Genomic DNA, 258,566 nt, shown 5'->3' with positions numbered 1-258,566 from the left:
ACTGTACTTGCTACAGGTACAATTATTCCCAGTTTTCCAGATCCAGCAGTGCAGTATCAATCACAGCAATCAGCAGAACCCTACACCTGCCATGCTGGATGATGTGTGTATGCTACACTGAACACAGCACTGCAATGGGACTAAACAGGAGCACCTGGGTCATGGGTGTGCCCTTGTACAGCAGAATTCTCTAGTCAAAGTAGCCTTAAGAGGTATGTTAAGGGATAAGAGAGCAGAAAAATTACTATAATCAGTTTCTATTAACTGCTGCTTCTTTTCAAACAATGACGTTTCTTGCAGAAATAATAAATGTCAAATTATATTTTGCTGCTTTTATTCCAAGAACTCTGCAGAAGAGTTTTAGTTTGGGTTTTGGTTTTATTTAATTGTTCTTCACATTGTCAAAATCAGAAATCAATTAAGTATTTGAGAAAGCAAAAGTCACCATTTCCTGATTTTTTTATTTAATTCTAATTAAGTTCAGAAATATATTTGTTTAATCTATCACTTACAAAGCTCATTAAACTGAGATGCCATATGTGTTTTATTGACGTTTTCATCCTTCTCATGAGAGAGACACAGATGACTTGAGTTTAATCTATAACTTATATTTAACATCAGCAGCTTTTCTGGCAAAGCATACAGCAAAACTGCTACATCCTCCTAATAACAGAGGGCCTAATTGGAAAAACTGAACCCAGTCCTTAAAGCTGTTATAGGTGTGAGCTATGACACACAAAAAGGAGCTGGATCATTCCCTTTGAACAAGGGAGTAATTTTTCTGGTTACTGGTGTGTTTAGGTGTCTGCAGAATTGACTACATGAGCAAACACCTATGATTGAGAGATCTAGGATACCAAAGTGTTATATTTTTAGTCCAGCAGTTACAGAGTAATCACAGAAATATTTCCATATTTCACTCTGAATGATAAGTGAGTAAAACACAGCAACATGTGGAGCAACATCCAGAATAACCAGCAGCTCTTCATCCACTCAGAGGCACTGAAAATCAGGGAACTTTCTGAATAAAAATTAAGGCACCTCCAGATTAGATACCTCCCATGATGTAAGATTAAGGCTCCACTCAAACAAACCTTGCAATGCCTTTTATAAACACTTGTGCTTGAACACCTAAATTCTATCCAACTCACATACTAGGTGCCAGACCAGGAGCACTAAAGCAGAACTCTGTCATCCTCAGGTTTGCCACAGCCCACAGGACTGTAGTAGGCCATCAGTTAATTTCTATTGTGGAGCTTCTGTTTTCTAACAACTAGGTAAGAGGTGTTAAGGCCTGTAATTATGGAAAAGAACCAGGATCAAAACAGCAGGAGATTTATGAAAACAGTTAAATACCAAGTACCAAGAGAAAATTTTGTTTCCTAATGTCTTTTTTGAGAATTAGTTCTGTTGTTTTGGTGTCCAATTCCCTTCCCCTCCTATCCTCTCTTTCAATTCAACAGTTATTTGTGGCCAGAGCACAAATGAGAGCACAGAGAGTATTTGTCATTTACTCCTTCCAAGGTGCTTAACCACTGTGATTCAGAAACCTGCAACTTCCCTTTTCCCAGGTTTTCAAATAGTTCCAGAGAGTTTCTGGGCAGGCTGTAAATCTTTTTCAAGCACTTTACTCTTCCTCCATATTATATCTGTTCTAAACTGTCCCAACAGTGGTACATTTATAGTTAGAGTTACCCATTCTATTCTGCCACATCTCCTCTTGATGATGTGCTTGTTCATGCAGGTCCATGAAACACACCTGGCAAAATCATGTCCTACAGAATCACTGAGGTTCAAAAAGACCTCCAAGATCATCAGATCCCACCTTTGATGGAACACCAGCTTGTCAGCTAGGCCATGGCACTAAGTGCCCTATCCTGTCATTTCTTGAACACCCCTTGGGATGTTTAAGACCACCTTGATGATGCTCCACCACCTCCAGTCCATTCCAATACTTAACAAGGCTTTCTGTGAAGAAATTCTTCCTTATGTCCAACCTGATTGTCCCCTAGAACACTTTGAGGCCATTTCCTCCCTCTGCCTGGGAGCAGAGGCTGACCTCCACCTCACTAGAACCTCCTTTCAGGCAGTTGTGGAGCACAATAAAACCTCCCTGAGACCTTCTTTTCTCTAGGCTAAACAATCCCCAGCACTCCTCGTGTGCCTTAGACACAACACACTTCTTATGATTTACTCACATGCAGCACTGCCTTTCTTTGCAGCCCTTTTTATACCTGGTACACCTGCACCCTGATTTGGATGCTCATTTTCTATGTCAAGCAGACAGATATTGGGACACCTGATGCTTAGTAAATTTGGTACATTTTGGCAGGATTGTGCTAACATTATTAGCACAGTATTGCACAGACAGACCATCTGCTGTTGGATGCTTCTGCAAGACTCACAAGTAAAACCTTTATACAAATAAATATTCTAAGCAGTATTACAATAAAACCTACACAGATACAAAGCTGTACCTGCATCATTCTTGGTCAATTATTACCTTTAAACACATGCAGCAATGTCCAGAATCACAGGCTTGAGCTGACTTAAAAGCTTAGAAATGCACATAAAGAAGTTTGAGTCCACCTACAAGCATGCACAGAGTTATTCTGAGGCAGAATCGCACCTATCCTAGAGGTCAGCAGGAGTTTTCCCTTTCACTTCACATGGGAAAAGGTGATGTAGCCCCAACCTGCCAGTTGTTGATTAAAGCAGCTTTTTCAGTGCCTTTAGAATGTTTAGTCCCAATGATATCACAGGTAAGCTTTGTCAAGAGAAAGCTAAACCACTCATTTTTAGCTATAGGTACATTTTGATTTCTATTTATAGCATTTTCATCATATAAAGAGTGATAAAAATATTTTTACAGTACTTCATATTGACCAAGGAACTTACAGTCAGTCTTCCAGGTAAATTAGCAATATAGATCAAAATATTTGAAGTAATTAATGCCTCCTATTACTACTAGGCTAGGCAGGCTAGACCTCATGGGATACTTATGTTCTTATTTTGAGCTATGCTGACTTACATGAATGATGGAAATAAATTAAATGTTGGAATATTATGATCTCATATTCCAACACTTAAAAATAGTTGATTAGCAAGATTACATGATTAATGATACATGATTACCATCATCACTCATTCAAAACAAATAGTATTACTTGAAGTAACTTAAAAGTTAAATAATCCTGGTACAGTAAATAAAGCTTCAGCCTTCCCTAGCCCTTTCTATAGTCTTGAAAAAAGATCTACAAAAAGCAAGTTCATGAAAAACAGCTGTTTATGGTTATGAGAGAACTTCAACAGAAGAGTGACCCATACAGATCATGCAGTAAACACATCTGAGATCAACAGAAGAGCACAAGATTATCCAACTAAAAACACACAAAACCAAAAAACCCCACAGAAGAGTCAAGACAAGATAATGATCTATTGCTAACTACATTTGAGCTTGCAATAAACTGACAGCTTGCACAGGTCAATAGAGGAACCCTTCTTCCTCCGTGCTTGCTCTACTTTTAGGTCTTGCTTGTTTATTTGAAGTAGCAAACCCTACCAGAGGCATAAAACTCACTGGGTGGATCAGGAAAGTGGTAAAATCGGAGTGTTGCAGTAAAGTTTTTCCTCAGACCCACACAGTATTTACTTCCACCTGTAAATAAATCTTATCTTACTACATGAAGAAAAATGCTTTCATTCTGTTGTTAAAAACTAATTGTACTGATTTCAGCTCTCCAGTCACATCTAATAGAACAGATGCAGAGAAAGCAACCCTCCCACCATCATTGCATATAACTAAAGGGAAAAAAAATTACTTATGCTATTTAACAAATTTCTACATAACCAGCTGGTGTTCATAATGAAGATATTTCAAGGCTTTGGATGTTTTTATTCCGTTTATTTTCAGTTAATAATCCAGATGCACCTGAACGAACACTTCAGACTCATGAAGGTCATCACTTCCTGGTGTGTTTCTGATTCTGTGTTTCTGAATAAATGGGTATTGTAGAGCTATTCTTCAGTATCAAAGGATGCAGAATAGCACCTGATTGGACCCAAAGTAAAATTGTTGATTTTTAAAGTAATAATGAAGAAGAAAAACTTAATATCCACCCCTCAGCTCAAAGTAATTACCTGACCTACACGTCTTAGCGCTGTCTGGTACAGAAAGATCTTATGGGGAATCCTGTCAGTAATGTTTTCAGTGCTTGTCCAAAAATTGTGGAAGTGAATAAAAACTCTTTCTTTTAATGTCACTGGAATTTTGATGGAAGCTTGACAACTAGGTTGATGTTTACATACACACACAGAGTCAATTTGTCTTCCAAAAATAAGCCCTTAAATTGTGATATCATTAGGGAAATCTTCTCCCCTTTTGGAGGTCTGCAAATGATAGAACAATTATTTCTAAATTGCTGTTGCTCTAGGTTAAATGTCATTCAGTGGGAGTTACATGAGAACCACATACTGAAGGAGATTTGAACACTGCTTTGTATTTTTAGGGTTGCTGAATAAGCACATTTACATGGCCACTATAGTGCCAAATAAAAAAATTGTCCCTGATTTTGGAGATAAATTATTTGGGTTCTAAAAACACTTCATTATACAATCCCATAAGCCCCAGAGAAAGATGCCATGACTATGACAAAGTAAACTAAGCATAAGCACATTTGAAGATTCAGTGAGGAATATGCGTGCATCTTTATTACATCAGAAAAAATAGAACTTCTGAGGTGCTGCATAACTACAGCAAAAATGTTATTTTAGTATATTTTAATGCTCTTCCTCTTGGAGGAAAAAAATCCCTGCCTTGCCTAGAATCCAAACCAAAGCACACAGATGATGGAGTTTGTAAAGTCTCTACTTTACAAACTGTCAGCACAAACAAACTTTTCTAGACAATAAGCTGCCCATACGTTCAAACCATACACCTTATAGTTTGGAAATAAATTTGACAATTCAATTGTGTAAAGCAACTAAACACATGACAATTTGTAGAACTGAAGCTTGAAAGCTTCAGTATGCAATTCCCAAATACCACAGGGGTATGATAGGGAATTACAGCCATGGCACCTTACCTAGCTTTTTGTTATCTGTCTGTTCCTCTAAGGAGACCCCAGGGCAGCATCTGGATACCAGGTAGATGGGAAACTTGGGCACCTTCAAATAGGCTCCACATTAACTGCTGGGCTGAGCAGAGAACACTGTCCACAGCTGAACCACTAGAAAAATCCTGGGGGTTATTTATATGCCACACTGACACACACTCTGCTCTCAGGGTGCTCAAAAAGCCACCTTCACTGACGAGCCACAGGGCTCTTTTTCCAAGAGCCAAGCAAAGCTCATCCTCTTCATGCAAATCAGTGATGGAGATCTATAGCCTTGTTCACCACAAGCAGCAGAAGACCCAGGAACAGCTCCCACCTCTGCACAGAAGGAAGTCAAACCCAAATCTGCAGGAACACCCCAGTCCCAGTCACAGGGTCTGTTAGAGGCATATTTATCCCCTCTTGATAAAGCTCAACTGAACCATGCAGGAAGCACCAGTGTTGCTAATGAGCCAGAAGATAATTCCTACTCCCTAAATGCAGTTACAGATAATATTACTCTATAAAACAGGAATACTGACAGAAAGAACATATAATTACAAAGCTATTGTTCCAGGGGCAATTATTTACCTGAACACATTTGTAACTGGAACTGTCTACACCATCTTGGCATACATTACAAAAAGAATGTGAACAGCACGTTTTGACTAGAGAAAAAATCATCGCCAAATTGCTGAAACACAAATAGATCAGCTTTATTTATGACAACCTCAGAAAAATGTTAACAGTTCCTGATTGTTTCCTGATAAAAGCCACGATTCAGACCTTGTGTGCTTCATTATTGAGTGGCAAATCAACATTCAATGGGCAGATCCACTCATCAGACAAGGGCTCATTATTCTCTCCAAGAGGAAAATGGCAAGTACTGAATGAAATCAAGTAAAACCTTCACCAAAAAAAAAGAATGAGAATTTGTTTTATTATTTATCTACCAAGACATACTAGTTTAGCTTACTTTTAAACCAAGATAGAAAAATGTATTTGAGCACTGGAATGAGATTGCCATATGCCATCAGAATCTGAGTTTAAAATGAAAATGAACTAACTCTGGCTTCTGTTTCCAATATGGATGACAATGTTCAGCTGTCTAAAGCCATTTCTTCCATTTTTTGGATATAAAAGAGGAAATTTACACCCAGTTCTTCACTGAAAGCAATTTGTCACTACTTCCATCTTTGCCATTATAGATGCAGCTGCCCTGATTTATGCCAGAGTGTTAACAGAATCAGGCAGCTACACTACAATAATGCAAATGCCGTTGCATAGTTGTATAATTTATATACTGCATATACACATGCATATTATACACAAACACACACATACACACACACATATGTATCTGTATTCTGGGTATTTTTATGTCCTAATTAGTTGTATCTTGCCCATACTGGTGAAGTTTGTGCCAAGCATACCGTGTGTGCTTGGAGGTTTGTAACACGACTAGCCCATTACTGGCAGTCAGAGAGAGCGATACTAAAGGTCATTTTTGTTTATGTCAGACACAGGATGTTTCAGAAGCTTTTATGGAGCAGCTACATCTGTGCTCTCTGTGGGTTGGATTCACTCCATACATACTGCTGGAGGACAGAAAAAGCAGATCAGACCAGAGGGAAGCTCTATCCTGGGCTTCACTGGAAGCCAACCTCACTAAATGCTCCACATAACATGGGCTTTTCACAGCATCCCAGGCAGTGGGGCTGTGCAGCTCACAGACATTCTTCATGAAGGGGCAAAGGCTGCTCTTTATTATCACTCTTAATCGAATAGAAAGGGTTCATGGCATTTATTTCCTCTATAGCAAAATTAACTCTACTTGCAAAGCTTCCTCCCCCTCAGAGGGAAATAAGATGTAGGCTCAGAAGCCCAAATCCGCAATGATATTTAAGTGCCTGAGGAACTGTGCCAGAGTGTCTGGCAGGGGAAGCTAAACAGACTCAATTTTAAAAGGGAACACAGTGAATGGAGAGACAGGCTGAAAGCTCAGGAGAATGAAGTGCTGCTTTCATCTACTATGGGGGAAGCTGTTCCATGGCAAAGCAAATTTCTTTTCAGTTCTTGCTCATCTGTGTGCTTTAACCCACCACGAGTGCCATGTCCACCCATATTTGAGACAGGCTTTTGCTGCAGCTGGCACCAAACTAGTCACAGATGCTGCTTCCAGGGCATCAACATCAGTGTGATGGGAACTGGACAGAGATAAATACAGTCTGTACTGAACACATGAACAGTTGCCTACAAGTTCCTTGTCCTGCAGGACTAATAAAAATACTCTTTGTGATAGATGCAATTCATCTTGCTTAAAAACAAGGCAAAAAAACAGTAGAAAACATTTTTTAAAACCTGTGTTACTAATTATACAATACAGCCTGTGCATTTTGTCATTAAAATGTTATTTTCCATTTTTATATCGTAACATTTTACAGCGAGCCCATGTTATTAATTTCCTTATATGTCTATACTGGGGCAAATGTTTTTCTCAGCAGTACTTGGGTAAATATGTAGCTGATGGAATTAGCCCAATCTCACAGCACTGCAACAAAGGACAGTTTGGCTCTCTGTGTACACAGGAATTATGGCTAAAGAGTGATGTGATGGTGGGACTCCATCAGCACATGAAGGTTGCTTAACACACAGTATGCTCCAACATGACACTGCTAACCTGCAGGTTATAACTTCACTCTAATTGTGTGTCTTATTCAAGATAACAGAACAGAATTTGGGGGGCTTTAGACATCCTTATTACAGCTGAGTCAGTCTTTACAGAAGTGCTAAAGCCCCAGAAATTATTGGCCACATTCTAATATAAAAGAACAGCTTTCCAATGTTGATGTTCAACATCTAGATACATGGAGAAGACAGCAGTGAGAAACAATGAGAACATCTCAAAAAAATAGTCAGTGAGCAAACTTCTTTTTCATTACATTATTTTGAAATCCAACTAAAAAATTAGCTTATCATCAAAAAGCAAATAAACACAAACCACAAAAGTTATTTGTTCATATTCTCTATTATTTCATACTGTTCTCACAAAGTCACACCTGCTTAAAGAAGACTCTACAGCAGAGAAAAGGAAAGCATTCAAATGCAGGAATATCTCCTATTTTGTATTCCTAAAAGCCTTATATACAAAAGTCTTTGTAGTAAAAATAAAAAAAATCTGAAAATCTTGAGGGGGACTAGGAGCTGAAAAGAGATTTCTTCAATTCACTGTATTGATTTCTCAAATAACAGAAAAACGCTATTAGAATCTGACATTGATTTATCTGATTTGAAGTGAGGTTAGGAAACATATGCTAGAACAAACAAGTATCAGTTCTTGTGCCTGTGCTTTGAAGACACACAAGCCCCTTTCACTCCAGTTTCTGATGTGTTTACGGAAACAAAAGACATAATTGATCTGCCATAAGGTGTTCACTGAAGAGGTTCATGCTGTGAGGATTTCCATGGCAACTACTTAAAGAGACATAAGTGTTCATTTTTGAAACTGAAAGCCCAGGAACATGATTAGCTACAGTAATAGTAACATATAAACCATCTAAACAGAGATATTTTGTTCAGGGCCAAATAACTTCTCTTTTCCTGTGTGAGAACCAGCTTTCCTAAATCAAACAAACAAACAAACAAAACAACCCTAAAGAAAATATTTGTTTTCTCTCAAATGTTTTACAAGAAACAATAATGCACTTACATATGCACACATAGCTGAAATAATTACTTCCTTAAATTACCTAGTGAGCAATACATCAGACAGTCCATTAAAAGTGTATGTGAAGATTATACAGCGTCGACCCAAAGAGACACAAAACCAGATTTTGCAGAACTTTTCCAAATCTACTGAGATTCATTTGCAAAGAAATTCCTAAGAGATGACAAGCACTCAACAGTCATTAAAAGATTTAAAAGTACTCACCAGTATAATAAAGCTGAAACAACAGATTGAAGCTTTGGTGTGATATAGCAGAGAAAAGGAGAACCTAAATTAATAAGCATTGCTCCAAAGTGAAGAAGAAAACAAGTGACACTTACCTTAGCAAACATAGAACTGGAGCAGCCAGATTCTGTATACCTGCTTCCCTGCCCTCCAGGTGCAGTCTTTTTTCCTTTTACCAGGCACAAAGCAGGGACAGGAATTAATCACCTGCATCCAATCCCAACCTGCAGACCCATCAGAGATCACAACCAGAGAGCACAGATGCAATCCAAGGTTAATTCATAAAGGGATAGCGCTAATAGGGAACAAGTCCTAAAACCACTTGGTCTCAATGAAGTCTTCTCAGCAGTGGTCTTTATGGTGATTGCTTCATCCAGCTGGATTATACATCTCACAGAGATGACAGTAGATACTTTTATTCATCACTTAAGGTCATAATTTAAAAGTTCTCCTCCTTCAGTACAGTGAAGTTGATAGAAAGCATTAATGGCAGCTTGAAAACTACACTTAATGTGATCATCTGAAGGAGAGGAGTCCATGTCAACTCAAGTAAAACTCTACAGAACACCTCGTTTTTATATTCTCTTTAATTCTTATCTATTTCAGATTTCCATTAAAACTGCATAACATTAATTTATGTTGGAAAGTTTAATAACTCTCCTGTTGGAAATTTTGTCCATTAAGTTGATATTAATGTCACTTTATGCAAGGCCTGAACAGATGTCCTTTTTCTCCTGTAAGGGCTATTATTTGAAGCTATGTTCACAGAGACAATTTTTTACAATAAAAAGAAATAAATGTTCCCTATGGTAGAGCAGCTCATCTTCTTATCTTCTGACTGGCCAAACAATGACAAAACTGTATTGTTCCTTTTACAGGACATTTAAGGACTCATTCATGAAAGACATAATAGTGGTGGAGAATTGTATGAAGGAGGAGCAGTGAGTCAGACTCTCAGCAGCTATATCAGCTGGAAGAAGCCATTTAGAACCAGGCTCCACATGAACTCCCTTTACAATTCTACTCTGCCTATTTTTAGCACTGAAAAATACTTTAACTCTTACACTCTTGGGCGAAAGGCAGATGGCAAGATTTAAAAGGACTTAAACTAAACTCTCTGGGGATTACAGCAATAGGCAGCAAAACCCTTGCTAGGTGTGCCCTTCAAATGGGATGAAGAAAAGGATGAGCTGAGCTAGAGAAGAAAAAAAGCAGAATTAATGCACAAATCCTTATACCAACTGATCAGCCAATGTCCTGCAAGCAGGAACTGGGCATAGAAACAACTCCACTGCCATAGCTGAGTGGGGAATGGATATTTACTCTCACTGTCCCCTTCATCTGTCACTGCCTCTCAACCTGGGCAGTGGAGAATGGCACATTCTCCTTGTCTTTGTTCCACCTAGGTTCAATGAGTGCTTTTCCTGAGCAGGGGTGAAAATACTGAGTCCTTTAAAACGCTCTGTGTAGGGTTTTTACTACATTCACTGCCACATGGCACATGGATAGCAGGGTTCCTTGTGATACCTCTTGGATAGACAGTGCTACTGCTGCATCCTCAGAGGAGCTCTTCTTTAGGATCCCCTGTTCTTTGGGAAAAACACTAACCCTCTCACTTCTTAGCCTTATGCTGGTGCTGGAGACTGGGAGGCAAAACCTGCACAGAAGGCAAATCCCACAATACTTGAGTCATCAGTAAAGCAAATATTCTATCATGTAAGGCTCCCATGATCAGCAAGGCACTGTAAAAAAACTCGGGCTGTGACAATCTGTTTCCCTGAGGCTTCTAGGCTAAACAACAAGCTAGAGGAAGGGAACTGCACGACAAGCAGGGAAAGGCATCTGACAAAAGCCTCATTAGCCCTCCATTTCCTTCACCCAGAGCATATGTTTGTTTCTCCCCACAGCAGCACTTCTGCAGGTCTCTATGCTCAGTACTTATCCTAAGCATCCAGCAGTGAGAAACACAGGCTGTATAGTCCTCTGAGTTAAAGACTTATTGTGTTAAAACTTGGCTTTTCTAATCACTGTGATGTGAAAATTCAGGTGCCTGACTGAGAAAAAGACATCTAGAGTAGAACAGAGATGACTAAGAAAAAGATTCCTGCCACTTAATTGCATTTGTACGAAAATATTACCTCTTGAAGTGTAAACATCAAATTAGCAATATTCTCAGGGCAAGCAGTAATATAGCAATCAAGCAACTCCTTCCAGCTATATGGTAACAACTGTGTGCTTTCCTGTCCTACTACGTTTTCCTCAATATTTGTCACACTGCACTTTGGGTATGCTTAAGACTACCCCTATGCTGCAGACTCTATTAAATTCCTATTATTCTATCCCTTTGTACTAACATCATAACTTTGAAGCTTATCAGCATTTCTGTTTCCATTCTGTAGAGACAACCCTTTGCCAGGGCTGGCAGCAGCAACAGGGGAAGTCAGCACTCCAAAATGGTACTTCAAGGTCTGTGTTTGTACACTGATGTCTTTCTCATATTCCACTGGAATCTGCAATTGAAATCCAGTATTATCCAAATCAAGTTCAAAACAATCATGGTGTTTCTTAGCATTAAAAAACCCCACTTTTTAGATAAAGCTATTTTCTTTTTGTACATACTTCTACATTAATCAGATCAGTTTCTGTAGTATTACTGTCCTGTCACCACTTGGCACATTATTCTTCATAGTCTGAGTATGTACTTTATCAGCAGTTTAGAATTGCCTGGGGATCTAAATTCCCACTGCAAAGAGGTAACTACTCACACTTCAAAACTGTGAGCATGGCACAAATTCATTCACTAAATTGTCTTGGGTTACTCCATGATTCAGGATGTGTCTCTGCTCTTGAACAGGCAAATGCTGGAAGTGACATTGAAAGCAGTTTCCAGTCTCATCCCATAGCTCTGACCTGAGGTGTTCCAGCTACTGCACTTCAAAATCAGGGAGTACTTTGAGGGAAGATCATTCCTCGGGACCACTTCCTGCAGGATGAATGAAGTTTTGTCTCCCTCCAGCCTCTGCAATCCTCTGGCATTACCCCACCATGGATTACACTCTCCACCCCTCCTGGCATTCTCCTGACACCACACTCCAGACCATAAAACATGTGGTACCAGCTCCTCAAGTGCACTGTGTCCTCTCAGGGAAAACACCATTTGTTTTTGGAACTTCCCATTTAGACCATCTTGTTTTCAATTCAAAACAAGCTTGTGATATTATCCACAGCTCATTTCCTACTTCCCCCAGGACCACAGGTCTATACATTTATCCTCTTTCTATGGTGTATAAATTTACCTCACTGTGCAAATATGCATAACAGTGTTTGAATGCATATTTACAAAGGAAATATTGCTTTGGGGAACACGAGGTTTGTGCTATTCCCTGTTCTCTGAGTTCAGTCAACGAAATCTCCTCGATGAATGTCAACAGCCAGTCACAGTTTTCATCTGTAAAAATAGGAGCAGGATCTGACAGCCATACAAATTACATCTGTTCCACTGCAACCATCTGTAATTCAATCTGCAAAATATTAATCAAGTTTATCTGACATGATTTTTCCTCCATCATCAGCTCATGATGCTTATTGCTTCTTGGTCTGTTACCATTATACACCAGATTTTTACTCTCCTTAATATTTATTCCGTTACTTTAGGAGAGATTGAGTTAGATTTATTGGACAATGCTTTTAAAGATCAATACCACATTACCTTCTCTTTAATCATTCTATACATATCATCTGTTTGCTACATGGCTCTCCATGATCTGGCCTTTCCTTGCACTGCTAACCCAGCATGGTATGTTTAGGTTTCACAGTACATTGCAGTGTTAGAACTCCCTGTACACTCAGAAATTAGCAGGTCAAGCACCATCTGGTGTTTTTATGCCAATTTCTTAGTTTTGTTTTATTATCCTGAGTTCTCAGACCTTGCTCTGAAGTCAGGATACATTTCATTTTTCCCAACAATGACAAGGGCAGAAGGACTTCCCTCACCACCCTCCCTTAAGAAAAGCTAAACACACCCTCCCAAACCAGGTCGAATTCAGGTATCCTAGAAGGCTTAGAATTTGATACTTTCTTAATTTGTGGAGAGTGCTGAGCAGCAGAGTGAAATTCACTGGGGACAACTGGAAACAAGGAACACACTTAAGTACAAACATTTGCTCTGCAAATATTCTACTGGAAAACTTGGAGGTTGTTGTAGATCACAAGATGAAAATGGATCACCAGCACGTTAGAAAGGAAAGAACAGAGTGTACAGGGATGCACAAACAAAACCCTGAAGTAATTCCTGTCTATCCATGAGAGACTCACAAGGCTGCAGGTAAATATTTGCTTCCAGCTGTATGTACCACATCTGAGGAGGGAGGGAGGCAATACACAGTTCCACTGCCCCACCCCAGCCAAACAACCACCCAGCCAGTACAGGATTTTTTATTAAACTGCAATATCTGAATACTTCATAAAGATGGAAGAACTTCAGAATCTGTGAGTCTTCATATAAAGCACCTCCCAAAGATCCCCACTATGTCTTATGCTTTTTTTTTTAAACTTAAAATTTCATTTTCAGATTTTATAAACTTGTCAGTCAGTTTTGGGAGAAAAAAATAAATCAAATAATTTAAAATGGACTAAATATCCACATGAATGCTGATCTTAAATATGGTTGTCAAAATCAGAACATTTTTGCTAAATAAAGCAGTCTCTTTGCATCAGGCACTTATTCTTTTTGTCACTCTTCAAATGAGACTTCAGATTAGAAAGGTTTGACCTGATCCCTGATACAGGTACTGAGGAAATCATAACAGACAAGAAGAGAGTTGTTTCTACCCAACATTTCCAAGCAAAAATCAAGAATCATAAATTAAAATTACCTCAAAGTAAAAGCACCACCAGTGTTGATGCTGAATTCTAATGAAATCTCTGTAAATGTTTTGTTCTTCTAGTACTGCAGCTCAAGAGGACATAAATTACTGTTTCATTCCCAGAGGGACATTTAGCCTTCTTTTGAAATGAATTCTAAAATCTTGTAAAATCTACACAAGACTCTCCACATTTGGCCACTGCTTTGCAAATATTAAAGGTGCCTAGATTCTAAAATATTTTTAGGTATCTTAGTTTAACATAGAGCAAGATGTAAATTGTCTACTTTCAGTTTGACTATTCGGCACAGCTTTTTGTTAATTACATATAAAGTAATGTCAGGTAAAGTTAGGGAAATTGAACTGATTTCATAGCAGGAATTTGGATCAGAATACATTTCCTAAACAAAGGACAATACATTTCCTAAACAAAGGACATGTTTACAAGATTTTATCGGATGCAATGGCTGTAATCTCAGTTGTCTTCTGCAAAAATTTGAATTCGACCCTTAACAGACAATATTGCTACTTTCAGATGCTAAAAATCCTAATGACAAAACCACTTTTAAAATCCTATTTTGAAAAAATTAAAATTGAGTTTCATTTTTACTCATCTGTTTTAAGATTTAATCCATCCCATTTACAAAATTTACAGAGTTATCACAAGAGCTAGAGATATCTAGGAAGCAGGAAACATGTTGGATTTTATTCCTCCCTTCCTCCCTGTCTGGCTGCCAAGCATTACATGACTGAAGAGGAGCTGGCAATCCTAACCATCAGAATTAAAATGACAAACTGGGTTCTAGGGTTCAAACCCATGATTTAGCTGTGCTGTTGCTCCTTCCTCTTCCCCATGTTTATAACAGCATTTATTCCCTCATGTTGAGCAGCAAAGATGAAGAAATGAGGCAATTTTCCCCCCTTCTGCTCATCTGCATGGCCTCTTGCTGAACTGCCTGCCTGCTGCTCGGCGCACGAAGCGTGTGAAGCCCATTTTGACACAACACGAGCTGCTACCTTGGCTTTTCTGATGGAAAGAAGAGAAGAGATTTTAAAATTGCACTGAGGAGGGATGATTACAGAAGGCACTCTTTCTAGCTGCTGCCAGCTTTGCAGGAATTGGCTTAGCAAAAGAAAGACAAGTGCCTGAAACATGTCATCGCTGGGCCCTCCTGCCTTTTCTTTATCAGTAATTAGCATGAGTAGCAGAATGTGTGCACTTCCTCAATGGAGGTAATTACTGTGTAGAGCTCCAGAAGTTTTCAAACCAAAGCTTAAAAGACATTTAAATGATATACACCTTCTGCAGGATTTCTAGAGGGACATTTTTTTCCTCTCTCCTTCAAAAAAAAAAAAACCACATATTTTTCTTACCAGAGATATAAAAGACAGATTAATAGTGACCAGACATGCTTCAAGGCTGGATGAAAATTTTCCTGTACTGTCATGATGAACTATCAGAGAAACAACAGATATCTAGCACTGATGTTCTGATCTTAAAGTAATTTTTCTGCCACTGATGAGTTAGGCTTTCCCAGCCAACTTTACTCCCATCTTTCACAAATTAGCTTTTGTTTTCAGCAGGAAAAGGCTGCAGTCTGTGGAAGGAATTTGTAACGAGGAAAGAAATTGAAAACACCCCTAAATTTAGGTAAAACTCTCCCATTTCTGCCATCCACACCCTGCCTCTTCCCAGTTAAATACAATAATTCTGCATTCTCTCAGCAGACTTGCTTCTTCAAGACACACACACTCTCTTTAGTTCAGGCAGAAGAGATCACTGAGGTCATTGTGAGGCAAGTGTTGCCTCTCAGGGGACTGCTGAAGACAATGAAGTGCACCCAACAGTCCCATCTTCAAACTTGTCACTTATTTATGAGAGGGGGCCAGAAACATTTCCAGTGGAAACAGTTCATGATATTCAAGGTTGGGCAGAAGGAAAACAAAAGCACAGAAAGCGTGTGAAGGAGGGAATTTAAAAAGTGATGAAGAAAGAGGGGCAGAAAAATGCAAATAATTACAAATGCAAATTACATGGACATAAAAAGAGGCTTTGCTGTTGGTTCCTACAGGGCTGAAAGGTGTAACATTGGAGAGAGCAGCTATTACTGGTAAATATGGGGAATGTCATACTGCCATAACTATGAATAGATGTTCCCTCTCCAGGAACTGGAAAAGTGCAGCGAGATGCTTTAGAGAGATGCAAGTTTCCAAGCCCCAGACAGTGGCGTGGGAGGCCCCAGTGCCATCCCAGCAGGTAAGTGACAGTGCTATTCTGGAAACCATCTTCAGCATGTACCCAGATTAACAGCACCATGGAGAACACATTTCCTCTACAGGCTTCTAGGGAAGTTTCAGAGACAGATGACAACATGATACCAAAATGAAGCCAAACATATCTTATTTTTAAAAAAGACAGACTGCCTTAAAATAGTTTAAGACTAAAGAGTCTCCTTAAAGTCATAGAAAGAGTTGTTCAAGACCATGTGCCAAAGAAACATGCTAATAAATTCAGAATTTCACCTGTGACTCAGGATCACAGATTTGGTTGATGGAGAACTTTAGTTTCAATCATGTGTTTTGTGCTCAGCAAGGAATGGTAAAGCAAAAGAGCTCATGACTCAGCCTTGAGGGCACTGGGATGTGTTTTGTCCCTTGAGTATGTGTGCTACATACTGCAAGGAGCCTCAAATACAAGGTCTGTCAATATTCTCACTGGACACAACTCGACTGATTTCACCTTGCTGGTAGTCTCTGTGACAATAAACAAAATAAAACCATTTTTAAAAAGGGCCATAAAAAGCTAGGTACTTCATTCCCATTGAGGTCTTCAGGGAAAGCATCTCAGTATCACTGAAAAAAGATCATATTAAAATTGTTGATAATTTTCCTGTGTTTGTAAGTGGGAGCAGTTTTTAGGGTAAGCCATTATTGAATAGTCATGGTAGGTTTGTGGGTCTGGGTCTTCTGGCTTCAGAGTACAATTAATTTATAAATATAATTTGAGACATAGGCCAGTTGCAAAAATTACTCATCTTCTCCTCGTGGATGACCAGGCAAATTATGGTTTTATTTTACTCTCCGTAATTAAATTGGTAAACTGAAAACTGAGTGACTCATACTTTCTACAGAAAATTTTATACTATTTGCTGCTAATACTTTTCCCTCCCATTCCTGTTCAAAGAACTTGACATGGCTGGACTTGGTGGAACCTTTGCCTTTTAGTTCAGTTCATGGAAAAAGGTACAAGGATCAGACCTCCTGTTCTATCACCCAGTCATCCCAGGAAACAGCAACAGCTACATGAATTCTTAGCCTTTCTGTGCCTCTCTGCAATGCTAAACTGAGCACGAACTCTGGAAATGTCTGCTTGCCTCCATTCATTCTCTGGAAGGGGCTCATTCCACTAATCACACAGACAGATGGGCTCACATTTTGTACCATTATCCTACATGACACTGCTTCCTTTGGCTTTCATAGCAAGCCATCCATTATTGCTAATGTTCAGGGCATAGCAGGTATGCTGGACTTGTGTAGCATCCAAGTGTCTCCTTGAAAAATGGCATGATCCTGAAAGAATCTCTATCTCTATCTACAAGTGCCTTCCCTGAGATCCTTCCAGACTTTTTCTTCCTGCTTATGTCTGGAAAGAAATTGAATTAAGGTTGTGAGTATCTGACCACATCTTTTCGGGAAATGCTCCTGCCTGAAAGCACTGTGTGTTTGCAGCATTTATTGGCATGTTCTGCATAAATGTGTCTATGGCCTCGACCCTGTGTCTCAATCAACTCCAGTTTTGCTGCCTCAGAAGGTGACATTTAACTTCCACTGGAGAATCTGGGGACCCCAAAGGTGTAATATGCATGTACAATTTAGGGCAGCTCAGACAGAAGCTTGATTAACTATGAACTCTGAGACAGCGTATTTCTCTGTTCCTCATTTCTCTCCCAAGTGTTTGTGGAGACCCAGCCTATGTGCTGTTGGTCACAAAAAGCTGTTTTAAGGTTGTTTAAAGAACTCTTAGGTGATAATGTGGCCAGGTGAGGGGTGGGGAGGGAGATGCACCACTACACTTAAGATTAAATAAATAAATAAATTAATTAATTAATTAATTGAAGTGGTGAGGAAAAGCAATTACTTCAGTGTTAGGAAAGCCAGGTATCCATCCCTGGGAGGGATGAATTCTGTCATTTATTTGCTAATTGTCATATTTCTGAGGACCCAGGCAGTAAATAACATGAGCATATGGAGAGATGTCTCTTGGTGGAGCCTCTAGGAGTGGCACACCAATATTAGCTTAGCTCAGAAACTAGTAGCTGCAATCATAGACTGTTAACTTTTAATTGAAATGAAAGTTTTTTAAGGCAAAGTTGCTTCTTAGCCAACCCTCTTATTAATCTTAAATATTAATACTTTTACCACCAGACTCCTTCCACTGCCAGAATCATAGACTACAAACTGTCTCAGTTTGGGGGGCATATTTGTAGGTGGTGGAAATTCCTGTTCTGGGTTCCAAGCACACAGAAGCTGTTCCTTCAGCAAGAACCACTACCAAGGAGCTTTATCTTGCCATACAACATGCTGCAGGGGATTTCCTACATTGCTCTTTAAAGACACACTGTCCCTCCTGAATGGGCAAAGAGCTCCCTCCTGAGTGGGCAAAACCAGCTGAGAGGAGATAAGATTACTCCACAGACAGGATTGCCAAACTTGCAAAAGACTGACTACAAAACCAGAAAGATATCAGAAAAACCCAGGGACCTTGAGAACACGATTTTAAAAATCAACCTTCAGACTCACCTATAATGCATGAGTTTTACAGTATCCCATAAAAGATGTTCTTCCTTTTAATGAGAAGTTCATAGGAAGAGAGCATAATTTTTATTAGAGCAATACAGATAAACTCTACATACTCTTCAAAGTCTCAACTCAAGGTAAGGATTTCCTGTCCCCAGACTAAATATAGGGTCCCTCTCTCAGTTCCTTTTGTCCCCATTCTATTTGACTACTTGTGCACACAAACTACCAGGTGTGCCAGACAAAGCTCCAGCTTGGTGTCCATGCTGTAATCCTGTGACCCAGAACAATTCTTGTGAGCCAGGGTGGGGGCCTTTGTGGCATTCCATTGCTCCCAATGGCACATCAGAGCAGAGCACACCACAGCAGAGCCCTGTGCAAGGGGAGAGAGAGGCAAGCTCTCCTGTCAGAGGAAACCCCAGCCAGCTGGTCACAGGAGGGCAGCAGCCTGTGACATCCTTCACAAGGATGATATCACACAAGTGACAGACAGAGGAGGAGCCTCAGCACCATCTGTTCTGACCGACTGTTCCCCTCTTGTGTGCTGAATTACAAATGCAGACAGAGCCCAAGGGAGCCAGCATATCCACTAGCATGAACAATCAGAGAACCAGCAACCAGGTGAGGAAGCTGTGTTATATGACAGGAGAGACAGACCCATCATCATCATCTCTATTTTCAATGATATCCACCATCCCTGTTAGGAAACAGCTGTTGGTAACACCACAGTAGCACCATTTGCTTAAAAGAAGACATCTATACTATCTCCTCTTTTTCTTCCTTATCTACCTCTCCTACCTGAATAAAAGAGATATAAAAATTTAGTCAGATCTCTGGTTGCTATGAGTGGGATACAAAGGCACAAGTAACAAGCAGTGGGACATGGGGATAAGTTGTGCCAGGGAATGTTTGGGTTGGATATTAATGAGAAATTTCTTCACTGTAAGGATTAACAACACTTGAACAAGCTGCCCAGGGAAGTGGTTGAGTCAGCATCTGTGGGGTGTTTAAAAACTGTGTAGATGTGGCACTTGGAAACATCTTTTAGTGGTGGTTGGCAGTGTTGGGTTAATTGTTGAACTCATTCTTTTCAAACCTAAATGATTCCATGGCTCTTAGTGATGAGCAGGGAAGGACAAGCAAAGCATTGAAGAGGTGGGATTTCTTAGGAAAAAAAATCTTACAGGTAGGAAAAACCAGTTTTACTTAGCTCCTTCCATGACAAGGGCATTTCAACTCTTCTGTTGACTGATTTTGTAAATTGGAAGAAAAATACCCAGTAAAAATTGTGAGCCCAAGCATGGTGGGAGCTGAAGAACAAGGACCCATCAAGCAAGTTCCATGAGTCCCCACCGTGTTGCAATTGGAAATCTGGTGAGGAAAAAAATATTAATCCCATATGCAATTCACATGATTTCATTTCATCTGGCAAGATACCAGTGTATAATTGAAAGAGACTGGGCTCTTGTGCATTTTTGTTACCTGTCCATCTGATGTACAGGTCCAAGAAGAGAGGTTCAAGAACACCTTCCATGCAAGCCTTGTCTGCCCTGAATCTTCAGATAATCATGTTTAAAACAGCAACCATCTCTGTCTTACAACTACTGTTATAACAAAAAGAAAAAAAAAAAAAGTTGTGTATTGACATTTTTTTCTACTCTAGAGTGCTGTATTGACCCAGATTAACTTTTACTACATTTTCCCTGCTGATTAAAGGATTTGAAAACTTTATACCCATGTGTTTGTTTTCACTACTATACCAAAATTCATTTATAACACACTGAGAAAGCTAATTTATAGAGAGTTAGCACCACTAATTTGTTTCTTATATTTCTACCATTTTGAGTCCATAAGAGCACCCCTCTAGGAAAGCACTGTATCTATCTCCCCCAAATCTCATTTTGTTTGGTTTACTGTCTGATAAACATGACAGATATTTCTCATACCCTTACATTTTTTAAATACTTAGCATTTTAGAAAGAGAAGCCTGTAATCCACAATCTGTAAAAGCTTGTTGTACACTGAACATAAAGACCTTTGGGAGATAAATTACAACAATGAACACCCCTCAGTATAAACACATAAACCCCTCCCACCAATAAGATCTGTAAATTATATTGAATTATGAACTGAATTAATTCAATATAATTATCACACATATGACAGGCCAAGATAGTCTTGTCACATGTCCTTAGAAAAGAGAGATAATTTCTACTCCTTAGGCCAAAGAGGGAACTGGCTTCTGAATCTGACATGTTTCCAAGGTTAAAGGATTCATTTTTTCCCTGCCAGACACTGAAAGTCTTTTTCAGATTTAGCCCTACTTCTTGATGAATTCCAATCTCACAAACACAAAATAAGCCGACGGAGAGGGAAGTTAACTAAACAATTACATACCTGGAAGCCTCTGCTTGATAGATACCTCAAGTTATTTCTTAATCCTGAATTATTTCATTAAATATAAGGAGAAGCAAATGAGTCTGTCTCCACAGTATGGCAGGCATTCTTGTGAATTATTTACACCAAATTTTGAGCAAAATTAGTGGGAGTTAAAGACTCTGTTCAGCTCCCAGAAAAGCTCAGCATCTTGCAGTAAACCGTAAATGAGCAAGAGAATAAAATATCTGCCTTACACTGTATTTCAGTGCTTTTGGAACAGTTAAATATAAGCATGTTGGCTAGATAGAATAAGAAATGCATGTTACCTCTGGCAGTGGTATGAAGGCTGTCAGTTTGGCAGCTTCCAAGGGTATAATTTTGTACATGAACTTTTATCAAGAAAGTTTCCTATTCTAGATCAACAGTGGAAACAGTACACAGAAATACATGTAGTCTCCAGCATCTCTGTACTTTCTTATCTGTGTGACTCATCTCTCAAAATAGAAGATATTTTATGCTTCTGAGATCCTTGGGCTTTCTACTCTGAATTTTCAGCTTGGATGTCAAATACAATTAGTATCAAACATATGATGGCTGTTTCCGAGACCATGAAGGTCCAATCAGCTGATCACTAACTTTCAGCCAGTGTTTTTCACTGGAATTGTTGGGCCTTTTACATCTTTCCTGAGCAGACAAAGCTATTGCCAATTTGTGTAACACAGGGGTGGTCAGGACCCTCAGTGAGGTAGCACAATTTATGTGGTACCTGTGTAGAAATAGATGTGAGGGAATGAGCATAGCAACCAACAATTTCCAAATCTGGGGCCTCTCTCTATCTTTGCACAGGTCATAGCTCCTCCCACTTTGGAGCTGAGGATTTATTTATTCTGGTAAAGTGCTACACATAATACACATTAGTATATGAAAATGGCAAATCATATAGGAAAAAAATGGTTGCAAAAAATTGCGTCGATTTTCTATCCACCTTATTGTCATGGTTTAACCCCAGTCAGCAATTAAGCACCACTCAGTTGCTTGTTCATTTCCTCCTGGTGCAATGGGGAAGAGAATTGGAAAGGAGAGAAAATTACAGGTTGAGATAAAGACAATTTAACAGGTAAAAGAGATAAAGACAGTTTAATAGCTAAAGCAAAAGCCCCATGTGCAAGTAAAACAAAATGAGGAATGAATTCACCACTTTCCCCTGGGCAGGCAGCTGTTCAGCCACCTCCAGGAAAGCATCAGGATGGTGGTTATTCTTCTTCCCCCAGCTCTATATGCTGGGCATGGTGGCTCATGGAATATCCCTTGGGTCGTTAGGGTCAGCTGTCCTGGCTGTGTCCCCTCCCAACCTCCTTGTTCATGGGGTGAGGAGCAGAAAAGGCCTGGGCGCTGTGAGTAATGGAAACATCCCTGTGTTATCAACACTGTCTTTGGCACAAATCCAAAACACAGCTCCTTGCTGGCCACTGTGAACAAAACTAACTCTACCCCAGTCAAACCCAGCAGATATACATTTAAATTACCATAAATATCCACCCATTATGACATGTCTTCAGCTCCTCAGACTAATCTGAGGACCTTGGTTTTCAAGTGATCAAATTCCTAGGATTTTTTCACACACAATTACCCCCAAACTAAAATTTAATTTAAAAAACCTGTATTGAACTGTGTATTTTTTCATTTCTGTTAATTAAAGTATGATCTCATTTTTTACTCTGCCTCTTTCATACTCTTAATAAACTCATGCCCTGTGGCGCCAGTGACTTTTACAAATCAACTTCTCAACTATCCATCAATCTTTACACAGAGCATTAATGTTTTATTGTTCTTGTTCTGCTAGTAATGATTTTTCACTTCCTCTGCTGATTTTTTTTATCAAAAGTAATTTAGACTACTCTTCATCAAGATGAGCCTTTGCCAGTTCTTACATACATCATATGTGTGCATTCTGCCACTTGGCCAATTCAGAAATTTGACTTATATGCTTTGCTGGTTTTAAATCAAATTATATTAGGTAATAAATTTAAAAGGTCCTGTAGGAATTTCCTTAACCATTTATATATGATGAAAAATATTATTTAAGTCTCCTAAAATTCTGGTAAGTTTTCTGTAAAATGTTTTTGTGGCTTAATTTTTTTATGTACAACTTCATGAGAGAATCCTTTAAAATATCTTATAATGATATGGTCTGAAGTATTTAAAGACAAAACAAACAGGTTTCTTAGTGCATCCATATTTCACGATAAACAGTCACTTTGGAAATTACTAAGCTGATTATGAATAATTTAAAAGCTCTTCAGAATCAATATGGATCAACACAAACACTTATCTGTCTTCTCATTTATTTTCTATTCTACAAGAAGTTCTGAAGTTCTCCAAGACCTCACTTATCACATGTGATCACCTTTGCCAAACATTTACCAAATAACTAGTGTAGGCATCACTTTCAATTCCTTGCTGTGTAATAGAGGTGAGACTATTTCCTTTCCAACACATTAGTTTGTGGCTGATAAGATCCTTGGAAAGCTTTTACTAAAAGAATAATACTTATTAGATATTTCCAGCAGTAATTTATAACTATTTGCTAAATGCTCTGAGAGTATTTATTTTTTTTGCATTACAGCAACCAAAATGTCAGCTGGTTACACCCATCTGTGAATCTGAATGTGCTTTATAACATTTTTAATGCTTAAACATCCAAGCAGGATTTGTTAACTTTTCTAAACTTAGTATTTAAATTTTAATATAGTTGAAATATTTTGTATCTTGGAAATTTTTCAGAGCTGAAAGCAAGAAATTATCACATCCCATGGCAGAGACATTGTAAAAATGCCTTTTTCTGTCCATCTCCCTGCTGTTTGAGAAATAGGCTGATGAGATCACAGTTAGTGCTTCTTCCTTCAGACCCACTTGCCAAAAAGCTTCAGTCTACAGAAGAGAGAGAGTTTCTTCTGGCAGTGTGTAATCCTTGAATTTTGAACAAGCTTGACATTTATACTATATAATTAGGAGTAGCAGCTACGTTGCTATGCTGCTTTTCCCATATGCTCCCAAAATCCAGCATCAGAGACAGAAAGTTCATGACACCATGGTATAATCAATAACCCACCTTCACTAAAATATAATATTCCCTTCTCCTTTGTGTTAGTTACCCATTTTTATTGCAGGGAGCGTCGCCAGATGGAGCAATGGATGAGCTGGAGTGCAGAGGTGTGTGGGAGGGGAGCTGATGCAGGGGTGAGGTATCAGCTCACAGGGTGCAGCACGAGGACACAGATTAGGCACATGACCAAGAACTGTCTTTGAAAAAGAAAAAGCAAAAATGTTTTTTAAAACCAAAAGAAAGCTAGCCTACACTGCAGCTCTTTTTGGCTGTGCACTCTCTGAACCACATTCCTCTTACAGTGTTTTACTCAACAGGAATGGAAAGCAAAGCTGCAGCTTTGACCTACAGAGAGCAAAGACATACAGATCTATACACTGCCTCTAGCAGCAGCTGAAATCATACCAGCATCAACCAGAAATGAGAAGCAAAGGAAATACAGGCCCCATATCATTAAAAATCACCCTAAACAAACATTTGAAAGAATCTGCATGAAACCACACAACTTATCCACTTGCTTACTCTGTTGTATATCAGAATTTCTGTCTTTCTTTTATTTCAAGACTCTGCGCAGATTTATTATGAGGGTGGTTATACAAAATTCTAATATTCAAATCTCCAGTATTGTATCCAAACATTCTAAACCATATGACAGATGACACCACCCCTGGGAAAGGAGGTTCTTTTGAACAAGAGACCAGAAAAGCCTGTTTCCTTTCCTACCTTCGGCACAGACATCCTGTGACCAGCTGAAGCTCCCCCAGTCTTGTCAGCTCTCACATTTACTCTGTGAAGGCAATATTGGATATCTATTAAGCAAAATCTTTGTGGGGCGTAAATCCTGGGAGAAGAGTTAGGAATGCAAATTAGCTTGTTCAAAAAGAATCTCAGTTATTCTTTAAAAAAGAATAAATTAAGTCCATGGTCAGTTCTGTTAAAAAAAACTGCTGCTGTTGAAGTGTTACACCAAGGTCACAATTCAGATAACCTCAGCTTTCAAATACTCCCTGAACACAAAAAACATCATTCAGGCATAACCTTGATGTGCAGAAAATGGATTTCTCATGAGTCCTTCTGTCTGCATACAATCCACTAAGTAAAAACATGATAAAAAAAGTCATGTTTTACCAGAAAATAGAGAGTTCAGGGTATATTTGTAAAATTCAGATTATTTCACTCACTTTTATCACTACAATAATATTTTTTTTATTTTATAGCACTGAAGAAGCTCAGCTCCTTTAGAGTGGCATTAACTGGAATTTGGTTTGGAGGACCTAAGAGTCTTTCACATATTCAGGACTTGAAGTGAAAAAGAAAAAAAAAAAGTAATTTAAAAGCCGAGATAGAAGGATTTTATTAACATCAGCTGGCCTTTTCCATGGCATACAAGGAAAGAGAGTAGGGCTATGTTAAAGGCAAAATAATTAATCTAGCTTCCTTTAATATTCTCAAAGCACTAACAGGGTCTTCAATGATATTAAATGTTAGGGGAAATATATCTTTTAGAGCCTGCCTGTGCATAGAAAAATTGCTTTATTCACATCTCTGAGTATTGGTGCAATCACAGCACTATTGTAGACTAATTACAAGATGAGAAGCAAATTGAATTATACCAATGCAATTTCATTCAAATAATGTTTCACCAGGAATAACTGAGTTGGAGGAGAAGATTAAAAAATCATACCCAGGGAAACCTTTTGTGCCAAGAGAAAAACTGTGTGCAGACCAAACCTTCAGTACATGTGGGGACCTATAAAGTCTCGTTGGTATTTATTTCACTTTTTTTTCTTTTATAAAAATTAATGGAAGTAAGCACACATGAATGAAGACCTTGGTCCTCAAAGTCACCCTCACCTTTGAGAAAGCCATCTTCAGGTCTCACTGCTATATGAAGATACTATTAAAGAAGAATAATTATTTTCATTAAATCACATTATTTCATATGCTGTCAGTATCAGGACTGCTACAAGACTGTGCCTGCCTACCATCTCTCAGTATTTGGCAGCTTCAGTGCTGAAGCACATCCTTTGAGTCTGCTGATATCCCCAGGGACAGGGCAGCACAGCTAAATGCACAAATAAACTCTTAGGGACACTGAAATAGTGGCACTGAGCTTTCTGAGACTGGTGTAGGGGTGACTAAAAAGTGTCTGGTATCTGATAAGTAGTGGGAATGCAGACTCAGGAACACCCTGAGTTTGCTGCAATATACAGGGCCAGGAAGCTCACACACAGATCCAGACCTTCAGAGATACTCTGGGAGCCTTTGTGCCGAGAAAGAAAGAAATGTAGGGTTCAGCAGGGTGCAAACCCCAGTGGCCAAATGCTGGCAAAGGTCTTGAGCCCTAGGGACCACTCTGTTTTCTGAGAATTCCACATACCTGCCCATCCCTCACCTTTGTTTCTCCCTGCCCCCAAAAAGGGGGGAAAGGGAATATAACAATTTGTCTAGTGGCTATTGTGTGATACTCTGGTAGGAAGGAGCACTTAAAAAGAAAACACCTGTCAAATCTCTTACACTGATTAGTGCTCAGAGTCTCACAGGGCAGAAGAAAAAAAGGTTTGAGAAGTTGGCATTGGCCAACATCTAATCTATAAAGGGGAGCTGGAAAAATCGATGGATTTATGGGTGGAATGAATAGCAGGAAAGAGAAAATAGACTACAACAAGTAATCAGTGAGGCAGCAGTTAGAAAAGCACATTGCACTACTCTCACCACAATGGTCTGAGGAGGGGCTGACCACAGAAGTGCTGGAATGATCAGAAGGGGGTACAGTCCCTCCACAAACAAGGTAAATGAGAAAGAAAACACACAATTATTTCTCTCCTGAGCACCTGTAGAAAACAAAGTAAAACAGCGCAGCAGGGAAAACATAAAAAAGCTGCAGAATTGCCTCTGAAAGCTGTGATGATCTCAGACTGTGCCTAGCCTCAGAGAGCACCTGCTGTGTAAATTGCTTGGGCTTTTATTAAAACTTCAATTAAAGTAAACAGTTGTACTAATGGAACAAAAACTGAAAAATGGTTCTATACAGCCAAGGCACAGTCCAATAATCATGTTTCCTTTCTCAAGCAAAAGCCTAACGAAAACAACAGTCTGCTTGGAAAGGAAGGGCTGAGGGTGTAGCAAAGCCAAACAGGACATGCAGGCGGTCAGTCTCTGCATTTGGGGCAGGCTCCAAACCCATGTACAGAACTAAACCCCACATGTGACCAAAAAGCCACTCTCACTCTGAGGCAATTTGCTGTTGAAATGCTGCTGAACACAGTTGGGTGTCCTTGCTCTCGTGGCATCTCACTGCCACAAGAATTCGGTGTGTTTTGGCACCAGGTACAGGTGTCTCAAACTGCAGCAAAGACCCAACCTCTTCTGGCAGGGGCTAAACAGAAGAGGCAGGCAGTGCCTCTCTGCATCCATTCCCATTCCTGAATTTCTGTCCTTCTCCAGAAATACTCAGCTGAGATAGATCTTCCTGCAATAAGCTCTTCCTTTGTGGTCTCCTGCAAATAGAGTTCTGAAATAGGAGGTCAGAGGAAGCGTAAATGTCACAGAGGAACCTATGTCAAGGGCTAAAGAACTTGGGATGAAAAGCTCTCCAATCCCTAAAAACATAAGTTGCTCTTTGCCTTCATCACAAAATACAAGCAAACAAATAATGTGAGACCTAACCTAACTTTACTCATGAGCACAGGAGGACAAAACCCAGATAACCAATTACACAAATCAGGTATCTGCCATATTGTGTTGTCCAGCAGTAGAAGGTGATCAAAAGTAAATTCTGTGACAATTTCAAGCAATCCATAACACGTTTTGGGGGTTTTGTTAGGGTTTCCTTTTTCCAAAAATACAAACATTAGCTGTTGGTTGCAAAGCCTAGTTATTGAAAAAAAAACCAACTAAACAACTTTATCTTTCAAATTCATCATCTAAACAAATTAATTCAAGAAAGGAAAGTAATTAAAATGCAAAATTAAAACAGAGACAATATTCTTTGTGTTCACAGCCCCCAGTGTGGTTTGGAGTTAAGTTCACATGGGCTTATGCTGGCATGATCAAAGGAAAAAAAATATAATTAAAAGTGTGTATCAAATCATAAAGCTCACACAACTGGGAACAGCACTACTCAATTAAATACTCAAATAAAATATTCAATAGAAAACATGATCAGAAATCAGCCATAAAAGTTCAAGACATAAGTGTAATTTTTACATCTCACTATGGCATCTGCCCCAATTCATTAGGATTCATTAGGTCCTTTAATTAAGAAAAAATAAAAAAGAAAAAGTCAACAACCAAAAAAAAAAAAAACCCAAAACCAACCCCAGTTTCAATATCTTTCATAACCACATAAATCAAATTGGATCTTAAACCCATTTTGTTGATTTAGAGGCCAAGCAGGTTCATGAAGCTGTCTGTCCAGTATCTCCACTAGCAAACCTGCAGACAGTTTTTGGAGAAAATCAGGAAGAATTTCATGGTGCTTGGCACTGGCAGCCCTTCCAGAGCCCAGGAAGGCAGGACAGCATCCTTAGGGCCTGAGAGAAGCAGCCTTGCTGCAGACCAGGAGTGGTGCTTCTTGCTTCAGAGGGTTCTCAGCACAGGAAAGAAAAGATTGTTTCTCTGTCTTCCCCCACAGCCAGGCACATACTAAGAAGAAGAAAAAAAAAAACCAGCCTAAGCAAGAGCCCAAACAACTAGATTATCATGTGCTTCCTATTATATTTATATTTTTGTTATTTATTCTGTGGTGTTTTTATTTAAAAAAAGAAAAAAAAATGTCTTTATTTGCAAGTTTGCAATGCAAGTGATAAATCTTAAACCTTCAGAGAAGCCACTTGGGTCAGTGTCACCCCATCTCTCACAACCAAACACATTTCAATTAAGAAGATGATTTGACATTCAAGAACTTTCACTGGGATTTATGTGCACAAAATTAATCTTATTGAAGGTGGCATGTGGGCCAATATGTAACTTCCTGTGTTAATTAGGGTCATTCTTTTACAAAATTAGCCAGTTTTTACATGACTTAACACTTGCTCTTCCCAGCACTCCAGGATAATATATTTCTTCACCACTCCTTCTAAGTCAGCAATGCTGGAAGAAGAAAAAAGAATATTAAGAATATCTGAGGGCTACAATGCTACTAAATACTCTGAGTCCTATCCCATAAATGTGTTTCAATATTTCAAAAACACACATATGCACGCTTCTGCAATGACTGACCAAAACCATTAAGGATGAAATTTTGTGTACAAACCTTTCCCAAGATAAACTTTAAATGGTTGAGCAGCAAATATAAACACCAGCTAAGCCTAATTCTGAAGTTTTTGTTCCATTTTTACACCCAAGATCTTGGCTTGTCAATCACAAGTTTCAATTGGACTGTAAATGTGCTTAATCTAGCCTGATTATATCCAAAGAGAGCTGTGAGTAAATTGAAAAAGGTTTTTTTTTACATGTTTCAGAAATCTTGTACAAGCTGTAACTTCCCCGCATGCATGGAATTTATAAAGTGCTATGGTAATTATTGCTGTACCTAAAATATAATGAGACAAGAACAGTTCAAAGAAAGTCAGAACTGATGCAGGTGAAACCATCCTCTTAAACTTGATAAACCTTTACAAGATGATCTGAATCTGGATGATGAGCAAACAACTTCTGCAATAGTTCTGAAATGTGCTGTGAAAGGCAAATGCTGCTGTATTTTGGACATGGATTATGCTAAGAAACCATCCAGTCTAATCCTTCTGTTGCTGTTATGCCAAATATACTGCTTTTAGCTCAAAATTACTGCATTTCCTTTTGCTGAATCTCAAAAGCTGAAGAATTAAATCCCTACAGAAACATTGAGCTCCAACTAGCTTAAGGGCACAGCATGGGCCATGCACACACAACATTGCACAACAAAGATCAGGCACTCCCCATGGTGAAGAAGCCCAGGAACCTCTGACCCTTGCCTTTCACAGCTGTCAAACAACAAAACTGACAGGTTTGGAGGTTCTAAACCTGCAGAACCGTAGAAAAGTTTTGTAAAGGTGAAATCATTTTCTTACTCCCTTTTTCAAAACAGAGGTCTTAATTCACATTATATGACAAAAATCAACGTGTCAATTTTTTTTTTTTTTCCTATTTCAAAGTCGTTTGTTTCTATTCAGGAATTTCTTCTGGTTTTCCAACAGCTGTGATATATAATCATAAAAAACAGAGTTCTTCACAGATTAAATTAAGAGAAATATGATGATAAATATTTTGAAATGGAAGAATGCTTTTTCTTATTTTGTTTAAAATGGAGGAAAAGAGGATATTCCAGATGACAACATACCTGAAGTTAATGTTTAAGGACACGTTATTTTACAAGGGACATGCCTGTAATACTAATTTCTCCTGGATAGCTTCAGCTTCTAGACATAGCTAGACTTTCTATGGAAGTTCATGCCCCTGTCCTTACTTACATTGAACCACTTGGAGATAAAACCTACCTATAAAAACAGTCTCTGCTACATAATTGAAAAAAAAAAAAATTAACAGTTTAAAAAATATTCCCAAGGAAACAAATATTTAAATGGCAAAAAATAGATTTAATCAGCGAAAAATTTAAATATATGTTGCAACACCAAATATTTTGTGTCAAGGAATAGCATGGTATACCTGGTTGCAGCTGTTGGTGCCACTTGAAGAAAGAACTGAACAGAAACCTGTGGGTTTTAGTGTGTTCCAAAGCAAACCATATGCCTAAATGCTTTGCCAAATGGCTCTCCAAGGACTGCCCTGGACTTACTGACAACAAACACTGAGCTACAGGTGTAGTACCTCAAAGAAAGGGAAACACTTGTTGGTGTTTGGCCAGTTCTCACTGGAAGAGGCTGAATGAAAATAAAAACAAGATTTATTGTTTTATTGCACCTGTGGTTTTTCTGGAGACCTAAAAACAGTACAACCATTCTATGGCAATGCTTTATTGAACTAATTAATCATTAGTCACTTCTCTTAACAGTTTGAAGAGGTCTGTCATACTCACTGTGACTCATAATTGGCATATAAACATATCACATCTTGAAACTTCACTGCACTTCCTCTACAGCTCACTTCACAGGCTCTTGGCTAGAAAACAACTGAATTTACCAATAGATTGGGACCAACAGCAAGGGGGATGATGATGAATCCAGGAAAAATGGCAGCAACAATTGAATAAACAAGTGGACTTTATGGAGTTTTGATAATTCTTGACCTTGTTTTTGGCAGTGGGATTGCTTCGGACATCTCTTGTGCTTTTATAGGAGCAGCTACAGATCAAGCACCACACACTTATTGAGCAGAATTATTGCTGATTCCTTAGTGATGATTAGTCTGTCATTTCATGTGTAGTACAACCAGGAAAGAGAACTTTGGATTTCCAAAGAACTTCTCTGTAGTTTTTATTCGTTCCCATTGCCTCTGAACAGAACTGGGAGTATCCTATTTCCTGCTGTCCTCACTTTAGATTGGTTATTTATAGAAGTTCATCTGCACCAGCAGTTGAATAAAATATCACTACTCAGAACCTCTGTGTCATTGCCATGAAAGCTTTTCATCATAATAAACCTTATAATAAATAATAAATAATAAATTGCATACCTGACCAGTAAGATGATGTATGGCATAAAACTTTGAGTTTGCTTTCTTTTTTTAAGATGTTTTCTTCAGTATTTTCTGAAGTATTTTCTGTATCACCTTCAAACTGAAGCAGCTGGCTGAAAGGAACAGAATCCAGAATTCTTTGTTCATTGTTACATACTTTGCCTGCTTATTTCCTGTTCTTCTTTTCCTTCTGATTGTTACTGGGAAAAGCATTGCAAAAATTTGGTATTGTAGTCACTTCTTCCATGCATCAATTGCCTTTACATACCTAAATAATGTGCCTGAACATTATACATTACCTTTAAAGGGTTCATATCTGGCACAAAAAAAGAGGGGAAAAATAAAGCTACACCTGTTTAGAGAGTCCCCTGTAAAAGACAAAAATGTGGGTTCAGCAAGAAATGTAGAACAAAGACTGCAGTCTCTCAAAGTATTGTTATGGCAGTAGAACCTTGCGTTTGCATCCCTCTGTTATTCCTGATTTTCATTTACTCCTTCGAAAAGGTGCTTTGGGGTTTTGGATACAATATGGCATCACGGATACGTGTGTCATTTGTGTACAATAAGGCATCATAGCCCAGCTGTTCAGAAGGAAACGAGGATGAGGGAATCCTTGGTTAGCCCTTATAGTCCTTTCCCAACAGACAAAAATTTGGGCAAGTCAAGTGGTTTCAGAATGTTAAACTGGCTCCACTTAATTTGATATGTGTTCAGCTAAAGCTTTGTTTGATTTTCTGTGACATCAAGGTTTCAGATGAAATCTGAGTTGCCCAGACGTGGAGCCTGGTCAGCACAAGCAGCACTGTAGTCACTAGAGAGAGCCAGCAGCACACCCAGAGCGTGGTACACAGCATTGACAAGTGGACCTTTCTCCTTAGACTGCTTCTCTCCACCTAATGATTGCAGAGGAGACCTAGCATGACTCAATTCCTGACACAGAGACCTCAGCTAAATTGCTGATGGTAGGTAAGGTGCACAGAAGTGTAAATGTCATTACCTCTGAAGTCCCAGTCTCAGCTTGCATTTAACAGGAGTGGGGAAATCTTTTTAGAAGAGCGAAGCACTAGACAAAAAATTAAAATATGGCCAGTGCACCACTGTAAGTACAGGAAGTCCATCCAATTGTCTCTGTCTCAAATACTATTCAATCTTTCTTTGACAAATCCAGATGCAGAAAACTAAATCTCTCTCAGGAAACCAATAGAAGTGTTGCAATTATCATCAATTAATTCAGAATTTCATTTAGGATACCAAATTATGAGATGAAAACTAAGGTATAATAAATACTTTCAATAAAGAGGCAGTGTTGGACAGGGCTTTAAGCAACCTGACCTGGTGGAAGGTGCCCCTGCCCATGACAGGGGGGTTGGAACAGGATGGTCTTTGAGATCCCTTCCAACTAAACCATTCTATGGTTCTGTGCTTGACAAACAAAATGAAAGGATTGCCCAAGCAGAGAACATGTATTAAAAGAGGCACTGAGGAATGAAGCAGAAGACAGAATGATAAAGCAAGAGCATATGTGAACAGATGAGCACTGGCAGCAAAAAGAAGAGTAGTGGTTTGAAGTCAAGGGATCACTCCAGACTGACATTCAAATACTAAGATCAGAAACTGCCTTCTTATTTTGCCTTGGTAACCAGAAAAGAAAAAAAAATAAAAATCAGGTTTACACAACTTGATTATCACAATCTAAAATCAAGTCAAGCTTCTTAATCCAAATATGCCATGCTTTGTATCCAGTGTAGAATGAACATTGCACAAATCACTTATTGAATAACAGCTTGTGAGAAGTCAGGTCTGAGTCCATTGCTTCCATTATTACCTTATCTCTAGAAAACAGCTACATAGCAAGTTTCTCTAAGGGAAGCATATATCACATTATGTGTTCTCATCTTTGAATTATGCAGAAAATAATGTGGGAGTACATTTTTATTGGTATCACTTGCAGATCCAGCTCGGGTTTCACAGGATTTTCCTAGAGCAGCATTTCAATTCCATTAGCATTGATTAACCTGGTATTAACTCAGTATTTACCTGGTATTAAATGAGAAGTCTCACATGCTTCATTTAAAGATCTGAATTTTTCCTATGGCTGAACTCTTCTTGACTTCTTAAACATTAGAAATCATGTCTGATCTCTTGCTTCAGTTACAGTCAACATTGCAAATTCAACAGAGCAGTGTCAAAATATATCAGTTATAAATTTGGCCAAGACTAAGAGTAATTTAAAAGTCCTAAGCTGTCACAGAGCAGGCAATAATTGTGTGGCTGAAAGCACTACCACAAAAAATCCCACCAGCAATAGGAGAAAATAATTAACTTCATATCCTGGTTCAGAGGACAGGTGTCTGCTGAGAAAGGCAGGAGCTTCTCTTTGAAATGGAGAATGCAAAACCCCTCCCTCCAAACTATTATAATTTTGAAATCAAGGAGCTTTCAGGCAAAGATGTGGGAATTAGGAATAACAGTTCTTTACTAGGGAAATTAAAATAGAAATACAGTACTACAAAGAAACAAACTCCAAACCCTGACAAAGTCAGAGTACAACCTGACACCCCGTCAGGCAGGGTGTTGGTAGCAGTCCCATTCCATGGTGGCTGCATCCTCCTGCAGTGACAGATGTGATTCAGTTGGAGCAGTGCTCCTGTACAAGGTGCAGTTTCCCTCTAAAGGTCCAGTGGTGATGTGGAAAGGTCCAGTTTTCCTCTGGAATCCATTGGAAAAGGCTGCTTTGGTCCAAATCTCAGATTTTTATCTTGGTAGGAAATGTTGGGCTCCTCCTCCTGGCTGGAGCATCTTCCAATGGGATGCAGTAATTTTGTCAGTCATACAGTGGGACTCAATGGCCCATTAACCGAAGATATCTCCCACAGAGATAAAGGATCACCTGGTTTCAGCAGATGGTGATAGAATGCACACTTTTGGTCACATGCTCTATTGCAACCTAAGACACTTCACCTGCTTATTCTGGATCTAAATAAGTGCACTTAATGTCTGGGTGAGAAGAGCTTCACATTTCAAGGTGTTCTTCTTCAAACAGGCATGGAAAAATAATTTAACTCTTGTTCTTTTGGGGTTTTTTGTGTTGTTTTTTTGTTTTTTTGTTTGTTTGTTTGTTTTAATAAGGATTTCTGCCTTAAGGGGCTGCTACAAAATTAGTACCTTGATAGGCTTATAGGAAGTGGTAGCAGATCACCAGTAGTTGTTATGAGAGAGCCTTATTGTGGATATATTCAGAATTATCATACAGCTTCAATTTTAATTTAAGAATTCCAGAAGGAAATGTTATGCCATATTTGCTACAAAAGACTAATCTGGTCTTCTTTCAACTGAATAAAATCTGTGTTAGGCTGGTATCCTTACATTAGAGGCAGGCCCAATGCTTTAAAGGAAGAAGCTTTTTAAATATCATTATTAAAGCACATTAGGGGCTTTATGGTGAATTTCATTCCCTGCCCATGTTCAGAGCCACACCTGAGCTCCTTAAACCCTTCATTTTTGTGTGGAATGAGCCCTTTCCTTTCTCTAAAAACCTAAAGTGCAACAGCACTTCAATATGAAATTTTTTCTTGTGGTATTTTTGGTAGCCAGGCACTGAACAGAGAATTGAGCACTGTTTTCATTTGCTGTTATTTTCTGTACTACCCAGATGCATGGAGTTAACCAAAGTACAACTGATGACATGGAATCCTCTGTTATTTCAAGTGTTTCAAACTGTTAAGAGGGACCAGTACTTGCAGCAAAGGTAAACTCTATAGAGGAACAGTCTCAGCATCTGAGATGATAGATTTAGAGCCAAATAACACTTTCCAGCTCCTGAGCCTGACTGCACATGAGCCAGTGGCAACTGGTCTCTGTCACCCTGAGATTCAGATGTGTATTTGTGTTCCAGGGAAAGGGGACACCAGGCAATGCGACACTGCTAAGCTCAACTTATTGAGGGGACCAAGCAAGGGGTGAGCTTTGGCTGAAAAAGTTCTTCACTCAAGCACACACAAACCAAGACTCACCCCAGTTACCACCTAAACAGGATGGCTCAGTCTTGCCTGGAGGCAGCACAGCACCCCACTGCATCCAGACCCAGGGTCAGGCTCTGTTTGGTGGCTCAGAAACAACAGTTTCACTCTGTGTCCTCCTCCTTTTAATCCATCCCTCATCCAGTGTGGATGTCTGCACAGCAGTGCTTCCCTTGATCTCACCTGGGGGTTTTATAGCCACTATTTGGCACAGGCTGCCAGTCAGTATCCAGCAATAGTCCTGTCCATCTTCCCAGCAGTTTCAAATAATGCGCTTGTAAAACATGTTGATCCATGACCTGTGCCAAGACTCGATGCACTCTGTTCCTGTTTGCACTTTCTTGTCAGCAATTATTCACCATACTTACCTGAGAAACAGAGCATGGTCATGAAGGCACAGTGATAACCAGCTTTGCCCCTTTTCCCTCTTGATCTTCCCTTTTACAGACCCTCTTCTGCACTGCAGAATCCTTCATAGAAGCAAACCAGAAAATCTTAACAACGATGTTCCTGCAACATGCTCCAGACACAACTCAATTTGTCTTGTCCAGATACTCCTTAAACATCCAGACTCAGAATGTCTATGCAAACAATCAAAAAGCAGATGATCCACCTATTCATAAAGCAAGTTCCTGTGTGAGCCCCACCAGACAATGTCCCAAGAAAGTTTTCTAATTTGTCCCTGCTTTAAGTGGGGTTGGACCAGAGGTCCTTTCCATTTTATAAGGTCCTTTCTAAATTATTCTGACATTATCTCCCTTCTACGCTAGCTGTTTGCTGTTGGCTTTGCTGCTTATGTTCTTTCAATAATGAAACCCTGAAGCAGGCCCGAGGCAATTTGCATGTACCAAAAAGACAGACAAATCCACAGCTGGAACAGTCATCAGGAGAGTTTTCAACATCTCTTCAAAGTACAGGGTAGAAGCAAGCTTTTGGAAAATATGTTTTCAGGGCACCTATTCATTGTAATAATTGAAGGTGTCACTGATAATGAATTACTGTTCTTGCTACTGGCCTAACAACTCTTTTTATCTTTGGGGTCGCATTCAGCAACTGTAACATGTTGATTCAATGCTGCAAACATATTGAAAATAAATGCTGTGTTGATGTAATGCAAAATCAATCTATTCATCATCCTGACACCCAACAAATAAGTTTTCCTTTTTAATCTGGAATAATGGCTGTTCATGTGAGCAGTTCTCTGATCTCCTGTTCATCAGAGGAAAAGTAGTTTCACAGAGATTTCTGCCAAAAGCTGGTGCAGCAGATTGAGGAAACTTTCTTTAAACCCAGCACCTAGAACTTGGCATAGGCTGTCCTTAGCTTCTGATAAACCAGTCCTTCAAAATTTTTCGGTCTCAGTCTTTGCCAGCAAGTGTGCCAGCCACACCACCCTGCACCTGGGTGCAAGGAGGGTTGAACTGGACGATCTTCAGTGTCCTTTCCAACCCAAATCACTCTGTGAATCTCTGGAGTGTTTGTTTCTCCGCTCCAGTTCCCTATCTCTCGCCAGTTTCCTGGGTCTGACATTCCTGACTATGCCCCATCCTTCACTCTGCAGCTGAATAAATGCCCCTTAGGTAAAGCACTCCAGCCGTGCAGGGAGGTCAGGCAGAAGCAATCAGAGGGATCAGACAGTGATTAGTGTGCTGAGCATACAGCCAAGCAGAGCATGGTGGACAGACACCCTGAGGCTGCCCAAGGCCCCTCAACAGCACCGTGTCCTGCTCCAGCCACGCTGGGAGAGGCGCAGCAGCACGAGCTGTCCCCTCCTGAGAAAACCAGGCTATTTCATCTACAAGCTGGGGGGTCAATCAGTCTTGGATGAGATCAAGACCTACAGGCCTCCCCTGAGCGCCTTGCAGATAAATTCCAAGTGGGAGAACAGCCAGAGCTAAGGGATGATGTGAGCACATAACAGTTGCCTCCCAAGCTTCCACTCTGCCATGAGGTCAATGGTTTGCAGTGTCTTGTCCCCCTGGGACCTTAGCAGACCAGAAGGGAGCTGAGGGAGCCAGAGGCAACATTATGCCAGATCAGGACAGTCCCATGCTCTCCAGAGCCAGCACTGGCAGTGACATGACCCTAATGCCACCAGGAGTGCAAGGGGACACACATGGGGTCCCCGCTCTGTAGCAGAGCTTGCTGATGCCAGTGAGGTGGCCAGACAGGAGCGTGGGTGGGTGGCAGTGACAGCAGTGATCATCATTTCCGTGGCAGAGCACAAGACAAAGGATGGCAGGCAGACCCTGCACACCACTGCCAGTGCTGCACAGGGAAACGGGGCACAGTGACACTGTGCCTGCACACGGGAACAGACACACTCAGGCACACAGGGAAACACCCAAACACACTCAGACATACTCAGGCACACTCATACACTGAGGTACACCCGGATACACTCAGGCACACCTGGACACTCTCTGACACACTCAGACACATTCCGGCACTCTCAAGCCCCCTAGGAATGCTCCAAGGCTCTCGGACACACTCAGAAACACTCAGGCACACTCAGGCACACCTGGACATACTCAGACACCTCCAGCACACTCGGATGCACTCAGGCACGCTCCAACACTCTCGGACACAGTCATGCACACTCTGATACACTCACACACACTCAGGAACCCTCAGGAACCCTCAGAGATACAGTAATTTCACTATTATAAGGCGCACATCTGGGTGTCAGCAACTGTCTTGGGTTATAATACAGAGTGTGATAAAAGGTATCCATTCTATCACCATCTGTTGAGGGTGGGGGCAGTGATCCTTATCTCAATGGCAGATATTCTGCTAATGGGCCATCCATTGAAACCAGGTTGGGCATTGTTCTTTATCTTTTCACAACCCATCCTTCCTCCAGCCAGTCATTTTCTGCTAATGGCCCGTTGAGTCCCACTGTGTGACTGATAAAATTACTGCATCCCATTGGAAGTTGCTCCAGACAGGGGGAAGAGCCCAACATTTCTTACCAAGACAAAAACAGAGGTTTTGGGACACTAAGGGAGCCCCTTTCTCCACTGGACTCCAGAGGAAAACCGGATTTCTCCACATCACCACTGGACCTCCAGAGGGAAACTGCACCTTCTGCAGGAGCACTGCTCCAACTGAGCCACATCTGTCACTGCAGGAGGATGCAGCCACCATTTAATGGGACTGCTACCAACACCCTGCCTGACGGGTGTCAGGTTGTACTCTGACTTTGTCAGGGTTTGGAGTTTGTTTCTTTGTAGTACTGTATTTCTATTTTAATTTCCCTAGTAAAGAACTGTTATTCCTAATTCCCATATCTTTGCCTGAAAGCCCCTTGATTTCAAAATTATAATAATTTGGAGGGAGGGGGTTTGCATTCTCCATTTCAAAGAGAAGCTCCTGCCTTTCTCAGCAGACACCTGTCCTCCAAACTAAAACAGCAACTTTTCATTCTTTGTCCATATATAAGCCACACCTGATTATAAGCCACACTTTGGGTTCGGACCAAAATTTTAGTCAAAATGGTGCGGCTTATAATACGTGAAATGGTGTCTAAGTACACCCTCAAACTCATTCAGGCACACTCAGACACACTCAGGCCCACTCAAGCAGACTCACACACACTCAGACAAACTCAGACACACTGAGGGATACTCAGGCACAATCGGACACGTTCAGGGACACCCGGACACACTCAGGCACACTTGGACACACTCATGCATACTCGGACACAATCAGACACCCTCACACTCGCTCAGGCACAGTCAGGAGGCCCTCTATGCCTGCACACCACTGACAGTGCTGCACATGGGAACCAGGCACAGTGACCCTGTTTGCCTGCACACCACTGACAGTTCTGCACACAAGAAAAGGGCACGATGACCCTGTGTGTCAGCAGTTCTGCTGGCCAAGAGCATGTCCCCTCCCTATCCCCTCCCTGTCCCCTGTTTGCCACTGTGCTCTCTGCAGACAGGGGCCCAGCTCTGGGTGCTCCTGGATGGGACAGACAGAGCTGTGCTCCCACCTCCAGCTGCCTATACACATATCCCTACAGTACCTCACCAGGGGGATGGACCCAGCCCTGCAGGCCAGCAGCCAAGGGGTCAAAGCACCTTGTTACTGCTTTTGTAGCAGGGTTTCACTTATTTGCAGCCGGAATTCCCCAGGAGCTACGGCTTTTACCAGTGGCTGTGCTGTAGAACCATGTCATTATAGATTGCAAGTTCCTTAAAGATCAGATAACAGATGGTCCTTATTGTTTTGCTTTAGGTTTTGGAGTTTTTTCTTTTCCACTGCTACATATTTTTCCAGCTTTCTCCTTCCATGTGCTATTGTAACAACCTTTACAGGGGAACATGAGGCATGAGTTACTTACAGTGTACAGCTCACACATTTCTTATTATTTACAGTTCTCATGAACTGTACCAGACAGTAAAAAACATTGTTTTCTCCAAGTACTAGCCAGGATAAAACCAGCACCACCTAAAAAGACCATCAAATCAGAGCTGAAAATCCTGCTGGGATAAGAAACCAGTGCCTAATGATTTCAACAGATTGTCTTTCATCTGACTGCTGCCTTCCTCATCAATACCAGTGAGATGTTACATTGATTGAAGCACTTAACAATTCTCCCTTCATACAAATGATCCATGTGCAGATTCTCTATTAACTAGTAAGTTGCTGCTTTTTTGAGATATGAAAAAAAAATACTTCTAGAAACATAAACCAAACCAGAGATTCCCTGCTAAGTACTTGCCATGTCATTTCACTAAGCCTTCACCATTTATGCTTATTGCAGCTGTGCAGCTAATTCACACACCTTACTCAGCTAACCCCAAACATTTTCCATGGGACATTCAGCTTGGTGAGCTAAATCACAGCACCTTTCCATTCCTCATTACCAGGTTTCCTTCACCTATGAAAGAAAGGACCAAGGAAAACGTCCAGCACACTCATCTGAACCTGAAATTCATGTTCACAACTCCATTTCAGTCACATCCTTTTTACCAGCATTAAATGTAATTTCCAAGTCCATTGGAACTGAAACAACCATAGGGTAGTTACCATTGGAAAAATAAATATTTGCCAGGAGTTGCCAATGCAACACTGTGAGAAGATTAACAGCACCAAAGATATTCTATTAGCTTCTAATTAGAAATGTGATTTAATGTTTTACCACCCTGTTTTGTTTCCTTTTTAAAACATCCATATGTTTGACATTCTGTTCATAGGAATATGAACAAAAATGAACAGAAATTAATTCTTGGTCCATGGCTTAGATACATAAGGGGATACAATTTTTTTGTTTGTTTGTTTCAAGTGTAAGGCATTTTTAAAGCTTCATTTGTCAAGTAAAAACCAGTCATGTACGTTCATAATATAACCTGCCACACAGCTTCATTTTTAGTAATGAATGCCAAGTATCTGACTAAAGAAACTGGTAGAAAAAAAGGAACTTTTGCCAGAAAAACTATATACATTTTTTAAAAGTGAAAAATTACTTCAGAACAAAATATTTCACTTCAGCAACATTGCCAAATGGGAGGCAAGAGGAAGTATCCTTCTAATATTTCTTATTACTAATCTCCCTTACAGATTTATCTTTCAGGTTGCTCCTTATGTCACTGTTGCAACATAATTTTTGCATCATGGAAAAGCCAGGTATATCATGAAATTCTCTGGTCAGAATATGTCAAAAGCAATTCAATGGAGCTTGAAATCTCTGTCTTATCATCCAAGAAAAGACAACCATGATTCCCATGATGCACTGTAGCATAACTTTTTAATTAAATGTCTTATTATCATTCTAATACTGGCCTATTCGACCATTTCTATTTTTGAAGGAAAATAATAAATCCAAGTGAGATACTTGTGAAGACAATTTTTTTCAAAATCTGATATTTTTTTCTACAAAATAGCATATTGACTATAAAAAAAACCCCTATAGTCCCCTTGGACTATTTGGAGCAAATTGAAGTAAATACAAATAGCTACACTGGTCAGGAAATTATTTACATATTTAACTTTGCCTTTGAGGTCCTCATCTATTTCTATGTCTCTTGTCATGGCTGGATTTCATGGCAGCATATTGCTCCAGCAGCACAGTGGCAGGGAAAAGCTGGGCTACAACTTCCTCTGACTGTGCATGATTTCAACATTTGAAATATAGAGCCAAGATAAAACAGGGAACTTTATTAAATGGAAGTTACAGTAATTTCACGAATACAAGCCGCAGCAAGAAGACTAAAATTTTGGTGGAAACCCGGAAATGCGGCCAATATTCCGGTGCGGCTAATCTATGGACAAAAATGTGATATCTGCCCTTACCTAGTATCATGCTGGTCCAGTCCCGAGCCAAAACAGTCTGAAATCCATGGTTTCCCGTTGTTCCGACGATGAACCAATCAGAGAACAGCTTATTGCCTGCCTGTGGATGGCGGCGTTACTGAGGGGCGGGGGTTGTTATCGGGGTGAGTTACCTCGGCAGTTCGATAAAAGTGTGTGATATTTCTCTGTACTTTTTAAAGTGTTTTCAGTCTTGTGCAGCTACGGGGCTGGCTGGGCTCGCAGGGAGAGGGCTGGGGGAGCCGCTCAGCCCGCAGGGAGAGGGGTAGAACGGCCACTCGGCTCACAGGGAGAGGGCTACAACGGCCGCTCCCCCCGCGGGGCTGTGAGGGCCAGAGCGGCGCTCATCCCGCAGGCCGCGAGGGCTACAACGGCTGCTCCCCCCGCGGGCTGCGAGGGCTACAACGGCCGCTCCCCCCGCCCGGCTGCGAGGGCTACAACGACCACTCTCCCCGCGGGCTGCGAGGGCTACAACGGCCGCTCCTCCCGCGGGGCTGCGAGGGCTACAACGACCGCTCCTGTGCCAGCACGGAGATGTGGCTCCGCTCGGCGCTCAGCTGCCTGCCCGCGTGGCTGAGCGGCTGTTTAAAGGCAATGCGGATCCATTGGGAATGCTCGCAAAATGACCACACTATTGTTCCTGTCTTTTTCGGCTTGTAAATAAAGGGTGTGTCTTTTTTCACTTGGAAACAATGTTTCCGAGGTCGGCAGTAAGCCAGTAAGCCCCGGCGATCCCGCGATTGTGTTACTAAATGACGACTTTGTGAAAGTTCGCTGCGAACTAAAGTGCGGCTAATATTCCGGGTGCGGCTTATCTATTAACAAAGGCAACAATGTTGCCAACACACCAGCAGTGCAGCTTATATTCCGTGCGGCTTGTATTCATGAATTTACTGTACCTTCTTGAGAAAGATCTTTTAGTCTCACACTTCTGCATGCAATTTCATTGATTTCTGTGGGATTAACTGCATACATCTGGTTTGCAAGAACCTCTGGCAGACAACCTATGAGTTAAAAAAAAAAACAAAATAACTGTATGAACTGCAGTTAGGCATTCAAAGCAAGTTATGTCTCTGCTTGCCATCTGCCATAATTATTGTTTCTTCTGAACATTCACTGAATTTGAAATGTGTTTGAACAACATTGCTCTTACTAGTTATAAAATGATCCTTGTAATGGGTTTACCAAATTGTTGATTCATAAGTCAGCCACAGAAATCAACATGTTCCATAAATAATACATTTTGCAGAGGATTAGGGAGAAAAAGTAACTAGAAAAAAAAAATGTTTTTTCTCGCTTCTTTTATGTGACTTCCCCACCTCATTTCTCTTAACTATATTGTCCATCATTGAGTCAAAACCATGGAATCCCTATGCAGGAAGCAAATAATCTGCACAGTGTCAATTCTTATATCTTGAGTACTCCAGTGAGTGAATTTTTGATGCCCAAGTTCCCAGAGTCCTGAGATTATATTAAAAATTTAACAAACTTTTTGAGATAAATGGAGGCAGTGGAGAGGCTGGAGAATAAGCCTCACACACTTTCCTTATGTTTCAGAGAACTGAATGCTTTTTGAAAAAGAATTAATGATTTTTACTGACTCTGGGGGGCTTTTTAGAAGTGTAAGTCCATTCTGACAATTTTTTTATTACAGGAGTTGGATTAGCAGTTCTTCACAAAAGAGCAGTCAGCTATTTAATAGGGTGCAGGGTGGGTCTCTAATGCAGTTCAGAGCCCAGATCTCATGGCATTATGTCCTGGAAAGGCACTTTTTCCATTCCAGACAAAGGAATGAAAATCTCTGCATTACAGAACATTCTGCTGAAGCAACAGCCCCTCCTTGACTGCTTTGTAATGGATTTTGGAGGGTGATTTGTCGTGGGCCAGGACGCAGGGCAGGCATAAAGTGCTGCCCACTTCCATTAGCAGCCCGCGGGGTCTGTGAGAACTACCTCGGGCAGGAACAGAACTCTTCAAGTGATGGAAAGTGCATCAGCTTTTTAAAAGCTTTAGGAAGCAGGAAGCCATGAGGGGCTACCTGAGTGATTGAAAACCCCACTGTAAATCCTGCCTACCTGCAGCACACCCAAACATCATCCCTCACCAGCTCTGGGGGGTTGCTGCAGCGCTGGGTGCCCTGCTTCTCCCTGGACAGGGTTAGAGCCAGGACCCACAGCAGCCATCCTGAGTGACCCACCTAAAAGGCATGTTCCTCCACAGCAGCTCCTCTGCAGGGTGCTCAGGGATCCCTGCTCTCACAGCTACCCCTGGTTGGAAGCCAGGACATGACAGAGTGCTGAGAATCCACATTTCCTGCTGCCTTCCCTTTCCATTTTGGTGAACTGGCACACCCAACATGTTCCAGTGATGTGGCAGCCTGGGTTATCAGCTCTGAGTGCTCCCAGATTCCTCAGCATATGAAGAGTTCAGCAAGACCCAGCTCTTACCAAACCCTGTATTTCTTCCAGCAACAGATGCTTTCAACTTTTCTGTGATCAATACCTTTAGATTGCCCACCTGAAGCTATGGTTGGTTAATTGAGGATACAGGAACTGATTTGCAGCAATGTCTGCCAATCATAAAAACACTGAATGATTTGGGTTGGAAGGGTCCTTAAAGATCATCAGTTCCAGCCACAGCTTCCCTGGGCAGGACACCTTTCACTAGACCAGGTTGCTCAAGGCTCCATCCAGCCTGGCCTTGAACACTGCCAGGGCAGCATACACTTCTGAAAACCAACAGCATCTCACCAATAAAGCAGCTGTAACTACACCTCACAATAAGGTAAACTTCCAGTGGAAGGGGGCTTTATTATACTTTTATAGCTATGACTTTGAATAATTTAAGATCAAAGAGATATCACAGGATAATCCAGGTTGAAAAGTGCCTTAGACAAAAATATAACGACCTGCTCAGGGACTGAATTCTTGTTTGCAGCTGCAGTGAATATATTTTTTAAAGTTTTATTTTTCCTAATCTGTGTCTCTATAAGTTTTGTTTACTTGAAATAAGGTAGGAGACATATAAAGAAGCTTACAAAAAGTACTGCACCATGTTGGGAGAGCAGCCTGTGTGTGCAAGCCAGCACTTTGCTAGAACAAGCCATTCCTTGCTTGGCAAATTAACTCTGTTGAACAAAAGTTGTCTTTAAATCAGGCTCCTGGAATTCAGCAAAGAGATAATGCTATGCCATCCAATTACAAATGGTCTCCCTCACATTGCCAACAAACATGGCAAACACAAGGCACTATTTTCAAAGAGGGAAACAGTCCAACTGTGGCAGAACCATTCCCATGCCTTCACTGTCCCTACATGAAACAATTGACTTGGACAGATACAAATGTGGTTTGGGAGGAGAAGATCTCCTGAAGAGAAGAGAGAAAATCTTTGCCTCAGCAGTTACTCAGGCATCTACCTTACTGCTGGAAGACTGTTCCCAGTGGTTAAAATGGAAACATTTATTGGTACTTATATTAATAATAAATATTATCAGCTTGGCTTCAAATATTTTACCTTCAAAGTAACTAATGAATATTGGTTTTCAGAGATTTAAACTGTTTCTTAAAAGTACTTAACAATTTTACTGTAGGAAATAATTGAGGAAGCAAGGAGTTTGTTACTCTAGTACAAAGATAGTCAGATAATTGTTACTTAATAAAAATTCTGCAAGAAAATGTGTGGATTGATGTTCTTACATGCATTTAATGCTACCATGAGTCTTTAAAGAAGGCTTTAAAAAGCAATTTTTGCAAAAAACTTTGCCTCAAGGACCCTATAATCTTAATCAACCAACTTAATTATATTCCTTTTATATCCAAAGATGGGGATTAGATATTCAAGTATAAGAATCTAAGCATATCAAATTAGGTGCTTCCATCTGCTTTGAGATGTGCGGCATTTTCACAGACTAAGTTTATGACCAGATAAAATCACTGGATTCAAAATTTAGAAGTGCAGAAAATTTAATGGAATTATTTCTCACATTAGTTTTTTGTATGATTTTATGTTTTGAGGCAAATTAGCAATAAGAGATTATCAGATTCTGCATATTGTGACAAGTATGTTTCTAAGGAACTTCTTGAGATCAAGCTTGTAATCTCCTGAAAAAAAAAGCCATAAAAATATCTAAAGTTTACCAACAGAATGTTACTGTTTGGTGCAAGTTACTAGCATTAAAAACATGTTTTGTTTGAATTTTAAAACAAGATTTTTGACATTTTCCAAAGTTTCAGACAACTCCTTTATTTCCTCCCTATGGCTGGGTTTGATACAGAAGTCTTCTGAAATCAAGAAATAATTGCAGTTGGTTGCACCTAACAGGGGAAATGGCTGAATACCTCTGGGAGAGCTTAGCCTAATCCCTTCTCTTTCCTTCCCCTTTTTCCTTGCAAGGTGAAGGAAGTGGAGGAGATGCCAAGCAGCTTGACAATCACCATGTGTTGCACCCTTGAAGCCACACTGTACTTATATATCTGAAACAAGGATAGTTTCTTGCTGAAGGTGTTTTCCAGAGTGACTCCTTATTAATTAATCTTTGTACTACCTCAGGCGCCGACAAGGAAAGAGTTTTTAATTTTTTTTTCTGATGTGGGTTGTACACAGCCTATTAACATCTTTGTTTCTTCTCAGACTTTCATTGCAGTATTTTCTAAAAAATTAAATAAACTCCAAATTTAATTTTAAAATAGCAATCCAAATCACTTGCAGCAAATTCAATGGCAGTGACAAATGTAGCACAGTCTTGAGCAAAATTATCCAACTTTGTATACTTACCCTAATGTCTTTTTTTGCTACTGAGATGTCATTGAAAAATGTCCCTTTAATCATTACATTTAATTAATTATGTAATGAATTTATTACTGTTCTATAATTTTATTTCATTTATATCCTCTACTTCTGAACAACAGTAGAGGGGAGAAAACTGGGGGGAAAAAATAAGCTAGGTATCAATCTGTCCAACAGCCCTTGCTACAGAATTTCTTCATTAATTTGGGATGTGACCTAAAAGTTAATTATTGGAAAATACTGAAAGAAGTTCATGGAAGTTTTGCACTTTGTTCACTCTATGCAATAGTACTTAAACATCAATCAGGCTTATTATACCCTCATGGAACAGTCTGTAATATACCCAACCTAACTACTACATTTAAAAACCCATTTGAAAGCAAGTGGAAAGCAGATGCTGTTCCCCTTACATGACACCAGTGCAATTGCACTGGAATTCAGAATATTCTGATGCAAAGGCACAGTCAAAATTCATGCAGAGCTCTGGAGGGGCTGCCAGAGGCAGCTTTGGCTGGAAGGCACAGAGGCTGTGCCAGAGGCAGCTGTCTGGGTGTGCACAGGAGTGTCACCAGCAGATGGGTGATGGGATGGGCTGCTCCAGCTGCCCTGCATGGGCAGAATGAAATGTCCTGGCTGGTCTTCCCTCTGACAGCTGAGGCAGGAGAGATGCTTTCTGGAACATCTACCAGCATCAGCCAGAGGGCAGCTCCTCTCTTTGCTGGTCCTGTGAAAATCCAAAGCAGCAAAGGTAGCCCAGACAGGAGGAGCCCATTGCTCTGACCTAACAGCAGCACAGGTTAGACACACAAAATTCATCACTGCTCCAAACATACTGGCCCTGAAATATAAAATGATGTCTGTAAAAAATAAGAAATGTATCTAAACTTCCCACACACTCAAGACTAAATTGTGATATTCTGTAACCCAATTTTAGGTGATTATCACATCAAGCTTTCTCTCCACAACTTCTCCATCATGTTCCTCCTAAAAGAGCAGGGGAAACAGCATGTTCTATTCTCAGATTCTGTCTCAGTAAAATCCCTAATAATTTTTCATATTACACACAGAAGTAATTTCAGATGGCTGCTTTGCATTTGCTCAGAAATGTCATAAGCACTTGTCCCATGCCCCACCTACCCTCTCAATTCTCACCATATCAACAATCCTTAACTGTGGGTCTCTTTAAGGGACTTTGTCCAGGGTAAAATACACCAGGGAGCTTGCACAGCCAGCCAGTGCAGGTTACAGAAGAGCAAAGTGGCACAAATTTTGGCACATCCCACAGCAAGGAAGCCAGGGCCAACATTAGATCTTGATCTCATTGTGTTGTGGGGGTTTCTTACATATTGCCCAGCAACCAAGGCAGAGTGTGCTGCAGAAATCAGAACCCAAAAGGGAATTCCATTACTGTGTTAGAGCTAGTCCTGCAATTACAGCAAAGCCAAGACCTGGAAAAAGATTTTTCATTCTTCTTGATCACAGCTAATGACTGAGCAGCTATGAACTGTCTAAAAGCTAATAAGGTTCTTAAAGGGTGAAGCAGAATAAACAGCAGAACTGGGACTCTTCAGCCTAGAGAAGAAAATGCTCAGGGCAGATCTTACCAATGCATGTATAAATACCTGAAGACAGGGTTAAAGATGAAGAGGGGGTGCAAGGAAGATGAAGACAGGCTCTTTTCAGTGGTGCCCAGTTAAACACAGGAGCCATGGGCACAAACAAGCACAGGAGGCTGCTATAAACCTTAGGAAAGCACTTTTGTAGTGTGAGGATTACTCATGCAATCTGGGCAGACAAAATACACTCTCTTCAGTAGAGATATTGCCACCTCTTCCCTAACACAGAAAATCCTGCTGAATTGTTACCTCTAAGAAAAGCAGCAGTTCATCCAGGCTGTCCCTTGGAATTACACCAGAACACTCCATCTACTCTCTGGTTAAAGCAACAGCCAATCTGTGCTAACTCTGGACCTGGAAGCACTTCCCAGCTCTAAGAGTTTGTTAATCCTGTGCCATATGCAAGCATCAAAAACAAGTAAACAAGAATCAACTCCAATAGCTATTCCTACTAATCCTCAAGCTGTCAGAAAGAAATAAAAATTAAGACATTAGTGAGCCCACTTAGACCTAAAGAGAAGCCCTCACAAATAGCTGGTAACCATTTCCTGTGAGTACAGACATAATACCCAAAATTGTATTTTGTGCAAGGTGTAACCAACCAATTACCGTTTAATCCTCACTTTATCCAGGAAAGCCAGCAGTCTATCAGAGATGAAAATATTGTTCATATTTGAACCTCATCAAAATTCTAACTTTGAAACTTAGCAAGACCCTGTTGAGGATAGGGTTCTACCCTGCCCTTCACAAATTATTCACAAACTGTCATGAGATCACCTTATATGGGCCCTCATATCCAGCCATTTCCTGGTCCTTGAGTGTGTTTCTGCCATGCAGTTCAAGCTGTGATGACATTTTTAACAGTGTGCCTGTGCATTCTTCAAGATGACTGGCATTGCAAGTGCCTGGTTTCCTTCTGCTTGCCCAAGAAGACAGATCATTTCGAGAAGCACGATTTTCACAACAGTAAGCAAACTTACTTAATCTTAAATTTAAATGGATTGCTAAAAAGAATTACTTCCAAGGAGCTGGAGGTTCAGTCCCTTTCTTAAAAACAGAGCTTCCCTCCCATCTAAAACAGAGTTCCCTTATTTCCTCTTCCATGAGCATGACACTTTAAAGTGTCGACCCATGACACTTTACATCACACTGCACATCATGATACAAATACTTCCAAAAGCCACATGCCTTCTTTAGAAGTTTAGAGTTTACTCTTGGCAAGTGAGACTTCCCTGTTATGCTTTTGAAGAGTTTGTCCTAAAGACAAAAGATTGAAAGGGATACAAAGAGATTCTAATGCTCCCTTCTTGGCTATGCACATCTCAACTACTCATGATGAAAAATTTGGGAGAGATATTTTACCACTATTTCTCAAAAGCCTCTCTTAACCTGTATCAGAAGATTGCTGTAGGAGCACCTACAATCCAGAAGAGAGCGGAGATTCCTGCCTGCAGCTACAGAAGCTATTTTAAGTAACACTTGCCATTTCTTGTGGTGACTGCTGAGAGCATTTCTCGAGCGAGCAGTTGCAAAGGGAAGACAAAGCCCTTTCCAGCTGGCATCACCCTCTCTGAAAGCTCTGAACAGAAGACAGCAGTTCAAGACACTCTCAAGCTTCTTCAGAAGAGCTGTCTCTTCATAAGGAGGACTACATGAACAACTCTTTAAGGTAAAAGCACAAAGAGAACATTCACCTTTAGTAACACGCTTAGAACGGTAGCTGCATATTCAAACTTACTGAGATACTGCTTCTAAAATACAAAATACAAGAAATACAAATCAGAATATGATTCAAATGCAAGCAAAAAGCACTTGAATGATAATCTCTGGATTTTTAAAAAAACTTTAGGAGAAATATGAGGTCACAAAGAGTAAACACCTGGCTTAATTTTTTTTTCCTACAGGAAATTAAAAACTAGAGAGCTTGAATTTAATACATTACAATTGTTTGCTTTTATGGAAATACGAGCAAACATGTTCCAGATTTTTAGCTACCTCTGTCAAAAGGAGCCTAAGACACAAAGTTAAACAGCCTCATGTCTGCTATGGTCTGGAAATGACAGATGAAAAAAATCAAAACCCAGAAAGGTGTCACCAACTTACAGGCAATAATTCTGAAGGCAGGACATTTTGTAATGGAGATTCCACTTTTTTTTTTTAGCTTTTAAAAATGTACTTTTTAAAAATTCAATAAGCTACTTCAAGGTAACTTGCTGGAATAGAAGTGCAATAAAATGCAGCTCTAATAAAGCAAATAAACCCAGAGCAAAAGTTAAACCCAGGAGAAAAACTTCCAACACTATAAGTAACTAGAAATACAGATCACAACCCAGGTAGCAAAGTCAATTAATGAATCCTTGGTCTGATCATCAGCTGATGAATAGGAAACAACACTGAATTCAAAAAAGATGTATTGATTTACAGCTGCTGAGAGTCAGCTGTGGATCTGACGTGATAGACAAGTCTGATGGTGCAAAATGGTGTCAGAGCTCAGTGATGACATCTACAGAGAAAGGAGGTGTTTTAAGCAGCAAAACCCAGACTGGTTGTACCTAGTTCATGACAAAGGATCTAAGGCTTGAGTCATTTAAAACAGGACCAGGGAATTATCTACTGAAACATGGTAGCCATTTAGTTCTGCCCTTTTTTAACTAGTACTTTTGTTTATAGAAGTGTTCTTTTATGGAGTACTATTCTTAGCAGAATATCATGAGCATGGATACATTACTGTGGATTCTAGAGAAGCCCCATTCCCAGATAATAGCCCAGAATGAGTCACAAAATCAGAGAATATATAGAGTTGGAAGGGCTCCATCAGGATCATTAAATCCCGCTCCTGGCCCTGCACAGAATCATCCCCAAGAGTCACACCAGGTGAGTCCTTCCAATCTACCTGTCATTGACAAGTGTCTTATGGATATCAGGAAACACATGTTCCTGTTCCCCACAGTAATCTCCGGGAGTTTTGCCTTGATCAAGGGTTATGAGCTGTGTAGACAGGAGGCAGTTTGGGGGAGACTTTTATACAGGAATTAAATGACCCTTCAAACTCCAAACACAAGCAGACCAAAGCAGGTGACTGTGTGGGAGTGTCCTTTCACATCTTTCTCTGTCAGGTGATTGTCTCCAGCAACTCTTCTGTTGACCAGAAACCACCCTTAATGCCTGTGCTATTTCAAGGGTTCCATCAAATTAATAGATAAAAGATTACATGAGGAAAATATGACCTGGCATAAGGAAAATTTCTAGTTCCCCTGCTGTATAAGGAATATTTCTAGTTCCCCTGCTGTATAAGGAAAATTTCTAGTTCCCCTGCTGCCAACTGAGGTAAAGCACAGTTCAAGCAAAGCAGTCACTGCATCACTGGCTGGTGCAGGTGGCTTCTGCTGCAGGAACAACTCAGCTGTTGATGTAGCAGATACTGAATCATTGCTGCTAGTCCAAAGTATGTAGAAGAATGGGCATTACAGTCAAATGACTTTAACATGCTGGGGTTTAAATTGTGGTGGTTCAGCAGAGGTATTCAGACAGCAAATATGTTCTCTCAAACTACTTAGGCTATCCCAGGCTATAGTTGTGCCTGCTAAAGGAGAAGGATCTTAAAGCGTGCACTGAAGATCTCTAGATAAGGCTGCACTAGTCTGAAATGTCCTGATAAGCTTGCTGGCAGGGAAGTTGCTACAAGACACAATTCCACTGAGTTACAGAATAGCTGATGGCAAAGCCCCTAAACAGAAAAATGAGCAATACATATATTTAAGGATGCTTGGTTGTCTATTTCTATTTTCTGTTAGCTCACTGATACATAGGGTCATTACCCACAGGAATAACATATACAGAATAAAAAATGTATAGGTCACATTCATGTCCATAGAGGGACATGATTAACAAAATCTAATCCAATTGCTTCTGAAAGAACAATATGCAATAGATCCCTATAAAAAAATAGCAGTTAGAATTTTCCATAAAGGATGCTCTTCAACATAAGCACAATCAAATATTAGTCTACTTCTCATTTGGTCCTAATTTCACTGTTCAGAGTCATTTTGTAAACCCTGTCTGTTAAACTAAGCAATTCTCCTAAAACTGGCTGTTTCTTTTTTATAAGATTAACAAGGTTTTAAGTATTCCTGGCAGCTGCTGCTTTCAAGAGTTAGTTATAGGGTGAGGAAATGGGAACATGCAGATGTGTGGCCGTCAGGCTCTGACAAAAAATCAAAAATATTTCACTTACAATCAAAAAGAAACAGTTGAAGATTTGCAATCCCTGGATTTGCAAAGAAAATAATAAATAAAACACCACCTAAAAATGTAGATAATCCACTTGTTCAGTCAGATATTCCATCTTCTTTCATGAGATGTCAACAAATAATGAGCATCTGGTAAGCTGGGAATTCAGTGAGCTCATCCTACTCATTACCTTCGCAAGTGGTGTTCCACGAGCACATGGACAGATGACTGGGTCAGGAAACAGGACCAGTTGCTATCTTTTCCACAGAATGAAATGACAGAAAAATGGCAACATTTTGAGAGAATTGTACTGTACCTCTCAGGATGCCTCTTTCAAAGTTGTTCTGGTAGGAACTTGGCGTGCTGGTGTTCAGACTTCACTGGCATAAGACCGGCAGCTCTCCTCTTCACTCCTGTCTTAAAATGTGAACAGTCAATTCTTCAACATTGAGACTGTAACAAACACTCAAGCCCAGCCCTGTGAGCTCTCTAGTTAACTCTACCTGGCCTCAGACTCCAATTTATGCTGGCTCCTCAGATGCTCTTTTCTCATCCCATGAGAATGATATGACTGCCCAAGCTGCTTCACCCATCAATTAGATTCCATTTTTTAAAGAAACTCCAGAAGGGAATGGGGCTCAAAGTATGTTTGTAGTAAACTTATCAGCCTTCAAGTATTACAAAACTTCTGTTGAAGGACTTAAGCCAAATCAAAGTACTTTTAAACCAGGTTGTTGAAAAAAAATAATAGGCATCTCTGCTTGTGAATACTACATTTAACAATCCTATCCAAAATTACAATTACAATTTTGATGGAAAGGCAGAATGGCAAACCTCCTGAATTATATTTAAATGATAAAGCCAAATCCTCTGTGAGATACTGAAATCCTGTATGGACAGTAAAGCACTCATGGGAAGCAGTTATTTCCCATGCTAAAAGCTTTGATAGCTGGCTGTGCAAAGAGCATTAAAACACCTAAACTTTCCAGAAATTACAGAAAGAAATGGAGAACCACCAGAGCAGAGCTTTCTAAGAGACAACACCGCCAAATTCTCTGTGCTGTGTATTTCAGATGAGTAAACCAATTCCAGTAGTGGTAGAATCACATGCTTAATTCTTAGCTTGGTGGTAGTTTCTATGCTGCATACCAGACAGCAACAATTCCACCTGAACTTTGGTAAGATTGGAATGGGAACCATGCCTTGGTGATAGAGGAGACTACAAGTATTTTGATTTGTTGGGGGGCAGGAGGAGAAAGGAAGTTTGAAGCCTTATAAATTCACAGTCCTTATAATACTGCTGCTCTCTTCAACACAGTTCCACTTAAGGGAAAATGAGCACTTCCTGTGCCTTTTCAAGTACACATCTGTGAGTGCTTTTGTAATCAATTTAAAAATTCAGATCAGACACGACACCTGGTTTGCAGCAACATTTTCCTTTCCAAAAGAAAAACTGAATTAATCTATTATGAATCATTCAACAATATTGATATTACAATTTGAGCAGAAATAAATGTCATAAAACTACCCGACAGTAAACAGAACACTAATAACAGTAGGGGATCTAACTTCAAAAAAATTTTTATCATTATTTTCATGAATGTTTGGCATTCTCAATTTTCTGCCATATGACTTGAACATACACTGAGGCACTACTTTCTTTCTAGCTCAGTCTGTTTTCCATTTGGCATTTCACTCCTGGAGTGCAACAAATGGCTAGAAAGGGAAAACTCCCTCTGCCTAAAGAGGTTGCCCAACAGTGAAGAGTCTTAGTATAATTCAAAGAAAAATTGTTCTGGGTGGAGAAGGTAATCCCTAAAACCAGAGTTTACTAATGCGTTCCCTAGATCGCAGGGATCACAACTTTCTTACACACACAAGGCGATGAGCAGTTTTCAACTCCAGTGTGCAGTGGGGTGACTCACCATAATGCAGATGTTGTCACTTATTATATGAACAATGTATTCTGAGAATTCATTTGATGTGTGGCTTTGGTGAAAATTTGCAGTTGGTGCTGCACTAGAGACCATACGTCTGGGCAGCAGGTCAGCAAATGATAGGTCAAGTTCAAAAGCTTCAACCAGATACAGCTATTAAGCTTTAAAAATTGAAGCTATTGATCTGAATTATTTCAGTTTAGATCCATGTCTCAGAAGCATTATAGGAGCAAGGAGCTCTTAAGTTTGCCAGAGCACAGTTGGCCAGGGATATTCTTTCCCAGAGACTTGTTTGAACTGAGAAAGATAAATGCCTCAAATGAGTTTTTTTCCTTGTCTAAGTCTTACAAGAAAACTTGATTCCCTGGGTATAGTTCCACCAGCTTTGGCTTTCATTTCTGGGCTTAAAACAATGCTGGTTTGTATGCCTAAGCAGCCTTTTTTCCTACAAAATAATGGCAGCAAAAATTCAGTAGATGCTAAAGCTGAAAGTTTTTAAAAAATCTGGTTAATTTCCCCTTCCTTTGCCTCCCACTTCCCAAAAGAATCTCTCATTTGATGCACAAATCATAAGCTTTTTTAAAATAATCTAATGGTAGGTTTTGATCTCCTCTGATTTTAAAACTACTCAAGAAGCCAGAAACACTCATGGGAGCCAGAGATCTTTCCCTCATCACAGAAATTCCAGCAGCAAGGGGCAGAACTGAGACTGGTGATGCAGTAATGACTGACAGATGAGTAATGCTTCTCCAGCAGCAGCTCTTAATCTTGTTATATGGGGCAATGTGAGGTGATTAGAAAAAGGGCAGAAGTTACTGTCAGAGGGATTTCCCAGTAGAGGTGCAAACCAAAGGTATTGCAAAGAGCAGCATGAGGCTCCTTAGCAGTGGCGGTGACAGCTGGGCTGCTCCCAAAACACACATGGGCACAGGCTGCACAAAGCTATGGCAGCAGGAAAAATTAAAGCACGCTGAACTTTTCATAAATGCTCACTCTGATCCAGACACAGAGGAAAGACTCATCTCTGACTGTATTCAAAGTCTGGTAGATCTAGAGAATACCTGCCAAGATGTATTTAGCTGAAAGCCAGGGGTTTGGTGGAGCAGACTGTATCAGCTTTCAGCAACATGTAGGACTATGCATTTATATTTACATTCTATACTACAAGACTATACAAATATGTGTTTGTATTTAGAAAAAAAACAGTTGCTGTCTGGTTTGGTTTTTTTTTAACCTACTTGCCAATAAATAAACTTATTTTTATCCATTTCATTTCTTGCATTTATTTTAAGTGCAAGCAAGTGATTAAGTGGAGCACAAATTGAAAGGGGGAGTGGGCTCCCAAGAATGTAATTTGAAGTTTGATTAACTGAAAGTTAGCAGAATGTAATCTCTGATGTGCTTTTTTTCCTTTTGACATGGAAAATATGCCAGCACTTCCACTCCTAAGTGCCCTAATGAGCTGGCCTTAAATTTGCTTTTAAAATTATTTTTATCATGCACACTAGATGGTGCTCAAGTTAAAAAATGAATGGCAACTTTGATAGACTTTACACGAAATTAGCAAAATACATTAACATTCCTATATCCAGAAATCAAGGCAAAGTGACTACTCACCTGAGCCCCTTCCTGACTGCTGATCATTTCACTAAAACTCTCTCTTCGCCAACTTTGTTCACAATCACTCCTGATTTTTAGTTGCATATTTATGAAATCTTTGCTGTCATTTATAGCATCCTGCATTAGTGAGAGTGGAATGAATTACCTGAATATGTGTACCCAGCTCCAAACACCACAGAAATACTTTTCACCAGGCATCAGAAATTCTGTATTCTGTGTTCATGACAATACTGAGTTTGTGGAAACATTTGAAAACAGATTTCTTTCTCAGTGATCATATTGGATTAACCTATTAGTTCATGGAAAAGTTATCATATTTCTTGACATTTCAAGCAAACCAAGTATACCAAGCGTACTAAGCCACTGACCTTTATCCTCACTACAATCTGAGTTCTGAGGAAATCAGGCTCTTTTCAAGTAGAGCAGAGGGAAGGACTCAGCAATACAGAGTCTGATTCTGTTCAGTAAGTGTCGAGTCCTGATAGACCCTCCTGAACTGGACTGGCAGTGATGGAACACAAGTGGTCACAGACACAGGTAAGGACACAAAACTGTGAGAAGGAGGCACTGACAGCAAAGCTGAACTTGTCACAGGCAGGCAGGCAATGAATTAGTCATAAATATACAGCTTGAATCTGGCTGATGACATTGCATTGATTAATTAGATATATTTTCCACTTTTTCCGTATCTTAATAGCTCTTCATGGAACGTAATTTATTTCTGCAGGGCTGATAATTCCTTGGGCAGACCCAGAGGCTGACTTGGGCTGCAGACAGATGGCCACTTGCAAATCTGGCTGTGCAGCTGCAGGTGCTTCTGACCCAAGCTATTTTTCTTTCATGGCCATCAGAGATTGTTCCCTACTCCCCTCTCTCACTGTTAGTGGATTTACTTGAATCCTCCTTCTCTCACTTCAGAACCACAGAGCTAAGCATAATTTTCAATCTAACTTTGAAGCAAACAGCAGTCCATCTAGTCTCTCTGCTGAGAGAGGGCAGGAACTTTCAGCAGTGAATTAGTGGCAAGCAGCTGTTTCAGGGTGACATCTTCAGCCAGGCAGTTTGCAGAGTGAACACCAACCCCAGCAACACCAACTGTGCTAAAAGCCTTAGCCCAGACCAGATAATAGCTCCACTTTTGGAAAAATCATGACAAATTATTCCAGAATTGCAAATCAGCGGTCTAGGAAGAAAGGACATAAGAAGCAAAACTAATTGAATTTTACAGTACTTCACAAATCCCCCTAAATATTTGATCACAAAACCTGAAAGTGATCTTGATTCCTTTTATCCAACACCTGCTGCTGTGTCACAGATCAACATTAAAAAACAAATGACTCCAATCTGCTGGAAATAACAAAAGGTAAGAGAGTGTCAAGTGCTGTTTGCACAAAGAGGACTGTGCAATAAAGAAGTTCATAAAATCATGAGCAAAGTTCACCTTTATCCTCTACAAATAACATTTCAACTTCCCTGTGTGTATATAATGAAAAAGCAATGTTTCATTACATACAACCACCCTGTATTTACAGTGTATTATCCCATCTTTTTTTGCCATGAATCGAAAAGCATTTAACAAGTTGTGAACAGAAATCACCATGGATTTAAATGTGGGGAGGCCATTAGGAACTAGAAACCCTCACCCAGCCTTCATTCAAAGAAAAATAATACATCTTTTTCTTCCTCACAGCAGATAACAACACACAACCTCTGTAAAAAGCAGTGACATCCACAGCTGCATCTGTCTAAATACTGACCCTGTATACACCACCAGCTCCTGAATAGTCTTTTTTTCACTTCAGACGTTGCCATGAGGCTATAAATCTAAAAGGCATTTTTAAATAATTACAGGAGGATATTAGCCCTAACCTAAAGAGCTTACAGCTTAGCCTACAATCCTTCTTCAGGATTCTTTATTGCTGTCAAGGGGATTTGCAGAGATGCAGCAGTTCGACCAGAAGGCCATTTCTAGAAGTGCCACATGACTTCACAGAGATTAATTCTACAGTTCCTATGGTGAGTGTAGGGTTCCACCAGAACATCCTCAGGCAGAATAAACTCATCTGCTCAGGAAACCATTTCTCTGACTATGCAACTCCAGTCTGAGATACTCTGACCACATCTGAACATGCAGAGAACTGAATGGATAAGGAGGAGCTTTATTTTCTCTAATCACTTTGATTCTCTTTCAGACACAAGAGAGAATTAATTGCAAAGTAAAGCCCCTTCTCTTCTGAGGATTTTAGCAATAAGAAAACAGAGGGTTGGAGTACACTGTTGCAGACAGTGCTTTGCTGGTTTGTTAGGCTGAGTGTCTTTGACTTTGGTTATGTGCACCAGTGAGTTCAGGCACTGGATTTTGAACAGTACATGTAGGTTGGCCCGGATGGGCAGAGGACTGAAATCAAATCAGCAAAATGAAAAGAACTGGTGAATCAGATTTTCTCAAATTAACTGCTATTTAAAAATAATAAGCAACTGCAATTGATTCTCATTAGTGCATCAAGGGAAGATGGAGAAAATCCAGAGCTAGGCAGTCACTTCATTTATATTCTTCTATTGAAATCTTGCACATTTAATCCATATGAGCAGTAAACAGAAGAAAGCTACTCAGCATTTAAGCAGTTGGTCTAATTACAGGCTGGCATGGAATGTGCAATAGGTACAATCAAGCCAAACCCTGGAGCAGAACGCCTCTAAAAAAACAAAGCCAGATATCTTGATATTGCAAGACTAAAGCAAGCCTCCATTGTTGGAAGGGGAAAATACAAAACCACTAGATCCAAATAGCCATGAAACTCAGCAGGTTTCAAATATTTATCTGGATTTGAGTTCTGATGATTTGGCCAATACACTGTCTAGGCTTATTGAGCTATTAACCACATCAGATGTTTGCTGCCCTCACCCTGATAGGTATAAATATTTTATTTTGAAGACTATGTAATTTCAAATAAAGTCTTATGATTTCTTATCAGTAAATGAATGACCGATGGAAAGGAGGTGAAAAGGAAAGCACAATGGGAAAAAAGTACCTTAATTTGAAAAATGTAGTAGAGGTGAGGGAACAAAAAATTCTAGATGTTTATAGCATCTTGATCATAATCTTCCTTGACATCATTCTGAAAAGTAAGTAAAAATCCATAGAGATTAGGGTTCAACAAAGCAAAGAAAACATAATAGGGCAGGCTTAGGGTGCCTGAGCATCAATGAAGCAACTTAGAAGGGGAGTGGATCCAAATACACCATTGGGATCCAAATACACTATTGAATAAGAGGGCTGGCAGTGTATTCCACTTATGCAACAGTGCAATGGGAGCATCTCCAGAGGGCTCAGCCATTCTGAGCCATACATTACACTCCAAGGAGCAGCAGTGCCTTGGAGCTTTCTCTAGCTGCAGAGCAAGACACTCTCCTCCTATGAGTGCCAGCAGCACCAGCCTGACAGGCTGTCCCCACACTCAGAACTCCAGAGGAAGTATCAGAGTGGTCTGTAGTGCCCAGGATACTCTGTGTGCAAAGGGGCAGCCAGCAGTGATCCAGCCTTCTCCCAGGCACCCAGCAGCAGCTGAGCCAAACCCACACACACTGGGAAGGGGAGCATCATCAAGCTTTCCTTTCTGCTGAACATGTACAAGGAACAGGAAAGCAACCATAAGGGACCATAAAAAAGGAGAAAATACTTAACCATACCTTAACTGTACATGTACAAATGGCAAGATGGAATCTGGTCTGCTTGGAAAAGCAAATCAATACTGGACTTACAGTCACTAATACAGAAAATAAACAATGGGGCAGGATTATCCAACAGCTGGGATGGAGTCAGGCTCCTGCAAGCAGACTGTGCATAACTATCTAACTATAGATTAAACGCATATCCTAAGGATCAAAGGCATTCAGTACAACCTTTTAAAGATTCACTGCGTCATAAAAAGATTAAAATTCCAATGGAAATCAAGACTGAAGGAAAGAAAACAAATATAGAGCCATTCATCAATATTATAGTCTTTAAATTTTCATTGCATCTTCCCCAGTAACTTATCTTATTGCAAAGTTAAAGTATGAGAAGTTCATTTTGCCAGTGTGATTACTGGGCAGAGCAGACAGCACAATGGAGGGATTTGATGAATACAGGAAAAGCAAGTGCAGTGACCACAGAACAGCAACAGAAAGCACACTTTGAAAGGATGATCCTTCAGTCATGAACAGTCATACCCATGTAACAAAAGAGATTCACCTTCAGTGTCCTAATCTGCTATATCCTGCTAGTTTAATGTTGCATACTCTTTACTTACTTCTTAGCTTCCCACAAATGCCTGTGGAAAAAAAAAATTTTTTTGCTATTATACAAAATTGTTTTTTTGAGCCTAAGCAAAATAAAGAGCCACTTTTAACCCAAAGGTGATATGAATTGCCTCCTCCACATTAATAAAAATATTGATTCAGATTACTGAGGAGCAAAATTTCAAAGTGATAATATAGCTAGTCAGCAGGGGGAAAAAATCCCTACAAATAAAGCAGAGTTCCTCCAGACTCACTGGGACTTAGTTTTGGTGAGGAAATTCTGCAGTCATGAATGAAAACTTGGTAGGAAGAGAATCAGCATCAAAATCTGGCTCGAAATCTTTTCTTTCCATTTCATTGCCCAAAGCAGTACAGATCAAGATTTATTTCCTGAACATGATTATCTTCCTTAACAATCTCCATTAAGCCATTTAAAAACAAATGTCCTTAGCCCATCAGTGCCAATTTTAATGCTTAAGGAATATCCCAGCTATACAAAATGGACTTTGATTTTAGTGTGTATCTTAAATATTATTGGCCACAGACAGTTCTTTGGCCTGGCATTTGGTTTCATCATTTAAATGAGTAATAATGAGTTTTAATTTCCATAAAGATCTCTGCTTAGCTTATAAGGAGCACACTTTAATGTGTACACAAATAACGTATATTTGAAGAACCTTTGGTCTTGCCATAGTGGTAACAAGTGGCTGTAAAATAACAGAGCCCTAAAGCTCATGTAGGATTTTTATGCTAATTTGGTAACATGCATGCATCAACTGCTTACCTGTTTTATAAAGCATCCATAATGCCTCTGACTTCATGGGAAACTGTCATGGTGTCAGCCCCACAGAAAAGCTTTCTGCATTTACAGTGATTTATGAAAGTTCTGCGTATACCAAGGGTCAAAACAAAACTCAGCAGAGCTATGAATTTTTTGTTTGGTTGGCTGTTGTTTTTTTGGGTTTGGTTTGGTTGGTTGGTTTTTATTGCAGGGGTATTTTTTATATATTTTTTTTCATTTTTTCTGATTGTAGTGCAAAGGAAAGGAGAAATGTTTTATGTCCTTTCATTGCTGAGGCTTTGTATGTGTGATCAATGCCTTTAAAATGAACCAAAGAACTGAGACTGAAGTTAGGTATCTCTGTAGGTAAACATTAGGTACCTATTTCAGCCAGACATGGAAAGGCTTTACAGTCATACTTTGAAAGCAATGAGTACCTTGAACCTCCTCCTTTTTTTACTGAGATTCCTTGTAAGCCTGACCAAGCCTGCTGGAAGAGATTCCCAGTTCCTCAGTTCTACCAGCAAAGGACTGCTTCCAGAGATTGTCCCCTCCATGATACCAATGCTTCACACTCAGAAGGACTAGTAAATACTGCTCATCTTCCAGTTAAACCCAAACACCACAGAAGAACTTGAGCTCTTCTACTTGGATCTACTCAGGGGTCTTTGGGGGAGGAGGCCAAGGGAAGGGAAGGAGGAAAAGATTATCCTTTGCAAAACAACATTTGAAACAATATTTAGCCTGTGGACCAAGCATCCTGCATTCCCCAAGACAGACTGGGGAATTAGGAGATGGGAACAGTTGCCTTGAGCACACCTGTTCAGAAGACCTTTATATGATTCTCCTCTGAAAAAAAACACCCAATTAATTTGCAGAAATTAGCTTAGATGTTGTTAAAGAAGAGGATTCAGATAATGTTCCACATTTACCTAGAACCCACCAGTGCTACCAAAAGAAGGTACAAAGTTTTTGGCACTAATACCAACCTGAGAAGTTTAGATGAGCCAGGTCACTGAGGACTTCATGCACTGTAGCTTCTAGGATTGCTTTTGTGGACTATGAGTCCTCTTGCCTAGATTTCTGTTCAATCCTAAACTGCTTTCTGGTGTTCTAGTGTAAGAACCAATACCACACGTCTCACTCTTCCCATCTTCTGAGTCTTCTCTCCTCATCCCCTTGTTATCTACTTCTATTTTAAACTCTCATGTAGTTCACCAATCTTCAGTCTTTTGACTATTCAATAACCTACTGTAAAACAGGATGACAGTACCAATGTAGAAATTTAGTTTCCTGCAAAAAGGGCCAAGAGTCACAGAGTTTGTACACAAAGACACTTTAATGCAAATCAAATAAACTGTTTCATTCTAAGGTGCTCCACATTCTCAAACATCCAACACTGAGCTTCCCAGTTTTACCATTCCATTAAGAAATTCACTTTTAGTCTAAACAACAGAAATTTTAAAAGACAAGTGCTTAATTTTTCCTTTTTTATTTAATCAATACTGCATTTCAATACCAACTGTTAAATCTTCATGAGCAACAGGAGCATATTCTGCAAATTTGATGATCACTATATAGTACAACCTCAAAACTCTTATCCAAAACCCATGTATTCCAAAATTAAGTTTCCTCCCTCAACATGCAACATTTGAATAAAAAAGTCTTGACTTACTCTAAAAAAATCCACTATGCAGTTATATAAACTCAGATCTTTTGACAACCCCTCTGGTTTATGAAGACACAGGTTTATATAAAGAAGCTTCAAAAGAAAATGAAAAATTAATCTTATTTTGCTGAAATTTCAAAAGGATTCTAACAATTCTGTTACCATAGTAGTAGATACACATAAAGACACTGTGTCCAGTAATATAGTATTTCTGAAGGACTATAATTGTTCTCTGCAAAAGGCTGTGGCATGTTATGCTCTGACTATATGAGAAACTACTGTGCAGCCATTCCATTTTATTTAAGCCTTCGTAATTAGGAAAGTATCTCTGTTGAAATTATATTCATTAAAAAAAATAAATCTTACTTTAGATTACTAAAAAAGTGCACATTCTGTAAGTGCAGGCTCCATTTCACCATTTCTACTCCTTGTTTTTTCTACATTTCTGTTCCAATTTCCAGCTTTTCATAACATGCTGGAAGGTTGGACTGCAGAAACAAAGGCTGTATTTGCCTTTTAATCAAAACACAGGTTTAAAAGATGTTTTCATCTGACCAACACACTTCAGGCAATCTCAAGTATTTCAAAACCTTATTTTTCCATCCTACAGAATCAAAACTTCCATCACTAAGTCAAGGCCTTTAAAAAATAATCTGAAAACAGTATACACAATATTTCAAGAGAGCAGAGCCGCTGTATAGTTGAAAATGGCAACACAGACATTTTAGATATTAAAACAATCTTCCTACTTTCTGTGTGAGGCCTCTGGACACAAGGAGATTGTCCATTTTGCATGGTTTTCTAGTCCATATTTGTAAGGGGAGAGGCAAATTTTCAGAAGGATTTCTTATTTCGCTAACAGAAAAACAAATCATATTGCAAATGCAGCGCTGTTGCTGCCTAGATTCTCTCTCACTCATATCATGGCAAGTATCAAACTTCTTGTCCTTGCTTACAAGGTTCATGTTTATACTCAGTGTCATTGTTGATGACTGATAGATGTTGGCTGGTTTTAAAGGAACTTGGGAAGATTGATAAAAACGTACAGAACACTGATTTGTTGTGGATATACTGTTTCAGTTTACACAGGAATATGTCATCTTTGCTCACAGCCAGTGAAAAATATTTTAACTCAACAGAAAGCATGGAATTGCATGATATTGTGATGAGGACTTTCACAATTTCTACAAGAATTTAAATGGTTATGCCCAAACCCAGCAGGAGGAACACAACTTCAGCAAATCTTCCATCCACGTTCTCAGTCGAAATTCACAGGCAAGTCCTGCATCCATCTCTGGAGAACATCTTGAGGGACAGGTAAGATGAGGAGAGAGCAGTAAAAGCTAAGGTGCAATGCATGGTGTGCAGTTTCTCCGTGCACTGTGGGCAGTGTAGGAGAGAGGATGTCTCAGTGCAGCTCATGTGGAACAGCGGAAGGACAGAGCAGAAGTCATTCCAGCAATTCCTTACCCACCCCAAGGCTGGGCTTTTGCAACCTGGGAAATGGCTCTGCTAGGCAGAGGTGGAACATTATTTCCAGTGTATCCAGAGGAAGCACCTCAGCTTGAAGCTGCAAAGGATTCGTCCTTACCTTGACTATTTGATGCAAAGGATAATGGTACCAGGCAGCCGGCTGCTGACAGGGAGCTGTTACCAGTCCCTCTCTCCTCAGAGGGAAAGAAGAAAAAATGACTTCACATCAGACTATTACAGATATTAATACTTTTGTCAAAAGCAGGAACACACAGAGATTTTACAAAATACTGTCTAGACACTGGAGCACACTGACTAAAAGAAATCATTTGAGTACAAGCTTAATAAGGCAGGGTAAAAAAATCTACCACCTTACAGCTAACAACACTTTGAAAATGAGTCTGCTGTGTGTGATTTCACTGATGTCTGAGGGAGACAAAGCTCATTATGTTCATGTTTTTCATACTTTCAGTCAAACAGATTGCTGAATAATCATGTTTTCTTTATTCTAATGGGTGAGGAAGCTATTATACAGAAGGTGTTTCCATATGTTGCAGTTAATAAAGGCAATTCTTACTAATAAGAGTAGGTTGTCACCACTCTGCTGTCTGATAAAAATCCCTCCTGTTTAGAGGAAAAAGCAGATCCTGTACCTAGAAGAGACTCCTAGGGTTGCACACATTTCAGTGGCTACTGAAAAGTACTGTAGGCAGATGAATCCCAGGTCTTTTCCAACTGAGTCTGAATCAATGACATTCATTAAAATTTTCAGGGCACTAAGAGCAAGCACTTCATGTCATTAGCCTCTCTTCATATCCACCCTTTTCTTGCTGGTGAAGGACAGTGGACAAGACCTGGATCCATCATTACAGAAAATCATCAGCAAGGCCCTTCAAGAGGTCAGAGTGCTTTCTTTGAAGAAAGGGGTCACTGTCTCTGGAGCTCAAAATTCTACATGGAGAGCATGGATAGTTTTGGGCTGAGATCACAGACGCTCTTTCAGACTGAAAAAATAAAATGCACGGAGGGGAAACATTTTTGGAGAATCACCCAGAAGTATGAGAGGGCACTCACATCCTTGTCCTTCCAACCACAAAGCTGGGAGCATATCCACAACTGGATGAAAACCTCACATCTGTACTATACTGTTAGAGCTACCTAGTAAAGAGGGAGGAAAATAAAGCCTTGAAGCTCATCTCAGTTTGCTATGACATGTTCAGTGTCTGACCACGTCTTTAAAAGCCATATGGAATCCAGACCTATTGAAGGACAACTTGCCTAAATGATTGATGTATTCCCAACTAGGTTCACACAGCAGTGCTACACACTGGTTTTCTCTGGATTTCAAACTAGGGCAGGGATTGTTCACCTGTAAGTACCTGAGTAGAAAAAAAGACCTGCCTCTGTTGCCATTCCCACCTTCAGGGAGACTGACAGTTTCCTACAAGTAGTTTCAAAAGGCACATCATCTCTCCATGGTAAGTATCCACCTGTAGCCTTACATTATGAATTCAAAGCATTCTGCAAGACCTCTTCTTGTGCAGAAATATGAAAATGTAGAAATTATTTTGTGGAGAGACATCACTAATAGGAAATAATCTATTTCTTCATGTTTTGAAGATGTGTGTTCTGCTGGTTTTCACTATTCAGAATAGGCTTCAAGAAATGCAAAAAAACACCCAAAGAAATAGGCAGATGCTTTCAAATACAGAGACAATGGGACCAGCTCCTACACATGCAACTAGTCCAGCTGGATGTTCACTGTCACACATAATATCCAGGATTTTAACCAAAGCTAATATGGTCAACGTTTTCAAAATTGGCCACTAATTATGGGCATTTTCTAATTCAGTCTAAGTTTCAGAACTGCTGAACAATACCTTGTCCTTGTGGACATTCAGTATAGAAAAATCAAATCCAAGGTGACTCAAGCCAACACTGAAAAATGTGAACACTCCAAGTTTGCAGTTCTGCTTGAAAATGCAACCCCTCAAGGCTAAATCCCGCTTTAAAGACACTGCAGTAGTTTTGAAAGCTGCATATTTTTGCTGAGCCACTAGAAGGCATAGACAAATGTGATGGGTGGACTCTGCATCCATTCAGTGGGGCCAGTGCAAACAGCCCTCCCTGACCAGCCAACACTGTTGTCTGGGAACTGAGGGAATCCAGGATAGCCTGTACAGTGAACCAGAAGTAGCCCTTGCACAGATCAGGGAAAACAAGGGCTGCTGTTGGATCCTGCCCAGAACACAGAACCAGCCACAGTATGTCCACACAATGTTTCTGTCTCAGAGATGTGGGAAGTCCTGTTATGTCTGCATTCACAAAGAAGCATGATTTTGACATTATTATGGTGCTGATGCTGTTATATCTTCAGTGTATGATGGATCCTGGCCTATTGTTCATGAGACACTTTGACTTTGCAATGATCGGAGAACAAGGCGCTCTGGAAGCTCTTTTCAGCTGAGATCTGGTGAACTTCTTACGGATTTTTCTGTAAGGAGGAAAGGAGGGGAGGAAGAGAGAGACAACAGAAGAGATAAATCTCAGTCTTTAACAGAAGACTGCATAAGAGCCAATAACAAACATAACAAATACTCTTACCAGAGCAGGAAGGCTAGTTCATGGAAAAGAGACTTGCAGTCAACAAGAGTCAGCCCTGTCCATCAATTCAGAGTTGTCTGACAATGATTCATCAAAAAGTGAATTGGTGTTAGATAATACTTAAATAATAACATTTAATTACATGAAAGTTTGGACCAGAATGCCCAGGTAGTGAATCCTCACATGTGATAGGTATACTGGAGTGAAGGACCACAGAAGAAAGGGCTGTGTTAGCACCCAGTGAATGTGCTACCTCTGTAAAAGTGGGAGCAATTGTTGTTATTTGCACTGTACCACTTCTGCAGATAACACACGACCCAGAGCTCTGGGCATTTTTACTAGTGCCATTCGGGTGCAATAAATACACTTTTGACTTTCAACTGATAAATAAAGCATATTAACTCCAGGTGGCCATGCTGTTTGTACCGTAATCATAAATATCCAAGGATAGTTAATTTTGAAGCATAAATCCTTGCTATGTTTCAGTTGCTCTGAGTCTTTGCTATTATAAATTGATAACCCCAATGCTGAGGGTATCCAGGGTATGGTATCAGAGAAAAACAAAAAAGGCATATACAGAGTATGCCAAGAACCATCTTCATTGGCAGAGACCTGAACATTAGATGCTGCTAGAAAATGACCTATTTTCTGAATTTACTCAACAATCCCAGCCTTCATTTAGGTAGTTTTATAAATTACAGGAATTTTGAGCTTATGGAAATGCATTAAAGCAAACTGGGGCCTCTAATACTTAAGGAAACCAGGCTTTCTAATTCAGACTTTTTGACTTGAAAATATGACCTACAAACTACAGGGTGATGAGGTGCCTACCTGCATCAAGGGTCTGAGATGGTAACTCAAGGAGTGGTTTTTCCCTTTCATCTAAGTGGGCTGTTACCTCTGAAACTGAAAAATGGTGGCACGTGACATGGAAAATACATGATCAGCTGTAAACAAATCCTATTGAATTCTAAAATAACAATTTGCATATTCAGTTTCAAGAACTAGTTTGTTACCAGTTAGTTACAGGTTGAGTGTTCCTCGGGGATGTAAGTTTCCACATTAACTAACTGGGCCACAAAAGAGAACATAAGAGAAAAGAAAACAAAAAACACCATGCAAAAAGCAGAATATACTCTGCTCTTAGAGGTTAAAGGGAGCCTGAAAAATACATCAATCTTGGTGAATATGTTTTAAAAGTTCAGCGATGTATTCCCTTTTGAAAGAAGGATGTCTTCATGGCCTGGAATACCAAATTAGGGTTAGCACCATTCAGCAATAAGCACAACAGAAGAAAAGGAATCACCAGTTAGGTTTCAGCTTTTCACACAATCCCCTTGAGGAAAAAAAAACCTTACTGTTTGAGTATTCACTTTATATGGTCATCTTAAATTAGGCCAAAGAAGATATTAAACTGATTGCAAAGGTATTTCATACCTTCCAGAACAGTAAGACCATAGACTGTAATCTCAGACTGGAAGAAATGTGTCTGCCTAAAATAATGAGACAGGCAGATTCTATAAATTCATGTGAATAGACAATAGCTATTACCCACACTGATTACTAATGGGAATCATCTCAGCCAAACCTTATAGAACTGGATCCTTTTTGATATATTTGTTTGCAAAACTTTGTATTTATTTACAGAAGGAACATGGTCATTAATCATTTTAAAAGTCCAAGGTTCAAATAATATCAGATAATTGTTTACCCTTCTGAATTTTTAACAAGGCAACTTTATAAACTGCCAAGAGGTTCCTGCTTATGAAAGTAATTTGCAGCTGACAGTATACATAAGGACGGGAAAGAATTTGAGATCACAATTCATCATTATTTTGTATGGACAGTAAAGTAAAAGATACAGTTATTCCCATCAAAACCAGCACAAAGAAAGCCAGAACAGAAAGGTCATCACATTATTATACCAAGCAAGTCACACAAAGAGTCAACTCTTCACTGAGTATAAATGAAACTAGCTCTATATACTCTGTCAGAAAAAAACTAATCTGATATGTACTCCTAAAAGGCAATCCACCACTTCTGTTTAAACAGGATTGTGAAAATGCTTCCAGAAATTAGCTTTCTGAAATAAAACTTGAAGAATGGAAATTTCCACTGACTACATTACATTTTATATTTAAGCAATCATTTCTCTAAAAGCCAAAACTGTTCTTTTTACTGCAAAAATTATAGAAGGTGGAGGGACTGGATTCTTTACACTGAAGAATCTAGCACCTAAATACAGTCTAGTTTTTTGAGAGGCATTCATCAGGTTTTATAATCCTTCAGAGTCTTTTTAATACTTAAACATGCAGGTTGCAATAATAGATGACAAAAGACAGGATATTCAAAGATAAAGTTGTTGTCACCCTTTCACTCATAGCCTTTTTCCCTCCCCCAAAGATACACTGAGCTGAGGGCAGAGTCAATTTTAATGCTCAATATCCTGTCCCTCTTTCAGTTAATACCAGCCATATGTTTTAATTACATAAAGCCTTTATCTGGCAATGGCAATAAATGGCTTTAATATCTGTATCGTTGGTAACATCTTTGCAGTTGTTAGGACAGATTAATTGCCATTTCCTCTGTTTTTTTCCTTTGACTTTTTACTAGTTCTTGAAACATGATGCATTACAAACTTGAAATGCAAATTCAAAAGGATTTAAAAGCTTTTGCTTTGTATTTCTAGCCTTCTTGAGACCAAAGGTATGAGAATGAGTTAAATATTTAATAGAGCATCACTGTGCTCATTTTTAAGTCAAATGTGATGTGCTGGTGTAAGGTAGGAATAACACACATTCTTTATGTCTGCATGACACTTCAATTAGTAACTGCAGATAAAGGTAAACAAGACCCTTGGCACCTATTCAGGGAAAGATGGAAATGTACATAAGTCTTACTAAAGGTCTAGATGAAGACCCAATATCTCTGTTCAAGTTTCATGCACAGATTGGAACCTCATGGGCAGAAATAAGTCAGGCTGTACAGGGCATTTATGCCGTGCTTAAATTTAATCAGGCGAGTCATTATAATTAACCAAGCCTTTCTCAGGATCCAAGTGTGTTCCATGTAACTCACCATCTGCTGAAGTGAAGCACAATCCTATATAATCCATTATGTCCAGATTTCACAGGAATAGGATAACTGGGAGCAAAATATTACATTTGCAAAAGCTGACTCCAAGTTCCCTTCTCTAATTCTGCCACACACTAAAACAGCATCAATTTTTAAATTTGCATAGAATAAAGAGAGGCCTCCGACTGGTGTTAGTCAAGAATGTGTTTTCCAGCCTTTTCTAGTAGGACTGGAAGGCATTGCCTGCTTTAAGCTTGTTGATATAGAGTGTTACTGTGCTATATATAAACTGTTGTGCATTCTCCTATGCATTGGACTCAGAGTTGTGATGACTGCACTGACTTCGGTCTTATCAGCTGTACCAACAGTACTTAAGAAGCAATATTAAATAAATACAATTTATGGAAGAATTTTCTACAGTGAAAGAAATTAATTGCATACAAAAGCCTGCTGATGTTTCAGCAGATGACAAACCTTGTTCTGAAAGGAACATTTCCCTTGTCCATAACTCTTCTGAAATACCAAAGTCCAGAATTGCTTTTGGTGCTCTGTTTCCACTAAAGATAGGTTAACGACTTAATACAAACCTAGCTACAGAGTTTGAAGCTCAAGGACACAGTTTTGTTTTCCTCAGTCTCCCTAAATCAGTTTGATATTCCTGCCTGAGTGTTTCTGATGCCATTTGAGCAACATCCTCATATGTAAGAACTGGTGCTGTAGGAATGAATTGTTATCCAATTGCTGGCAGCACAAGGGACACCCCCAGGTCAGCAGCAGGCATAAGAAAATTGATTTCCTGCACAATCATAGTTGAAATTCCATATTATCTCTCCATTGGGGTGAAGTATTCTGCTACGACTTTCCAAGTGTTAACAGCAACATAAATGTGCTAGATGCATAAATACTGCCAACACCGGCAGAATTTTCTTTTCTGGCACAAACTGTGTGTGAAACTTGCAATCACTCTAACCACAGAGCCAATCAGAAAGAAAACAAGGCTAAAAAAAATAAGACAAAAACCTATTATAGAGAAATATTTGTGAAGTTACTGCTGCTCCAGGGCAATATAAATTTTGTGCAATGTAAACTTTCAGTTCAAATTCAAGATCACTTAGAAAAAAAAAACTATTTTAAAGAATTACCATAATTCCTAGATTAAATAATCAGTTATTTCTCTAAGGGCTTCTTTTATCCAGAGGTACATTTTAACTATTCAGTGGATTAAATAACAGGAGGGTGTACTACCTTAGAAAGCTGATAGGCTTTTTATTACTTTCAACAGGTTTTTAAACATAGTGGAAGGACAAAAATGTGTGCAGTACTGTTGCTGAAAGAGAATTTAACTGGGATGAAGCTGCAGCACAGATCCTCAGAAACCGGATATGTCACTGACTAAAAGACTCACAGCACTTCCTACATTTCTACCTGTGTGCAAATGAGACGTATTTTATTTAACTCTTTGGCTTGCTGCTTTAGACATTTTTTCCCCCTCAACACCTTCAGGATGAAGCTTTCCTATATTGCATTAAAATTCTAATCTATCCTCAACATGACAGAAACTAGTTAAAAATAGTTTTGGAAGGCAGAAGTGTGTTGACACTGACACACCTTTTGAAAACAAGGGCCTTAGGAAATGTTAATTTATAAAAACAAAAAGGAAGACTTTAATAAGCATGGGACTATTGGAAAGCTGTTGCCATGAGCCACATGGTTGCATTCTAAATCCCATACAGATGGCAGATAGAGTGATATAACCTTTATGAGATTAAAGAGGTGCTGCTGTAGACACACCAACATTATTTAAATGTTTTGAGAGCTTATCTTTTCTCCTCCTAGCAAGGAAATGTTTTCCTTTGCTAGTGTTTATCTTCCAATATTTTATCAATATTTATGGAGCAAGACTGTTCTCTATGAACAATAAGTTTTAGACATACCACTTACAAATTACAGTTACCAGATCTTAAGCTAAGAAGCTTAAGATAATGTAATTTTTCAAGTACTGCAGCACCTTGAGGGCTTCTCTGATGTTTTGTGTATCAAAACAACAGCTTATAGCTACTATGAATGTATAGAAGGCCATTAGTAATGGGGTTAAAGCATTTTCTTTATTGGGAGGAAAAATCCAAGTCAAGGGTTTAAAGCACAGACTTGCCTGACCATTGTATGGCACAAGCCACCTCTGTCTCTTTCTACCTACTGCTGATTTAAATCAAAATCACCTTGGAGCAGAAATCATCTCTTTATGTGCATTTCTAGAGTGCCTAAAACAACATGTCAATCTACTGTTGAAATATCTACTATTGAAATTATTTCTATCCAGTTTAACTGCAAACAATTGGCATAGTTTTTGGAACAACCAACCAACCAGTTCAATAGATTTTTCCATATTTTAATTTCCCCTGAAAACATTTCATTAATATTCTAAAGTGGTTTAGGAGAGAAGGAATAAAGGAAACAAAGTCCTACTCTCAGCACTACTATCCATTTTTCAGTTGAATGCTGGAACAGAAAAAAACTTTTAACCCCTAAGAAACATTATAAAGAGAAGCTGTCAAACACTGGTCATCACATGATGAATAAATCTAGATCCCAACAATCAGCAGTGAGATTATCCTCATGGTTCATCTGAGCTGGTATTTACCACCAAGAGGCTGAGGTTACCTTCTGCTGAGACAACTAAAATTACACATCACTTAGGGTGCCAGGCTGCCTTCTCACAGAAGCCCTACCAGGAGTGGGAAGAGTTAAAAACCTCCTTGATCTGGTTGGTGGGAATCATGGAGAACACAGACTGAACATGGACTTGCCCTGTGTTTTGGGTGGAGCTTTGTGAGCTCAGCAGGACAGCACCTCACACACAGCAGTGATGATGGCAGTGATGATGCACAGAGCTGTGTTCCTCAAACAGTCCTTCCCTCAAGGAAGGGAGAAAAGCCTGGCTGTGAATTTATGGCATTTCACCAATATCCAGCTTTGTAGAGTGGAAGAGAACTACTAAGTCCTAGAAAAGGAAGCTTGATGGAATGGGCAAAAAAGTAAATTATTCATACTCCTTGAAACAAAACAACAGCTCAGGCTTCAACAGACTTGTAACCTGAGCTACAGGACAGCTCCTCTGCACTTTATCTGAAATTCATTAGCCTTCCCTTGGTTACCTTACCCTGCAGAGGCTGCAAGGCAGGAAGTCTGCTTTATCCAATAAAGGCTGCTTAACCTCTGCTCCCTGGGAAGGAACACAGGATCACTGCAGATGTGTCAATACACCAGCACTCTGGGAATCCAGGGAGCCAGACAGCCTTCCACATCTCACAGGCACTAACACCAGCTGATTTCAAAGCCCTTCCTTTATTCTTCCTAATTATATCAACAGGGTGAGGATGAATTCCTACTCTACCAAAAGGAATTTTCAAAACCATATATTTATTCTGCAGCAGGATGGCCATTCTGTGTATTGATTAAACATCACCCACTATGAGATGAAAAATTTACCCACATGGTAGCACATAATTTTTCCTGAGACAAGCAAGAAACTGAAGAGAAGGTACATGAGAACGAGCTGGCTAACAGTGGAACACAATGTTGCTTTCAATTACTCCCCAAACACCTAGCATATTTATTCACAAATCCAGCATTATCCCAGACTCTAAGATGACAAAAAGCTGAAGAACATACAACTTCTGTTTCTGGCCTTGGGCTACAAGCATTAAGTGCATTCTACCCGGCAACATTAAATACTGCATTGAAAATTTCCAAAAATGTTGTGCCAACTAAATATGCTTATTTAAGTCCAAGATAACAGAAGATTCCCTATTATATTTTTCATAAGGGAAAAAGAAAAAGATACTATACTTCTACAATATTATTAGTATTTTTCTTTCTTTTCTTACCTTGCTTATTTCAGGGCATGCTTCATCTGAAGTTTTTGGCCTGCACAATGTGCTTTACAATATTACAGCTTATAATATTACCTGAGGCTCAAAAAGATTAACAATATGCTTCCTTTTTATCAATTATGCATATACTTTTCCTGGAATAACATATGTACCAATAGGGTACATTTGAAGGAGGTTCTTGGCATCCTGGATACTTGCTATTAAGCAAGGGCTGAAAAATAAAAATTATTCAGTCTTGCCAGAAACAGTTGGAGAGCAAAAGTTCCCTCCCAAGCCCATCCCCTGGGGCTCTGCTCCACACCATCAATCTCTTGCATAATCACCATTTCTCTACACACAGAAGCTCCAGTGCAGATTATGGGTTAGAAAACTGTAGAGTGGCATCAACAAAGGAAAGCTTTGGCACAGAATGATTTGATGCTAATTTCTAAGGTCATTTTCATGTCAAAGGTTAAAGATTTTATTAATTTTTAAAAAATATTTATGTGCCCAAAGATCTATTCAAGTTCATTCCCTGCCACTCATCCTGCTCTCCACATTTATGGCCAGCACTTTCCAAATCAGTATCTCATAATTCTTGTTGGACTGGCTAATTAACTAATTAATTAATTTAAAACTGTACAGCATCCTAAGGAATAGGTGTACACCAATATTACTACAGTTTACAGACAAAATGGTGGAGCTAGAGAAAGCTAGAATTAAATTACTTGTCTGGTGTCTCACATCAAGCAAGAGGCAATCTTGGAATTTTAAAGTTCGGATCTGTGTTTTCTCCACAAGAAAAACACTTGAATAGTATTTTGTCAAGTAAATGTTTTAGCCTCTACCCATAGCACAAGTTAAAAAAACAGCCAGTCAAGTCTCCTTAGATGTTTGACAAGAACTGTAACTTATCTCTGTGATTGACTTTCACAGTCACAGTCAATATGTTCTCCATGGTATTTTATATTTAAAATGCCTGTGTAGTTACTTATGCAAGCTTTTTCACAAAAAGAGACCAACTAACACTTGTTTTTCCACAGCCTTACCTACATCTATGCCAGAGGGTCATGAGTTTAAAAAAAACCCAAATTATCAGGGAAAGTATTAAGCATTAAAGTATTAAGCATGAATGATTAAATACATACACTGAAATATGGACTAATTCAGAATTAAATCCTCTATCTGTAATTTAAAATGAAGACTCTGATAGAGGACAACTTAGAAATTAAATTTAGTGGGCAGTTCTGTGTGAATTTTAAGACTGTGAGGATCACTGACACCGTATTTTTTAACATATTCACCACAGTACAATTTTATAATCTTTTTTTGCTATTTAACTTTAGCAACAGTGTGTTCACCACAGGGCTTACATAGTTTCCCTGCCTACATGCACATTATTGCTGTTTATTTCTCTGCCTCCAGATGAAATAATTCTTAACTCTGTGTCCAGCTTCTACGAGTTATTATTGCTCACATAGCACAGAAGTAATGAAAAGTGAAAAAATATCTCTGAACAGTGATATTGCACAGTATTTAAGGATTGCAATCATCAATATCTAAGATCTAATGTGAGAAAATACCGTGGTTTATGCATAGGAATGGTGAGTGGACTAATTTTAGCCCTAAGCTGATGTTGCTCTAGCCTCGCTATAGGTAACAATTGTATAATAAATGTTTTCTCTATCTTTTCTTTCATATTTAAATACGTTGGTCTGACAAGTTTGCATTTTTATTTTACATTGTATGTTTCCCAAGGCTTTGACAGAGAAATTGGCTTCCCATACAAAGATGCTTATTTATAGAAAAATTTCTTCTTGTTCAAAACCAAATTGGTTTTAACTCCCACAATAGAAGACGGCCAGATATTACAAGATGACACATTCCCACTGGGTATGTGGATTTAGGAAAAAGCTAAGCAGCAAGCTAACAAAAAGCTAAGCCCTAAGACTTTCAGTTAAAACATTCAATAAAGAGGATTGGGTTCAACTACATGAAATCCTCTGTGCAAACACAAAAGACAGCTTCTGAAAAGGAAAAAAAATCTTTTGAAATGGCCAACCATACTGCAGTAAACTCAAAAAAATTGTCAAAAACCATAAGAGAACAGGTAAAAAAAATCTGCATGGCATCCCAATCTAACATCAGACATATAGGGTGTTTTGGGGACTCCAGCTGATGGACTGAGCTCAGGAATGGATTTAAGGGCTTTGCTGAATTGGGGCTGGAAGGTCCAGCAATGAAAACAAGGTTTTGGGAAAGTCAGTTGCTTATACAGGAGCTTCTCCACCAACATCTATTGTTTAAGACAATCCTTAATGCATTTATCATCCCTGTATTTCATATAAGTTCTTGAGGTTTCCTTTCCCTCCCAACTTTCCCAAGACAACAAAATTTTACAGAAAGGCTCATTTTAGAAATTGTATTTCCCTTCCCAAATATAAAATTTTCTGGCTATTTCTGCACCTACTGTCTGAGTGTGAGAGAACATTTGTCAACAGCAGTGGAGAAGATTGCAAGTGGCTGAGGGACCCTTCTAAACGTGCCTTTGTTTTTTAGCTGAGTCATGTGAATTAACCACACTCAAGCTCTGACCTAAGATGCAATTGCAAAGCAAACTTTGGTATCTAAGCCCCCCTGGAGAGGCAGCATATTTGAATTTCTGCTCACAACAGAGCAGGATCATTTCACAAGAGCCCAAGGTGTGACTTTTCAGGCAGCAGTAACTAGGTCATTTACAGCCATCTGTTCCCAGCCTCAGCCTCCCTGCGGTCATCACCAAAGCTGGATGCTAATTAATTTTCACCTGCTAATCAGTGGAGACAGCTCTGAAACTAGCAAATCATCCAGTTTCAGTCTACAGCTTCTGGATTCCTGTGGGTGGCATTTCCATGAGACTGTATTAGCCATAAAGGCAAAGAGTTTTCTCTGAAACAAGATCCCCTCTAAGGGGAGCAGCGCTCTGGAAGAACGAGGCTTCATCTGATTCTTCAGGCAAACAACAGCAGTTACCTGTTCTTTGCCTCCAAACCTTCAGGAAAGCACTTAGGCACCTTCTTAATTTTGTGTTTGAGGAGTTAGGTTCAGAAATGCCTGGAGATACAGACTTAAAAGACCTGCTTGACACATCATGGGAGGTCTGTGAGGAAGCAGGGAATTGAGTCATGGTTTTCCAAGTCCTAGGCAAGCGCTCCAAACACTGCAACATCCTTCCACTACCATGAGGCTTTAAACAGGGCAAGTGGCTTACTGCAGTGCCACTGAAACACCACCTTAAACTGTGCGAAGATTAATCCATAGCTCCAAACCAGCATGGTTGTATTTCATTTGCTCTCAAGACTGATAAAGCAAACCCCATAACAGTATGTGTTTTTCAAACTTCCTAGCTCTATCCAATAGCACAACTTACACTGAGCTCTAAAGGGGTTTTGTGAACATGTTTTTCTTGTATATAGTTCTGATTCATTAAGTTAAAAAAATCCACATTCTTCAAATGAGTTGTTTTTGTTCCATAGAATAAACCTGCTTTTAAAAACAAACATTTGCATTATCACAATAGTGTTACTTTCATTTAGTAGGTACTATAAAGGGTCCAACAGGAAAAATTCATGTAGCTAAATATTGAAAGAAAATGTCTTCAGACACATAAAAGCTGCTCAATGACAAATGAATGGTAAGAGATAATGATCTAGTTTCTATACTGCTTCTTGTGATTCTGTATCACAGTACCTCAGCTGGGGCTCAGAAAAGTATGATTTATAAGATGTGAACAGTGCACAGCATTCATGAATAGACCACACAAAATAAGGTCAAAATAACATCTCACAGAAACTATTATGCTCTCTCATGAGCATATAACAGCCTTGAATGGAAGTTAACCAAGTAGGATGGCTCCTAAACTGCAGAAAAGACAATTCTTCCCTGAATTCCTCACACACAGTGTCATCACAGTGACTGGAGAGAGCTGTCAGTTCACCTGGACTCAGATGTGGCCAATCAATAAGATATTTGCAATCCTATCAGCAGGGATTAAACAGAATTCTAAGGGATATATTCTGTAATCCCTGCTTTTCAAGATGTATGACAACTATATAATAAAACAGAAGTAAAGGAGCTGGAAAATTAAATCCTCAGAGGCTGATAGAGCTTTTTGTTAGAGAGCTGGTGCAGCACATTCTCAGGCTTGCAGCTGATGCTCCATGAGTGCAGCCAGGCATCTTCTTGCAGCTGGTTACAGGACTGGGGTCTAAAGGCCATGGTGCCATGCATGATCCAAGTGTAGTGTAGTTCAAAACCAGGATCCCAATTCAAATCAGAGTGCCTCATAAAAAGCAGAGGTCAAAAACATTTTTTGTTTTGCTGCGCAAATTTTTTTGCAGAGTTGGGGCCAACTGGGAAAGAAAGTAAACACACCCATGGACATTTGTGTGATAGGAATTGTGAAGAGGAAGAAGGAGGAGAGCAGTTAGCACTGGAACTCTGGCTCAGATGTAGACCTGCAGCTCTACACCGTGTATCAGACCCCAGGCACCAAAGCCTTACTCCTCCAGTTTTCCCTTTTCTCCCAGCAACGTGCTGCAGCTCCAGCACTGTGCCTGACCTTGCCTAGATTAAAGCACACGTGGGAGAGAGAGGGGGCAGGGGCAGGGCACCCACAGCTCTTAACTCAGGCTTTGGTCCTGGCAGTTTTCCAGTTTGTATTTGGAGGCACAGGTTGGGGTTTCCATGGATAAAGCTACACTGCAGAGAGGGCCAGAGCACGTGCAGGAGCACCAAGGGCCATGAGCACCAGCGTGGCTCTCCCCCACTTCTGCAAGAGCAGCAGACCACTGACAGCACAGCAAGACTCGACATTCTGCAGAAGCTGGTTGTCAGCCTCACATTCTCCTCTTTCTCCACATGCAACTTTGGATTTTAAGCTTTTTTTTGTGTGTGTGTGCTATGAGACATGCATAAATAAAAAGGAGGGGTACCAGGTAATTATCACAGCAATTGTGATATCCTTACGTAGCACCTCAACAAATCAAGGGAAGATTTTTCCTTTTGGAGACAGAACATGAAGTGAGGGATAAGAAAATTGCCTATATAATGCTGCCACAGGGATGCCTCTCAAATCATTTTATCAGCAAAAAAAGGAAGCCATGTCTGCTGGTAGCAGCTAAAGATCAGGTTCTAATTTTAGCAGTTGCAGTTAACTCATTCCCAATGGAGTTGCACTTACCGTGAGAAGGTTTCTAACTGCTTCAGCACTGAAAGGAAACAAGCATTGAGTCATTCAACTGCAGATCTATATGCAAATATGCTTTTTGGCCCATGAAGGGAAAGCACATAGAATCCGCTGCTATAACGCAGCCAGCCAAACATTTCCACACATTTCTTATAATGCAAATGCTGAAAGAAAAATAAATTCATTTACCAGCCAGTGTTTTAGCTGTCCCTAAAAAAGTCTGATCATTGGCATGCACATGCACTCTGCTAGGGACAGAGCCTGTGAATAGGAAATAGAGGCACACTGCATACCTAGAACTAGTAAGAAAAGTTTTAATCAACAGATATATTCCCCTTGACATCAAATGGTTCAACAGTAATATTATTAATTTTACCAAAGATTATGTTTATATCTCATGCAACTCAAGATGTATTAAGCTGATATATCACATTTTGCTAAGGTTCTGGAGACCACAGTATGAGCTGTGCAATTTTTTCAATTGTTAACTCCCAGAATAGTAATTCTGTATAAAGAATTTAGTTCCTTGCAATATGGCAGTTTTCACTGTTGACCTATTGGGCATACAATAAAATCCACATCACCCAAAAAACTTCCTTATAGCAAAGCTGATTTAGTAAAAGGAAATTAATAAAATGCTTTTATGGTTAGGAGACTTTTGGCTTATCCTAAAGCATGCAAGTGCTAGGAGAATCCTAGCAACTAAAATCTAAGGATATTTAAAAAACAGTAAGGACACTCTTTTGGTGAGCAGTGATAAACATGAGACTCTTTACAGAGTGATTTTTTTCAATAAATTGTGTAAACAGATTTGCACTTTCAAATAAAATCTTCAGCAAGCAATTTCACAGTAGGGAACAAGAATTTCTTTTTCATTTCAAAAGGATACAAATAAAGAAAAATACAAAAATATTAACTCCAGTAAAGGTCACCATAAAATTATGATGTAATATCAAAAGGTAAGTGCCCTTGAACTGCACGTGCTTTTCTGCCTAGATTTGTCCCTGCTGTGAGCCTGTGACTGAACATAGGCAGGGAAATCCCATGGGAGCATCAGGGAGGGTTTGGAATGGAGAGTGCAGCTTGTCACTGGAGACGAAATAACAGAACTGGGGGCCTCTGTATTCACTGGCAAAATTCACTGAGCATGCTGACAATATTCAGAGGGACATCCACATGTACACACAGCAGAATTCATGGGGGTGGTCCTTTCAAGGCACTGATATGCAGCCAGATGGAAAAGCTCTGTCTCTTCCCCAAGGTGGCCGTGGGGCTCAGCACCATGTTAACATGCAGCCCAGCTCTGCAGAGGCAATTGGGCTGGGAAAGAGGGAAGCACAAATGGGAGTTCTGCTGCCACTTTTCCCCAGATGTGCAGATGCTGATAAACAACAGGGGAGGAAACGGCTTTCAAATAGCTACAACCTAAAAACAAAGCTGAAATGTATGAGGATGTGCATTGCAACTGATATAAAATACATTCCTGTTCTACTGAGAAGGGCAGATTAGCACCTAAAAATAATTTCAGCTTCAGATATAAACTCCAGTCCTCGTGTTTCCATGATACACAAGTTCACACTAATTTTTAAGAATACCTGTAGACATTATTGAACTTTGGACAGAGTGTAGAGAGAGGGGTTCTGCCCTAAAATTCTAGGGTAACTCCAAGGGTTACCCTGAAAAGCTTAGATGATAATTCCCATAGTTATTTCCATTGCTCTTAATATTTTACATCCATTCCTACAAATATCTCAAATATGTGAGCAACTAGATACGGAAGAGTTAACTTTACAGAAATAATACTGCTGCTTAAATTCAGAGAGGAAAGGGTGATTATTAAAAATTAATATTATTAAAATTTCTTTTAAAATTGAGTATTAAGTACATATATTCACCTTATCTATTGATGAATAAGAACATTGAGAATGATCATGTTAATCTTGGGTTTGAGTAGCATGAAATAGACTGGTACCTCATTTAGTCTAGGGGCAATATTACTACTCTTTTTTTCTCCCCCACGAATATAATCTATTACAGTATAGCTTTTAAAGCTAAATTTGTGTGAAAATTTACCCTCTAGACTCCCTACTTGGTGTTTTATAGAAATGTGCATCTTAAACCCTAATTCACTAGACAAAAAAGTATTTTAGGATCGAGAAATAAAAATTGTTAGTGACTGTTGCAAACAAAACACGATGCTGAAAAATATTTTTCCTTTTGCTATAATTAGTATGCCTCTCTCTGATATGTATTTTTAATGAACAAATTCACATGATAAAATAGATTGGATCCTGATGGAGCACAAAAAAAGTTCCCAGTTGTGACCCTAGATAGGGTGATTATGTCTGAGCTGAGTGTTAAGAACATGTTCAGAACCTAATCTAATGGTTACTCCAAGGCAGCTCATTCTTATTAGTTGCATTTTTTTTTTATTCCATGCCAGGATTGGGTAAATCGTGTGCTGTTTTTTCAAATATCTCCTCTCTAGACATCTCCTCCCATTGCAATTATTGCATTCAACTTTGTCCTGGCAGTGCTGAGCTGTGTGATCACCTATCACAGGACAGGCTGACTGTCAGGGACTGCTGTCTCCCCCACTCTGCCCTCAAAGAACAGAGCATTTAATTGCTGTCTTGGACATTAGGGCATTCCTAGCAGCAGAACCTGCAGTGCTTTCCACTTGGAGCTCTAGAGGCTGGAGACTTTCAGAGCCCAGAGGAGAATGACCTACAGCGCATGTTCAGGCACCTCCTTGTTTGAGGAGTACCAGTGAGGTCCAACTTCCCTGTGTTCCCTGTACCTGGAGGTTTTAAGTGTTACTTTAAACGTTCATTATTTGGAGAAGAGCAGCAGACACACACCCCTGAGGAATAAGACCCTTGTTTGTGCCCCACCCTGGCTGCAGAGCCAGAAACAGCCCTGCTTTCTCCCTGACCTGGCTGGCTGTGGGTCTGCATCCCTGGCAGTGGGGAGGGGAATTTCCTAGGATAAGAACAAGCAGAGCTATCACAGATGAGTGATCTGCAAAGCCAGAACTCATCCCACTACACTTCAACCAGCTAAAATTTAAGCATCTAGTCCAGGTAAGTTGTCTGAGCTGCCTCTGAGAGCAGTGGACAGATCCCTGCCCCTGTAAGACTCTTCCCTTCCTTTGACAGGCACTTCTCTATAGCACTGGGAAGAAAATTAAATTTAAAATTCTGAAACTTCAAAAGATAATCAAAAGTCTCACTTTCAGGATCCAATTGCTAGGGATTAGTCTGATATTACTAAGGTCATTGTATCAAACTCTCAAAATGGGCTGGAATCAGAAGTCTTAAAGCTCATCAGCTCAACAGCCTCTTACCGCTCTCTCTGAATTGTTGCATTCCTCATAAAAAAACCAGAAGGTGCCATAATCAAGGATGTTGAAATAAACACCAAATTATCATGTGCTAATATGTTAATTTTACTAGCTGAATCTGCCATTAATGGGATTAAACAGGCACATTATTTTTCTTGGCTATCTCTATATTTGTATATGATTTTCTCTTCCTTCTTTTTATTATTTACATTTTTCTTCATCTACCAGCTTTTCTAGGCTTGTGAAATAATCACAGAAGTGAGAAACAGTCTAATGAATTACTTGCTGTAATTAAGCAAGATACTAAAGGTTTTTTAAATAGCAGGCCCAGCAAGCACAGCTTACAAAAACAGACTGTAACTTCTTGACTTAGTCTGAATTAAATCAAGGAAGGGCCGGACAGCAGAAGAACAGAAGAGAGGAACCTCCAGAAAACTAGTGTCTGTTCCATGATATCAAGCTCTTTTGGAAAAAGGAGAAGCTCATTAAATTTTACCAATTAATCTGTAAATGCAAGGCTGAAGGAGATTATCATCTCAGTTGCTCTTAAAGGAAATCAGCTTCTAGCCTGGAAAAGATGCTATCAGCTGATTATTTCTCAGCTGTACCCTATTTTTCAAGTTCTGAAAATTTTCAAGTATAACCTAGACTGTAGATGCATTTATATTTTACTGAATGATCAGAGTTGCCTGAAACCTCATTGTATACAAAATAAAATAAGGAAAATTTAAAAGTTCTAATCTTTGCCACAGAGAAGTAGCACTAAATCTCATTAAAGAAATGCTGATAATATTAGTAGATAGAAGATGCAAAGTTTGGCATGCGCCAAACAAGGTTTTTTGCTGTAATGCAACCTGAGATAATAATGTCAAAAACTGTTATTGAAATAGTGGATCAGTAGCACGTATGCAGTGAAGCCTCATTCCCTGCTAAGGTTTCATTTCTTCTTACCTGGTCTCTTCTGTGGCTATAAAGAAACCATCGTCTGAAGCATCAAGCCAATTTTGCCTCTGTCTCTTGATTACTGGAATGGTGCTTGTCTTAATGGCACTTGCACTGGCTTGCAAGGCCTTGCCATTAGTCATATGGATGTGGGGAGCAGCATGCTGAAATCATAATAAAAGGGAAAGGTGTTTTCTGAGAATAAGCATAATTCCATTAACGAATTCTGCTGTAAAGGGCAGCCTACACATATCTCAAAACTCAGCTCATCTGCCTCAATCAGCACCTGGGGGTAAGATAACAACCAACCTGTGCACATTGACATGTTTTATGCATAGGTTTTAAAGCTCTTTAGAAGCTAAATTAACTATTGCTAATGCCATTTTATACAAAAAGATATTGAGGCATGAGTCAATGCTATCAACCAAGCAATTCAGAAACAGAAACATTTACATTAACATTTTCTGGGAAAAAAACCTAACATCCCAAGCAATGAGACACGAGACATATATTTTCATCCGAGTATGGCATTAAACTAATTTTAAAAAAATCATACTTCTAAATTTGCAGGTCCTTACTTTGCCTGTCTTTGTTCTTCAATAGAAGTCACTAAATAAGACAAGTGGTTTGGTCCTGCTACTAACCTGAACAGAAGCAGGAAAACAGAGGTTTATGCTGGTGCCATGGTTCTTAGGTTTACTCACTGGTCTTTAGTTAGACCTACCTGCAATACATCTGCATTCATTTCATAGCTGAAAACATCAAATTGAAAACAACGCATTGATTTTCCACTAAACCTTTACCCAAAGCAATTGTGCAAGATCTAACAAGAGAAGCTGCCTTCTGACACACGAGGAGAGAGTGAAAATGCTTTCTGGATCATCTGTAGGTAATGTTTTGGAAGAATACACCATGACAAAAATACTAATTTTGGAGATCTGAATCTTGTTTCCCATATAATTGATCAGCAGCAGGACTAACAACAATTGGACAAAACCAATAGGAGACATTACACCAAGATGAAAATTTGCTTATCTGACATCATGTTTTCTTAGGAAGAAGTACTATTTACTTGGTCAAATAATACCAGCATTCCACATTACTGATAGTGTTTTTGTAACATTCCTAAAATGCACCCAGTGCTGCACATTTGTACCCACTAATTAGGGGACCAACATCATGGTCACTGAGTAAGGAAGGGGCTGGTAGCACCCACAAAGACCAGCAGAACAGAGCACAGAACTGATGTCTTAAATCATGTAAAAAACAAAAAAAGCCAGAAAAGATAAACAAAGGCATCATTTTTTTTCTGAACAATTCTTACGCTCACATTCAAAACATTGTATTCACATTATGACAGAACTTTCACCACACCCTGATTTGCTCTCTCCAGTAGGACAAATTTTATGCATTGGACAGGAAATTCCAGCATTCCTTATGGTACTGCAAATAACTGAGCTATCTCCTCTGTGATTCTTTAGATCTCATGTAACAAAAGCAAACAAGAAGAGGAGAAACAAGACATCATATCTGAGTAAGTCACATACAAATCTTTCTTAGAACTAAACTATTTTCCTTTGCCTTAAAAATAAAGGTTTATGGTAAATTCAATTGTTGCTGCACACAGGGCCATTATTCTATCTTTGTAGCCCTTTTAAATATCTACTTAATTTTTTTTCCATTTTTTCATTCAATGGCTAGACTGCAGTTTGGCTTTCACATATTCTTTCATATTGGCTTTGGTGGGGAAAATGAACTAAAAGACATGCTACTAGAATTCAGCTGTTATTTAGAATAAATTCAGGATAAAGTGCTATGAAATTAGAAATTCATGAAGGTTTTTAACTCCTGGTCTCTTCTTGTACATAGTGGATGGTGCTCAAAAAGAGATTAAGAAGTCATGGATGGAAAACATTGCCACACATCAGATTTCCCATTCAATATTTGCATTTGGCAATTGCCAGTGCCATACACTACAGAGGAACACTCAAGGGCTCCAATGGTATATTTTTGTTGTCCTATAATGGCTTTAAGTTATCTCATGTAATGGTTCAGATCTTTTCCAAGGTTCCTTCCTAATACACTATTGAATGTTTCCTTTAGTAAAGATAAGAAATGAAGGCAAAAAATGTTCAGAAAATGTACAAGGTACAAAAAGCATTTTTCCTGTGGCATAAACTCTGAAATTCAAACAGTGAAGCCTGATGGAAAAAGTACTTGTCTTTTCATGACACTTTTTTCCCTTGGCAGAGCCAGATATTGCAACTAATTCTGAACTTCTGTTTTTTCTACTTTTATTAGCCCCTAACCCTCATTCCAGGCAAGAGATAACATTACAGAAAATGGCACAAGGCTTACAATATAATCTAATTTCTGTTGCATCAAATTGGTGAGAATTTTGTCTTTTATTTCCCTTCTACCCCAGCCCTTTCAAGCTATTTGAAGAAATTAATTAAATTTCACATAAGAACAAGAGAAAATAAGATCATTGTTCTTCAGTCTGTGCTAGGGATCACATTAATTTCAAGTTAATAAAAAAAATTGAAGCTCTTGACCAGGCAATCAGTTCATTAGTTCCTCTCAAAAAATATATTCACCAATGTGTATGAAAATGAGCATTCAATGCCACTGTCACACTAATATCAATACCAAGAGCAAAATGAACTTTCATACTCGTTAAATGCTTTTCTTTTATGATGATGATGAATTCATATCTCCCCCTCTAGCACACAGTTATGCCAGAAATGTTATGAAAGCCTCAGGAATACTCCCCTGTGCTACCACAGAAGTCCTTCTCATTTAAAACTCTGCTTGCAAAAGGCTTCAGTCATTTCCTCACAAAGCCACCGTGTACAATCAGCTGCTGCTGCTTTGATTTGGACTGTGTACCTCACTAATGAGCTGTGCTCTGAGTTTGCAACAGAGCCACTGGTGTTAAGGGTCTGCATGCCAGGGGCACATCGGAGCAGCACAAAGCATCAGGAGTTTGCATTTTGGACAAATCTTCCTCTGTGATGAGTGACTCCTTTCTCCCAAGTACTTCATCTCAGTCTGAGTACATTCATTGAGATCTCTTGTTCCTCTGGGTCAAAATTGCTCCATGCTCAAAAGACACCAGGAGAAAAGTCTTTCAGTGCACTTGAAAGAAAAACTTCTCAAGACAAAGGGGTTCTGATTCAGGCAAACTTACATCCCATAAAGGGCACAAATATTTAAATCATCGGGGGGTTTTCTCTGGGAAGTCTCACCTGCCAAACAGGTGGTGTCCAAGCTGCAGACTGAATGCACCCTCAGACACCAAAAGCAATCTTTTTAAGGTCTTCAACAAGGAGGACTTTACGTAGAGACTGGTTGTTGGGCAGCTTCACCTGCTCCCTGCTGATCCATTTCTCTGCTGCTTACAAGTGCTGCTCATCAAAACTCACCTGGCAGGGGCATGAATTTCCCAGCTGCATTAATTTCACAGTGGGCAACAGAGACACTATCAACATCTAAGGAGCTCAGGTGATCCCTTCATGAAGAAGGTACATGTCTTTGTCAAATCTTCTGGAAGCAGCAGCACCAAGTTAAAACTGCAAATCAGGTCTTTCAACACAAGGTGCACCAGGCATAAGGTATTGCTGTGGCAGGGAAACCAAGGAAATGACTGTGTAGGATCACTGTACACATGATATCTGCTCTAGTGGCAGCTAGGAGTCCATTGAAGTCTGGATACCATCCCAAAACCACCTTAAAGTGGCAACTTAATATAGCATGTTTGTTATTGAGAGTAGGTCTCCTGTCCTCACTGGCTCCCAGAGAAGCACAAGGATACTGAGATGCATAATGGAAGTCAAGAGAGAAATCCTGTACAAATTCAGAAATGGGACCCAGATCCCAAATTCCACTCGAGGTTCCAGCCTAGAAGTTGCTGAGTTTGTACTGCTATATAAGTGGTTGAACATTTATTAATTGAGAGCCACTAAAAAGTCTGAAAAGACACTCGGGTCTAAAAAGATATTCTGCTTTGAAATAAAATACGTAACACCCAGAGTAATTCAAAGTGTAAAAACTAACAAACTAAACTTTTGTACTATGGCTGAAGGAATGTTTAATTGGACTACCATAAATTCCTAAGTGGATTTCAATTTATGAATTCTTATATTTTTCCCCATTGTTTCAAAAAAGGAAAACAATCCCATTGCCTTAAGTTAACTTTTTTTTTGGTTGCATCTTTAAACAAACAAAACAAAAAAAATCAATTGAAAGCAAGCAGAGCTAAAGAAGCTCTCTACAAGGAGGAAAAAAATCACTAGAAGAAATCAGCTATGACTGGCAATAATGCATATTAATTGGTTCCATATATTTTGCATTGACCTAATGCTACTGTACATCATTTATAACAAGTTTAGAATTACCTTAAGTTTAAATCAGGTATTGATTCTCTTTTGCTACAACTGAAGTATTCCTATTTCCAAAGGGATTAGCATGACACCTCTAATAAGCATCAAGGTTTAGGGCTGGCTTATTTATTCATAGAAATGTAAGATGAATGCAAAAATTAATACCCAAAATCTCTACACAGCATGAAGTTGCAAATGTTGATAATAGCATGCAGGCACACAACCACGTTGGGCATAGAATCTCATTTAAAAACCCAAAGGCTATTAAAAATTAAAGATTTTCAAACAACAGACCATATACAAGAAAATAACCAAGTACTCAACATATGTATAACTTTGAAACCCCTGGATTTGCTACAAACCTTTCACAAACACCTGCAGTTGTAATGCTGAAAATTTAAACCAATGACTTTTCTGTGCAAGGGAAAAAAACCCACCCAAAAATCCCAAAAGAAACAACCCTCCTAAAATATGACAGCTGACTTGACAAGGCACCTGGGCTAAAATACAGCAATGTTTATAGTCCCTGTTTGTCATATATGGTACCCACAAGCTATATAACCTCTGAATAAATCATGACTTAGTAAGTAAATGAAGTAAATATTTATGGAAATCAGTAAATTAGTAATGAAAGATTAAGCCAGGCAACTATGCACAGAGTAAAAGGAAATTTATTTTATAGTTAGAAGAGAGCATGCTCTCCCTCTCTCCCCATCACACAGATACTTAAAATATTTTCTGGGATTTTTGTTTTTATGAACAAGAATCTGAAACAAAAAACAGGCAGCTATCATTGCATTTAAATACAGAAGGAAATTCTTGTAATGTCCTCAGAAAAACTGCACTTTGCTTTTTTTTAGCAGAGCATACTCTATACCTTGCTAGCTTTGACTTCAGCATAAATCTGAATCTTCAGAGACAAGATCAGATTTAATGCCTTATATTATTTCAACACCTATAAATGCAACTTTAAAGAAGTTCAAATACTTCACCTTCATAAGACAAAAGTTCTTGTACATCAAAGAGCCAAGGCAGTAATACAAATTTGCTGTGGTGCCTCTCTGATGACTAAAGGTCAGCTTTAACTTTTTATTTGACAATAGGACCAAAATCAGTCAGAAAAGGGGGACTTCATTTCATGTTGCAGTAGTGATTATACATTGGCTTTCAGCAGCATTGCTTTACTACATCTGTATTGAATTGATAATCTCATGCTGTTTCTAATGCAAGGAATACAATATTTTCTGGTTTTACTGATAATTTCAACTTACTCATTAGGGAGTAAGAAATTTTCTTTTAACATAACATTCAGTTGTGCTTTAGTTGTAAAGAAGAGCAGACATTATTATAACGACTTCTCACTAAGTAGAATACTTAATTTCTACCTTTATTTATTTAAGTACAATGAACAATTACTGCACACCAACTGCAGAACATTCACTTGTGGTCTGAGCCACCTGAGTTGTCAGTAGAGAGGTCTGGAGAGGTTCACAACATGGGACCTCAGGAACTTGAGTTATTTAAAAACCTTTTGCTTCTGTCTTTAAAACTTAGGACATGTTTTGGTGCGAGAAAAAAAATATATAGGAAAAACCTCCACTCTTTTGGCTCAGTTTTTAGAGTTGTTCTGATACATTAATGGAAAAGAGAGACTGAGTATCTTCAGGGTACAACTAATAGTACAAAAATGAGTGAAAGTAAAGCAGAGTGAAGGGTTCACCAGCTTCAACAAAATTGCCCTGCTCTTTTCCTAACACCAACTCAGAATGGAAAAAACATTGAAAACTTTTTCAATCCCTTCCAAAATTTTGTAACAGAGGAATACACTTGAATAGCTAGGCATCTTCTTTTGAAAACAAATTTATGACCAAGAAGGATTACATTACATCCAGTAGGAAACAGAAACATCACTTTTCCAGACATCTCTACTATTTTGCAATGCAGTGATCTGTAGTCCTTCCCTATTTATAATTCATTTGCACTGGATTATTTATGGCCATTGATGATAAAGGCAAGGAACTATATTAACCTTTTATCCCACACAGAGTCAAGAAATCCATGAGGGAATTTACATACATAAAGAAGAGGTAAATAAACTTGAAGGGACACCTTAAAAACTGTAGGAATGAAAACAAACAAGCTCATGTCATGATCTGCTGGGGCTTATTCTAAAATTTCCACACTCGCCTCAAACACTGGTCTTTTCCAAAAGCAGAAAGCCCTCTCTCCAAACACCCACAGGACAGGCATCAATCAATCCCTGTCAGAGAAAGGTTTTCTCTATGTGAATTGCTCTTCAGCCCTCACCTGACTTCATTATGAGTTTGAAAGAGACCAACATTTCTCACCCTATAGAAATGCAAGAGAGACACTAAGTACATGACTTTTTTTACATAAAGCTTTCTAATCTCATTTTTGAAGGTATATCTGTCCATGTAAACATTTCCCTATTTCTGGAACCCAAATTTTCAAGCTCAAGGTAAAGTCAGAATCTGGCCTCTGAGGGATGTGATGCAAGAAATTACTCAGCTATTGTTCTGAAATTTAAATGTGCTCTGCACCATGTGATATAGACAGAATGCAAGAAATTTATCGACATTAATTTGACATAATCAAAAATCTCTTAAACACAGAACACAGAATTGTAGTTGAATTTTTCACCCATTTAAACTGACAGAACTGTTACCTCATAAGATCTTTAAGCTCTCATTTTTTTCCTCAACATTTCTCATTTAATAAAGACAGAATCATTTTATGTATACAATGATATTGGACTTTATAAAAGAAAAAGACAACAGCTTAGGATACTGCTATATCTACTTCATTTTTAAAGAAAAAATCATAGCTATGAGCAGATCAATACCTATAATCTCCTCTATACTTACCATGATTGTTCTTGTTGTATGGCTGGATGATTCTGGAAAATAAAAGAACCACAGTGTATTAGAATGTTTTCTTTATCCACAAAAGCCCCGTGTTCTGATGCTTACCCTGAAGGCTAAGATGCTACTGCTCAGCTACAACAATGAACACACCAAAAATGCAGAGACTGGAAAGATTTCTCATGAAATGAGCATGAGACTCATCATTGGTCCTGAATATATATGGCATGCTATAATATGCTGTTAACTGCACTCATTCTCTTTGCTTAATTATCCTCTTCTGCAAGAAAATATAAAAATGGAACTAATTCATAATTCATGTTTGAAGAAGTGAGGGTTTTTTTTCATTTTGCTTTTAACATATGGCATCATGAAGGATTAGCTCTGCAGACAAAAATACAGATAGTATCAACATAATTCCATTACTTTCCCATTTCAAAAAAAGATTTATATAACTAGACAAACCTTTTTCTGAGAATTTTGAGGTGAATGCTCAGTTTGAAACTGACAAAGCTTATTGAGAAATCCAACACGCAGAAAAGCTAACTGTTCTCTTCCATATGATAAATCAGGAGTCAGTCAACTGAGCTCATGGTTATATTTATTTAAATTGCAGAGCAATCACTCCTAGGTCAATAATTAACGTAGATTTCATCCTACTATTTAACTCTGATTACTTTTGCTTTTTTCTTTCCCCAAGAACAGAAATCACACTCTCTTTGGTTTTAAAATATTACAGTTTGCATATTAGAGACCTTCTTCTTTTTCAAAGCAGTGCAACTTCAGTAAAAAAACATAAACAGCTAAAAACAGCAAGAAAACTCACTGCTGGTCTATAAGATGCAAGATGATAACATCAGCAATCTCAAAAACTTGCTCAAAAACTTTGATAGGACACATTGTTGGATAGAGATTTCTCAAGGTAGGGACATTTACCAAAACTACTTGTTTTTATAAAATGTACACAATTCTGAATGAACTGAATCAGCTGAGTCTCAGTTCTGCAAGAACTGAGACAAATACTAAATAATTGCTTTTTTTTTAAATTATTGTCTTGGTTCCAAATTGCAACTTACAGGGTTTCTAGCTAGTATCACTTACACAAAGAACTCTTGAGGGTCTTTATTATTGTTACAAATAGTATTAAAGAGATTAAAAACACATGAGAACAGCTGCATATCTCTTTCCAAAAAAAGAAAGGTAATTACTGTCTTAAACTGGCATTTCCCTTTCCTTTTGAGTCTTAAGGTATAATTCAATCACTGATAGAAAACAGGTAAGCCATTTTAAACATCTAAAGCTATTTATAAACTCCAACATTCAACAGAAATGCCATTATCTACTTTACATTCACATTTGTACAAGTCTTCATCCTTAATCAATTGTAAATAAGAAATATTTATATCACTAAGGTCACATAGACAGAGGTACTGTAATGTGCATACCTACCTAAAGCCAGCAATATCTTAGCTGTGAGCTCCTCTACCAGCCCTCTTTACCTCTCTTTTTTTCACACAAAAGTTATCATCTATAAAAATACATTTAGGTCACCAGTCCTCCAGGCAATTTTTAAACTGGTAGTATAAGAACTAAATATAATGACAGTCTACTGCTTCTTTGATACTTGAACATGTTTGGCACGCTTAAAGAGTAAGAGAAGATCACAGCAGAGTGAAGAACTCTGTAATCTGTTAAATTTTTACCTTCAAAGTAAAGTAATTTTTGTTATTAAAACTTTTTTTTTTTTTTAACATGACAGTAAAATAACATTTCAGGACTTGAATATTCCTGGGAAAACACAGAAACTGCATGAAAGTAATAATAAATTACTGAGACAAAGATTCATTCCATTTATAAGCATAAACACCCAGAGAACGAGCCCAAACACCTTATTTCCAAGAGCACAGTATTTCCTGAAGAATCCTGAATTTAGACGGAATTATCCACAAAGTTAAATACAAATAATGGAGCTTCTTGTCTCTTGAAATACAAAAGAGATACACTACAGAGCCCTTTTGGTGACTCCCAAAATTACGAAAGCCGACAAACAAAATTCCATATTTTCTATACTGAGATACTTGAACCCTTCCCTCTTACTCAGAGGTGCTGTGCTTTTGGCATAGCTCTATGTGCCAAATCTAAAGAAGCTATGCTTAGCCATGATTGTCCCAAAATACACAGACATACTCTCACTCAGTCATCTGTGAAACTGAGATCTCCCTAAAATGAGCTAAGGAACAACTGAATTTTCCTGGAAATTGTTAAACAGTGTATTTTTGAAAAGAACCTGACAGACACTGTTAACTCAGTGCCAGCAGCTGTTAACTCCAGGATATTACCATATTGATAAACTAATAATAAAACCCAGTCAAGAAGTGAAATAATATGTTATATTTGTAAATATCCCTGGCATGTCCTATGCAATAGAAACATTCTCCTTTTTACATGCATTTTTCTTGCTGTAGATACTGAAATATTACCTGATGCCAAACATCAGACATCTGAGTATATCCATAAACACAAAGGAAAAGAATTGTTTAATAACTAGATTTAGTTAAAAGATTCTAGGATCTAGCAAAGAATATAATTAAGGTGCCATTTTTACACAATTTAAACTCTTACATACTCTGATACACAAATATTCCGACTTTAGAACTGAGGAGACACCAATTTCTTCCAGAAAATAATTACACCCTGATTTGGCTGAAAAGCACTTATGCATGGACACACCAGCCAATTTTGTGGAAAACTTTTAGCCAAGGCAACTAAGGAAGAAAGCCCTTGATTAAAAAGGCAATCACACAGCATTAGAAACCTTTACAAAAGGTCTGCACACCAATGCAAAACCCAGCACAGCTTAAGGGTGTCAGAGCTTATGTCAAAACCACAGATATCTTGGTGTTGAACAGAACAGAAAACAAAACTTTGGATTTTCATTTTTTATCTGCCAAGTTCTAGAATGCCTTAGGGAATGGATATAATTGGGCTCGAATTTTAGTGAAACTGGCACCAGTGGATACTTGGTTTATAAGTTCCTACAGCCAAGGTTTTCGTGCATGACAGTGATCTGTACTTGCACCACTTCAGTAGGAAAGGAGCTCCAGGATGGACACTGATCCTCCCCTTAAGGCAAATGAAGTGCCAGGAAAGTGGATTGATCCATTTTAAGCAGAAGTGGCCAGACATCATCACCACTAACAGGGGTTTATAGTGCTGTGGGGGAGTTTCAGTAAATGCAGTTTCAGTGCTGACAAGATGTTTGTAAGTTTATCATTGTAGGAGGAATTGATGCACCAACAGCAGAAATTGCCTAAGATGCTCCTGTGCCCTTTCTACAACATATTTACTTGAACTCAAATAGAAATGAGTAAGCTGTAGAAGAAATTTCCTCACTTTAGAATGTGCTTTACCAACCATATTGACCAATCAAGCGTTGCTCCCTGTTTCCAGGCAGTAGGACACCATAAAATTTCCATTGTAAAACCTTTTAAGGCTAAATCAGAAAAAGTGCATTGCTTAAGAATGGTGTCAGCTACATAATTATTTCAAGTTTACATATTATTTCCCAGCAACACGCTATTTTTTATTACACATCAGAACCCTTTTCCAGCTGTTCATGTGTTATTTGTACATGTGATATTCTTTGTTTCTGCTGATATTTCTCTTTTTTATGTAATGGGGTCATTGACAATACTAATGGGTGAAACATGTCCTGCTTCTAAAACTTCCAGAATAAATATGCTTGAAGATAATGTGATTTTGACAGGTGGAAAATAAAGGCAGACTGGCAAGAGTAGAGCTGTTTAATACTAGCAACATCTCAGCTTAAAGCATAAAGCTTAAAGCATAAGACTTTAGAGGGTAATTTCACCCAGGATGGACCACCTTGTGAAAAAAATCTGAGGAAGGCTGACTGCTTTGTTTTTTCTCCTCCATTTGGGTTATGAATGTTTTGGGTAACCAAACATAATTGTCTTTTTCCCCCAGTTTGCAGCAACCGAAAAAGTGATATTTTTAATTCAAAATTATTATTGAAAATAAATAAATACATATGTATGTCTGATACCAAGAATGATTTTTGAAGAAGACTGTAATTCGCCCAAGACAGAAATTTAAACATTGGAGAAAGAAAATACAGATTTTAAAAAACAAACAACAAAAACAAACAAACAAAAAACCACTAAAGTATCACAGACCAGACACAGGATCTTTTATCTTTTCTGTTCCACTGCCTAAGCACTTTGTGAAGGTGCCTTCCCTATTGCTTTATGTACTAAAATTGTTAAGAACTATTGCTCTGCAATCACAGCTTACAAAAAATAATCAACCTACTTGACAGTAATCATATACAGAGAAGCACTTTGAGTATGAACTCCAGATCTTGAATCCAGAACATGTAATTCAGGAGGTAATATGCTGCTAATCCTGTTACCAAACAGATAGGATTCTCTTTCTGCAACTGCAATTCTTTAAAATAATGTTAGGGGAAAGCAGTGATTCTAGGAATTAAGCTCTGGCTATCTGTATTGTGGTTTGAATGTTAACTTAATTACAGTGTTGTTTGCTGTTTGAAGAGTTGATTCATTCTGCCAATTAGAAAAGCCAGGCTTACTGCAGTTTCATGTCTGCACATGACCTGTACATTAAAACAAGAAACACTGATTCAAGCAGCAGAAATGGGGCACCTTAGAAGTGTCCTTCCCTCCACCTGGGATCCCACATGCCTTGATCTCTCTCTGATCCCTGCTGCACTGGTGAGTTCAGGGGTGCAACACACCAATTTTTCACAAGCACTCATTTCCTTGGCACAACAAAAGCAAATTGATATATGGCACACTCAAACTGATGCTTTAAAGCATGAACATGACTCTATATTTGTGTTTTTCTGGGAATCAATTGTAGGCAAAGAAGCCTTACAAAACCAAAGATACATTTTTGAAAGAAAGGAATAAATGCAGAAGGAATCAATAATAGTCCCTTCTCCAATTTCTAATGCACTTCCACCCTGGGAAATAATGCATATTTCTCAAGATACAACAAAGCTGAGCATTTAAGTTGAATGGAAATTGTATTTTGACTTTGGCAGTAAGTAATCGCTGTGCATGTTTGAAAAAATATATAACATGCTTAGGAATAGTTCTTTCTCAGAGGAAATGCAAGAAAACCTGGGATTGCAGAAATGCTTTTGCTCCTCCCAAGCACTCCTGTGGCTAAATTGTACTGCTTACCTTTTCTCACTGAAAAATGCCCAGCAGTTTAAGCAGTTGTCAGACAGAGAATGAAAGACTGTCCTTTTGTTTGTAATCAAAGGAGCTCAAATACTTGAAGATAACTGTAATGTCAATTAAAATGTACACGTTTATCAATGTGAGATAATAAATAATTTTCTCAATTTTAAGAAATTCTAGGCGGGGAAAGATATTTCTCGTCTATTTTTTGGACAAAAATATTTTCCTCCTGCTTGGTTATTTTTCATGGTAAGTCACAATATCATTTGCATCACTGAGTCTGGAGAAATGAAGACCAAAGAGGGAAGTGAGGAACCATCATCTCGCTGTTTTATAACATAAAAATTTAAATAGGGGAAAAAATTACTTGATACATGCAAACATGAGATGCAGAAGCTTAGTTCTACAAATGATTGACAATGTCAGCAGTAACATCCTGTAGTAATTAAGGCTTGTGTCACTTTCCAGGCACATTATTTGGGCTCTGGAAGTTATCAGTAGTTCATCATCTTCAGTGTCATCATTTGTACCTCTGCAGAAACAAGTGAATTTACTGACCACAGAAATGTAAGCTTTAGAGCATTTTAGTTTCCTAATAAATATTTAAAATAATTGCTTCCAATTGCACAGTGAAAATAGACAGAAATTGTCTACTCTTGCACAAGCTGCAAAATGTAAATGTAAAAAGGTTGTTAGGTCAACCTCTTGACAGTCAGAGGTGGTTTTAATGACTTTGTATAGAAAGAGGCAGGACTAAGCTCTTAAGTAATTCCTATAATGATATAAGCATAAAAGCAATATATTTCGGGAAGCAACTAAGAGCCATAAACACCTTTTCATATTCCTTTGCTTCCCCACTAAATGACAGTAACACAGCATCACTTTTTTGCTGAGAGATCTATTTCCCATGTTCACATTTCCATCGATACCAGTGCACACATTTGACTGAGAAATCCACAGCTGAATATTTTAAAGTGTTTTCCAACTATTCCAAAGACCACAGCTAGAATACTCGTGTCCTAAGCAAACTTCAGAGGGAAAACTGACTGTGGAGCAATATATAGCTTTTGTCTCTCACTTTTGGGAACAGTGAGCATACACAATCCAGCATTAATCATACCTTGTGTTTTAGCGTGGAAGAAATGGCAAAATTTCACATGGCAGCTTGTTTGTCACAACTCACTTCTTCTCTTTCAGTTGGAAATCTCTGGTATGTTAAATGAGGTTTATAAGAATTTTGGTAGGCTTATAGCTTATTCATGCATAAGAGAAAATTTAGAGTTTTCTTTTCTAAAGTAACAGAGCACCAGATGTGTTTTGATGTGCAATCCATGCTGCTCCTCTGCCATCACAGCAGAACATCTTTGTCTCTACCAAAACATAGCATTGTGATAACAACAGACACCTTTGAGAAAAAACAACTCACTCACTGCTGAAAAATTCCATTGGAGAGTGAAACCTCCTTCCCTTAATGTACTTTCACACAGTGTTATGTGAACTTAATCATTATGAAGCATGTATTGCAATTATTTAATCTGTTTCAAGAAAATCTGGGACAGGAAAGGTTTTAGTGTCTCTGTCAGTCAGGATGTTTTCATCCATTTGTCATAAATTCCCCATGGAAAAACAGGAGTGAAAACTAAGCCTTTCTACCTTGCTGCTGTCCTGAATAGCCAATATTATCAGTCATAAGCGTAGAGAGAGAAGGACTGACCAGAACAGTATCTAAGACAGAAGGTACATCTTTTTGAGATCTTTCTCCATTTACCAATTCTCATGTCACCTTCTCATCCTGCCAGGCCAGAGATGTGTGGGTTCCTAGGAAAACAGACCCCAAAATTGCTGCCTCATTCCCAGATACCTCATGTATCTGCTGCACACTTCAGTATATTCCAGAACAGAAACCTGGACTGTTGAAAGAATCCTCTTGAAGGCAGCAGGACATCTCAGACTGTACAGACTGAAGGCATGTCAGGGAAGAGAGGAGGAGGATCAGGGCTGTTGATTTGAGTCCCTTCAGCTATGAAAAGCTGGTTCTTTCATTTTTGTCCACAACATGAAAATGGTATCAACAGGCACAGACAGATTTCTGTACCTCATTAGGGTGCTGATGCCTTGGACATCCTGTGGATATTCCAGTTCTCATGCATGAAAGGTAAGGAAATGCATGTCAGATGACAGAGGCTATTCTTCTGTAAAATACCTTCACCTAGTCTTTCCAAATACTAGAAGCAAAAGTATCATTACTCACCCTGCCAAAACAATAGGCTGGTGTGAAATTTGACTACTCGGACACACTAATGTTAAGCAGCTTGTGGAAGAAAGTAATTGCTTGGAATAATTTCAGACACTGTAATTTAAAGATCAGATTCAAAATATCTAAAGCACTTTACAGTCACACCTAAATCTTCCCATCATCAACTCCAGTAACAAAATTGGATACATGTAACCTTCTGCAACATCGTGATTTTCTGAAGATGGAATTTTCCCACTTGAAAGAGGCTATCGTCACAGCAGAGAACCACTTCAATATCTTATGCTGGCTTTAATTTCAGCAGCATTTCAAATGCTGCATCTCAGAGCAGTTTAAAGATGCAGCATGTATATTACACAAAAACTTCTCACAGTACTGTGACTTTTCCAGAACAGCAAAATGCCAGTTCACTGTCATTTTTGATTTTACATCTTACAGAATGCAAGATTTGCTGTTGTTTGAAAATAAAATTAAAAAAACTTTTCTAAGACCATCCAGCAAAAATCTTCCTCTCAATAAGGGACAAAAAAACCTACAAGATCTTCTCTCTAGTTGCAATACACAGTGCTTAAGCAGTGCAATTTCACCCAGGGACATGACTGACAAAAACAAGATATCAGAGCACATCATCTCCATTAAGAAAAGATAAATGAGCTCCCTTATCATTCTCAGCAATGATCAGGCAAAATCAGTCAAAGAGGCCAAATTCCCTCACCCCTACCAACTGCACCAGACCCTTTCTGGAGGTGCAATCATGGAAAATTGAAAGGCAATCTTGTGCTGCATCGGCTAAGAGTTAAACTCAAGCCAATGTAAGGCTTGTATAAGAAATGCTAATCATATTCTTGTTTATTACTCTTAAAAGCATATAACTAAATATTAATGATGTTTCTCATAATCTTCCCCCACTTCCCAAAGAGACATAAAAAAGTGCCATTTCCATAATGTACTGCTATATTCAAAGCAAATAATTATTAATTTGTTTTAAAAGAAATTCTGCCAAAATAAGGCACTCATCTAGGCAGTAAGATTGACTTAAATTGTGATAATCTAAATATATATTTGCACAAGCCTAAACAACATTTATTTGAATGCTGTGAAATATTGTATACGTTAAGTAAGCATATTTCTGTGGCTTTCTTACAACAAATATCTAATGCTGTTGGAAATAAAGTAAATTTGAAAATGCAGAAATTTCCATGTCAATAATATTAAGATCATGAAAACAGCAAATGAGATTTAATACAAGTCCCCCATGCTCCTTTTTGCTTGCTCATTTCACCAAAGCATGCACTGAAAGGCAGAATCTGTCATCATCTCCACACCAGGCTTTCTGGATACTGTTAATTGATACAACACAATCAAACCTGCAGCAATCCATAGTATTTTGGAACCAAAAAAGCTTTTTTAGTGTATTTATAGTAACACAAAAACTCTGGGGCCTGGCAAAACCTTTCACTGCACAAATAGTACACTGTGGTCAGGGAAGTGACACAGAAACCACCACTTCTCAAGTTGATCTGGTACTGAAGAGAAGCTGGATAAAACACAAGCAAAAAATTATATATTTTATATTTACCAATAACCTGAGGAGGAGGTAAATGGTAAATACTGAAGGTAATCATTTTTAAGTCAGAAGAAATTGAATTTGTGCCATTGAGTATCATTACTACTGGTTTGTTACTTGTTCATTTCATTTTATTTACACTTTTCCACATTTTAATTAAAGAGAACAACAAGAATAATAACCAAAATAGCCATTTTTAATACTAAGATAGTAATTTTTGCACTTTAAAAAAATACAGATTTCACTTAGTTAGGATATATGCTTTTCGGTACGTTGTTTTCACAGAAAAGAGATAAGCAGAAATATCTCCTAAAGCAATGACTTGCAGTTCTCAATACTAATTTTTCAAATTAGATATTATTTTGTGCAAATCACCTTAACATAGCTGACTGATACACACTAATTAGTGTAGCTAATGACTGGTTTTTACACACTCTTTACTTTGAAAAAAACATCCATACTAAGTAGAAGAAAAATGTTAAAGACTTCCAAGCATACCTCCTTACAGAGGCACAAGGAGGGGCTAATCACAGTAATTACCTTGAACTTACTGCCACAGCCTTCTCTGCTGGAGAAATGTACAGGTTGCAACAAGATGGGGGTCAGATTCTTATTCACAGATAAGAAGTGAAAGGACAAGAGGAAATAGCTTCAAGTGATGCCAGGGAAGGTTTAGGTTGGATGTTAGGGAAAACTATTTCACAGAAAGTGTTGTGGAGCACTGGAACAAGCTGCCCTGGAAGTGGTTGAGTCACCATCCCTGGAAGGATTTAACAGTTGTGGCATTTAGGGTTTAGTGGAGGGTTTAGCAGTGCTGAGTTATGGGCTGGGCTTGATCTTTGAGGTCTTTTCCAACTGAAAGCTTTCTATGATAATCTTTACATCCAGAGGAAAGTAATTCATCACTCAGAGCTTACATGGAGAGTCCAATCTAATGGCCAGCATTGGTGGAGGGGGAGTCCTTTGTTCACATTTTCATGCAGCAACTACTAAACCATCCATGCAGAGCTCCACCTTCAAAGGTTGCAGTGGAAAGTCAGGATTTCTGGCTCTGCCTACTAATGCAGATATGCTATTTTCTTCCAACTGCAATCCCATGGTGTCATCGTGGTCCCCTGAAGAGCCTGTGCTGCCATGAATGTTGTTTGTCTGGGGTGTAACAGCTGCATGCTGAGCAGAAATGCAAGCAATCCTCTCTTCTGTGTATTCTCGATAACCACTTCTTGCCAAAGGATGTCAAAATTCCTATCTAGGTGTTATTAAATGTACAGTTGGTGTTTTCACTCCAGTATACAAGTAGCGTTCAGAATGACAGAAAAACACAATTATGGGGAAGATGATGGATAATGAATCAAGTTTTTCTCCCTTTATTTGGAATACTATTTCTATGGGCTTTTCTGAATGGCAATTCCTCTCCTTTCTACCTTGACCTATTCTGTGAAGCATGAAAGCAGACAGACATCTCTTTTGTGAATATCATCTCCTGAACAGTCTATTTGGAAGTCCAGTGTCTGGCAGATTTCTACCCTCAATAACCTTATTCAATTACAGAACAAATAAGCTAATGGCATACAGAAGTTATATCTCACAAAGAGATACAGGAATGCAGGTATTTTCTTTTACTGTAAACATTATATCATGCTGGATTCTCCTCTTCTATGGACAAGGTAAAACTGTTTATGGTTAGAGCTGAAAAATTTTTCTGTTTGGTAAAGATAAAAAAAGTTATCAATAATGCACAGTCACTTTTCAAGATGAAAAATAAAGATTATTTGAGAAAAGTTAGACTTAGTCACAAATTTCCACCCTTTTTTTCCTGTTTGGGTCTGGTTTTCTTTTGGAGGTTTTTTGGGGTTCTTTTCACAGCTTCATTCCTCCTCTCACTTTGCACCAAGATGTAATGAAATGGATGGATATACCAGGCCTATACATCACCTCTAGCACTGCACAGTGCTAGAAAAAGTCTCTCCTGCACCTCTCTCTGCACCTTTTGCTTCCTCCTCTGCAGGGACTCTGGCTTTCTAAGGTGCAATTCAAAAAGCTGAAATAGAACATGCTGCATCTCTGCCTTCACCAAATTTGTTTTCTTTTTTCTTGTCCTTTTTTGGTTAATCAAAATCAGTAAGAAAAATAGCAAATTGATTTTTTGTAAGAGAAGTCATTAACATGTCCTTATCCAATGAATAAGCACCACCATTCATTGCACTGCTGCTATAAACATACCATCCATATCTTACACTTTTCTCAGTCTGTACACTCTCATTTAATGTTACCTCAGGTTCATAGAAAGTTTTGCAATTCAGAGAGTTAAAGAATATTTCACTACATTCCTTCACATACCATCAAGCCCATTATGATGGCTATAGTTTCTTTTCCCCAAAATACTTAATGAAGAGTGGTTGGAGGGTGCAAGCAGTCGTTTTGCACTTGGACTTTGAAGGCTTGGTGTTGACCTGATTACATTGGGTTTCACGGCAGGGTGTATCTCTGTTTGAGACAAGAGAGAGAGAGAGAGAGAGATGATATCTACTTGATTTTACAATACATAAAACAATCTATTACACATGTGAAATTTACATTTAAAAAACATATTAGACATGTGACATTTAGTTTTGATTCTTAATGAAAAGAAAGTTCCTTCTGCACTTGTGTGTTTACAAGACCTTGAACAACACCAGTCCTCATACCCACAGGTTCTCCAAATAAGAAAGATCTATTTCACTTTAGATTACCCAAGTTCAATTCCACAGTGCAGATATGTAAGGATTTTAGGTTGAAGAGTTCATGAATACAAAACAGTCTGAAATGGGTGTGTTTATTATTTTCCTATCCTTTTGAGGTTTGTATTGAAGCTACACACCCACAGGTTTTAGCAAGCAAATAAAAGCTTTTTACTGTAGTGAAACCATCTCAATACCTCAGGCTACTCAGTATTTTCTGTCACAATTGCAAGCTTTAAAGGATCTTCCCACACAAGTCACAAGGGTGCAGGAGTCAGGGGGCCAGGCACTGCAGCTACAACTCCCCAAAACTGCAGGGGGAACACTTCCATAGTGAGTCATTACTGGGCATCTTCAAACATCCCAGAGTGTTTCATGGAGTGAGATTATTTTGGAGAAGAAGGAATAAAGAGGGCAAGAGGCAGCCAAGCACATCTGGCCAGCACATTTCAGGGTGGCAGCTGCTGTGTTTGCCAGGAGCTGACACGGCTGCATGGAAATTTCTCAGTTATCTGCCAGATAAAAGTGGCAGAAGGAAGCCTCGGCTGAGCCTGCTGGTCCCTCACCATGAATTTGCTGAACTAATTAACTAATTCCCATCACACATTTGGGTTCAAAATGCCACCACTGTGTCCAGCTTTGGGTGGACCCAGACCTGTGTGGGAAGGTGCCCAAGGGCAGGTCCTGTGCCTGTGACACAGCCCGGGGCACCAGCTGCCAGCACTGTGCAGGTGGTGAGGCACTCACAGCCCTCTGATGACCCCAGGCAGCAGGAGAGGCTGAGAAGGTGAGGGCAGAGGGGTTGGGAGTCAGGTCAGCAGAGCCAGCTGCCCAAGGCAAGTGAGATCAGAACACTAAAATTAAATACCTTCTCATCTGCAGCCCAGGTTTATACCTCCTGACAAGTGCTTATTTATTAAATGGAGCACAAAAACTGAGAAGATGCAAAATCTACAGTGAGACCAGGAATCCAAGGAGGAGCCTCTCCAGCCTCTGCCATCCATGGCTATCATTCAGGAGAAGGAGAAACCCTTGCATAAAGTCAAAGCCCACTGCAATAGCATGTTTTTCCTCCTTCCTCCCCAAAGTCTGACATCCAAGAGCTCACCTGCCCTGCCTGGAGCTCTCAATCTCATGGCTTTGGCCAGGCTGTACTGGAACACTGTGCCAGGAGGAGACAACGCCAACAATTTTTACACTGGAAAAGACTTTGCTTAATTGTTCACCACTGGTTTGGTTGGGGCTTGCAATCACGCTCTCCAAGCATGAACAGCCTCCCACGAGAAGCTTCAAGAGGGCCAGGTAAGAAACAGTAGGGCAGAGAAATACATGGGCAAGTATTAGAACAGAGAGAGGGAAGGCACAGGTAACCAGGCACTTCAGGGCAGAGCTCTAGATTTGATGTCACCAAATTCCCCACCACTTAATTAGATGAGAGTTTTTTACAGCTGTTCACTGCAGGATTCATCTGCTTCTCATACAGAAAAAAATTCATGGCATGTCCCATTTTTCTTGCTGTAGGGAACAAGAACCTCATATTTTGCTTTTTTACTAAAATGGGAACAGAGGCATGCTTAATGCCTCACCACTGATTGCTAAGGCAAAACTCTAAACTGAAATAGAAACTCTTGCGCTGTTTGGTGAAGGTAATTGGAATTTGCATTCTAAAATGTTCATTTAGCAATCTTTTCCAATTTTCTGAAGGAAATGGTAGGTTTCCGGGGCTAACAACACTAACATGTTGTTTTTTTTGCCAAAGAGCTCCAGCAACAACCACAATAGCAGTTGCATCAACATATGAGAACCCCATCTCCTTTCATCTGCAACCTATAGGAAAGGCAATTTTATATTTTCAGGGTGAGCAAACCGTTGAGGAAGGAAGCATTTCCTTCTTTCAGCTTGTATTCAGTTCAGAAGTCCCTCAACCTCCATTAGTTCACCACTGTCGGTCTTTCCTCTTTCTGCAGTAGAGGAAGGTGGCAAGACCACGTTCTACATTTAAGTTCTAGAAAGGAACTCAGTTAAACAACCAGGACCACTTCCCAACGGACTGAGTCCTGCCTGTGCAGACCTTTACATCTTATGTCATTCCTCCTCTACATATAGACTTGCTTCAAATATTTTCATGCTTTAAATCAGCAATTTATAACCAGCTGCCTCATTACACCCAAGCAGAGTAATGAGGCATTTCAGGGGTTTTGCCTATTATCCCTTCATATAATCATATTATGGAATAATAGTAATTAAAACCTTTTAATTCCTGCTGCTCTTATCCTTGTTCTATTGCCTAGCACTTCACTGAAAATCTTCAAGCCACATGCACCATGTTCTAACTCAGAGAACTGACTACAGCATTCAAATTATCCCATTACCCACAGAACAAAGAAACAGTCAGCCACATTCTGAAATAACAATAAACTAGGAGTAAGAGATAATGTTTCAGAAACATATTAGGAACACATTTTATAGGACCAGATTTCAGCCTCAAGCAAGCAAATAGCAATAACAATATTAAAAACTTCTCCCTTCTCCACTATGTCAGAAGGGTTAAAAAATAAAAAGCCTGAAGTAAACAAAGAGAAGCTGAAGTCCTCTACCAAGCCACCTCAATAAACCTCCTGGATTTCAGAGGGGTTTAGGCATCTGCACCTTCCTCTCACCTCATCTCCTCAACATGTATCCCAGTTGGAGTGTTAGCCTAATTTCCTCATAACTAAAACGTAATATAGGACATTCAATCAGACAGGGATTCACCTTAGCAGCTTTGATTTAGGGAGCACAGTGATGACTGGTGAGATTGCAGAGCATTAGCCCCAGCTCTTGAGAGACAAGGCCTAATTTTAATGCTTGTCCTACCCCACTTGTGGAGCCTGAAGCCAAGATGCAGAACAGAGATAAAGGAAAGTGATGAATCAGGATGTGCAGGGCACTGAAATCCTCCCTGCCTTACCAGAAAGGTTGAAAACAGCAGTGCCCTGAAACGCTGTTAATCGTATGCCAATAAATATCTGTGAAATGGCACAGAATGAATCTTAAAAACAAAACACGTCTCCTACACAAGTTATGACATGATATATAATACTAATTTTTATGAGAAAAATAATGCAAGATTTACTTATTTACTGAAACTGCAAAAATCCCAAATAAATAAAAAACACCAAAACCAAACTAAACTAAAAAAATTCTACTAAGCTACATGGCAAACAAAATGCCATTTTCTAGGCCCCCCTATAAAGCAAATGCAGATGAATATATTCAACTGCTCTGGGTTCATTTCATATCCACATAACACACATTATTTTCCTCATCTGTAGTGAGATACCTTTACTTTCCATACAGCCAAATACTAAGCAGACTCTACTGACACCTGGAATATTTTAGCACTGTTCATCTTCTACCAGACCTTCATGTAAATTCACAAAATACTGTCTGACACTGTTCATCCATTTACTCACATTAAACCTACAGACTTAGAATCCCGGAGGGGTCAAGAACACTCCTCAAAGGCTACATAACATGCTACTAAAACATGTGGTACCTTCTAAGTTTACCTCCATTACCATTTCCTCTTTAGATGCACAAACAGTTCAGCTGGATGAGCCATCCCCTGTCCATCTTCCCCCCTCACAACCACAACTCCAGCAAGTCAGCCAGAGTAGTCCTTTCAACACACATAACACACAGCTGGGATGTGTGTAAAAAATTATCCCTGTTTATTTTCTTAAACTCCAGGGTGGGAAGCATTAATTCCTCATTAGCCACATTCTTGAAGTTAGTATTTTGACAAAACTGATGTCCTGGAAGAACAGTTGTAACTACATTAATAGGTGTTTTCTATTTGAGTAAGGCAAGAGACTTACTGTTCACTTTGATCTAGTGCAAAAACAACATCCTGGTGACTTAAATTATGAGCAAAACATCTAGACTGAGCTCTAATCTCAGCTGTAGAGTTCACTTCTGTAGAATAGGATTAATAAACAGTAGAATTATTCATTGCTTCTATGATCAGTGGATTGATTTCTATATCCATTTGAGGATTAACAGCCTCTGGGTCACAACAATTCTTATATGACTCTGCAAGTATTTAATAGTCACTGATGGTTCTTTGCAAGGAATCACTATTACTACAACTTTTCCTGTCCCCATTAACTTAAGGATTTATTGCCCTCTTGATTGTGAACTCAGTACACATTTCATTGCACCTTTTAAACTTAGGTCATCAAATTACAAGGTATGTGTCTTAGTGTGGCTGAGGTCCTCTGCTTTTAAGCAAAAAGCAGCGCTGCAAATGGCTACAAAGGGCACAGTAGAGCAGCCCTGAAAATCCTGAGTATCTCCCCTTTGAGCAGTTATTCTTTTTATTTGGACAGCCAGACCATTTTTCAAATTCTAAATTACATCATGTTTCACTCAGACACTTTAACCCATATCAGGGGACTTCTGCCCACATCCTGCAAGTTCAACCATGCAGTTTTGCAACTCTTAGTGGACCACCACTATTATTAATTTATTAACTTCCGAATTTTTTCTTGTTACTAAAAGCACAAATCTCTCTGTGCATACCAGGTTATGAAGCCTCAGTACACACTGAATGTTGGTTTGGTTTGTTAATTCTCTGGAGGCAGATACGCACCTAAATACCCAATGATACATGACAGTGGTTTTCTGGTGCTTTTTATCTTCAGAGGATTCCCAGCAAGTTCACAATGGCGATCTGCATCTGAGAATTTTAAAGAATAAAACTCAGTTTAAGTATTTTACTATTATGAACAGATTTAGGACACACCAACCAGTTTCTGACTTGCATTTTTAACACAGATTTCTTCTTTTTTTCTTTTAGCTCACCTTTTAGATTCTCCTTTTTTCATCAATACTTCTAATCATGAATATTCAAAGGCAGGACATGTCCTCATTCATGCAAGTGATATCATGATTATTTTTTTTTTTTTAAGTTAATGCAAGTTTTAACACCGGTTAGATTGTAGTTCTTGCTTACAGTCTTTCTGGAGATAGTCAGCCAGGCAAATGAAACACAGATGAAAATATGAATACGAAAAGAAATGCAGTTTTGGCTATTTAAAATTATTTACATTGAATTCTTTTTTGTTTACTACAAGCTTCTCTGTCTCTAAATGGGGCAATAGAGCATTAAGGATTTAAAGCTGGGACTGCTTATTTTTGTCACACAACTCTTCGCTGTAAACTTTTCAACAAAATGGTCAGTTGTAACCAAGTATCACAGAGCTCAAAGATCACAAAGAGTGTAACTTTCTCCTAAGTACATGAAAACTAGCAGGGCAGCAACTGCCTTAAATTTCCTGCTGCTGCTGTGAACACGCAAGCAGAGATTCCATCCAAGTGTCCCAAACACAAAGTGTTAACACAAAGAGGTTTATGCTTAGAACAATGAAGTCAGTCAACTTAAGGCAAAAATTCACAAGGCACAAGCCTTCAGTAAATAATTTCAAGACAACTGGAAATAGACCATTCTCTTTTTTTTTTTTTTTTTAATTATTCAGAATTATTGGCTTTTCTGTCTTCCAAGAGCACATAAAAACTCCCATACAGAGCTTCGAATATCCGTAGAATACAGGTATTTTGTTCTGGACAAAACTGGATTCATACAGTGATTATATAGATCAGGAGGTCTCTCAAAAGGAATAACTTCCCACAAATACCTACCTACAAGTTTTACAGAAGGGACACATTATAAATAGATTATGATTACAACTCCTCCCTGTGCTTTACCAAACTCGTCCGGTTTGCTTCATTCCAGCACATGGGACAGAGTAAACAGTAACAGGAAGGGAAGATGTAGAAGAATTTGCAATCCTTTTGTCTATTCTAATCTAGATCTGTGCAAAAATCATGAAGATCATGAATGCACAGCAATGATTGGAATAAGTATTTCAGATGTTCAAGAAGATGTTTTCAGTGCAGGAGACAAAGCACAACTTACTTTTAACAGATTAAGGAATCTACCTAAAATCCTGGAAATACCAATGGGTTTCAAAGGTTCCAGAGTCCTAAGACTGAGTACATGAAGTACTTCATTATTTTTTCTTAATCACAAAACATACTGTGCTCAGGAAAAAAAAAAATCAAAAAACCACAAACCTGGTGCCTGGAATATTTTTAATATTGCAAAACACCTGAAATATTTTAAGTGCTGGAGCAGAATGATGTGTCACCACTGGCTGCCTCAGTAAAATAAGCAGAGGCTATACAGGATTTTATAGCTACTTTGAGAACAACAAAGTATCACCTAAGAAGTAATTAGCAAGAAAATTTTCCATCTACCTGTCTTCACCGTAAAAAAAAGATATTGACTCATGGAAGGGTATTTATATGCTGACTGGGAATACATACTGCAAGGAGAGCACAATTTTCATGTTTGAGATAAACCATGTTCATAAAAGGTATTTCAAAGCACACCTACCTATTGAAACAGTAAAGTATGTTTAACAGCAGCAAACCTTGATCCATAATAAGGCACTCCCATCAAAAGTATAATAAAGTTTACAATCTTTATGCAGAACACAGAGGAAAAAAACAGAAATTGTATTGTGCATCATTCTCAAGTGTAAATCCAGAGAATAAAATTTGGGTTAGGAAGTTATCAGAACTCCCAAAATTTAAAGCTAGTCCTAAAATCAAATATGATTTTTTATTTGAACAATAAAAATCTTAGTAGGATCAGTGAAATAGTGGAAGCTATGAGGAAAAAAAATTTATAACAAGAAGGAATCTTATATTTTTTAGTATATTTTTCAAACACAGCAAAAGGAGAAATTGTGCTGGTGTCTGTAGCAATTGATTATGAATGAGTGAGGAAAATACAAAAGGAACATGAAGGCACAGCAGAAAAGCCAAATGCATTCCTTGTATCACTGGTCATTGCAGAAGCACTTAAAAAAGCTCACTTCCAAAATACTTTTTTGAAGAAAGTATGAGAACTGTGTCACATTGAAGTGCCCACAGTAATATTTCAAAACAAGCTGGTTAATCAGTAAAACCAAGTTACCAGGATCAGGTGGAATTCATCCAAACTGCTGAGCAGAGACGCTGCTGGTGTTTAATGAATGCTTAAATGGTCTTGGTTCAAGAGAACAAAAACAGGGCAAATGTGATAATACTCTTCAGTAAGTAGGTCTGCAGAGTGGCAAAAGGTTGCATTATTAACAGAAGCACATGGTTAAATTTGGAAACATCAAGGGAGCCAACAAAGACCTGGGAAGGGCAAACAGGTTTAACGTGTTCTCACTACTCAGTGGTGTGTCCTTGCAGCAGGAAGGACAGGTGTTCTGGGGGAGGTCACCTCTCCCCTTGGTCCATGGAAAACAATGGTCAGAGCCCATGTCCAGCTCTGGGATCCCCACCAGAGATCCAGGCACACAGGAGCAGGGAGGCTCACCAAGCTGATGGGGTGTGTTTGAGCACAGGGCCTGGGGAAATGGGTCTGGGCAGCCTTGAGACCACAAGGATGAGGGGATGGCACCTGCAGCCTCCCTGCAGCCAAGCACAGAGACACTGAGCCAGACCCTTTGGAGAGGAGCACAGGGACAGGACAACACACTGCTCCAGCAACAGCCAGGCTGGGAGACAGGAATTTGCTAGATATAAGGGTAAGGTTATTTACTCTGAGGTTGCTCAAACACTGGAGCAGGTGCCCAGAGAAGCTGTGCAGTCTCCATGCTTGGAGATACAAAAAGCTCATCTGGCCAAAAGGCCCATGAGCATGTGAACCTTAGCAAGAGGTGGGATTAGAGACCTCCAGGGTCCCTTCCTACTTACATTCCTATAAACCAGTACCTGCCAGGATCCTCTGAGGAGACCATAACCTGCAGGAGAGCATAACCTGCACATGCATCTGATTTGCATCCAATTTGGCATTTCAGAGAGCTTTTAGCAAACTCTCTGCTGTCCAGCTGTTACAGGGTAAAAGAGGATTTTTCAGGAATTAGCACCTTGTTAAAATTAATTGTCTACGTAATCCCCAAATTATCTGTGCTGTTCAAATATAAAAGGGCAGGAAAAGAGGTGGTTAGAGAGTCAAGATTTCCTGATAAGAAATTTCTGAGCATAATCAAAGCTAAAATTGATAGCAAAGGATAGGAGCAGCATCACACAACGGATGTAAATGAATTCTGAAGGGGTAAAATACCTGTAATATATAGATATAATGATGGGTCCTACACCATCACAAAGTAGAAGAGTATTCATAGAGTAAGGATCAACAGCTTTTGAAAAATATCTAGACAATACTAAAAAGCAATCAAAATCAGAATGTTAGAAATCATGATAATAGAAAAATAGAAAACATGACTTTCTGAAATCATGGGAAATCTCTGTCATAAAGTGCATATAATTTGGGGCACCATAACCCTAATGAGGACACAGCACAATTAAAATATTCTAGGAAAAAACATTACAAACCAGAGTGTGAAACACATATTTTATAAGGCTTTAAAGCTGTCAAGCATGATGATTTATGTGGGCATTACAGAGGTGAATGAAATCAGTAATGCCAATAAGAAGATGATAATAAATGAGGTTGTGCTTTTAGATATAAAAGTATTTTCTAATTATTTCTTTTTTAAAAAAACTAGATTTGTAGATCTCTTAAGCTTAGAGAGACTCTCATTAGCAAGTTATTTCTCTTTGACATTCCATCATATCTCTGCCAAAATGCAGATCATCTAATGAATGTACTGTATTCCCTGAATTGTATTTTTCTTAGAAACTTTGGGAAAAAAGTAATATGCTCTGTCAATTATTTTGCTGGCTGTTAAAATCTGGCACAAATTGTATTCAAAGATAACAGAGAAAATATTTTTATCTGATACAGCTAAAAACTCTTCCACAGCTATCAAAATCAAGGATGCAAAACATAGTTTGTGAACCAATACCTATAAATGTTACTCAATTCAGATGAATGGGTAGCTTTATGCCAGTAAAACATAAACTTTATGCTCACAAAGACAAATCAGTAACATTTTGCATATTCTACTGTTTTCACTTGTCTTTGTTTCATCAAGTTAGATCACTAGCAAGTACTATGTACCACATTTGTCAATAAATCTGAGGACTTAAACGTATGATAAATTTTCATCATGATCAGTACATCAGTTTCCAGATAAATATACATATATTATACAGATAATACATTACCATGCACTGAAAACATTCATGTAGTTATCCAGATGTAAATTACTATAATTAATAAATATAGTTATAGTGATAAAGCCATATCCAAGCAATGGGGAAAAAAATAATATCCCTCAAAAGTCTCCCTGTGCTGGAGCAATAATGTTTACAGACACATGGCTCACCGCCAGGCATTTATCAACCTGCCTGTGAGCTGCAAACAGATCCAGTCTCGTCAGTGACTGCTAAGAAGAATGCTCACTTTGCTTTTCTCTAGTTAAGAGACCTTCCCCAGACAGGATAGTCTTGCTTAACTTTCTAAAAAAACCTGCAATATATTCAAACTAAAAAGGACACAGTGCATGAGATTTAGACCACAAGAATTTCATCTTACCAAAGCAGTTCACCACTTCTAATTATTTCTGAAAAAACCATCAGACAAGTTTATTGTCACCAACCACAGTGAGTCTATTAAATTGAGGAAGAACAAGGTTTGAGCTTTCCATGATGGGCTGTGCTCCTAGCAGGAGGTGCTGTGCCTTCTCAACCTCCTGGTGGCCATCCCGAGATTGAACTGGGATGTAAATGCATCATCTCCACTACCTCCTGCTGGCATCTGAGCAGGGGTCATGCTACAGGCTGCCTTAATGAGGAAAATCAAATTATCTGCACTATCTGAAGGAATAAAGAACACGGAATAGGACTTTGGTTTCTGGCAGTGGATATAATAGGCTGAGGGAGAGGATGTGGGCGGACATTCAATATGAGAAAATGCTCTGTCAAAACCTGGTTTTCACCTAAAAGATGCTTGGGCCTTCATGCTCCTCCAAGACACCAGAAGTGCCTGCAGATGCATTCAAGTATGCAGGTGGAATGCAAATACCAATTTATTTTATGACTGAGCTCCGACATGCTTGTTCAGTCTTTCTCAGAGCTGGAAATCAGTTTCATTTACAACCTGGCACTTCAACAAATTGCACAAAACTAAGCGGGCATAAAACCTGGTATGCAGCTGGGATAAGTGCCCCAGCAACCCTTCTGTCTTCAGATTTTATGGTTTCTGAATGTTGTTATGGTGCCTAATGCAATAGAGTTGGGAAATGCAGGGACATTTTCAAGAACTGGTTTGGCACGCACAGAGTCAGGTGAGTCTGACAAAGCATCTAAGCAGCCATCACATTCAGCAAACCAACATGGAAAACAAATGCCAAATCAGTTCTTGGGCATTGTAACCATCCCATACCATATCACATCATGGGTGACTTGGTCCTCTGGCCAGGTTATTAGTTAAGCATGACTAACTTTTCTAACACCAACACAGATATTCATTCAATACCATAATTACTCACTGGATCCAGCATAAGGAAATCATGACTGCTAATTAAGGATCTTGTTTAAAAATCTAAAAATTATTTGCTTTAACCTTAGAAAAGGATTCAGGGCATTCTCAGGAAAAGAGAGACTATTTAGTCACAATAACACTACAAAACACTTTTTTTCTTTACTTTTTTGCTTTTACGAGTTCAAGAATATGACAATGACAATGCAGGTGAGACCACTGTAATGGTTCCACAGAAAGAGATTGCCAGAAACAGAAAATTTCCAGAAAATGTGTGTGTGTATACAAAGAAACATGACTTAAATTAGCTGAGGCATAATTTGGTTTCCCTCATTAGAACATTATTTTAATGCTGTGTTCAAAAAACATCAACAATTGTGACTTCTTTTTTCCTTCAACCTATGTTAGGTCTAATGAGGAAGCATCAGAATTCAAAGAGACAAAATCACAAGGTCCACAATTTGTTTAAGCAAAAGTCATAATGACAGACACTACAAGGGGAAAAAAAAAAAAAAAGTCTTTCTACTCTTGCCATTAATCTGATGTAGAACTCTTTCACTCAAAGAAGCAAAGAGAAAAAATAGCACTGCCAGTCTGAAGCAAGAATGACTATTTCCTGCTGAAAAACTTAGCTTCTCACTCCTCTCTTTTAAGGTTTAACATGTGTCCTAGTACGATAGATAACAGTTGGATGAATTTTTTTTCTTATGTTTTTTCTTCTCCTTCAAAAGTTTGATCTTTTGAATTTTTTTACTGCAGTGAGTGAGAAAAAACAGGGATATGGATCAAAAGATATAAGGTTCAGGTGAACTTCTAAATTTTCCTCCATGATTCAGAAGAAACATAAATTTAAAGGTACAATAGCTTTCTCTCAGAAAGTAACTTTTATTTTGGATTGAGGATTAAAAATATAATCCTAATCTAGCCTTAGACGTATTTCTTCCATGAAGAACAACTCATTTTACTCACACAGTCGACACAGGGTTTCCTGAAATCTGAAAGTTGCTCCTGACTTGCATAGTTTTAAAAGAAGAAAGAAAATGACCAAAAGAGCAACCAAAAAATTCGACAAGGGCAATGAACAGAAATATTCAGCAAGTTTTGGTGTATTGCAGAAGTAGGTGAAGAGTTTGCATATGTGTAGTGGCTGGTCTTAAAGTACATAAAGGGAAAATAATTACTCAAAATCAGATTTTAAGTCTCCATGGAGTAAATTTCTTATAAACAATGCAGACATCATCTGCATCACAAATAAGTGTGCTGGGAAAACATTTAGTGTTAATCTAGTGAACATGCTTATAAACCCCACATCTAATGATCTTAAAAGGTCTCTTCAATTCTAATACAATTGACAGTATACCAAAATACCAAGCATCTGCTCCAAGAACTGTATCAATGGAAGAACTGGGAATCATAGCCAGTGACAATGTGCTCAGTGCAGATACAAAAGCTGTTGAAATAGTCAGTGACTTTGCAGCAAAATTTACACATGCAGGTGAAGAGGCTTACTGTCGCTACCTACAAAAACTCATAGTCTTTTGTCATACCACTAGAAAGTCATCAGGTCTCTATATTTTGGCTATAAAAAGAACAAATGTAAGATGGAATTTTATTTAGAACTGAAATTAAAACTGGAACAGATAAAACCAAAATGATGCAACTATGATGTAATAATAAATATGGCTATCACCACCATCTGATTGTAACAGTGACAAAAGACTCTATTGCACACCACATTTAAATTATGAAACCCCAGTCCTGATTCTTTGACCAACCCCACTGAATAAAAGTACAACATGTACAGATCTATAGGTTCTGCTCAGCAAACAAATAAAAAAACAGCAAAGCACACTTCTTTCATGCGGCCAGGTAGGAAGAATGTATGTTGTGGCACTGATTTTCCCTTCCTGCAACCCCCGGTTTTTGTTAATGTCAGTTTTTGAAAGTGAATGAGGTAGAAGTTCTCCCTTTTTAAATTAATTTGAAATGTTTCCACAGCCTAAGATCTGTTTAAGGCAACCCGACTTTATCCAATGTGTTGGTGATATGCTGGACAAATGAAAAAAAAAAATGAAAAGCAAAAGCATATAGACAAGAAATGTTTATTGAAAAAGAAAATAAAATTAAAAGACAAAAAAATGGGTGGGAAGCACAGCACACAGAACTAAGAATTAAAAAAACATCTTACATTCTGCCTTAATGGCAGCACAGTTAATAGGGACAAAGGGACGTCGCGCTGCCTGCCGCAGCCGCAGGGTGTTTTTGCAGACCTGCCGGGCCAGCTTTGTCCAGCACGTGGTGTGCAGGAAGAACGCCTGCCGTGTTTTCACCGCCGACTTGGGGCTGCCCGTGTTGCGCACTGGAGTGCCCTGCGTGGCCTGCCGCGACAGGTGGGTTCGGACATGTGATTCCTAGGGAGGGAACAGAGAGAGCAAGTCTTAGGCTATAATGCAGGATGTGCCCAAAAGTGTGTGTTCTATCACCATCTGCTGAGACCAGGTGGGGTAACGATCCTTATCTCTATGGGAGATATCTTCTGCTAATGGGCCAGTTGTTAAAACTAGGTGGGGTGCTGTTCTTTATCTTTTCACAGCCCATCCTTCCTTCAGGGAGGTATCTTCTGCTAATTGGCCATTGAGTTGCACTGCATGACTGATAAAATTACATCAACCCATTGGGAGATGCTCCAGCCAGGGGGAGGAACCAAGCCTTTCCTACCAAGATAAAAACTGGTTTGGAACACCAAAGCAGCCTTTTTTCCTTTGGATTCCAGAGGAAAAACTGGACCTTCCTACATCATCACTGGGCTTTCAGAGGAAAACTGTGCCCTTCTACAGGGCCACTGCTTCAAATGAACCACAGCTGTCACTTGGGGAGGATTGCAGCCACCATTTATTTAATGGGACCACTATCAACACCCTGCCTGTCGCATTCTGACTTTGTCAGTGTTTGGGTTTGTTCTTTGTAGTACTGTATTTCTATTTTAATTTTCCTAGTAAAGAACTGTTATTCCTAATTCCCATATCTTTGCCTGAAAGTCCCTTAATTTCAAAGTTACAATAATTTGGAGGGAGGGGGTTTACATTCTCCATTTCAAAGAGAGGCTTCTGCCTTTCTCAGCAGACACCTGTCCTCCAAGCCAGGACAGAGCACAGTGCACATGTCTGAGTCACAGTACCCAAACATCCCCAAGCTGGACTGACTCTCAAGGATAAGCAAATAACTACACAAAAAACAGGCCTATGTAGGAAGCTGTAAGCCACAGAGCAGACAGATCTATTGAGAATGGATACGTAACGCCATTCTAAATGAGATATTGTATAGTTTATTTAACATTTCAGAGATAAGACACCATTTGACTGACAAAATGACATTTGTACACCAAAAAATGCAGGAAGCACATGCTTGTTTATACAAGAAGTAGTCAAAGAAAGATATGTCAAGGCCTGAGCACTGTACAATTCTTCTTAACACAGAAAAAATATTAATAAACCGAGTTTTGTAATACCAAAGTTATATACATAAAAAAACATTCATTCCATTAAATAATCAAATCTCAACAGTCTTGTGATAGCACCATGTTTTGTTTTAGAAAAGTTTGTCTATGCAATCCTACCTCTGTAGGTTGGCTGGAAGACAGTTTATCTTCATCTGTCTGTGTGGGCATTTTCAGGCCACCATATTTCTTCCAATAAATCCAGCAAGATGCACACAACCTACATTGCATATTAGGAGGGCCCCAAGAATACCATTGGTGAGACTGCGGAGCTACGGAGGAGAAAGCACAGGTGAACTGGTGCATACTACATTCACTACAATAAATTCAAATGCTGTAATAGATGACTATATGTGGTCATAACTTATCAGAACACTGTATAGATAAATATTTAATATATTTGACATGAGAAACAAGAACTTGAACTGTTTGTTGCTTTTTTTGACAAAAGCACCACAGAAGTAAACTTCAAATGGAAATTTTGGATATGCTTTTATAATTAATTTCAATCCAGGGACTTTGTATTGCTGAGATTTTCTCCCAGAGGAGTACAAGGAGAAAAAAAAAAAAAAAAAACCAAAAACAAGCCACTATTTCTAATCTCACCCTGGAAGACAGGTTTATTAAGATGGATTGTCAATCTGCTCTCATGTAACCTCTGTTGATGGCTGCTATTTCAAGAAGTCCAACAAAATTTATCAGAAATACACAAAATACTAGAAAGAAACAACAGTCGTCCCCATGTTCCCCAACAACAGAGAGGGTAAAAACACCCTAAAACCATTCAAAGAAAAAAGAGCAGCTCAAAAAACTTGCAGCTTTAAAGGAAACCCAAAAATAAATAGAACAATGCCATCATATTATACTACTTAAACTTTCTGTGCTTTATGAATTGTTAAAAAATAATTCATAAAGTAATTTGAATACTTTAATTAATATACTGAAGGCAGCTCTAACTTTAAAGTTATTTCTGCCATAGAAGTAATTGCAAATTATCCTCTGTCACATGCTAACAAAAGTACATAACTTTTTTTTTTTAACAGCACATATTAAGATTCACCCAAACTCCTGAGTCATTAAAAAATATATATATTTACTTACTATAGCAGCTTTCACAAGCCCGACCTATTACTGTGGCTTGTGCCTGGTACGAGGCTCCCATTGCTCCATTGACTGCAGCAGGCTTCCCATTGTTGCTGGATATTTGATTGGGATTTGGTTTATTGCTTTAAATAAAGGTTTTTAAAAGTTGAAAAAAAAAAAAAGTGGTTTTATTAACTGGTTATTCAGCATGAAGAGAAACAATCTAATTCTGAAACTGATGTGTGCTGACAACATCTATAAAATCTTCTCTAAATAACAAGACTAATTTTTGTACTCCCATTATTTTCAGCATTGTCACTCACTTGCTATGTTAAGAGCTGCTCTGATACTTCAATTTACAGCTCTTTAATGTGCTCACATGGTCTAAGCTACTTGGCAAGCTCATAAAAGACCAAGTCTCAGGGTCAAAGCATTAACAAAATTCTGACACAGCATGGAATTTAAGAAGGTGGTTCTAGTCAACAGAGAAGGCTTTACAAGTTGAGGATGGACTTTGTGTGAAGTATAACAAGAGTAGCAGCTGTGCTTGTCATACTACAAGGTTGTTCATCCCAGGAAAGGCTCAAACAGCCTCTTGTCTGAAAAAGAAGTACACACAGTAATACAAATGCCTTATAACCACAGCAAAACTCATCCGTATATCAGGTTGTTCTGTGTCAGTTCTCTGCTAAACTACTTCCTCTCCGAGAAGGGTAACTAACTGGTTTTGGTATTTCCGTTTGGCTTTTAAAATATTATTATACTGTATCATTCTTGTAATTATTGTAACTTCTAATAGTTCAGTGAAGTAGGACTTCACAGGTTAATTAATTCGGAGAGCATTAATATACTCCTCATAGAGTAAGTGCAATATTTCCAGAGTTTCAACTTTTTGAATCTTAATTACCCTCAATACAATATCCAAGGCTGGATACATTGATTCCTGAGATAATTATTTGTCACTTTAGGTAGCATTAAATATATTCAAGAAAATTTAAAATGACAATTGAAGTAACCTTTGCTGTTTCAAGTCTCTGTTTCAAATGCCAACAAGCCTGTCTCCCACCTTCTCCTTTTTCACTATATCAGCAAGAGACAATTTTACAATTTCCACATATTCTTTATCCTGGGCTCAAGGTACAGCAGAAGAGATTGAAAGACAATTAAGTCTTCCACATTATGATTTGTTGCTTGGTTACCTTTCAGAAAAGCCATGAATTCAAAGGGACTCGCTGGTATTAAGGACAGAACCTTGCAGTTACAAGGAAAACCTAATGATCAAGTTCAAAAAGGTACTCAGCTCTGAGAATCAATTCTACTCAGATTTCAAATGCAATAAATTAGTCTTGAAGCAGAGCATTTAGCAATCCCATGACCACCACAAATATCAATGACTTGAGAAGTCCTACCATCCTCCTACTGTTGACTAGGAGTTTTGTCTTGAAATGGAGGCAGTAAGATAAAAGCACAAAAATCCCACATTTTGAAACACATTTTGTCATCCAATACATCTGGTCCCTAGTGTGAACATATTGCAAATCCATAATTGTCCACATGGACCAAGGAAATTAAACTGAAAAAGAATAATGTAAAGACTGAACGCCTTATGGTTTTCCTAAAGCAGCCACTCATCTGAGAAGGTTAGGGAACACTCATAGTAGAGTTTTTAGCTTTTTTTAAACAGTGTGACTTATTAAATATGTGAGCTTCAAAACTCACAAAATTTGTTCTACAATTAAAATAATTAATTTAACAGTCTGCTGCTTTCATTGTTATATCTTTTTAAGAGAGAAAAGCCAGTATGAAATACGGAAATGAAACTCTATTGTAAGTAATTTATACAAGCCATCAAAAATCTTTGCAAAGTACTTCCTTTGGTATTACATTCTTCTGTTATACAAATACTTACAACAACAGGAAGTTCATATATAAGTAAATTGAATATATCCACATAAACCTTAGAAAAAGTGATTTGTAATCCTTTCTCTTGTGAAAATATTGAGGAAATTATGAAGGAGGGATTTTACCTTTTTTCTTGCAAACCATTAACAGAAGCAGATAAAGTTTAATTCTAAAAGAAATATAGATCAAAAACCCCTCAAAAGAAAACAAGATTTTATTAACAACCCGTGGTCATAGATAGAAGGCCTGGGGCTGTGTGCTACCTTTAATTTAGAACCAGAACATCTCTTGTCTCTAGATGAAGAACAGATTTTATCAGCCAGATAAAACTGTAATGGGATATTATCTGATTTTATTTTATGTAACTATTTCTATTTTGAAATATTGCATTTGCACAAATATGAAGTGCTACAGGGATTTGGAAGAGATTATTTTCAAAAAACTCCTTTTCAAATTAATAGGCTCTTCTTGCATGTGAACAGTCCACAGGTAGCACTTGATCAGCCTTTGTAAAACTTCTTATTCCAGACAAAAAGATTGCAGGTCAAAAACAAAGAGATCAGTTAAGTAAGAAGGTTTCACTTAAGACAAGAGTTTCTGGCATTTTCTGATTACATCTCTGCATGTAACAAATCCTGTGAAAGTAACCATTAAAGAGATGACTAGGAAAATACGATGCATGTAACTGCATGTTACTGTTTCAATTTTACCTGTATATTACTCAAAAAAATGACTTTGTTTTTATACTCACTAGGTGGGGATGTATACTTGTTTCAATTTACTTTCTGCTTCAGCTGCTTTCAGACGTTTCTAGTTGAAAAATTAACACATTAAAATATTTTATTATATTAAGGTATGACATTTCATAAAACTATACACAATACCTCTTTAAATTATTTCTATTTTGTGATTTCACAAGAGCCTCCAAAACAAGCGTAGAAATTTACATGATGAAAATCATGAAAAACAAGTTCTCAATTTTTATTATTAGTTTGAATTCATAATATGCTGTCTTTCCCAGTAAAACTCACAGGCCTCATATATGCCAACAAAACTGCCAAAAATGACAGCTACAGTTTACAAAAATTACATCTATATAAACATGTATAGCATTGTGGCTACCCCTCATTGCAGAATTATGTAGAAACTAAATAAATGAAATTGTGTTCCTCATCAGTTATGTAACAAAACTTCTTGTCTGCTCTATCCAGACTGAGGTTGAGCTTTTATAATGCAGTACAAGTAACAATAAAGTCCATTGACTCTTAGAAATGACTAAACACTTACTAGCATTAAATGCCATCAAAAATGTGGCTCAGGAACATCACAGTAACAGGACAGCTATACTATTTGTCAAGATAGTCTGCGAATTTACTAAATCATTACGTTCTTCATACTTGCAACAAACTCAAACTATTTTGCGTTTCTATAATGTTGAGAAGTTTCAGTTATTGCCATATATTGTACAAGTAACTAAGACAACAGTTTTCTCAGCAGTGGCACAAGAAATACAGAGTTCAGGTGTCTACAGGTTATCCAAAACATTTGTATGAAAAGCATGATTATTTCCCTGCACTTTCTGTACTCAAGACATTACTTCTGTTCACCTGAGAGCAAAAAAAGAGACAAAAGAGAAAAGGATTTGAAACCTGGTCAATGTCATTACAGAGGATTAAAAAAGGAGAGGAGGCATTTATATCCAGCAACAATAAATCAGTACTACCTGTCTTTATCAGGTGATTAAAATTCAGTCCTTCATTTCACCTACAATAGCCACTTCTCTCTGCCCTACTCCTATTTTTTGATATCCAACTTTTTCAAGATTTATAATCCAGGAAAATATTTCCCACCTTGAGAAAACCATCATTAGACGACATTGCTCTGAGAGTCCCTTGCCTGAGCCATGAGGTGAGTTACAGGGTTATTCAGCTTTACTGGCCCAGCAGTCTGGCTAAACCTCCTGGTGTAAACGGCAGTTCTTTTCCATTTCATTAAGTTGCCTGTGTTGTCCATTTATAAAACTCTCACTCATAAAAATTGCATCTTTAAAGAGTAATGTGTAACAAATAGACTTCTAATCAGTCCACTAATTCCCATGTGATAATGAGAGTTCTTTTCCATTTTTCTCCAGAACAGCTTTTATTTTCCTTATAGCTTTTTGCTGTCCACAGATGCCCAGTTGTTTGAGGCTACAGATGACACTGCTGGTACAGTTGCAATCCCTCCACAGTGCCTTCCCCTTCAGCAGACCCATAGAAAAATGCAAACAATGTCTGCTCTGCCTGCTTGGGTCAGTTTTTACAAGAGCAAGGAGAAATAACAGCAGCAGTACCATGCTCCAAGTCTCATAAACTGGTAGTTTTTAATCTGAGAACATTTCACAGCCCCAGCAAAGGAGCTCTCAAGGGTGAACTCCTTCTGCTTAACAGCAGGACACAGGTTTTCCACAACTGTCTCTCATGGTTTTCATATTACATCCAACAATTTCAGCCTGAAAGAAGCATGTCAAACTGTCAGGCAATGGGTTGGCACACATTCTTCGGAGCTCCCTAACAAACTGGCTCCATTCTACAAAAACAACAAGTAAATCTCACTGCACACCTACCATGAGCAAAAGAGAAAATACAATTGGGGCAAGAAAAGAGGAAAGTAGCCCTGAAGCACTGTCAGAATGTAAAGGCATGTGTAGGAAGCTATATGAAGCCCTGATGGCAGTGTCAATGAGAAGTGACTATATATGCATTAATTACATTTTAGTATACTTTTAGTACTGTCATGGGGGTTGTAAGGAATGCAATTTAACAATTGTTTTTCTCCCTTATTTACTAAAGTGAATGATCTATTGCTATCTAAAAAAAATCCATCATCAATGGCATTTCAGTATAAGCTATATTTTTATACATTAAAACTATGACTAAGATGGGTCTCTAAAAGCAAAAGAACGTCACAGTTTGAGTTCTCACTGACATACCAAATTCTAAGTAGTGAGAGAGAGGAAACTACCAAGAGTTGTAGTATCCGAGATGAAACCTCTGTCTGTTGAAATCTAGAGATAGAACTGGTAAAAGCTGGAATTTGAAACTAAAAATATTTAGACAAGAAACAAAGCACTAGTTTGTAACAAATCCCCTGGAGCAATGTAATTACTGGAGCAATGTAACAAAGAGTTTATGCTTTACCTGGGGAAAAAAATTTACATCCTTAACAGTATTTCAAACAGGTCTTACAGACTGTATTGCAGGGGAAATCAAACCACACTTACCCAGTTTTTCAGCTGGGGTCTACTGCTTTTAATGAACTAACATTGAAAATTAATATTTGTGGGTTTTAAGAATTTTTGTTACAAATATCAACTTACAAATATTCCAAGAAATGACCACTTCCCTAACTTATCACTGTATTCAACAGTGGAAATAAATGAGTGAGAGGGAAATGCAATATATTGTTGCAGTAGACCAATTTAGCTACTATTTAATATGTTCACTCTTTTCCTCTTATGAAGTCTCAATAAAGTCTTTTCCCATTGAATCGGACTTTGAAGGAGAACATCACAAATAAGTTTTCATTCATTAGAATGAGTCAAGTAAAACCTGGCCTTCCTCAAACACTGTATATCAATCATGTAATGGTCATGATATGCCCTATCACCAGGAATGATTACCCAAGGCTGAATTAGCTTTGCTAGATGAGTTCAGAGACCTTTACCATATCTTCAGTTTGCTTTGACTTGAATGGAAAATGTTCTCAAAGCAAGGTGGCAGCAGTACCTCCATCGTCATTAAATCATCACACTTGTAATTTAGCAAGAATAACACCTAGTAACAATTATGATAAAGAAACCTTTCTTTTGCCTGACACAACACATCCAATTGGCACAAAGAAATAAAGACCATTAAAAGTAATTTTTCATATTAAATCACACTAATCTAGAATTCAGAGATTGTATTTTAGGATTCAAGTATGAGATTGCATTTTAGGATTCAAGTATGTGCACTGATCTTTTTCATCTTCCTATTCCCACCAGTCCTCAAATATGGGATTTAGAGAAAAATGACACTGAAATTGCCACTTTATTACTGAACACATTTTCTTCTGGAACTACATTCAATTATCACTGTTTGTTCTTTTTTTGGGAAAAAAAAAAACAACAAAACAACAAACCCTACAGATACTGTTTTTACTGAACTGTACTAATTTTTGCCATTCAACATAAAAACTAAATAAGGGCATTATGAAGTTCTGATCCCTTCTTAGGAAGGATTACAGGAATGTTAACCAGGATAAAAATTAGGCATTTGGTTTACACTGGTTTTATCACTGACACTCACATAGGTGACCCTGAAAGAACATCTCTAAAGCATTCCATCCTGAGTGTACTGCCATAGTCTAAGTAGAATGTTGGAAGTTTATTTAGTCACAAGTGAAATACAGGCATTTACAAGAGCATTCAAATAGCAGATAACCTTAAAGCCTATGTGATTTTCCTATAAAAATCCTAATCCTGTGAAAGGATGTGCAATCTTAACACACACACCTTGATCATCGTAGCAACAGAATCATAAGAGAGCTCTAGAGAACCACAAAAGGACTTTTAGTCTTTCATCAACCACTCCAGAGCAAGTATATCAGAAAAAAAGTCACATTTTTATCTGTTTCTTAAGGATAATCAGTTGCCCAACCATCAAGACCTGACAAGATGCACAGCAAATGTGTTGACAGCACCTTTCTAGGATAAAAATTAACAGTGAAAAAAAGGGTTTAAAAATGAAATGAATGGTGACAAACCTAAAAAAAGTGCCTTTATATGGAACATATTATATTCTATTTATATTATACATAGAACTAAAATAGGCTAGTGATACTCCAAGAATCTACTATGGGGTAAAAGACCTTTCCCTTACCTTCCATGCCCTAGCAAGATGATGTAGAAATAATTTCAAATAAACCAGAACAACCTGAAGTAGTCATCCCTCTGATACATTTAATCTGAAACAAGTCCAAAGATCCATCTAACAGTACAGCTGTAGTTATTACAGCATGAAAAATATTTTCAGTACACTGTCCATAACATCACCATTAATTATTCAGGAAATAAAGGAGTTACAAGCTTACATATTAAATCAAAAATTAAAATGGAATCTTTTAAAGTATTTTATGTCTAAATAAATATATAAAGAGTACAGTATATAAAAAGCACCAACACTGACATTTTACCTAAACCTGATAAAAGTATCCCAGTATTGGTATCCAATGTAATCCTACGCACATTTTTGTTCCAGAGGAACCCAAACATTCAATCAGAAGGATGAACACATCCACTGGGTGCAGAACGGGCCCAATTTTGAAATGCTGGCAATGCCAAAGTAATGTTTTGTCCAGAAGTACCAATAAAAGGTTCAGTACAAATAAAAGGTTCATAACACCAGCAGCCACTTTAACACAATGTATTTTTCTGCTTCCTTCAGTCCCATGGCAGAGTTTCACAGCCAAAAGCATTTGCTCTGCAGCCCATTTGGTCGGATCCCCTGATGCAGGAAGAACCAGGAATCCCATTGCTTCACATCAGCATACAATACAAGTAGGTTAATAAGCTCCTCACAGCTATGGGATGTGTAGCAGGCATCAGAGGATTCAACAATGCAGCCTGTAACAGCACAGAACCACTGGACTATACCCCAAAATATTACCTTAGGCCTCCCATCAAATATCTTTCCAAGAACAGAAACAGATTTCTATGCTTTAACAAGATCACTTTTCTTTAAAGAATGTCTCAGACTGGTTCATTCTGAAATAGTCATTAGATTACCTGCTGCACATATCTGTCAGTGGTTTTCCACATGTAGTAATACTCAATGATGCTAGTCAGCGACTTCCAAGGGAGCTGAAAAACATTTGTTTGTTACAAGTTAAAGTGGTTCCAAGAAATTGCCATGTCCACTTCTTGTTAAACACATTAAAATCAAGTACAGTTGAGACAAATACTAAAACCTGAATGTATTAAATAACTGCATTAGAATCCATATGCAGACAAACACATATTGCAATTAATAATTAACAACCTTTCCTTGCAGTTAAAAAGTAAGTAGAATTACGGTATCACACATCCAAATCAAATATAATTTATTCATAATAAATTTATGAATAAATTTATGAATAACTTTAAGCCATGTAGTTAAACAAAATAACTTTAAAAGAATGCACATTTCCATCAGGAAACAGAGTAGGTAGTATCTCTATTGTAAAGTGTCAGATAGAGAATAACGTTAGAAATAAAATAAATGACCTTGACAAGACTGCTCGAGTCTCATGATAATTTTATTCTTAACAAATACAAAGGATACCATACTTAGTTCACAGATTTTTCATGACCCACGACAACTCAGCTGCTCATACATTACCACTAGTTTTGCATAAACTCCCACACGCTCTCGACTCTTAACAAGAAACAAAAGGATGTGAGGGACAAATGTTACTCTGAGCAACAAGAGTGATACTGACAATAAATATTTCACAAAAATCTCTGTAAAAACAAGCTATCTTTGATAATGAAAATTATTTTGGGAGCCCATGTCCATCAGTAAAATAAAAATGTGTTAACCTAAATGTAGGGGAGAAAATTAGGCAATCATTTTTAATTATCACCAAATAATCTATTTAACACACAAGGTCTTTGGCTAATTACATGAATTTTGGGTGATACATCCTAATTTAACTTCTTCATAACTTGGAAAAGTTACTAAAGGAATGCATTAATGCAAATAATATCGGCTTTCTAGAAATGAGGATGATGTTTAGGAGGTTCCAGAAAATACAGGTGTGGAAACTGGTCTTTCCAACCTTACTGACCCCACTGGGCAGCTTTCTGTGTTTCTTGGGCCAAAAGAATAGTTTCCTGCACCTTTAGTTAAATTCCTAAAACACCAGAGGAGACCTTCTCAAACTGCCTCTCCCTGCATGCAGAGGCTCACTAGTTTTTCAAGTTGCTTGATTCAGATTCAGAGTCAGAAGTGTACCACAGTGTGTGAGTCCCTGAACATTTACATTTGATCTAAAAGTAACAGAGCATGAAATGCATATGCTGATGTTCCAATAAGTACTAACACAATTCAGGTTCCTCAATTCCTTTTGCTTTCTCGGGTAAATTATGCCTTGAGAGAAATCTTCCCTTAAAAAGGCCAGTGACAAGAAGATATATTTGGTGTGAGGTGACAGATGAAATGATTCTCCAGCTCCACATTCCTCCTAGCATCCAGGTGAAATGCTGTCATCCCCAGCCACCTACCATTATCAATTAGTGTATTTTAGCATATCCATATTTATTTTCCTTCCTGAATATTTATTAGCACATTCACACTACAAATGTTTGCCTTTGCTCTAGAATATACTTTAATCTATTTTAACTATGGCTGTGACACCAGTATGCTCATTCACTCAGTAAGCATCTACAATTAAAGGAAGGCAATTAAGATGCTCAAACCAAATAACTGTAATCCTTTTACACTTTGATTCAAAACTTGGAAAAGCTGTTTGACAGACTGAGTATGGATAACCTGTATTCCATTTACCTATGCACTTAATGCTCTGAACTGCCAGTGAAGCTGTGAACAGCCATAGAATAATATATTGTCATTACCAAATTCTGTTCTTGAAAGAAGTAAATAGACTCATCTGCATAACATTTTTGCAGGAGAAAATTAGAAAAAACTATCAGCTCTATAAAAACAGAGAAAGGGGAATTTTAAGATTCTTTAGTTTCTCCAGGCTAAAAATAGACCAATCAAATCAGATCAGCAAAAAAAAATTTAGGATCATAAAGCATCCTAAAATGAACATAGTAATTTTAAGGCACACTTTCACAATTTTAGAAAGCTGGAAAACAGTTGCTCCTGCTTTCTATAAACAGTTCCTATTCTGGATTACCAAGACCTTTCCTGTCATATCTGAGGTGCAATAGTTATAAATTTGTGAAAACTGTTGATAATTATAACTAAGAATTAACAAGTATAGCATCTTTGACTTACTGTTAGGAAAATAATTACATTTGGAAAACATAAAATATCCATTCTTTTTCCATTCTAGCACTCTGGGATGTGAAATAATTGAGGCAATCAAGTAAACTGAATCTCTTTATAAGGTTTAGCTTGATTAGGATTCACACAGAGTCTTAAAGATAGAAGAACCTCTCCTACAAGAGTCAATGAGTCAACAGCTGATGAAAATTATTATTCAAAAGCTAGATTGGTAACTTGATTACAAATGAGCATTTCCTAGGTAGGAAAAAAAAGTAAAGACCTTTACACCATTTAATTTATAACAATCTTGTTTACTAATATTTAGTGTTTGTAGCTTAATACTTGATCTGCACTTTGAACATCAAACAGTGGCAGTTCACAGTAACTGCTGAAAAAGTAAATGAATCTGCCCTTTACAGAACTGTCATGTAAGTGCTGCAATTGCAGCTGCTGTGCCTTGTAAATCTGGGCCGACTCAGAAAAGGCAGCTCCTCTGGGATGTAGTGACTCAGGCAAGTCCTACAACACCCTTCTGCTTCAAGAGACTGTAGCCTGCCTCTTCCCTGTCCTGTGGCACCACTGCATGTCTGCTGAGGTTGGAGTTTAATCTCAGGCACTGCAGACTTGAATTCTATCATTAGATCAGTTAATTACCTTCTTTTCCCTTGCTCTTAAGAGTATGTAGATACTTATCAATAAGTAAATTTATCAATGGCTCACCACTGAAGAGAGGGATGATAACAGATAAAAGATGAAGTATTATCCTGGAAGTCACTGCTTATGTGCTACATATTTACACCTACCTCACCTTGCAGAAACTTTTCAGGTATCCGTGATCTAAATCTCGAAGGACTATTTTTACTTAAAAAGCAAATGTGTGATGTCAAATCCCTGCACTTTTAGAATGCTACACAGGAAGTGAGAACACATACATTTTACACTAGAGAAATGAAGATATCCCAAGATACACATTGACTAACATAATTGAAAGATTTCAAATTACACAGAATTAAATAAAGACTGTGCATTGTTCTTAGTATCATACAAATTGAGATATAAAATAGGTGTTCTTATAAGGATGTTTTTTTAAATTACACTTTTCCAAAGATTAAAAAAATAGCAACTAAGAATAAACAATATCCCTGTTATAACTAAATTAAGCTATAATTAATTAGTGCCCCACATCCTTTTGTGTTGCACTCTGACTCATGGTTCAGGTGCTCTCAGTAAACTATACAATGCTATCACAAAATCTGCGTGTGCCTCCTGCTTTGGGATAAGATATGGGGAAAATAGCTGCATTTTGGGAAGGAAGAATTAGTGAAAGAGGGAGGGTATCAGGACACGATTTTATCAGGGTATCCAAGACAAAATTTGAACATTGTAAACAGCTTCTAGTAAAGTTATTCAAATATCTAGCATTTGAATATTACAAATGCAGAAGCAATTCTTGCACTATGTTACTACACTGCATCACTTTAATGTAGTAGTAGGTAACACAGAAATTATACAGAAAGTAAAAATACATCAAAAATACCAGAGACAAGCCTTCTGCATGCTTGCTCACAAATTATGTTAGGGGACGATTTGTAAAAAGCCAACAAAACATGTTATATGCTCAAGACATTTTCAAAAGCCAAATATTATATATTAGGAATAATTTAATTAGAATACATAATTCCTGAACTATTGCACAGTTATAAATGAGAACCATTTGTCTGTATAATAAATAATAAGGAATGTAGTTTACATTAAGATTTATGTTCTTAAAAAACTATAAAGATTATTTTTCAATAATATTGCCTTAAACTTAAAGGAGCTGTTTCAGCCATGACGCTTCAACCTTGTCATGAATGCAGTGAACATTTTCTCCCTCAGGAATCTCAAAATTAAGCATGCAGATATAATACCCCTATTAAAATGTCAGTTATTTAGAAAAACAATAGCCTTCCCTTCCCACCTTCATTCAATTACCTGTTCCATTTCAAATCTGTGAAAATGAAGGAAAGACAACTCAACTCATTGCCAAGCCTCCTCCCACTGCCCTGCACTTTGTCTTGGAAGGACTTCTACATTTACCATACAGTACCTTTTTTCCCCCCTCACTAAGAGTATTAATAAACTTCTGCAAAGAAAATAAAAAAATCTGCGCTCTCAGAGTCAAGCAGAATAAGATTAATGCGAAAATGTTTCAACTGACTTCAGTCTTAAATAATGGAATTCCTTTGGTTCAAATCTTAACTTTTTCATTAAGGCCAACTTGAATATGGTACAACTGAGGAAATATTTCTCCTTGAAAGAAAAAGGTTCTCCATAAAATGTGAAAAAAAATTGCAGCAAATTACTAGCAATTCCAGCAATCAGTGTTAGAATCCATTTAATTTCATTACTCTGCATTAGAATTAGCAAATTAAAGGTTTACTGCCCTATAGTCAGATACTTCACTACCAAAATGATTGTAGTTAGAACATATTGGAAAACATTTCTTTCACTTTTCAGAACTGCCAAAATATCTAATATGTCAAAACAACTCCCTGTAGTACATTTTAAAATCTATCTGAATACAAATTTCTCTCTACTAACCATAGTAGGAAAGCCCAGCTTTCCAAGAACACCCAGGGGAGTCAGTCATGTAGCTGCTAATGAATTTCACAGGAAATTGAGGAAACAATCTGCAAAGTTCCTGGACCTTTTTCAGATGCTTGTAAGATCCTTGTAAAAATCCTTATTGGATCGTGTCAGATTGAGACGTCCTACCCGATTTAAACCACTACACAGATTAACTTCTGTCACCATCTTTCCAAACAATAGCATTGAACAAGAGGACATATTGACTTTCAGCCAGATAAAACTTACAGATATGTTAATCACATGTACACAGATTTCTCCCCTAGCTAAACCTTCCAAACCTCCAGAAAGCAGCTATGCTCAACCATAGAAAAAGAGGGCACTATTTTCATACTTACAAAGTCTTGTCGAATGTCATTGAAGTCTTTGCCATACTTTTCCAAAGCCTCTTCAAATAAACTAGCTTCTGATGCTGACCACTCTTCCATTTCATCTCTACACAAGACAGGCCCTCCCAGTGGCACTAGAACACTGATGGCACTGCTCAGATCATAGTTGTGTTTATGCAGCGTGTCCATTGCGTGAAACTGGCAGGGACGAGGAGAGAATAAAGACGTGTTTAAACAGACAGTAGTCCATCTCAGTAATGCAAATTTAATTTATTATTCTCTATAAACCAAGCAAGGAGTCTAAATTAATACTAAATTTGGAATCTATCTTGATATCATAGTTTTCTGCTGCAGAATATGAGGAAAATAAATGGTTTATTATTTAATCTGGGAAAGGAAGTACCTTGATAAAATGTTTACCAAAAATGACATTAGTTTATTAGTTCCTGCAAATTACTAGCAAACATTTCCAAACAAACTCTTGTTGATAGAAATTGGTTCCAAGAAACCCAATAAAGACAGTGGCATATATTGACTGTGGGGCCATTTTCAATTAACAGAAGCTCTAAATAATAACTAAACAGATATCTATGAGCTCAATATTCTCATTGCTGGTGAAAGAAGACATTGTTTTCATTATATTTCATTATCATCATACTGAAAGAGCAGCAAGATTTTCATCCCTTGCTAAACACTGTTGTCACAGACCAGTAAATAAGGTTTCTTTGGTTGATTCCCTTTCTGTTATAAAAGAGACAAACAGAAAACAAACAAATTAAAACCATCTTCCCACTGTAGGTAACACTGCATGCTCCTACTGCTAACCAGTGATGGGGAATACAAAGTAAACAAATCCACCCGTCGGGAAAATGAGCAGCACACAAGAAGCATTTCTGACTCAGTGTCCCAAAAGACCCCATCAGCCACACTCCAAGTGGCTGTGCTGAAGGAGGCATCAGAGTTGTAAGTGAAATAACCTTTGTGACTCTGTATCAGTCTCCTTCCAGCGTGTCCCACCACAACGCTGAGCTCCAAGGGGCACGTGCAGACTCACACACAGCCACAAACCCAGCTATGAGAAAACCTTCCAAGGAAGGAACACTCCTGCATTATGTGTCAATACAGCAATTCCAGCTGAGCTTCTGCATACAAATCTACTGCAAATAATAGATTTTTCTGATCTTTTGCCATCTTCTATGAATGATTATTGTCTTACTCCAGTATTAACTGTAAGCCTTTTGAGTGCTATCAAGCACAAGTTTCTGAAACTCTTTTGTCTGCAAGAAGCAATGTCACTATTAGCCTGTAATGTATCATTTTATTTATGGTTGAATCAAATTCACCAGTCTGGAGAAAAGCCATTGTTAAAATCAAGGATTCTAATATGAAAATATGTAACAATGTCTAAAATCCATCAGCTTATTATCAGAGAATGTACATTGAAATCACTGATTTATTGTTTACCATTCAGGCAATGAGTAAATCAGATCTAAAGATTGAGCCCTTACAGTAGACGTATTACTGAGGTTTAAATCTTTGTTTACATTGCAGCCCTCATAGAAAAACAGTACACACAGAGCATCTTCCAAGCAGCTGCTGAATCCAGATCTATTCACTGATACCAACTTTCATAAAAATGACAACAGAAGTGAATAAATCGTAATCTTGCGCTCGGCTTTATGCTCATTTTTCCTCTATAATAAATATCTGACTCCATAATGCTTTTTTTGATATTTCTGAAGAAAAGATTCATACTGAACTCTGTGGATAAGTGCTGTCTTCACTGAGCTGTCCTGTGACAGAAGACTATTGACAAGTTCATTGATAACAACTCTGCCTTCTACAGGTCTGTCAGCCCTGACCTGCATCATCCACGCTGAAGTGCAAACTGTGGTAGCAAAAGCAAGAGAAGCCTGAAGGAATTCATAGAGGCTGAGAAAAAAAGTCATGGAGTATCTCCTTTTTATCTGCTTTACCCTAAGAAGCAGGAGGCTGGGATGTCAGAAGCAGGAGGCTGGGATTGCCTCTCCCAAACAGGAGTCTGAAGGACAGAGAAAGAACCAGCCTTCCCTAAGACCCTTGTCCAGAGCATGCTGTCCAGCACACACATGGGGCCCATTAGAGGAAAAGTGTTAGCCGTGCAGGTAAAGAGGCAACTTTAAGTCCAAATATAAGCAGGCAGAGGAAGAAACTTCCCACCAAACGCTAAGGAAGGACTGCGTGGAGCTGGAAGAAAGGGCATGAGAGGGCATCCTGCAACCAGCCACACAACATAGCTCCCAAACCAGCTGCAATTTCAGACTGAACTGCCTCCAACAAAGCACTCAAACTGGAAACTGAGTGTGGATTCTCCAACTCAATCGTATTTCAAGTGTCCTTACCTTAGGAGCCACAAATAGAGAAGTCTAATGAAAATCACTAAAAAGACACCACCCAAAATGCAAAGAAAAAGAGTGCTCATACTTTTCATTTTGAAGAGACATGCAGTATCAGATACAGATCCCTACAGAAAGGTCACAAAAGCTCTTTTAAACATATCCACCACAAGGAGCAAATGATGCCATCAGCCTGCTTTAAATGGCCCTCATGGTCAGTATATGCATTATGAAATATTTAGGAATCTGAAACAGAAAGTCTTCCCAGTCTCTTTCTCTTCTTAGAGATCAATTATCATTACAAAATAAAGCACGGCCTTTGAGGAGGTCAAAAACGCATGTTTTAGTTGGTTATCTCACGTCTTTACCACTGTAAGAGAAGCACATTATCATCTAGTAAGGTAAATACACACTGTTGCATGTCTTCAGTAGGGCTTTCTAAAAGCAGGGGGCTTCCTATCTTGTCTCATTGCCTTCTCTATGTTTTCAAAATAAAGGAGCCTGAAAGCAGCCTCTCAGTTGTTATTCGTCTGCAAGAAATGTGTACATCAACCATGAATTTATCTATGTTCATAATCTAGGGTTTGGTTTTCTTTTTTCAATATCAGTCTGTTTACAGTTATCTCTGATTAAAACTAATTAGAATTAAAACTTAATTAGGAACACTGGAAAGCCACAGGTATGGCATACAGAAATCCCATTAATAGCACCTCAGGTACAAGGGTTATCTGCCTTGCATTAACAAGATAAATGGTATAATTTTCTTAGTGTTATGCACCTATATACAAAGTATAAATGAGATACACCACAAGTTCTCCAAATATCTCTACTAACTTTAACTGCTAGTGAAAATATGCTCCCAATTAATGTGGAAATGTCTGAAAAAGTAACTATTATAATGACAAATATGTCTTTTCTTAACTTAGAAGGAAGTACGTTGCCAAAAAGCAAAAAAGTAGGGTTTTAAAAAGCTGAGGGGGTAGGAAAATGAGAAGAGTCAGACACAATAATTAAGCCTAGGATGGATCCTCTGATGCCTCATTATAAGATATGCCTTTCATTAAGTGTAATGGAACTTAATGGATCATTTGCAATGGAGAAACATTAACATGGCACTCAAACAAAGTATCCCTTTATTAGCAGCATTGCACACGTACTTTCAAATGAGAAATTGCCATAAGGATAAATCCACTCTATTAATCACTGAATACAGGATGCAAATAAAGAAGGATATGCAATGTGTAAAATGCATTAGAAATTCTTAATCCAACAAAATATTAATAAAATGAAAAATATTAAAGAACTTTTTGATTAACAAAATTAAGTATTTTGTGGTTGCAAAAGTCATATTAGCAACTGTGAAACATAAAATTAATTTTGAGTATTATTGAAAACATTACATTTTGCCCCTGCATTTATGATACTATCATAGTCCAGACTAAATCAGTTTCCTGTTCAATAGCCTTTGAGTACACTGCAAAAGGTAATAAATATTTTTCTCACCATAATAAAAAATTTATTCTATCTGGAATACAAGAATTGTCCCACTGAATCAGATCAAACACCCATCTAACTAAGCATTGTGTCTCTTACACTAGCACCAAGGAATATTAGCTAAAATATTCAGGTAAGTCTAATCACAGCCTGAGGTCAACTCCCATTGCATTGACCAGAAGCTACAAAGCTTCAGAATGAGGACATTTAGAAGGTACACCTTTCCCTACTCTCCTCAGTACTAATTTATGGCCTGTATGGCTACATCATTTTTCTAACCCTTTTTTAACCTGCTGGTAGTGTCCATCCCCACAAAATTTTGTGCAACTGAATTCTAGGGGCTCTCTCTTCACTTTATAAGGCAGTGTCTTAACTATTTTAAATTAATCTGTTAGTTTTATGGAGTTTCCTCTAATTTTAATACTCCAATATCTGGTAAATAACAGGTCTTCTTTAGCCTAAACTACGTGATCGTGTTTAGGTACAAAAATACCTAAAATAATACAACAACAGTTGATGTCTTTGGAAATCTAAGTAAAACTTGATTCTCTGAAAAAGTAGTATTTTTGGTCTCACATAGTGTTCCTGGAATACTTTATCTACTGTAACACACCTTCTCATCTCAGCTAGTATGATTATAAAGAAACAAACCTGTAATCAATATTTTTCCCTTTTTCTAAAAAATACAGGTGCTTACATTAACAGTGAACAGCATACTAAGGAAACATAGCAGGAATATACTAATTTAAATCTTCTTTAACAATATGCTTACAAAGTCAGACTGCTTTTCCTTTAGAAAATATGATGACATATACATTGAGGAAGTACAAAGTATTATCCACACAATTTTCAATCAGCTTTATTACCACATACTTTAAATGACACTGCCCAGAATGATCCCACATAAAATGTGTATTATCCATTCTGCTGTGGGTGATCACAGCTACAGCCAAGTGCTGCCCAGTGTGATTACAAAGGCAGCACTGAGAAGCTTAGAGAAAACACACAGGATTTTCTAACACATACACACACACCTGGCATGCAGGTATTTAAAGGACAACAGGTGGAAAATGGGGACTTGGGAGTACCAGACAGTGTTGAATTCACGGATATACAAGTTGTAGGATGTTTAAGAAGCCACCTACCAGTGTGATGTCTCGGGAAGCAGCAGCTGCACTCATGTGTAAACTGGGTTGCCTGACAGAACTACTGCAGTCCAAGGCTCGAGCAAACGTGCCAACCGCACTGCAACAGAGGAGTGGGAGCAACAGTAAATACACAGAAAGATTCATCTCCTACATCAGACTGTGTCACATCTATCAAAGTGTCCTTTTACACATGGAAGTCACATACTGTTACTGTTAATATTTCAGATCCTTGCTAACAAAGAACAACCTGATAAAGACAAATCACCGGACTGCAGCAAAAACTCTGACCTTCTGCCCCCAAAAGTAACAACATACATAAAAGAACAGCAGCTCACAAACAAAAGATACTCCGAGAATTCTCATGTACCAACCTCTTATATATTGATTTTTCAATCAATCATGAAGTCAAAGGTACTACACAGCTTGGGGTTTACAATCAGGAGTATTATTTCTAGAATTAAAATGCTATAATAGTGCTTAAAAATTATAATTCAAATTAAAAAGGGGGTTCACCATGTGCCTGTGAGGAAATTAAAAACATTTTATTCACTTCAGTACATGTACAGTAGTAGTACATGTCTACTACTTCCATTAGTGAGGCAAAAAAAGAACATTAACTTAGTCTAAGGTACCCCCAAAATCCTGGTGGTTGTCACAGGTTTTAAGCGATAATGAAATAAATTAATCTCTCAACCTACTTAATTAAAGCATTCCATTATTGAAATTAACATTATTTCCAAAACTTTACCTTTTTTTCCACTTTTGTTCATGAATTGTACATGGCATCTATTATACTTGGACTGCTCTAAACTGTAAAAATTTCTTTGAGAGCAGTAACTATTTCTTGGAAGTCTATCCATCTATCAGGCACAGTGAACAAGAAGGTGCACAGAGAATTTGATTGGGCCCATCAAATCATACAGGAAATGAGTAAAGATGCATTGACACAAAAGATATCAATAAACAGATCAGAGGTTTCTCCAGTTCCTGGATTTGTACAATGGCTCTTGAGGTGCACTGTGTCACATTGCTATCAGAAAAAAACCCCATTTGTTGCAGTTATGACACAATCTCTCCTAATTTCAAAGACCCAGTTACAGAAAAGATGTAACAGTGCAATCTTCTGGCGTAGGGACTCAAACCTCACTCAGCAATTACACCCCACACAAATTACAATGGTGAACATCACTGACAGATAAACACACACTGCTGTGCCCTGTAAATCTGATATTCAACAGTAAAATAATGTGCACCAAGAATTAAACTCACTGAAATTATAAATGATCGTGGAGAAACTGATAATAAAGTATGTTACTGCAATTTTATCTCGAATCTCAAAAAATTTATTACTGAATGCACATTTTCTGCCACAGTCTTACAAGTTAAGATTCAACAGCAGTGATTCAGACCCCTGGTATTAACTGTGTTTCTAAAGGTTGTGGAATAAATAAGTGATATTCAAATGTTTTTCCACAACCTTTGCTCCCTCTTTGTGGAGATGGCAAACATGAGACAAGAACACACATACATTATACTTTTTTTTTTTTTTTAAAGCTTGGCAGTACATAAAACAGTATTTGTCCACAAATCACTCCCAAGAATAAGGCTCTATTATGAACACATTTCCTGTCAACCCCTTTCAACACGTTGGCATTAATAAGGGTTGCAGCTACGCAGTCTTTCCTGTGATCCTTCTGCCCCTACTGCTCAAACCAGTGAGTGTGGCATGACTGCATTTCCCTTCTGCTGCTACCTGCTAGCTTCTTCTCTTCCTTTTGCATAACTAAAATTGTCTTTTGACCACATTTCTAAAATAAAGTCTGAGCATCCTATGAACACAACAGAGAATGTTCTCACAGTCACTCTCTGGCAGATCAAACTTTTGAGGCTGACTTTGTAGCTCAAGAGTGTTTTGTTGCCAAGAAAGTAAAGTCACAATTAAGAGCCAATATAAAGCTAGGTTTCTTCTGAATAAGGGATGGAGAAGTAAGAACTGATGCACCAGTGGACATTGCTTCTACTACTGTACTGAGTAGGAGAAGATTGCAACCGTCAGAAGAATGCTGTGTGGGATTTCGGAGTATGTGAGTGCAAAACAAATTAATAACAAAACACACAAAGGTAAAATAAAATAATAAAAAAACCAGAATAGACTACAACAATAGAATAAAAGACAAAAACAGTATCAAACAATGGAACAAATATGATAATAACAATAAGAACAAAACAAATAAATAATACATAATAAAATGCAGTCAGTGTACCATTTGGGGTGTCAATGGTGACAGGACAGGGGGTGGGGATGGTACAGGACACAAACTGGGGGGTCTGGAGGTGTGTGCATGTCTGTGGCTCTCTTGAAATCAAACTAACTTCCAGTTCCCCTTTCCATAGAAACTTGTGAAAAACAGTGAATTTACAAATAAGTGGAGAAATTCTAGAGCATTTGGATGCTAAATAGTAATTAGGTTCAAAACTTAATAGTGATATACAGTGGTTTGTATAATCTAGTTATGTAATTCACATCCAAATTCAGTATTAATTTTAGAAATCACTAAAATACCTTAATTTTTATGTTTTTCAATTAAAAATACAGATATGAGGTACATATTGATGCAAAGGTCAAAATGTACCTTTGTCATTTTTCCTTGTATTATTTTTTTCTAATTCCACCATTCAAGAATTGTTTTAGGAAAGGAACAAAATAAATAACTAACCATTGCCATTTCCAGAAGACACAGTATTGTCTTCACCTACCTAAAATAAAACTCAGTATTAAGCCAACACAAGCTAAACAGCCACACCATAACCACTCATTTTTCTTAACAAACTTTCAATATTAATGTCTTGTTAAGCTTGTAGAATTCAAAGAACAATTGTACATAGTTAACTAAAATGATATTTAATACAACAGTAACAATAAAATACTGACAACCCAAAAATCTGTGCTCAGCAAGCTACTTATGAATTATTCAATGTGTAATTGAAATACTTAGACTTCAAACAGAAAGCAACACTCCCCATATTTTCCAAAATAAGCTGAAGCCAAAAGTCAGACAGTGAATTACACAGGTGGCAGAGATGGACAAGACAAACAGCTGGCATTATCAGCAGGGAGATCACTGCACAGCCTGCATCAGCAAGCAGTTGTAAGAGCTTTAAGAGTTAGATCAAATGATCCAGTGTTACCTTAATTAGGTTTTCCTTGGTTAAATTATCTTAAAGAGCAGAACCAAGAAGGTTTATAACAGATTGCAGCTGACAACCATACAAACAAAACAAATTTATATAGTCTAGTGCCAGGATCTAAGATTATGGAATAAATAAATGTTCAGCAAAACTCAGCAGAGTCTATGTCCAAAACACTTGAGAGATTGCTGCAGCAACTATGCGTGTGTGCCTTGCATTTAGGCAAAATTTCAGATTAGATTTTGAACACAGAAAATACATTGCTCCAGATTTCTTATAGCTCAAGTCTAAGACATTAAAGGAAATAATTGTTCAAATTTTTTGCGCAAGATTAGTGGTAACCAAAGGAATTAAGAAGTAGCAAACACAAAAGACTGTCCTAACAAGCTTCCAAAGATTTGGTGGCTCGTCAGTTCTAGTTCTGAAAAGGGCTGTTATTTACCAAAGAACATCTGGAAACACTGCAATTATACATCAGGATAAAAAAAGTCTCTGCTTCTCCCAGTAGCAACTGTGGTCTGGCATCAAATCAGATCCAGAAAGTTCTGGATGCAGGCAAATAACTGTTTTCTTCTACCTTGTATTCTTGAAAATCCAGCCCAGACATATATCCTTCTCAATCTGAGGATGTTTATTTCAAAACTGTCCACTCACTTTTTTTTTTTTTTAACACTGCTTGTGGGGTTCAGTGATACCAGACAAGCACTGGGTATACTCTGGACAAAGGTTTTGGAAATGAACCACGTCTGTGGATGCATGAATCTGCAAATCCACAATTCTCTGCAGATACTTGCAAACTAATGAGTGAGACCTATGCCTCACCTCTGAGCTAATATTTTTGAGGAAAACAATTAAGTGGTCTTTGGTGGTTTTCTACATACTAGGAAAGGAAACCTTTTGTTGTCCTTCTCTTTACTCCACACTACATTGGAAACAGTCCTAAAAGATGACCTCTTAGACTGCTCTGAACTTAACAAACAGCAAATTAATATATGATTGCTCTTTAAGAAAATACCATGATACTTAAATTATTGGAAAGAAGAAAAAAAAATAACCCATCTTGAGTGAAGACACATGCAAGCAAAAAAACATTAATTTAAATCTGAAAAAACACATGAGATTTTTACTACTCAATTTCGCAAAATCTGACCAGCGGAATATATTCAAATAAAATGATGTTGCTACAAAAGAAGTTTTCTTTCCAGTTCTAAGCAACTGCCTGTACAGTGCTATGCTTCATTATTATCACTTCAGGTATTTACAGCATAAAGGGAGATGGCATGATAAACATGAAAAGTCACTTGCCACTATTCTTCTGCTTGAAAGCCTCTCAGAGTAAGTGTGGCATACATATAAATGTATGATATGACCAACCTTCACTTTCATAGCCATATGAATAGAAATGAAGCATATGTGAAATCTTTCTTATTCAACAGAAATAGAATCCAATAGATAAAAGTAGTTTAATTCACAGGATGTTATTTAAGGCATCATCTGCACACCATCCTGCAATTTCACAGTCACAGAGGAGGAGATGTACAGCCCCCTAAAATCAGGTCCATGAAAACTCTGCTACAGAAATTTATTCTTTGTACTGCAAAAGATCAAAGTTCATTAAAAAGATACAAAAAAGAAATTCAGCTCCAAGCGTGAATTAGTTCTTCTCAAATGAATTTGGGTCAAGAGGTACAGTAACACAAGATGCACAAAGGAATAAACATATACTAGCTAGGCATGACAGACAGGCAGAAACACAGAATTTTTGATATGCCTGGTAAACTTGATGTGAACATATTTTTGCTTTTTACTGCCAAACCATCTGCCTACCATTAGATGCTGCAATTCACCTTCCTAGCAAACACCCAGTTTTATGAGTGCAGCATTGGCATCGAGATTTTTCACCATTTTTGCTGCATAATTTTATGTTGAAATTCTGCCATTAAATTTAATTATCTCTTTAATGAACTTCAATTCCTTTTACTTCTCAGCACCTCCAGAGAATCCAGAAGCATTGAAATACCGAAGACTGCAAACCAATGTCTTTTATGTATTTATTTTCATTTATGAGCTTTGGGAATCTGGTCTACTGCCATTGACTACAATTAATTATTTCACAAGAACAGAGCACTACTTCTTGATCACACCTGTAAATACTTTTACTTAGGGTTCTCAGTTAATGAGTGCATTATTTTCCTCTGTATAATGAAAGACACCTTGCCAGTTGAAGCTGCATTGTGTTCCCTTCCCCATTGTAAGATAAATAAATGTAACAATCATAGAACCTCTCCAAATACACCAACACACTGTAAGCACTTACAAGAGTAACCAACAGAAAATAATCACTGTCCTAGAGCAAATGAAAAAGTGGGAACAACACAGGAAGGATTAAGCTCTAATTTAACATGACTAACAAGTCATTTTCCATTCCTCTATGATTTTAGAAAAAATAAGCAGACATTCAAATGAAGAGAAATACGTCAGATAGAGGTATGTAATGCCATTTTAATGTCATAGAAATCAAAGTACAAAATTTTAAGGTAGAGATGCAATGCTTCAAGGCTATTTTAATTAGATTTCAAAACTCTGGTTTAGTTGGAAATAAGCTAGGACCACATATGTCTGCAAAATAGCTTCATTTAGAAATATATTCCTTCCAGAATACTATGTTGGTAATGTAGTTAGATGAAGTAAAATAAAAGAAATATGTTCTTAATGGTTTCACTGAATCATAAAGCACATCAAGAGAATTAGAATGTACCAAAAATGTATCATGCAACGAACTGTAGACCAAATTAGTAGATGGAAAGAAAATTTAAAAAAAAAAAAAAAAAGAAAAAAGAAAAGAAGGTTCATTTCTTCAGCTCTCAGCATCTGTCCAGACACAGCCTGCACCTCCTATTGCATTTGAGATTGGGCAGGATATTTTTTGACTCTGAAAAACCCAAAAAAGACAGGACTATTATGTTATATAGACAATAGGGATGCTTTTATTTCCTAGCACTGTGGAACTTGGGACAGTATTAGAAAATGAAAATAAGATCTGGCAATGAAATGAAGTACTCCTTGTATATTAGGAATGATAAGGGACTGATCACTGGAGGAAACAGTGTGTATCTATATCAGCTCAAATCAGGAACCAAGTTTCAAAGCCCCTGTCCCCAGTGTTTTCATCTACTGCATTTCAGCCAACAACCAAAAGTATCTCATAGCACACCAACTGGGCTCCTGGCAGAAGCAGTTCCACACACTCAGAGATATTTAGTCCACGGAGCAAATTATCTGATTAGTGATGACTAAAAATAAATCTGCTCAAAATGTGCAGTGTGGACACTAGGTTCTCAGTATGTTTCTACTATACTGAACTATTTGCTAGTGTGCACAGATGCAAATGGCTGTTGTAGCTTCTCAAACTGTCCTTTGAATCTGGCAGACACAAGAGAAACACAGCCAATGTATAGGACAGAAGGAAAACTGGATGATGCAGTTGTATCTTATTTGAATGCTGTAGAAAATGCTGTTGGACTTTTCATTGCCACAGCACAAACATTACCCAAAAGACAATCCAAAGCCAGAATACATTAGTCTGATGACTTAAGCTTCTCCTTACAAATGCTTTTGCTAGTTCAAGCAAGAGCCCCTACCCAAATTATGCTTCAGTAGCAGCAATAAGGTACTTGCAGGACTTGTGTGTCAGGCAAGACTACCTAGAGAGGCCATCACTGATCCTTCCACTTTTTTCCAAATCACCACCATTTCTTTGGCATAGTAAACTCTAATTTCTGCACAGGATAGGCATATTCTTCTACCTTTCTACATAGGAAATCACTGAACAGTAAGGCTTACTGAAAGGCCCAGACTGAACAGCATATAAACCTAGGAAAAAGGCCTCTCATTCCTGAGACAGTAAACAAATCTCATAGACTGGGAAAGCTATGTGTACAAGGTAAAAAATATAAATATAATTGTAAACAGGAAACCCAAATAATCAGACAATTCAAACACTTTTAAAAATGTTGTTTCTAAAAAAGAACCCAATAAAGCTGCCTGTGTGATTGAAAAAGTTAAAGCACTTAAGGACAAAAGCAACTCTTCTTTCAACCAGATCAGACTGGGAAAAAAAATGAGAAGAAATATTCAATTACTTCAACATGGCATCTAAAAAGGATCATTTGAAAATGCTTTTAAAATGTCAAACACAATAGCATACCCATACTTAACAAAAATCACACCTGGGAAGGTATTTAAGAAAAAAATCTTCTCGTCATATTTTCAAATTTGCAGAACTAAACATAACCAGAGAAAGATCATTCCAGCTGGAAATCCAGCAGGCACAGCCAATGCCTAGTGAACCTCAGGCTGCAGCAGAGCTGTCTGTAAGTACTGCTCACCACATCGTAATACCAGCTCTCCATTGTCACTCAAGCAGCTTTTAATGGTCCTCTATAATGTCCCAGTATAAATCCTGTAACCACACAACACAATTAATTGAAAGCTGCCACCAAATCATCACAGAACTATTTTTCCAGAAATTCATAAAATCCTGCCTCAGAAGCCACTTAGTGCATCCTGTGAATATGAGTATATAAGAGCTTGGAAACCCTTTCCATCAGTTGAAAAGCAACTTCCAAAGATGAATGGAGTTCTGTGCAAGAACATCCACAAAGCTGCACCGGAGTAATAGCTGATTACAAATGGCCATCCAAGTACCACAAGATCTTGGATAGTTACAATTAATCAACCATGACCCACTATAACAGAAACCATCTTTACAGAAATGTATCAACTTTGGAAAAATTCAGTCTTGGCCAGGGCACAGCATTACAAAGCATGTCTTAAATAACAGGAAGAGAGAAGTATATTCTTCTTTATTTATTTAATTATACTCTGTTACTTCCCAGCAGGCTGCTTACTGCTACACTCCTCCGGGAACACTTTTGGACCCACAGAATACTATTTCAGCTCCTCAGAGTGGCTGAGAAATAGGAAGTAGCAGAATTGTAAAGTGATGAATAAACTTTTCGAAATTCAGAGTCTTCATGTAGATATGTCTTTAAGGCACGCCATAATGATCTGACCATACATCTCCAGATATTACATGTTACCACTTTTAACACATTTACCCCTCCATCTTGCTTGAAAATTCAACAAGGACAGATTAAAAAAATAAATAATTAATGTTTTATAGAAAGGATACAACATTCCAAGTGGGTGAGTAAGGAAAAAACCAAGTGGATCAGCATCTGAACTGTAAGTGCACAAATCAACATCCCATATCACCATACATATAAGCTGGAAAATATAGAGCAACTTTTTTTCTTTTTTCCTTCCTGAAATGTCTTGTTCAAAAGGGAGAAAGAAAAGATCCCAAAAACTGGAAACCATGTAAAAGGATTATTTGTCTAAGAAGATTTGAGATTACACTCTGCAAGCAGGTTACAGAAAATATAGGAGATGGATTTATTCAGGATAAAATCCATATGTGAATTGTGTTCTCTGTTATCATTAGAACAGTACCTTTGTAAGTATGAATTAGTGGAAAGGAAAAACCTGCTGTATCCTATGAATGTAGAACAGTTCTTCAGTAAAGAAACCCACAAATTTTTAAAGATTTTTTTTCTAAAGTAGAGAAATAAATTCTAAATGTATTTATTAATTCAAAGCACTTTGATGTCTTCATAAATCTGCATAATCATGTTAATTGATAAAATTGAACTGACTTGATTTTTTTCACTAGTGAAATACATGACTTCAAAACTTCATTTCAATATTCATCCAAAATAATTGCACTGTATATTATTCAGTTTACATGCATATGTGGCAAGTTCTGCACCCAATTCATTCATTAACATTTTCTTTATTTCTACTCGTAACTTCTATTTTATACCATGAAATTCCAAGTACCATAAAACACAAGACTGAATTATTATTAGCACTGAAATAATTTACTAAGGGGAAAAGTAAACTGACATCTGCATTCAAAACACCAAATTCCACTATAATCTGAAATACAGGGAGTTCAGCATTATTCCAAAACTCACTTTCTTTTTCATTCTCCTGCATTGGTACCTTCCATAAATATACAAAGGGTCATGGTCTGATTTTTTGTTTTAGCTAACTGTGGGAAAGAAAAGCACTCACAAAATGGCAAACAGGATGAGTAACATGATGTAGGGGAATAAATAGTAGAAAAAGGAAAAGGATTTTTTAATGAGAGGATTTTAATCTTACCGTGCTACAACTAAAAACTGGTCAATCTGACGGTCAGTAAGGGGGCTATCTGGATCCCATACTTTTACTTCCAGCTTTGCCTGTTCTCTGTCATCTAATTCTCCTGTCAAAAGGTAGATGGGACAAAACACTTATTACTCACAATGTTTTCCTTTGTGTAGCTCTTGCACTATGTTTAAAAGAGATATTGTACATTTTTAAACATATACACATACATACATGGAGTACTTAACAATCATCAGCAGTTATCCAGTTAAATTCCATAATCAGCATCACTAAAATAAATACCTTCCCTTAACATCAGCATTTCAATTTAGGGAGATATTCTTAGGAGGTGTAATACCAATGAACCTTAACAAAATGTTATTACAAAGTTGAAACCATAACCTAAGTAACCTTTAAATTGCTTGTCTAGTATATTAAAGTTACTGTTTCACTCAAGCCATATTAAAATTAATTTTACACTTAACCAGCTTTAGCAATTAAATTCTATCCAATTTGCATTCCATGCCCTGAAAAAATAAATCATTATGCAAAAGTGCTGTCTACTGTATTTAAGCATTTTTTTACTTTAGCCACTACATTACCTGTATTGTTAATATAAATCATACTATTAAAATTGCTGAATATATTGACATATATATCCTCTTATAAACTAATACATAAGCCTGCACCACAAGAAAGTTACTATATACTACATCATCATTTCCCACCTTCATTTATGTGAACAGAAAAATTTGTGTACATGCACATGGCTGAAACAATCGGGGTGGTTTCCAAAATTTATTTTGCCCTATATTCATTGTTACAAGAGTATGGCATTTGTACTGAATGGAAGAACAGTGAAGTATGAATTTGATACAAGGATTCACATTCATAAGAATGACTTGATCTTGTCTTGCCTACTACACTAATAACTTCTGTAAAATGAGAAACATTTCAGAGGCTGACAGAGGAAGCACCATATATGCTACTAGTATGAGGAGATTTACCTGAGGGATGCAGCCAACACATTTGTGGCCGTGAGAGATGACAACAGTAAAGTCAGAATCATTGTCTTTCCCTACTGTTTTAGAATAGGAGTGTGTTCCTCCCTCATGTGAAAACCACTAATGTTTAGCTGGTTGCCAGTAGTTGTGTGTAACTTTTACAGGGTACTACAAGAATGAAAACCTGCTGTCACACACAGCCATTCCAGCCCTTTGAAAATCCAGGCTGTGTAGGTACCTCTCTGGTGACACAGAAGGTCACTTCGGTCTTAATGAAAGCAGTCAAACACACACAGTATCATCACGACATGAAATAACCTGTACACTTAAGACTCTGGAAGTAGACTGCAAACCAAGCACTGGCTCTTCTGATACCACTGTATATATATATGGTGAGTTCTCTAGCACACTGATTCTGGAAAGAAATTAAAATGTGGTATATATTTATTCCTAGCAAACACACAAGTTAGAACTGCACCAGGCTGTCTGGCTAATGTTTCAGGCAAAAATGTCACTGTCACATTCTCAAAAAAACACTGTACATTACTTTCTTCCAATATACAGGCAGTAAATCATTGGCTGCCTAAGGGGACTTCATTCTGTTCAAGCTAATTCACATCCAGTACTGAGGACAAACTGTTAATTTCTGGCATCTTGGAAAGGATTTTAGGTCTATAAACTTATTCTATCGATCGCACACCTGTCAATACATTCATTTCTTCCATCTGTGACAGACACATTGTGGGTGATGTTGTACATTTTATAAATATTCTCTGAGCATTTCAATCTGTTAATATATAGTTTTTACATATCTTTAATGTTAGTTAACCATTTCAGGACATCATAGTCTGGGGATCAAACATTACTCAGGTAAATTATACTTCTCACAAAGAGAAAACATCATACAAATAGAGCACCAGTATTCAATCAAAACATGTCACTCATCTGAATCAAGTTTGCAAAAAGAATAAAAAAAATTGCAATATTGTAGTTCTTACTTCAATTAGAGGAAATTAAACAATTGCTACTATAAAGTGTTGTACCTCTTGATAAAGGTGAATCTGAAATATTGTCAAGCAGTATTTTGTAATGGCAGTGGACATAAATAGGATACAAGCAATGGAATATCTATATCAAAATAACCTAAACACATATAATAATTGCAATATTAACTATCACTGCAACAGAGGTTTTCAGAAAATAGGTGGAGTCTGCCAAGCTACACTTCAAACAGCTACTGAATTCCTGATTTTCCACTTACACGGCAGGATATAATCACTTAAAGAGGGAAAGTAACCTAAACAGACCAAACATGGAGGCAGTCCAGCAGTGCTGTAGAAACCTTAGAAAAGTTCATTTTGGGAATAAGTACTTTGCTAACTTCCTTTGTCTGTGCTGAAAGCATCACTATAGGAGGATCGCACAAGATAACCAGGTCTTGCAAAATAATGATTATCAACCCTCTGTGTTTTACTTGAGCTGTCAACCTTAGCTGATCATGCCTGTACCACATCCTATAGGATTTTTAATGCAGCAAACCACTTTAGGATGCAATTTCTCCCTTAGCACATCAATATTTATCTTCTACATTGTTGAATTTGATACCAAAGTGTAAGACATTCAAACTGAGCAGATGATAAAGTTGTCATAGTATTAATTTGTTATATTGCAAAACCCAGCTCACAAAGGAATGGGGGAGTTTTACTTTCAGCCGTTTTCAGTGCATCTAAGAAGTTCAATTTTAAAAGTGTCACTTTCCCTTACCACCAGTAGCATACCAATTACAGCTTCTGAGAAGTGCTAGACAATTTTTTGGAATAACTGATGTAACATACCAGAAAATCCAACTTACTCTAATCATTGTTTATAATTTTTTTATAGCCAGTCTGATCCTGATGACTAATTTTAATGGAAAACATTAGTAGATGACCAAAAATCTAGTTTACTCTTCATCAATCATTCAACTCATTTCTCATAGCTGTCTTCTAGCAAAAAGTAAGAACTCTAAAAAAAAAAGTTTAAAAGTTTTGTATTTCAGTTAGCAATTTTAGACAAATGAAAGCATGCTGTGCCCCTTTAAAAAATGGAAGAAAAAATTCACAAAAGTAAACCAAATGTATTTAAGATGAGGTACAAGAAATTAAAGATTTACTTTTAAACTTCACTTCCTGCAGATAAATACCCCAAAGATGACTAGCACATCAGATTCACCATGATTCTATATTCTTCCTGTATCCAACTAAAAGAAAATGACTTTCAATATAAACAGCTTCTTAAAATTAAATTCTTTGAATTTATTAAGAAACTAAAATATGAATCTATAAGTTAAGTTTTATTTAGAAAATGGTTGTCAATGAGACAATACAAATTCAACTTTTACTGAGAAATAGTTGATGAGGTATCTGATTTTAAAGACACTTCTGATGCACAAAGTCCTATTTTTATATTTTGCATGATTTGTATTTTTTGAAGAAACCTTTTTATTTTCCTTCTCAGAAAGTAATTCAGCTGTCAAAGCTAACTAAATGCAAACTAAACACCTGCAGTGCTCAACTTTCTGAATGAATCCAGTTTTCAGGATATGCAAAATAGAGGTGCCAGCTGCTAGATCCTTAATTCCATGGGTCTGAAAATCTGTAGCTGTGGGGTTTTGGTCACAGTAAGGCAGTAGATCTATCCATGGACAGAACTGGACACCAGTCCAAGAGTTTCAACCACAGAGTTTCTCCTAGCAAGCAAATTCACTTATTCATCCTTTAATCAGCCAGTTTTGATATGTGTGTCAATTCCTCAGACTCACCAGACATCTAAGCAGATAAAGGTGAAGGCATTTGTAAAGGCTCAAATTCTTAATGCTTAACACATCTTATAAGAAGTCAATCCAATGTCTTCATCTCTGTATTTTAGTTTTGCACTTGTGGAACTGGAATATCTCTTAGCTAACATTGCAAGGATGTGGAACAGAAGAACTTGTTCGTTCTTATCTTCCCCTAGATGAGTTCAGCATGCAACACAATGAAATTTCTTTCACTGATATATGGATTTAGCAGATAAAGCATTTAGCCAGAGCTCTTTGGGAGCATACTACCTGCAGGTAATCCTAAATGGCTTTTTGAACATAGTTTCATTGCTGTTTGTGTGCCATCACTGTGAAAATAGGCAACTAATCAGTGAAAATGAAGTCTCAGTTCACAAACCACATTCTCATGCTGCTATTTAGACAGTCTGCAAATATTTTCTCTTATTTGCAGAGGAAAAAAATAGAATCACATTGAATTTTCTTGTACTGTATATGAACAAAGTTTCAGACGTTAAGCCTGTCTAATGTAAAATCTGAGCTTTTCACCAGATGAAAAGTACATTAGTTTCTCACTAAAACAGTCAGCATATTCATCCTGCATAAAATTCTTATTACTCATTTTTATTTACTCATTATTATTACTCATTTTTTTATCATTTGCAAGTCTCACCAGTACAGATAATTTAAAAAATATTCAGAAGAAAAATTCAAAAACTTACACTTAATCTTCAAAAAATATAATGGAGTTATGTGCAAAGACTTCTGATCAAAATAACATGAGAAAGCTTAGATTAAAAGCATAGGCAAAAGGAAAATTATTTTTTTACCTTTCAATTTCAAGACAATCTCTCCTTTTTCTTAGCTTTCCTGACAGAGGTAAACTCAGATTTCAATTATTCAGATAAGGAGTACACAAATCTCATGGTAAAAATTTACGAATGCAAGATGTGTAAGGACTAGAAATTAAAACTAGGTTATGTATAGAGACTAAAAATGAAAGATATCATGTGGTAAAGGCCTGTTACTTGTCTACAAGCATTTAAACTGCTATTGGGCATTTTTAAAGCCAATAAAACATGCATAATCAAATAGCCACTTATCCTCTACAGCTTGAATTTATAAAAAACATTTAATCATTCCACACTTGAAAAATCTCTTTTAAAATAGAACTGTCTCCTATAACCTTAATGTTCTCTCAGTGTTCAGCTGTACAGTACTTATAATTTAATCACTGATGATCAAAAGACAAGAGCTCACAAAATGCTCAGAGCTTGAATTCATCATGTTCTGAATTCCTAGAAATTAACAGAAAGAATTACACTTGAGCTCAGAATAAACTGAACTGCAAGCACACATTCATGACCAACTTCTACATAATGCTGCATGGAGGATGGCTGGCTTATGGAAATGCCCAGTGTTGGAAGGAAGGAACAAATAAGGCTGCCTCTTTCTCAAAACCCTGCAGAACTGTTTTCAGTTTTGTTGAAATTCCTAAAATAACAACACATGAGGTAATAGAGTTTCCAGGAAAGCATGGTGAAAAAGATTCGGAGTGCAAATAAAGTAACAGTACAGTACTACATATGAATATAAATAGTGTTAAAAATATTTGCTTTGGAAAAAGGGATACTACAACGCAGAGACATTGTTCTCTCAAAAAAAAAAACAAACCACACATGAAACAAACAAACAAACAAAGAAAAAACACACCAAAACAAAACCCTGACTAAATTAAAGTTAAATCTATGGTCCTGCAGTTTTGAATGGTGTTTTTTAAAAAAAACCCCTAATGTCAAAAATATGCAAATTCCCTGATACTTAAACATTCTAAAGAGAAATAAGACTTTTTGTGTGAATAATGTAAACAAAACCATTTAGAGAAGAACTTTTTGTTTAGGATGAAATGTATTTTGACTTATTCAAATGTAAAAAAAACCACATTTCATCTGCTATTGGTTTTTCATCTTGTACAGAATAAACTTAGAAGAAAAATCAGATTTGCAGTAAAACAGCAAAGAAACAAAAATCTGAACTTACAATGAGTCCTTTAAGGTGAAGTTACTGAGGCAGAAAATGCCAGCAAAGTCAATTAAACACTAAGATGTTGCTGCTTGAAAAGTGACTGGAGTGCTCACGGAGATAATAAGCACATGCACAGCACACAATAAATAACTGTACCTTCATAAGACTGACTACCTGACAGAACCCATCTAGTATTTGAACAATCTCAGCCAAGGCTCTACAGCTATTATTAGCAACAAAATCTTTCTGACAGCAGTCATGCACAACCTGCCACACCAACTACGCAGCACGGACCATTCCTGCTGCACTGCAACCACAGCGCCACTTTCACCATTTCCTTCAAGCTGCAGAAAAACAGGAGGTTCATAACAAACAGAACACTTTAGTTCTGTTAATAACAGAAGCCTAAGTCTCTTCAAGGAGCTAAAGACAGCAGGGTATCATGGCTCTTTTTTCACAAAGACCAAAAATTCGACTGACCTCAAGCATAAATCAAACTTGAGAAAGGTAGATATGCTTTCACAATTCGGGTCAGCCAAAGAACAAGAAACCAAACAATAACAGAAAAAACCCACTCCAACTATCCTCAAGCAGGACTCACCTGAGAGTTAACTCACATACCTGTGTTGAACAGCTTTTATAGCATCTAATTGATAAACACCACCAATTTCCACCTCTTCTATCTTATTCTCCACAGTTAACACAGAAGTTGTGAATGATCTGAGAACTGAAGCTCAGAAATTTCCATGACCACATTTGGTCTGTTTGATCAAAATTACACATGCACTTAATACCTCAACAAATTGGACCAGAAGGTAACAAGTATTTTTAAATAAGTTCACTGAACTTATTCACAAAACGCTATGGTTTATAATGGAAAGCTACAAATACCTAATTGAGCTTCTGTACTACATGCGGTCATAGCCCTAAACTACAGATTTTCCTTGCAAATGCATGATTAGGCAGAAGCAAAGTCTTTCCTGAAAAAAGGCATCAAGAGGTCATTTACATGTGTTTTGTTTAATTTCCAGTAAAACTGATAAAATTCTATAAACATGCTTTTAGTTGCCCAGCACATAAATCAATAACTCAGTATCCTAGAAATGAGATCAGAAAAAGTGATGTAAAGGATATTATAATCCTATTAAAAATTTGATATGAACAACACTGTAAAGTGCATTTTACTGTTTGTGATGATCAAGCATTTGACTGACAGTTAATTATGCAAAATTTACTTAATAACAAAGCTTTCAAAGACAAGGGACTATGATGCTTAAATGGGCTAACCTTCAAGAAACTGCTCCTACCTTTAGAAAGTATTATATAAAAAAATTCATGTTAACTCAAAGTCAGAAGTACAACCAGCAGAAACCCCATTTGAGAATAAAATGTATTTGAGCATATATAACCAGGAACTTTATTATTTGTTGAGATTCATCCCATCTAAATATCTGATCTCTTTTAGATATCCATTTTCAACTGAGATGAATCAAGTCTCGGCAACATCTTTCTATAAAGGTGAGTCTTACTGGGTTAGCACCATCACACCTGTTATATCTGGTGTTCTATTGCAGCTTCCACAAATAGCAACTCCTAAATTCGCTTGTTCTATCTTTTGTTCCATGTATTCATTCCTTCTGAAAAAATTGATTGAAGTAGAAAGCCAATAAGAACCAACTTTCTAACCAATATTGTGACGTTATCATTTATTTTGCTGCTGGTTTACCAGATTTTCTGTCATATATAAAAATTCAATTCAGTATTTCACAGTGAACTTGGTGAAATTAACTTCTACAAGGTTCCAAGGCATCTAGAAGCAAACTTCAGTTAGGCATAACCATCTCCTTTTGTACTTGCCCCTAAAGGCATTTTTTATTTCAGACTTTGAGCTTTGCTTTCTGCTCTCTGGATTCTATAAAGTCATCTTGAATTCACAAGAAACCTGGTTTTAGACACTGACTGTGAACTCTCAAAATGCTGTATGTAGAACAAGGGAGGTATGCAAGTGAGTAGATGCACCAGTTCTTCAACCCCATCCAAAAATAACTTTATGGTTGACAGCTTTTTCTACAAAAACCTTTCCCTCACATACTGCTGATGGAAAAGCCTAAAGGTGCTGCTGTTATCACCTTCTGTAGGTGCACAAGAAAAGCAACTCTTCCTTTGATCATACCTAAGCAACTGGGTTTACTCTAATTCCACTAATTTATTCTTGTTAATGGCATTTTGTTTCACTCACAAAGGAAACACAGCTTCAAAATTATCATACCTCACAATTTTTTTAAAGCCAATTAAATAAAAAAAAGGTTAGACAGATAATAATTGTGAAATACTGAACTCAGGAAAAAAGGCAATATTTTACGAATTTATTTTCTAAGAACTACTTACTATATTAATATGTCCAGTTAATACCCAGCAATTATCAAAAAAGTGATTACTTGTCACAAATTACAGACCATATTTTCTGGAAATCAATAGAACACAAAGACACAATATTTGTTTATCCTGTCAGATATTTCTGTCTTCAGAGTATCTGGCCATTTAATTTTTAATGGAAATATATGAATACAAAACCTTCTAAAAATATTTCATACAAATGGTTTTCAAAAAGGACTCATTATTATCTTCTCACAACAGAATTAAATCATTGCAACTACATCAACACTGACAGAAATAATCCAGCACACAGACTTTTGACAAGGGAATCAGATGCACCATTCAAATTACTGCTGCAGGTCTCTGGCTGTATGAATGACTTTCAAATTCAGCAGTGGTTCATACAATAAATGGGAGAATTATGTTCCATGAAGTAACAGAACAGATCCCTCCTTATGAGATTACAGCTGAGTTTCACTATTCTAAGGTATATTTTTCATCAATTAAATAAAAAACAAAAGATTTAGTTATATGGGAAGCATTTATAGAACCAGAAAATACAATACACCAAGTCTAAGCAATCCTCAACTTTCCTAATATTAAAAATCCAAACAGATTGCAAATGAGTTTCTCATCTGATTCTTTACTTGTAATCATGTTCAAACTTAAAATTCTGAAATTCCAATATTTCCAAACATTAAAAGACTTGAACTCCGAGTTTAATAGTTGTAATTTGGTATGTCTGGTCTATTAAAAACAACATACTCTTACAATGGAGTTGCAGTAAAAAGCACAAAAAAGTTAAGATTTCAGAAACTGCCTTTACAGGAATTAATTTATTCTTTTTCTAAACAGAAAAAAATAAGAAACTTTGAATAGCTTCTCTGTATGTCATCCATAATTTGCAGCTTAAATTTGTCCAACTGCTCCCCTTCTTCCTATCAAGTCCTCAATTAATTGAACTGCATTAATTCTAAAATGCCTTGTTTTCAGAAATTAAATCAGCTGCACAGCAAGTGCTATTTCTAGGCACTCACTGAGTATTTTCAGGTGTGCAAAAGGGACTCCAGCTTTTAGTTTACAATTTTATTTACTAGAAGAAAAAACAGCTTTGAACAGAACATCTTTCCTACAGGCTGCTTCTCCCTTCTTTTCAGACACTCATTCCTCTTCTGTGTGCCTTAGTAGGGGGTACTCCTCTTCCTTGCCCACTCCACACTCTTTCTATTGCTGTAAACGGCCAGAGAAAACCCAACTGTGTCAGATCCCCCTCCAGAAAGAATTCCCTAAGGTCTCCTTTCAAAGCTAGAGGCAAGAGATAAGCAGTGGTGGCTGGGAGTAGGACTGCAGCTGGGAGGGGACATTAGCATGTGAGTGTAAGATCATCACTCCAGGCTATTAAAACCATTCCTTGCAGAGAGTCTGGCATTGGGAACTCAGTTAGGACTAACAGCAAGCTCTCCAGATACACCTTTAAACCAAATCATTCCACACCACAGTTGTCAATGCCTTGCTGCTTGTCTCCTTGCACTCTGAAACTGAAAACTCATTTTCCAAATCAGCTTCTAGCATCCATCATCCCATGTCCCTCTCTGCCATGCCTCCATTCTGCCCAGTGAAGTGTGGCTCTAGCTGACTTGCTCTGCACTCAGAGTCCTCAGAGCAAGCAGGACGAGCAGAGCTGAAGGGCCCAAAGAGCTCAGTCACCATTCCTGCAGGCACTTCCCCTGCTCAGATAGAACCACATGCTGCTGGGCACTGCTGCCCTGGGGATGCTGCCCAGGGTGACACAAGAAGCCACTGCTGGCCACTGTCCATCCCTTCTGTCTGCCAGCACCACAGGACCTGTCCCACCGAGCTGCTCCTCTTAGCCCCCTCATTCCCCAATAAATTTCATAGATTTATGGAAGACATGAGCAAGGGTAGGAAAAAAATTAGGGACAGAAAACTGTCCTTGTCATTGAGGCACATTACTAGATAGGGGGTTAATCTTTTTTCTTGTCTCTTTTATCTTCCTACTTGCTACAAAATCGTCAAAATTCCATAGGGTAATTAAATGACTAAAGTCTTCTCAGACCATCAGTAGAGTCAAAAGGCCTATAAACCACCAAAGAGACCAAGACCTTGACAATGTGATCAATTTAAAAAGAAAGCAAATAAGAGAAAATCAAATTAATCATTGGAAGAGAAATCAAACTAATTTTCTGCCTTTGTGATGATTGGACAGAAGTGGAGAGGTTCACATGCATTATGAAAGACCTAGAAGATGCACCTTAAAATGATGTATCTATAGAAGATGTTAGAGAATAATTATATACTGTGAACAATACAATACAAGCTACTTGAGTTTGGGCAAGAATCCTCTCCAGATTTCTACAGGATCTCAGGAATACAACAGCTACTCAATGAGCTCAAATCAAGTTGTCTAACACCTAGGATGTGAAAGAGGGAATGTGAGCTAAAGAAAAAATGGGGTAATTAGCATAGTCACAGCTCACATCTATGCTAACCAAATAAATCAAAATTGCAACCAAGACACAGCAATCAACAGGCATTTAATAAAGAAAAATCCTCAAGGGCTGAAAAAGGATCACAGAGGTCCATAAGGAAGATCAAGCTGACAGCCTATTGAATTTCTAATAGGTTTTAAAGAAATTTTAAGAAAACTAAGAAACTCCAAGTGACAAGATCTCCTGCAGGGATAAACAGCTGATGGCCTGATTGACCATGGTCCTTACTACACTGCTGGGCTGCTTTTTTGAAAATGCTGATTTCAACACTTAAACATCTTACATTGCCTGGCACCACACTGTTCTACCAGATCTTGGTACACAAAATCAAATGCAACATCAGAAAATTAATTTTGATAAATCACTTTAAAAACCCATAGGAAATTGTTATTCCAAATTGTATTAATTTTCTCAAAAACACAATTGTTTGGTTGGGTATTTTTTGTCAGAAAATTACTGCAGACAGTTTCACTAGACTTATATAATCATTCCCAGAATGCAGTTCTGACAAAATTTTTTTGTTAGATTTGTTTAAAAAATATCCTTTGCTTCAGACATTTTAATAGAGCTTTGACAGACAGAAGAACAATTATTAACCTTTTTTGACTTTGTTACAGCCTTTCCACTTGATTCACAACACCATGAATGAATGGAAGTAAGCATTACTTAAGAAATTACTGACTTGGCCAATGAGACTACTGTAAACAATTGGCCTTCCTATTTGCAACATGACTTCAATTGTATTTGTTTAGCTAAGTTGTCACGAACTTTTTTTTGTGTAAATGTATTTAAATTGTGTGACAGTTGCAGTTGGGCCGATGATGGCATGCATGAGGCAGAAAGAGCAGCGCAGGCATGTGAAAGGAAAAACAATGTATTAGATGAACTCCTACAGAGCAAAACATTTCCATTTTCTCCCACTCTTAAACATTATCCTACTTCATAAACTATATCCCTAACGCCATGCTAGCACTTTTCTCTCTCTCAGTTTTGTTTTTTAGCCAACCATGTAAAACAACCTGCCACTGCATCAGTTGTTCCACTGCATGAGACACACTGGTTGAAATGCCAGAATTTAAAAGCATGTGGATTTTAAAGCTGTGAGACAAGTAAGAATCAATGTTACATAAAAGTCTACCAAGAATCTAAACTAGTTTGCCTGGATGCAATCTCCCTGTGCACAAAACATTACTAAATAATATCTGCTAGTTAAAGGTGACAATTTGATCACATTCAGAACAGTTTATAAAAGTATGCCTTGTAACCAAGTAGCAATAATAATGACTTGCCTAAACTAACACTGTATAGGGTTTTGTTCTTGCTTATTTAGGGTTTCAGCTTTGTTTATTGAAGTTACTAGTCACAGATTTTAAAAGCTGCTGATCAAATACTATAGGTGAGTGCACCACACAGCAGCTTCTGGCCATGACATGCAGAGAATCAGATTCCTTGCTCCTGCACTGCAGACTAGGGATGCTGCACAGAAAAAAGATACTCCTTGCCCAAATTCACATTCTTGATTCTCAGAGACAAACATTTTTATTCTTGCTTTGCACAGAGGAGAATGCTACCCCACGCTGAAACAGATGTGAAAACAAGCTGCTACATCCACAGAATAAGCCACTGGAGAATGTGTTGTTAAAACAGAGAAAGGACATTCTTCAGTATCCTGCTAGCCAGAATTTGAGTCAATGCTGTAGAACAATCTCCTCTTTTCCAGCATATCTAAAGCAACGCAAAAGACTCTAAAAACCTTCAAACTAGATTGCAGACAGACTGTAACACTTGGCACTGGGGGGACGAAAGACTTCACACAAACACAAGATCATTCAAATCTGACAACTTGTACTCCCAAGTTTTACTCCCAAGAATGGTGACAACAAAAGTCAGAAGAGACTGGAAAGAAATCTGCTCTGGTCTTTCTCCAAAGTTACAGTCTTCACTAAATGTGTGATCTAAGCGATTCAGCTACACCATTACAAACAAAAGCTGCGTGGATTTACAAGGCTTACGCATTTTCAACCAAATTTAAACTTTGTTTACATTTGTTTACTGCAGTTGTGTAAAGGATTTATGATTCAATGTATCCTAAAGTGGAAAAACAGAAAACAGTTGAATCTGGAAGACTTTATCATGCATTTTGATTTTAATAAACCTTTCAGTCTTTTAATGTCAAAAATTAAAGAGCAATATAAATTTATCCATCCCTGCAGCACAGAGAAGCAGGTATGCTGCATTATCCGAAGTTTAACCTAATCACCTGGGTTTGCACTATGTTTCACTCAAGGATACAAAAATAGCAACATCAACACAAGGAAAAAAAATAATCTATTCCTACAAAAAACCACACATAGTTGTCCAATAAACACAAAATAAACCAAGACAAAACCACCACAGTCTATTAGATAGAACATAAAAGTTATCACAGCATGGAGAAAGTGCAAGCAATTTGAATTTTTAATCTACTAGAATTCATCAGTGTTTGTAGAATATCTTTTTACTTTTCATCCATGTTGTGACTGGCCTTCTGAAAGCTGATATAAACTGTCTTTAGAGATTTGAATTGGATTTATATGCCAGTAACTTTGAAAATAAAAACAACTGATAGTGTGAGAATCTTTGATTTGTTATATTTTTTGTTTTGTTTGGGGGATTTTCTGCAAATATAAATTTTGCCTACCAACTACCTTCCTTTAGATTACAGAACAAGTTTCCTGGGTGAACAAATTTAGGAATGCTTTTTATTTTTATTTTATATCATCTAATGACACTATTACTAGTTGATATAAAATCTGATTTTTCTGAACTGACAAGATGTCGCCTAAATTCTGTCTTTTCAGGTGACAGCTATACACTTTTAAAGAGTTATACATTGGAGCATAATAATTTGGAGACATGTCACTATCCACTAGATCATTAGCCACTTTTAACATTACAGGCTGAAAAATGTACATAAAGACAAAAATTTTCACAGAATCCCACAGTTTCCAAATATAACTTTTCTAATCTATTAATTTTAAACATGATTTATATTTGTTTTCATGAAAGAAAGGACTTGACAGTGAATGGATTAATTTCTAGGCTGTCAGCTTACATAAAGACACAACAGCAACATCTGAATCATCTTTTGTTTTTCCTTGGAGGTCAGAGGGCTATGGAAACATTTAGAAAAAAATCAATCCATACTACCATAATTCAGGTATTTTTATCCTCCAAACCTAAACTCTTTTTTCCACCAGCCACTTGAAATAAGTGCAGATTAATCCAACTGAGCTGCTCAAGTGCTTCATGTACCAGCAGATCCTTGGTTTGTGGGCAGCTCCGTGCTTCTCAGCTCTGATGAATTATTATTTCCTACTAAAGGCAGCAAGAAGACTGCAACACTTATTGCATTTTGGGGGTTAGTGGGGTGTGAGAATAAGAAGAAAGTAACATACAGTGAAATCCTATCTTCATGAAGTACAGATTATCTACTTATTTTAACTAAACCAAGGATTTAACTCAAAACATTAAACTCCAGAAGAACTTGCTAACTTCAGTTTAAATGAATATAGATTTTAACTTTAGAAAAAAATCAAGTAAAACTTGAACAGGAAAAAGATTTCCGATTCACCATTTCATAATTTTAGCCTCTGTCTTCAGTAATTTAAGCAAAAAGAACTCAGTAGGAAAAGACGTCCTGCCTGGCAGACAACCCAAGCTTATCCTAAAAACCCTACAAGTTCAACCAGGTACTTGGGAATCACATCAGTACTTCCCAGTTGCCTCTCACACACATTGAGACACCCATTTTCACATTAGCTCTCTGGCAAGCTTTCTTCCTGACCATATGAACATCCACAGGACTATTTTTTCCCTATGGCAGGTACATTTTACAGCAAGAATAGCAGTGGGTCATAATCTATTCATAAACCTGTTCTGAAACAGGTCTGTTAACTTTATAAACAAAGCTGAAGTGACTTCCTATAGTCTATTTCTGGCTATTAAAAGAAAAGTGAGAATAATAATTCAGGTGATCTATTAAATAGCATTCATTGTAAAACAATTGTTTTATACATTCATTAAATAAGCTCTGAAGAAATTAGAAATAATCAGGGAGGGAGGTTGTGCAAAAGAACAAGTTGTCCTGAGTTATAATACAGAGTGTGATAAAAGGTACCTATTCTATCACCATCTGTTGAGGGTAGGGGCAGTGATCCTTATCTCAACAGCAGATATTCTGCTAATGGGTCATCCATTGAAACCAGGCAGGGCATTGTTCTTTATCTTTTCACAGCCCATCCTTCCTCCAGCGAGTCATTTTCTGCTAATGGCCCATTGAGTCCCACTGTGGGACTGATAAAATTACTGCATCCCATTGGAAGTTGTTCCAGCCAGGGGGAAGACCCCAACATTTCTTACCAGGACAAAAACAGAGGTTTTGGGACACTAAGGTAACCCCTTTCTCCACTGCACTCCAGAGGAAAACCGGATTTCTCCACATCACCACTGGATCTCTGGAGGGAAACTGCACCTTGTACAGGAGCACTGCTCCAGCTGAGCCACATCTGTCACTGCAGGAGGATGCAGCCACCATGGAATGGGACTGCTACCAACACCCTGCCTGACGGGGTGTCAGGTTGTACTCTGACTGTGTCAGGGTTTGAAGTTTGTTTCTTTGTAGTACTGTATTTCTATTTTAATTTCCCTAGAAAAGAACTGTTATTCCTAATTCCCATATCTTTGCCTGAAAGCCCCTTGATTTCAAAATTATAATAATTTGGAGGGAGGGGGTTTACATTCTCCATTTCAAAGACAGGTTCCTGCCTTTCTCAGCAGACACCTGTCCTCCAAACTAGGACACAAGTATAGCAGTAAAAAAAATGTAGATCACGATGAATAGAAAACACAACCTTTAAGGTTACAAATATATATATTTGGGGTATTCAGAACTCCTTGGACTTAGTGCAAGTGGTATTCTTCTCACACAATCCTTTCATTTTAAAGAATAAATACCATGAATCTTGAAAATAGTATCTACGTCTAGATATTCCCAAATAAACTTTTTCCTTTTTTAAAAATTCAATTAGCAAGTACAACTGTAAACATGAGACAGTTACTCATGCTTCTTAAATATGATCCAAACATTAAATAAATATTTTACTTGAAATTTTGTTTAAAGACTAAGGCATAGGTAGTTGTGCTAGGTTAGAAATAAATAAAATTTTTAAAGCTATGATTTCAAAGCTATGCCAAGACTAGAAATAGTTGTTTCAATACTGCTACAAAACAGACAAGATGCTTTAAAAAATAATATTTTGAAATAAGACACAAAGATCTGAATTCTCTATGCATCCTTTGCTTTAAAAGGGAAAGAAGAAATATTTTTCACTTGTTTCACTATAGTGTTATTATTTTACAAATGAGTGGGTCCTTAATATCTTCTCTCAATGCAGCCTATATTAAATAGCTAATCAGAACATATAATTAAACAAATATCGAATACCTATGCACAGACTGGAAATGGACATATATGTTCAACAGCCATTCAAGTACTCTTTCTTTTTTCATAATATTTACTGGTGTTCATATATTTTCTTGGACCTACCTTCTTATTTGCCTCTATGAATTAGCTTAGTTCAGAAAGTCAGCATGAGCAACAATGCAATATGAGGATTTTTATTTTTTCACTAATCAAAGATCAAGTATTTACCTTCCACAAGCATGTCTGGCACATCTGCTTGATATCTAGGCCCCACTCTGATTTCTCCCTTGTCTGCTAAAAGCGTTTTCAATGATGGATCATACACCAATGAATAAAAAAAAGCATCCTAAAAAATAAGACATATTTGCAACAGCATAATAATTTTTTAAATTAGGTTTGCAGACTTGTAACACCTTCCATTTGGAAATTTGCATACTTTACAGAACACAGATTTGGTACATAAATCTTGGTTTTACATAATACTGATATTTCATGAGTGCTTTTAAAAGACTTCCTCATTGTTAGGACATACTTCAGAACAGAGAAATCATGAAAAGATTTGTACACAAAAATATATCAGTGGATTTGAAGAGAATAAATGTTAACTGCTTTCTGAATTAAACATGTTGGCACTCCTAAGTATCTCTTCCATATTGACTTTCCATTTCAAATTAATCCCAAAAAAATAAAACACTGTCTTTTAAAACCCTTCTCAGGCACTAAAACAGTATTGGCAAATGTGGTATAGTCACACAAGTACAGGCCAAGTCCTGCTTTCAAAAATATTTTTACTGATTATCAGTGGTTTGGTGTAGAAATTTAAAAATAAAGACATGTTGATTTCAGATAGAAAATGCTGCCTTCCTGATGTTATATTTAGACATTCCAAAGAAAAATATGGTCATTTTAAAGGCATTTTGAGATCTTTCAATACAATAATAGAAAAAAAAGGAAAAAATACAGAGGAAAAAAAAGCACCATGTGAAATCTCCCTTCATATCTGCTACTGGAAGACATCTCTACATTTTCCTCTATATGACACCATATTAATTACTTCAAGTTAGTTATTTTCTAAATACAAACAGATTCCTAATAAACCTATCATTTAAGTGTGCAAATTACATTTTAATGCAATAATACTGTTTAAATCCATTTTTTGAAAAACGTAAGTTGTCTAACCTATCATCCAAGATACGATTTTCAAAGTATTGTTTGCCTGTTTGTTAAAAATACATAAACAAAAATAAACTTATCCCAATATTTACTTGAATAGAAATCACAATTACCTCTTTCTCCAGGTATGACAGCACAGATTCTGTCTCATTCAGAAGTGCAACGCTGCATTTTCCCCTACACAAACAATAAGCAAGAATAGTTACTTTTTTAAAAGTTCAAATTTCAAGTGGAGTTACTTACAAGAAAACAATCTAGATAAACTTCTGTACTAAAAGTATAAAAACATTAAAAAATATAAAAATGATCATTGCCATACTTTAATAATACCAAAATTAACATAAAAGCAACAAAACAAATGGTTGTACTGATCCGAGCATTTAAATACATTGGAATTCCACCAAACTGGGAAATAATTCCAGTAATGTAGTAGCAGACAAAGAGGTACAATGGTAAACAAATATACACACAATTAATAAAAGGCCTGGGTCAAAGAAACATCACCACCAAGTGACTTATCTCCAGTAACTTCAGTGTATAATTTGAAAACAAATAACCCAAACTAGAAAGAATATAAGGCTTCACTTTTAAGGCTGTAAAAACAAAGCACTTTTCTCTTTTGAATGACCTTCCCATGTGCAACATAAGTTGTCAATGCAATGGGATTTTAACCCCAGTACCCTCATCCCCTTCTCATCACCATCTCCCCCTGCATTGCCTTGCCTCAAATTCCTCTGTCTCCAGCTTCTCTGCAAATAACCTGCAGAATTATTTTTAACAAATGGTATTTTAAAGAAACATTCATAGATGTGGATGAAAAATGTTAAGTGTGCTGAATCACCTTGCTAGCAACTCGCATTTTTAAGTTCCAATTTACAACTGAACTACCATTTCATATATATACGGAGATATATTGATTACCCCTTACATACAGCACCTTGCATTTCATGCACCAAAATTTTATTCAGTTTAGTTGGTACTTGCCAGGATGTTCCTGCGGCCTTACACATCCAGCTACAGGAACTATACCCAGAACACCCATCTCCCATCTTTCCTCACGGAACAGACCAGAATACAAATAGAGAAAGAGCAATTGTTTGCCGAGACCTTCTTGATTTCAAGATAGCACCAAAACTGGTATTGTAAAAACCTGTCATTCTGTCAGGGAGTGCTGACTCTAAGCTCAACCAAAGGCATTAGATGCCAATTGCTAATGGCTGACCATTAAGTGAACATACTCATGCTAATGTCTTATTCATTGCCACTGCACAGCCTGGGAAAGGGGGGTAAGCCACACATTACTGTCCCGAATTTCTCTTCATTGTCATACCAATGAGAACCACAACATCAAACAAAAATGGTGGGAAGAGGGGGAAGAAAAGTCTGTCCACAATACACAACAGCAGAGGAAAATCCTCCTGCAGCAGAGAAGAAGGAAACCTTCTAGATATTCCATCACGTCTTTCTTTGAAGGTTTTCTTGTGGCTTTTGGCCTTAATAACTCCAGAGCATTCACTTCTAAAAATTGATTGCATTGCAGCATGAAGTCAATTTTCCTACTTTATTTTAATATTTCATTGGGGGTTTTTTTAGTGTGAAAGGGTAACCAGGAGTTTACCTTTTCAGTCTGCTTCTATTCCATACAGTTCGAGCATGCTCTCTCCACTACAGCCTGCACTTATTTAACTCCAATTACCACAGAGGCAGTCAATGCCCCACTGCCATCGTGACTGAAAAAGTGTTTTATTGACCAACCTCATCTTTTATTGTTGTTTATTTCATTAAGATACGAGATTAGTCCCTACAGTATGTATTCTAAGGGAGTGAATTTCTATTTGGTGCTACATTTCTTTGTACAGCACTTTAACCATCTAACATATGACCTGTCACATGCATGGACTTGTGTCTCAGTGGAGACAGTACTAGACTTACAGTAGACACTAAAATAAAAATAAAACAACAACAACAAAACTCACATTTGAAAACAGGTAAATTGCAGAAGTCTTCCTACTTTTGATTCTCTATACTATGGTTACCTAATCTAGAAACATGCAATACTTAATAGAAGTGATTTAGAATCTTTACCAAATTCATGAAAGCCTACTGTTACATAACCCATCCCCTCTTTCTTTCCCATCAGAGAAAAAGCTTCTCTAGTTACAAATGCTCTGCTGGGTTGAACCAAGCATCTAGTTCATTGTATTGAGCAATCATGGATGCTAAGGAAATAACTAAAGTGAATATCGATTTGCAGTAATATACCCCTTAATATTCTCCAACCACCACTGCACTTTTCACCCTTTTTTCAACACTGATAATCAAACGCCCTGGAGAAAAAGTTAGTGTCATTTAAACCACATTACAATGCCACTTGGGAGTTAGCTAAAAACCCATCTTCTCTGGATTTAAAAAGAATATTTTCCTCCTTACAGCATTCTGGAGCTTTATTCCTTAATGCTTCTAAAGTTTTTTAGATAATTTGGACATATAGAGCTCTATCAAATAAATAATCAATATATTACGCATAAAATCTGAGTGTTCCAAACAAGACAGAAAAGAAAGGGGGAGCTATCTACCTACAAAAATAAATGAAAGTGAGTGTATGCTTCATTTAGCAGATTATAAAATCAGTTACACACCAAAATAAAAATTTACTCTCTTCTTTCAGAAATCCTGCTGTCTTCATATTTTGAGTATTATTTAGATTAGTGACATATAAAGGTTCATTGTTCTGTTGGATTCTCCTGCCTGAAATGTGCCATAAAACTGAATTCAGGTGAAAATTACAATGAATAGCCCAGTTTTTTAAAAAATTATATATAAAAATAAAGAGTTGTCTACTACTTTTCCACATATGAAACCTACTTTCTCTTATGTAACTCTGGTTCTCTGATTTAAGCTGTACTCCTCCAACAAGCAGCATTCTTGACCTAACTGGTATCATCAGGGTGAATTTTTAGTTAACAGCATCAGAAGGTCTCAATATTAAAATGTCATGTCTGAAAGGTCTGATTTTGACCTTTTTCTCAAATTAAAAATATTCAGAAAAAAATTTTTTACTTCCTACAGAATTCGGTAACATTTATCTTGTAGGAATGTTGAGGGAACATTTAAGCAATCTCAGCAATGCACAAAAAACAGTAAATAGGTAAGTTAGCTTTTATGTCTTCATTACAACTTAATTTTGAGCAGATTAAGTTGTGCCTTCAGAATCCTTCCTGCTCTCAGATGAACTTCATATTTAAACTGATCACAAATAAAGAGTTGTTCCACTGAGCTGACAACAATGTCAACAAAACTTATTATATAATTAAATCAGCCAGCAACAAAAAGTAATTTAGAGATCTTGCAGTAAAAGGAGACAATAAAACTCACCTATAAATATATGCCCATGGCACTGTCAAGCTTCTATCATATAGACCACTTAGGATTCAATTTCTTCTCCTGTCCTGGTAACCAGAGCCACACCTCATAACTTTTTTCTATAAAGCATTAATCATGTGAAAAATCCTTCTCACATGCCTTCCTTCACTCTCATTTGTTAGAAGCTTTTGTCTGCTTGTAAATTTTTTTGTATGTTCCAGGTGACTTCACCAGTGAGTTGACAATTCCTGATCATTTACACTCATCAGCTAAGGGATGCCTGACAAGTTATTTTTCTACGCCTACAGGCTACTTCCACACCTCAGGGAAACCTTTCTGCTACAACACAGAAATGAGACTCACACTGTCTCCAGAAAAAAAAAAACCCAAAACTTTAGTTCTAAAGTGCCTTAATGATTTTGTAGGAGAGGATTTCTTCAACAGCCCCAGCAGAAATCCAGGACCATGCAGGACCTTACAGTCCCAAAAACAAAACTAGTCATCTACAGCCAAAAACTCAAAGCAGAGACACAGTAATGAGGAATAAAAGGAAACTGTAAGAAATACTAGGTATCATGGTAAACACAAGTCTCATTGCAGGGAGCATAAGCATTTGTTCCCCTCCCTGCCATCTTTGTTTTATGGAACTATTTTTCCTGGGATGGGTGGGAGGCAATTTACTGTGGAACAAAGAAAAGGAGAATTAAACTCCAAAAAAATAAATGACAGCTTTGTGAGACACTTATATGTCTGACTCTCTTGGACAATTCAATATGGAACTCATGAAAATCAACACCCTACGTGAGATGTCAGTTACCATCAGCCCTGAAGGAGAGATTTCACAGAGTATGCTGAGGCAAGACCTAAGACATCTGGAAAACTAAAGATAAAAAATGTCATGTTTCAGTGAGACCAAACAGAGGAATGAAAAACATGTGGGAAAACATGTGACAACAATTAATATTTAGATGATGAATATTTAGATGCCCTTACTAATGTGTTAAAATGAAGGCAAAAGATGATGATAACCAGCTCAAGAATTTAGGTAGGATGGAAAAAAAAGTTGTACCAAGGTTATTATACCAGACAATGTTATGAAAAGATTTCAGTATAGTCTGATTAAACAACCTAGAACAAAACACCTAATTGCTCAGAAGATAGACTGAAATGCCTTGTTGTTTGCACTGTCTAGGTAATCGTTCCTTAATGAGCTTTTTCTTGAAGTAATCAAAAATATAGATTAAAATCTTTATCAAAGTTTTAAAAAGCTGATGCAAACACTTATATTTTAAAGCTATCAAAATTAATCAAAATCAACAGCAACTGCCTCATCTTTTAGAGTGCCTGTTCATTTCAGCCCTAACCTTTAAATCAGTGGAAGCCTCTACAATGCCTGTTCTGCTGTTTTTCATTTTTTCACCAGATGAGTGAAACAGCCCATGAGATACAATTTTTTTTTTAAATTTTTTTCTTGGAACAGGAGGTATGCAAAAAAACCCAAAAAACACCACCAAAGAAAACCCCACCAAACAAAAAAAAAAATTTACAAGAAGTAAAATACTGGCTGCCTGTTAACCAGTATGAATGACAGGAGTGGAAAAGGCAACTTCATGGGTTCAGTACCATGCCAACAAAATCTCCTGTTGGAATCCAGATGTAGCCTGGGTGACAATGATGCAGTACAAGAACTCTCAGAACTCATTGCTCTGGGTTCCCCCCCAACTCAATAAAACTTTATTATGCATTGCTAATTCAGATAAAAGCTGAGGTAAAAAAAACAAGCACATGCAGGTATGACCCCAGAGACTTGGAAATAACAATTATTAATTGTCCTCCTGTAAACAACAAAATTATGTTGGATAATTTTGTACAGATATATACCACTTGTATCTTGATGATCTGCATCAAAAAGTGTTAGTGTCTTAGCAGACATTTGGAACACAGAAGCATGAGTCACTAGCTAGACAGTCTGAGAATAAAATAACAGGAAAGAATATTAGGAAATATTATGCTCGTGAGAAAAATCCAATTTGATTTTAACATATGCTGTTACTTCAATGAAAAACTCAAATGAAGGTGCAAAATGAAGAAGGGTAGAAAGGAGCAGGTGCAGGAGTAGAACTCCACAGTAATCTTTCGCACACCAGCAAAATGTGAGAAAGTTAGGGGGAAGGTACAGATATTGAACAATGGAGGAGAGAGAGCTACCTGAAATACCATCACTTTTCTTCCTGAACTGTCTTAAATTAGAAAGTGTTTTGAAGATTCCCAAACATCCATTTTGAGGCAAGTCTTGGTCCCTTTCAAGTAGCCTACATTGCAATGATGATCACCAAACCAGAGTGGGAACTGTGGAGTCCAAAGAGTTTCTACTAATTCTATGAAATTGATTCCCCAGTCACAGCAAGCCATTACTAAGAGTACATGTGCATTTCACTTTGAAGCACAATTTAAGGGGCACAGAATGATGCTGACAGACACATACCAATGTCTTTATAGCAAATTTCAATTGTCAAGACTGTAAAGAGATTTACTGGGAAGCAAGCTATTGCATAACACTAAAAACAAAAAAATTAAAACATCATCATAGTAATTTAAACCTGTAATAGATCCCTAACTATGATTTGATTATTAAATATTCAATATCTAGAATTGACAAAAAAAATCTGCATTTTATTGATTCGTAATTAATTGGCTCAACTTTGTCTCTGTTCCTTTAAAAAGCCATCTCAAAACATGAAGAAGAAAACCCAAACAACAAACACAAAATATTTGATAGGTGCCTACTACTGGAGTCTGTGCCTCTGACAAAATAATACCAATCTTCTAACAAGTACAAGATTGTGTACCTGTGGTCAAAAGATAAATCAATAAACTTGGTATTATCTGATTAACCCACGCTTGATCAAATAAAATTAAAAACAGAATGCACAGAAAACTGATTTATGCATACCTAAATGAACTAGTAAATGCCTGGCATCTAAACATCTGCTTAGATCATATGGATGGCCCAGCATCTTGATACTGCATGTGGCTTTCAGTCAAAAAATTCAGAGTTTTAATTTTAATTAGAGATGGAGTGCTAATTTTATGTGCTCCAAATTGGTAAGATTTAGAGACAGTCTCTTAAAGCAATTGTGCCCAACTGACAAAGATTTAAAAGTAATTAAAAGGTAAATATTTTCTCAGTGTGGCCACAGTAAAACTATATATTTTGGTATCTCAAAACAAACATAACTGTAGATGTACTTCCTGTAAACCGGAAACTGCATTGTTGCAAATTCAAGTCATTGATATTTTTTCTCTAGGGATTAATTCATGCTAAAAAGTAAAAGAATTGTTGCCTTTTAACACAGCAGCAGTGATGGACATGAACTGAACAAAACCACAGGAGGCTGGTTAGGAATGATTTTCCATACAATCATGAAACCATTTAGGTTGGAGAACACCTTTAAGTTCATTGAGGCCATTACAAGCTGCCCAGCTCAGAAGCAACACACATTACTCCATGCAACTGAAAGTAAAAGGTTTGCACCCTATGAAAGGCTCCTATCTTGTAATTATACCACTACAGGGAAATATGTACTCATTTTCAGATATTTAAGTGACAGTTTTCCACTGATAAATACACTTTTTCTTACCCTGTTACTAGTACTGGCTATTGACCACATATGAAAACAGGATTCTATCCTGAACCGAATTTTCATTTTAGTTTAAGTCAGAATAACTTGAATTCTATTGGAAAAGGAAAAAAAAAAAAGAAGAAAATAGTCAGACATGCTTCAAAAGTCCCTTTGCTCCAAATAAACTCAATCCAGAAGGGAAGAATACCTTGCTTAACAATCCAAACGATTAGGAAAGCATATGCCCATGGAAAACAAATTCACTCCTTTTTCAGTCTGATTTATGCCAGAAAATAACCAGGCTGATAAAGTAATTAGTAAGCATTTAAAAAGCTAAAATTTGCATATATACTCATACACCCTTGTATGCAGAAACTTCTAGTTTGCCAGTAATTTGCCAAAACTAGAAATCCCAAGGTAACACCACTAAATTCTAAAGTGCCCTGTTTTGAAAAGTAACGCCATAAAATGACCTGCCATATCCGTCTTGAGCTTCAGACCATTTGTTGTGCTTCAAGTGAAGGAATCCCAAAATCAGAAAAAAAGTATTTCTCTCTTTAGTTTTATCACATAACTTTCTTTTTTGCTGTTCTTTCTTCTTCATGATCTCATCAGGACTCACCAATATCTATACTTCAAACGACTGAGTCATTTATAACACATTTAAAGAGCACCACACGACTACAAGTATGACATGTTCTTATAAACTGCACATACTTAAGCTACTTTTTCTGCTCTGTCTACAAAGTGGTACCAATCAAAGTTTCTTTAGTCTACCCAAGAGCAAGAGTAACATTTAACAGCCAAAAAAACAACCACCAAAATAACAAAAAAACACCATCCTCAACCAAACAATTAAAAAGAACAAAATACCAAAATGAAAACAAAATTAACGCTGTGTTCTGAATTCTATTAATAATCAGAATCATGTTAAGAGGGAAACCAAGATCCTTACAGACTGGTAATTTAGAAGTTTAAGTACATTGTTTCATATGTTTACATGTAAAAATATGCAGTGTACAAATTTCTTAATAAAAATTGAAGAACTCTTCTCACTATCTATTTGGACGCTCTTTAATGTCACATATGCATAAGCATTCTGCAAAAACACTCATTCTCCCCAGTCATATTAATCAGCTTTTAATAAAATTATCTTATGCAATCACAATTTTTAAAGGCTCATCAAAGTCCTTTCTGTTTTGGAACAGAAGTAATAAAGCAAGTCAAGACAATCTTAAGATAGTTTCAAGGGTTCTTTTCTTAATTTTGCCTTTTATTTGTCAGGTTTTAATATAGAGGATGTGTGTAAGAATATTTCAGAATTAATGCTCAGAAAGTTTTTCTTTCATAGGTGCATAGAAAATTTGAATTTGCTCTTTGTTCCAAGCAACACATAGAATCCTCTATGAAAACAGCTTATCCAATTGCAGATTGAATAAACACTGCCCATTAAAGGTGTAAATTTACTACAGTCATTTGAACAAATCCCATTGTGACAAACACCCACGTAATGCACAGATAAAACGCACACATGTAAAATGAAATGCAAGAAAAAGAATATTTTCTTTTTTCCCCTGAAGGGGGTGGGGGTTTTTATTGCAGTATAAAGCAGTCCAAAAGATTCACACTTGCTTTTATTATGATATCTGAGAATGCCTCGCCTGTGTGTGCTTTCCAAACACTTAAAATATCATCATTATCTTCCATAAAAGTCCCACAACGCCAAGACTGGAACACCAAATAAGCAAACAAGAAATAAGCAAACAAGCAAAAATACTGAAATGGTAAGATGAATCTTGATGTATAAATAAATTCTTCTACACGATTTGCAAGAAATCTTGAACTTTAGAGAATTATGAACAAATGAACTTAGATGCCAATACATCTTTTACAACAATCTAAATGTTTAATACCTATTAACTCTTGAGAGTTTTAGAAGGAAAAATAAATTTAAAGCCCAAATCACAAGTCAGATAACCCAATGCATCTCCAACAAGATGACCATTTACAGATCTTTGTACAAGAACCCACTTTTACCACATGCTAAGTTTTATGGTGAATTTTGCAACACTGGCAGATAATTTCAGCTTTCTGACAGCTCCACCATTCTTCCCCCCGTAACTTTCCATGCCTCTCCAAAATGGTGTATTTGGTAATGCTCAAATCTCTGAAACCCCAAGTGCACAGCACTGGTTGAACTCAGCCCCTGCCTAGGATGGCACCACTTACAGGAACCTCCTGCAGCAATCCTGGGTGCATGCACTGCGTGATGATATTGGAGTCAGTGAGACAAGGGCCTGCCTGAATTTTTTCAGGCAGAAGCCAGAGTGCAGGAATTGAATTAAAGCTGTTAGATGGATTGAAATGTGTTAAGCCTCCTACACATTGGAGGAGAGTTTAGGTAAAAGAATAAGCGTAAGTTTGAGTATAAGTTTAAATATAAGTTTGAGTTTTAAGATAATTAAGTAAATAAGACCATAAGTAAGTTTCAGTGTGAACTGCAGTGCTTTTAGTAAGTAAAAGGTCCAGATACCAGAGTAGAAAAACAAGTTCTAGTAAAGGTTGAAAAACATACTATTGTTTTCAGTAAGGGCTCCAGAAACTCAGTTTTAGACACTACTTAGACAAAATAGAACTTCAGTGAGAACATTACTTACATTTTTCAAATCGAACAAGACAGATCATACACATAGTTTGTAGTTATCCTAACGTGTTAGGAAATTAGAATTCTAATAGGTAGAGAGGTAGTGGCTTGAATTTACTTGTTAGCTTGTTGAAAAAATCCTATATAAGATTATGTATTAGGGAGGGTTAGTGCTTTTGTCATCGCTTTTTACCACGGTTTTTGCCTCGCCTGCCAGCATCTTCAACACCCAAGAAGAAGATAGGAGCTCTGGCAGCAACACCGGCCCTCTCCGGGAGCCTGGGGATGGCTCCTGCTTTTATTCAAGACTTTATGCTAAAACTTAGCACGGACTTTAATGTCTTTAACCGTACCTTTGAAAACTGTTGTGCTTTTACAATAAATAACCTTTTTAACAGCTATTAGCTGCTTTAATCATTTAGAAATAACCCACCACAAAGGGTGCATCGAAAGCATCAGAGGTTTATAACCTCACACGACATTAACGATGGAGAGCGGCTCAGGGAGCCCAGCTGGCAGGAAAACTGCAACAAGGACATGTGGGATTACAGAGCCTGGCAAAACTGCACCTGCAACATGCAGGGATTAGGAAGGAAGGAGATAATCCACTGGAGGGGTGTTACTGACTGCACACATCTGAGCAGACCAGGCGGGGCGGGACAATAATTTCACTTGTAACTTGACAAGTAGGCAGGAAGGTAACAAGCCTTGTCTTTGATGCCCAGACTAATTCATGAGCTTGTTCCCTGCCACACACCATGACTCCAGAACAAGCCAGGCAATTCCACCTTTTGAAATACATTCCACTGCAAGAACTCTGTCCACAGTGCACCATTGCCACATCTAATTATTACATTACCCACTTCTATTTCTTTCCTAAATCTGTCTCTTTGGGATTTTTTATGCCAAAACTTATGCTGCTCCCTAAAACTACTGAAATGGCAAAGAGACATCTAATTTAAAGGGGAGACAAGATGAAGTCTAAAAAATCCCAGCATTTCTAACAAAAAAAATACATATCAAAACAGTTACATATAATGTACACATAACAAAATAAAAATATCAAAATGAGGGATGAAATTGTATTTCACTAATACAAGAATAAACAAATTACATCAGAATTATTCAAAACCTAGAGTTGCAGACCAAAAAGCTCCAGGATTAAAGAAATCCATCGCACTAAAATTACTGCAAGGTAAGTCAACTATAAAGTAACAGCAACAGGTGTAAAAATGAGACATCACCATATTTGGAATTGTGAACTACAACAAAAGTAACCTTAGTGATAGGGTTTTTGTGGAGGGGAAAGGTGTAATTTCCTCTTTTTACTTATTAGTAAAAACTAAATAAGAACATACTAGGTAAAATTCTTTTACTCCTTCAATCACAACAAAAAGGGCACTTAGTCTCAGACACTTCTCTTGGCTGAAGATGTCAGGAAAAGTTCAAGATGTGTAGCTGTCAAAAACCTCCACCATTCTCTTAAAAATCTATTTGAACTTTTTTCTCCTCCTTCCACAGGGGTTGAGTTTTTGTGTCCTCACTCTTGAGAGAACTAATCTTCAATCTCCACTCTACACCACTGTACCATTTACTTCTGTAAATTCAGTATTTCCTAAGGGCTAAAACTGCAGGTGCTTAGAGCAAAGGCCCACATCATGAAGCCACCCTGGTTTTTATTGCACAAATATCCCCTAGCTTTCTAAATGGAGGCAACTGGCTTGGTAGACCAGTGACAGCAGAGAATGTCATTGAACCTGACTGCAGCAAGGCCTGCAGTGTTCCAGTTTGGAAACAGAGTAGACAAGCAGACAATCTTGGAAGAAAACACTAGAATGAAAAGGCTGTGGTGAGTGATACAAAGCCGAACTGGCAGCTGGTTACTTGGGGTATCCCCCCAATTGCTGACCCTGGGAAAAACAGTTTAATGCCTTTATTAACCCAAATACACTTTCAACATACCTGCAGATGATATTAAAGTAGATTTGTTCACTATTAAGCTATGACAACTAGAGGGAGAATTTCTACTGCTTTGTTCAATTAGGTAATGAAAAGACAGATCACTAAGATGGCACCAGGCTCCTTTCAGAGAAGCACAGTGATAGGACACAAAGTAATAGAGGAATTTTCAATAAGTAAAAGCCCAAACAGATGACAAGGGAAAAAAACATCACCACAACAGTCATCAAACACCAAAACAGACACCCAGAGAAGCTGTGATATCTGCATCCTTGAGTATTCTGGAATACTGATGGAAAAAAACTAGGAGTGCCACCTTCTCAATATTTCTATCCTCTTAAGAGGATAAGTTAATTAATAAAAATTAAGAAAACTACTGAGAATCACAGAATGTGAACACCAGTAAGTTAAAGAGCTAACTAAGGAATGCTTCATAGTATTGCCTTCTTGTTTCTTTTTAAAACTGAGTTTTAAAACATTGTTGAAACATCAAGCTTGTTCCAGAATTTGTCTGGTAAAGGTCTTAGTAACACGTGACAGCACAGTGCTACAACATTCATCTGTTCTGAAAAGTAGATGCAAGTCATCACTCTGCTTTTGCCTGCTGTGCTGTGTGGCATGTACTATGAATTCACATGTTTTTCTGCCTTCTTTGTGAACTATGTACTGGAGAACCTCTATTGTGTTTGCTCCCCGAGTTGTGAGGTGAGAAGACATTTACAATACTTCTTCTATGTAATCTTCCCTCTGCAAGGAGAATACCTTATTTCAATATCTAAATGTCAAAGTAAGTAAAAGAAACTGCACAGGATTATTATCTCCATGCTATAGTTGGAGCAGCAGAAAATTGACAGTTAAATGACTTGCTCAAAGTCAGAACAAGTAGCTGAATAAAGAACAAGAAATTAATACAAAAATATTTCCAACTTCCAGTTTTTGTGTTGTCAGCAAGAGAGAGAAGCAACATCTCATCTCTGTGGTGACCAGTGACAGGACCCAAGGGAATGGCCTGAAGTTGTGTCAGGGAAGGTTTAGGTTGGATATTAGAAAAAGGTTCTTCACCCAGAGGGTGTTTGGGAACTGAAACAGCTGCCCAGAAAAGTGCTCACAGCACCCAGCCTGGCAGAGCTCAAGAGGGGTTTGGACAATGTTATCAGGTACATGATGTGATCTTGGAGATGGTGCTGTGCAGGGCCAAGAGCTGTACTCACTGAGGCTTGTGGGTCCATTCCAACTCAGAATATTCTGAGATTATGTGATTTGCCAATAAGAGGGAAAAAAAATACGCACATACAATGTGTTTCACCTGTTGGACAATATATACTTTTTTCACACTAAATTAGACTCCCCTCTGTCATTGTGCTATTTCTTTTCCATTTCTAGATTCATCATCCCCTCATCCCAACACAAAAAAAGTTTTTCTGACTGCTAAATAGAAGATGTCGTGAGCATCTTTGTCACTTACAGAAAAAAGTCAACACATTTTGAGCTTTAGCAAGCCTCTTCCTACATTAGCACTAAAGACAATTTAAAACAATACTTGAAATGTTTCTGCAACATTTAGTCAAACTCAGTCATGACTTCTTCACATTTACTAAAGTTGGGGTCATTTGAATTTTACATGCGTGCAGCCCTAAACTGCAGATCTGATCAATGAGTCACTGCCTCCTTTCCAAACCCATCTGCTGTTTTCCAGGCCAGAGAAAATGGTCAAGCAGAATAACTTTAAAAAATCAGCTCTCCCAAAGCAGTAACAGACTGACTTTCCCTCAAATTATCAACTGATGTTATCAATTGGTGAGCTAGAGCTCTGAGGCTGTCATCCTTTCTAAGGTTCAAACATCAAGTAAAGAAGGAAAGCAAAGAAGGAAAAACCAAAGGTGCTTCCAAAGCAGTTCATGGGACAACCTGGCCCAATTCAGCTAAGATCAATGACACCCTTTTGCAAGGCTGAAGCACTCCAGCAGATGAGCTACTGGCAGGCAATCCACCCAGAAGAACACACAGATAAATTCTATTTACTACTTCTTACCTGATATGCGTTGCTGGTAGGGACTCATACTGGCGAGAAAGGAAAAGCTCTCTGTGCTTCAACTGATGTTTCTGTTTATCAGTCAAATCAACCTCAATTGTAGTTTCAGACTCTTCTTCAACTTCTTCTGCAGAGAAGCAGAGCGTAGGTCGAAATTAACTCTGTTGCATAACATCATTGCAACCATTCCATTTGACATCCCCCCCACCCCTTAGCAACCTTCTTTAGTATTTCAAAGAAAAGATGAGTTTAACAAGACTACAGTTTATGTAACTTGACAGAATGTTAAGTATTTTGAATTATACACTTCTACTTCAACCCTTTAAAAAATTATGCTCCTCTCCTCTGTACTACGCATTGATGTCTTTCACACAGTTTAAGAACAATCCTGTCAACATTACTCATTCCTTTTTCATCTTCTTTCCTCTTTTGTTTTCTCTTGCTTGTTGACCACTTTTTTGTTTGACTTTCTCTTGCCAATATCACTACTACTAAAACTTCTACCGAAGTCCTGGAGAAAAGCACACTTTCTATGAACTGAAATGTACTAAACATAATTGCAGTCTAAGACTGCAAAATCAGTCTAAGAAATCTGAAAAAGCCTAGTGTCTTCCATTATTCTAACCTACTTAGATACTGACAACAAATGCAGTGTATTTGCATATTTAAATAAAATTTACAGTCGTTTCTATTTAATGCAAGACAGGAAGAAATAAAATCAGATACTAGAAAGAGTCACATATAGAATTGAAGTGCAATGCTGTCAGTGTTTGCTAACACGTCACACAATGGTAGGCTCTCCGAAAGAGCTATCCTGGGATCTTGATGGCTGAAATCTGCCTTCCTAGTGGATTTTTGGGACATGTGGAACTTGAATCTGTACTTCCTCTAGCTTCCCAAAAAGGACAAAAAATCTCTCTAAATAATGGATGCAAAAATACAGACCCTTTAAAAACTTTTTTGAGATTTGGTAACTTTCTACCTGGTAAATTATCCATCATCTCCAAAACCAAGCGTAGTTTACAAAGTATTTCTCAGAAACTCAACAACAGAACCTCAGTATGTGATAGTATTTCATGTAACTACCTACAACAAAGGCCCTCACTCGCTCTACTAATAATAACCATTTTTACAACCAACCTACAACCACTATTTCAAAATGAAGCCTGCCTGCTCCTCATAGCAACCACAGTTCTCTCCATATGCAACACTACTACTTTTTTTAATCATGCCTGTGTGTAGTTCATGCCATTTCTAATAGTTCTTCTCACAAAAGTGATATAACGACATACCCTGATATAACCAATTTCTTCAAACTCAATTCCACTCCAAGTCTATATTGCTATAGACACCCCCATCCCCTTCCCTGTTTTGGCACGTTTTGTGGAGAGAGCAAGAAAATAAAAATGAAAACAAGAATTTCAACCATCTCACCTGACAACCCACAGCCTCACTTGACATATGTACAGGCTCAAGTCAGAATATAACTTAACTGAGAATTATTTTAGCATCTATAACATAGACAACGAATAAACCTTAGAAAAAAAAAAATCTATGTCAAGGTAATTTAATTAGGCAAGTAATTAATTAAAAAATAGAAAACCGTGTTAAAAGGTTTACGTTTGTGCTGATTTTGGTTGAGATAGAGTTAATTTTCTTCACGGTCGCTAGTATAGGGATGTGTTTTAGATTTGTGCTGGGAGCTGTGTTGATAACACAGGGATGTTTTTGTTATTGCTGAGCAGAGTTTCCCAGAGCCAAGGCCCTTTCTGCTCCTCATAACACCCCATCAACGAGGAGGCTGGGGAGGTAGGAGGAGCTGGGAGGGACAACCAGGACAGCTGACCCCAGTGACCAAAGGGATAGCACATGGCATCATGATCAGCATATAAAGCTGGGGGACAGAAGAGGGACATTTGGAGTGATGATGTTTTTCCTTCCTGAGCTACTGCTGTGTGTAACAGACCCCGGCTGTCCTGGGGATGGATGAACACCTGCCTGCCCATGGGAAGCAGTGAATTAATTCCTTGTTTTGCTTGTTTGTTAATTCCAATTCTCCCTGCCTCCCACCTGGGGTAGTGAGCCAACAGCTGTGTGGTGTTTTGTTGCTAGTTGGGGTTACACCACACCAATATTTCCAGCAATTAATTTCTACAATTATTTATTACAATAAGTGACAGTCATAAGCTACATTTTGATTATCAAGTTCAAGCATTAATATTTATTCTAGGTACCTTGGGTTTGGGGCTTTTTTTCTAAGCAATTTGAGCATCCAAACACAAGTTTGGTCAACATACCAAAAAACATCTAACAATGGATAATGCACAAAACACAGGGCAATATGGGCCATTTTAAAGTTGTTACAAGAAGCCAGAGATTATATTCCAGAGTTTAAAATGGCTTGAGACACCTATGATCACCTCAATATCTTCCTCAAGTAAGAATTTTAATTTAAAAATTAAGAAAACCCACCACCTTTAAACAAATGCATTTCACTAATCTTCCATAAGATATGAAAATGTTGACCCAAGAGTATGAAGCTGAAACCAAATCAGCTTAGAACAATCTCTTAAAACGCTCCAAACCTAAACATGAAACAATGTAACTTTTTCTGTTGTATTTTCAGAAATAAAACAGATGTTTTACACAGGATGGTCTGACAAGCTCAGTAATAAGTAGAACAAACCATGGCCAGACACAGAACAGTTCCATCCACTCATCACAATTTACCATCAGGAAAATTTTACGATTTCCTGCTTCAGCACTAAAATATAGAACCAATGTTAACAGTAGGATTTCATAAAACAAGTAATAATTTGTCCCAGCAGTCATACAAACCTGTACCAAACTGGATAGCGTAAAGAAGGGAGAAAGCTAAGTTTGCTTGATGGCAACACAAAGAAATCTGCATCTGAAGAAACCTCCAGAGAGCTGCATTTGAAGCAGGTTTTTGCAATTATCAGGCCTTAATATACCTGTTAGAAGAAAAGTGGTAACAGCCCTGCAGAACATTTAGAGATCTCTTCACATCTTTGACTTGATTTACAGCACATGTGAATTTAATCTGCCATCCAAGAAGAGATCATTTCTATCAAAAGAAGTGAAATAGAAGGTATCTAGAGGAAATCAAAGTAGCACCAAGCTAAGCACATTTCAGCACTCAGGAAGGGAAGAAAAGCAATAGCTCAGAGTGAGCAAATATTTTTGTGCAGCAATATGATGATGATATACATAGACCTTATTGCTCCACGATTAGAGAGACAAAAAAGAAAATCAATTTGAAATTGCTCAGCTAAATAGAATTTTGAAACTCTTATGTATGACTCTAAACATGAATACTTCATACGTACAATCGTGTTTTGATAATTATGCAATCCCCTTTAGGCCTTGGGCAAAATTTAGGATAATGAGTTTTGTAGCACCTTTCCTGGTTTACAAGAAATATTTCATTATTTAGAAGAAAAATCGTGATGAGCAAGAGCAGGTATCTACAGTGAGCTTTCAAAACTTGTGGTTTATTTATTATATGTGGACTTTCTAATCATCAGTGGTAAATAATTACTGTGATCCTGAAAACCAGAGTGATCTGGTGATACTTTCAGGGACAGCACTGCGACTTTCCCATCTTATGTAAATGAGACTTAACTAACTCAGTTAAGCAATGGATACCAGAAAGAAACTTTAACCCTCACTCATTTTACATAAGCATCACCACTTTTAAACATGATGAATGCTCTTTTTTTCTACTTCCTTTTAGTTTGTGGGATTTGCTGTTAGAAAATGGTGGTTTTAGTGAGCCTGAGAAAAAAAAGAAAACCATCCATGCCATGTAAACTTTATGTGCAGTACCTTTGCTTATAGCTATGTGATGAGTCAAGCTTGAGCAAGAATTGCTTGTTTCTGCAACTAAAATGAAAAAAAGCTGAGGGCAAGACTCTAGAAATACAATACTCCCATTTAATATAAAAATTCTTTTAAAATAACTTTTAAAAAGTCTTGAAAGACATTAAAAGATTTAAATGCAGCTCAAACACTGTATAGTTAAACATCAGGTAGCAAAACATGGTCAATTCCTCAGACATACTACTCTTCCCTAACTAAAACAAAATAACCTCTCATGTGCTCCCCTTGTGTACTGCAACAGAGTAAGAGAGATTAGTTTAAACATTGAAGACTATCTTCAGGGAGGAGGAGTAATCTTCAGTATTAAAAGAAAGAAGGAAGTTCCCCCTCTACTGCCACCAAAATGCTGACAGCATTCTTTCCAGCTAGAGTTGGAATCTGGAAAATCAATCAAAAATCATGGAAACAGAGTAATTCAGGCTGCAAAGGACCTCAGGAGCTCCCTTGCAGAAACTATACTTCAAAATAATCTCAGTTGTGAGGTCAGTCCCTGCTACTCCGTAATGGAAAATCTCAAAAGACAAAAGACCACATAGCCTCTCCATTACCAGTAATGGAGAAAAGCTTCCACATGTATCTAATCTGAATCACTCCTGTTTCAATTTAGTCACTGCCAAGAGTCCAATTCCACCTTCTGGTCTAACCCCCACAGGCACTGGCAGCCCACCTCTTCTCCAAATTGAGAACGGTCAATTCCAGCTGAGTCTCCCAGAAGGGCAAGTGCCCATCATGATGGTTTTTGCTGAATTAATTCCAATTTATCAGCAACTTTCCTTTTTCAGGGACCTAAAACTGGATGCAATATAATTTGCTGTAATGCAATGGGTGCTGAATAATCAAGGAGGATAATCTCTTACCTTGATCTACTGGCTATGTGCCTGGTGATACAGCCCAGGATGGTCTTGGCCAACTCCCTTCCTTGTCAGGGAGTTGTCAGCCAGCAGCCTTGGGGCCTTTCCTGCAGAGCTGCTCCCCCAAGCCCCTCTGTTTTCAGCTTACATTCCTGCAGGAGCCCTTCCTTCCCAGGTGCAAAACTTGGCATTTATCCCTGCTGAACATCTTCATGTTCTTGACATAGCACTTTCTCCTGCTTTCTAGGAACCCCTGCACACCAGCTCTTCCCTGAAGCCATCACCTGGTCAACCCCCATTCTTGTGCCACAGGCAAACAAGATAAGAGTGCTCCCCACTGCCTGCTCCAGCCACTGCTAAGGACAGGTCCCCATGGAGATTCCCATGAGACTCCACACACAGTGGGGATCTCAGCCACTACCCTCTGACTCAGAGCATGCTATTAGCTTTTTATTCACCTAGGTGTCCCTTAATCTAGGTCAACTCCAATTGCTTGGCCTGCTGGGCCTACAAAGAAAAAAAATAAAGAAAAAGAGAAAAAAGCAGAAATAAAAGACTGAGAAGATACAATAGAAAAAAAAGAAGACTACTCCTTTCGACAGCAGCACAGATCAGTGTTGGATAAAAACAGCAGAGTATCCAAAGGTCCAGCACATTAAATTCCTACGTAAATTGCTTCTACTCTTGAAGCATAGCTGCATCCAGCTTATGCAAGCTTAGATGGAGAAATTCACCACCACCATCTGTGGAGTTACAGCCATTTCACTGTTTGTTAAAACACTTTTAAAATTGTATTAGATCAGTATGAGATCAGAATTTCAAGTTCAAAGAAAGCCTCACTTTCAGAAATCTTTACAAATTTTCTTCCTTTTCTGTATACTTTTTCTTCAACACTTCAACAACTTTCCTTCAGCATAAAAAATACGCACATTCCAGGTATCAACAACATATTTTCAAACCTACAGATAAAAGCTGAGAATGCTGAAGAGCAGCAAGTTTACCACACACATCAAAGCAAAGGTGGCTGTGAATAAGACTCTAAGCTTAGATGGTTGTGGCAAAAACTTCAAATGCACATTTGGCAGTTAGATGCTACAGCAGTAACAATTATAAATATAGATTTTGGGGAAGAGAGAGTAAATCTAATTACTGCCAAATTTCTTACAAAAGAAAAACAGTAAGTCTAACCATCTGAACAGCTTTATTCAGATTGTGAATGAATTGAAGAGCTTTCTTAGGTTAGCAGTTGGCCAATTTGCTCATCTGCATGAAGCTTCTTGCCACATTTCATTGTACTAACTTTGCCGTGATATTTAACCCCCTAAAGCTGTAGAAGGACCTTTTAATCAACTTTGTGAGCTAGACTATGCATGGCTACACTCTCAATTTGAGTGAGGAAGAGTTTCCCAAAGCTGAATTAATTAGCCCTACTTATACCATGTCTATTGCAATGCCTTAGAACATCTAACATCCATTTGATATTTGCTGTTACTTTCAAATAGGATAAGAAATCCAAAGAACAATTTGTATGTATTACAAGTCATGTAAATAGCATATTACTATCTAAAGCATGAAACTGAGGAATTTTTCAGGCAGGAAAAAAAGAAGTGATCACTTGTGTTTACAGGGAACAGGTCTACTTTTAATTCCTGCTGGACAGCATGGATATACATGTGGCCTCTAAGAGATTATCCAGTTTTCCTACATAATTATCCAGGTGATCTTCCCACACTCTCTCATCATTATTTTTCTAAAGGAGACCACAAAACAAAGAAATAAATACTGTGTAGCCATTAAGAACTAACATGCCATACCTACTGTCCAATAATAAAAATTATTTCCAAAATAATGCAAAATGGTTTTTTGGGTATTTCCAAGCAGCATTTTATGATAATAACAATTCCCAGGACAATAACAATGACTGACAAATCAGTCATAAGCAACTGGGCAACCATATCATGTTTGTCACAGGTCTGTAGCATGAACATTTTATGGAAACCATCACACCTTTCATTAGCAGAAAAGTTCACCTTCCCAACTTGATGGGTGGGGGGTTATTTGATAGCTGGTTCTGGAGATTTTTGAGAGCTAGGAGCTTGTGGGTGGAAAGCAAGGAAGGATTACCTCCATAAGTACTGTGAATCATGATGTGCCACATTAATAAATAGATCCTAATAAATTAAATATAACATGAATAAATGCAAGAGCAAGCACAATAGCTCTTTAACCATTTTTTAGCACTGTAAGCTAGTTTGTAACAACACTTCAGAACAAAAGGGTCCCACAGAAGCACGAGAACAACAATATGCAGGCAGTGGTGAAAAAGCTGGTTCATGTATCATAAACCTCAGCTAGATTTTCCCCTTTTACCTGATTTCTGAATCACCTATTCAAATGCAAATTCTTCCAAATGAGAAAAATATCCTGTTACAGGGCTCAGGTTGTGTTTGGTCATGTGGACATCTGTATGAACTGCAGCAAGCTGCTGCAGGGTGTGAGAAGCAACAGACCTGGGTGGTATTTCTTTAGCTCATCAGTAGCAGCAGCCTCAAAACTGTGCCACGGACACTGCTACTTGCAACATGATAACATCCAATTACTGGTTACATCCAGCTCATCAGCTGAATCAGAAGTCAATTAGTGGCTTTTCCAAAGTGTACATGTGTTTAGAGTTGTGTGGGAAAGAAAGGAAATTTTAGTTCTACCCTCAAATCCAGGCTGGCAGACTACCATGAGCAAAAGTGTACATGGTTAATCTGACAGTGTCCAAGAAATAATTTTTAAATCCATCATCTGGCTCAAGAAATAAAAAGTCATGTAACCTGCATTAATAATTATCACACCTGATTTTAAGAAAAGGGAGATCTGTATCTTCTGTATTTTCCTGAGACAGATGCTATTAATAATTTTTCCCCATCACTTAGATTTTCACCATTTTTCAGTGAAAATCCTGCTCATATCTTGTAAAAACAAGATTCTTTCCTTTAGCATAGGCAACAGGTCTGTTTGATCTAGTTGGTTAACAAGCTGCAGGGTTGTCTCTCCTTAAGAAAATACAGTGAAAATATATAAAAAACCAATAAATGTAGCATAAGAAGAACTAAGCACACAAAAAATGCACTCTTATGTTTTCTGTAAGAATCCAAAGTCCATGTTTGAGATCTACACTGACATTTTCTTGCACTATGTGACAATAACCACAGAGTTTCAGAGATCTAAACTGCTTTTCTAACATTCAGTTCACATCCTAAAAAGCCAATAAACAGCTTTTCAGAATTTGTTGGCAGAGATGAAAAGGCACAGATTGTACAAGCGCTCTCCTACCCCTACTCAGAATGGCATATGATTCTGCTTATAAAACACAAATTATTTATCTTCTACAGTATCTCCTTACAGAAGAGTTGAATTTTGTTGGGTTTTTTGCAGGAAGAAAAGAAGTTGGGAGAAAATAAAAAGAAAGAAAAGGGGAAAAAAAGAGAAAGAAAATAAAAGGATTTGTATAACCTGTTCTTGGGTAAACTTAATCAAGACACATTAAGGTTCTATGTGTGGGATTAGGAAATGAGAAGAATATTATCCAAGAGAATGCCTGCTCAATGCCAACAAGGTAAGAAAGCTTTTCTGTCTATAGGCCTGACAGGACAACCAGGAAGAAGAGTCCATTCACTCTGATGGTCTGTGTATGACTTTAAGGATAATTTTTTCCTGTCTTCTTTCCATCAACTATGTTAGAGATTTACCTTTCAGGATACATTATTCCCTGTACAGAGCTAATGAGATCATAATTTTCAGGAACTATACATATGAACGCAGAAAAGTAAGGAGATATGAATACATGTATTACTTTCAATTATTAAAACATTTTAATTTATTAATTCTGAAACCAGGAGGATAGGCAAACAAACAAAACAGTATAGGGAAAAAAATCACCTTGTATTAACTATTCCAATTTTCATACATATGCTGTTCCCAAGTAAACCAATGAAGTATTTCTTCGACTCTCAGTACTTTGCTTTGTAGATAATATGTTCAAATACCATTTTTGTTGCAGCAAGTAAAATACCCAAAATCTTAATTTATTCATCTCATATATGGTAAATCTTCAGTATTCTGATTCTGGCTTGTTTTCCTCTCATTAAAAACAAAAGTTAAAAACTAAAAGAAAGGGCAGAGCATATGAACGTAGATGAAGTTAGCCCCCATTTAAAGGCAAATAAAATATAAATAAATATAAATATAAATGCTGTACATATATCAAAACTTTTTTTTTGTACAATACTTGGCAACTGAGTTGCCTCTTGAGGGCCTACTGAGAATAACTGCATCAGGATTTCACTCCTGACAGCAGAATCAGTCAAAGGATCTGCCTAAAGGAACTGCCACACCGCAAACGGCCACAGTACCCTGCAGGGTCTAGGTTACAGGTCACTGACTCTGCCAACACTATTTCTATTCTGGTTTAGGCCAAAACAAGGTTGCACTTTTAATACAGGAAACTGAAACATGACTCCCTTCAGCACTGAATATCACCGTCACAGTCCTTCACAAAAACAAGAACAGACAAATGAAAAATAAATTCTATCATTCAGTAGATCAAAACCAGGAAGATAGCTAATTTAGTCGTGCTGGTTTTGGATAGATGTTTAACCTGTTGTACAAGTAGAAAAGGCACATGCACTCACATTACCCCTGGATATGTGCATAAAGAGTGCTCTGTGCATAGCCCAGCAACTCTGCAACCTGTATGGAGAAGACATCCTATATACTGTCATAACTCCTCCAACAGGTTTTGGATTCAGGCAGTAGATGACAGTCAAAACGAACTACCTAGTTCCCTGAAGTTTCTTAGGAATCTGATATTGGAGAACAGGCTTTTACTGAAAACACTGCATTTTTTACCACTCAAACTTTTTTCTGTTCATGGGAGGGATGTATTCTACACCAGTACAAAACAATCTCTGCAAGGATCACACAATCATTTGTCGAATATCAAAACCAGTAGCAAAGCAGATTTACACTACAAATCTCCACTTGATCAGAGAGGGCTACAAACAGTAACTGAGATAAAAAACAAAATATGGATCAAACAGACAAAATGCACTGCAAAATAGCACAGCCATTCTGCCACTCACTCCATGTGGTTTGGGGCATGACAAACTCAATGTATTTGCTGAATTTGAGTCCTGTTACTTGTGCAGCCTGCCTTTAACAGAAAGAGTTTACAGACAAATCACACAGCTACTTTTCACATTCGTCTTATCTGTGACTTCTACATGGTCCATAATATCTCACACCTTATATATATCTATAACTATATATATATATATATGCACATATACACACACGCAGCACTGCATGAATCAGCTTGGGCAGGAGGCACAACACTCATTCTCACACAGAGCCTTGCCCAAGCCAAAAAGCTCCACCTCTACCAGCATGTGTGGAGTTACAGGCATTACATGAGTATTACCAAGGGCAACTATTGCACTCTTCATTCCCCTGCAGAATACAGAAATTCAAGGATTACTGCTGGTAAGGCTTTAAATCATCTGATTCCCGAATCACCCATTTAACTGCCACTGCATGATGGGAAAGTCGTTCTATATTAATAGTGAGTTTACATCATTCAGATTTATAAATTATATAAACTACTGATTCAATTAGACTACTAGAGAACTCTTTGAAGATGTGAAACCCATCTCTAATTGGAGCTTTACAGATAGAGATAACCTAACAATGTTTTTGTAGTCTAAAATGTATGCCTCAGGTGTTTTGGTACAGTGTGGGTGCCCTGGGAACAAAGTAGGAAAAGTCACTTAAAATTAAGAGCCAAGGGAAAACAAAAAGAAGTAGAACCATTTGATATTATGGAAATCTATTTATCTTCATGAAACAAAATGTTATGATCAATAATATCAATTTAAATGCTACAAATGTTTTGAGGGTACCAAGAAAATGGTGTAGGATCACTTGCATGCACAGTTAAACATGAAAGAGGCAGGAAAGCAGCTGAGAGAAAACAGTTACATGTTTTCCACAAAACAAGGAAACCCTGAACAAGTATATAATAATGGCATGCATATTTAAATTTGACCATGAGGAAATGAATCCTAAGGATCACAGGGAAATAGGCAAATGCACAATGCTTTGGCAATTTTCTGTGAATACCTCTAAAGACTCAAATGTGAAAAACTTATTTTGGGAGTAGAGCTCAAAAAGTGACACCTTTTGTACCCTACTGTGTACTTTACCAAGGAAACTTATTAATTAAATACTTCTGGTGTTTAGGTAATAAAAATAAAAACTGAGCTTCATATATCTGTTAAACAGTTTTAAGCATAAACATGAACTGATATTTTACAGCTTTCCACTCCTCACAGCAAATTCACAGAATTAATCCAGATTTTAGGTTTAGTTTGTTTTCACATTCAGAGAAATTGGCAGCAATGTATTCAAGCCTCCTAAGTTCTGTGTTCAGAAAATAAGATTGTTGAATTTGAAAGAAAATTAACCTACACACACTTACCCCAAAAGTTTATACTTTGGAGGTCTAAAGATGAAGCTAGCAGTTACTAACTAGACAGTCCATGCAAAAATTCAGATGTAGTTATACAAATTGAACAGAGTAGACAATTTTTTATATGTGAAGAAACCATGCATGATCCAAATGCAGATCACACATACACAGGTTGAAAAAAAAAAAAAAGTGGCTTTCCATAAGAGCTAAGAACTCATAAAATTATGAACTCAGTTGTAAAGCCATTCATCCATTAAGAGAAGGTCATTAACATTCACAATTTAACAAGCCACTCTGCACCAATGGAGGAGCCTGAGCCACAGAATAATTCTACAAGATACTTGGGGCTGACAGTAAACTTGTTAATGAGACAATATAACTACTAATTCTAAATGTCAGTCACAAAAAGAATACTCAGATATTGTCAGAAGCAAAACACTTCTCATTACTGCTTCTTTATTGCTTTCACTGTTGAGGAGAGAAAACATTCACAAGTTCTTGAACAAAAATCAAATTAAGAAAACACATAATTTATGACACTACCTAAAGCACCCTTGAAAAGAATAATTGGGAGCCTTGAGACAAATTTTTCCTTGGTGACAAGAAAGTAGTTTTTGACAAGGCTTTATGTATTTCAGCAAGTTCTCAATTTTCTCCACTCTCTTTGGATAAATTACATTGGGATTCTCTTTGGTAAATGAAGGAAAACTTGACATTCCCTTGTCTCAGGAGATCAGAGATCATATCTTCCTCACAAAATCCCAAGCTCATTTTCAATGAAAGTCATAGTTAGACTAATAGAAGCGCCTTAGCATAAAAGCTACTCTGCCACTGATTAAAGAATTTGTTATCAGTATTATCCTTAAAGGGTCCTCCTAGGGCGTGTCTCTCCCACATCACAGACTTCAGGATTCCCAGAAGCAACACAACATACTTGAATTTGCTACTGCTTAGTTTACATGTCTCTATCAGACAACTGTAAATAAGTATTAACATGCAAAATTCCAACAAAAGTAACTTTGGAACCTATACACCTAAATTTCCTGGGTTACTATATTTGGGTTTGTCTCCGTTCACCACCCCATCTTCAAAACAAACCCAAGAGTCTTCTGATGAGTTGTCACAAACAGGGACTTCTGAAAAACCTGTCTTGTCCTCGAAGAGAAAAGGACAATTATGTGAGATCAAAACTTATTTTCTCCTAATTCTTAGTATGTGTGTGTGTGGACAGAGCTGCAAACAAAACACTAGTTTGTATTTACAGCAGTCCTGAGATTAACAAGGCAGTATCTCACTGAACCAGTTACACGAGTCTGCTCACCCACTCCTCAGGCATATCTAGCAGCCAAGCCCTCTTCCTCATACACAATTCAAGAGCCTCTCCTACCTTTTATTCCCAGCTCTGCCTTTCCAGGCCTTAGTTCCTTTTTCTCCTATCCAACCTGAAAAAATGGTATCTTGCATCACAGTGTGATATCAACAGATCTCTTTTCTTAACAGCAAGCTAGAGAGGCCTTCTCACCAAGCGCAATTGAAAAAATGAACTGTAAACTAACAGAACACTTTCCAAAAGCCACAAAATTCCACATAAGTGTTACTTACACTACTGTAAGAGACACAAATCAACTGAACTTTTGAGCTCTAGAGACTTACTTTGTTTTTTTTTTTTGACCAACGCGACCATAAGCAAGACCAAAAGAGCATTCACCATAGGGTTGATTTTATTGTTTGGAACTACTTTTTTTTTTTTTGAGAAACAATTAAGAATTATTTCCACATTTAAAATTATGAAGATAATGAAAACGGATTGTATGCAATAGAAGAGTTAATATTTGTCTCTTGGGTTCATTTCACCAAAGGTGCTTCTAAGTGAACATAGGTTGCAAAGACAACAGGTATCAAGGGAAGTAGTGAAACCAAAAAAAAAGAAAAACAACCAGCAAAAAAAAACCAAAAAGAAACCCCAAAAACCAATTTAGGATTTCAAATAATATCTCCAGTCAAAACATACTTTTCATGCTAAGACATTATGTGACTTGAATTAGGTAATATCTTAAAGTGATTTTTCAGAAAAAAGGATGTGGTTAAAGAAATGTTGTATCCTTTATGAATAACTGGGTGATTTGATGTCCAAGAACTACTACGACAAAAAAGAACCACCAAAAAAAAAAAAACCCCAAGTTTCTGGTTGTGTTACAATCTGATTGGAAAAAAATAGCTATAGTATTTTATTAAAGTTTTGAATTATAGTGAGTCAAATATGTGACCAAGATAACAGAACACTGAAGAACACAAGGTGTTTTAGACATTTTACTCTGGACTCCTTTTCTGAATCCCCAGGGTCTCCAGTCTCCACACGCATAGCTTTTTCCATACAACTTTCTAAATTGTATTTTTTTCATTGTTGAAGAGGGCAGGAAATATTCTCATGTTTTTCCTGGAGTTGAGTACTAAGAATACCACTATGCAACAGCAACCATATGTTGACAAACCTGATGACACACAAAAGAAATTCACATTTCAGTTTTGTGTATCTTTGGGAACATCAATGAGCAATCTGGTAAACACTACTGCTCAAGTTAAGCTCATTTACTTAACATCTTCGGTGATACCGGCTAACCTGCTGCTCTACTGAAATAAAATGCTTCTCAAAAATCAGATGGACTATTAACAGCTTCATTCACTCAGGTGCATCTGGAGCGTTGGTAGTCAACATCAACAATAAGCAAAATATTCCTCCCCTCAAATACAAAGCACCTTTAAGTGAAGGTAAGAAGGCTCAGCAGCAGCTAAACTGCTCTGCAAGATAAAGTCATTTCCAGAAATGCTGGAACATTGCTGATATTGTATAGAAAATAAACTACGAGTGTTTGTGAGGTGCTTTGAGATCTTTCAACAGCAACTACAAAAACATATTGGTATATTTAATATTTTTCACCAACTTTAATAAGAACTTCTAATAGAAGCACTGCTTTACAGGCAAAAAAGTTGAAGTATAGAGAGAATACCGGATTTGCTTCTGATTGCAACATATCAATGTCATACGAAGGTCACAACTGAGTACAGACTCCAGCATTTGATGATAAAATTTAGTGGGCCGGCAGTGTTCAGTCAAACGCTGGATCTTGGCAGTCTTTTCCCACCCTAATGATTGTTTAACCAGGAATCACTAGCAGGATTCTTCTGCTCCTAGATATCTTTCATGTACAAAAATTCTGTAGCAGAAACACTATTTTACAAAGCAACATGACATGAAACATGACTGATTAAGAGCAAATGAAAAACATCTTTAAAAATGTGCATCAAGAAAAGCCAGTAAGTGATCTCTAACAAGAACAACTGAGATTGAACATTATTATTTTTTGTCAGCTTCTGTAATCTAGAAAAAATTAATTTTACCTTTCATCTCAGTCAATGAAACCAATATCTCAGAGTTTTTTTTTTTAATTGAGTACTGTCTCATTCACAAAGAATATCAGTTGTGTTAATAAGAAAAAATACATTCTACATGGGCTTTATCACAGACCCAGAAATATTCTTGGCATTTAGTCAGCATCTCAGCACACCTAAATGAAACAAATCCTTTTAATAAATCAGAAGATGAAGGACTCCAACAACAGTAATTTTTTTTATATCCTCACCAGATGGTTGACTAGGCAAAAGTTGGCTGAGGTGTTGCAGTAAGAGAATGACTTCAGACATAGCATTACATGATAACACACAATCAGATAAAGAACTTAAAGTGCAAAGAACTGCAAAAAATGGCATCATGCACTCAGGTCACCCCACTCAGCTTCAAGAAAGTAGTAGTGAATAAACCTCAGATATGGTATGGTTCTTAGCATGGTCCCTGTGTAGGGCCAGGAGTTGGATCCAATTATCCTCATGTGTCCCTTGTAATACAGGATATTCAATGATTCTGTGATAAATCCATTGCAAAAAAAGAAAATACAGAACTTGAGCCCTTTGCTGTAACCCAAAACCAGTGCTGGTACAAAGCTGATACAGTCTCCTCTCCACAGCTATTAAAACCTTGCCCTAAAATACTTACATTAATTCTACTGAAGATAAAGAATCATCTACATTTTACAGATTCAGCTACAGCTGGTAATTTCTCAATCACCCCATTTAGTTAGGAAATGGCTATGCCACCCCTTTATGTTTGCTTCACCCATTTTAATGAGCTGAGTGTTTCTGTCCCAGGTCTCCAAGTTCACTCGCTTACGCACCCAGGTATCTGTTGCAATATCTGTCTCTTGTTCTGCCTGCCATCCTCTATTCATCTCTCTGCCTTCTTTTCCCCTCCTCACAGCAAGCCTTACTCTGTTGGTCAATTCTTTCATGCCAAGAAAGGAGCAGCCCCCTCACAGTGACCCTGTGGTGATGACTACAAGCTAAATGCTGGTGAGAGTTAACAGCCCAAAAGAACTCTTGCTCAGCTCAGGAGGCTACACAGGATCAAGAAGCTGATCCTGGACAGTATTTTGGTTTGTATTTCAAGCTGACCTTACCATAAACTCCATTTTATAGTAACATAAATCAAAGGTGAAAAAACAGTCCTCAAGTGCCCATAAAACATTCCAAATCCCCGGATTTAAGTGGTTACAGTCAGCTTCTAAAACTACTCCCAGATCTAAATTGATGTCATACATGATGCTGGTAGACAAATAAAAATTTCCTTAATTAAATTCCACCTGAAACACTTATTTTATTTCCAGGGAAAAAAAAAGAAGGCAATACAATTTCCTCTAATATTAGTGACATTCTTTGAAAGCAAAGGAACTTCTCTGTACCTGAGTATTTTAGAATGGCCTAAGGAAAACCTGTTTCCCACCTCAAATTTGAAATATTTTGGAAGATAACTTAAAAGAAAAGCAAACAAACAAAAAATCCCCAACCACATTTAAAACACCAACCAACGAAAAACAAACAAAAACCCCCAAACAACAAAAAACAAACAAAAACCCAACTCCCCCAAGAAACACCACCACCACCCTAGGAGAACAATATACCAACTCCTTACCAGTGATAAAGTCACAGATCAGCTTTACTCCATGTTTCCAAAACCTACTTTAGAATGACGCTGAAACTTTCTCAAGTTACTAAAAATTTATTTTTAAAGTTCCAAAACATTTTCTTACAATGCTATTTGCTTTTTTTAGTAAATGGGACCATACCTACATCTCAAAATGTAACCTTCAGAAATCGACACATCAATCCAAAAAAACCCAACCCTCACCTGCCAAAATCTTGAGAAATGCATAACTCAGACCAGTTTTCTCAATCATAAAAAAAAAAAAAAAAATGCTAGCAATACAAAATACCATTAGAAAAGATCAAGCAGATCTTATACTCAAGACTTCTCCAACAGGCACACAGGAGAAATCAGTGTCTGAATAGAGTTTCCATTCCTTAAGCAACTTTATCTTTTAACATTTATTTTCTACCAAATCAGGTAGAAGTGTTGACACATCAACATGTTTATCTATAGAAGAACATTTCCAAAACATTCAATTCATAAATATACAAATATTTTGTTTACAGACACCATATTTTTAAACAGAACACTGTGTTATTCCAGAATGAAAGCCTTCAAATTGATTTGACATTTAACTACATCTGCTCTGTGAGCTATAGGAAGCTCTAGGAGAACAATCCTTCTCTATGTGCCATCCTCTGTAACTGTAACAAACATCTGCTGAGAGAACTTGGCACTACAGATTCCACAGATGTGCCAGAGAAAATCTTCATGGACAAACTTAATTCATAAGAGTGCTGGGTTAGAAGGCTCATAACCTGTGAGACACAGCCATTCTAAAGGTGTTCGTTTAACCAGCTGTGAATCACATTTCTGTTTTCTCACTACAAAACCACAAGAGAATCCCAGTAGAGAAAACATGATGGAAGACTCCATGGCACTCCTAGTGACACCAACAAACCCCTTAGTGTGCTATAGAAGGGCAACAGACCACCAACAAGCCCCTTCTACCAGAGTGTTGGCAAAACAGAAATCTACAACTCACAAAGGAAAAAGAAAAATCTTATTCACTTCTCCAGATTGAACAATACCCACAGGACTAACATACCCTTTTCTAAAAAATAAGTCAAATTTAAAAAATTATTTTTGAATTTCATAAAAGTATTCACAATAAAGTCATCCTTTTCATACTTTTTTGCCCTCTCCATTAGAAAAGAAAAAAAAAAAAAAATGTTAGAAAGTTTAGTGAAGCTCACTTTAAGTTCTATATTTCTATACATATCAGCTGGAAGAATTCAAAAGACTAATGATTGTGGGGCCTGATGATCATGATCATAAATAGGTCACAAATAACTATAGAGTGTACCCAACTATGTACAACAAATATGAAATCATTTTCTTAGTACATAAGCAAGATATATTGTCTTCCCATATAAACCAAGCTAATACCTCATACTATGTACTCAAATCAGTTTCACCTCTCTAACACCAATAAAAGAATAAAACAAAAACCAAAGGTTGGCTGTTTCTCTTCACTAACCATACCTGGATGGTTACAAGAGCTGGTCATTAAAGAAATTGCTGAGGTATCTTTAAAGCACCTAATTACACCATCATATATCTGCACTACAAAGTTGGCATTAGCTAATGTCTTTCAAGAAACTCATCCAGATAAATTAGAGATTTATAACCCCTACATAATTTATTCACAGATTAATTTTGAAAGCTCAAACATAATATATAATCAAAATGATATTTAATAGCATATGGCAAGAAATTTTTGGGATGTTGATGTACTTCACATTCCAGTTATTTACAAATATGAGTGGAGTATTTTGCAAATTACTGATTCCAACCCAGATTTTTTTAGGTTCTTAATTATATTTTCAGAATTGTATTTTTTTGTCTTCATAATTATATTTTTCATAAAGTAGTTATGGAACAACATGATACTTCAGTTGTATACCAAATGGAAGACACCAAAAAAAGTTAAGTTCATGGCAAAAAATTGGGCTTTTTTCACCTATTACCACTTGTTGTTTATCTGAAGAAAAAAAAAAAAGAAAAAACACCAACTCCCTATTTTTTGATTAATACTGACATTTAGCATAAGTGAACATAACAGCTCTTTTGGAATCTCCAGTGATTTCCAGTCCCCAAGGATACATTTCACTCCTTACATCAAGCAATACAAGTTTACGTCTAACTCAAAAAAGTCACATCAAATAATCAGAAGTGCTCTTAAGCTTAAATTGACTTACAACCAAGAATTACTTTTGACATCAAAAAAAAGAAATGCAGCTGTATCTTCCAGATGAAAAGATACTTTTTTGTTTCCAGATGAACAGTCACAATCACACAGATACAGCTTAACTTAATTCCCAGAAGCAACTGATAGGAGCAGGAGAATATCAGATAATACTAAGCAACTAACTGGGTATTAACAAATGCCTAACATAAATACATATTTCACATGCCAAAAAAACCTACAATTTTAAGCAGTTGCAGAAACTGAGCAGGTTGTGTTAGTAAAATGCCCTATACCATCTACTTACTAGCATGCTTATCTGCAAGCATTATAAGGCTGTTAGAAATATCTCTTCGCCTGTAAAAACACACCACTTTTGCTTCCACATTCCCATTAGCAGTCTGCAAAAGAGAGAGAAAATCAAGTCAGAATGTATCCCTCCTCAGTTGAGTAACACAAATTAAATGCTCTCTGCTTGGAGTGCTCCCTCATATCAGTAGTTCTCACATGATCAGTCAAGCTGAAATCAACAGAATTACTCCAATAAATAAAATCTTCTTGAGAGAGGCTAGCACCAATTTCAGGCCAGACAAGAGGATTAACTACAATTATTGAGTCCTCAGAAATTATATTTTATTCAGAGGTGCAATGCCAGTATCATGCTAACATAAGAGTCCTTCAGAAATGTTAGAATCCCGTGAACGTTTCTTTACAATCCAGCTTTGGACAAAAATGCACATTTCAAAGTACTCTTGCATTTTTTCAAAATCTCATTTAATATAACACTTATTGAAAAAGTCTTTTCGAAAGACTTTTGAAAGGTTTATTTGAAAAAGTCACAACAGCTCCTAAAATAAAAGAGCTATTTAGTTTAGTATTGTTTTCATTACTCATTATGGGGACCATGATCTGTTATAAAGAATTTGCTACTATTTGAAGAACTGTGTCCTCCTCCTTGAAGGGTACAAAAGTACTTTTTTACCTTGAGCTACTTATTTCATACTAAAAAAAATGTAATGTTTTGATTAAGTTTCTTACCAAAAAAAAAAAAAATATTGTCTCTGGTAGAACAATAATCAAAGCATTTCATTACACTTTCATGTAACATCTCCACATTTGCTTGATACCTTTAACACATGAAAGCAAACCATTCACATTCAAGATGTCTGGACTACAACCTCCAACCTCTCTTTCAGAAAAAAAATAAATAAAAAAATCAATACATGACTCTGTTTTACCCTGCACGAGCAAGATTAAATTACAGCAATGCAGTTTAAAAATAATAAACATTATATTCAATACATTATTGGAATCAGGTCAATTACTGTGAGTAAAAATTTTTCTTCCCCAATAGAAGTCAAAAATTATTTGCCATGCACAAGTTCAGGGGATGTTGTGTTGGACAGCACTAACAGTTAATGTGGTTGATGTCTGCTATAGCATAATATTTGTGTTCCATTAATGAGAAGAAAGCCACTTGCAGGTCACCAATTTTTTTATTCACTTTCTAACCACTGGGAAAAAAAATACCTTAATGATTACCTTACATCATGATAGGCATTTTGACAATTAACTTTTGAAGTAGTGCATCAGTAAGTTTTAATACTGCTTGAAAGAAAAGCAAAAAAAATAATACATTTAGAAACTTCATACTATTCTTAGTAGTGTAAGAGTGAAGAAAAATAATCATGCTTTCCACAAAATGACAGTAAACAGAGCCCCCATTTTTTAGGAAAATACACTCAGCATGAGACAGAGAACATAGTCTGTACTTTATTCAAAAGCCCATTCTTCACTACAGCTGCCAACAGCAGAGCAATAAACAGCCACAGAAGTCACATATTCTGTTATTTGATCACTGCAAAGTCTCGCTGGTACCTGCCAGCTCTTCAGGCATCTATCTAAAAGCAGACACATTACATGATGGCTGCCATTCCAGATGGATTCACAGTGTCATCGTCAGCCAGGGAATCAAATTCATTCATTTCTCCAAGAATCTAGAGAATTCACTAGAATTTTTTTTTTTCAGCAGAGTAATCTTGTTCATCAGGAATGAGCAACTGGGTGTTTCCTTAGGTAACAGGGCAGAATTAAAGGATATCACACAGCAAGTTTTCCACAACCACCAGAAAACCCTACCACAGTAGAAAACTTAAAGGATGAAAATAATTCTCAGGTTTTAACAAGCACACTGACTGTTGCCAAAGGTTAAGAAAGAATCTTGGATATTTGTACCTTGTTAAGTTCTTCAATTCTCCTAATGAGATATGGATTGCTGGAAGAATTTTCAAAATAAACATAATCTGCAAGGAAAAAAGGGAAAGTCACTGAAATACCAAAAACTATGTAAAGACATATCATTATTAGCGCAAAACTTTTCTTCTAAACCTAGTTTCCAAAGAGCTGAGATTTCTTCATAAATGTTGGGACAGTGATGTATTTCTATGTTGAGATTTAGTATAATTTGTTCCTAACTTCTGGTTATAACTGCACTACACCCGCTTTAACAACCAAGATGGAAAAAGTTAAATGCTTTGTGTTAAAGCTTACATAGTAATCCAGTAATCCACACACTTCCTAAACCTTGATAGAGAAGAAATAACTTCTCACAGTCGATTGGGGAAGATTTAAGAACTGAGCACTTCGGTGAGTTTTTATATTACAAAGATTAACATTTCTGTAAGAGAAGATACCTCACATTTATTATCAGGTACTGTGGCAGTAGAGTTGTGCCAATGAGTAATGTATGTTTTATGATACTTGCTCTTGTTATCTCTGTCCAGTAAGATGAAAACTATATTAAGCAGAAATTACCATGAGATTAGCCAGGATCTCACAGGACAAAGTCTCTTCCAGCATCATTAGTAAAAAAAAGTTTATGGTGTATGGAAATTTACTCATATCCGGAAAGCTCCCATGTAACATACAAATAATTGACATGCACATTTCCTTTAATAGTTTTCTGAAAACTTGTTTTTGTCCAGTGAAAAAATACCCATCAAATGCCAACCACATTTTAAATTTGATATTGGACTCCCGCACCGTGCAAACTTTATTTTTAAAACTGGGATGAGAAACTATAACAATGTATAAATGTCTTCTGCAACACTTTGACACTATGATACAACGAACAGGCACTTTAGGTAGTTCTAAGGAAAGAATGTGATCTCTGGATAGTGTTTACGAATGCTTATTAAGATTACAACGAAAAAAAAGAGAATTGGTGACCTAAGAGGTAAACCCTACCCACTGCCTGCTCAGAGAAGGATTACTTTCATGAGTAAAGACTGATGGGACTACAATCCAAATGCCCTAATGAGGGAGCATGCAGATAGAAGATTCGCGGCTCTGTCAATGTATCTCAAAACATTAGCAGAAAGGGATTCAAACTATCATCACCCCTCATTTCCACGCATCTTCTCTCTCAGCTCTGGCTGTTGGGAGCAGGAGGACAGAGCGATTTTTGAGCACCCAGTGCCGCACACCTCACTGGAGCGGTGCACCTGAGGCACAGCACTGGGCACACCGCCACGCTCGCTCCCTCCGTGAGGCAGCCGAAGTTAGCCGTGGCATTTTCCATACAGGCTGGGGATGGGAAGAAAACGTGCGCCGTGCTTTCCACCGCCTAAATGCCCTCTCCCCCCCGCCCTCCGAGCAGTCACGTATCAGGGCGCTCCTCAGGGGTCACGGCGGTGAGCAAAGGAAGCTGACAGAAATCCCCCGGTTACACAGCCGGATTAATTATTTATCCCCGGCAGAGCGAGGAAGGCGCGGAGAAACTCCGCCGCGGTAGCAGCGAGGGAGGGCGCGGGGGCAGGGGCGCCGCAGGGAGCGCGGCGGCCCGGGGGGGCTCGGGCAGCCCGTGCGCACCGGCAGGGCCCGCCAGGCCGCGCTGGGGCCGGCCCGGCCCGGGGCAGCACGGCCGGCCCGCGGCCTCGCTCGGCCCCTCCGCCGCTCTCGGGGAAGGAGGCGAGGCGCGAAGGGCGGCCGTGCCCGGCCCGCGGTGCGGGGGCTGGAGCCGGCGGCGCCGCTCCCCCCTTCCCCGCGGAGGGCGGCGCTGCCCTTCTCCTCCTCGGCGGCGGGGGCCGGGCTCCCACCCGGCGCACGGGGCTGGCGGGGGAGGAACCTGCGTCCTCCCCCCCGCCGAGGGCCCGGCGACCCTTTGCCGGACCGGCTGCCGCCTCCCGCCGCCCGGCCGGGCCCGGCCGCCGCGCTCGGGAGCGCGCCAGCCCGAGGGGCCGGAGCGCCGCTCTCCGCCCCGGCGCGCTCGGCCCGCGGCCCGGCGCGCTGCCCCGGCCGTGCGCGGGGGGCTCCGGGCGGGCGCTGCCGCGTCCCCACATACCTCCCACTCGGTACATGTTGGCCGCCATGTCTGCGCTCTGCGCCGCCCTCCTCCTCCTCCTCCTGCCGCCTCTGCCGGGCCGGGCTGGGCAAGGAGGGAGCGGCTCCCGCCGCCGCCCCCCCGCGCCGCGCTCGCCCCCACCCCGCGCCGCCACCCCTCCCCGCCCGGGCGCAGGACACAGCGCCCCACGGGGCCGCCGCCGCTTCCGGAGCCGCCGGCGGGGAAGGGGTTAAGCGGGCGCCCCCGCCGCTCCCCCCGCGCACCGGGCCCGGGGCGGGTCGCGGGCTGGGCCGGCCGCAGGTGGGGTGGGGCGGGCCGGGCCGGGGGAGGTGCGGGTGCGCGGCCGCGCTCCCCGCCGGGCCCGCAGCGCGACGCGTTCTGCGGGATCCAGCCGCTTTGTCCCTCTGCGGCCCGGGGGATTTTTTGGTGTTTGCCTCTTCCCCGGAGCGGCCGAGGGAATCTCTCTCCTCGGAGAGCTCTCTTCCCCAACTCCGAGTAGTATCCCTGAAAAAAAGTTTTGTTTCTTGCACGGCACCTGTTGGTGATGGGCTTGGCCCCTTTGTTCGCCTCCCGAGCGCGGTCCCGGCTCTGGCCCCGGGCACGGTTCCTCTCGGAGCTCCCCGCCGTCCGCTCTCGACAGGCAGCGGAAAACATCTACGACAGAATAAAGATAAATCTAGCAGCTGGTCTCGGAGGCAGGAAGCGTCGGAAAAGATGCTTTCAAATCATCCGATGAAAGAGATGTTTCAAAAACATCAATACTGATGTAACATGAAGCCATTTTGCCCTGTTTATACAAAGTTCACACCATAAGAAACAATCCACATACTTTACAAACAAATTGATCCTGCTGTGGCATGCTTCCTTGGAAAAGAAATGCTTGTTAGCATCTTCCTGTGACAAAGGGGATGATTTATTATTTGTTTTATGCTCCAGATATTGACACGTGCAGCTTGAGTCTTACCAAGCTAAAATTCCACTTCATCCTGAGCTGCAGGAAAGTGTGTTGATTAGAAGGAGGGATGATCCTCCCTGGTGTTTCAAACTATTATATCCTGTCTTCCCCATCCCCTCTAAGGAAATCTGGGACTATTAAGTTTTTGTCGACATCTAGGACACTTAATTTCTCAAGTGACTACAATTTTGCATCAAAACAGCAACTGAGAAACATATTTCTGAAACACATGTAACAGGTATATGATACAGTGATTTGTACTTTTAAAAACAGCAGCACATTCAAGCATGGAAAGAAAAAAAAGGGGAACTTTCTTCTATTGAACATCTGTGGGAGCCGAAAACAAAGTCAGCAGAAACTCCTTGGGAAGTACCAACTCTATCTAGCTGGGTATTTCCAGAGGCACAATAACATGACCTCAGCAGAGACCTGAGGTATTATTTTTCCTCTGGTTTACTGCTCGGGTAAATGAAACATATTAAACTTTCAAGGCAAGAGAACAGTTCATTCAAATAGTTGGTTTGTCACAGCCATTACCAATTAACAAAATGGGGAAAAGAGCCTCGAGGCATTTTGAGTCTGTACTTGGACATTGGGGGGATTCCCCACACTAGGAAGCTTCATGTCCCCTCATACATCTAGGAGTGCATTTGGACAGAAAGAGACCATTGCTTCCATCAGCTGAAGGCATGGCTGTGGAAGAGGAAGGCGGCTCCTGAAGATACAGAAGGTGAGAGAGCAGTCCAGAAAAAGCCCATGGTCACAGCCTGTCCTTTCAGGTGGACAGCCTGAAAATAGTAAGAAAACCACCCTTGCTTACAGTTGCCAGACTGAGGCTGCATCACAGACCAGATAAATGGAGAAAGAATGAAGTTTATATACCTTAGTACTGAATCACTGGGCCTTATTGCTCACAGTAACGCGGCTCACACAGTCAGCACCGGCACAGCCTGAGGTGTACAGTGTGTCCATAGTTCAAGGTCCCTGCTTTGGGAGTGGGCACAGCCAGCTTATGGGTACAGAGTTGCAGCACTGGCAGTGCATTTTACTTTGCTGTAACATATACAAAACCCTGGATACAGTTTCTTTCCAGTGCTCTCTCAGTGTACAGAATGGGAAAAGTTAAAGTAACATAAATCTCTTCATTTTTCTAGATTAAATGGAATAGAAAACTTTTGTTTCAACTATAAGGCCATTAAGAAAAAAAAAACAAAAACAAAAGAAAAAATCAGATAAGAACCTTGTCTTAACCTGGTATATGAACCTGGCTATAGACTGAACGCTGTGCTGTTTGAAAGAAATCCCATTTCTTGGCAACTATTTAAGATTATTCCTGTTAGAGATGCAGGTTACCTGAAAGCTTCATTTTACAATTTTCTTTGTTATGCTACCCTGAGCAGCCCATCATTCCTCCTCATGGTCCTTCAAAGCAAAGCCAAGAAGGAGAGAATGGAGTGTTAAAAAGATCATTTTAAAGCATAGACTAGTTCCATGGTCCAAGCTGGCCAACTGGCCCCATGGTGAGCTAGATTAGCAATCCTGAAGGACATGGACATCAGCAACTGAGAGAAGAGATGACCAAGGACCTTTCACAGTATTGCCAGCACAGTGTCTATTGATTTATCCAAGCTTCACTTTTTTTTTCTTTTTTTTTTTGGCTTTTTCACTTTAGCCTCACCAGATGTACCTAAATCATGTCTATTACACACCTATAAGGTTGACTGGAGCAATACAATTTTCTTAATGTCTTTAAAACAAGACTATTATGAAATAATTTTTTTCTATTGGAGATAGTACAAGAAGTTTCACCTTTGCTTCATAGGCAATTTAAGGCTTCTTTCTTAAATGTGGAATTTCATGGACAAAGGTAATGGGAATCTGCTATCAAAGAATTTTATTCCTGAATTTTCATCTTTCAAATTGAATTCTCATTTTCCACTATTGCAGAGACAAGATGAAAGTTTTTTAAAGTACTGGCAATTTGATCATTCCATTAAGTCACCGAGTAAGAGAACTTCCATTGCAGCTGTTATACAGCATCTTGTTTTATGTCTATATAATTTAATTTCAAAGTCTCCCAATTTCAGAAGTTCCTTAATTACAAAAAGCCCGAATCTAAACAACCCCAACTTCAATATCAAAACATGCCCAACCTATAAGTTTTCTCACAAAAAACAACAGAAATTAAGACAAATCTTCCTAAACTACTTGACTGTTACTGACAGTGAAGAGGACTAAAGGAAAATACATTGATAGAGGTGCCTATTTCAGATTGAAATACTTCAGGATCTTACAGGTAGAAACATCTTAGTGAAATCAACAATAATATTGAAGGAGGAATTGTTCAAATCTTAATAAAAAACGTTCATCCTCCTGTAGAGCTTTCACAGAGATTGACCCTTGTGCTAATGCAATAGAAAGAAAAAGGCTTTTCCCAGCCTTGGCCCATACCTTTGGTACCCTAGAAGTTTGTTGGTTTGTTGTTTTTTTGGTTTTTTTTAATAGGTAATTTTGAAACATTCAACTGTTCAAGTTTATGAGCTTATACCAAGGAAATCCAGCTCCCTTGCTAGTAAAACTTTCCTACAACAAATAAACTGTCTGCATGCACATAATCCATGCAAAGAGTTTAATAAATTACAAAGGACTCCACAAATTATCATTTCTTAGCTTAAATAGCTACACTGAGAGTAAATCACCACTCCCCAGGACTTGGGTAGTTTATGGAATTGTCTCATAGCTCAAAAATAAAATGTATTCTGTACTAAGGCACTTTGCTCTCGTGTGAACAAACATGCCAGCTAACACAGTCGCACATTGATCAAACTGATTTACAGGCAGCTAAAAGTACAGGGACTTTTTTTTTTTTTGCCAACACAAATACACGCCATATCTTGCAAAACCTTATTAATGAATTCATAGCAGAGACAGAATTCACATTGGTGTCACTTAGTCACAAAACAAATATTTCTCCATACCAACACTCATTATTATATCTATAAAAAGACTTATATAACTACCATTTTGCAACAACATTATATAAGGTGGGGTTGCCTTGTTTTCAGAAATGCAAAATTCAGTGTTTATTATCACAAGCAATAGAAACTTTTAGCTGACTCTACACAACAGAAACTAGGTGCTATCTGTAAGAGATGCTTTCACATCAACTTGTATACAGATCAGAAAAAAACCCCAAACCTCTTACAAGAGAAAATCATCTGCTCTTGGCATCAGAAATAACATCGGTTTTTTTACTGACTCTGAGTCAGATCTCTCAAGAGACTTAGTTAAATTTGTCACTATTTTCATTAAATTATTTAAACAATAGCTTAAAGCTAATTGCTGAATTACTAGCAGTCTGCAGATTTAGCTGTTGAAACCAAATTTTAAAGTCACAAGAATTCCACTAAATCAATGTGCAGATAAAAATACTTCTTATGGTTGGCAACAACTTATTAATTGAGAGGGTAATTAAAAAGAGATCTTGGACAATGTTTTTTTCAATAGGTATCACAGTGTTATATAGATTGGTGCTATAGCCTACCAAAAGGCACTTCTCTGACACCACACAATTTCATTTCCTATAAATCACACAATTAAATCAAAGTGTTCCTCTTTTGTGCAAAATAAGTCAGATCTGGACCTATATGTATCTGTCTTCTTGTTATGACTGAATTTGCTTTAATAAAAAACGGTCCATTGCAATAAAAAAGTTACTTTAAGTTTGAGAGAGGGATGGTAAAGTAGGGTTTATTATTAATCTTCTACTAAAGGTTAGATGTATTTCTTCCACTCCACAGGCATAACTCTGTTTTTGATAGTAATCTCAGTAATAAAAACAATAGCTTATATTTCTAATCAGAATAAAAAAAAAAAAAAAAGATTTACCAATCGAGAGCTTTTGTTAGAGCTACCAATTTACTTTCCAGTCTACATCTTAATGGAGAAAAAGCCTGCAGCTCTGGGATTCCGTTTTGTACACCATTCTGTTTGCCAGTTTTAGACAACCCTTAGGTTTATGTCTAGTTTCTATTCAAGTCCATGCAAAATTTGTGGCTGGCTCCAGTTGAGCTAAAGCAATACCATTATATAGATTTTTAACTTTGACACAAGTAAGGTTGCAAATGAGAGCATTTGGAAGCACACTGGAGCATTGCACACATCTGCAGCACTCTGAAATGAAGTCATTTTGGGCTTCAACACAACACTGGATAGATATTAAACACTCCACAGCAAATTTACTCTTTATCTCTCCCTTTCTTTCAACTGATCTATTTTCCGTGCTTAACACCTGCTAAAAAGCTGTGAAAGGTGCTTAATGACACCTATTTAAGTAGAGTACAGTACATTCATCTGAGCAGAATTAATTTAAGTCAAGGACTCAGCATCTGTTCAGTTCAGTTTTTCTGGAGCTTGAATGATCTCAGGCAAGCAACACTGAAGTGCGACTTACTGAAACGTATCCTCAGTGCCTTCCTGTGTCTCTAAACACTGCCTGGTGTTTCCATTACAGATGCATTTGACCTGAAATTTTCAGGTACCAGTTCTACCTCTAGTTCTGAAAATCAAAACAATTTCCTTATGCAGGTCTCCAGCTCAGTGCAGTGAGAAGATAATCACTCATTGTTCTGTTGGTAGGAGGAACCTCACTTCTGAATTCAGGCTGGATGAGTCTCAGGGAGGCATTTATCACTGCTGTAATGCACACACCTTCCTCTTAAATCAAGGGCATCATGCCTGCTTACACAGTGAATTTCACTTTGTGTTCAAGTGACCTTTATTTCCATCAACAGGTGGTGTGACAGAGGAGGTCAGCTTGCCTGCATGATGAACAGGTGTCTGACTAGATGACTTACTTTCAAAATCCACTCTGGGGAATGGTGACAGAGCAGCAGCACTCAGCACAACAGCAGTACTGCTGGTATTTCAAAAAAGTATTGGCATTGCATTTAAGTCTTTTATCTAGAGACAATCAAACACCTGTCTGAAGCCAGTGAAGGTCCTGAAGTACTGTCTCAGGATGACCTGAAAGAACAAGGAACATATCTCTAGATGGGTACATTACTGAAGGTGGAGTTAATACACCAGGCAATAGGTAGCAACACGAGAAATACTGCAAGAACTAGAGGATCCCTAGTTGCAAAGCTGGTATGGTTTTTCTTGTTGTTTGGAATTATATTGTTTGTTTTAAATCAGCCACGTTTTGCTTGGCAAGAAGAAACGAACAGCTTGAAAACCCCCTTCCCCACAGTACACAGTGGGAAGATGGAGAACACTTGTGCACTGAGAATACGTGGAGTATTCCCCTAATACAGCAAGAAAACAGGAGATTTTACACACTTCCTATAGCAATGAGCATAATTGATATGTCCTGCAAGTAAGTTCTTTAATAATGGCTGTTCGAGCCAAATTTGACTGTTTGAACCAAAGAAGCACAAAAGAAAAAACAAAACCCTGAGCATATTATCCAATTCTGAAATACCCATATTCAGTAAAAAATCCCCCCACTATTTCAATTGAGTCTCTTTTTTATCAGAAAGGCAAATGCCAACTCTACTATCTGAAGATCTGCCATTTCCATGCTCAGTCTGACAAGTTTTACTTTCTCTCTTGCAGACTGAAGATTTTTGACTCTACAGTCATTACACCCATTTATCAGACAGGCCTTTCACTATTTTTTAACCTCTGCAACTAATCCCTTTTGCAGCTACAGGAAGGAATGAAATGTAAAATCTGGATACCCCAGAATAACAGTATGAAAGTACCTGAATTTTAATATTCTACAATATTTTCTAGAAATCAAAATATTTTACACCCTTGCAAGCAAGTTGAGTTTATCTTATTTCAATATGAAATATGTTCATATTTCAATTTGAACAAAAAACAGGGTGCATCAGCTCTCTTATCCTTATGAAGTTCCTTTGGGATGCAAGGGTACAACACACAGCTGAGACTAACCAACACAGAGAGCCAGAAGTTAATGTTTTCATTTCCCTACCTTCCTCAAAGCTATCCAATAAACCACTCTGATCTAGGGAATCATTAAATGGGGAGAACTGCTAGAGGAAAAGACAAGTTCCTGCTCTTAAGGTTAATATGACTAAAGAAGCATCTTTTATGATCTTTGAAAAAAATTAGATTTTTTTCATCCAGTGGTTCTGCCATACATATTCAGGGCCCATCCTGCAAGTTCCGCTTTGGGACAAAACTCAGAAATTCCTAAAAAGAGACATGTGATAGCAGGAAGAAATCATGGACTCCCATGCTTACAGTATATTTGGTTTCCTCTTCTTCTAAACAGAAGAATTATCTATATACAACCCATTTTAATACTGTTACAGCTAATTACTCTTTAGGGATCAATAAAAGTTGTTAAATTAATGAATATGTACAACAATAACAACAAGCAAGACCACCAGAGTCCCTGGAAAAAGAAATAAAAATCAACCAACCCACCCCATCCAAAAAAACAAAAAAACCCACCACAACCAAAAAACCCACCCCAAAATTAGTCAGCAAGATACCCAGGATATTTTCACTGAAGCCAGTTCATGAATTTCACCAGAAAAACCCCCAGCAGCCAAATCAAAGTACAAGCATATGGGTATGTGAAATCCCAGAAGACATCACAGAGAAAATAAACACAGCTCATACTGCTAAATCACAAATACACTGGGACAGAAGCAGCCTGTTTACACATGTTTCTCAGATCTGCTTTCAGGAGTTCTGGACTTCTTTCCAAATGGACATTTATATCCCTTTGAGGTTTGGCTGGGTCCATAAATAAACCATGGTCAAGACCCAAGCCCATGTCTGAAAAGCCCAGCTGTAACAGATGCTGAATGCCACCTGCTTTCATGGACATCAACCAGATGATACAGAACACACAATGTAGGTAGAAGGTCCTCCAAATTTTCCATGCTGGAGACTACTCACACAGGAAGTACTAACACTCTAAGTTTTCCTAATAATAATTAATTTCCTAATAATTATTCATAACATCAGTTCCATTAAACCAGTTGAAATTAGTACACCATGACTGGGAGGGGAAAATTGCAATAACAATATCCCAGCCATAGTGACTATCAAGCCTTTCCAGATACAACACTTTAAATGAATATTTTAAGAAGGTTTCATGTTGTGATTGGAGTCCTCTTCAGCAGTTGCCCAACATTTTGGGATGAGAAAGGCTATTTATGATTGAGGAATATCTTCTGAACAGAGTCACTGCATGTTTTGCTGTGATCACTTTCTGTTCAGAAAAAAAAATAATGAATGACTGAATAGATGATCATGATCTGTTGTGGTGGGGGAAGCAGGAGGAGAAGGTGTCTGGGCAGAGGCATAGCATTACCTAGCATAGGATGGAATCCATGGGCTTGACACTACTTAATCTGACATTTACCTGAGCTCTTACCTTGCTCTTTAGCAAGCCTGATGTAATCTGTAAAGCACTGAGTATGTTAAGATTATCTTAGTTCTATCTCTAAAATTTGAAGAGGCGCACCACTTAATAGTAATCATGATTTAAAAGGGACCAGTCTGTTTAGAAGGCCTTTTACACCTTTCCTTGTACATCAAAACATAAAAATCAAAGTATCAACTTTTAGTTTAAGTCCCTATTTTTCTTTATAGGACAAACTGCTGCTGAGTATCATTCTTATTCACCTACAGATTTCTCTGATGAACGCATCACAAGCACTAAAAGCAGTATTTGCTGCCATATTAGTCCTTAAATTCAACAACTTTGTTGTTCAGGGATGAACCCCTCCCTACATACATTTGGAAACACTGTTACTCTTGCACCAAAATATTTCGCCAAATAAGAAAAAAGTAACTCTCGTTCTTCATGATCTTTCTGGAATTGTACATTCACTTCCTGTTGGAGTCTGCTGCTCGAAATAGCAAAAGGCAATGCTGTTTTTTCAGACATGCCGATCTTGCAAAACCCCACAAGTGCAAAATTTCAAGGCACAGTGAATCCGTATCACCATTTGCAACTCCAAAATTTTCTCCACCACTATTTCTATTACCAGTCCCTGTTCCAAGGTCTATAACTCAGCACTAAAAGTCCATGCTAGCCTGAAGTTTGTTCTGTGAGGTTTAAGGAACCCATATTTTCTTTTTCACTACAGAATCACTTCTCCATTGTAGTAGACAGAGAAAATTTTTTTTACATAGGCAAAATAATCAAATGCCTGCCTTTCAAACAATTTGTCCATGAGAAATAATTATTCTGTTACTCACAATATGTCTCTTGAGCCAGTTGACCTAAATAGTCACAATTTCTGCAACACGGATTCCTTTCAAAGGACTTAATCTCCTAAATTCGTTAAATACACCAAATTCTGGCATACAGACCATCATTATTAGCAATGCAACTATATTACTTTATTTGCCTACAGAGACTCAGAAATACTTATCCATTAACTCTGTCACACCTCTGTAAATTCAGAATAACTCTATTGGTATGGTTGAGTTCACCCACTGGAATCACACTCTTGGGGAAGGCAAAAGAACCTGGTTACATAAATACAAAATTCAGCAATAGGTTGAATCTTTTAAGACTCAATCTTGTGGAAGGAAGACTGGGCATCTCTGTTCTGCCCTACTGTGGGATAGGAAACCATAGGTTTCAGGTTGGTAACTGGTCTGCTGGACCTCTCTGGCACACTGGGAGGAGGAATACAGTGATACTTCAACGGGCTCACTCCCACAAAACCACTGAGAAGTGCAGGGTTAGAAATCACAGCTCCACAGGCTTGTCTTCCTCTCAGCTTTCAAGGATTGCTCCTCAAGAAATAACAGAAGTGTAAGAGACTGAAAAAATCAGCTGTGTGAGCAGACAACACATTTGGCTGACTATTTTTCATGTTCTGTGAAGCCACTGAAATGCCAAATTTGAGAGATGAGGAGGTTGTAAGGAATATTTTCCAAATAATCTCTGCAAATAATGAGAGAACCAGGCTCTGGTACATCCTTAATTTCTGCTGGGACTCAAACCATGGCAACTGCACACATCTTAAAGACCATGACCATGCTAAGTGGGGAACTCCTCACCATCCTCGTTTTAGAAAAATATGCTTGGTGCTGAAAAGAGAGAAGGAGAGAAGATGAATGTATAACTTAATCAGAAGGACACTCACAAGTAGTTCCTAGTACAGCTCCTGGAAGACAGAAGCATAGGATTTCAGTCCAATGTTTTTATCAGTGTAAGGGGGGTTTTAATTGGTTTGTTTTTCTTTTTTTTTTTTCCTTTTTTTTTTTTTACTGTTAGTTCTATTTTGTGTTTTGGCTTTCTTAAAAGCTTATTTTCCCTATTCTTCCGTTCTGAAGAAAAAATAGTTTTTAATATATGAATTACAAAATCAGTTAAGAAGTGACACAAAAAAACAGTGATACAAATTGGTGAACTAAAGACAGATCTCCAAATCAAAGATATAACTATAGGAGGAAAGCAAACAAACAAACTGTAGTGCAAACATGAGATATCAGTTCCCAGTTTGAAGTCTGTTTTGCAGCACAAATGTTTAAACAGATGAAATTTCTAAAAAAGAAGAGAAAGAGTTGCATTTAGACATGCAATTGATAACAATACTATTCAGAAAAATAAGAAAATAACATGATCTTAAGGCCATGTTTTGAAGTATTCAGCATAATACCACAATACAACATAATAAATAAATAAAAAGAAGTCCAAATCTCCAAACAGAAAATTCCTACAGCTGAATGCTGCAGTCTAAGGGGAGAGAATTGCTGCTAAGGGGTTGGAGTAGTCTGAAACAAGCTCCTGTGCTATTTACTATAATTTCCCACTTTCGAGAGTCAGGCCAATATCATTCATTCAAGTGCAACACAGAGCAGTGCATCTCATTAAATCATGTTAAGCTTTTCTAAAGAGACATCTACAAATTTTTCCTTGCTATGGTTATAAGATTGCTGATGTCTCCTACCTTGTTTGTGCAATAGTTAAATAAAAAATAAAATAAGAAGAAACCCAAAACAAACTCACATGGATCAAAGGAAAACACAATTTAGAATCTGCAATGAGCACTCTATTTTATTCTCCTCCTGCAAAGGCACATCTATAATCCTGCCTGGGCAGCTTTACGTGCAAAACTCCAAAATTTACCAAAAATCTTTATCAGAATAAGTTTGCATGGCTCTGCAGACAATATTACCAATTTTTTCCCTAGCCATCATTTCCAGAAAAGATCTGTTGTGATGCTTAGTTTTTCCCCCCTCTCTCAACGCCAGAGTCAGCCCTAGGCAGCAAAGATGTGCCAAAGTCACTCCAGCCCCAGCAGCTCAGTTTCACAGTTTATCGCCATGGGAAGCAGGGAAATTAGGGGCTGGCTAAATTGCTAATGCCGGTTGATTAGCTTTACATCCTGCAGGTACATCGGAGGTAGTGGCCATTACAGCAATGCAGGTGGCCCCCTTGCTGCTCGGTTTCAGCCTGACACGGCTGGGTTTGAGCACTGCAGAGTCCACCAGCAGCACTTCCCAACACGCCATGGGATGGTTCTTTTTCAGCTGCAATTTCACTGTAAATTGGGCACGTATAACAGAGGGATACCACAGGCAAACTGCTCCTTCTCCAAATCCTCTCTCCCCGAAGAGAGGGTGTGGAATTTACCTTCCCCTCCTGTAATTAGTAGGAAAAGAACAATTAGTAAACATATTGCAGCTTTCCACAAAACGACTCAGAATCTGTGACTTTAGTGATATTTGACTTAAAATGTGGGGGCAGGTCTGCATGGAGGTAGGATCTGCAGTTGCCAGCAGAGAAACAAAAGCGTGTCAAAACGTTAAAAAAAAACCCCAAACAACCAAACATGACATCAGTACTTGCACAAAATGAAGCTGCAGTAACTTATACCAGAGAACAATACAGCATAAAAACTGTACACAAATGACTTTTCACAGTGTGAAATAAATAAAAATATGTTTCCATGATGTTGTTTTAATCTCGAGAGGCAGATGCTCAGATATTTCACTCTCTCTTCTGTCTAAACGGTGCTCAATCTACCAGATCGTTCTGCTGGGTTTTTTCACAAGGATTTGTACCTGATCCAGACCATCAGTGGTTACATCTTGAAGTCATAATCGAAAAACACCCTTATGAGGGACACTGTTCCTTCATAAAATGAAGGCAGAGAAAAACAGGCTCATTCTGGCTATAAGACATTTCTAGCTGTGTACTCGAGATAATGGTATCCTCACTTTAATTTCCAACTCTGGGACATAATCCAGTCTCTTGCATCATTTAGGAAAGAATCACTTGATGCAATGGTGAGAAGTTACTGCTCCTGAAAGCAGATACTAACTTACATCGGTGAACTTGGGGAGCATCTGCGCAATTTGTTCAGATGTTGACGGCGATTATGTCGGTACCCGGGGAGACCAGGCTACAACTGCCTACCTGCAACCCAGTTTTTAACCTATCTGCTGGAAGCCAGAGTCCTCTCCGGTATTTTGCAGATAAGTTACAGAAAGTAGTGAGGGATCTGTGGCTTATTTCTGCTGAGCCGTGAGAAGCAAGCTGCCATTTAATGTCCTGTGCTGCAAGCTCAGGACAGAGCGGCTTTATTGGCTCTCCTGGAACTATAACCGAGCCATGCTCCACTTGTTCCCGAAGCTCTGATAACAGGAACGTTTTAACACCTCGCTGGACTGCAGAGTCTGCCATATCCTGAAAAAGGGTAACAGCCCCCTGCACTCTAATGCTCCAAGAGGCTCAGGAAAAAAGGTATTTTGAAAGACATCTGATCTCATTTTCTCTAAGAAATAAACTTAGTGTAAATCCTTTGGTTAAGTGGATGAGTATTTGACTGCAGATTTAGTATTTTAAGAACCTGAGCATCCTCTTTGAGTTCTAAACAGTCATCCAAATATTTATCTAAGTTAGCAAGCTTGATCATTTTCATAAACTAGTATAGTCAACAGGAAGAGTTTCTGGAACCTCTGAAAGAACATGCATGATAAAAAAGCTGAATGATTATTTTTAGAAATAAATGTCTCCATGTAAGGGGTAAAATCTTTGCTAAATGATGCAAGAGACTGTATTATGTCCTAGAGTTGGAAATTAAAGTGAGCACACCATTATCTCCATTACAGCTAGAAATACTGAATTTTGTATGCCTGAGTGTTAGGCAAGACCTAATTCTGCAAAACTTATTGTAGTTTGGTACAATCAAGTGGACAATAGTTAACAATGCTTCATTTGTGAACAGTAGAAGAAGGAAATATTTCCCTTATTTATAATGAAAATAAAAGTCTTCAAAAATGCTTTATTTAACTATTTCCTCTGAAGTGAGAGGATCAGAGCAGTATAATAGCAAGACAGAGTTTCTAACTCTCCTCTCCTTCCCCTAAAACTTTAGACACCTAAAATGAAGAAATCTAGCATTTCTCACTAAGGAATAGAATAAATATACGAGCATTTCCATAAAATTAATTTTAAAATATGTTGTCCACAGATCCAGTAAAACCCTACTTGTGAGACACTAACTCACTGTGATTACATCTCACCTAATTAGACCTCCAGGCTCATAACCTCCTTTAAATAAGCAGCCAGAGCAATGTGTGCTGTTTTCCATGGCTCTGCAGAAGTCACCAGCAATGAGATTCTGGTGCCCCAGCTGCCTGGATTCCCTTCCCAAAGGCCATGAGTGACTCACCAGGGTACCTGACCTGAGACCCAACCAACACAACTTCCAACCTTCTGATCCTGTGCTTCAAAGAGGTCTAACAGATGCCGAGGGCTCAGTTCAGCTACCTAGGTGCAGCATGAATCATCCCCTGCATGGCATGCTGGACATCCACAGGGATTGCCAGACAGGACAAAAAAAGGCTCATGCACTACTGGAGCAGCAGGTGGAGAACAGGCTAAATCACAGAATCATGGAATCACTTTGGTTTGAAAAGACCCCTTAGGTGATTGAGCACAGCCACTACCCAGCACTGCCAAGTCCATCACTAAACCACATGCCCAAGTGCCACATCTACACCTTTTCAATTCCACCACTTCCCTGGGCAGTTTCTCCAATAACTAGCATCCCTCTGGTGAATAAATGTATCCAAACTAAACCTTCCCGGGTTTTAGAGGGCAATGCTGGGGACATTTTCTCTTTCTATAGCCAGTTTCTAGTGAGAAAATGGAGGGCACCTCAAGTGGCATTAAGTCCTGTGTGTTTAGGTAAGTGAGCTGAACTCATGGCCTTTGCTGAGGATGCAAGTGGAATAAACATCCCAAACTACAAAAACAAAACAAAAAACCAACCCACAAACAAACAAAAAAAAAACCCAAAATGAAACCACAAAAAAGAAAAAAGCAGCACAACAGTAGCTCTTTGTGTTAGCCAGTGCAAAAAAAGAAGGGTTAAGACACTGACAAAATAATGTTTATATACATTTAGTTGGACCTATTCTGAGAACACACTTAGGATTCACCCACATACGTGGCTTCTCCAAATCCTATTATTTCTCTCCATCTTCTCTTCTGGCTATTTCCCTTCTCTTTGGTAGAAATTTAAAAAATAATCTCTCTGGTGTGAAAACACATTCCCATGTTTCAATCTCCTGTGAGGATATGTTCATGCCTTTGAATTATCCATTAGCAAGTCTCCTCCTAATCACCTTCCTCAGGCGAGAAATGTCCTCTCTGGGCTTTGTATCTGCCTGCCTGGAGCTCAGATGTAACAAACAGGTTTATGCTCCCAGTTAGCAACCACCTCTGCCCAAAAGGGCTTCATTTGATCCAATAATCACAGAAAATGTCATAGTCTTTGCAATTAGCCCAGGATCAGGGACAAAGTTTTGCTGGGAGTTTCTCGATATGGAGGTGAAGGAAAACAGAGAAGGCAGTTGTCTCTCACATTTAAAAAACCTCACAGTCTGACCCACAAATGCATCAAGTCTCCAGTATCAAAACTTAATTGTTCACAGCCAAATTTCCCAAACTGTTATCATGTTTCATGAAGTAAGTTAGTCTCAGTATAAATGTCAACTACAGATTGTATTCAGTGCACATGTATATATATGTGAATACCCAGTTCCCTACTAAATGTCATTCATCCATTTTTAGAAACACTTATATTCAAAATTATTCAGATTTTTATAAGTGCCTCAGTGACAAGGGAACTTGTACTCTTATGTCAGGTGCCACTGACGATCTTGCATCTGTCATTAGATTGTTTGGTAATTATATGTGGCAATAGCCTCATCTCCTGAAAGGTTTTCTTCATAGCCAACAAACCAGACTGAAGTAGACGGGCTTTGGTGCAGAGAAGTGAGATTAAAAATACCAAAAAATATATCATCTACTTGAAACCAGTTTTTCCAAGCCCTAAATGAAAGAGGAATGCAAACCATAGTCCATCTGTGCATACAGAACCTTTTCATAAATTTGTTCTGTTCTTTATATATTGCCTTTCCAAATAATTAAGAGAGAGATGGCTAAATGTAGCAATATGTTTATTACCAAAAACATAGGGGTTTTCCCCCCACAATTTTACATGTTATATACTCCCTAGCCAGGAAGATTTTTTGTTCTGTGTTTACAAGTCTATCATCATGGCAACCTGCTCCACAACTACAGTTCCTACATGTTGTAGTCATAAAAATAATCAAGATTCCTGACAAGACAGCCCACTAAAAGCCAATTTAGCTTGCATTGAAGTCAACAGTATTCAGTAGCTACCTCAGTAGGAACAGAATCTCATCCTAAGTTATGAAAAATGCCTGCCATCAAAAGACACCACTTTGTTCAGATACAAAATACAAGACTCTCTTCTCTAAAAGCAAGCTTAGAGCTGCACTCAGAACACAGAGCAATGGTCTCAGCATGGGGCAAGAAAGATTTAGAAGCTGTAGAAAATATTTCAAGTTCATTAAATACCCCTAGGATGCAATAGCAAAATGCAAGCCATGAAAATAAATGTTGACACAAAGAAAGCTAGCTTTACATAATTACTATTAATTGTGAAGTTCCTCCTGGGCAGCAAAGGATAACAACTATAACACCAGGAAAAACCTAATTGCTTTGATTCAGCATCCCAGCAGTATATCCAGAACCTAAAACTCAAACCAACACTATAACAACCTGAACACAACTACTTGAAAGAGGTCTTCTTTATATTTTAGATTAACAGCCTGCTAAGTCCTTCTAAAGTTGGCCTTTATGCCTCATGCTTTTTTAACTTATAGGGTGAGTCCTCTTTACCAATTTCTATGCTGGCCTCAGTGAATTTATTTGCTCACCTGTTAGGTTTTTAGGTTTTTTTTTTTCTTCACTAATTATGCACCATTTTCCAAATCAGGACAGACAGAACTTTCAAACACACTTTTTTGTTACAGAATTGCCTATAAAAAGATCTTTCTCTTAATGTATTACTAAATGTTTTGTTTATGGTCACACAGTCTTCAGCATTTTGGCTCTCCATCCTATTTCTTCAAATTTCTTGAGATATCCAGTCACAAAATTAAACACCATAACCAAAAATAGTTTATACTCAGTAAAGCCTCCTCAAAAATTAGGCAGCTCTAGTCCAACAACAAATCTGCTATTTCACAGCTACAATGGGATAACTTATTGGTACTTGCTCCTCACACAGAACACCATTTATGGCATCAGTGCTTAGCACCACTGGACCATGGTCTCAAATTGACAGTCACCATCAGTTCATTATCCTACAGTAAAACCTCCATACCTTTCCTCTCTGAGTGTTCCACGGGGAGCTCCATGCAACGCTGACTCCTCTCCTTCCTTCTTCTGCACAACCAGCTAATGCCTTTCTGCCCCTCACACCATCACCTACCCCTTCCTCCTCACAGCCCAGGCAGCAAACTCCAACTAACCCTAGACCACCTAACCCACTCTTTTATAACACCCATCCTTTTTGGACACAGCTGTGACCTATTAAGGGCAAGGCTGTTTCCACTCTAGTAATTAGTACAGCTGCAACTGATGGAGTTGCTTGGAATCCATTCTCCTATAGTAAACAATCTCAAAAGTCAAGAAATGAGAACTTAATTATTTTTTTAACTCAGAACCTGAAAATTCTGTCTAAAACCTGAGGGTTTGTTCCTGGTAAATTGCTGCTTCTGCTCTGAGAAATGAACTTTACAGCTGTTGACACCAGCTCACTAGGACAAATCTCCTCAATTGGAAGTCACCAATTATAACTAAAATAACTAGATTTGAACATATCAAACTACAGAAAAAAGAGAGCATCACTGTTTCCAGGTTTGCTTTGCTTATATTGAATATTTGATGGTGTAATTCTGAAGGAGGAAATAGTTATATTTTGTATTCAAAGAAACTGAAAACCAGAAATAGGCATTAATCAACACACAGAGCCTCATCAAGCGATGCACCTTAAAGTCTTGTCATGCCAGCACTTTACCTGCTCTGCCAGACAGCTTCTTAGCACACAAAGTTTTGTTCCTCTTGAAATAATTTCTGGAACATAAACTCTAACCAATATTTCAATACAGTCAGTAAATGTGCGTCTTCAAGCTGTGTTGTTTGTACTCTGCTCTCTTCCTCTGCAAGCTCCCTATGAGGGATGGTTAGAACATATGGAGCAGGAAGCCTGACAAATTGCAAAGTGAAAAGCACCTGGGTAACTCAGTAGCACTGGCAGAGTTCTAGTCACGTTTTGCTGTTTACTTTTCTAAGCAGATTTTCTAGTGATTGTTCCTGAAAGAATGAAATACAGAAGGTATTCATCGAAGAAGGGAGGAGAAGTTTAGTGTTTGCTGCTTATAAAATTAACAAGCAGAAAAATACATTAACTGTACCAGGGAAGTGGTTGAGTCACCATTCCTGGAGGTATTTAAAATATGTATAGATGTGGTGCTTAGGGACACGGTTTAGTGGTGGGCTTGGCAGTGCGGGGTTAATGGTTGGACTAGATGACATTAAAGGTCTTTTCCAAGGGAGATGATTTGATGGTTCTGTGAACGTTGGAATGAAAAACCTTTCCACTATAGGAAAACAGACATCAGCATGACTAAGCAGACATCATAAACGACCTTACTGTGGCCCACCTCACCGCTGTGTGTGCTTGCCAGCATTTTGGAGTTTGGGTGGGTTTCCCGTGAAAACCGGGAAGCAGACGGGAACCGCGACTAACCGCGCCCTCTCGTGGTCTCACTGCACAACAGCCAGAGCTCGCGGGAATCTCTCCGCGGCAACGGGGACATCGATTAGACTCTAAAGGCATATCTTAGAGGATGACAAATAGGCTTAAAAATAGTAGCGCTTAATATTATTCTCGTTTTTAAAAAATCCCAATTTTTACTACACAATTAGACAATTATCATTTATTTTGATACGCCTAAATGTGCCTCAGAAATGTCAGCTTATAAAGTAACATGGCAGCAAGAACAACCCATAAAGTGCGTACATGTAAAGTGACAAAGAATGGGGATGGGAAAACACCGATTTAACCTGGATGCCCTTTTAAAGACACAACACCTGAGTGACAAATCTTTGGCATTGGTTTGGAAAGGACATCCTTACCTGCCTTTCTCCTGATAACTTAGAAGCATCTCAATGAAAGGGAGAACTGCGTCTTGCCTGCTTTTAGCCCAAGATATTCCAGATGTTAATGAGCCTAGAAAAATATCTCAGTTTGGAGAACTGTCATATTCGGGTAGAAAATGAATTTAAAAAACCGACAGTAGCAGAAATTAACTCCTGTACTTGATGGCAGACAAATGAAATGAGAGGTTTAGAGTGCACACAGGGTCGTAGCAGCTAATAATTACTTTAATCTTGAGAACAGGTGCAGGACACAGGGATACAGGAAACTGCAGGAGCAGAGACCTGAGACCAGGATGGGCAGAAGCAGGGAAGAAGATTGCCTATTGCTCCTGGCTCTTCCCGGTGTCCATGCACTATCCGAGGAGGAAAAAGAGAAGAGTGTCCCTATCCAGATGTGCACGGCGGAGGGCCGGGGCAGATGGGCTGTGACAAGAACCCTGCGTGTCGCAGGGAAGCCCGCGGCCACCCTGCCCTTGCCGGCCACCGGGACCCCCTGCAGCCCCTGCAGGCGAACAAACGAGCTGGGAAAGGCAGGCGCTGGCCGTCGGCTGCCGCGTACAAGGGGCGAGCTGCTCCTGCTCCAACACTTTACTTCGAGCTTTCCTTGAGGGAGGGATAAACGCCCACAAAGTGCTACTAGCGTTTAGTGGACAACTTGGAGCGAGCGCCGCTGCGCGGGGCGCACGGCGGGGCTGGCGGGTCCCGCGCTGCGCCCAAACCTCGGCCGGGAGGGGTCCCCGGAGGGCGGCGGGAGCCCCGCTCCGCTCCATGTGCGCGGGCGGGCAGGAGGCGTGTCCCCACCCCGCCGTCGCCGCACCGCCCCTCGCTCGCCTGCCAGCCGGCACCGGCACCGGCGGAGCGGCTCCGGGCGCGGAGCTCCCCGGCCCCGCCGCTGCCCGGCCCCGCCATGCCCGCGGCCGCGCCCCCGCTCCCGCCCCGGCGGGGCCCCGCGGAGGCGCCCGCCCGCCGGCGCTGAGCCGCGCCCGCACCTGCGAGCGGCATCGCCCCGCTCCGCTCCTGCGCGGCCGCTGGGGCGCCCGCGGCGGCGTCTCCGCCGCTGTCCCTCCCCCCCTGCCTCCCTCCCCGCCCGCTGCCCGCCCCGTCGCCGAGCGGGAGCCGCCAGCGGTGCGCGCAGAGCCGGAGCCGGGGCAGCCGCTGCCGCCCGCGCTGCCCCCCGCCTCGGCGCTCTGCCCTGCCCGCCGTTCCCCTCCTCCGTCCCGCCCAAGCCATGAACTTTGGCCGCGGTCCCTCGGTGGTGTTGAACGTCGGGGGCACCCGGTACTCCTTCTCCCGGGAGGTGCTGAAGGATTTCCCGCTGCGCCGGGTGAGCCGCCTGCACGGCTGCCTCTCGGAGCAGGACGTTCTGGAGGTGTGCGACGACTACGACCGGGAGCGGAACGAGTACTTCTTCGACAGGCACTCGGAGGCCTTCGGCTTCATCATGCTGTACGTCCGGCACGGCCACCTGCGCTTCGTGCCGCACATGTGCGAGCTCTCCTTCTACAACGAGATGATCTACTGGGGGCTGGAGGGCTCCCACCTCGACTACTGCTGCCAGCGCCGCCTCGACGACCGCATGTCCGAGACGTGCACCTACTACGCGGCGGAGGAGCCGAATGGTGGCCCCGAGGGCAAGGGCCGGCGGCCACCGGGAGCCGAGGGCAGGAAGTGGCTCGAGAGGATGAGGAGGACTTTTGAGGAGCCAACGTCTTCCGTGGCCGCCCAGGTGCTGGCCACCGTCTCCATCCTCTTCGTCATTGTGTCCATGGTGGTGCTGTGCGCCAGCACCCTGCCCGAGTGGCGGGCGCCGGAGAATCGCAGCGTGGAGGAGCAGAGCAGGTACACAGCAGAGTCAGTGAGGGAGCCCTCAGGGTAGGAGGATCCTTTATTTTCCCGCTGTCCGGTCCCCGTGTGTCCCGTCCAGTGTGTCCTTCCTGCCCCTTGTCTTGACGGTCCGTGGCTGTAGCTTCCGCCGGCGGAGATGGTCTGCGCGCCTTGGAGCCCGGGCGCTGAGCTGGGGAGGGATGTCGGGGTGTCGGGGCAGTGGCGCTGCTCCGGCTCCGGTCCCCGCCGGGCGCCTCGAGCGCAGGGCACGGCGGGGGGACGCCCGGAGCGGCCGCGCTGCAGGCGGGCCGGGGCCGGCGGCGAACTCGGGTCTGGGCAGGCTGGCAGCGGAGCGGGGCCATCGGGATAGGGCTCCTGTTCGCAGGGAGGGTGCTTCCCCCCGTGCAGGTTCTTGGAGCTCTTATTGCCCCCTTTCAGGAGACACGGGACCACACAGAGAACTTCAGACGCTCCGAAAATCAATTTATGCCTTACGATTGTGGGGGGAAAAAAGGGAAAATAACCCACCAATACAGGTGCTTCTGCTGGAGCAGATGCAGTGCCTGTTACGATTCTGCTCTGGTAAAATCCAGGCTTACCCCCGCTCCTCCCTTTACATCTCAGATTCTCTATGTGGGGAACACACGAGATGATCAAGCTGCACATCGAGCTCTTGCAAATGCATCATTCAAGCACCCCAGTGTATAAATGTAACAGATATTTACATTTCCTTTAGGCATAATAAACATTGCAAAACAGTTGCAGAAAACAGGGCATGAGGTATAAGGCTCAATCCTGAGCCTTACTAGTAAGGGGGAAGAAACCCTTTTCCATCTTCTTGCGACCTCAGATTAGGGTTACACTGATGCAACTCTTGCACTCACTCTTCTGCTCCCTCTCTCTCCTTCTTGTTCCCTAGAGAACGAAATTGAGACCAGTCTGGTAGAATTTCTCCCATAAATATGACTGACAAATAAAGAAAGAAGTAAACATTTCTGGTATTTGCTAGCTTCTCCCTTTTTCTAAAACAGACAGGATATTCAACAAAAAGTTTTCAGCTTCTGCTCTTTTAAAAGGGCACTACAGTGAAATTGCAGCCTTGTCATTATGAAATCATCATCTTTTACCATAGAGTTAATTGGAATGTGATATATTATATCTTAGTAGCCAGATTAATTCCTTGGAAAGTATTTTCATAGTTTCCATTAGCCTAATGGAAAACTGCACCTGTATTTCTCATTGTAGTCGAGCCAAAGAATTAATTGTATGAACAAAAAGAAAGCAGATGCAGTGTGAGAAGCTGTCGATTCCTGCTTACATTCAGATATGCTAAAAGAAGGTCCTAAAGGTTCTTCCAGTTAAAAAGCCTTACTTAAGCTTAGCAAGGTTATTTCAAAGAGTAGATGCTGTGGGTGACCTCTTTGTACAGCAGCAAATTGCTGAGATACTCCCAAAAGGCATGGGAAAATAGATGCAACACTACAATAGCATTAACCACATAGGTCATGTCTTTGTCCACATCTTCATGGTATGGGAATCAACCACAAATTTTCTCTTACAGAAAGAGCTCAGCTTGCAGAGGAACATGGCACAGGATGTGTAATTTTTCTTTCATAGTGCCTTTGTCTTCAAGATCCTAATTTTACTCTTCCGAACAATTGTATATTCTATACCTAGTGTTAGAAGGATAAGGTCCTAAGTACTTGTAAGGTGCAGTGTAGCCAAAGAGTTCCCAGGGCAGTGAAGGCTCCTTTTAGAACCAGAAGGATGACTACCAGTGATGGGATGAGTTTCTTCTGTACCAGCTGTAGTACTCCATGTTATTGCAACAAAAAAATAGAAAAGTTTCTACCAGCTGAAATGTTTCTACCAGTGTCACAAAGGTCTGTCACATATAAGCACCAGTACAGACTGGGTCATTTAACCCATGCACTCTGCACAGGAACTGATCCCAATCTGACAGCAAACACATGGAAAACAGACACAAATGCATGCCTTTCTGTCCACAGGTGACCACCAAGGTGGAGCCACTCTTCTTTTTTCCACATGCTGCATCATTACTAAAAAGTCTGTTATAGCTGGAAAAGAGCACGTTAGCTACAGTTGCTTCTAAGTGAACTGTCCAGTTTAGTTATTACTACTTACATGTGCCATAGGATTGGACCCAATATGCCCAGTTGTAATCTGACTTTATTTGCCTTTATGTGTTTATGATTTCTTTACTTTGTAGTTGTTTCATTTCAAACTAGTTGGGTTTGCAAAACTGAAGTAGCTAAGTGGCTTATTTGAAAGCCTGACCAGAGAAATCCCATGGAACTTTCTGGGATTGCATACTCTGGCAATACAGTCCCTCTTAGGTGAGAAGGCTTTTAAAAATCTGTCCATTTGTTTCTGATACATTTAAAAGTTTGAAACCAAATTCTGTCTTTTGTTTATTAAACAACGTTCCTCATCTAAATAAAGAAATTCTATCTAACATAGTAATACAAAAATTATTTTTTTCCCCAATAGAAGTTGTTACATTAATGCTGAACACAAGTGAGTTTTGACTTGCATGGCACTGTAATTACTAGTATGAAGATTGTACATTATTCCAAAAATATATTTTGAAAAGTTTTAGGAGTGAAAATTGAATGGGCTAATCTAGAAATCCTTAGACTGTGGATTTGGATGTAGTTGGTTATTCAGCTCAACATAAGACACGGAGGTGAGGTGAGAACACCTCAGGAAACCCAGCAACTGTGATCTTTTCAGTCTCTCACAATAAGCTCCCCCCTTGCCTCAGTGTGTTATGTCAGAAAGGTGCCACAGGGATAATTTCTGTGGCTGACTCCCTTGGTAACCATCCCCAGAACTGCTTTGGACAGCTGTAGCGAGAGCAGCTGACCAGCAGTGTGTCTCCAGCTTGCCTGGACATCATCTCAGCAAGTGAGGGGGTCACTAATTCTGGCATTTACAAAATCAGCCTCTTTAATGAGGTTTGTAGTGAGGGCTACTGGGGCTGCCAGCTAACACCAGCTGTATTTGTTTTTCTTGTATGAACACCCCTTCAACAGAAGAGGAATTAAATCCACCAAACTTTTTTCACAAAAACATTACATTGTTATGCCTTTTCATGGTGACCATGCTCTCAAAGGATGAACAGCCTGGGACTATTTCTGATCCTTTGGGATAACACCCTTTAGAAGGCAACAGAGAACTCCAGGAGTGAGCTTTATTCAAGGAGAGAGGGATGGGAAATCTGACCTTGGAATTTTACAGATATTACAGACACTGAAATACAATTCCCTGATTGCAGAGGGATTGCCTTTCCCAGGCCTCTTCTCAGGATGAGGGATGTTATTAAATTTATTTCATTCTAAGATTTTTGCTCCATTCCCTGCCTTGGCAAGTTCCACTTATCAGAGCTAAAGATTTGCATTAGATTTGCAGAGTTTAGGAGCAGACAGCAGGAATGCCTTCTGTTGCTTCTGGCAATTTCAAGTCATCTTTGCTGTCCTCTGAACTGTGCCAACAGATGCATACTGTGAGTCTCTGCTCAGGGACCTGTCCATACGCTGATTGCGAGCGTAATCTTCTAGGGAGAGCTCCTCAAGCCTGTAATAGGAAATCATTTGAAGCTGCTTGACTTATTGCCAGCACAGTTCCATCTACCTGCCTTAAAACTATTTTTCTAATGCTGAATACGAATAGCTTGTTAGCACTAAGAAGAGATGGTTGTCCCCTTTCCACTTAATAATCATGATTAGGTTTGTACTGAAATAATCACTGACTTATCAAGCCTACGTGATTGCTGTGTTCTTAAGCAAAAGCAAATAATCACATCAGTTTCTCCAAACAGCATCTCTCATCAAGAGCCAGTGGGGTTTTTTTTTTTTTAATTTCTGCAAAATATCAGCCTAAAAAATTGCATTTGAATTTTAGACATACAAAAAGTATTATTCCTTTATAGCAGTGGAATTTCAGAACAAACACCTGGATGTTATGTTCATCAAAAAACAGTAAGAACACACCTTTTCTGGACAAGATCTAACTTGAATACCACATTTTTGCTAAGTTAAAACAGTGGGCTGAAGGTAAAAAATGAACCCAAAGACCTAGGTTAAAAACACAGACATGGACTCTTCTATTGACCTTACCAGTTCTTTGAAAAACAGGGGTGAAACAAAGAACAGATGTGTATCACTGCCTGGGCATAGCCAAGCCTTAAACTCACCAGGGCTAGGTGCCAGTCATGTTCAACATATATGGAAAAGATGCTGAGGATCTCAGGACTCAAGATGTTTGTATCCAGATCTGCCCTTTGAGCTGTGGAAGAGATTTGCCCCTTCCCTGGGGAGTGATGGGTCATTACAGCCTCCCACACAAAGCACTGGAGTTTAATGCATGACAACATATAATTTCTACCAAAGCAGGGACAGAATGGAAAAAAAGCCAGCATGGTTTTTAATTCAGGGAAACTAGCTGTTCTGCGGCCTTTACTCCACAGTTTGTAGTGAGAAGGAAGCCCTTGATTTCAAAAGGATTAAAAAACCCCCGAACATTTGCTGAAAACACTCAGGAGTCTTTCTGAGCAGGAATATGATCATTCTAGCTACTGCTTGACATTTTTCACGTTTAATGTGCTTTACATGGAAATAGACTTTAGCAACAATTTAACAAATCAGTGCTGACAGTCTTTAACCCTGTCATATACCGTCTTTAATCATATCATCTGTTTTCCTCATGTGTCCTGTTGCTGTGTATGTTTTATTTACAAGCTTAATAGATAATAGTTGCCACTAAGGAATATTTTGGCTTGATTTCAACCAACTCACCAGGGGATATTGAAAGTATACGAATTGGCAAGCTGAGGCAAAGAATATTCTAAGTTGAAAAAATTCTAAGATGGTTACAGCATAGTTTTCTTTTTTGGTAATAACAAACTAAACTTGTTAGTGATTAAAAAATTATTTCTGAAATGCTATAATTCATTGTGCATAAAGTAGCTTATTCTGAGAGAAATTATCATATGGAACAGAAAACTGAACAGTGATGGGATTACAGTAGGAATGAGGCTTGCAAAGGCTTGATTTTCCATTTATGGACAAAAGATTCATTAGAGCAATCTTGAAAGACTGCTAAGTACCAAGTGGCTTAAAATTTTCTGAGAAAAACTCTTTCATGTGCTTTGGTCTGGGACAGTGAACAGTAAGTTTGAGCTGGAATAGCCTGTAACTGAATATTAGTATTCAGTTCAGAACACAGTATTTTCTGTGATTATTCATAAAATTTGTGGGGAATTTTCAAGGAAATACTTCATGACTTTGTTTTTAATTACCCCTCTCCTTTTTAGATATCAGCTACATTAAAACTGAAAAACCCAACCAACCAAAAACTGTGATGGGAGTTTTTAAAATAGGTAGTATATTTTTACCAAATAAAGTCACTATTTAATTATATAGTTATTATTATAGTTTAATACAGCAGTATTCTAAACATAGGCAATAGAAGCAGTCTGTCCTGTGAATGTGCAGAAAAATTTTAAGAATTGATTATGAAAACTGCAGATACTTTAGCCTTCTGAGTATATACCTTTTATTTGGCTTTAACTTCATATTCTGTCAAGTTCTCCTAAGGACGTACTGTTAAAATTGCTTTCCTTATTAGATGTTATTTATCCACTGATAAGGTTAACTATAAAGATAAGTCACTGCAAGGCGAGGAGACTTGATCTGAAAGTGGAAATGTAGAAAGTAGCACTCCAGATTTCCCAACATGCCAGAGGTTCCTAGTTTTTCTCACCAAGGCACTCATTTTTGTGTGATTCACCAGTACTGCCAAAATCCAACTACACAGGCAAAAAAGGAGTGACAAGAGAAGAAAAATGAAAAATGTTTCACTGATGCCCGAAAAGTAAGTAGAGGAAGGAAAAAAATTAAGGGACACCCTTCTTCATTATCTCCTCCCCAGCCAGGAGAAAGAAGGATAGGTGCAAAATGGAGAAGTGGAAGTGCAAGTTAAAATAGAGTGGCATTAATGTATCCCCCACTGCCTTGATCTCACTTTGTCATTTTTGCATCAGTGATGTTCCTTAGCTCACTTCCAATCTCTTCTACAAGAATATACTTCTTCAGTCCTTCTACAGAAGTATAACTGATTTACAGTATTTCTTGTCCCAGGAACTGCCAGAGTAAAACAATGGATTGATCATATTTCATGGACCTTTACTTGTACAACTATTCCCCAAATTTATATGACTACTGAATCAATGATGATTCATGAAGAAAATTTCTACTGTATCACAATGATCAGGACATAACTTCCTTAAATCTCAGCCCAGAGAGAGCCTGTCTAAGGGGTGACAAAATGGAGGAGTCATGTTTCTGCTATTATCAGGGCATCAGGAGGAAATATCAAGTGAAAAAGCTTTAAATTGTATAATTACAAATTTCTTTTGCATTTAAAAGCTTCATGCCATAGGATACAGACAACACTACCCGAGAAATCTCATAAAATGTAAAGAAATAGTCTGTTGGAGTTGTTGAATATTCCTGGCTGTAACTTTCTATCCAGATACAATTTTTCTTTTAAAAATTACATGAGACCTCAACTAGCCAACATATAAGCACATTCAGACATCATCAGTTTGTCCATTACCATGATCTTGCTGTTCCATCGTACTGGGGAAATCTTAGGTATTTCCTCATCATAAGTAAAGGGATTTAAGTATACTTACCCATTTTTTTCTTGATTTTTTTCAAATCTAAAGTTTCCAAAAGCTTAATTTTTAAGAGAACACCTAATTCTTAAGAGCTGATTTTGAATTTCAAAGTTCTTTCCATCAAAAAGTGCTAATATGAACTAGAGTTCTGCAAGCCCTTTATGAAGAAAGGGACACTTGCTTACAGAACTTCCATTGTTATTCATAAAAAAGAAAAACATGGTCAAATCTTATGCAACTAAATATTTAAGTAATTAATTTATGTTCATTTAAATTTACTGTGGCTAAAATTACAATGTACCTTATGACTTTACATCAAGTGACTGTTACTATTTCTTCAAATTTTAGTTTAAAACTAAAGAGAATGAATGAAAAAAATTAATGAAACCTAAGTAAAATTTTAGTATGTAAAATGTCTATGAAAACATTAGTTTATAGAATCTATAATTACATAATTTAGAGAATTATATTATCATTTTAACAGGCTACCATCTTATTAATAACAATAGATTTCAGAACTGGTAAGAAATTATGCAGATGTGTTAGGGAAAAAGAATTTTAGGTTTGAAATGACAGTTGGATATTCACTTGCAAATCAAAATGTTTCTACAGACACTACCTTGTTAGAGTCCTTGCAGTTGTGAAAAACTCTGGTTGTATTTTCTGGCAATATTTTCAAATCTCTGATCTCATACCGATTTGGTTTCTGAGCTGTTGGTAAGAGAAGGCGTCAGTGATGGGCTTTTTCTTTGCTCAAACTGTTGGTTAAAAAGATAAATGGAGGAAGGAAGGGAAGATTAGCTTCCATGTCCTCATGTATTAAAAAAGTGAGCACAGTCTGAAATCTCAGGGAGATTTGTGACCATGTGGACAACAGTTACTAAATAATCTTTGAGCGACATTTTTTTCTTATGTTTCTACCTTCCATCGGTGTCAAGTTGGGATATTTTCAAATCTCATTCAATGCACTAGGACTTGAAAATATTTAAGAACATACTGAAATTTCCTTCCGGGATTTCTTCTGCGTTTGGCAAGAAGAGGATCTTGCCTATCATAACCTTTGGTTACCTTGACATTTTTTCTGCAATGAGGACTTACATTTACAGCAAAAGAGAAAATTCAGTAATGCAGAGAATAGTGATAAATGGGAGCTTAGTACTTCATGGATGCAATACTGAAAAATAAAATACCATCTGTATTTAGTGGCAATACCTATATAGGTTTGAATTTAGTTTTAGGTAAGCCCGTGTTTGGGATGATTAGACAGGCTGGTTTAGGCTGCTTCCTAAAGAACTGATAGTCATTAATCATCCAATGCAAATGCTTATTTCTACCTACTCCATCTCTATTTTAGTTTAGTACTCTGGTTCTATATACTGCTATTCATAACCAGACAGTTCACTGATCTACAACCCTAGGCATTCCCAAGTGGATCAGGCTGCACTGACTTAGGGGAAAAAAAACAATTAAAAAAAAAATTCTCCAAAACTCAATGAACTAAAAAAAAACCCCGAAAAACCACAAACCCAGCTGTTCTAGTTAAGGTTACACATTGGCATTGGTGTCCTACACTGCAATTTTCTGTACAGTCACAGTTTTTGTAGGCATTTGCCCAGTACTATAACTAGTAGCAATCCATAATTCAAAGAAAGTGATCCATGAGTGAGTTCTTAGCAATTATCAGTTTAAAGTCTCACTAAATCCTCAGGCTAATTGCTGAAATCCAGTGCCAGGTGCAGGACAAGGATGGCATGGCTTTCTGTTTGTTGTCTGTCAAAGTCTGAGTGTTACTTTGGTAATATCTGTGGACAAACCGAACATACCCTGAAGACTTTGCCCAGAGCATAAGTACTGTCCTTTGTTTCTTTTGGCAGGATAATTGAAGCTATCTGCATAGGCTGGTTCACTGCAGAATGCATTGTGAGGTTCATCGTCTCCAAAAACAAGTGTGAGTTTGTCAGAAGACCTCTCAACATCATTGATTTGCTGGCAATTACTCCTTACTACATCTCTGTTCTAATGACAGTTTTCACAGGGGAAAATTCACAGCTTCAGAGAGCGGGAGTCACCTTGAGGGTCTTAAGAATGATGAGAATCTTTTGGGTGATTAAACTGGCCCGTCATTTCATTGGCCTTCAAACACTTGGTCTGACTCTGAAGCGTTGTTACAGAGAGATGGTGATGCTACTTGTCTTTATCTGTGTTGCTATGGCAATTTTCAGCGCACTTTCACAGCTTCTTGAAAACGGGCTGGACTTGGGAACAAAGAATAAGGATTATGCCAGCATTCCTGCTGCTTGTTGGTGGGTGATCATCTCGATGACCACAGTTGGTTATGGTGACATGTGTCCCATCACTGTACCAGGAAGGATTCTTGGAGGAATTTGTGTGGTTAGTGGCATCGTTTTATTAGCCCTGCCAATCACCTTCATTTATCACAGCTTTGTGCAATGCTACCATGAGCTCAAGTTCCGATCTGCTAGGTACAGTAGAAGCCTCTCTGCTGAATTCCTAAATTGACCCAACTGGCATTCTGGTGTACTTGCTTGCTAAGCTTTGTCTTAGAAGAGAATGGTGGAAGGTCCCTTCGCGTGTCCTCCTTGACTGGATGGTCCTGTGGAACAACATTCTCACCAGCCTGGAGAAAGCCCGTCACCATTCAGACAGGAAGGATGGCCATCTGCCTTGAGCACCTTGCAAGGAGAGGGAGTGATGTTTCAAATTTGAGAGAACAAAATTAACAAAAGAGGATTCAGAAATCCTCAACCAGACCAGTTTGGTATTCAGTTTGCCTTCCCACAAAAAAAGCAGAACAAAAAATGGGTGTAACACTGAGATCTGTCATTCCTGTAATTATATACTAAACCATTCTAAGCAAAGTGTAGCAGATGTTTTTCGAAGATTCCAATATCTAAATGCTTCACAGAGGCATTGATAGCTTCTTGCCTGAGGTATCTCCACTTTTAACTCAGATAAAACAAATTATATGCTGAAGGAGAATCACTTGTACTTTTGTGCTTTGCAACAAAGTAGAGCTGGTTCTGTGACTCAGGAAAGATGAAGAATATAGGTCTATAGGACAAAAAAAAACTTTGAGGCCTGATTCTGATCTTTGAGGAAGCACATAAATCTTCTGTAAACCCAGTGAAGTCAGTGGCTCTGAATTTGAGAGTTCACAAGGAAGTGCAAGAAGTGAACTTCCAAATGTTGTAAGCAAGGACTTCTTTAGGTCACAATTAATTTCTTCTCTGGAACCAAACTGTAAGTAGAAGCAAGTATTGCATTTTACAAAGATCAGCATAAGAAATCAGGGATTGACATATATAGTTCCTGGTAGGTTACTGGGGGAGCTCTCCAAATTTTATATATATTCAGCTCAATTCCATCCACCTAAAGTTACATACTCATAAGCACAGATTTTCCCTCCTTGACCTCCTCCCTGCCCCACATATCTTAAACATAGATATCATAGTGAGAGTCCTCTTAAGACAAATTGTAAAGATTTCATCATTTGAAGTGGCCTGGAGCAAGCACTGAAAAACAAGAGCACCTGCTCCCTGTCAGATGAGACTCTTCATCATCTTAAATTCCACAGTCCTTTACTGAAGGATATACCTCAAAGGAAGTTTTAAAAGCAACTGTACAAAGCCCAGAGCATACCAAAGAAAGTAAAATGTAGAAATGTGAGTTGCACTTGGCAAAATAGTGTATTCTCCAATGTTACTAGAAAATGAAAATGAATCAAGTTGGGTTCTGAAATACTTCTTGTGTAGTATTGCTTAATAGCATTGTTCAATATAATTCTGAAAGGCTGCTACATAGAAATGTGCAGTTAGATACTAAAACACATTAAGGTACAGCTTTACAAATTTGGGTACCAATAAACATCAACAGGGAGCTTTCATGCTAACATGAAAGTTCAGAGTCATCAGCACAGCTGAAATTTGTGTGCTTGCCTGAAAATACTGCATTTACTCTTACTGTGCTGTAGAGGCGTCTTTTATACATGTAATTGTGAAAGGCTTTAGAAGTGAAATGAGTACCACCTAGAAAACACATCTCTGGAATTCCTCACTCAAATAAACCTGCCATATTGATCAGTAACCAGTACATTGAAGGCTCTTCCCTGAGACCTGAAAGAGTCATTATCATTTTAAGTGGTCTTAGTCTTAAGTAGTCTTAAAGAATCACATTGCAATCACAACTTTTCTGAAGACCTGCAAAGAATTTTAGTAGAATTTACAGACAAGCTTGACTTTCCCTTCAAGACTCCATAGTTAAGTGCTGTTACAGCCATACCTCTATTTCTTGCCACTGGTGTGTTCCAAGGTTAGCTCTGTAGTTCCCTACACTACTATATTTATGCCTTTTCTATCAAAATCATGTTGCTCGGAAACCTGCTCCAGCATTCCACAGAGAAGTGAATATGAGATCAGCAAAAATGTCTTTCTTAGGTGAGATTCACAGCTGATGTTAGTTAGGCAAGTTGTGACTTCAGAGACACTTAGATGTTTTACAGCAGTGGAGATGCTGGCTCTGTATTCCTGCATGTGTACCTATATATATCCTGCATATATTATATATTATAGTCAGTTGAAACGTTGGGGTTTTTTATTCCTCACAAAAAATTCCCTCCTTGACAAAATTAAAATTTCAGACTTCAATCTAAACATAGATGTTGAAGAAAATGATATTTTCATCTTCTAATGAAAAGTTACCAATAATATTATTTTTTTTTTTTTAGCTAAAATAGGTTAAAGACCCCATGTAAGAACTTAGCCCTGCAGACTTTCATGCGCTGTTTTGAATGCTTGGGAAAAATACTATATGTCATAAAACTCCTTTTAACTTACTTTGTCTTTTGTCCACGTATTGTATTTAACCAAACCAATACTCTATGATACAACCCTCCTCCACAAAATGCTTAAAACATCATCGTGATGACAATAGCTTAAAATCCATACAGAATATGAATATAAAGTATGTTGCAATCTTGATTTCAAGACAAAATAAAATGTGTTTCAGCACCACCTATAAATCTAATCTTTAGATGCCTGTAGAAAGGAAAAACATAAATTAATGCACATAATAACTCGCGAATACCAATTTGAATCATTTTTGCATAAGCAATTAAGGACAGGAAGTTTTCGACAATCCACGCTATATATGGTATACAACAAAATGTTTCATCCTTTATGAAGTGTTTTTCAGATGAAAAATCCTTTCCCAGTGTAAAAACATAAATCTAATGAAAATAACTGTGTAAAGGAATAGGTCTGTGGAGATTATCTTAAGTCATACTGTGGGTTTTTTTGAACAGTTTGTGTTCAATTTTTATATGGCAAAATGTGAACAGAATGATCTAATTTTTTAATTTGAGTTAAAATAAAATATTTTAAAACCGCTGTATATAAGCCCACTAAGGAGAGATCCTGTGATGGGTTTTTTGGTGGGTTTTTGTTTGTGTTTTTTGTTTATTTGTGGGGGGTTTGGGGTTAGTTTTTTTTTTTTCTGTTTCTATTCTTGTATGGTTATCAGTGTGTAGACTTTAGTTTCCTTACAAACCAAGTAGAAATAAAGTAATCTTCATGGTAGCCTTAAACCAGAATTTTATAGGGTAATTAGGATGCCTGACTTCTAGTAATAGATGTCATCTTATTTTCAATGGACCAATGGTTTTTTTTTAAGTGAAACTACAAAATGTGAATTATATGTGTAGTCAAAAATAAGCATATTTTTAAACAGTTGAAACTGTTTTATAAAATTTTCTGGAGACCATGTTTTATGCAGACATGGGATGCAGCACTCAATTTCAAAGTGCAGCCTTTCAAAGCCAAAAGCCAGGTGAAGGCAAGCTGGCTCATCTCTAATCATTGCCAGTCTGAACCCTATACAATGAAAGACTTCATGGGCAGTTTCTCTTGGAAACATTCACATCTGGAACAAATTACATGAAATACAAATAGAGTAAAACTGGAGAAAAATGAAGACAGCTTGTACAATTGTGATCCAGCGTTTTGGTTCATCTAAAATGGAAACCAATGTCAATGAGTTTTGAACTGCCAAAGTTAATCATACATTATACACTAGGTTCAAACTCTAGAACTGATTTATTGGGAATTATATATTGGCTGTAATCCTTCAAAGTACTTCCTGTCACTTAAAAGTACTTTATCATTAATGAAGTCCCTGAAGTGTAAAGCTCTCTAGGGTATTGTCCTTCTAAAGTTCTACATGAAGCATCACCCCAATATCACAATGAAGGGAGTATTATCCTTTCCCTTGATGTAAGGCTTGAAAAAAATATTGTCATGATGAGTACCCACCAAAAAAATATTAATTTTGTTGACTATGATATTAAACAGTCTTATCAGCATAGGGATGAGCCATATAAAAATGTGTTACTAATTCTTATTGTATGGTGGCTTATTGCAGTGTGCATAGCAGCAAGTTTGAGAAATACTAAAATTCTGGTAGTGTAAGATTCCTATCTTGATATCCCTGTATTTAAAAGAAAAAGCACAGCTTTTTCATATCCTGTTTCCAATTAATGCCTGTAAAGGAATTGATCTTCCTATTCCAAAGTAAAACTGAAGTCCTTATGGGTTCAAAACACTTGTCTCTTCCCTTCTGGGTAACAACTACAAAAATCTTATCAGATCTGAATGTCTTCCAGGAAGTGGACATATGCACACACCAGCCAGCTAAATTCAGCAGCCAAACCCCAGCAGTTTCCTGGGAAGCAGCATAATGAACAAGGTCTGTTGTGCTCTGAATTTTATCTCACCTAAGAGGTTCAGGATCACTAGAAGTTTTTAGAATTATTATTTCAGATGAAATACTAAGGAGACATTTGCTGGAAAGTTATATAAGCTATGTATAGCAAAAAAAGATACTGCTTTATAAAAAAGTTTTCATTGATTTTAAAAAGAGGAAACTGGTTTCATTTTCTGTTATTTGTTTGTAAAAACAAATACGCAGGTCATGATGATAATTATTGCTACATAAATCAGACCCCTGTTTAAAATACAGAAACTTAGTATGAAAAATCTTCCAGCTTTGCTAGAGCTGTAACAGCTTCCAGTAGCTGAAAACCTGCCCCAGCCCACAGGGAGGAACAACAAAACATGGGTTTACTTGTAAAAAGGCACAACACAAATCAGGGAGTGTGTCTCAGACAACAGACAGGTTAAGCATCAAGCTGCACAGTGAGCATCCAAGATTGACAATCTGCCTGACAACAAATGTTAAGAGCCACAGAGGAATGTAAATCTATGGACAAATTAATAAAATACGAATTTTCGCAACTACTCATTTTAGAGTCTGTTATTCATTACAAATGCAAAAGTTTATTATTTCACAGATCCTTAATTTTATATATTGGCTGATTATCTGTAAAGAAAAATGTACTCTATAATTTGAAAAGGTAATAAATATGGGGGGTTTTATGTGAATACAGAATTAATTATATAAAATAATGTAATAAAATTTGCTGGTCTTGTTGCTGTATTTCATGGACTAGTGGTCAAAACACAAATGTTTATAAAATGTGTTCTTTTAAACAAGTGAATTCTATGGCTATTCATACTGTACCTCTGCAAGACCTTTTTCTTTAACAATTTTTGGCTACAGAGAAGTTTGCCATTTAGAACCCAGGAGTTGTAATCAATGTAAAATTTCATTATTTGATCCAGAAGTAAGTCTGAAGCAAATAATAAAGTTAAATATCCACAGGCTTATTCCTCAGCAACTGAAGATCTATGGTAATTATGGACTGTCAAAACAAAATGAAAAGCGGCCATGTAACACACATATTATTCCTCAGATATTATTTTTGAAAATTAATCTGGAAAAATTGATTGAATTTGGGTCCAAGTTCACTGATTTTTTTTTTAATATTAAAAAAAACCCCAAGCCAACCACAAACGTCAACATAGAATTCATTCTGGAATGTCAACACAACCAGAAATTTCAGCAGTGCAATCTTTGCATTATTGTGAATGGATCTGAGACACTCTCTTGATGCTTTAACTGCAGCTATTTCAAAAGTACTTTTAAAAAAAAAGTACTTCATAACTAATATTCTTGTAAAAAAAAAGTTGAATATTTTAAGAGATCACTGAATTATAAACTATTCTGGCATCAATCCTCTGCATTTTTATGAGAACGAACAGACTTTTCACTTGGAAATCATGACCATTTTTAGGTCTGTTATTTATTAGTTTTAAATATTTTACATAAAATCAGACAGAGAAGAAACAGAAGAAATAAAGCAGATGTCCACATAGTCATAGAAGTATTTTTTTAGAAGTGTTTTTCCTAAAAGGACTTCTAAAATATTTGGAAGCATAAGAGGTTTTTTAATGTTTAAACACAGTTTCTGTTTTGCAGATATGCTGAGCACTTGCATCTTCCATTAATTTGAGATACAGCTGTAAATGCATGGGATCCTCCAAGAGAAGATTGATTCTTTCTCCCTTGGGGAATATTTTATAATTTTTTTTTGCCATAAGATTTTTTAAAAGAAAACACTAAAGAAGATCATTAAAATCTAGGAAATCTAGAATTTCAACGTTGGAATTCCTTCCCATGCACTCCAGAAATCCTCCTCTTCTGCTTTTATAATTTTTGCTCTGCTCTTTTATCAATATTGTAGTAACTAGGAGCCACAGAGAGGACCAAGTTTCTGTTGTACTGAGAACTCTGCAGCTACAGATCACAATAACAGTACTGCTCCCAAAAGCCTTACAATTCAATAGTGAAACACAAAAGCATGGAACAGTACTAGTAAGATGGCATTTCTCTGTAGCTTGAGTGTAGCTTATCTACTGAGCCTGATACACTCTTAAGTGCTAAGTGTTGACATACATTTTTCCCTCCTCAATTTAGAGAGCCTCACAGAGAGCACAGCACTTTGAAGACAGTGTTTTCTCCGTTGCTAAAGGCCTTGTCAGCTGCACTGGCTGTGCCAAGACAGCACAGTGTCTAACCAGGATTTCTGTCATTAGGGTTTAATATTTGAACTTGATGATATTTGATGGGATATTATGAATTAGTAAAATTGGGGCCATTTATTAGGATGGCATCTTGAATTCTCGACACTATAAAAGGATTCTATTGTACATATGCCATTAAAGATTAAAAGAGAAGACAATACAAACAATGTGTTCACTAAGTATAATCATGCAGAGGTTAACTGAAAAGAAAGGCATCACTAACAAAATTACTTAAACTAATACAAATCTGGATTCCTGCACGAGATTCTTGCTTATAGCCCTCAAAGTTATATGGATTCCTTGAATATCTCTGCCTTTGGGTGCAGTGTCTTTAGGCTCTACTTCTTTAGTTCTCTGACAGAAACTCAGCCTATAGGCCACACCAGCCTTTTGTTCTCCATTGACTCAAGAGGCTTAAAAGCCAAATATGTCTGAAAGGAGAAATCTTCAAGGGAGCCAGGTAACCAGCAATGATTGAAATTTAGCTAAGAATTTTGTTTTATTTTAGAAAATCTATTTGTCATCTGGGTTATGGAAGACAAATTCTTGAATATAAATACCAAGTTGCCCTCAACACAAGACCAAGGACCATGAACTCATCTGCTCCCCTCGTTATAGCAGACTCCATCTTCAGTATCTCTGTCTTTTCTTAGACCTTTCTCGTTTTGCTTTTACCTAATCCTCACTCAAGAAGCATTATGGTTAAACATTAACATCCACAGACTGAGGCTGCCGTTACCTTTGCCTTCTCTTCAGACAGACTGTCCCACTCACATTTGAAATGCAGTTCAGATTAGATAGCTTAAAATAAATATCTACACATTTCTCTGTGTCAGTGTAGGATAAGGAGATCTCTCCTCCTCCACAATAAATATCACATATAATGGGAACAAACAGTCATGCAAAGCAAAGTTTTTACAAAGCAACACAAAATACTCTAAATCACCCTCATTCCATCCTTGGTCCAGAGTCTTATCCTGGTGCTTCACATCCCACAGGCCATTAAACTCCCTTCTCAGTTCTGCAGTAATGAGCACCTATCTGCCTTTGGCCACCTGCTTCTGCCAACAGGATTCACTTGTAAGCTGCATTACCAGGGGGATGCTGCAGTTGCAGATTTGTACTTCTTTGCTTTGGTTACTCTAAACTGCTGTTTCTACCAAGAAGCTGTAAAACAAACTGGCCAGGCTTGGACAGAACACTTTCAGTGGCTGATCCACTTCCACCAGCATGTAATAGAGTTATGACTGAAGCAGGAAACTACCAGGACACTGCTAAGCTTTCACTGCTGAATGGAAGAAACCAGTTTAATACCAGTAAGAACACATTTACGTTCCCTGTTTGGAGACTTATCCTTGTTAATAGTTCAGGATTGTCACGTGAACTACAGGAATACTACGGAGAGCAGGTGGAAGACTAATGAAAAAGGAAATAAAGCAGATGGATAGGGAGAAGTTAAAAATATTAAACCAAACAATTCAAAAAGATCTATGCAGTGAAGTCCTTTCTAAGTGACTCACTTTCCATCCCATTTATTCACCTTTTGGTTTTTATCCCTTTTCTAGCTGCCTCATTTTCTTTCTGCTGCTGGCCACACCTGCAGGCTTCTGTGGTGGCACCAAGTGTTACTAAAGCACAGTGCCAGCCCACGTGTCTGCCATCCTATCCTGCCTGTTCTTTGCTCTTCTACCTTCATTTCTATAAGTATATTCTTATTTAAATTGAGCACCCTGTCCCTCAAGGACCTATGCTAAAAAATAGCTCCCCAGACCACTCATGCATGGCAAGTGTAAACCAACTAATACTCGCCTACTTTACTAAAACGAAAAGCCACCTATTTCTTTGTCACACACTGTGACAACAACTTGTATCTCCAGCATTAATGATTTATTACTTCCATCTAAAGGTTTTCCGAATGTGTCCCTGTGCAGATGCAGTCTCTAGGTCAGGAGAGTAAGAGAGACTCTGGCACTGTCTCATGCCACTCAGAAGATGCTTCCCCTTCTGTGGAGTGCTAATGACTACCAGAAAGCATAAGGCATCCACACTAAGGGGCCCCAGGGACTGAATTCTGCAGGCAACAATTCACACAAATACACACAAAATTCAACAGAAGGCTTTGACTTTAAAACTCCCCAAAAATCACATTCTTTCCTTTCCGAGATGACCACTGGAAACTCCCATTAAAGTGTGTCATCTCAGCATGGAGAGTCCCTACACTGCTTTTAATCGTGATACCTGCTGCTCTAAACACAACCTTTTGCTGTTGACACAGACTGTAAGTTGTGGCCAGCACAATATCAGCCAACTCCTCACACTCCAAGGCTATCAGTAATATATGCAGCAAATGGTCCTGTGTTCAGATCTGTAGCTTGGCTCCAAAGTGACATCCTTATTCATTTTTTCCTTCTATTTTAAAGAATAATATACTACAAACAATACTGATTACTTTGCTTTTCAAAAAAAAGAGTATGAAACAAAAACTCAGCTAAAACAACATACATTTTCTGGGAGACTGGAGCAAGAAGATAAGCACTAGAGTCTTCTTTGCTCAAATGAGATACAGTTACCCTGAATCAAAAGATATTCAGCTTGAATGTTACAGTTTGGAGTAAAAATTAAGTCAAAACCAGCCCTTTTACCAGTAGTCATCAGTAATCCATAAACTCTCTTTTATCCATAAACTAGGTCTTTTGCTTCCTCTTTATACATGAAATGTGCAAATCATATTTTATGGTTTCTTTTTTTTAACCTGTTTTAAGAAAGTTTTTTAAACATTAAGACTGCAGTCATCCAAAAAGGAATAAAAGGGAACACATACAAGTATTGTCCTAAAGTTCAAACTGGTTTATGTGTCAATCAATGTTAACTCTCAGATGACACTGAAAGTATATGGGATCTTAAATAAAGTGCTTTTAATAGCATTTGGAGATTGTTTCCCTTGTCTCTACCCATGAAACTTTCCTGTAAGGAAAGCATGTAGATTTCATTATTTATCACCGAATCACAGAATATACTGAGTTGGAAGAGACCCACATGGATCATAAAGTCAACTCCTAAGTGAATGGCCCACACAGAGATCAAACCTACAGCCTTGGTTATGAGCACCATGCTCCAAACAGCTGAGCTCATCTAAATTCGTTTCTCCCTGAAGCTCTCCTAACATGGTTCTATTAATTCAATAACCTGTGAAAGCAAAGAGAGAATTTGTAGTAACCGGGTTCCTATTATGTTGGCGTAATCTCTGCATTACAAGGCAAGTGTTTAGCGAGTGCTAAGAAGCTTGAGTTTGTAGGCTCAAATTATAATAATCTGACACCGTCTATTTGGTGGCAGCTGAATCTAGGACAATTTAAAGGAGTCAAAATGGTGCCTCCAGCAATTCTGAGGATGCATAGAAGCATTTCCCTTCTGCCTTTGAACAGTGAGCAACAAACACTGTAGCCTGAAGGAGATGGGGAATCCTTCAGGAAAGCATAATCACATCAGATCCACACTGCAAAATCTGCAAAAGAGAACTGTCAGAAGGGGAAACAATCAAGAGTATGTAAAGCAAAAAGCATGTAAAATCATGGTGCCAAATCTCTATTTCTACACCTCCTCACGGCTCCTCTTCAGTTCCCTCGGGCTGTAGAATAGGATACAGCACTCTAAAAAGAACATGCCTGCCCCACCAATGGTACTGCAAGCTCTGATATTCCCTGTGAAAACAGAACTCAGATTTTCCCATTTTAAAAGCCTAGGCTGCTACATATTGAGCCAAATGAAACTCTCCGTGAGCAATTGCCATCACAGAACCTACGCAAGACAAGGGAGCCAGATATGGTTCAGCAAAATTTAGTGTGAAAAATCTTTAGGAAGGAGGATATTGTCAAAAGACACATTTCCAACAAAATTTTCACTCAGATGTTGTGTGGTCAGCAAGTGCTTCCATCCACCTACAGAGACCTGCACTCACACAGGTCATGTCTTCCTTGGGAGGAATCTATAAATAGAGATGCAAAGCACAGTACAAAGTACCCCAATCTATCTATAGGTTCTGTAAGGCTGTGTGTGTTCTGCCAAAGAAAAGTTCCTGCACAATGCAGAGGCAGATGTTGCTAGCAGCATTTACTTGGAGGGCTCCCTATTTCTGCAACCCTTTAATGTGTGCAAGGACTTGGCTCAGGAACAGTTCCTTTCAGCTTTCCCTGCTGTTACTCTACTCACTGCAGCACACTTCAGTCCTCTTCCCAGCAGAGCTGTTACTGAGCTTCCCTCTTCCCCTCACGCGGGACTTTACCAGTGTTCTCCCACGCTGTAACCTAATCTTCTGAATTTCTCTTATGCAGGGAAGTGCCATGATAAGGAGATAGATGGTTCTTTCATCGGCTTGTACTCCCAGTTTTGCAGTATCCCTCTGCTGATGGCAGTAAGAAAGCACAGACAGGTACACAACAGCAGAGTGTTTAAAAAGGAAAGCCATCACTGATCATGTGGCAAGGCAAAGGGGAGACACATCAAAACATCTTCATGTCATCCTGAAACAGGAGTTACACTACCATCTGAAGAGACTAATCCATAAATGGAGCATGCTTACAGAATGTCAGCGAGACTACAGGATACTGTAGGAAAGATAATTATTAGGAGACTGTCAGCTGAAAGATATCAGGGGGTAATGGTTCCTGCTGCTGGCAGAATACAATCCTCAAAAATAAATGTCATCAAAATTGTGCATTATTTTCAATGCAGGAGACACTGATCTCATGGCAGAAATCTATTTTTATGTTACATTTGATGGGCTAAATGATTCATAAATAAAGAATGTTTTCTATAAGAAAGATTTCTCAAGTAACCAGACAACTGATATTGGTAGTACTAAACTTGAGTATGTCTTTTTCATTTTTGTTTGTGAATAGTCTAATGGAAACCCCTTAGAAAACAGCCTGCTTACAAGCAATCTGAGCCAAGATGGACCTTTTGCCTGGGCGTAGTGATAGCTCAGCCAGCTTTGAATGGCTTTGTCCCACAGCAGTACTTGGAAGAAAAGCTTATAGGTAGTAGCTGTGAATGGGATTCTAGGCAGCTCTTAGGATCTAGAAAATCCACCCTTGCATCCCATCTTCCACAATTTGCTAGGATGTATTTACTGTTGGAAGGAGTGGACAGAAGAGGATGATGAGCAGAATGAAAGATGATGCAGAGAAGCTGAGACCCACACCATATGGAGCACATCATGTTACTTAAGTGCATCTCTCAGTCAACCACGAAGCCCAGATTCATCCCACTAGTGAGCTCTAAGCCTGCTCAGGGACAGAAAACAAAGCACAGGTATGACTAGGAGGTTCACTCCAAAAGCTTCTCTGCTGAATACATCTGGAGAAAATTTCTCTTTTTGTTCCTTATATTTCAATTTCTCCTCTCAAACACACTGGAAAACTTTTGTTTTACATTTATAGACCCACAGAACTGCAGACATTTCCCCAGACTTGCAGGTCCAGATGTTTTTAAATTGCATCTTGTTTGAGGGCCATGGCAGACACACTGTAAGGTCCTGGTTTCCTATTCACTCAGTCTAGAGACTCAGCCAAAAGCTGTAAGAGTTTCTTTCCTATGGAAAACTGGGTCCATGAGCAACCCAGATGACTCTTTGGCTCTGCATCTTAGACACATCCTTAGCTAAAACATAACCAAAAGACTTTATGAAACGTGTCTAGTGCTCTCACAAGGATGCTTAGGTGTCAAGTACTGCTACTGGAAGGCACTAGTTGGTGAATTAGTAGGAACCAGGGATCCTCTGGTGGAGAAACTTCTTGCTTTTTCCTGAACAGCAAGAATTCATTGCATTCTTTCAAAGAGTATTGCCTCAACACGTACCCAGAGATCACTCTGCCCTAATTTGGGGGGTGGAGCTCCAACAGTTTATACCTTCAGGACATTACAACACAGAAGTTTCCAGCTTTTGACATTTATTACTTTTGAAAATTGTTACTAAAACTCATCACGGGAAAGGCAACTTTCATCTATGCCCGTTCCTTATATCCTGAGGTGTGACAGAGAAGTGGTAAAATGTGACATGTACTAAAATATTAATAAACTGACAAGTTTTTAAACTCAATCTCATGATTTTTGAACAGCTGGTGTTGGCAATCCTACACGTTCATTGATTATTGCCTTCTCCATGGAATTGCTAGAGTAAATACAGAGCAGTGTTATTGTTGGGAAAGGGTAGATTAAGTCCAAATATAGGTGTAGAGAATTTTCTGAAATGTGTCTGATAACAACTAAAATTAAGCACGACTGACAAGTGGGCAGTGGGCCAAGAAAGCAAAAGACTTAGGTATTCAAGTCAAGCCCCCTGGCATAAATTGTCCTGTGCAGTTCCAACACAACTGTAATTTAGCTGTTAATACTGAGAAACACTGCATGGCATCTTTTTCCAGTCCATCACAACACCTTACTATTGATCTTTTTCAAATGACTCATTTATACAGAAAATTTCCTCTAACACAACTGCAAGGGAGGTTTTTGCCTTATTCAGGAAAGTTTGTTATAATACTGCACTGAGGATGTGGTTGTCTCTGGACTCCAGTCTGTGAATTTGCACATCAAATGCTGAACAGAAGAAATTAAATACAAGGAAAATGCATCTTCCTCCAGTATCTATAACATATCTGGGAAAAACAAACTTTTTCTATGGACAGTAGATTATTCGAGAGAGAAATGCTTACAGCCCAGGGAGGGAAAATGAAGAGGTGAAAGAAGACTGTGAAAACAGAAAACCTTGAAGATTCATTTTACCTCTCAATGTCCAAAGATACCACTCATTTTATTTGGGAATCTATTCCCTTACACATACAGTGTTTAAAGGAAAAGTTCAGGAATAATAAGGTACTGCAACCATAAGATTTCACTTCTGGTTATAAAATAAGAAAATGTGTTGCAGCAAAAAGCATAGAAAGTATGCAGACCGAAACTTTGAACTCTGGTTATCTGTGTCAAAGTCAGCAGCCAGAGGCAAAATATCCAACTTTAAAGTGCAGCATTTCAAAATTGGGAAGTGTTATAAGCCATACAGATAGGGCCTGGAGATTCTGAAATTACTTTTTCAAAAATAGAATGAACAGGGCTTTTAGGTGATTATTATTTTACTGACAGCCAACGCTGATGTCTCAATCAGATGAAAAAATTACTTTGCTTCTGCAATTTGGAAAATCAAGGGGGGAAAAAAGCAATGACAACAAAGCTGAAAAATAGTGAAAGCAGTATTTACTGTAGGTTCCTTTAATGCTTTTCACATCTAGAAACTGGAGGATAAAAGAATATATAATAAAAGAATATTGTTCACCTAGAATAAAGCATTGTTTTCACAATTTCCATTCTGCTTTTATTCAGGTAATACACAACTGCAAAGAAACAGTCTACAAAAACCAAAACCTACTGCCCTAGAAGTGTTATTCATTCTTTAGGCTTTACAATAATGACATCTTAAAGTTTGCAATTCCTTCATTTACTTTCCCAGACAAGTTCTGCATGGGAGCCTGAAAAGAATACTACACACATGTAACAAAAGGTAGATACCCCCTAGATACGATTCAACACCTTAAAAATGATTCCTGATTCCCATCATACAATAGTGAACACAGTGCCTTTATTGTCAAAATTGCTAGTAAGTAACTATCTCTATGAAATACTTCACATGTAGAAGCCTTATCTCAAGACAAGGAAGTGCCCAGGAAACAGAAGTGAAATAGAGAATTATTTCTAAATTAGAGAAGATATAAATGGCTGCCTCCCTAACACCATCTTTTTCTTCAAAAAAGAGCAAGAATTATGTTATGAGAAAGTCACACAGTAAAAACTTAGATTAAATTTATATCAATATTTTAAGTCTATTACTATTTTAAAATATTTTTATTAATTTTCATTACTGACAGATCCATGAAAGAAAAATCTCTTCGTTGTCAACAGAAGCCTATTTCTAAATCACCTCTGCTGTATGGAGTACATATGGGTGATAAAGCACCAATAAATCCAGATACAAGTTTTAGAGTTAACTAGCACCTTAGTCTGTGTATAGACTTTATTTCTTTCAGTTGATAGATCAAATGGAACGTGTTTACAATATCAGTCTCTTGCATTAATAGAGTTTATCTTGGTGATCATCTCCTAGTTTGGGGGTTTGTAAATATTATGTATACACACATACAAAGCAAATATTAAGCAAATCCAATCTAGTACTCTTAAAAATGAGTACTGCATAAACAAAACATAAGTGCACATGGCAATTTTATGTTCTACATCCACCCACACAGTTGTTCTCAGCAATTCAAGAACAGAGTTGCATGGGCAGATTGACAGAATTTGAGTTACAGACATCTGTGCTGAAATAATGATCAGCATATGAAGGTTTTGTTCATTAAGCAACTGATTATGGTCTTGTTTTTTTATTTATTTCATCCTCAAAAAGAAAATAAATACAATAATCACAGCAATAACAACAATAACAACAACAACAAAAAGCAGAATAAGCTCAAAGTACTTTGCTTCTTTCATTCCTTCCCAGAGATCTACTCATCTTGAAACATAACAGTGCTATTCCAGGAACAAGCCATGATAAAGAAACTTGCATGTATGAAACCAGTGATCTTAAAAATCTGGAAAAAAATAGAATAAACTACAGGATCCTATTTTCCTTAGCTGCTGCCAATACCACACTGATCCCTAACAGACCAGATGTCCAACTGCCAGTCCCCATGAACTGTTTGTCTCAGTGTCTAATCTACAAGTGAGACCTCAGGTTAAAATCCAAAGCAGGAAGTCTTTCCTTTCCAGGACATTTTGTTTACGTTAACTGTACAAAGCCTTATGGTCTTCCAAAATGCCCAACCTTTCTTTGAACCTTTCTAGGGTGAGTGGCCTCATTTTGCCCCAGTAACTTCCTACAGCAGCAAGTATTGCAGTCTGATTATTCACTATGTCAGCAAGCCTGATAAGCAAAGCAGTCCTGGCAGAAGTCTAAAGGCTAAAGCAAGCGATGAACCAAAAGTCTAAGACAAAACCAAGTTTCTTCCTTTAAAGGAAAGACTTAAGCTTTTTTTTTTTTTTTGCCATGGAATGTTCTCATGTTCCTGCGGTACACAAACAACAGCAGAACTTCCATTTGTAACTGTAATTTTATTCATGTCATCCTCCCATGCATCCCTCTGCAAGGTAAACAATTCCCCATCTTCAATTTTGTGAGCTAAAACAAGAGAGAGATCACACCTAGGTTTTGTACCAACAGCTTGCCAGCAGCAAAGTTTCACAGCTTACTTTTAAGCATCAAGACTTAAATTGATTAACTGAAAAAAGGATATATCTGTGCCTTTTTCACAGCTTCCCTGGAGCTCCAGAGCACGAACCTTCTCTTTCTCTGGCTTTCAGTCAATATTGAATGATTTTCCAAGAATTTGATTCAAGAGCAACAATGAAGCAAGAACTAGTTTTACAATGGTGTTATGTCAAGGCATGACCTGCCCCAAAATCTGTGCTCATGTGGTACTGCATCATGCATTCATATTGGGAAAAAAGGTAGAAGAGCAAAATACGACACTTTAGTCATAAAAAAACTTCAGTGAGTGAGCCTACCAGGCACACCTATTTCTTCTGGCAAATGCTGGAAGAACTGAATTGGGAACTGCAGACAAATATACCCAGAATCATCATAACACAAGCTAGATCCCATGGATTTCAAAAGGTCAGGACTGTTACCACACAAACCTATTTATAATTCACATCATTCTACTCTAAAAGAATATGTGTACCACACCTCCAAGGTCTTCTGTTCCATTACAGACAGACTTGTCAAATCACTTTTAGTTTATTTTTCTCAGAAATAAATAGAATCCTGATCAGCAAATTCTTTTCAACCATAAATTATGCAGCACATCTTCCAGTTCGTTACTGGAAGTTTCAAGGCTACTGTCTAGTCTTGAAAGCTACAGGGATTTCACAATTCTTCCTGTAACATTTACAAAATATTTCCATAAATTTCCTATTTACTGAGCAAATAACATATCCTCTCCAGTTAATGTTCCTAACACAGTCAGAACATCCATTCAGAGTACTACATATGGAGCACCCAGCTAGTTCTCCCAATGAAGAACAGCACAGAGTTTGTGGGCTTGAAATTTCCCCAAGAAGAAAATCTGCCTTCAGGGCAACAGGCACAGGCAAGAACTGGTGCAGCAAAGACCCAGGGTTCTGGTTCATAGCCCTGCTCTCACAAGTAAATGGATGTGCAGGGCTCCCCAGGGCTTCCCCTGTTACTGAGCAGTGGCTATCCTTTATAGGATGTCTGCTCAAAGGGGGATAAATCCAAGACAACTCAAGGCTTCCTTTTGCCAGCACCAAACTCAAATTCTAAAATCTAAGTAGAAGGCGTTACGGGTGGGTAAAGAAATCATATCACACATTTTATGGGTATTTTACTTTCTAAAATATCTCCTATGAATAGATCTTCCCCCAGTTTATAAGCAAAGCACATTTTAATAGTTTTCACTCAGTGCATGACCAGAGATATTTTTATAGCAAACATATCTTCAAAACTGCATGTGGGACTCTCAATGAGCAATGATCTAACTGGTGGAGGTCACTAATGATTAAACATTACCAACAAATGATCCTTTTCAGCCAGGCCTCAGAATGTTTAATCTCAGCCAACTCACAGCACGAACCCCAGCCATGAATTCATGCTGCTAGACTTGTCACAGCACAATGCTCTGGGTCACTAACAGCACGCCAGCTGGCACCTGCCTGGGATCCACAGCAGGCATGGAGTGATCAAGGAACACCACAGGCCCAGGAGCTCTGTGCAGGGCAAAGCTGTGCCGTGCCCTACGGCAGATGAGGGCTGCTGACTGCCCAGGAACACTAAATTCACAAACAGAAGCAGCATCATACCACAGTACCCTGGTTTAGGATGCTGACTTTGTCTAGCAAGAGCTCTGTTTTATGCAATGAATTAAACATTTCAGATGTTTTTGGAAGATGGCAGGAGAGTAGGGAATCCCTTGATGAGAGACATGTGAATCACTTGTTAGAGTGGAGACACAGCAATTTAGTTCCAAAAAGCAAAACGACTGCTCTATCTGTTGCAAAACATGAAATATGAAAAATTTTCTTAAGAGAGACTGTTGTTTGATCTTTGTACACATTTCAATCTAATAAAAAAAGTCTAATTGGTGAAACAGATGGCAGCTAACAAGTAAGCTTTAAGTGGTGTCCATTAGTTAGAAAGAAGTTTCTTCTTCATGTTAAATCTTGTTAAGGTCTAGGGCTTGACATAATTTGGTGGTCTCAGACCTAGTGGGAAGTTAACAAAGGTTTAGGATGTAGGCAGAAGGGCATACCAAGGACAGTGGACACAAAGAATGCAGAATTTACAGGCCAGGAAGACATCTGATGGAACTCCCAAGATAAGGAAGACAGCTTGGCAACTGGGAGAGGGAGGTGGCAACCACTGACTCAGACCATCAACTCAAGAAACCCACAGACCCAAAAGAAGAGAAAGACTGAGCAGTCTAGTATGGGAAACAAGAAAATAATTGATAAATAGAAGACTGACTACTAAATAAGAGAAGTAGATAACTTCTAGCCAATTACCATTAATGCCTTTGGTCGCTAAAATACATTCAAAGTAAAAAGTATTGTTTTGTGGAACACCCCTGAGGACCCAGGCTTATGCAACTCCGAAATAAACACTCAGTGTCTTTCTCGAGTGTGCCTGTATCAGCAATAGTGTGACCAGCAGGACCAGAAAAGTGATTCTTCCCCTGCACTGGTGAGGCCACACACAGAGTCCTGCGTCCAGTTCGGGCCCCTCAATTCAGGAAGGACACGTGTGTGTCCAGGGTAGGGCAAGGGAGCTGGGGAAGCCTCTGGAGCACAAGTCCTGTGAGAGCAGCTTTAGGAGCTGGGGGTGTTTAGGGAGAAAAAAGGAAGGCTCGGGGGTGACCTCACACCCTACAATTCCCAGGTGCGGGTCGGCCGCCTCTCCCAGGCGGCAGGACGGGAGGAAATGCCCTCAAACCGCGCCTGGAGAGGTTTAGCTTGGAATTTCTTCACAGAAAAAGTGACTGGGCACTGAAATGGTCTGCCCAGAGGGTCACGGAGACACCGTCCCTGGAGGTGTTTAAGGATAGCCTGGACATGGCACTCAATACCCTGGTCCAGTTGCACGGCGGTGATTGCTCATGTGTTGCGATGCTCTGGGAGGTGTTTCCCAGCTTGTGTGACTCTGATTACCGGCTTGCTGCACAGCGCCTTCCCACTGAGCCTGGCCGGGCAGAGCAGCGCTCCGGCACTGCCCTCACCCCCGCGCCCCGAGCGGCGCCGTGAGGGGGCCACACCCCCGCGCGCCCCCGCCCCGCCCCCGGGGGCGGATCCTCGGCTCCCGCCTGCTCCGATTGGCTGATGCGAACCACGCCCCCTCCGCCCCGCCCGCCGCGCGCTCGCATCCGCCCCCACCGTCCGTCCCGCCGCTTAGGGGGCCTCTCCTTTTCTGCCTGACTGGAAATTGCCGCCTGCCTCGTTTTTCTGCGAGCGGCGGGGCTGCTTGAGAGAGGCGCGCTCGCACTGCTTGGGTGCGGGCTGCTGTAATTGTTCGGAGTTTTTTTTTCTTTTTTAAATCTCATTCTTTCCGCGCCTTCCCGCGCAGGCGTCCGTGGGGCGGTGGGGCCCTTGGACGTTACGGCGTCGCCCGAACGCCGGCGGCGGGGCGGGTCGGGTCCTTTCGGCCGAGCCGTCGCAGCCGGCGCCCGCCCCGGCCCATCATGTACTACAAGTTCAGCAGCTTCGCGCAGCGCCTCGTCGGGGCCACGGCGGCCGCTGCCTACAGCCCACAGGTAACACGCCGCAGGTAACGCCCCGCACCCGGCCGGGGGCGGCGGCACCGCGGGCGTTCATTGAGCCGGGCAGGGATCGGCCGCCCCCACGGGCACCGGACGGATCCGGCCCCTCGCGTGACCTTGGGCGAGACGGGACGCGCGCTCTGCCCTGCAGCCCTTGAGTCAGCTTTGGGATGTACGGGGGGTTCTAGCGAGAAATTAAGGAGCTTTCAGCACGGAGGGCTGTTCCAGAGTTGAGCGGTGCCTGGCGGGGTTTTAAAATCACCCATTCACAGAATGAGTTAGGATGTAAAGAATCATCAAGTCCAGCCTGTGACCGAGCACCTCTGTGTCAACTGGACCAGCGTACCGAGTGCCACGTCCAGGCTTTCCTTAAACACCTCCAGGGACAGCGACTCCTCCACCTCTCCGGGCAGCCCATCTCTATATTTGATTTCCCTTTCTGTAAAGAAATTCCTCCTGATGTCCAACCTAAGCCTCCCCTGGTGCATCTTGAGGCCTTTTCCTCTCATGCTGTCTTTAGTTGCTTGGGAGAAGACACTGACCCCTACCTGGCTGCACTCTCAGCGAGTTGAGAGTGACAAGGTGACCCCTGAGCCTCCTTTTTTCCCAGGCTGAACACCCCCATCCTCATAAGATTTGTGCCCCAGACCTTTCCCCAGCTCAATTGTCCTTCTCTGGATACAGTCCAGCACCTCAGTGTCCTTTCTGAATTGAGGGTACCAGAACTGGACGTGGTGCTGTAACATGCAGCTGGCAAATGGAAACATGCTCTCTGGTCTCTCTGGTCCATGGATGCAACAAAAATCCCCAGTTACTGAAAGCATCAAAACCCTTCCCAGGGAGGATACAAATCCATGAAAATTTGTTTAATCCAAACTGGAAACTCACCTCTCCTCTGTGTGATGCCAACTTAGTAAATAAGTGTATAGAGGTTAAAGATGGCAGTCAGCAAGCTTATACTTGTTACACTGTGTAGTGAAAGTACATGGTTAATTCTTCAGGAGCAAAGCGAATCTGAGTGAGGGCAGAATGACTCCCAAGTACATCAGTCATTTCAACACATGAGACTTGCATATTGGTGAAAATAAATCACAGGAATTGCTTTTCTGTACATCAGCACAAACTCCTAAGTAGTATTAGGGAGATTTGTAATGGGATTTTGTCATGGGACAAATGCAGCATGGTTGTTACACCATGTTCCGTTTTCTGAGTAAAGTTTGAAAAAACTAAATCCTTACAGCTTAAAAACCTCCAAACTCTTAAGAGTTACAAGAATGATTTTTAAAAAGTCAGCCTTTCAAAGAACTGCCTCCAAAGAGCAAACATCTGATTAAACAACACAAGTCTCAAGGAAAAAAAGTAGATACAGATGCACACACACAAATGAAATCAAAGTTATGGTTGGTCTTCTTCCCAATAAATTAATTTTAAAAAGTGACTGAAATTAGTTAAAGTTAGTACATTCTTGTACACTAATTGTCATATACAGCCCTATTTAATTCTTAACCTGTTAATTCTGTTAGCAACCTGCTTTACAGTTTTGTTTTCCTTGGAATCCTTGACTGAGAGTTTTACTTGGAAAACCAAATCATCTTCTGCAAGCAAGCCTATCATGTGAAGCAGCTGTAAAATCTCAGATTATTTCAAGGGTCCCAGGACAACTACGCAACTTTTCTTTTTAAGTTGTTTTTTTTTTAAGTTAAGAGAACTTGGTGATCAGACTGAACAGTGCTTAATGGTTCATACTCTACCAGGATGTTCCTAACAAGTGGAATGCTGCATGTTACTGCAGGATTTTATCCTGGAGCAAACAATAGAGTGCACTCTTATAAAGTTTACAGAAAACACCAGGGGAGTGGCCTCAAAACATTTTTAAGTAGAGTTGCCATTCAAAGGGACCTACCAAGGAGCACGGGAGTGATCTGACAGGAATGCTGGGAACTTCCATGATGGAAAAAAGGCACAGTTGCTTGTGCAGGAAGAGCCCCTGCAGGGTTTTGGGGTGGTGACTGAGGGGCTGGTGGCAGCAGCTTTGTTGTGGAGCTCTGGAGGTGCTGCCAGGCAGGAAGCCAGCAGCCTCCTGGCTCTATCACCCTGTGAGCTGTTGGTTGAGGAAAGCAACACTCTCCCCTGCTCAGCACTTACTGGATCACACTGAGGTGCTGTGTCCAGCTGTGGGCCTCCTGCTCTGGGCATGGCAACTGGAGCAAGTTCAGAGGTCAGCAGCCAGCTGAGGTTTGCAAGATGGAGCCAGGCTTTGCACAGTGATCCATGGTGGGAAGGCAAAAGATGTTAGGTATAAACTGCAAGAGGAGAGCTTCAGGCTGGACAGAAGGAAAGATGTGTTCATGGTGGGAAGAGTCAGGCAATGGAGCAGCTGCCTGGAGAGGGAGGTTTTGCACTCTGACCTCAGAGGTTTTCAAGGCCAGGCCACACAAAACCCACAGCAACCTGGTGGCACCTTGCTCTGGACTAAAGAGCACTAAAGGTCCCTTCCATCCTGAATTACCCTAGGCTCTTAAATAAGCATTGAGGTAACAGAGAGCTTCTGATATGGCAGTTTCTGTCCCAAGAGGGTTTTTTGTCCTTGTCTTTACCTGTTGCTTTGGAAGCATTTTGGAAGCGCTTCCACTTTGGAAGGCTTCCTGGATAGCTATCGGGGTTCAGAGGTGCAAGAAACAGAATAGCAGAATAAATAGTGTTCTAGTATGTATAGCACTTATACAGTAGCAATATATCGGCACTATTGCAGTGATTGGGGCACTTGTTACCTCTCTAGACAAAGTTATGTTCAGAGAATAAACACTGACACTTCATTTATATAGTGAAGAGCAAAGGCTTGGGGTTGGAACGGGAAAAGGCTTCAAGCCTGAACAGTAAAGACCCTGGTTTTGGGAAGTTACATTTTTAAAAGTTACTTTCAATCCCTTTTTACAATGTTATTATGTCAGCTTTTTTTTTGTAGAATTTCTCCTTTTTTTTTCCCCTAAGCTTGACTGAATTCCCAGGTCACGCATTTAGATGCATCAGTCTGCTAAAAGTGTTTTCAATAAACAGCAGTTGAAATATAAGGGTAATCCCATGAGTGTTAAGGTGTTAAGTCTGAAACAAAGTAATTTTTTTCCCATTGATTTCATTGCTCCATTTATTAAAACTATAGCTGAGCATGTAAAGTGGTTTTCTTTTTATGCTTCTATGTATTTTGATGTTTCTGGAAAAGTGAAGACATCCTGCCATTCAAATTCTCCTTGGTAAAATATGCAGTATAATAATTCTCTTTGTTCTGTGCTGTTACATTCAGGTGCTTCCCAATAGAGTACTGTTTTGCTGCAGATTTAAACTTACTGTGGGCTTGCAAAATATCAGTCTAAATGGATTTCAGAAATTATTTTGCTGACAGTAACATAACTAACAGCTTACACTAACAAAAAAACCTTGAGTTTGAAATCTGTATTATTCTTTCCATCTCAGACTTAACATACTTAGAAGATTTAATTTTATGTTTTATAAAGTTGTATAAAGTAGTCTGAACAATTCAACTTGTTTGAATAAATGGGAACTTCCTTAGCTAGCTGAGGAGTGAAATAGCTTCAAAACTACTCATATGTAGGAAGATAATGACTGCCATAACCATTAAAAATTCAATAAAAATATTAATTCAAAGAGTTAGATTATGTTTAAAGTACAAGTGCTGGGACCAGTTTCAAATGGTGTCAGATGAGGACAAGTACCTGAACTTTTCCCTAGTTCTTCTACTGAACATGATCCTAGCAGAAATTTACTTGTACTACAGTATCTTCACTTGGTACAACTTCTTTTGCTTGTAGCTATGTAAAGCCCCCATGAGCCACAGATATTTTGATTTTAGCCAATATGAATTTTTTAGAGTTGGTTGAGAATCTATAATATGTTACCTTTTGTGCCTTAGATAATATGTACAAAAAATCACTGTCATTGTATCATCATCCCAGTACAAAGAAAGACTCAAGTGGTTTTACTTAAGAGCCTTGTGTTAGTCATAACAAATATGTTTAACTTTAGGCAGTGAAGTGTATTCTACTGTGAAGGACCTGCTTCTTAGTTTAGAAGTGTCTAGGTTCAGTAGGTTCATTAAAGTTATTTCAATGCATGTTCTGAAATACTGATTCCTAAAGTAACTTCCCCATTTTCCTTTGGCCCTTACCTCAGTTTTCTCTCCTTTCTCATTCTCAGATCCATTTGGGCAACTCCCCTTACATTTAAAAACTTAAGTTCTGCTATCTCCATTAAATTATGGTCCAAATCCTTAACTGTTTTTGCTGTCAGGAAAATGTAAATCTAACTTGCAAATTCTTACTAGCAAGGTGTAAATTTGTTTTAACTTAGAGCCTCATGGCCAACCAAGAGATACATTGGGTCCTAAGATCTTCAGACCTCTGAGAGGAAAACAAACACATTCTGCAGAAGGGTAGACAGAGAATTCTGTTTGCTCTTTTGGATTAACTACATGTCTTGACCTTTCATTGAGGACTTCAGCATTTGAAAAAGTCATTGCTGTAGCATGGTGATGAAATTAGCTGATGTTGACTCATCTGCATAACTACAGCTGCTGTACTTTGTCCAAGACTTGGAAAAAAATCATGTTATAGTGATTAAAAATGAAAGATTAATACCTCAGTATCAGAAGAGGAATTATCAATGCTTAACTTTTCTTTAAATGAAGCTTAGGTCAAATGTGTTGACGTATTAATTTCTCAGTATTATCCTGAGTGTAGTGAGACACTGATGGCATTAAATAAACCCTTGGCTTTAGTGATGTTAAATACAGTGACCAAGGGTAATTTAAGGCTCTTCCTTTACAATTTTCTGCAGTGAAATTCAGCCTTTACATTACACTGTGGATTTCTTATCAGCCATATTAAGCTTAGTAAGATGGGTGTGAGAGAAAGCACTTTGCCACTTTCTCTCATTAACCACAGGGAAGTACCAAGCTGGAACAGCCAAACGTTTGCACTAATTTAACTGAGCTTGGACGGGGTTGGCCAAGACTCACAATTCATGGGCTGAATTCAAGTGAAATTTTACATTGGTGAGGAACCCTAATTAATGCAGTTGTCTGCATTAAGCAAACTGAACTGTCTCCCTTCTGCAGCATGTGTTTTGTTGTACTCTTTCCTGAAGTCAGTGAACCACATAAATATTTTTTATTTAAATTGCTATGTGGTGTTCTTAAGCGGCACCATGCTGCTTTGGAAGTAATTTACACCAGTACATTGATGGTTATGTGAGTTTTCTGAACTGGTTCCATTTGATTTCACAATGAAGTTTGTCACTTGAGTCAGGTTTGACTCTGCTGTCAGACTCCTGCAGAAGGGGATCTTTCAACTATCTGAACAGGAATATATTTCTGAAGGTTGAAAAAGTATGCAATAACCTACAGTTGATGATTTGCTAAGTATTGAAGTTTTTGGATTACACTGCTCCTGAAAACATTGTTTTTTCAGGAAGGCAAAAGGGAGATTCAGAACTGGAAACTTTAAGGCACAGGAAAGATAGGCATTTTCACATTTGCTGGGATACTAACAATCAAGAAGGCAAGAAAAGCTTTGGAGAAGTCACCTGCACATTTAGTATAAACATCTGTTCTGTAGTTATTTTTGTTAAATCACCAACTTCTTAAAGACAAATCTAATAAAGTACTTAAAGTTCTTAGAGACAAAAATACTTGTCCAAAATTGCTTTCTTCAAGACCTTGGATGTAGCTGGTATTTAGCTTTAAATATATATAGTTAGTAACTTCCGCTGCCTAATAATAGTTCCCTAGATGCTTCCTTCATAGCACTGTGGCCAGAACTGGTCACTGGTCTTAAATAGTTCAGCAGTGCTTACCTTCTGTGCAAGCCTGCTCAGTAGGAAGGTATTAGTTATTGAATATACCAAGAATTTCAGTTTTACTGCTGCCTTTCAAAGCATAATCAGAAAGGTCACAAGTGGATTCTAACATTGTCAGGCACTAGAAGAGTGGGAAGCTGAACACACATATTCAGGGTACAGCCCTGGTGTCCATTCCATAGGATATTTTGGGAGGCTGAGAAATCTCTTTTTTCTGCTGAAAATGCCCATTGTAGGAGAGAATTTGCATAAGGAAAACACATGTCTGGTCTATGGCTGGCACAAGAGTGCCAGTCTGCTTCCAGCTCCAAATACTGTCAGACAGTTCTGTTCAATACAAAATGCATCAACTAGTCCTTTGAACAGAAACCAGAATTTCAGTGCAGTCTTACCTTGACCCATGGATGCTTCTGTTTGTAATAAAACCCTGTTGCATTAAACTAACTGTACAATGCTTTTAATTTCTGTGGCAAGTTAGGAAAAAAAATTGCTGCTGTTTTGAGAGCCATCATGTAAAACATCACTACCACATGTCCAGACATAACTGTTAAATCTAATTACAGTAATAAAGACAAAGAGGCCACCTCATATTGGCTGTGACTTTGTGCCCTGAATAACAGAACTGAATTAAGGAGTATTTCTAGGTATGGCAAATGTAGAGTGCAACCATGTGAGCTGAAAGGAAGTTGAGCTGTGCTGCTCTTGGGGAGTACATGGGGGTATGGGTAGTTGCAACAACATCTGAACTACAGGATGTAGTTACACCTGCACAAAAATACACACTGTACCAGGGATGCTGAAGGGCCTTGAGCACCACTTACAACTTCTGTGTGACCCAAATGATTCTCATTTTTTTTTTTAATCCCCAAACTATACATCCAAATTATTTAAGGCCCAGTTATTTGTGGCTACTGCTTGCAGGAGGTAAAGCTCATTCCTCACTCTGACCCTTGATCCTAATCCTGCTGCTCAGAAAGAGTCCTAGACAGTCTGTGTGCGTAATAGAAGCAGTAATTTGGACCAAGTACCAGCACAGAGAAATAACAGCTATAAATTCATGCCAGGAGGAGACTGGAAAGGAGGCTGCTATTTTCCTTGCTAAGCTCTGACCCCAAGTTGTCACTGAGATTTTGGTGGCCTAGCAATGTGTTTGTCACAAATCTTCATACCAGATAAATACTCCTTTTAATGTATCCTTGTAATGACTGGCAGTGTGCCTGCCTAATGTGACAATTCATACCTTTGCAAGTACCTTGATATTTTAATCTTTATTTATGCAGGGTCTCAAACCATTAGCTCCCACTGAATCCCCACATCCAATTTTTGGGACAAGTAAACCTGCTCCAGGTTTACCAGCATCTCATCCTTCCTTGAGTACAAACAAGGTGCCAGACCTACAGAAAATTTTTCAGGTAATGACAATTTTGAGAGTAGCTTAAAGAAAACTGGAGGATGGGACATATCTGTCCTTATTTTAACATAGCTAACTACTTTTGCCATTCTGCAGTGCCTGAGTTCTGTAAAGTCTAGTCAAGAAACTGTCACATACGGTATAATCTGTGTACTTGTACTATACTACAAAGTATATAGATACCTTGTATAGGAGGCAAAAGCAGAAAGTGGTTAAATGCAGTAACATTGTCTTTTTGCTGACTTCAGAAATTGATTGTTGTATTATTTCACTATTGGAAGCACTTTCTCTCTGAGAATCCAAGTATGCCTTAAAGCAGATGTGAATGAGCAAAGCAAATTGTTCCTGTTTTATGCATAATAATTTGAATGTTGCTGAAGCTGTTTATCGTGCATTATTAGAGCAGCAAAGTTTTCAAAGCAAATTTGTTAGCTATGGCATTTCCAAATGCAAGACTTTTCTTAAATGAGTTAAGCTTTTTTTTAAACATCAAGAATGTGCTTTATACAATGTTCCCTTTTCTCTCTTACATGCCACTTCCATTTGGAATGTGTCAGTCTGACGTGGTGAATAATTTTTTATAAATATCTTTTCACGTTCTGTTGTTAGTGACACTTTTCCCATCCAGGTCCTCTTGAAAAATATTTCAAGATACATTCTTTCTGCTTGCACTTAACAGCTCTGGCTAACAAAATTAACTTGCTTTCACGTTTGTCTTGCTGGCCAAAATACACTTGGTTGTAGTGGAACCTATTTGTCAGGAGGTTTCCCTCTCAGAAGTCTCCTAATTTACCCAAGGTAGCTTATTCCTTAATGACTTCAGTATGGGTGTTAATTTCTTTTTTCCTTGTTTTTTTCCTTGAACTCTTCCCACAGAGATCAGATGGGCTGCCAGTACACCTGAAGCGAGGATATCCAGATAGGATGCTCTATCGGACCACAATGGCTCTGACAATAGGAGGGACTATCTACTGTCTGATAGCACTATACATTGCCTCACAACCAAAAAACCAAAAATAAATGAACCACACCTCATGGGACTCTCAGCACTCCTCTGAAGGATATCCTGCATGTACCACTTCGCACTTGAATCTGTTCCCTATGATCACATAGGGTTCATTATTCAGATCGGATTTCTTGGAGAAAATGTTTTTAAATCGGTTGCCTTATGTATTCTAAAACACCAATATAAACAGAGAAATACATTATTTTAACATATGGATGTAGCTTTTTTCTCTTGCAGGAGTTTTATAAACAGTTGGAGAAAGTTAAGGTTTTCCTTCCATCCTTCCCCCAACTTAAGCAATGTTAGAGAGAGGACAAGACAAATAATTTGTGAGCTGTGCACCACATTTCTTAGTGGAAGGATGCTGCTAGTTTCCGAAACACTAAAAGCAAATAATTTAATTATAGCGTACTGGAAACCTGTTTCTGTCCTATACAGAAGCAGCTGGCAATGAAATTTTTCCAAATGCTGGTATATTAGTAGGTGGTAGGACAAAGGGCTTGTCTCCCTGAAGCATTTAAAGTGGATTTATTCCAGAACTGTGGCATCACTGTATGCGGCAGAGTGCACCATTGTTGTAGCATCAGTTACAGCAATTTTTTGACTTCCCTTTGCAAACTGTATTATCATGCAATAAAGATAGCAACATGAATACTAAAAGAGGCAAGTTTTGAAAGTTTCAGAGCATTTCAGCACACCTGGTAGTGAAATAAACGTATCGGTACACTTATAAGTTCAACTTGTACATCCCAAATCATAGAATTGATTCAGCTACCTTGCTGTCATCTTTATGAGATGCTAAATCTCTTAAAACCCTCTCTCAGACTGCACAATGTATTTAACAATTTTTGGTGAAAGAGGTCACTGTCATAACTCAGCTGCTTACTATTTCCAGGTGTGTGCAGTTAGCTATTTATGTACACACATTTCTGTGGATGGAAGAGAGATAAGCCAATACAACCCATATGCAACCCTTATAGTAGCATAGCCTTGAACTACAAGTTTCATACAAGTCTTCACAAAATGCATTCTCTAATTTCATAGCTCCTCCTCTGCCCCTGAACTTTCATTTTCTAGCCTCCATAAAGACCCATCTCAGAACTGTGCAGAAACAACCTTCAAAGTAAATAAGAAAAATACTTGATAAAGGAAACTAAAACTTCCTTTTTTCAATATTTTACTAAAAACATCCTTGATCTTTTTCCACTTAAGTTACATCAAAGTCTTATTACTCCTTCTTAGGAAAGAAAATAGCTGCTTGTACTGTGATTTCAGGTTTCAGTCAATGTTGGTATTTAAGGATACGAGAGATTTAAGTCAATGAAAAATAATTTTGTAAGGACAGCAAGAGTCAAAGAATAGTAGAGAATAAATTCTGCAGGAACTGACAGTTGTGTTGCCCCTACTGATAAAATATTTTCTCAGTAGCCCATGGTTCCATGGCACTCACTCTTGTGCAGTAGGTTGTTAAATACTACGAAAAAAAAAGAAAAAAAAAAGAAGAAAGAGGAAACAGCACCGTAGGTTGTCGTCTGTCTTCCCTACATACCATCTACCAAGCACTGCCTACAAGAATTTTCTATAAAGGATATTAGGCACATAAACTTGACAGGTAGATTTTCATAAAGCCAGGCTTTGTTCAGAGTATTCCCATGCTTTTAGTTATTGGAGGGGTGGGTTAGAGATTTTATTTTTTTGTTTGTTTTTGTGACAGTACTGGCTTTTATTTTAAACCAACTAATTTTACTGGTCAGGGTAGAGGGTAACAACTTTCTGCTTGTTGCTAAAGCAGATGTGAATAAAATAACCAAGCTGTTACCCACAGCTCATTAGCCAGTGGGAATACTCTCGTGGAAGGAATGACAGCCCTAGCGCTCATACCCAGCTTGTTTCAAGTAACTCAGCTAGGACATTGGGTTCATGTGTTGCAGTTAGAGGTCATGGCTGAATCCATGGATAGCAGAATTGCGCTGGGCCTCCCTTTTCCCAGCTCTATGTCAGCAGCTACAAACACATGCCAAAGGGACAAAAACCACCCATAAGATTTTGCAAATAAACAGACTACATAATCCATTACACACCTTTCCCCTCCACTTCTTCCCCCACCAGTGTCTGGATTTTGCAAAACTATATTCACTTTGCCCTCCTCGAAAAAGCTGACCCAGGTGAAGCAGGATAAGAGTTCTGCTTGAGCGACTGAGATTCACACCCATGGTTCAGTTGGGGGTTAAAGAACAGAGGCTTGTCTGCAGCCATTGAGTACAGCTCCAGGTCTGAGAGAAAGGGTAAACTGCATTTCTATGTTCCCTTAGCAAGGTACTGTAAAAAACAGGGAAGTTTCCAAGCTGTAACCACTTGAGTCTGTGGCAGCAAAGTCTTTTCCCTTTCCTCAGTTAGTTTTGAGATCATCATGAAGAAATTGCAAAATGGTAAATCCTTTTTCTCCCTAGAGCAAACAAATGTATCTATTTTAAAATACTGGTGCCAGGCTTCTGTGAGGATTCAAGAAGGTTCAAGTGTTTTGAATTATTTGTGATACAGAGACCTAATCATCATCTTAAATTTTCAAGAACACCCTC

The 258,566-nt window shown here is 38.5% G+C and overlaps 3 protein-coding genes across 9 annotated transcripts; 2 read left to right on the top strand and 1 right to left on the bottom strand.

Moving 5' to 3' along the window:
* Window positions 1-62,713: 62,713 nt before the first annotated feature.
* On the bottom strand, window positions 62,714-199,449 carry MTA3 (metastasis associated 1 family member 3). Of its 5 annotated transcripts, none has more exons than XM_033054539.2 (20): window positions 198,796-198,901; window positions 196,689-196,756; window positions 194,761-194,854; window positions 175,957-176,083; window positions 162,449-162,512; window positions 161,391-161,508; window positions 145,002-145,104; window positions 135,582-135,681; window positions 130,577-130,765; window positions 125,405-125,479; window positions 120,350-120,408; window positions 117,715-117,839; window positions 116,734-116,885; window positions 115,306-115,528; window positions 107,265-107,351; window positions 102,252-102,398; window positions 90,866-90,897; window positions 83,608-83,762; window positions 79,308-79,335; window positions 66,917-67,029 (listed from the first exon to the last, which is right to left on the bottom strand). In XM_033054539.2, exons 1-20 carry the CDS (start codon window positions 198,821-198,823, stop codon window positions 67,018-67,020), a joined length of 1,986 nt encoding a protein of 661 aa, XP_032910430.1. In that variant the 5' UTR covers window positions 198,824-198,901; the 3' UTR covers window positions 66,917-67,017. The 5 variants fall into 5 exon arrangements, with proteins under 5 accessions (XP_042635037.1, XP_032910428.1, XP_032910429.1 ...); XM_033054540.2 differs by having other exon boundaries at window positions 66,937-68,045; XM_042779103.1 differs by lacking the exons at window positions 79,308-79,335; window positions 198,796-198,901 and adding an exon at window positions 199,331-199,449 and having other exon boundaries at window positions 62,714-67,029.
* A 19,008-nt stretch (window positions 199,450-218,457) lies between these two features.
* Window positions 218,458-233,141, top strand: KCNG3 (potassium voltage-gated channel modifier subfamily G member 3). Of its 2 annotated transcripts, none has more exons than XM_033054542.1 (2): window positions 218,458-219,143; window positions 227,706-233,141. In XM_033054542.1, exons 1-2 carry the CDS (start codon window positions 218,533-218,535, stop codon window positions 228,349-228,351), a joined length of 1,257 nt encoding a protein of 418 aa, XP_032910433.1. In that variant the 5' UTR covers window positions 218,458-218,532; the 3' UTR covers window positions 228,352-233,141. The 2 variants fall into 2 exon arrangements, with proteins under 2 accessions (XP_032910433.1, XP_032910432.1); XM_033054541.1 differs by having other exon boundaries at window positions 218,458-219,176.
* A 14,429-nt stretch (window positions 233,142-247,570) lies between these two features.
* Window positions 247,571-256,195, top strand: LOC116993684 (cytochrome c oxidase subunit 7A-related protein, mitochondrial). Of its 2 annotated transcripts, XM_033054543.2 has the most exons (3): window positions 247,571-247,693; window positions 254,851-254,982; window positions 255,858-256,195. In XM_033054543.2, the coding sequence occupies exons 1-3, from the start codon at window positions 247,622-247,624 to the stop codon at window positions 255,999-256,001; spliced, it is 348 nt and encodes a 115-aa protein (XP_032910434.1). In that variant the 5' UTR covers window positions 247,571-247,621; the 3' UTR covers window positions 256,002-256,195. The 2 variants fall into 2 exon arrangements, with proteins under 2 accessions (XP_032910434.1, XP_032910435.1); XM_033054544.2 differs by lacking the exon at window positions 254,851-254,982.
* The last annotated feature ends 2,371 nt before the right edge of the window (window positions 256,196-258,566 follow it).

This window comes from Catharus ustulatus, chromosome 3 (genome assembly GCF_009819885.2).
Source record: "Catharus ustulatus isolate bCatUst1 chromosome 3, bCatUst1.pri.v2, whole genome shotgun sequence".
Taxonomy (NCBI): domain Eukaryota; kingdom Metazoa; phylum Chordata; class Aves; order Passeriformes; family Turdidae; genus Catharus; species Catharus ustulatus.
Note: the sequence above shows the minus strand (reverse complement) of the source record. Positions and strands in the feature narration are given on the sequence as shown.

What these genes read in the sequence shown, in the direction of transcription:
- MTA3 (XM_033054537.2), bottom strand. Translation starts at nt 198,823, where the DNA reads ATGGCGGCCAACATGTACCGAGTGGGAG. An exon ending in GCTTGCAGATAAGCATGCTA is followed by an intron (nt 176,084 to 194,760) that starts GTAAGTAGATGG and finishes GCTTCTCTGCAG; the next exon opens with AAGAAGTTGAAGAAGAGTCT. An exon ending in CTTCCAGCCAACCTACAGAG is followed by an intron (nt 115,529 to 116,733) that starts GTAGGATTGCAT and finishes TTCCCTCCCTAG; the next exon opens with GAATCACATGTCCGAACCCA.
- KCNG3 (XM_033054541.1), top strand. Translation starts at nt 218,533, where the DNA reads ATGAACTTTGGCCGCGGTCCCTCGGTGGTGTTGAACGTCGGGGGCACC. An exon ending in TCAGTGAGGGAGCCCTCAGG is followed by an intron (nt 219,177 to 227,705) that starts GTAGGAGGATCC and finishes TTCTTTTGGCAG; the next exon opens with GATAATTGAAGCTATCTGCA.
- LOC116993684 (XM_033054543.2), top strand. Translation starts at nt 247,622, where the DNA reads ATGTACTACAAGTTCAGCAGCTTCGCGCAGCGCCTCGTCGGGGCCACG. An exon ending in CCGCTGCCTACAGCCCACAG is followed by an intron (nt 247,694 to 254,850) that starts GTAACACGCCGC and finishes TTATTTATGCAG; the next exon opens with GGTCTCAAACCATTAGCTCC. An exon ending in ACCTACAGAAAATTTTTCAG is followed by an intron (nt 254,983 to 255,857) that starts GTAATGACAATT and finishes CTCTTCCCACAG; the next exon opens with AGATCAGATGGGCTGCCAGT.